At 53.4% G+C, this 252,132-nt stretch overlaps 10 protein-coding genes across 27 annotated transcripts; 7 read left to right on the top strand and 3 right to left on the bottom strand.

Annotated features, from left to right (window-relative positions):
* The first annotated feature begins 14,381 nt into the window (after positions 1 to 14,381).
* TMEM161A (transmembrane protein 161A) lies at positions 14,382 to 35,393 on the top strand. The gene is made up of 12 exons (XM_075902841.2): positions 14,382 to 14,531; positions 15,512 to 15,615; positions 15,924 to 16,004; positions 17,355 to 17,452; positions 17,968 to 18,124; positions 20,635 to 20,786; positions 22,449 to 22,509; positions 23,401 to 23,544; positions 24,359 to 24,472; positions 25,737 to 25,911; positions 26,406 to 26,502; positions 27,114 to 35,393. The coding sequence occupies exons 1-12, from the start codon at positions 14,529 to 14,531 to the stop codon at positions 27,377 to 27,379; spliced, it is 1,452 nt and encodes a 483-aa protein (XP_075758956.2). The 5' UTR covers positions 14,382 to 14,528; the 3' UTR covers positions 27,380 to 35,393.
* On the bottom strand, positions 33,125 to 66,492 carry SLC25A42 (solute carrier family 25 member 42). 2 transcript variants are annotated; one of them, XM_075902844.2, is made up of 10 exons: positions 66,391 to 66,440; positions 56,505 to 56,607; positions 51,607 to 51,662; positions 49,952 to 50,071; positions 45,267 to 45,378; positions 41,668 to 41,693; positions 40,113 to 40,279; positions 38,756 to 38,872; positions 37,981 to 38,132; positions 33,125 to 37,633 (listed from the first exon to the last, which is right to left on the bottom strand). In XM_075902844.2, exons 4-10 carry the CDS (start codon positions 50,033 to 50,035, stop codon positions 37,308 to 37,310), a joined length of 984 nt encoding a protein of 327 aa, XP_075758959.1. In that variant the 5' UTR covers positions 50,036 to 50,071; positions 51,607 to 51,662; positions 56,505 to 56,607; positions 66,391 to 66,440; the 3' UTR covers positions 33,125 to 37,307. The 2 variants fall into 2 exon arrangements, with proteins under 2 accessions (XP_075758959.1, XP_075758958.1); XM_075902843.2 differs by lacking the exon at positions 56,505 to 56,607 and having other exon boundaries at positions 66,391 to 66,492.
* Positions 66,493 to 73,480: 6,988 nt separating this feature from the next.
* On the top strand, positions 73,481 to 84,718 carry LOC106732640 (uncharacterized). Its single transcript, XM_089775021.1, has 5 exons — positions 73,481 to 73,638; positions 74,111 to 74,275; positions 76,726 to 76,917; positions 79,155 to 79,670; positions 84,317 to 84,718. The coding sequence occupies exons 1-5, from the start codon at positions 73,624 to 73,626 to the stop codon at positions 84,596 to 84,598; spliced, it is 1,170 nt and encodes a 389-aa protein (XP_089631147.1). The 5' UTR covers positions 73,481 to 73,623; the 3' UTR covers positions 84,599 to 84,718.
* A 1,813-nt stretch (positions 84,719 to 86,531) lies between these two features.
* On the bottom strand, positions 86,532 to 100,469 carry ARMC6 (armadillo repeat containing 6). The gene is made up of 8 exons (XM_075902861.2): positions 100,238 to 100,469; positions 97,394 to 97,554; positions 96,193 to 96,275; positions 93,417 to 93,987; positions 91,759 to 91,904; positions 90,130 to 90,261; positions 89,181 to 89,318; positions 86,532 to 87,413 (listed from the first exon to the last, which is right to left on the bottom strand). Exons 2-8 carry the CDS (start codon positions 97,512 to 97,514, stop codon positions 87,201 to 87,203), a joined length of 1,404 nt encoding a protein of 467 aa, XP_075758976.1. The 5' UTR covers positions 97,515 to 97,554; positions 100,238 to 100,469; the 3' UTR covers positions 86,532 to 87,200.
* A 122-nt stretch (positions 100,470 to 100,591) lies between these two features.
* On the top strand, positions 100,592 to 123,503 carry SUGP2 (SURP and G-patch domain containing 2). 10 transcript variants are annotated; one of them, XM_075902848.2, is made up of 11 exons: positions 101,080 to 101,100; positions 101,659 to 101,810; positions 104,850 to 106,448; positions 108,739 to 108,856; positions 109,353 to 109,861; positions 110,044 to 110,155; positions 113,848 to 114,362; positions 115,322 to 115,386; positions 116,104 to 116,240; positions 119,963 to 120,083; positions 123,232 to 123,503. In XM_075902848.2, exons 2-10 carry the CDS (start codon positions 101,696 to 101,698, stop codon positions 120,081 to 120,083), a joined length of 3,291 nt encoding a protein of 1,096 aa, XP_075758963.2. In that variant the 5' UTR covers positions 101,080 to 101,100; positions 101,659 to 101,695; the 3' UTR covers positions 123,232 to 123,503. The 10 variants fall into 10 exon arrangements, with proteins under 10 accessions (XP_075758970.2, XP_075758971.2, XP_075758966.2 ...); XM_075902846.2 differs by having other exon boundaries at positions 120,991 to 123,503; XM_075902847.2 differs by having other exon boundaries at positions 120,272 to 123,503.
* A 151-nt stretch (positions 123,504 to 123,654) lies between these two features.
* On the top strand, positions 123,655 to 189,973 carry HOMER3 (homer scaffold protein 3). 7 transcript variants are annotated; one of them, XM_089775020.1, is made up of 21 exons: positions 123,655 to 127,479; positions 129,187 to 129,447; positions 130,026 to 130,171; positions 132,164 to 132,223; positions 133,148 to 133,246; positions 134,158 to 134,257; positions 135,852 to 135,962; positions 137,900 to 138,051; positions 138,364 to 138,539; positions 142,342 to 142,498; positions 142,872 to 143,094; positions 144,557 to 144,672; positions 145,137 to 145,303; positions 164,935 to 165,091; positions 165,605 to 165,736; positions 166,946 to 167,053; positions 172,695 to 172,816; positions 175,149 to 175,305; positions 178,570 to 178,680; positions 181,240 to 181,320; positions 184,693 to 189,973. In XM_089775020.1, exons 2-21 carry the CDS (start codon positions 129,339 to 129,341, stop codon positions 184,879 to 184,881), a joined length of 2,673 nt encoding a protein of 890 aa, XP_089631146.1. In that variant the 5' UTR covers positions 123,655 to 127,479; positions 129,187 to 129,338; the 3' UTR covers positions 184,882 to 189,973. The 7 variants fall into 7 exon arrangements, with proteins under 7 accessions (XP_089631146.1, XP_075758972.1, XP_075758973.1 ...); XM_075902857.2 differs by lacking the exons at positions 164,935 to 165,091; positions 165,605 to 165,736; positions 166,946 to 167,053; ... (3 more) ...; positions 181,240 to 181,320; positions 184,693 to 189,973 and adding exons at positions 145,495 to 145,547; positions 146,641 to 147,564; XM_075902858.2 differs by lacking the exons at positions 123,655 to 127,479; positions 164,935 to 165,091; positions 165,605 to 165,736; ... (4 more) ...; positions 181,240 to 181,320; positions 184,693 to 189,973 and adding exons at positions 127,972 to 128,042; positions 145,495 to 145,547; positions 146,641 to 147,564.
* Positions 189,974 to 194,486: 4,513 nt separating this feature from the next.
* DDX49 (DEAD-box helicase 49) lies at positions 194,487 to 204,506 on the bottom strand. The gene is made up of 13 exons (XM_075902863.2): positions 204,347 to 204,506; positions 203,456 to 203,579; positions 202,288 to 202,373; positions 201,150 to 201,271; positions 200,291 to 200,478; positions 199,877 to 200,017; positions 199,046 to 199,121; positions 198,613 to 198,689; positions 198,075 to 198,172; positions 197,529 to 197,603; positions 196,695 to 196,783; positions 196,244 to 196,315; positions 194,487 to 195,695 (listed from the first exon to the last, which is right to left on the bottom strand). Exons 1-13 carry the CDS (start codon positions 204,459 to 204,461, stop codon positions 195,522 to 195,524), a joined length of 1,437 nt encoding a protein of 478 aa, XP_075758978.2. The 5' UTR covers positions 204,462 to 204,506; the 3' UTR covers positions 194,487 to 195,521.
* Positions 204,507 to 204,702: 196 nt separating this feature from the next.
* Positions 204,703 to 221,823, top strand: COPE (coat protein complex I subunit epsilon). The gene is made up of 10 exons (XM_075902867.2): positions 204,703 to 204,861; positions 205,447 to 205,509; positions 207,766 to 207,866; positions 208,715 to 208,867; positions 210,645 to 210,698; positions 211,304 to 211,385; positions 217,376 to 217,531; positions 219,663 to 219,731; positions 220,260 to 220,334; positions 221,466 to 221,823. Exons 1-10 carry the CDS (start codon positions 204,745 to 204,747, stop codon positions 221,511 to 221,513), a joined length of 918 nt encoding a protein of 305 aa, XP_075758982.2. The 5' UTR covers positions 204,703 to 204,744; the 3' UTR covers positions 221,514 to 221,823.
* Positions 221,824 to 228,077: 6,254 nt separating this feature from the next.
* Positions 228,078 to 245,035, top strand: CERS1 (ceramide synthase 1). 2 transcript variants are annotated; one of them, XM_075902870.2, is made up of 7 exons: positions 228,078 to 228,466; positions 238,814 to 238,973; positions 239,997 to 240,177; positions 241,085 to 241,246; positions 241,687 to 241,834; positions 243,077 to 243,198; positions 243,755 to 245,035. In XM_075902870.2, exons 1-7 carry the CDS (start codon positions 228,245 to 228,247, stop codon positions 243,795 to 243,797), a joined length of 1,038 nt encoding a protein of 345 aa, XP_075758985.2. In that variant the 5' UTR covers positions 228,078 to 228,244; the 3' UTR covers positions 243,798 to 245,035. The 2 variants fall into 2 exon arrangements, with proteins under 2 accessions (XP_075758985.2, XP_075758984.2); XM_075902869.2 differs by having other exon boundaries at positions 228,082 to 228,466; positions 243,053 to 243,198.
* Positions 245,036 to 246,278: 1,243 nt separating this feature from the next.
* On the top strand, positions 246,279 to 251,477 carry GDF1 (growth differentiation factor 1). The gene is made up of 2 exons (XM_075902868.2): positions 246,279 to 247,599; positions 249,056 to 251,477. Exons 1-2 carry the CDS (start codon positions 247,317 to 247,319, stop codon positions 249,868 to 249,870), a joined length of 1,098 nt encoding a protein of 365 aa, XP_075758983.2. The 5' UTR covers positions 246,279 to 247,316; the 3' UTR covers positions 249,871 to 251,477.
* The last annotated feature ends 655 nt before the right edge of the window (positions 251,478 to 252,132 follow it).

Below are 252,132 nucleotides of genomic sequence, written 5' to 3'. Positions count from 1 at the left end.
CACGTCCTCCTTTTCGGTCCTTAAATCTCCAGCTGGCAAGGTTTTTTAAGTATCTAAAAATGTCCGAGATTTTACCCGGCTCGTGCTTTTTCAAACAAATTTCCATCTGTTTCTATAGAACCTTGGAGCGACCCTCTTGCCCCACCCGAGGGGAGCACAGGGCCCTGCCCCTAGCCAAGTTCTGGGGGCTGCAGCTGCAACTGGGAGATCCTGGCTCTTCCACATGCTCAGGTGTACTCAGGGGTGCTCGTTTGCATACCCACGATGCATTGCGCACAGTGTCCTGAATCCCTGGCTCGTGAGCTGGGTTTGCGCCTGACCTCTGCTTCTGACACTAAAACTCGGGCCTCCTGCAGAAGGGGGGGAGGTGTTGCTGGCTGGCGTGTGTCCTCTTTTTTGAATATTCAAATATGGTAACCCTAATTAAAATATACACCGGGCCAGGCTCTGCTGCATTACATCCAGATTAATTCTGCTACAGAGTTTGGAGTTACTCTAGATTCACGTTGGGGATCAGAGTCTGTCTTTCAAATGTACATGTTAAAAAGCCCAGCATAGTTTGGTATACTATCAAGACTCTTTCTTCTCTTTACAAGCCGTGTCCCATTTTGCTATCATAATCTCATGTCTAACCTACCGATGTTGGAGCTCACCTGACTTTTTTTTTTTTTTTATTGGTAGTTTTTAGATAGGGCCTGTGCTGTTAAACAGCTGTGTCTGTGGGCAGCTTTGGTAATCTCCAGTAACACGTGAATGAAATATTTTTTTCAAACGCCTTGGCTGCGTCTATACTACAAAAGCCTCTTCCCCAAGAGGAAATGCAACTGGAGTGCTCATTTGCATATGCCGCACACTCATTTCCATTTCCTCTTCCGATCCCTTTTGCGCAAGAGCCATTCTTCCTCAAACAATGAGGAAGGAGCTGGGTGCATAAACCGCACCCCCACTACTGCCTGAAATCTTGGCAGGGTTCCAGCTGGGAATGCAGCAGCTGGGGCAGTGGCGGGTATCATAGGCCAGGGGAGGCGTTGCCTTCCAAAACTGCCAGCTTAGCCCCGCCCACTCTCCGCCCCCAGAACGCCTATGGTTGGCGCACTGGGGGCGGAGTGTTGCTGCCTCGGAGCGCCCGCCCTCCCTGTGCTCCACAGCTGGGGAGGCTGGGGCCTCGCTCCCTCCTCCCTCCCCCCGTGGTGCTGCGGGGGGGAGAACCGTGGTGCTGGGAGGAGTGGCGTGGCTCCCATGGGGCGGGGCCTGGACAGAAGGGGCGAGGCTGGAGGCTTGCCTTCCCCCCGGCCCTACCTTCACCCACCACCCGCGCCAGCTCTGCTGAGGGTGCTGGGAGGAAGGGCCGGAAGCCCCTCGCCTGGAAATCCCTCTGGCTTTTGCTGTCTGTCCTTGCCGGTGCAATCTTGCCTCCCCTGCCTGGTGTCATTTGTGACACTTTCACGTCCAGACTCCCACAAAGGGGGCCCGGCATGTGAGCCAGGCAGGCATCACCCCACTTAAACTCCCTCGGAAATGCAGCGATTGAAGCAATCCCCCCTACAATTTAAGTCTCCTGTAGTCAAACCCTTGGGGGCAGCAGGGAGGCAGGGGAGGGGGAAGGGCTGGGGCATAAGCCATGCCACGCGTCCTGAGAGTCTGGCTACTTCAGACGAAGAGAGGGAATTCAGCAGTCCTGGGAGCTTCCCCTGCAAGAATGCCCATTCCACCGCCCCCTCCCCTTTATATCAGCCTGGCACCTGCTGCGCCCAGCTCTGGGACGCTGCTGCCAAGGAGGGCGGGGCGAGGAAGGCCGCCCCTACATCATGGTGGGATGCCCAGGTGAAAATCCAGCACCTCCAACCCAAAGGCAGTTCGTCCCCCTTTCCTCAGCGTGACTGACATGCACCATGTGTGCAAAACAGCTTCATGGGGGTGCTGTTTTGAGGGGTGTGCTGCCTGGCCCCTCTTCCCTCCCCGGAGTAGTGCTCGGATGAAGGCCCACACATCTCCCATCTGATACCGGGTCTGAAGACGGGGACAAGCCGCAGAAAAGCCGGCCTGTCCGGTTGACTCGTTAGGGCTGAGTGCAGCACCACAGTGACCGGCTGTGTCTTACCGATGACACGCCGATTAACATGCCCCAGCTGGGACCAGTGTTCCCTGTAAGCCAGGCACTTGTGTGGCCACTCCAGAGAGACTCCCACACTGCCCAGCTGATTCGCAGCACGCCCCCAGCAAGGTCTGGGTGTCTCCTGGTGGTGCACAGCGACACATGCCTGGGTGCAGAGGACAAAATTGATTCTGCACAAGGCTGGAAAAAAGCTGCACGTGGCTGGAAACGATGCGAGGGAACATTGGCTGGAAATGCTGTGTAGAGGGGCCAGCACGTCTCATTTGGAGCCCCAGAAATTCCCACACTGGCTCTTGGAATGGGGAAGGGGTGAGGGAGGACGGGCCCCTCTCCTGGTCCCTCCAGGGTCTGTTCCTTATGCCAGCCCAGGGCTGCAGCGGGTGCAGACACATGCCGGCCTGGAGGTCCTATGCTAAGATCCTGCCACCAACCAGCAGGGACGTTTGCAGGTTCCCCCTGCCCCCATCTCTGTCTATTATCCTCCCCCGTCCTGTTCCCCTCTGAATCCTGATAAACCAGCCCCCTCCAGAGCTGGCTTAGCCCAGGGTGAGCTAAACTTATGCCACAGGGCAGCTCCTCAGGGTTTGGAAGGACTCGATGTCCCACAGGGCAGGTGATTCCAAACGTGTCCCGAGTGTGTGGGGGGGGTTACCGCCAGCCCCCTCTCCCCCCCCCCCCGATGGTCTCCTCTCCTGCATGATGCTGTGAGCCGCCTGAGCACGGCTCCCCAGATCTGCCGCCCTGTGTGGCTGCTGCACCCTCCCCTTCGCAGCTCTTGTGTCGACTAGTAGAGGATGGCACACCCACTGCCTAGAGGCCTCGTCGGTCTGCCACAGACTCCATGGGGCCCCTCTGGGCCTCAGCCCCCCGCCCAGGCACTGGAAATAACAGCCCTGCCCTCCTCCCGGGGCAAGCGCTCAGTCCACAGACAGGCAGCACGCCCGTGCCCCCGGGACGTGGGTCCAGCCCGGGGAGCGGGCTGCGTTCCAAATCCCAGGCGCACATCCTTGAGTCCTGGCTGGTGGCACCCCGCATCCCTCCATCCCGTGGGAGGCCCTGTCTGAGCACTGCAAAGCCCCCATGGGCGGGCTGGGGAAGTGGCCCGGATGCCCACCTCTTGCGCGCACTCAGCAATGCCCCTGCGGAAGGGTCGGGCGGGGGCCCGGTCCAGCTTTGCTGGCGTGTGTCAGTCCGTGCTGCTAACCGAGGCCTGGGGGGGGGTCCAGCCAGGGGACCCAGCGGCGAGGTCTGAAGAGCACAGAGTTCACAGGGCCCTCGGCCTTTGTCATGCTAAATGGGCGACCCGGCAACGAGACCCCCGCCAGCTGGGAGACAATGCCAGGCCCCGCCCCGGCCCGGCCTTTGTGCAACAGGGAAAACTTCCTAGGGGTGAATGGGCCCGGCCGAGGCTCAGCCTGCCAGGTGCAGGGCCACAGCAAGCGCCCGGGTGGGGCTGGAGCTGGGGAAAGCCGGCGGGGCTGCCGACGGGGAAGTCAGGGAGGGTTCCCACACGACGTTCCCGTGCGCCGTGCCCGTCGCCTCTCCAGGGATGGGGGCTCGTGTCCCAGCACCGAGAGGCCTGAAGGGTGGGGCGCTGCCTCCCCCACCCTGTGCTGCAGGCCTACCCCACAGGGACCCACCCTGGCTCCAGCATGGGGGGCAGTTTGGTCCTTGTGCCCCTCCCGGGTCTTCTCTCCGGCACCGCTGCCCACAGGGGACCCATCGGGGGATGTGGTGGACTCACCAAATTCATGTCACCTGGGCCACGCTCAGCTCGGCACCTGCCTCCCTCCTATTCCCGCCAGCCGCCGGGAGCAGCAAGTGCCCTCTCTCCGGAGCACGGAGGGCGCTGGCTTCCTTAGGGCAGCAGTTTTCAAACCACGGCTTGCGCGCCAGGACTGGGGAAGGGTGGAAAGTCGGGCCCTGAGTCTCGTGGCTGCAGGGGGATCAGGTGAGCAGTGGGGGCATTAAGCCAGCGCCCGGCCTGCCCTGCCACCCCAGGCTGTGCTGCACCCCAGAAGTGGCCGCAGCAGGCCCGGTCCCTGCCCTGAGTACTAGCCCCTCACTTCCAGTGGCTGGGAACCTGCTGCCGGCTGTGTCTGGGGCGCAGCAGGACCTGTGGGGCCAGGAGCGGCAGGAGGCTGCCTTAGCCCCACCCGCTGCACCACTGGCCGGGAGCTGCTCAAGATCAGCCCCCCCTGCCCCGCCCTATCCCTAACCCTCCAAAGCCGGAGCACCTTCCTATGCCCCAAAGCCCATCCTCAGCCCCACCCCGCAGCCCACACTCCGGGCACATTTTTTGGGTCGTGGCCTCAACGATTTTCTTCAACTGAGGCATGAGAAAAAAAGTTTGAAAACCACCAACTTAGAGGAGGCGGCTTTCCAGGCCGGCCACTGGGGGAAACACACCACCCGACAGTGCCTGGGGGCTGGAAGAGGTCGCATGGCTGGCCCCTGTCCCATGGGGAAACAGAGGTGAAGGGGGCGAGAAGGCTGGAAGCGGGACGCTACTACAGCGCACACAGGCTTGCACGGACCATGCTACTCCCACCGTGCCACCCCTTCGCTGGGGAGCCGTTCTTTCGAAAGCGCAGGTGCTGCGTGTCCACCCGCAACCCTATTTCGAAATAGGCGCTATTTTGCGTCCAATGAGGGGTTATTATTTCGAAATAACGGGCTTGCTGTGTGGACGCGCACCTTGTGATTTCGAACGAAGTCTGTAGCGGAGACACGCCCTAAGGTACTGCTGGACCACGCGTTGGTTTGGAAGGTTTTTTTAAAGTTGAAGACTAACATGGGTACCCTTCTGAGACTAGGGTCTGTGGCGCCCTTCCAGAGCTTGAGGGGAAAGGGGACCGGCTGTGGCCTCAGAAAGGACAAGGCAGGAGGGAATCCTCGGGGAGCCGGGTTGAGCGCCTGTTGCACTGGGTGTGTGGCTGCGGCTCGGATTCAGGCGCGTTGCGCGTGGCGTGGTCAGGCGCCGAGGGTGTCGAGTGGGCCTCGGCGTGGGAGTATTGACATAGCAAGAAAGAACGACCGTGCCTGACGTCGACGCACAGAGGGCAGAGGTGGGACTGGCTCCTCCCAGGGGCTTGCCCAGGTCGGTGTCCCTGGGCGCCGAGCGCCAGCCCCCAACGGGGACCCTTCCAATTGTCCCTGTCTCCCGGCTCTTCTTCCTCTTTAACACGTGCCTCCGGCAGGCTCCCCGCCTGCCTCGTCTGCCCCCCACAGGGCTCCGGCCCGTGCCAGGAGCGGAGACAAAGGCGGACAGATGTGCTGAACATGTGGATGCCAAGGAACGGATTTCCCTGGCAACCAGGGCTGCGTTGCCAGGCGCTCCTTGTCTCCTGCCCCCCCCAAGTGCTTTTAGAGAGACAGGCGGGTTAACCCTTCCTCTGCTGGTCCCCTCGCTGCCCTGCTGGGGAGTCATCCGCTGACTGAGCTGCAGCCCCAGCACCTTCGGCTCAGCAGGGGTGTTCCCCCAGATGCCTCGGGTGCCGTCAGCCGCATGGCAGGGGCTCTGCCTAAACATGCCTGCTACCTCCAGGCACCTTCTACCTCCACGGCATGGCGGGGAGGCGGGGCCTGCCTGGCTGCACCCGGGGTGGGTCTCCCCCTGGAACATTCGGCGGCACCCGAATTGGAACAGAAGCGGCAGAGCCCCACGGAGCCGCATCGGAAGCGCCCAGTGCAACACGCTGCATGGGGGGCTGGTCTCCTCTGCGGCGCAGACTCACGGCAAGCTCTCCCGGCAGCGCCGCGCTGACGACACCGTGCCATGGCTGGCCTGTGGACTCTACCCCCTCGGCCGCTGGTCCCCGCCATCCTGCCCAGACGGCTCAGCAGCTCCGAATTTAAGCCAGTGGGGTTCAAACTTTTTGGCCCGTGGCCCGCCCCACTCAATGCAGGCCTTTCCATGGACCGCCCGCCAACCACCCATGATGACAAAATGAGTGGGGAGGCAGGGTCTGGCTGGAAGGAAGGGTGCAGGAGTGGGCTGGGGATGAGGGGTCTGGGTGGGAGGTTGGGTGCAGGAGTGGGCTGGGGGCGGGGGGTCTGGGTGGGAGGTTGGGTGCAGGAGTGGCCTGGGGATGAGGGGTCTGGGTGGGAGGTTGGGTGCAGGAGTGGGCTGGGGGCGGGGGGTCTGGGTGGGAGGTTGGGTGCAGGAGTGGGCTGGGGGCGGGGGGTCTGGGTGGGAGGTTGGGTGCAGGAGTGGCCTGGGGATGAGGGGTCTGGGTGGGAGGTTGGGTGCAGGAGTGGGCTGGGGGCGGGGGGTCTGGGTGGGAGGTTGGGTGCAGGAGTGGGCTGGGGGTGGGGGGTCTGGGTGGGAGGTTGGGTGCAGGAGTGGGCTGGGGGTGGGGGGCCTGGGTGGGAGGTTGGGTGCAGGAGTGGGCTGGGGGTGGGGGTCTGGGTGGGAGGTTGGGTGCAGGAGTGGGCTGGGGGTGGGGGTCTGGGTGGGAGGTTGGGTGCAGGAGTGGGCTGGGGGTGGGGGGTCTGGGTGGGAGGTTGGATGCAGGAGTGGGCTGGGGGTGGGGAGTCTGGGTGGGAGGTTGGATGCAGGAGTGGGCTGGGGGTGAGGGGCCTGGGTGGGAGGTTGGGTGCAGGAGTGGGCTGGGGGTGGGGGGCCTGGGTGGGAGGTTGGGTGCAGGAGTGGGCTGGGGGCAGGGGGTCAGTGAGGGAGGGTGCAGGAGAGAGTTCAGGATCTGGGGTCTCGGTGGGAGGGGGTACGGGAGGGGGATTGGGGTGCGGGGCCTGAGCATGAGGTGGATGGGGGGGTTCTTATCTGGCTCCATGCCTCCCACCGCTCCCAGGCAAGGTCCCCTCCCCCCCCCACTGCTCCCATTGGCTGCAATTCCGGCCAATGAGAGCAGCAGGGAAAACCCCCAGGCAGCACTCCCCTGCCCTGCTATTCTCCCAGCCAGGGAGAGCGGGGAGGTCACATGCGGAGCCGCTTCCTCCCCCTCCCCGCCCGTGAGCCAGGTCCGGCCCCGCCCCACAGCGGGAAGCTCCAACCTCCCCACCAAGCCCTGCGCCCACGGCCCACCTGCAAGACAGCTGCGGCCCACTAGTGCGCCACGCCTTAGCGCCACGGAGCGACGCGCAGCAGAAATGCCCAGGGAGCTCAGAGGGACGGTCCGGGAAGGTGCCGATCGGACTACGTCGGGCTTTAGTGCAGCGTTCTTCCCGTTCGGGCCCGGCTGCGGCTTCCACCCCCCCTTCCCCCACTTCAGCCCTGCCCCTGGCGAGCTGCCCTTCCCAGAGCGCACGAGGCATCTTCTGCCTTTGTTTGCACTTCGGTGCCCCTCCACACGCCCCTCTGCCAGGCTTCCCGCTTTGCCTGCCCCTCCAGGAAAAGGGCCTCGTGGGGGCCACGTCCCAAAAGCAGCCCCAGCACCCTGAGTCTCCTCTCATGCTTCGGCAAGGCCCCCTCCTTGGGTTGGGGGGTGGGGGTTGGGACCCTCACCCTGCCCCTGCCAGGTTTGGGCTGGGGGCTCAAGGAAAAGTTTGGTTCCTTCAGCGCCGTCACCAGCGTTCCCGGGCTCTCAAGCCCCTAAAAGACGTTAGAGGTAAAAGGCATCTATGGGCGGAGGGAAGGGGGTCAGAGCCGAGGCCCGTCTGTGCCAGCCTGCGGCCGACATGGACTCTGACCTCCCCTCAAGTAGGGTTGCCACATGTCTGGTATTGAGGGTGTCGTCCTCCCCTCCTCCCATTTTTTTAGTTTTTTTTGTTTTTTCTGAACCAATTTTTTCCCACCATGTTTGGTATTTTTTGTGAAACTCTCTGGCAACCCGACCCCCCAGAACAGACAGAAGAAGGGGGGTGGGGCGGGGAGCAGCCTGATTATAAACTGAGGCACCAGCCGGGAACCTGGAGCAGCTCAGGTGGGAACTCTGACAGCGATAGGCCAGGTAGCAAGTGGGAAATCGGGGAGCTTTCGTCTCTCGCCATTCGCCAAAGTTACCGTTCAGACATTAGTCACTCAGGTGACTAATTTAGTGGTTTGATGGCCGCTGTCCAGGGCTTAGCTGCCCTCTGCCCAGGATCAGAGCTGAACTACAGAGACTAGTGTCAGAACAATGCTAAGGTGGAGGAAGCGCGTGTCCAAAAGTTTTGCGTGATTCCAGACAGGCTGGCTCTCCCGCCAAGATAGCCCAACCCTGTTACATAGCCAGTCTGGATTGTACAGCTTGCATTAACTAATGAGAAAGACTGAAGTGGTCAAAGGCAGGGAACCCAGGGTAGGGGGCTGTGCTCTACTCTGCCACCGACTCCCTGCATAGCCTTGGGCAAATCACTTAACCTCCAAGCTTTAGTTCCCCACTGGTCCATTCACCATTATAGTGAGCAAGGAGGCAGACCCTGCTATGGGGCAGGCTGGTGTTGCAGGAGACATTTGTACATGCTTTGGGATTTGATTGCTCGATTTGTCAGCACCAGTGCCGAATCAGAGAATTTGCCAGACCACAAGCAGTCAGTTGTGTCTGGCAGCCTCACCGACACTTCCACTGCTTCCTGGGCTCTGAGAAGACATGTAAGGTGCAAATTAGAGTTAAATAGCAGCACAGAACCCTGAGAGCCAGGACTGGTGGCTGTAAACAAACTTTACGGGACTGCGGGAAACTTGGCCACACCTGTAATAAGCCACATGGCTCATGGCTCTTGGCCACATGGCTCACTCACACCATGCCGGACCACAGAGGTTGCCAGACCAGAGAGGGTCAGCCTGTAGCTAGTGGCGCATATAGAGGCAGCGGCTTGATGCCCCAGTGAGGGGCACCATTCAAATACCTAAAGAGAGTCGATGCTGTACGAACAATTGACTCAAACTGGAAAGAACCCAGGCCTGTCGCCCGTCCCCTGTTCAGGGAGCGTGGGCAGCGCAGCCTGCGCTGGGAACACACCCAGGAGCAGGCTGCGAGGAAGACGCGGCTGAGGCAAAGGGCTCGCTTGGCCGTACCGAGATGGGGCGCAGGATGCAGCAAGCGAATCGTGCCTCCCCCGCAATCCAGGGCACCGCGCAGCCTCCCGACTCCTGGAAGGGGCCCTGGTTGTCTCCCCCCAACACGTGCGCGGGAGCAGGCGGGCTCTGGAATGGCTACGGAGGGGCTAGGGCCTGGCATGCTCCTTGGGACCCCCAGCGGCTGCCCCAGCAAGGGGACGACAGAGCAGGGGAGGCTGGGAGCCTGCCCGCTCCGGCTCAGGGAAGCGGGAAGGGGCACAGAGCAGGAGAGGGCCAGCACCGTGCTCTCCCAGCAGCTCCAGACTCTTCCTCCCCTTATTGGTATGAGCCCCCCCACCCCACCCCACCCCAGTGCATTTACCGACTACACCACCATGCCGGCCACCTCGCTCCCCCTGGGTGGGCAGGGCACCCCGTCTCCTTGTGCACCAATAAGGTGACCCCCCCATCCATATTGCACGGTGGATGGAATGACACTGTACATCCGATCCCCTCCCCACCTGGGGAAAGTCCTCTCCTCCTTGATAACCCTCTTCTCTCTCTCTCTCTCTCTCTCTCTCTCTCTCTCTCACACACACACACACACACACACACACACACACACCCATGCAGGGTGGGAGTGGCTGACCTGAAGGCAGTTCCGTCTGGATGGAAGTTAGGTAAGTAAAATGTATGAGTCCGGGGGACCATGTGGGCTGGGGCTTAGACACACACACACACCTCTGTAAGTTGCAGAAAAGGCTAACACACACACACACACACATATTCACACACCCATACCCCTGTGAACTTCAGTAAAGTCTCTTTCACACACATACACACCCCCTCACATAAGTTGCAGAAAAGATTCACACAAAGTCACCCACACACACCTCTGTGAGCTGCAGAAAAGTCTCTCTCTCTCTCTCTCTCACACACACACACACACACAGAGAGTCACACACACACACACCCTTCAGTAAACTGCGGAAAAGGGTCTCACACACATACACACACAGTCACACACACACCCTCTGTAAGCTGCAGAAAAGGTTCACACACACACACATCTTTGTAAGCTGCAGAAAAGGGTCACACACACAGTCAGACACACAACCCCTCTGTAAGCTGCAGAAAGGGTTCACACACACACACACACACGCACACACCTCTCTGTAAGCTGCAGAAAGGGTTCACACACACACACACACACCTCTCTGTAAGCTGCAGAAAGGGTTCACACACACACACACACGCACACACCTCTCTGTAAGCTGCAGAAAGGGTTCACACACACACACACACACGCACACACCTCTCTGTGAGCTGCAGAAAGGGTTCACACACACATACACACACACACACCCCTCTGTGAGCTGCAGAAAAGGTTCTGGAGACTATAGGGAAGGTTCGAAGCGACACCTAGTGGGAAAAGAGCATCTCGTCAGCCTCTGAGGGGACTGAGCAAGGACCCATCTCTATGACAACCCCACTCCCCTGCCTCCTGGCAACACCTGTGGCACAGGCCAGGCCAGCAGCCGCCCTGGCCGGACCCCTACATGCCCAGTGACTGTAGTCAGGGGCTGCAAGGAGCCCCAGCATCCCACACTGCCAGCCCCGTCTGGCTGGGGATACTGAGTCAGGCCCCAACACGGTCCTGAGCCTGGCTTTAAAAAAAAATCACAAAGATTCGGCGGGAAAATACCATTGGTCTGCTTCGTACGGGCTGTTTGGACCCACATTCGCACGCCTGGGCCGGCGCTCCATGCCCTTCCCACCTCTCATCCCATGACTCCAGGAGCTGGGGCTTTGGGGAGGGCACCCAAGACCGCCACACCCACGCGAGCCTCTTCAATCCAGCCATCTAGGACGACGCGCCCAGATGACGTCAGTGGGAGCCCCAGGTGCTCAGGATCTCTGACCACCAGCCCCTCCCCAAAAAGGTTTTCACCTGGGACCAGGAGTCCTGATGCCCAGCCCTGCCTGTTCTAACACAGCGTCTAGCCTCAACACCCGCCCCCACTACAAATAGAATCCAGGAGTCCAAACACTTCATTCGCCTCCCTTAGCCGGGAAGAGAGCCCAGAAGTTCGGCCTTTTAAACACCATTTTCCCCCTTGTTGCTCGTCAGAAGTTCTGTTTCAACAGGCGCCTCTCTGGGTTGGTCAGAGAATCAGCTCTGGGGTAAGTTTAATGGGTAGCAGGTTTAAAATTAATTAAAAAAAAGTTCTTTTTCACACAGCGTGTAGTCAACCTGTGGAACTCCTTGCCAGAGGAGGCTGTGAAGGCTAGGACTATAATAGAGTTTAAAGAGAAGCTAGATAATTTCATGGAGGTTAGGTCCATAAAAGGCTATTAGCCAGGGGATAAAATGGTGTCCTTGGCCTCTGTTTGTCAGAGGCTGGAGAGGGATGGCGGGAGACAAATCGCTTGATCATTGTCTTCGGTCCACCCTCTCTGGGGCACCTGGTGCTGGCCACTGTCGGCAGACAGGATACTGGGCTAGAAGGACCTTTGGTCTGACCCAGTACGGCCATTCTTATGTTCTTATGTTCTAAGTGTAACTACACGGAGGACTCTCCATTGTGCTTTCACACACCCCACCATCCTCACAACCGCCCTGGGAATGCTCTTCCTAGGAGAGAAACACTGTCCTGCTGCAATGGTGGGAGACATCCCGGGAAGGAAGCCGTTTATCCTGCAAGGAAGACCGGGACAAGAGGACACAGCGGGTGGGGGAAGTCGCTCTCCTTTCAAGGTAACGCCGGAGAAGGAAGCCTAAAGTATGACCGAAATTCACATATTTAAAAAATGATGAATGGCTGCCTCTCCCCATTAAGCAGGCTGAGCAGAGGGGGAAAGGATCCCCCACGGCCAAACACCCGATAGGCAGAGCTGCAGGCTGAGCATCCGGCCTCCACCAGCTGAGCAACTAATTGATCTGGAGGTTTATATTTTCATTAGTGCTGAGGAAAGGGCCCAACCTGGCCACTCCAGAGACTGGATTCCTCTGGACGGGATTCTCCATTGCCCGGCACCTAACTCAGTCACTTGCATGAGTGGGTGTAAACCACGAGGGTTTCACACCAACTTTGCACGAGGGTTAGTGACTCCAGAAGGTGCGATGCAATGGAGAAGCCAGCCTGGCCCTAGGTAGGGCACAAGCAGAAGCTGGCCTGCCCTGCCAGTCTGGTTCACCCCTAGCTGGTTTCTCTGCTGAGGCTGCTGGCTGGAATATGGACACTAGCCCTCTAGAACTGGCCTGAGCCCAAACTAACTTATGACATGGAAGAACCAGCTGCCCACCTAGCCTAGGACTGACCCTGCAACCTGCTCTGGCCTCAGTCACTCAGCACAAAGATGCCCGATTCACCTCGGCTTTTAAAACTTTTCTAGAGACATTTTGTGGGCGAGAAGAGAATCTGGGCAGAGCGGGGGACATGAGCCTCTGAGACTCCCGAGTCCTTCCCAAGGGGTGAGAGAATCGGGGTGGGGTTGTCATTTCCAGCGTTCCAGGACAGAAGCAAGGCTGAATCTCTCTCTCAACCTCCAGTCTAGGTCCAAGCTGCTGTATCATAGAATCACCGAATCCTAGGGCTGGAAGAGACCTCAGGAGGTCGAGTCCAGCTCCCTGCCCAAAGCAGGACCAATCCCAACTCAATCATCCCAGCCAGGGCTTTATCAAGCCAGGACTTAAAAACCTCTAGGGATGGAGATTCCACCCCCTCCCTAGGGAACACATCCCAGTGCTTCCCCACCCTCCTAGGGAGAGTTTTTCCTAAGATCCAACCTAGATCTCCCCCACTGCAACTCGAGACCATTGCTCCTTGTTCTGCCATCTGCCACCACTGGGAACAGCCTCTCTCCAGCCTCTTTGGGACCCCCCTTCAGGAAATTGAAGGCTGCTCTCAAATCCCCCCTCGCTCTGCTCTTCTGCAGACTAAATCAGCACAAATCCCTCAGCATCTCCTCATAGGTCATGTGCTCCCGCCCCCTCATCATTTTGGTTGCCCTTCGCAGGACCCTCTCCAGTGCGTCCACATCCTTTCTACAGTGGGGGCCCCAGAACTGGACACAGTACTCCAGATGTGGCCCCACCAGCGCCAAATAAAGGGGAATAATCACTTCTCTAGATCTGCTGGCAATGCTCCTCTTAATGCACCCTAATATGCCGTTAGCCCTCTTGGCTACAAGGGCACACTGTTGACTCATATCCAGTTGTGTTGCTGTCGCTCTGAAGGGCTGGGAATTCTGGCCTTTCTCCACTCCCTAAATGTGGCTTCCAGCTGCTTTGATGGTGTGATACTCAGGGACGGGGATGCAGTTGGGGGTGAGCAATGTGGAGGCACATAAATAACAAGCGTGTATGAAGATGCCCATGCTGCAGATTCGCTCCCAGTGTGAGGGTGCCGCATGGAGGCATCCCCCATTTGTGCCTACTCTGCGGTCTCAGAAATGGCCAAACCGTTCGTGTTCCTTATAAAACTGCATCCAGGTGAAAATACCAATTTGCCTTTTTCCCGCCACCTGCTCCCCCACCCCTGCACACATACACTTCGCCATCCCGTGTTCTGCACCTCCTGTGGTTCATAGTCCTTGTCAGTACTGACTGGTGCCTAGAGCAAAAGGCATTGAAGGCAGGCTCCGGGGTCCAGTCGTTTTAACTCTCCACCCTTCGGTAAAAGGGAAACACGGTAACACCTCTTGCAATAAATAACCTGAGTCTGTCTTCCCAGGGGTGAACCGGAGAGTTAATTCATTGATGTTTCCATGATGTTTTGGGCTCCTCAAGCTGAACACTGCCTTTTAATGGCATTGGTGTTCATTATTATTAATTATTAATTTAGGTCATATTAATTACACTAATTAATTATTATATTAATTGACTATCACATTATTTAACCAAGTATTGTATTTATTGATTATCGCATTATTTTAACCGAGCATTATATTGAAAGTTATCGTTAATTATATTAATTATATTAATGGACCGTAAGTATATTATTAATTAATTAATTACTTAATTATAAGTATAGTATAGTACAGTATAGTATAGTATAGTATAAAGGTCACTAAGCTCTGTTGCACAATCCAAGTGCATCATAGACCCCTCTGGAGAGCCGGCAGCCACGTGCGGCAGGGTCATCCCCATCCTGCTCACATCTAAAGGCGAACGAAGCCAGCGGGCTCCAGAGGTATGCATGGGAGGGAGGGAACTACAACTCCCGACATGCAACGCGCCTGATTCCTGACAACCGGAAGCAGGTGGGAGACGGGGCAGGGGCGCGCCTTTACCCAGTACTTCGTTGCCTGGCGTGAAGACCCGCCCCTCTCCGCCACACTGCCCTATGATTGGCTAAGCCGCTAGCAGTCTCCTGGAGAGCTACCTGTGATTGGTGGAGAGGGGGCCTGGGGTTCCACGTGCTGTGGCTGGGGGGCACCGGGCTGCAGCTGCCTAGACCCTGAGCCAGCATGGTGAGTCCAGCGGGTCCTTGCAAGGCCCCAGCTGGGGGCCGGAGTTAAATAGGGCTGGAGCTTTTCTGGGCCTGGCTGGGGCTGGGGCTGGGGCTGGGGCTGGGGGAGGGGCAGGGGGGCAGCCCTGCCTGAGAGCCTGGGCTAGCAACTGGCCCTGTGTGGTCAGAGCCCACGGGCGCATCCCGTGCAGGTGCGTGGCCCCAGCAGAGAGTTTGGCTAAGGCCTGCCAGCTGCACTGTACTGGGGGGAGGGGGGCTGTTTAGAAGCCTCAGGGTCTGGTAACCCCTGCCCCCCTCACCTCCTGATATCCTGCCCCTGGTGATATCCCTCTTCCCCCCCCTCCCCCCCTCCCTCCAGTGCCCTTCCTCTGTTTGCTCCTTCGCCAGACTCAAAGTTTCCTGGCCCAGAGCAGTCGCTGGTGCCTGAAACCCGCTGGCGGGGGAGGAGGCCTGGGTGCCCAGCAGGTCCCGAGTATCCAAGCCGCTCCTCTTGCTGCTATAAATAGTCGTTCACCAAGTGCCCTTTCCGGCTGCAGGGGAGGTGGCCGAGTCTGGTGTCCGGGTCTTACGCCACGGCTGCTTCGCGGTGCCTGGATGTGCCGCAGCCGCTCGCTTCCCCCGCTGAGTGTTGGAGGGGCGTTTTCTTTTCTCCTCCAGAGAGACCTACACCAGCTCCCGGACCTCGCTTGCCTCTAGCGCGGGGGCTGCAGTGCTGATGCGTAGCGGTTTCCGCATCAGGTTTCAAACTGGACACTTGGGTGTGGGGGCGGCTCACAGGACTACACAAACCTCTGTGCACTATTACAGTCCCCTGGGGTGCCTAGCACAGACCCTGTGCACTCAGTGGGGGTTCAGAGAGCACCAGCCCTGCAAAGTAGAGTCTGGAAAACCCATTTGTGTATGCCCAGAAATCTGGCCAGGGTGCTCTGGCGTAGAGGATGCGCTGCCGTAGTGGTTCTGATTGTCGTCTTGCCTTGCCAGGCTGTGATGGGGGTGCAGCTGGTGGTGAGCCTGATCACAGCAAGCATCATGCAGAAGATGTCCCCACATTGCTCCTTTGCCCGCTGGCTGCTCTGCAACGGCAGGTACGGTGGGTTTTCCAGCTGGCTCCAAACTGCTGCTCCTGTGCTAGTCTTGCATCCACGTCCTTCAAACACTGGCCTGCTGGTGCCCCTCGGTCCTCCCTCCTCTGCTAGTCCCTCCTTGAGCTCCCACCTGCATACATACCCAGCTGTGCCTATGCACCACCGTCCCCTCTCTGTGCCCTGCCCTGGGGAGCCCTGCCCACGTACTACAACCTCAGCTCCAGACGCTTGCAATGGGGTGGGCTGCCACTGATCCGTTTCCGATTCTCCCTATCCCAGCACTGACCCCCTCTTGTGCTTCCCTCCAGTCTGTATCGCTACAAGCACCCTTCGGAGGAGGAGTTGTGCGCCCTGGCTGGGAAGCAGAAGCCCAAGACCAGGCGAGACCGGTGAGCTGATCTCCTGCTGTCCGTGCTTTATTGTCAGGGCTGACTGGATGATTTGGAGGGCAGATTATGCCTCCCCTTCCTGGCATGATTTCTCCCACCTGTCCCCATCTCTGGGAAGATGGTTTAGTGAGCAGAGTCAGGGCAGGCGGTTGTACCTGGGGTTTGATTATGATATCACCCGGAGGTTCCAATTAGGACCCTGTGGCTTAGGAAGCATCCTCAGTTTCGAGCAATGTTCCTTCCAATCTTTTCCACCCATGGGCAGATATTTTTTTCCCTCCATGGGCGAAATAAATTTTTACACGCACCGAGGCATGTGCGAATGTGCACCACCAGTAGACACACACATCCTAGCCGTGTGCGCTCTGTGAATCATCTGGGCGGCCGGTGAATTTCTCCTGAGCAGCTGCACAAGCGCACATCTTCCTGGGAAGCGTGTGACACACTGTTGCTGTACCGATAGTGGTCCCGTTGAAGCAGTGCAACACACACAAACACACTCTGAGTGTGGGCACAGCTGTGTCTGAGTGTGCCGGCAGGAGAATAAGTTAGATGCTTTTTTCCTGGTGAAAGTGAATGCAAGATTAATGGACCCAGGTATACCAGAACCAAACCAAACCATTGGAAAAGGTTCAGAAAAGGGCAACAAAAATGATGAGGGGTTTGGAACGGGTCCTATACGAAGAGAGATTAAAAAGACTGAGACTTTTCAGATTAGAAAAGAAGAGGCTAAGGGGGGAGATGCTAGAGGTCTATAAAATCGGGACTGGTGTGGAGAAAGTGAATAAGGAAAAGTTCTATACTTGTTCACATAACATAAGAACTAGGGGTCACCAAATGAAATGAACAGGTAGCAGGTTTAAAACAAACAAAAGGAAGTCTTTCTTCACCCAGCGCACAGTCAACCTGTGGAACTCCTCGCCAGAGGAGGTTGGGGAGACCAGGACTTAAACACGGTTCAAGAAAGAACTAGATACATTCATGGAGGTTAGGTCCATCAACGGCTATTAGCCAGGATCGGGAGGAATGGGTGACGGGAGAAGACCTGGTCTCTGTCAGAGGCTGGGAATGGGTGACGGGAGAGGGGTCGCTTGAAGATTCCCTGTTACGTTCACTCTCTTTGGGGCATCTGGCGTTGGCCACTGTCGGAGGACAGGATGCTGGGCTGGATGGACCTTTGGTCTGACCTTTGTGGCTGTTCTTACGTGTAGGCTGGGCTAAGTACAAGGCAGGTGACAGCAGCTGGATGCAACCAACGCAGGAAGGCAGCATGAATTCCAGCTCCGTGGGCTGCTCTCTGCCCTTGCTGGGGTCTCTTCCTGCCATTCTGAGCCTGTTTCTCTCTCGCAGGAGGATGAACGGGGTCACAGAGGAGAAACCCCTGTCTGTGCCCAAGGACATCAACCTGCACTTGGAAACCGCCCCAATAACCACCGTAGATGCTCTTGGTAAATCAGAGTCAGTTTGTGCCCATCGCCGGAGTGGCTGAGGGGGAGGGGCATAGAAGGGAAGGGAACTGACCAATGTTCCCTCTAATTTTTTTTCCCCGTGTGTGGAATACATTTTCTTCTGCGCACCAAGGCATGTACAGCTGTGCACCACCAGTAGACATACATGCTGTGGGCACTCTGATAATCAGCTGGGCAGCTCCCGAATCTTTCTCGAGTGGCTGCCCCAGCGCTCAGCTTGCAGGGAACACTGGAACTGACCTAAGTTTTCTGTGGCAATGCCAGGGACTAGACCCCAGAAGTCCTGAATCCACCTACAGGACCCCACTTGCCTCCCAGAACCTATTACAGAACCCAGGAGTCCCAATTCTCAGGGCCCTTTTTCGGGCCTAAAATCCAGTTAGTGACGTGTACCTTGCCCACCACCCACAGTCACTGCAGGGGCGGGGAGGATGAGCTCACTCCTTGCACACCGACTGGTGGTGACAGCCCCGTTTCTCTCTGCCCATTCCCAGTGCTGCGCTATTTCCTGGAGTATCAGTGGTTCGTGGATTTTGCCGTTTACTCCACCCTCATCTACCTCTTCACTGAAGGCTACTACTGCCTGGTGGACCCCTGCAAGGAGATGAATATTGGCGTCCTCTGGTGCCTGCTTACGGTCTTCTTCTCCGTGTATCCTTCCTTTCCTACCCTGTCCCTGTGCCGGGGGAGGGGGGGTGGAATTCTCTAGCCAGGGGCCACTGTTTGGAGGGAGAGGGATCATCAGGGATGGGAGCGGAGGCAGGGAGCCAGGAAAGCTCCCCTGATGGTGAGGAAGGGCTGGTTCAGTGTCTGGCGTGGCCACAAGCTCCCTGTATGACCACAGACAAGGCACTGGGTCTGGGCCAGGCTTGGCTGCCCAGCTGCAAAAGGGAGAGCCGTCCCCTGCCGCGCTTGGGCAGCTAAATCCAGGAATGGCTCCACGTGCAGTGACGAGGACTCTGAGTACCTGGCCGGAGACGGGGCGAGTCTCCTTCGTGGGGCACGGGGTGGAGACAACAGCCTGGCACAAAGCAAAACACGCCCCCCCCCGGCCCAGATTGTTCAGGGACTCTCCCCGCTTTTCCCCATTGCCTGCAGGGGAGAAAACTGGGAGCGAGCGGTTCCTGGATGAGAGGGGGACCTGAGGGTGGGAGGCAGCTACAGCCCAGGTCACGTGCTGCAGGAAAAAGAGCGTGCCCTGCGTCCGGACCCTGTTGGGACCCCAGGGGGTAGCACTGGCTGCTGGTGGGCATAGGGAAGGATTCCCCCACTTCTCATAGGTCAGACAGCTGCCGAGGGGAGCCTCTCCCTGCCTGAGAAGGAGGTGGGGGCAGCCAGCGTGTGCAAACACGGACCAGGAGGCCGGCGGGGTTCTCATCAGGCTGGCCTTGGACCGATACCCTCGCCTCCCTCGGCGGGTCATGCCCGCTCCTCACGCCCGTCTGCTCCAAGCAGCGCAGGCTGCCGGCCGCAGGCAAAAGGACGGGGGCAGGGGCGGGAAGAAACCCACTGCCCTCTTCAACGAGGAACCCGTCTGATGCGGAACGGCCTAACCGATGGGCTTCTAAACCGCTCCCTGACGAGTTCTAAAGCTGCCTCGTGAGGCCGCGCCGCGGGCAGGGGCCTAATGAAGTGGGTGTTTTATGAGGCGCTAACGCCGCCGCGGCTGTAATCTCTCCGGCTGGAAAGACTCCGGGCCGCTTTTGCAGACTGCTGGTAAAGCGGGGCCGGCTGTTTATCCCCATTGAAAGGGAGGCTGCCCCACGCCCTGGCGGTTTATTTAAGGTTCGGGTGAGTAGGTATCGCAGCGGGGGAGTCTGCCTGTCCCTCCGCCTGCCCTGCAGCTGGCTGATGGATGCAGGGCGGCAGAAGGAGCTGGGGGGGGCCTGGCTGCTAATGGGATGAGGAGCAAACTCCAGGCTCGGGGACCGTAAAAAAGGGCTTAAATTGTTCCCTTTCATTACCCATCATTGCCCACTTGCCAGCAGGGGACACACCAGGTCCTCTCAGGCCTTCTCCTCAGGTGCATTCTTGCGCTTCTCCCCGTCCGGCCCGACCCCGGGCTGCAGCACCCCACGGATCAGCCATGCTCCGCCAGCAGGGCCAGCCGGCTCACCCGCTGATGCTGCTTCCAGTGGGGGAGACAATAGCCCTTCCTCCCCCCCTCCCCCCCAGTCCAGCTGTACGTGCAAAGCATAACACCCCAGGCCAGATTGTTTAAGCCCTCCTCCCCCCCGCTTCCCCCCACCCCCCACTGGTTTCTCCCCTGCAGGCTGAGGCGGGAGCGATTCCCGGGTGAGATGGGGACCTGAGGGTGGGAGGCGACTACGGAGCGTGGCACGTGCTGCAGGGACAAAGGGTGCCCAACATGGCTGCTTCTGGGACCCCAGGGGGTAGAACTGGCTGCTGGTAGAGGGAAAGGTCACCCCGATTCTCCCCTCAACAGCAGGCTGCCTACAAGCTTTGACTGTGTCTCCCCCACACGCTCAGGCCCCAGTGATACTGTTACAGAAGCTCCCCCTCCCCCCTGCCCCTGCCAATGAGATTGGGGGCCCATTATGCCAGCTGCTCCCTGGGCCTGTGGCAAACAGCCCCCGCCCCATAGAGAGACCAAGGGGGTGGAGGATCCACCTCTTAACCTCACAGAAGGGAACCGAGGCTCGGGTTGGCTAAGTGCCTCGCCCAAGGCTGCATAGGGAGTCAGTGACAGAGCGGGGAATTGAACCCTGGTCTCCTGAGTCCCAGCCCATCACCATGGCTACAAAGGCCCTTCTGACAGCTGCAGCCCCGGTCTCTCCCAGCTCTTGGAAAGTGCCAAGCCTGGTGAAAGGTGCCAGCTCCAGCTCCCCGGAAACTCAGATGCGCACGTCTCCAGCGCCTGTATGCTCTTGGGGGGCTCGTGGCCAGGCCCGAGGGGGGCAGTTTGCTCTCGGGGCCCGCCCAGCCTTTGGCTGCTCTGCCAAGGCCTCCAGCCATGCCCACAGCAGCGAGGGGGAGACGTTTCTCCGTTAGGAGCGAGACTGAGGCCTGGCAGGCAGGAGCCGGCCGAAGGGGGAGAACTGTCCGTAGGTGCAAGATGTCCATTGGTGAGCGTTTGGGGGAGCCAAGCACCAAACTCAGCTGCTTTCTTTAACACCAACCCCCCTCCCCGGCACCTGCAGCAAGATCTTCTTCATGGTGATGCACCACTACTTCCGCTCTGAGGAGGGGGGCGAGCGCTCCGTCTGCCTCATCTTCGCCTTCTTCTTCCTCCTCATCGCCATGGTGGTGCTGGTCGTGCGGGAGGACTACCTGGAGTTCGGCCTCGAAGCGGGTCAGCGAGCGGTGGGGCCGGGGGCGGGCGCTGGGGATCGGGCAGACGGGGGAAGTTGAGCACCAAGGAGTCAGGGATGAGCCTGGCCCAGCCAAGGCCTTCACCGCGGTGGTTGGAACCATCTGCACGTGTGGCCCTCGCAGGGGATGTGGCTGCGTGTCATGACCCTGCTAGCGGGCCCCTGAGTCTCTGTGTCTCCGGATTGTGGGGTTGGGGCCCTTGTTACCCCCATGGGGTCAGATGTAATGGGGGGGTCATGCAGCAGTGTTGTTCTGAGTGCTAACCCAGACTGCGGTAGACGCCTGCGTGTTGCAGGTAGAGGGGAAAGGAACTTAAATTGCAGGCAGGTACTGCAAGCCAGGTGGGGGGCTCAGGGCAGAGGGTTGGGGGGGTTGCGATACAGTAGTACCTGTAAGAAATTTAAGTGGGGGCTCAGGGCAGGAGGTTGGGGGGGGTGCAGGAGTCAGGGCAGGAGCTCGGAGGGGTGGCGGCTCAGGGCAGGGGGCTGGGGTATGTGTGGATGCCGGGGGGCAAGGGTGCGATTTAGAGAGAACTTGGGGGGATCAAGCTCTTGGGCGTGTGCATCAAGGGAGGGCGTGTGCTTTGCTCTCATGCCCTGAGGGTGGAAGGGGAGCACCGAGCAATGTCCCCATATGAATCTTGGGGGTCACGGGCCCTTTGCCCTCCCTAAATGGCGCCCTGAGGAGGGGGAGCTTGAGGCTGAAGCAGCCCCGGGCCGGTGGGGTAGCGCCCCCCCAGCTGCCCCGGTTAACTCCAGGCTGCAGAGCAGGGACCCAGCTGGGAGCACACCACACCTCCTGCAGCCGACTGGCTCTTTCTTGCCAGACTGGGCGCGCCCTGGCTTAATTTCACCGCTGGTCGCAGGCAATCTGCCCCTTTTGGCCATCGCGGTATAAACCGGGCCCCGTGCACGTGAAACCATTCCCACAGTGGGGTTGTCTACACTACAGTTGCAGTTAGCTTAGGCTGAGCTAACCCAGTCTGGCTAACCCGGCTCTCACCCCTGGTGTTGGTGCAGCTTAACCCTTACCACCATCGGCTAACCCCAACCTATCGTCAACCGCTCCTCCTCGCTAGACGAGCCCGCAGCTGCAGGGCCCAGCTGGTAGAGCGCTTTCCCAGGCCCCGGGCGAGCTACAGTGCAGATAGCCACGTTCCAATGGATAAATGGTGCGCGTACAATTCGCCTGGGGAGCACGCCACTGTAAAACAGCACAGAGGGCCAAGACTTCAGGGGGACGTGCAGGAGAAGAGTATCGAACGTGATCGTAGTAAGGATTAAAAAAGCCCCTCCGCTTTGAGAAGAGCTTTAAATCCCCAAGCTCCAGGGCAGGGACCCAGTGTATGCAGCATGGGGTCAGGAAGGAACATTCCTTGGCGACGGGTTATCCCAACGCTGCCGGGTTTCCTGTGCCTCTCTCTGAAGCAGCTGGCGCTAACCACTCTTGGTGATGGGACTAGGTGAATATTGGCCCGCCCTGGATTCTGATTGCTAAAGGACCGGCCCCACCCCATCCTTTCAGGGGGAGCAGGTGAAGCGATGTGCCACTATGAGTCCTGAACCCCCCTCCTTTTTTCTAGTTAAATGCCTCTTTCCTTCCAGCACCATCTCTCCGACTCACCCACACCTGTTTTCTGCAGGACTTGCCAACGTCTGTGATAATCTGGAGGTTTTCTTCAGGCAGAGAGGATGGGACTGGATGTAAGTCTGGATGAGCCAGTAATAAAGGGCCCATGGGATCAGTGTGGGAGGGGGGGCTGGGTTGAGTCTTTGCAGACGAGTGTCATCAGCCCATGGTGTCACCATTTCCTTCTGTAAGGAGGCAGTTTTGTTCCGGGGGGGGGGGGGGATTATTTGATTCACATGAGGAGGGTTGGTTGCTTGTTTTTTAATCTTAGAAATATAAGGAATATCGAGTCTGATTTTGCAAGAGGATTTTTTGGAAGGCTCAGAGGTGTGAAACGCCTTTAATGGAAGAGAGGAGAGGGCTTAATTCTTTAACTGAGAATGTTTTTCTCCCATCTGTGCTTTGGACATTAGAGTTAAATGGATATCAACCAGCCAGCCCAGAAACAAAGCCTGAATTAAAAAAAATAAAATAAAAACTTGTCACCAAAGAGAAATCGATGGGTGTCACCAGCCATAATCCAGCCCCCCCCCCCCCATCCTTTTCTTGGGGGAAAACCATGGTAAATGGACCTGAATTTTGATTAACAGCAGTTCTTACCTAGAATTAGAGAGAGAATCTTTTCAGGACTCTTTTTAAATCTGTCAGATAGAAACGTAAAAAGAGCACAAGGCCTGTGTGGTTTTTGTCTCTCCTGGTCCCCGAGGACATGACCCCATGTCGTGGCCTTTTCTGACCCTGACTCGTGTTCCCTGTAAGTGGTGCGCTTGTGCGGCTGCTCAGGAGAAATTCAAATGCTGCCCCACTGATTAGCAGAGCACCCACAGCTTTTTCTCCGGGTGGTGCACATTCACACATGCCTCGGTGCACATAAAATTATTCCACACATGGATGGGGAGGAAGAAACCCACACGTGGTTGGAAGATGAGAGGGAACACTGCCTGACCCCTGCTTCACGTCTGCAGAATTCCCATCACCAAACTGACCTTCAAGCTGGGGCTGGTGGCCTTTTGTTCGTTCCTCGGTGCCTGTCTGACGTTCCCGGGGCTGCGGCTGGCGCAGACGCACCTGGACGCTCTGAAGATGGCTGCGGACAAGCCGATGACCCAGCTGAGTAACCTCTTGTCTGTGAAGCAGCCCGCGTTCTGAGTTGGCTGCGAGACCAGCGCAAGGCCGCTGTCTGATCGGGCGTGAGGAGCTCTGTCCCCCTGCCCATCAGCCTGTGGCCTGCCCTCCCCAGAGCTGGCTGCCCCACAAGCCCCGTGGCATGGGAGGAGCTTTGCATAGAGCCGGGGTGTCATTCAGACATGGGCGGGTGTGGGGGGAGGGGTACCCAGAGGCAGGGGCTCAGCCGGGATATGAACCTCTGATCAGTGGGGTAGGGCTGTGGAGGTGCTGACTGTAGGCTGGGAACAGGGCAAGGGCTGGGTTTCCTGGCTCTGTCCCTGCCAGAGATTTCCCTGCACCCCCCATGGGGGTGTATACCCCCCTGGATTTCCCTACACCCCCCATGGGGGTGTATACCCCCCTGGATTTCCCTACACCCCCCATGGGGGTGTATACCCCCCCTGGATTTCCCTACACCCCCCATGGGGGTGTATACCCCCTGGATTTCCCCAACACCCCTCCCCCCAGTTTTGTGAACTACGGTGCCATACAGCCCACCGTCACCCTCACGGTCTCACCCCTCGTCGGCCCTGACACTCCCTCCCAGTTTCAATTCCTGGGGAGGCTACTGGTCCCTGCAAAAATCCCTCCCTGTCGCCCTCCCTCACCTGGGATCCCTGGAGGCTGTTGCCTTTTCCTGAGAGCCCGAGGGGGATGGATGGCAGGGCCTGGAGGGGCCCATGGTTCGGGGGGAGAGAAAGGGGCAAAAACTGGGCTGGGAAAGGCTCTGACTTCAGTTCTTTATGCCTCCGGCAGGCTCCTGCTCCACGCTAGTTTCCTGGCTCCCGTGGTCGTGGTGGTCCTGTGGATCAAGCCCATCTCCCGCGACTTGCTGCTTCAGGCCCCCATGGGGAAGCAAACGGTCCAGATGTGAGTGCGCCGCTGCCATCAGCAGGCAGGCAGGGTGGGGGCGTGGAAAAGAGACCTTCCTCCCCCCCCCCCCCCCCCCCCCGCATGAGGTCAGCGCCATCAGCCTTGCTACTGCAGGTCAGGGACTTTCTTCCAGGGCCACACAACCAGGCAGGGGTTGGTAAAGCCAAGAAATAGAATCCAGGAGTCCTGGGGCATCCTGCCTCCAAGACCCTGCCGCCCTCCCAGAGCTGGGAACGGAACCCAGGAGTCCTGGCTTCAGCTGCCCCCAAGCTCTAGAACCCACCACCCTCCCAGAGCTGGGAACAGAACCCAGGAGTCCTGGCTCCAGCTGCCTCCAAGCTCTAGAACTCGCCCCCTCCTAGAGCTGGGAACGGAACCCAGGAGTCCTGGCTCCAGCTGCCTCCAAGCTCTAGCACCCACTGCCCTCCCAGAGCTGGGAACAGAACCCGGGAGTCCTGGCTCCAGCTGCCTCCAAGCTCTAGCACCCACCGCCCTCCCAGAGCTGGGAACAGAACCCGGGAGTCCTGGCTCCAGCTGCCTCCAAGCTCTAGCACCCACTGCCCTCCCAGAGCTGGGAACAGAACCCGGGAGTCCTGGCTCCAGCTGCCTCCAAGCTCTAGAACCCGCCACCCTCCCAGAGCTGGGAACAGAACCCGGGAGTCCTGGCTCCAGCTGCCTCCAAGCTCTAGAACCCGCCACCCTCCCAGAGCTGGGAACAGAACCCGGGAGTCCTGGCTCCAGCTGCCTCCAAGCTCTAGAACCCGCCACCCTCCCAGAGCTGGGAACAGAACCCGGGAGTCCTGGCTCCAGCTGCCTCCAAGCTCTAGAACCCGCCACCCTCCCAGAGCTGGGAACAGAACCCGGGAGTCCTGGCTCCAGCTGCCTCCAAGCTCTAAACCCCCCCCCCCCAAAGCTGGGAACGGAACCCAGGAGCCCTGGCACCAGCTGTCTCCAAGCTCTAGAACCCGCCACCCTCCCAGAGCTGGGAACGGAACCCGAGAGTCCTGGCTCCAGCTGCCTCCAAGCTCTAGCACCCGCCGCCCTCCTAGAGCAGGGAGCAGAACCCGGGAGTCCTGGCTCCAGCTGCCTCCAAGCTCTAGCACCCACTGCCCTCCCAGAGCAGGGAGCAGAACCCAGGAGTCCTGGCTCTTATGGGACCATCTGGCTAAACCCCCGTCAGATCCTGCTGCTGGCCAGGCAGTGCCCTTGGACCGTGAACGCTGCCCTCTTCACGCTAACGGCCTCCTCTCCCCTTGCCCAGCATGTCGGACGCTGCCTACAACTCCACGCGCCTCTGGACCATCGTCGCCCTCTGCCTGCTGCGCCTGGCCATGACGCGCCACCACCTGCAGGCCTACCTCGGGCTGGCGGAGCGCTGGGTGGAGCAGATGAAGAGGGAAGCCGGGCGCATCGCCATCCAGGAGATCCAGCGCAGGGTAGGCGCCAGCGGGGCGGGGAGAAACCCAGGCAGCTGGGGGCTTACGCTGTAGGAACAGCCCAGGAGGCAGAGGTCACGCTCTGGCCTCCTCAGGCTGGCGAACCGGCTCCCTTCAGCTGCTGAAGGGCCCTGGCTCCAAGCACGCCCCTCCTCCATGGGGATTCCTCCCTCCTGCGTGTCCTTGTGTACACACCAGGTCCAGGGCAACGTGCATCAGGGGCTCAGGCAGAGGGGCTGGGCCAAGGCAGGCGAATTTCCTTTCCCTTCTTGACTCGCCCCTCTATTATGGGTTTTACGGTAGCACCTTGCTGGGGCCCGATTCTGCCAGGCCCATCCCCTGAGACAGTCCCTGCCCGGCGTGGGCAGGACGGGGGGGCAAGGGGAGGGGCAGCAACGTGCCCAGGCTGGCCAAGTCCCAGCCCCTCCCCCCCCCCCCAGGAGGCCACACACTGCCCCGCCTGCCCTCAGCGCGGATTCCCTCTGCGTTTCCAGGTCACGAGGATTTACTGCTACGTCACCGTGGTCAGCCTGCAGTACCTGGGCCCCATCGTCCTCACGCTGCACTGCACCCTGCTGCTCAAGGCGCTGGGTAGGAGCCGGCCGGGGTGACGGACTCAGGCCAGGGGCGGGGGTGCCCGTTGCTGCTTCCCACCGGGGGGGCGGGGGGCGTTCGGGGGTGGGGACGCTTTTGGGTCAGGGGCTGCACACTAGTGAGAAAAACAAAACCAAACCCCCCACTGGCGTGGCCCCCAGCGGAGACTCTCCCCACATTCCCCTCGCACACCAGAGCCTAGGCAGCCCCAGGCTAGGAGATTTTGTGTGCTCCAGCCCTACAGGGGTACAGCAGGGGTCGGGGGAGGCTGGAGCACCAGCACGGGCTACCCAATGCTGAGGGGGAGCCCCGAGTTGCAGGGCCAGATCCAGGCAAGCCAAGGGCCTCATCCAGCCCTTAGGGTACCCACCCCTGGTTCAGAGCCTCGCTTGGGAGATCGGATTTGCAGCAGGTCACCGGAGCCGTGTCTCTCTCCAGCCGCATTTCCTGCCTACCTGCTGCAGTGGAGAGGCCCTCTGTGAAATGAGTTGGTTGGGTCTCAGGCTGCTGCCTGATGGGCAGGTGTCCAGGGCCCAGCGGCTGGGGCTTGCCGGCAGGGCACCTGGTTCTCCGCATCCTCACCCGTCCTTCTCCCCTCTGCCTTGCAGGCAACTACTCATGGGGTCTCTTTCCTGAGCCCCAGCCCGCCTCCCCGGCTGCTGGGCCCACCCGGCCTGCTGCTCCCTCGGCGGAGGGGGAGGGAGGAGAGGACGTGCAGGCCACGGTGGCGCAGATCACAGGCGCCCTGGGGGCCGTCTTCAGCCCGCTTTTCTACCGCGGACTCTTCGCCTTCCTGACCTGGTGGGTGGCTGTCTGCCAAGTGATCACCAGCCTCTTTGGCCTCTACTTCCACCAGTACCTGGCAGCCTCCTAATGCCGGCAGCAGCCGGGCCTGGGGGGGTCTCGTGGCCTGCAGGGCTCCCTCAGGGAAAGGACCCTAAGGGTGAGCGGCTCCTGCCTGTTGGCTCTCTGCCTGGTGTGTCCTGCGCCCACCTGGGTGATGGCGCAGCGTTTCCCCTCCTCCCCCCATAGCCCGTCCCCTCTCCTGCCGGGGCTGGGGTCTGCCAGCTGCCCCCTGCCTTGTATGGAGACTGAACCGGCCTCCGGCTGGGACCAGCACGGAGCAGGGGCAGAGGGATGGGGCCCCACCCAGCTGGAATGGGGCCAGCATCTTATAGGCACTTTCTCCTTCATGTGCTTCGGCCGTTTCCCCTCCCGTGGAGGGGGGGGGCATCTCTTGTACTCGGCTGCTTGTGGGAGGGTCACGTTCTGCCGCCAGCAGCCGCCTGAGCCCTCAGGCATCCGCTCAGCCAGCGATTCCTGATCCAGCCGCAGCCTCGTCCCCCACCCAGGAAGGAGCCTACAGGTGGGAAACGAGATGGTTCAGCCGGGAGCCTGGAGGGCGGAGGGGCGCCAGGGCCCCGCACCCTGCTTGGTTGCTGGGGGTCACCGGGGCCCCACATCCTGCTTGGTTGCCGGGGCCCCGCATCCTGCTTGGTTGCCGGGGGTCACCGGGGCCCCACATCCTGCTTGGTTGTCGGGGGTCACCGGGGCCCCACATCCTGCTTGGTTGCTGGGGGTCACCGGGGCCCCACATCCTGCTTGGTTGCCGGGGCCCTGCACCCTGCTTGGTTGCCAGGGCCCCACATCCTGCTTGGTTGCCAGGGGTCACCTGGGCCCCACACCCTGTGCAGTCATTGGAGTGCCAGGGCGCTGGGGCCCGTACCCTGCTTGGTTGCCGGGGCCCCGCACCCTGCGCCGGGGGGAAAAGGCGGGAGGGGGTTGTGGGCACCAGGTCATGGCCCTTTCGCTGCTCAGTCTCTCGCCAGCAGGACCCTAGAGCAAATCCCAAGGGGGAACGTGCAGCTTTCCCTCGTGCCTGGCCCGCCTCTCCCCCGCTGGGCCTGTGCTTGGGGGGCCAGGCCTTAGGCTGCAGCCAGAGAAAAATCACCTGGTGAGTTACTAGACTAAACTTTGTCAGGCGCTCAGGTCCTGCCTGGGCAGAGGCGCCCGCTCCCTGCTGCAGGGCGGCGTCGGACGTTCGCGCCGGAGGCCGCTTTTCTGGGGGGGTGAATGGCGATTGTCCCCTAGACTGGCCCCCTGACTGTTTTGCTTGGGCTCTCTGGCCCCTCCTCTGTGGCCGGTCGCCCCGCCTCGAGGCCTTATTCGCACCCGGAAAGGACGGGTTTGTGAATAAACAGACCAAACGGGTAAACCACGGGCTGGTCCGATTCCTGTTTTCCAGCTCAAACTGCAGGACAGAGAATTCTTCAAGTCCCCAGCCGAACTCGTGCGGCGTTGCTGTGCGCTCCGTCTTCCAGTCGCCAGACTGAACAAGCCCAGTTCTTTCAGCCTTCCCGCCTAAGTCATGTTCTCTAGACCAGGGGTGGGGAACCTTTCTTGAGACGGGGGCCCCTGACCCACAGAAAAATCAATCAAGGGCTGCACACACATTAGAAGGGGGGGGGGAACCTTCTTTGTGTCCCTTGACTGAGGAGAAAGATAGTCCCCTCGCAGACCAGAGCCTGGGATGGGGTGAGCTTAGAAGATTTTGTGTGCTCCAGCCCCCAGGAGAGCAGCAGGCGGGTAGGGGCATTGGTGCAGGCTTCCCATTGCTGGAGTGAGCCTTGAGCCTCAGGGGCCGGATTCAGGTATGCCGGGGGTTGCCTAGTGGCCCCTGGGGCTAGCGGGATTTGAACCCACCACCTTGAGCTCTGGAGGCCGGCACCTTATCTATGAGCCCACCACCCCACTTTTCCCAGATGCCTTATCCTGCCCCCCTTCAGCCTGGTACCTGCTGCAGACTTGGGAGAGCAACAAGAAACACACCAGGAAAAAGTTTGTTGAGCCCCCAAAAAAACCCACCAGCGTGGCCCCTTTAAGAAACGCATGACATGGCTTTTCGGCCCTAACATCTCCCCTGCAGAATCCGGTAAGCACTAGGGGTGCCAGGCAGCCTCCGTATTGAGCTGGACAGCCCAGGATTTTTGCCTCTTGGCCAGGAAAAAAAAAAAAAAATCAAAAGTACCGGACAGTTTCGGTGTCTGGTATTTTCTGAATTATTTTGCCGGACAGGAGGCGAAAATACCAGACCGTCCAGTTCAATACCGGACACCTGGCAACCTGAAGCCCACAGCTGTGACCTGCGGCAGGGCCAGGCCCAATATTTCAGCTCCATTTCCATGGGCTGGGATTCGAGGCAGGACCAAGCCCCCTTCCCCGTCACTGCCCCGGTGAAGCCGCCTTGAGAGCTCGTCTGTCTGGTTTTCCCTCTGGCTGGGAGCAGCTTGCCCAGGGAGGCATGTGCAGAAGGAGGGTGGTTGCTAGGACCCTGCGCAGGGCTGCATTCAGACACAGACAGTGTCTCCCCAGAGATCTGCCCAGACGTGACCCCCAGGCTGGGACAATGACTGATGGACTATCCAGGAAAGGGGGAGGAGGGGAGAGAGAGAATTTACAGGCACTATAATTGGACCACAACAAAAGAGAAAGCCAGCCAGCCCCCTCCAGTGTCCTAAAAAAAAGCACAAGAGGCTAATGTGGGAACATCCCTCCCAGGTCCATCCCTGCTCCACAAAGCCCCCCATTTCCAGAGCTCTGCCGAGAGGAGAATCCGTGGGGATCAGCTGCTCACTGTGTGTGGGAATTGCTGGGGGCTTTGCCCTGCATGCGCAGAAGTCCCCCACTTTCTCCCCCCCACGTGCACCAGGACTGTGATTGAAGGATTCGAAATTACACCTTGTTCTAGTGACGGACTCCAGGCGCTCGTGAGCTCACCGAAGAGAAGGGGAAGGGGCGACGGGATTGCACGCTAAGTGACCATGCACCGGGAAGTTACGCAGTGCTGGGCTCTTCAAACACCAGCTGGTGGCTGGAAATTGCAGCCAGAGCAAGTGAGACTAGAAAAAAAGGTGTCAATTAACCAGCAGCACAAGGGTGGAGTCTCCATCAGAGGCAGCTTTTGTATCACACTTGGACTTTTCTGAAAGCTCCGGTCTCAGGGTTACTGGGAGGACCCGATGGGTCCCTCTGGCCTTGAGCTCTATTGTAACAGCTCTGCAAGGCCCCCCCCCCACCCTCATCACAGCACAGATGGGGCAAGAACTCAGAGCTTTCCCAGAAACATCAGCACACTTCCCACTTAACCTAAAGGCAACTCCTCAGTAGGCCCCCTAAGACACACAGTGGAACAGTTCCAAGGCTGAACAGCAGGGGGCAGTGGTGTGCATATAGGGGGTGATGCCTTCTGTGACTCAGTCCTCAAGGTCCTGCCTTCCAGATCTTGGCAGGTTTGCTAGACAGGGGTCACTCACCTTAGCAATACAGCCCCGTGAACCTACCTTCACAGCCCTTCAGGGGGCCGCAAGATTGTCGTGACCAAGACGGGCTCCCACGTTAGGGTCGTTTCGCTCCCTGCTTTTGTGGGCCTAGAATTTGTGGGCGGTGCCAACTGACCCGTCGCTGTGCTTTGATTGGATGCCGAGGGCGTGCCTGGCGGTCATTGCTCCATGCAATCAGCCTGCCTCTCATTTCACATGCCCTGGCTTTATGTGACTGTCACTTCAGCAACACCGGTAGGGACAAAAAAAAACCTACGTGGACGAAAACCGGGAGAATCTGGCAACACGGCGCATGCGCAACGGCAAACCCCGTGCCCACCGCTGGGTTAGACCGACACCGGGCAGGAACATTCCAGCTCACGCTCAGTCCTGCCAGTTGGAGTCCTGCGTGCATCTTGCAAAGCAGCTAAAGGCCTGACTAAGTTGGGCTGGCTGCATGTTCCTTCCCCACCTCTTGCTGCTGGCCCTGGCCTGCTCCCTTTGGAAAGCCACAATGAAAACTAACCCAACAGCGCCTCCTGCTGCCAGAAGGCTCCGCTGCACCCTTTGCAAACACACAGCTGGTGTCGGGATTCTCCTACAGCAGCTGCTTTCCCCCCCATCTGTACCTGGCAGGAGGCTGCTGCCTGGCCTCCGCCTGCAGCCTTGTTACCATCACTCCTGCCTTGCATGTTGGGGGGCAGTAGGAAGTCTGGGATGTGGGGGGGCTGGAGTCAAAGGCTGCAATGGCTGCTCTGCAGTATGTGGCCTAGGTTGGAACTAGGTTCAGCTCCACATCTGTGCAGCACCTGCCGCAATGGGATCACAGGCAGGGTTCCCGCTAACTTTTCCCCCCCGGCGGGTGAGCAGAATAAATTTTGTTATGTGCACCAAGGCATGTGCAGATGTGCACCAGCAATAGAAACACAGGCTGTGGGCGCTCTGCTAATCAGCTGGTGGTACCCCCACAGGGGGCTCGTGCTGACCCCCTGGGCCAGCAGCCAAACAAACCTGCCAGCAACTTTCTTTCCTTCTTAGCCGGGGGCGGACTGCTGAGAGAAACAGTCGCCCCGCCACGTCTCTCCCGGGCTCACCGAAGACACCAGCCCAGCCCCCGACTGACCAAAGTCCTCCACGCACCCAGAACAGCCCCAGCCAGGGAACAGTCAGTCCTGGACACCTGAGCCAAAGGGACATTCAAGAAGCTTTTGGGGGTGGGTTTCAGGAGCTCATGCACCATGCCAGAACGCCTGGCCCCAGTCAAGTCCATGGGAGCTTTACCAGTGAAGTCAGAGGCCTGACACCCACGATACTCGCGTTGACGTAGTGGTGCGTCGAGTTTGATTGGGCGGTGCTCTGGGATTGCCCTCGCTCAGAGACGCCAGGAGATGGGATGCTAGTTCACCATTTCCACTCTGTGTTGCCCTCCCAGGCTCCCTCCGCGGCTGCATTTATCTGGGGTCGTGGCTTCCCCAGCCTACACGGCTGCTCCATCCACCTGGAGAAGGCTGCCTAGCTGGGCCCCGAATAGATGGTCTCAGAGACAAGCAGAGCTCTGTCTCACGCTGGCTTCCTCTCCGTGGTTCGGTAGCTGCGTTGTGCAGAGGCTGTTGGGAGGACCGGGGATTGGCCTATCGCCCACCCCCAGCCGTCCTCTGGGTCTTGCCTTTAAAATGTCCATCTCCACGTAGCTCCCAGGTGACTGGAAGGGAGGCGCCGTCCCATCGTGTCACGGTGCCAGCCCCATGGAGGGACCTTGACAGTCAAATATTCTTTCCGTGGCCCGAGGACGAGAGGGGCGCGCTCCCGTGTCAGCCGCTACCACCACGACCAAGAGGAGGGTGGCGGGAGGTTTCTAGAACGCTGTTCAGCACCATCACAGGCCTGCTAGGCTGGGAAAGACATTTAGGAAGGACCCAACATTGACCCAGGAACAGAGAACGCAAGAGGTGCCTGCCTAGACCCGCCGAGGGAAGCTCTCCAGAACAAGGCCTGGTGTCTGCAAGTCAGCCCGGGAGCCGGCCATCTGGTCGACAGGCAGTCTGGGATAAGGAAAACATCTCTCCTCTAGGACAGCCAAAGAGATTTGAGCAGGCTCAACGTCCCTAGATTCAGCAGCGCTCAGCGAGTGGGGAGCTTATCAGCTGCTGGGCTCTGTTGAAAGTCTGGTGCCCTCCCGACACTGGCCCCCGGTCTGTCTAGTGTAGACTAGGACCCCCATTTTGTCCTGCCGTAGTCTGGCGAGTGCAACCGACGCCCCCTCGTGGCAGAGATGCAACACAGAGGCCACCCCAAGAGACTCCAGAAAGTTAATTTTTTATTAAATATACTCCTCTCTTGGCACAGATTTTAAAATATATATATAAACATTCTATAACAAAGTGTCTTCACTGCATTAAAATAGAACTCCTGCGCCAAGGAAAACTGTCCTTTTTGACACACACTGACGAGAACATCTCTACAAAAAGGCATTTGTGCTCTGTGCATAGACAGTCAGCAAGAGTCCCAGCAGAACATGGCATTAAAGAGGATACAGGGTGGGCAGGAGGAACCAGACGCTGCAAAGGAAAAGCCCTTCTATAATCCTTTTCTACAATCCGGCTCCAAGTCATAGAGCGAGCCCCAAACATACACACGTACGGTTTTCAATGCAACTTTAAATCGTCTCTAAAACTTTGCTTCCCCTTTGCCGCCAGCGCTGTACCCGCTGCTCCCGGATGCCACTTGGCTGGGGGCTGCCGGGTAAACATGCCATTTGTTCCACACGCCTTGTTTTAAAGAAGAAAAAAAACAACCCACGTTTCTTCACCAATGCACCAGCCGTTTCTGAGTTCAAGCAACCCCTGCGCAAGACCAGTCATGCTACACCCTGCCAGGCGCTGCTGGAGATCGTACCGTCATTCCCTCTGGCCAGTTGCTGGACTGGGCTTCTAAAAGCTATCGGTGGATATTCCTGCCCCACTGGCCGGCTCGCAGGGATCGTCAGCCTCAGCACTTCCACGGGTCTTTAACACTTACCGGGGTCCAGACTCCTCCACTGCCTGCTTTCTCTACCCAAGCCCTCCGCACGCAGGGAGCTGCCTTCCACCTTAGCTGCTGGCCTGTGCGCCCATCCCCTGGAACTCACAGGCCCTGCAGCCACGTGGGCCTGGAGAACCAGGAGACGGCTTGGGGCCATGTGTGGGCTCCTAATAGCAGCTAGGGGTCTGCACCAAACGGGCAGGCTCTGCCTCTCCAGCGTCCCATCCGGTTTCTGAAGCGCTAGTGCCCAGTGCCAGACACCCAGGCGGTGACCCGTTCCCACGGCCAATGCGCCAGGCGCGGGCACTGGGAGGAGCCCATTGGAAGGAGCTGCCATTCCCCATCCAGCAGGGAAGGGACCTCACGAGGACTTCCCAAAGGAAGAGCCATCCCCGGTACCGAACCTGCATGAGAAATGAAACCCCTCCCTCCGCATTTGACAAGGAGGGTTCCAGAGCAGGAGTGTGCTGGGAACCAACACCAAATGCTGCGTTTCTGCCCTATTCTCCATCAGACTTGCCTTCCCCCGACAGCCCATGGTGGGCCGAGGGAGAGGGGAGCTGAAAAGAAGGAAATGCAAATTAACGGCATTTGGCTGCTAATTACTCCAGTAAGACGCCTGCCCATTTTAAGAAATGGTTGCGCCATTGGAGGTCAGATGGTCAACAACCCCACAGAAACGAGAGGGGTGAGGGAGGGTAAAGGCTGACATGGAACCTGCCTCCTTTCTGAGGGGTCCACAACACGCCCATGAGAAAGTCCTGGACCAAACACACCATCCCCTTCCACCCAGCGGGCTAGAGAAACTTCAGGGTCCCTCAATTTCAGACAGCAGCTTTGGGACACATTTTAATCCACGGACAAAAATAAAAGTAGTAAGCGCATGCGGTCCCCCCCTCGTACTTCCGAGCAGGGGGAGACCAGCTATTTAAAAGGGACACACTGCACACAGCTCTTTCAAGAGCCCCCTTGCTCAAGGAACCCAAGAGAACGGCTAACAGAATCAGACTGAAATCAGGCTCTGGACTAACAGTCAGTAAAAACGTTTGGCTACAAGAGGTTTTCTTAATTCGTTACTAATTCGCCCCTCTGGGTCCAGCACTTTCTTCGAGTTTCTCGCCTTGGAGTTTGTCCGTCTAGAAGCCTGGACCGCAGTTCCGTTTCTGCGTCAGGGGCTTTCCCCACGGAAGCATCCCCTATCGCCAGAGACGGGGTCTCCCGAGGAACTAAGCACGCGCCGGGGTCTCTCCACACCCGCCGAACCTGGCAGAATTACTACCATGGATCGCATACTGCTCTGAGATCTCCCCTCACTCCTCCCCATGAGCCCCATCCAACACCAGGGACCAAGGCAGGGACCAGCTTTCCCGTGGGGCAAGGAACAGGCCTGAGTTCTTGAAGAGACACCTGTCGCCACCCTCCAGAGCTCTGCCCAGACAACAGGTGAACACCCTCCTCCCACCAACGGGCTTGGCTGTGCCTCTAGGGCACGTTCGTAGCAGCGTCACAAGAGTTTCCAGTTTCGGAAATCTTTTTTTTTTTTTTTTTTAATCAAATGACTTTGTACTTCGACAAAAGTGACCAGAGACGTTGGCTTGACACTGGAGATGGTCTTTCCGCCAGACACCTTCCAAAGGTTATGACCAATCTGTGCTCTTGGCACAATACTGGCCCTAAAAGAAAAGTGCACACCAAGACGCCCTATCTAGACTGTCTGGCCAACCCCACGAGAAGAGAACAGACTCAGGGCTGGAGCAGCTGCCTGTCATTAATCACGATGAAAATATTTGGCATGCGAGGCAGGTTCTGCTCCCAAGAGTGGGCGCAAAGCCGAAAGAAGAGAGGGGTTAATTTTCCAACTGTGCAATTAGCTTCAATCTCGCAAATGAACTCTTGATACAAGGTTTGAATGTCAACAATAATGAAGATCTGTGTCCGGAAGGGACAGCTTTTAATGACAAACAATTGATGCCCTCTACTTCTTCTCGGCTCCACACAAGCAAGCAGTCCTGCCACGTGGAAAGGAGTATCTGAGAGGGTATCGTGCTCGGAGGTGCGGGGATATTGGGGTCATTCTAGAAGGCTGGACAATTCTCCCACCTTTCTTGTGTGCCATGTTGAAAATAAAGCCACCTGTCTTTGAGTTTCTCAAAGCTCTGATTCCAAAAACATTATCAGCATTGAACAGTCACACTCAAAAGGTGCACTAGGGTCTGTTTCACGCTGGCACCTGGGAAGGACTGGCAGGATTCCCAGGGGGTAACAATTACAGACTCAGTTTACCCAGAGTAATATTTTCCAGCATGATTCTAAGAATAAGCTAATGGGATCAAAGTTAATCAGCTGCAGTGACATGACCTACACATGCATGCGTGCGCGCACACACACACACACACACACACACACACACACAGCGTTCCAAAGCCACACCCATAGCTTTAGATAAAGATAAGGTTGAACCCATTCAAAAGCAGTCACCTTGAAAAGTGCCCCTCCCCCCACACAAACACACACACAGTTTATTCTCACACTGCAACCATAGTCATGAAGGATAAAATCGGTTACACTTGGAGTATGGAACACTTCCTCCTTTAAATCTCCGGTCTTAATACTGCAATCTGCTAAACCCTTCCAAAAACTACCGCCTTGAAGACCACAGACCAAGGACAAAGAGGTTTTTAAAAGTAGCCTGAAAGCAACACTGTGTTTCTATTGTAAACTGGAGCCCAGTTCGGGCACGGTGCCGAAGGCAGGCCTGAAAGCTGATCTCCCCCGGCTCTCGGTCTTTGGAAACGTTGGAGAGGGGCACGGCTGAGGTGGAAAGTTTTTGTCCAGACCGAGCGATATCTGAAGAGAGCGACACTTCCAGCCAGAGCAGACGGCCACGGTTTGGAGGAAAAAACGGTTTGAAATTAATTCAATTAAAAAAAAAACAGTTAAATCTTAGACACGCTCTTTCAAAGGCTTATTAACCCTCTTGGCGCTCATATGAAGTTCCCTGCAGGCTGGGACTGAAATACTGCTTGACGGGAGGCTTACAGATGTGTAGTTACTAAGAACTGCCTCGCAGGGACTGCTTTCTCCATCCTAATTTCCAGCATCGCATCCGTTCTTCTATTATCCAAAGCCCCCTCATCCGCCCACTAACCCCAGGCGAGGAGCCGGCTGCAGCTTAGTGTGTTTGGCAGGCTCAGTTCCTGGTGTGAAAAAGTGAAACACGAGAGTGAAACACAGCACCCCTAGAGAAGGCCGCTCTGCTGTTACCCAGAACCACGGGGAGAGTTCTTAGTGAAGGTTAGTGGCAGATCTGGGTTAGGAGAGAACTTGGAGGCTCCTTAAAAAAAGAGAGAAAAAAAAAAGTAAAGCCGAAGGGGGCAGCGCTGAGAAGACGGGGCAATACTAGTGTTTGTCCCCCATACACACACGGTCCTTCTCCCCTGCGAGGCTTTGGGGAGGGTGCCACTACCTCTCGATATTCGCACTCAGCTGCAATTTACGGAGAAGGATCTGGGTGATGTCAAAGGTCGTGAAACTTATTCCCACGGCGATTGGACCTTTGACCCAGTTCATGCTGAGTCCTTTGTACAAGCCTCGGATCAGTCCTTCCTCTCGGATGATCTCCCGCATGGTGAGGAGGATGGAACTGTACACGTGTCCCATGACCCCCGCCGTCTGCATTCGCCGACGCACCACGTCCAGAGGGTAGGAGGCCGACTGGCCGATCAAGCCGGCGCAGGCACCGAACACGAGACGTTCCACGGGGTACGGCTGGGCTCTCCCGCTGTGATCTGGGAAGGAGGGAGGAAGAGGCAGCGTTTAAATAGCTTCCCAAAGCAATCACGTTGTTATCAGGCTATACGGGCCTATGGCTGACACAGCAAAGCGGGTGTCAGGTATCCCGGAGTCTCTTCCGCTCGCTGGCCTTTGAGCGTGTGTTTATTTTGCTGTCAGATGGGGACGATGTACTACTCCCCGGGACGACATAGGTGGGGAAAGAGGCGACCTCTTTCGGAGCAGACCTGGGGAGGCAGCTTTCAGCTGGCGCCCAAGCGCCAATGCTTGGAGAGGCTAGCTGGCTGCCAGGCTGAGGTCCCAGCACTAAGCCATCGGCATCCCAACGCCGCCCGCACCTTACCTGCGTGCAGCTTTTTCAGCGACTCGTAGGTGAAAAAGCTGAGCCCGGCGTAGGGGATCACCCCGAGGATCGTGGGCGCAAAGCCCCTGTACAAGGTCTTCAGCCCCTCCTCCCGGGAGATCCGGATGAAGACGTGCAGGATGTTGCTGTACCTGTCGAAGCACAGACACACAGCCCCGCCCCAGACGTTACCGACTGGCTTGCTGCCAACACCCCTCTCCAGGGGGACGCCAGGTAACCTGCTTGCTCGGACGGAGAACTTGGCCAACATTCCGCCCTGGGCACATGACAGAGACTCGGGAAAGAGCCGGTTGTGCAAAGCCAACGCTCTCCGATAGCTCTGCCGGCCTCACGAGGGGCATCGTGTCGAACCGTCCCATAAGCGTCCCATCAAACTGATCGCTCGGCACCAAAGCCGCCTCTGGTTCGGGAGCTGGCCGCTGCTTGATACAGATGCTGGGGGTGGGGAGGGGAGCGTGTGTGTGGGGTGGGGGAAGTCTCTGGCCTGGGTGACACAGGAGGCCCAACTAGGTGGCCTTGTAATCTATTCATCTCCTTCTGGAACAGAGAGGCCACCGGACCAAATGCAACACCCTGGATATCTGCATCCTCCGGACTTGCCGGTCCCCGCAGCCGGGCCGCCAAACCCAGAGTTGCACCAGGAGCTCGGCGCAAGAAGCGAGCTAGAAAGGCTTAAAAAAAAAAATCACCATCTGTCCTTCAAAACCAGCCCCCTCCATCCCAGGCGTGTACGCCCATCCCATTAGCCACTCACATCTCCTTGGGCGTGACAGCCATGCGGGCGCGCACCAGGTCCAAGGGGTAGGTTAACACGGCAGCTGTGGTCCCCGCCAGGGAGCCAGCGATGAATCTGGGTAGAGGAGACAACGTTCTAAAAACGAGAGGGAGACAAAAAAAAAGCCGATCAGGCCTGCACAGGCTAACAATGCTGCATTCTCGTCAGCTTCCTCCCACCGCAGCAGGGAGCTGGCTCCGGAAGGAGGGGGGAGCTCAGCGCCGGTGACAGGTCGGGGGCAGCTGCGAGGCTGTAGCAAAACTAATTCAGGTCTTTCAGACCCCACTGCCCTAGAGCATGGACAAGGGAGCAGGAGCCTCGGAGGACATGCCCTAAAGGGCCTGGGGGCTGGTTTCCACCTCTGGCGGGGGGGGGGGGGCTGCATTCCATTGCTTCTGTTGGCAGCAGAAAGAAGCTTTGTACCATCAGCCTTCTGCAGACAGGGAATGCTAACCCCAACTAGCACCTGGGCCACGTTTGGAAGGGCTGCCATAGCAGGAGAGATTAGTGAGATGGGCACTTTTCAGCTTAGAAAAGAGGAGGCTATGGGGGGGTACGATCGAGGTCTTTACAATCAGGACAGGTGTGGAGAAAGGGAGTAAGGAAGAGTTATTTACTTGTTCCCATAACGTAAGAACTAGGAGTCACCAAATGCAATTCATAGGTAGCAGGTTTAAAAACAAACAAAGGCAGTATTTCTTCATGCAGCGCACAGTCAACCTGTGGAACTCCTCGCCAGAGGATGTGGTGAAGTCCAAGACTATATGAGGGTTCAAAAAAGAGCTCGATAGGTTCATGGAGGTTAGGACCACTAATGACTATTAGCCAGGATGCCTAGGAACAGTGTCCCTGGCCTCTGTTTGTCAGAGTCTGGGAATGGGCAGCGAGGGGGGGGGGGAAATCACTTAATGATTCTCTGTTCTATTTATTCCCTGTGGGACATCTGGCATTGGCCACTATCGGCAGGCAAGACACTGGGCTAGATGGACCTTTGGTCTGACCCACGATGGCCGTTCTGATGTGCTTCTGTTGCCAACCCGTCTAGAAGGCAGGATCTTCTCCAACAGAGGGAATCTTCCCGGGACATAATCCAGACTTCTGGCCGCAGGGACACGCCATGCTGCTTAGCTCCTGCCCTCCAGGGCACGACACGGCTGCCACCCAGATAAGGTTCTCTACACATAGAGCTTCTAACGGAGCAGCCCTGCTCTCCGCTGATCCATTAAACCACTCTCATCCCCCCAGGCCTGGAAACGTCTCCACCTCACATGCCCCTCCCACCGCCAGCTCCCGACTCTGTTGCCAGGAGAAGGCTCCACCCCCGGCGTGCTCTTACTTTCCGTGAAAGCCATAGTAGCTTCCCAGGAGCTGCTTGTACTCTTCGTGGGCACAGAACTGGATGGCAGCGTAGGGGATCACCCGGACCATGGTGGCCGAGTTGCCGCGCCACAGGCTCCAGAAGCCCTCATGGAGGTAGGTGTGGTAGATCAACCTGTAGGCTGCCTGCGTGCAACAGAAAACGAGAATGGGTGGAAGGTGAGGCAGAGGGAGGACATCGTCAGCGGGAGAAAACAAGTCTCGGCACGACAGCTTCCCTCAGCCCCCAACCGCGACGAGGTGGGAAGACACCGGCCATTTACATTCACCCCTGGATACACAAAACCGGAGCATCAATTTCTCTCCGACAGGAAAACCTGGCAGAGGTTCAAAGGGCTTGGGGCTGTTTCGAGATGATACGTTTCTTAGTTTCCTCTTCAAGGACAAGCTGCAGCGCTGGGTGATTTTGGCACAGAACCCTTCTAACCCAAGTCCGTATGCGCATAATGCAGAAGATTTGGCAGGGGGGTGGGTAGGGGAGGGAGATTAGCTGGAGCTTCAACCTTCCACGAAAGCAATCTACAAACCAGCTGGAGGTGCCCACCCAAACTCAACTTTGCAATAAACTTTGATACACCTTCTCTATCCTCCTCATGTAGCATGGACGCTAATTAACTATTTCTTTCCCCTTTCTTCTCCCCTTCCCCCCACATTCCCTACATCTTTCGAAACTGGACCTTTAATAACGCCATTCATCCGAAGAAGTGGGCTGTGCCCTCGAAAGCTCATGACAACATCGACATGTGTTGTTAGCCTTTAAGATGCTGCTAGACTATTCGTTGATTTTTAAGTTTTTCCAGTTACAGACTAACTCGGCTCCCCTCTGAAGCGTTTGAGCAATGCCACGGCTGCCTGAGAGATTGCACTGGGCAGGGGCAGGGTCACGCAGAGGGTGCAACTGCCCCAGAAAGTAGCGATTCAAAAGGACTTGGGGCTTCCAGCCAGATACCCGCCCCCCAGGCCCTTTAAGCTGCCACACCAGGGCTGCCAGAGGTAGGGACAGCACGCTCCAGGCAGTATTGAGGCTGCCCGGGGAAAGCTAGCCCTAACCCCGCCCCTTCCACCAAAGGCCCCGCCCCTTCCACCAAAGGCCCCGCCCCTTTGGGCATGCAGAGCTGGGTCACTCCCCACCTTTCCCAGGGGCCCGGCGAGTTGTCGGCCCCACTGGATGGGGTGGGAAGGAGACATGCACTATCACACTGTGCCCAAAAAATGGAGCCCCGGGTACCCACAGATGAGTAACTGATTCTTTGTAGCACCTCTAGTCCCAGAACAAGTATATGGCTGCCTCTTTGCTAGGTGCTGTACGAAGGGCCAAAGGCAACGGCCCTGGTCCCAGCCCCAAGGAGCTCTGTCAATTACCTCGGAACAAGCCTTTCCCTCTGTGCTAGTTCTCGCTAAACACTGCCACTAAGATTCAAGCCAGGCCATTAAACACAGCGGAGAGCACTTTTATTGCTATTACTGCTGTGAATCAACCCCCCCAGGTCAACAGGAGACGGACGTCACCTCACCTTGGCAGAAAATCTTTTTGCCGACACTAAAAAGAAAGAGAAGAACATTAGTGTGAGGTCTCGTGGCACGGTTAACGGGACAGCCATGCAGCTGAGGGAGTGAACACTAGGAGATGAATCTGGCACCCCAGCAAACAGGTATGTGTCATAAACCGCTACAAGTTCCCAGACCGCCTTTGGCAGGTAGCAGTTTCTTATTCTGCAAGCGACCAGTGTCTGCTCATTAGCATCCGGCTGCTCTCAGACCCTGTGGCACCTAAGTCGGCCTCCCCGGTTAAGAGTTGAGTACCTTTTAACAGATCCCTTCCCCACACAAGCTGCAAACGAAGGCCGCCATGTAGCACAGGGCAGGACTTCAATGGGACGGTGACAAAGCACGGATCATATTGGCTCGGCTTGCTCTGTTGCATTGCATGGGATTTCTGCTGTCCCTGAGGTGCCCTGTGCGTGTGCCTCAGTTTCCCCGGGCACTGTACCAATATCCAGGTGGGGGTGAGAATTCCAGGTGTGACTCTCACTGAGGGAGGCTGCCCCAGCGTGTCCACAATGCCGGAGGCTTTCTGTAACCGGAGCCTGGGAGAGGGGAGGTGCAACCAGGTAACACCTTTTGCCCATGGAAGCTGCACAGAGGGGACCGGTTGCTGAGTGTGTGTTAGTCTCCGCTGGCTTTGGATACAGGGAGGGGGGCCTAGGGCCCTAGCTCTGAGCCCCCCTCTCCCCAAGATGGATGGGACTGCCTGCTCCTGGTTCCTGTGCTAACTAGTCTGTTCCACGCTGCGTCCCTGTGAACCAATACACCTTCTGATCTACCAGTTGGCCGAGAGTCGCCTCTAGCTGTGGATGGGGGTGCAGGGCCCAGAGTCCCCATCTCCGAGGGGTGTCAAAGAGAGAGGCTACACCGGCCCAGAGCTCATTGCAAAAAGGGGGCAATTTCTTCTCTGGCATCCGTTCAGCGTTTTGACAGCATTCCTTTACCAGTGCGGCACGCAGGGTGTTCGGAGCGCACCTGACACAGGGCGTTCCAGGGCTCGCCTGTTGCAGAGATCCAACAGGGCGACAAGACAGACCCCAAAACCTTGTGTCTTTAGCAACCGGGCCACTTCAGCCGCTGCTGTCTGGTTCCCGAAAGGAACCACTGTCTGGTTCCTCCGGCCACGCAACAGTCCCATGGGAACAAGGTCGCGATGTCGCCCCTTTCTGCAACGCGCGACCGGAGAAACAAAGAGGCTCGAGAGCAGCTCGCAGCTCTGCGGCGGTAACGCCCGGCTGTCCTCGCAGCGGCAGGCTGCTGTGCGGTTACTAATTCACAAGGGACAGAGGGCCCAAAGCTGAGTCAAGCTGCCTGGAGAGGGAAGCGGTTGCCAGCTAAAACCCCCCAGATGGGGGGAGACAGTGGATAGTCAAGGATCAGCCACAAGAAGCCGTTTCTAATCACGCCATTTGCCTCCTCTGCAGAGAGCTGAATTGGACAGAGCATCTGGCTTCTTTAAAAACAAAACAAAAAAATAACCCCCCCAAACCCCCCCCCCCCCCCACCCACACACACACCCCAGGCCTGTACAAGCAAAGGTGATCTGTAGAGTGCTGCTAACTCAGCCCTGCTCTCCAGCACCCGTTACACCCGGGATGGGCTATAGGATGTGAAAGGTTAACCAGTTAACACTTACTAGTTCTGGTTAACCATAGGAACTGGAGCAGCCTCCCGCCCACCCTGGGCAGGGGGCTGCTCCAGCCCCACCAGGCTCACCGCAGGCAGGCAACCCCTGTACGTGGCAGGCATGACCTGGGTTTACACCTCCCCCCCCCCACCCCGGGTTACCCACTGGCCCCCTCGGAGCAGCACCTGCAGCAGAGAAGCTGCCTCCTGGCAGGAGCTTACAGCCTGGCTCCCAGGGCAGCGTGGCTTCCGGCTCTGCCGTCTAAAGCTTATTTTCAGTGGGCGCACGGTTACCTTTGTAATCGACTTTTCACGTCCCTAGTGGGCAACCTGCGGCTCGCGAGCGGCACACGGCCCATCGGGGTCCAGGAGACAATTTATTTACTGTTGCTCACGGGCAGGGTTGCCAGATTCCCCTGGTTTCTCTCCGCCTATTTTTTTTCCCCTGCCAGCGTTACTAACGTGCGTCAAGCCAGGGCATGGGAAGTGAGGGGCAGGCCGATTGCACACTGCATTGATTGGGAGAGTCAGGAGCTCCCTCTGCCAATCGGCACCGCCCGCAACCTCTAGTTACTCGAGCGCAGTGAGCGAAACGACCCTACCCCGGGAGACCGTCGTGGTTACAACGATCTTGCGGCCGTCTAAGACGAAGGAAGGCCGCCCACGAGGCCCACACGCGAGCCCAGCGCCTGCGTTATACCCGCAGATCTCTTATTTGAAAGGCTTACACGGGCAAACCGAAGGGCTCGCTCCAGCGAGACGGGCAGCAAGGCACCTTTCTGCACTACACACAGCCCTGCCCCAACCTAGAGTCACCCTGGCTATCCCAGCTCTCGGATCTCTTCCCCCGCCCACCGAGATCAGCTCGGCAGAGGCTGACGATCAAGTCAAATCGCCTCAAAATGAATCGCACTGAAGGATTAGATGAAACCTCACAAACCCATTTAAGCAAAGATTGAAACCCGATTTAAATCCATGGGCTTCTCTAAAAGTCTACTGTGCACCTCCCCCCGCTTGTCATATTTAATATTCCTGGGTCGTCCTGGCACCGAAACAGGGATTTATCAGCCTGTCGCTGCAGTCTGATGGATGATCAACGCGCTCCCAGTTCTGATCAAACGCATGAGGATTTTGTAGTCAAAAGCAGCTGACCTTGGGTTTTTTCAGTGACGCACTTTTAGCATTTGGGATGTGAAAAGAATCCATGGTACAAAGCCAGGTATTTTTGGTCTCTATTGGCTCTTGAAGCAGTCTGCACATCTGACTTAACCTGCAGCCAGAACATTTCAGATCACATTTATTCCTAGCTAAACGTTAACAGTAACGGCAGTTGGAGTACATAAGTTCTACTTACCCAGCCTTTAATAGAAAACCCCAGGTGCCTATTTACTTCCTTCTCGTGTTCACCACGTCCTCATTCCCTTTTTCACCACGTTTCCAGAGGTTAAGAAGCCAAATAGCATCTTTGTACTTTTCGGCATCTGTCTCCAAACCGAACAAAGCCCGGAATGGAAACCCAACCCACTATACCAAGTGGCATCAGTATCCCTTCAGTTTTAACTGCAACACCCTATGCTGCCTGGCTGCGGTAGAACCTCCCTTCCGCCCACAGACAGTAAGAGCACGCCAGACCCACACTTACAAGCTGCATTCACCTTCCGCTGAAAACCAGGGACTCAGTCCTACACCATGGGAGTGGCAAATTCCTACACCAGAAATGGGAGTAGGATCCAGACCTTTGGGTCTAACTCTAAGTGAGATCTGTGGCTGATTGTAACCTCTTGGGATCAGGCCCTATATCCGGAGCAGGAAACCAAGGTGCTGCACAGGGTCTCCTGCAGAGCAGGACGTGGGAGTACAGATCAGCTGGCTTGCTGCAAGAGGATAGCGCGCACTCTGCTTTTAGAAGCTGGCTGCTCCCTCCTGGGCTTGCAGCACTCACCTTGAAATATGATTTTCGTCCTGTCCAACGGGGCGACTGCGGTTTTTGCAACAGCACCAGCCAACGCGCCAGCCATCAGGTTGTTGATCACTTTCTTTTTCTCTTGGCTCCCCTAGGGAAAAAAACAAAAAAAGCAGGTATTGTCTTCCATTGCTCAGTGCCTATGTAAATGGCTCCCCACTCCTTGTTCCGGTGCTAACCCAGCAGGGGCCGGACTCGCGAGCCCTTTGCTGCGTTTTTAATTCAAAGCCTCCAGCCCCAGACAACTCGGAGGGAAGGCTAGATCCCAGCCCCTCCCCTTCCTCTTCAGGCCCCGCCTCTTCCAGGGGTGGAGCTGGCCCGTGACCGCGTACCGACATTCGTGAAGTGGCCTCCCTGCGAAAATGATTGCCCATCCCTGGCCTTTCCTGCAGAGTCTGGGCTCGGAGATATGGGAATCGACATGCAAGTCGATGTGTAGCTGTGTCCATGTTGCGGCTGCATGAACCCAGAAAACCCCGGCACCTCTCTCCCAAGGCTCTTAGTGTTGCACTGAGCTGTCATTTGAATGGTCTCCTGGTGCATGGTGGGAGAATGGATCTGTCTTTCCTAACCCCTGGAGAACTATAGGCACCGGAACTCTGGAACCCAGGTTCTAATCTGCATCCATCCTGCAAAGCAGATTCAAGTGAGGTCCTGGTTCTAGTCTATCTACTCACCCAGGTAAGGAAGCCTAGATTCAAAGCACATCTAAACCCAGCTAAAAGCTGTGTGGATGGACAAGGGTGGCAGCCGGCACATTACAGCTAAAACCCAGGCACAGTGAGGAACATCCATACAGCTGTCTTGGGGGGTCTCGCGGGAACGTTTGCTTAACCGGCATTGCAACACGCAGGAAACAGCAACTGGCCGTTCTCTGCCCCTCCATCTCTCTGGTTAAAGCCTTTAATCAACAAGGATTAGGTTCCTAATCTTTTTGATACTGGGGACCAGTAAACCCATTCACAAGCTTTTTGGAGGACCGGTAACATTTATTTGCATTTTTGCATATTCATTAAGCAAATGATGAATATGCAAACAAATTGTGTCGCTGGCCCTACCTGTCTGGCAGGTTGTTCCGCGCCCCCCTCCTGGCCCCAATCCAGGCTGCTTTATCAGCCGGCACTGGCTCCCTCGGCTGTATCTGGCGCTGGGCATTCTGCGTCGGTGCGCACGGCACCCAGCCTTTTCCCTGGGTCCTAGCGCCCGCCGAATCTAGCCCCGCCACCCGGGAACATGCCCAACAGAGATGCCGCGGCAGCGGGCTCTCTGCCAAGAGGGCCGTGCCGCCGTGCTCGGCACTGCTACCCCATCACGCAAATTAATAGGATCATGCCCGATAATTTTTCTAAGGACCAGTACTGGGCCGTGGACCACAGTTTGGGAAACGCTGATTTAGGACAAATGGAAACCAACACCAACACCCCCCCCCCCCCCCCCCAAAATGCCACATCCTCCAAGGGAGCAAGTCAGCTCCGAGATGGCCCTCAAAGAACAAAAGATTCAACTTGTCCGGCAGAGTCCAAAGTTCCAAAGCAACAATATTTCCCTTACACAGTGGCCTCTCGTTTCCCTGCTCAGGCCATCTGCTGATTTAAGCCATGTGCAGAAAGCAAGTTTCTTGTTTTATTTTAAACCTGCCCTTCTAGGGACACCCCGGCCTTATTGCAAACTGGCCTCGGCATCGTAGAAGAGTCAGGCCAGACAGGTCACTGCAATGCAGCTGGCTTGGTTTCTTACATGCCTGCCAGGTTTCAGATTTCGAGCACAGCTTGCTGCCCACCTGACACGTGCAGAACACAAGCGAAAGAGGCTTAAGCCTGACACACTGCAGGCAAACAGCCGGCAGAAAACCAGAGATTAGTCCAGCCTACCTTTGCTTTTAAAGACACCTTTTACTTGTGCGTGGCACCTACTGTATGTGAAGTGTTCTCAGGTGGATTGGCCCATCTCGGACCAAGCCCCTCAGTCACCTTAACTCTGTCCCCCTCCGCCAACGATCTTTAAAAAGCTACCTTATCAAAAATACAGCTCAACTGGAGTCAGCTGGTGATCCCTGCCTGCCCCATTCAAAGCCAAACACAGGCAAAAGATGCACCTCCACTCCGGCCCAAGAGCTGGACAAATATGGGGAAAAACAAGCCATATTACTTCTTGATGCAATACCTGAACCATTAACATCCCTAGTAGCTGGTAAACTGGTAAGCCTCACATAAAGAACATAAGAATGGCTAGACTGGGTCAGACCAAAGGTCCATCCAGCCCAGTATCTTGTCTTCCAACAGTGGCCAGTACCAGGTGCCCCAGAGGGAGTGAACACAACATGGAATCAACACGTGATCCCTCTCCTGTCATCCATTTCCCGACAAACAGAGGCTAGGGACATCATTCCTACCTACCCTGGCTAATAGCTATAGATAGGCCTAACCTCCACGAATTTCTCTCTTTTTTGAGCCCTGTCAAAGTCTTGGCCTTCACCACATCCTCTGGCGAGGAGTTCCACAGGTTGACTGTGCACTGCATGAAGAAAAACTTCCTTTTGTTTTAAACCGGCTACCTATTCATTTCATTTGGTGACCCCTAGTTCTTATATTATGAGAACAAGTCACTTTTCCTTATTCACTTTTTCCACACCAGTCATGATTTTACAGACCTCTATCATATCCCTCCTTAAAAACATATTACCCTTAACTGGTTATGGTTAACCAGTAGGGGTTGGAGCAGCACCCCCATCCACCGTGAGCAGAGGGCTGCTCCAGCCCTGCAAGTCCCTCGTCTGCAGTGGGCACCCCAACCTGGCTGGAGCAGCCTGTCTGCAGCAGGGGCGGAGTGGGGGCTGGGAGAAGGAGGAGAGGCCCACTCCAGCCTGGCTGCGGCGGGCAGGGAGGGAGCGGCGTTCCTGCTTGGCCAGGCTGGATCGGCCCTTCCTACCCCTCATTTAATTGGTTCATTTTAACATTTAACCAGTTAACCAATTCTATGGGATTTGACATCCCTACCAGCCACGCACAGCCCTCTGCAGTTCTTTAAAGCAACCTGCCACAAGACTTCAGGAAGGGGTCGGCCCAGCGTGAATGGCAGCCCATAGATACGATTCCCAGGCGACGTGACTCACTCTGGCTCCCTCTCTCCGCCCACCCAGAGCAATACTGACTCCAGATTGAGCTCCAGCCCAGCCAAGGATAAACCAGGCCAATAAAGAGCCTTTGGAAGGGATGGAGTGAGAGCAGCTGGGGGAACCATTTCAACAGTTCAGTGCCGTGCCAAGTGGTATGGAAGCGTATCAGGAGAGCTTGGCTGTAACAGTCAGGGAGCGTTTCCAACCGTAGCCCGCGAGAGTCCCAGCTAAGGAAGCGTTGGCAAAACTTGACATGGCTTGCTTTAAAACGCCGCTCACTAGCGCCAGCCTATGCAGAGATTAACCCAGGGAGGGCAGGAGCAGATAGCTACTCTCAGCCCTGGCTCAATCTCCGAGAGTCCCTTTTGTTGCTTTTCTACCAGTTCCTTAGAACTGCATCGGGGGAAAAAATACAGGTTACTGACACACTCTTGCTTCCCCATTGGATTTTCCTGATGCCAGCTGGAGACAAACTCATACACACCAGGAAGTTTGCTTCACTCTTCCCCAGATTATTATTATCACAAAAAGAGAGGGTCTTGTGAATTTACTCTGCCCCGTTGGCACCACAAGCTTAGCAGAACACAAGGAGGGCATTGGGAAGCACGTGGTTTGACCTTCACGTGGATTTTAAACCCCACGGAGTCTGTTCAGATTAGGTCCTATTCAGCACTTGAAATATTTTCCCTGTTTTTACAACAGCAGCTTGAGAAATCCCGATGCCGCACAGCAAACACGCTGATCTATGGCACAGAGGGGCAGCCGCGTTAGTCTCGATCTGCAAAAACGAGGAGCCCTTGGATTGAGGAATCTAGATTTAGGAATCTAGTTATTAGAACAAAGGCAGGAAACCAAGCTCCGGGGGCAACAATTTTCGCAGGTGGGCTACTTAATGAATTTTGGTACGTGGTCACGAACCAGCTCCAGTCCCTGCCCCCAGAAGAGGTGGGGCCTGGAGAAAAAGGGGCGGGGCTAGGGACTAGCCTCTCAGAGTTGTCTAGGACCAGAGGCTTTGAATTCAAAACACAGCACAGGGCTTGCGCTCTGGCCCCGGCCAGGATAACACCATGACAGGGAGCTATTGAAATTGGCTCAGACAGCCTGAGCCACCGCCTGGAAATTCGGTGGCACCGACAGCAGGAGATAGACAGAAACAGTCAGAAGCAGTCCGCAGGCCAGATCAAAGCGTTAGACAGGCCGAATCCGGTCCCTGGGCCGCATCTTGCTCAGCCCCGTCCTATTCCCAGCTCAGCAACCAAATGGACAACCTGGCACACAGACCAAATTTGCTGCAGCTCAGGGGGGTGCCCTTCTACCACCCACAGGGTGGGCAGGAGACTTGACTGAGGTCTGTGAAGTGCTTTGAAATCTCCCAGAAAAGCCACCATTGAGCGGGAGAGAACTTGTGAGCCCTGCTGCCGGTACCGGAGGGCTCCCCACGTCAGATGGCATTCGGTTTTCCTTCCAGGAGCAGAGGCCAGCCAAACCGGATCTCCCCACCTCCCGTGCGGATCCCTCACCCCCCGCCCCATAAACGCCCCACTCTCACCTCAGACATAACATGGGCGGGTACGATTGGCTCCACGCCATTCTGTTTTAAACGCACTTGACCTTCCTTCGCACCATTACCCATACCAGTCGGGCTGACTAGGCAGAGGAGTGGAGGCTCCTAGAGTTTAAAACGATACAAAAAACCAAAGCACTGGTTCAGTGAGTGTAGCCACGGACGCTTGGGTATTGCTGCCAGCTTACAGTGGAGCACACGGCACCATCTACACTGGAGGCCACCGCCGACTGGCAAACCCCCATCTTACATCTCTGTTTCAGAGTCCCGCGGGAAGTTTCCAACTCTGTGTACCCGCCACCCCCCAGCCAGCTTCCGCTTAGCAGCTGATTTCTAGCGTTCCCTTCTCGGTGCACGTTCCCTGTCGTTCAAAGTCATTCTTGTCACATTCTTCCCCCGTCGGGCTGGAAAACGTGGATTTCACTTTGGGAATCTGATTCCTTATTTCCTGTGCCGTTACTGATGCGTGTGGGTCCTGCGGATGCCACAGCCAGCCTAACACAGGGGTGGGGAACCTATTTTGGGTCAGGGGCTGCTGACCCACAGAAAAACCAGTCAGGGGCCACACAGAAGTGCGGGGGGGGGGGATATCCAGCCTAGCAGATTTTATGTGCTCCAATCCTGTGGTGGGATGGATGGGGCGAGGGGGGATGGAGTGCCAGCTTGGGCTCCCCAATTATGAGGGGGGCTGAGCTTTGGGGGCTGGATCCAGGCAAGCCAGGGGCCACATCCGGGCCTTGGGCCTTCAGTTCCCCACCCTTGGTGTGATAGATCCGTGCTCCAAGAGCATCAAGTTGACTTCAGTGGAAATAGATGACAACTGCATCTTTCTTATTTAATGTTTTAATGGGAGGAGGAAGAGCGATTGTTCCTGTGCTTGCCAACAGTTACATAGAATTAAGACTCCAACCGGTACTAGGGATGTAAGTGACTAGTCAATTATCTGATAAGCAAATGCTTGACTAGTCACCTTCTCCTGACTGCTGCCTCTATCGGGGGGGGGGGGAGGGGGGGCAGAGCAAAAAGAGTGCAAAATGAGATTTCTATATTTATTCTTTGCATTTATTTTTGTCTTTGTTACCAGCTGGCATGTCTTTCATTGACATCCTATTAATTTTTTCTATTCTACTTCTTCCCACAAAGGATTATGGTAGTAAATTGTATGACCCTTGTTAAGGAGTTTTTAAAATCCCTTCTAGAGGAGAGACGACTTCTGCTGTGCTACTTCTAATGCCAGAGCTCTGGCAGACAAGCTGAAAACATGCATCATTTCCAGGAGCTAAGAATTTGATCGTCGACTGCTTTATCATTTGCAATGAAGCATCCAAGTTGCCAATCAGTCTCAGCGTCTCGATCCCATTGGGCAAGGCGCATAGAAATGCAAGACCGATGCATGGAAAATGGCGGGGGAGCTGTCACAGGAATACCTAAAGGAAGTCTGGCATGAGCAGTCAGGGGCTATTTTAGGAAACTGATTGATCCAATGCATCATATCTGCCCGAGAGAGATTCTGACCATACCAATTATTTGCACGTATAATTATAACACATACGTGTCTCCAAACTTTCACTTATTCATACTCATTTCAAGCATGCCTACTTTGCAGCTCATTTAACAGTTTACTTAGCAGGCGCGCTCACTTTGAGATGTGCTCTCCACGTGTCTCATGAAGGGATGGGTCACCCAAACCGAAGACCTGAAACACGAAACAAATGGTCATTTCAATTCCTCATCTCTCAATCTCAGCTCTTACACTTGGCATTTTATATCGTCTCCCCGATGAAAGAAGTTAAAGGTTACTAGGGGCTGCGCTCCCTGCTCGCTATGCTCGCCAACCCCCCTCTCTCTGGGGACAGGTGTCTGACCGGGGGGGAGGGGGCAGGAGTGGGATGGGGGAATGGGGTCTCAGCGGAAGGGGAGAGGGAACTGGGGGGGCTCGGATGGTGGAGGGGATCCAGCCCCCGCCGCTCTTCTCCAGCAGTGCAGCTCCCTGGGGTGTGAGGTGAGAGCCGGAGCTGGAGCAACCCATGCCCGGAGGGGACGGTGCTGAGGTCGGCCACAGCAAACGGCTGAGGATGGAGGCAGGCAGTGGCATGAGGACGCAGATGATGTGATAACATCACTCTGTCGTCCCTCGGGAAAAATCTCTCTCTCACCCACACACCCACACACCCACACACGACTTTGCATTCCTGGGTCCCAGCCCTAGCTGTGCCACACTCTCTGGGTAGATCCGGCCCCTGGCTTCCCTGGATCCAGCGCCCAAGGCTCAGGGCTCCTCTCCCCAACACTGGGGAGCCCACACCAGCACTCCAGCTGCCCCCTCCCCACACACACACCCATGGGGCTGAGGCACACAAAATCTACTAGCCTGGGCCCCCCAGGCTCTGGTGCACGAGGGGAATGTGGGGTGTGTCTTTCTGCTTCTCAATCAGGGGCCGCATCAGTGCGGGTTTGGTTTGTTTGGGCTTCTTGTTTGTGTGCAGCCCCCGACTGATTTTTCTGTGGGTCAGTGACCCTTCACCCAAAAAAGGCTCCCTGCCCCTGCTCTATACATAGGGAAGTTGGAGGACCACAGCTTGTCCATTCGAGAAATCGATGCCTACGTTTGTTTTAGGAAAGGCACCCACGAAGCATTCGGATTGTGCTAGTTCATCACCTCGTGGCCATAAAATACTTCCAAAAATCTCTGCATCGCTGCAGCAACACGAACATAAAGTGAGACACGGAGGAGCTCTGTGACCACGAGTGACCGATGTACTATCGGGAAGCGACGCTGGACCCGTACGCTCACATCACAGGAAGACAAATGCTACAGCCCTGGGACGTTGCATCGTCCGGGGCTTACAACTCCCTGGAGCTGCTCTTTTCAAAGGAAAACTCTCCAGAGGCTGTCCAGAAGCAAAGGATTCAGAACGTGCATGAAAAGGCACGGCCCGAACAACACGCAACAGGAACCCTGGCATGGAAGAGAGTCTGGAACGGTGTTTTTTAAACTGTGTGCACTGCGGAGAACAACAGAATTCAAAATGGAGAGCTTTTTTTTTGCTCAATAGCTGCCCCCTGACCCTTTCCCGCCCCCCTAATAACTCCCCCGACCCTTCCCCCCCACCTCCATCTTTTTTTTTTTTTGGCTCAACAAAAAAATCTTTGGTGTTCCTCATAAAAAAAAATGGTTGGGCGTTCCTCTGTCTTAAAAAGTTTACGAAACACGGGTCTATAAAGACACAGGCGAGAGCACGGTCACATCCCGTGGCGCGGATGGATGTTTTCCTGGGGATAAAGACCATGGTACCAAGCGCACGTTGGAGTTTATTACACTGCTGCCGTTTTGAGGCGTACTCTTGGTTTTCCACAGGCACTGTGCGTAGACATGGTTTCCCCTGCTCCCTGCTCCCCCACAAGAACTCAGCAGAAAACAGTGCAAGCCACAGGCAGCGATCACAAAGACCCGACAGTAACCGAGGCAGCATGGGCCAATCCCTCCCTTGAGGAGAGAGTCTGGTTGAGGGAACTCAGGCTGAAGGATCCATAATTGTCTGGATGCGGACCCCGGCCTACGTGGATCCAGCCCCCAAGCCTCAGGGATCTCCACCCCCCACACTGGGGAGGCCACCCCCCGCGCAGGGCTGGCGCACACAAACTCTACTAGTCTGGGCCTCTCCCAGGCTCTGGTGTGAGAGGGGAATGGGGGGGGAGGGGAGTCGGGCTTCTCACAGGTACGCGGCCTTTGACTGATTTTTCTGTGGGTCAGCGGCCCCCGGCCCGAAAACGGTTCCTCGCCCCTGGTCTAGAACTAGGTTGTAGAGCAAGTTAGGTTGCAAAGAACTAGAAGGGATGCAACCCAGAGGATTGTTACGCACAGGTACAACCTACCAACACAACAAGAATTCCATTCGCCGGGACGTGTATTAGGGATGCAATATCCCGTTTAATTGCTTATCCGGTTAATTGATTAAGCCAGGGAGCACCATCAGGAACCCGGAAGTGCTGGGGCAGCCGGACAGGCTTCCCCCATTCAGCTGCTGCTGAAACTGGCCAGCAGCTGAATCAGGGAAGCCGGGAGCAGAGCAGCTGGGGTGCTGCCAGGTTGGTCTTGTAGCGCTGCCCCTCGGGGCTGCGGGACCAACCCGGCAGCACCCCAGCTGCTCTTGGGGACGCCTGGGGCAGAGCAGCTGGAGTGCTGCCGGGTTGGTCCCGCAGCACCAAAGGACGGGGGAGAGGGGCTGGCAGGGGTTGCTCCAGCATCCCTATTAAGGGTGAGGCTCACCGGTCAACTGGTTAAACATTCGCATCCCTAACATGTAGGTGTTTAAATGTGGCATTAGAGCCCCATAATCTGACCTGAACCTCTCTAAACCAGGATTCTCTGATCTAGCTGCTCTGCCCCCGGCTTCCTGGAATCAGCCGCTGATCTGTTTCAGCAGTGGCTGAATCGGGGACCCCTGGGGCAGAGCAGCTGCGATCCTGCCGTCCTTTGGCGCTGCGGGACCAACCCGGCAGCACTCCAGCTGCTCTGCCCCAGGCGTCCCCAAGAGCAGCTGGGGTGCTACCGGGTTGGTCCCGCAGCCCTGAGGGGCAGCGCTACAAGACCAACCTGGCAGCACCCCAGCTGCTCTGCTTCCGGCTTCCCTGATTCAGCTGCTGGCCAGTTTCAGCAGCAGCTGAATGGGGGAAGCCTGTCCGGCTGCCCCAGCACTTCCGGGTTCCTGATGGTGCCGGACCATCAGGAGTCCCGGAGCATTGGATGCTGGATTAATGGAGTTTTACTGTAGTTGGACTGGATATCAATCAGATACAAGTTAAGCCTCTAAAATCCGGGATTCTCTGGTCCAGCAACATTTGGGGTCCGGCAGGATCACGGATATGGCTGGTTCAGAGAGCCCAGGCTGGCCAGGTTCAGGGGCTAGCGGTGCCGAGGGGACTGCAGCCACTCCTAGGCTGCACGCTGTGGGGCTAGCGCCCAGGAGTGCAGCCTCACCCAGGCCGGCGCAGTGGGGAGCACAGCCTGGTCCAGCCCAGAGGCAGCAGGGAACGTAGCCTGGGCCAGGCTGGAGACAGCAGGGCCTGGTGCTCCCAGCACTGTGCAACCCAAAAAAGGCTGGGGACAGTGGGGGAGCGAAGCCTCGACCTTCCCCTGGTCCCGCAAACTCCATGGTTCGGGACCGCTCAGGTCCTGAGGATGCCGGACCAGGGAGATCCCACCTGTACATACTTCAATGAAATCCTAAAATTGTCACCCAGCTACATGCCTTCCTGGGTCAGCCCGCAAGACGGCTACAACAGACAGAACAGCAGCTAGAACAGGGCCTCTCTTAATCCCCTGGCAGAGCACAGATGTGTATTCACTCCCTCCCTAATGCTGCTGTTCGGATGCCATGTGCAGACTTTGCACTGCCTGGCTGCTCTTAAGCACTCCGATACCCTGATAGTCGTGAAAGCAGACCTAGTCATTCCAGTGTTCACATTTACTGCTGTGGTCAGAATACAGCCGAAGAGCCGGTGTCCAGAGCACAGAAGACGCCTTGCAGTCTAACACATTTGCTCTAAAAATCCCCACTGGAATTTAGACCCCATGGCAAGACACTAAGGTCTGGTCTACACTAGACCAGGAAGGTCGGCTTAAGAGATGCAACTCCAGCTGTGCAAAATGCTGGAAGGCCGCAAAGAGAAGTGCTTTTCTGAGGCTGGGAGGAGACCCCGCCCCTGCCTGGTGCTGGTTGGCTGAGAGGCGGGGCAGGACACGCCTCTCCCAAAGCTGGGGCGAGAACGGTGTACCCCAGCCCTGGTCCCCAGAGCCGCTGTGGCCCATCAACCAGAGGTCCGACAGTTGGGAACCACTCTTTTAAGGTGCCATAGGACCCTCGCTGTTTTTGCCAAACAGACTAACTCGCCTACCCCTCTGAAGCGTAGTTCCTGTTGAACGGCATCTCTCTAATGACCCTTCCTCCTCATCTTGGTTTATGGGAGCTCACTTTGCAAAACAAACACTCTGCACATTTTCCCGGACAAGTGAATTCTTAACTGAAGTTATTCCAAGTCAGCCAGGGAAGTCAACCATAAACTGAGTAATTGAGCTTGACAGAAAGCGGTGTGGGAACAGCTGAAAATCCAGAGGCTAAAATGCTTCCTGCAAGGTGAAAGCCCTGCTGCTTTTCGCATTGGTCAAGGCCGATCAGAAAAAGAGCTCACTCTCCAGACTTGGACTGCAGAATCAGTTCCAACACAGTCCGACGTACAAACCTGACCCTGACACACAAGTCCTGAAAAGTTCATGGAATTTCGTCCTTTGATCAGTTTGCACCGATGGTTTTTTCGGCACAGGATGAATGCACTCTTCAGTGATGAACGTATTGCTTTGTTCCGAGAAACACATCTTCAACATATTTTCCCATTTCCAAAGTACAGGCATAGGCTGTTTGTTTTTCCCTGCAGCCAGAGATAAGTTATTGTGCTGGCTGGAATAGTGTTATGAGAAAGGAGATAAGAAAAAATTCCGCCCGGGGTTTGAGATTGAACTGAGAGAAAAGTCACTGACCATTGGAGATCACAACGGATTCGCTAAAGTTGGGAGTTCTTCCACAATATCGTCTATAGCCAAAGACTGGGGACTAGTTCTTAGCTGCAACCCAAACAGCGATCTGTTGAACAGGAGGGTGGGAGCGGATTAATTGATGCAGGAAATCTGGAGACAGACTGTGACATAGTGGGGGTACCTGGCTGGTTTCTATGCTGCTGGCTCTGGGGGAACCCCCACTAGCTGCCGTGGGTACCACGACCCAGTAAAACAGGACGAGTCACTATGCAAACCAGTGGCCAGACACCCCCCATGGAGAGGAACAAAGGAAGGTGAATGCTGCCCTGGCTGGGGGCAGGGCGGGAAGAGAGTTAGTTAGTTGCTGTCTGTGAGCATGGAAGGGACAGCCTAGGGAGAGGGGCTGGAGTTTAGGGGCCCAGTCTCCCCCCAACTCAAGGGGGCCCGAGGCATCCTAGCCCAGCTCTGTGACCAGATTCCATCTGTGCTGTGCTGTATCCTGGAGAGGCAATAAACTTCTCTATTCCACCGGCTGGTGCAGTCTGTTTGTGCCATTTCGGGGTGCAGGAGACGGGGGAACCCCAACGCGCCGTCACACAGACCATCAAGGTGAGGGAGTCTCTATAGACTATAGAACCACCACTAGGGCCAGGCAAATGCAGGCTGACCCTCTCTTATCCTGGACTCTCTGGTCTGACAACATCCGATGCTGTCGGATCAGAGAGCCCCAGCAGTTGTCAGGTGGGAGTCCAGCAAGTGGCTGGAAGCAGAGCTCAGCCTCTGGGAGTAGGCAGCCCAGCAGCCGGTGGGGGACAGGAGGTCAACCCAGCCAGCCCAGCAGCGGAGCCCGGTAGCCATCAGGGGGCCAGAAACACAGCCCAGCTGGCAGCTGCTGTGGGCCAGAGCAGGGAGACAGCCTGGAGGGAAGCCAGCTGGGAGGCCAGCAGCCCTGGGAGAGCCCTGACCTCTGGTCCAGCAAAATTCCTGGTTCGGGACCCATCAGACCCCAGCAGTGCCAGACCAGGGAGGTCCAACCTGTAGTTGATTTTCCAGCCATTCCACCTCAATCCTGACTTACAAGGGCCCTGGCTGCCCCCCTAGTGCAGGGAATTCTCCACTGCAGAAGACGCCGGATGTTCCAAAATGTAGAGACAAGAATGAAGTTGAGGAAACTGATCAAAGGTGACAGGCGGCGGATTCCAGGGAGGACAGAGCTGCCAGCTGATGTAATGCCAGAGTCACTGACTCACTAGATCCTGCATCATTACCACACAACAAAGGAGCTTTACAACCTCTGAGGCCTGCCCCGGGCTGCATAAGTCAACAAACCTCGTACCCCGCAGGACTCCCCTGCCACACAAGGGGGGCAAAAGCTAAGAGACCTTGTGTGTGTTAGAAGGAGCTAAATGAGAGGGGGGAAGGGAGGGTCAGGTCTTCAATTTGTTCCCCGTGTTTCTTGTCAGCATCCAATCTCTGTTTGTGAATTAAGCATGAAGCTAGGTGGGAGCAGAGGAGGGGAAAGTGGAAGCAGAAAGCCAGCCTGGAGAGAGGACCTTGGGCCCAGGGGAAGTAGTTCCAGAGACAGGAAGGGAAAGAGGCACAGGGTTTGGTGGGATGAGAGCTGATGGCTTAGGTCCCCCCCCTGCAAAGTCTAAGGCCCAGGGGCCGGGTGCATCCCGTCTTGACTTGATCCAGCCCCCGAGGCTTGGGGCTCCCCCTCAGCATTGCCCAGACTCTCCAACTCCCAGACGGCTTCTGCACCCCTCCTGCCAACTCACACCCCCACTTTGCTCCTGCACCCTACCTCCTGCCCACACCATCCACCCTCACTTTGCTCCTGCACCCCCTTCCAGCTCAGAACCCTCATCCCCAGCAGCCCTCTCCCACACACTGAACCCCTCAATTTTGGTCCCATCCCAGAGCTGGGGGGAGCCCACAAAATCTACTAGCCCAGGCCCCCCTGAATTCTGGTGGGCAACCCCCGACCGATTTTTTTTTTTGTAGGTCAGGGGCCCCGACCCAGAAAAGGTTCTTGACCCCGGCTTAGCGGGAGAACAGAAGCCAGCAAGATGTGACAAGAGTGACGCATGGCTGATAGCTGTTAGGGTGAGACCATGCCGGTCAGCCCCCAAAAGCTCTGCCTACACTTGACAGTTATCTGGTTCATGACTAGGGCTCCAGTGATCTAGGTTTAGACCAGTTCCCAGAGAAGTGGCTTAGAATGTGTCCGGGTGGCCTATGGGAGAAATCACCAGGGCGCCAACTTTAAACATTTAACAGAGGGATGGTGCTGACTGGAGGCAAGAGTCAACATTTTGATTGTGACAGAGAGGACAGGGAGCTACAAGACGAGCAGCTTGTGGCTTGAACCAATGGAGAAGGGGAGCCAAGGGAGCAGCAACCAGCTGGGAGAATACCCCCGTGGCAGCATTCAGAACAGTAGCAGTAATCTGAGCTGCTGAGCAGCTGAAGAAGCGTTTTATTGGGGGAAAGGCCGCCCCAAAGATACTCTGCAGAAAGAATCTGCAAGCTTCAGAGAGTCTAAACGTGAGGGCCTAGAGGACACCGTGGTTGTAAGCCTGCTTGAGAAGCAGATCCCAAGACAGCGACAAGCAAAGCGTTCCCCCTTTCCATACAGTTACTGACAGAAATACAAGCCCTGCTAGATGAAATACTTGCATTCTTCATCAGGAGCTATTTCAGTGTTACAGCTTTGATCACAGTTGCCTCTGCCTTAAAACCCACCCTGCTGAAGTGTGTCAAAGCTCAAGACGATGACACATTAACTCACTCTTACTTTAGCAAGCCAGAGCTGTAGCAGATACGCCTTCACAAAAACATTTTTCTTATTTCTCAATAGTGACGCGGTTTCACGTTGCATTCGTGGGCTGAACTTTGGCTGGAAGGATCCAATGATTTCTGTTTGCTTTAAGCATGATATTGCAGATCTTTATTCACTTGCCACCTGTGAGCGTAAGCATCTGCCCTGCCTCTCCAAAGCACTTTGGACAATGCTGTTAAGATACACCCGGCTTGGTAGGCCCCACATTTGACGTAATGGCGCATCCTATTTTGACTACTGTGCATGTCAGCGAGGTTCAGCAGATTAAAAGCAGGTCTGGGGCAAAAAACTCCAGAAGTGTAAAGTAAATCATAGAACTGGAAGGGACCTCGAGAGGCCATCAAGTCCAGTCCCCGGCCCTCACGGCAGGACCAAGCACTGTCTAGATCAGTGTTTCTCAACCTTTTTGTATAAAGTACCCCTTTTTCAAAAAAAATTATAAGTACCCCCAGTACCTACAGTTTTCAGACACGCCAAAAAATTTTCTACCATTGCAACACATTTGTTTAAACAACTTAATCATAGCCAGGTGGGCAATGAAATTTTTGGGTGTAAAAAGTACAAAAATAATAAAGCGCTGTAAAACAAACAAAAATTCAGTTTTCTCCAAATTTCAGTTGTGTTGACGTACACCCCCCCCCCCCCAGATTTCTCTTGAGTACCCCATAGGGTACTCATACCACTGATTGAGAAACACTGGTTTGGATCATCCCTGACAGGTGTCTGTCTAACCTGCTCTTAAATATCTCCAGTGATATATCTCCAGTGAATCAGCCTGGATTTTGGAGTTAAACAACTTACTCAAAGTTGCACCATCTGTTTTTCTGCTCATCCACTGTATAAAGTGGTGGGGGGGGGAGGGGGGAGGGAATACCTTCTGTTCCCTGCAGAACTGCAACAATTATTATTTTTTACAGAAATGTGACGAAGGACAGCACTGCCTCAGCAGTAAGGTATTAGTGCCAGTTTTTACATGAGTAAGAGTTGTAGATCAAAGCTGCTTGCTTGCTTGGTATATTTAGCAGCACAATTACCAAGGAATAGGTGACTGGACCTTTTCTAACACTAAGGCCAAGTCTACACAGGCATTTTCTAGTGCTGTAACTTTCTGGCTCATGGGGTGTGAAAAACACCCCCCCACATACCTCCTATCCCCAGAATGCAGCAAGTTACAGCGTTGCAAAGCACTCGTGTGAACCAGGTTACAGCACTGGGAGCCGGGCTCTCCGAACTGTTAGCTACTCCTTTCACACTTGAAACAAAATACAGGACTATGTAGCACTTTAAAGACTAACAAGATGGTCTTTAAAGTGCTACATAGTCCTGTATTTTGTTTCAGCTACACCAGACTAACACGGCTACATTTCTATCACCTTTCACACTTGGAGAGCTTTCTTCCAGCATTCATGCTGTGGCCACACTTTAAAATGTTACTGATCAAGCCTAAATTTCTTTGGCCTGGTATGTACTAAGCCCAGAGTTATCGGCTTTGAGAGGTAGCAATACGCTTTTCAAATCAGCACTGGCCAGCTGGCTCCGTATTAGCCATAACCCCATTAGGTCCACATACACGGTACATGTATGAAACACTTGCCTCCAGGCGGCCCTGCCTACATGAGCAAACCCCACCCAGTCATCGCAAACAGCTGCAGCAATACAGTATAAAGATGCAGCAACAGAGGCTGCAAAGCAGGCTGGGTGGTGGGTGGATATGCTAGGCAAGGGGGAGACATTGCCTTCCCAAAGAGCCAGCCTGGCCCCGCCCACACTCTGCCCCCCAGAACACCTCCTGTGGACGTACAGAGGGGGCAGAGCGTTGCTGCCCCCCAAGCGCCCACCTTTCCCTGTGTTCTGGGCCAGGGAAGCTGGGGCCACATGCCACTCGGGGAGCCTGGAGCTACACACCCTCCTCCCTCCCTGGTGCTTCAGGGTCAGAGAGGCTGGAGCAGCATGCCGCTCCACTTCCCCATGGTGCTATGGAGGAGGGGCAGCTTGGCTCCTGTTGGGGAAGGGGGGAGGGTGAGCCTGGGCAGAAGGGGTGGGGCTAGGGGCTTGCTTCCTCCAGCCCTATCTTCACCCACCACCCATGCAAGACCTCATATCAGTGTTCCCTGTAAGCTGTGCATTTGTGCAACCGCTCAGGAGAGATTCAAATGCTGCCCAACTGATTAGCAGGGCTTCCACAGCAATTGTTTTTTACTGGTGGTGCACATCACACATGCCTTGGTGCACATACAATTTTAATCCGCACATGGATGGAAAAGGTTAGAGGGAACATTTCTTCCGATGGTTCTCTCTGCCCCAAGGGACCCACCATTCTATGCACACAGTTCCCTGCTGAAAAAAAGGGGACCACTTAGGACGGACTGATTATTGAGAGACTGCAAGACAATAAGGCCAAAATCAGAAGAATGTGAGGAGGGGGGTTTCAGAGGTGCCCTATCAACTAATCGAATAGTGGATGCAAAATGCATTGACTATGCAATTACCGGATACTTAACATCCTTAATTCCCTGGTCTGTTCACTCCCTCTGGGGCATCTCACATTGGCCTCTGTCAGGACACTAGGCTAAATGGACCTTTGGTCTGACCCAGTCTGGCCATTCTTGTATTCTAAGCTGATATTTCTCAGTTAACCATTTCAACAGTTACACATTTTACATCCCTACCAAAGGCGGCTGCGCTTTAAACTTTTAAGCGTACACAAAGTCCCAGTTATATTGTAACATGCACTGACTACATAGACCTCTTGTTCCCCTCACACTTCAGGGGGTGGGGGGAGCGGCATGTTTCAAAAACTTTCCAAATTTACCGACCCCCCCGGCAAACAGCCTCCAGAAAAAGCCTTGCAAATTAAGAGACTGCAAAGTGTAAGAATGCAGCCTTGAGTGACCATGAACTTCAGCCCACATGTCTGTGGGAGCTGACTAGCATATTCCTGTTGGCAGTGAAGTTAATGAATGCAGTTTCGTTACATCTTTAAACCCTCAGCACCACCCAAGACAGCAATCCTCTATGACATCCAGCAATATAATGGCAGCAATTACTACACGGTTAGTGTCGTACCTGTCATATGCCGAAGCGCAGGACTGTAAAATAGCACTGATTAACTGACATGATCTTTTTCTGTTTTTTATTATTTTTGGGTTCCACCTTTAAGACTAGTTTAAGCCTGTTTTCCCACTGCCCTGTTTGCAGGCAGAGCCAGGGAAAGAGCCTTTGCTCAAGAACACGCTGCCCAATTTGGAATGGGATAAGGGAAAAAAGACTCAGTGCACTGGGAAGTAGGGATGTTAAATATTGGTTAATTAACTATCGAATAACCTCATGAATTTTTATTGGTTACTCGACTATTCTACAGTTCCCGGGGGGCAGGCTGGCAGCCAGTGTGCTCTGGCCCTACTCTCAAGGCTCTGCAGCCCCTGTCTAGTATGGGGGTCTGAGGCTATGCCTACAATACAGGTTTTTTGCACAAAAACTAATGTTTTTGCATTTTTGTGCAAGTAAATTTACAGTAAATCAAAAGAACAGAGGTTTTTGCGGTGTAGGTATTCCTCTTTGTACACAGAATAACTCCTTTTTGCACAAGAGTTCTTGAGCAAAAAGGTGTGTGTGGATGGGCAACAGGGGGGTTTTGCGCAAAAAGAGCCAATCGAAAAAAGCACAGGTGCTCCGGTGGCTATTCTGTGACTAGCAATCAGAGCTTTCTTGCAAGACAGCATCATGCAGTCTGGACGCTCTCTTGCACAAAACTGCATCTCTTTTGCAATGCGCTTTTGTAGTGTGGCTGCGCTCTCACGCAAGAAGTTTTTGCAGAAGATCTCGTCCGCAAAAAGCTTCTTGCTCAATAAGCCTGCAGTGTAGACGCAGCCTGAGCTCCCACACCCGGTGCAAGCCAGAACTGAGCCGGGCTGCCTGCCCACCTGGCTCCTAATTCACTTTAAATGCAGAGCTGCAGCAAGGGTAGGTCCTGTATACAACACAAGCCAGGACTGAGCGGGACTGCTGGCCAGCCTGCGAAAAAATGTATTGGTGGGGGGAATGCATGTAGTCTACAGCGTTAACTAACAAGCTTTTGCTTATCGGATAATCAACGACACTATTACATCCCTATGGACAAATCTCAGAGGGCAGCTGTGTTAATCTGTATCTGCAAAAACATGGAGTCTTGTGGCACTTTACAGCAGGGGTGGGGAACCTTTTGGGGGTCAGGGGGGCCCAGCCTAGTAGACTGTGTGTGCTCCAGGCCCACAGAGGGGGCTAGTGCACCAGTGCAGGCTCCCCAATGCTGGGTTGGGGCTCTGAGCCTTGGGGGGCCGGATCCTGTCTCCGAGCCTCAAGTTCTCCACCCCTGCTTTAAAGACCAACAGATGTATTTGGGCTTCAGCTTTCGTGGGTAAAAACTACTTTGTCAGATGCATGGGCCTGGACGGGACATGGACATGCCTCTGAGGAAGTGCCCTGGCCCCACTCCCACGTGCGCCGCGCATGCCCTTGCCGTCCCCGGCCCTGCGGAACCTGGGCAGTCCCTGCCTGGGATCGCTGCACATGCCGCTGCCGGCCTCGGGCATGTGGCGCATGCTTGGCCCCGCCCCCAGTCACGTGGCCTGTGAGTGGCCCCGCCCCCGTACGCGCAAAAGTGAGCGGCCCCGCCCCCAGGCGCCCGGCAGCCCCAAAAGATTGGGGACCACTGCGCTAGAAGATCGACCTCCAGATGACTGATCTTCACTGTCGCATAGCCAAGCCCTTAGTCTCTAGGGAGCCACAGGACTCCTCGTTGGCAGTGCAGTGAGCACTGCGTGTGTTACTTTCTGGCTCTCTTGTATCTATCCCTCAGCAACAATATCAAACCCCATATTCTTCTCACATATACTTCAGCTTAAAAAAATGCAATCGCTTAGTGTTCCGGGGAAACACGTCTGCAGGAATATTTGGCTTCAACAGAGCCTAAAGATTAACAGATTTACAGAACAGAAGCCTGATGCAGAAGATTTCTGTAGCCAGGCCTGTGGATTCCCTCCAATCCACAGGCCTGGCTACAGGCGGGGTGGGAGGGGGGAGAGGAGGGAGTATTTAAGGGGGCAGCTGTCCTGGGGTCTGGTGAGTTAAAGGGCAGCAGCAGAGGCCAGAACCTCGAACTTTTAAAATCATTGATGGAACACCGTGCTGTGCTCTCAAGACAAAACAAGCACTAGGGGAGAACTCCCCACTTGAACAGCAAGGAGGGTCACCTGTCCTCGGTCCCACTCCTTCCACCCTTGGCCCTACCCATTCCGGGAGCATGGATCCCACACACACCCTGCCCGAGGACCTGCGGAGGCGGTCAGCTCCACTGTCTGTATCTAATCTACTATATATTTTAGAGAGTGTCTGTCTGTTCAAGAACTCCTCAACAGTGAAAGGGAGGAGCACCAAATTCGGTAGGCAGCTTCCTCCTATCATAACTTAAAGCAAGGTATGGGTTGGGCTGTGCCAGGAATGGGATTGCTTCTCATCAAACCATACAGAAAAGAGACAGAATCACCAAAGCCAGGACAGCCCTAGCGGACCACAGTTGGTGGCCCTAGCTCTGACTATTTAGTATGTGTTCGTGATCAAACACAGACAAACTCTCTAAAACATTGATAGAAATGTAGCCATGTTAGTCTGGTGTAGCTGAAGCAAAATACAGGACTATGCAGCACTGTAAAGACTAACAAGATGGTTTATTAGATGATGAGCTTTCGTGGGCCAAACCCACTTCCTCAGATCAAGAAAACAGTCACAACCATATATATCAAAGAATACAATTAAAAAAAAAAAAAGAACACATATGAAAAAGACAAATCAAATTTCAGAACAGAAGGGTGATGTGGGGGGAAGGGGAGGTAAATGTCTGTGAGCTACATATAGTGGATGAAATAGAAAACTCAAAATACACGCATGAAGAAAAAAGAAACGCAGAAAAAGTTTTGTAATCACTTGTGCATAAAAATAATGGTACACATGGTTCATTTAAAACAATTAATTACAAAAACTTAATGGAGCAACCTGACCCTGAGCGCTGAATAGATCTGCTGATTATATTTTCAGATTTGGTTTTCACTTGTTAAAAAGTGGCATTCAATGCCGCTAGAACGCGTCGTTTGTGCGCAATACCTCAGCTGTACCCTTCTACTGCCAAATTTGGCAGGAAATTGAAAAAAAAGTCACCTTATCACCTGATCATTGCCTCGAAGATAAAAAGAGAGGTAAGGGGGGAGGGGCGGAAGCACGGCAAAGTGTCCCCCAAATGGGAACGAAGACGCTTTACCAGCACCAGAAGGACACGCCCCAGGCTCAGAGAGGCAGCAACCAGATCCCTCGAACCCACAAGCCAGCTCTGTCCCCGAAAGGGACGTCCAATTAGGTTTAAAAAGTGAACCGGTTAAACAAGCCTAGCCGGACCGCGGGTTAACCCGTTTCCCAATAAGCATCGCCTGGTCAGGATGATGCTTCCCCGGTAAACGGTTAATGCTTTGCGCCCCGACCCCAGGGCACCCCCAAGGGGCAGTCAAAGGAAGGGCTAGTCCAGGGAAATGGGGGCACCCGGTGAGCGCAGAGCCCCAGAAGGGGCTTCCCACGGTGCAGCTCCCCCTCTCCGCCCTTAGCAGCCTCCAGGCCCCAGATAAGCTGCGGGGGGGCTGGGCTGACAGCAGGGCGGGGGCTGTGCAGCCCGGGGGGGGGGCGAGGAGGATGCCCCACGACGAACTGCCCGTGCCCCCCTAAAGCGGTCCGGGACTCTGAGCCCCCATGGGGGGGCCCAGACCGTCACCCCCTTTCTCCGGAGGGGCTCCGCTGACCTGGGGGCCCGGGGACTCTCCCCTCCAGCAAGGGAGGGTATCGGGAACTCCCCGCTGCAGTATCGGGGGAGGGGAGCAGCCGGGGACCCCCCCGCTTGGAGCTCGGGGAGGGCAGGTGCAGGGACCCCCCCGCTCGGGGCAGCAAGGAGCCGCCCCCCCCCCGTTCGGGGGGCGGGGCAGGCGGGCTCGGGCGCGCGCCCCTCCCCCGGCAGGGGGCCGCACTCACCGCCTCGACCCCGCGCCGCCGTCCCGCTGCTGCCGCGGCCTCTTGGGTCCCCCGCGCCGCCGTAGGCGCTGCCAGGCCCAGCCCGCCAATCAGCGCCGGGCCCGAGGGGCGGGGCGGCCCACTGCCCGGTGAGTGGACCGAGCCGCAACGACGGACAGCGGCCTCAGCCAATCCACGAGGGGGAAACGGATGGCTGGGCGGGGCGCTGGGACAGAGGGGCGGGGCCAAGCTGCGGTCGTCTCCCTGTGCGGGCAGTGTCCCCCTTCGCTGCCCCACCCCCACTGCACTGGGCACTGCGCCCCCCCCCCCCCGCTCCGGGCACTGCCTGCCCCACCCCCACTGCACTGGGCACTGCCTGCCCCACCCCCACTGCACTGGGCACTGCGCCCCCCCCCGCTCTGGGCACTGCCTGCCCCACCCCCACTGCACTGGGCACTGCGCCCCCCCCCCCCCCGCTCCGGGCACTGCCTGCCCCACCCCCACTGCACTGGGCACTGCCCCCCCCCCCGCTCTGGGCACTGCCTGCCCCACCCCCACTGCACTGGGCACTGCCCCCCCCCCCGCTCCGGGCACTGCCTGCCCCACCCCCACTGCACTGGGCACTGCCCCCCCCCACTGGGCACTGCCTGCCCCACCCCCACTGCACTGGGCACTGCCCCCCCCCCCCTGCTCCAGGCACTGTCTGCCCCACCCCCACTGTGTTGGGCATTCTCCCCCTCTCCCCGCTGCCCGCCCCCGTTTTGGGACTGCCCCCCCACACGCCGCCCCCCCTCCCACTGCCTCCCTGCACCGTGCATTGCTCGCCCCTTGCTGCACCAGACACTGCCCCCATCTTCCCATTGCACCCTCTACTACCCCTCTCCCCTGCCGCCACTGCACCCTGCACTGGTACTGCCCGCCCCTCACCCCCACACTGGGTACTGCCAGGCCCCCATTCCACACTGCACCAGGCACTGCCTGTCCTTGCCCAGCCCTCACCGCCCATCTCACTGCACCTTGTGCTGGGCTTTCCTACCTCTCACTGCAGTGGACATTGCAGTGCTCACTGCTCCAGGCACTGCCATCCGCTACTGGATGACTAAGTTACTGCATGCTCCTCACAGGATCTTTATTCCTTGCAGGCATGGCTCTGCATCCTGCTCATGGGGCAACCCCGCCCCATCCCATGGAGCACGGTGCCCACGCCCTGTGACCTGCTCACTACCCCTGCCCCTGGAGCCCACCCTCTGCTGCACCCCATGCCCTGAGCTGTACTCTGCTCACCCTATTCCACTAACTGTTCCGCGCTTCACTGCAGTGTGAGGTATACTGCAGATATCACACGAATCCTTCATAACTCACACAAAAACAAAAAGGCATAACTCCAGGCTTAATTCCAGGAGAGGGGCATTCAAGTATTAGGAAGTGTTAGTTAGCTGGTTTGCAATGGTGCCTAGAGTCCCTAGTCCTGGCCTCATGCTGTTCCGATACATAATTTAAAAAAACACTCTCTGCCCTAGGGTGATAGGATCTGGTAACTTTAATTCAATAGATATTTGTCATGTGAGTGTCTGTCAGTTGATATGTTTTGTTTTCTGCCATCCCCAAAGGAAATTCAGCTGAAGCAGAATTTAGGACAGCGTGATCTTGTCTCATTTATGGCCACCATGACTCACCATTCAGTGTCATTCCCTCATATCAGACTGCTGGAACTCAGGTGAAAATCAATCCTAATCAGCTGCTGACTTGTGCAATTGCAAATTCTTTTTGGGATTAGCCATGTCTTTTTAACACAATAAGATCTTCAAAACAGCACTGGGAGGGGCCATGAGACTTTACCAGAGTGACAAGATGTATAAGTGCTGCCACATTGTAAAAAAAAAAAGTGTCAGAGGCAGATACAATTCAGCCAGGATAGGATTAAATACTGTATTTTGGGGAGAGATACTTTGTGTCCAGGTAGAAACAGACAAGATCTGTGAGATAGGGACTATTTCTCCCTGTGTCAGCAGCATAGTGTGTAGCACAACAGGATCCTGATTTCAACCACTGCCACACAACATAAGTAGGCTAGTTTAGATTTTTGTCAGAAATTGTCAATTTCACTGCACACCTACAAACCAATCAAAAGTATTTCCATTGAGGAAAATAGAAATTTACAGATAGGCAAAGTAAGAAAAATGCTGATTTGAGTTTGACTTCAGGATAGTCACTTGTATATTTTGATATGTGATGTTGACAGTTTGCCTGCGTATAGACTGGCATGATTTTGCGGAAATACTTTTAACCGGAAAAGTTTTTCCGTTAAAAGTATTTCTGCAAAAGAGCATCTAGATTGGCAAGTGCCTTTGCGCAAAATATTTGCTTTTGCGCAAAAGCATCTGTGCCCAGTATAGATGCGGTTTTGCGCAAGAAAGCTCCAGGGGCCATTTTCGCCATCAAGGCTTTCTTACGCAAAAAATTCCTGTCCCTGTCTACACTGGCCCTTTTGCGCAAGAGGGCTTTTTCCTGAGCGGGAGCGTCAGAGTTCTTGCGCAAGAACACTGACACTCTTACATTAGATTGTCAGTGTTCTTGCGCAAATTCTCGCGGCCAGTTTAGACAGCTGGCAAGATTTTGTGCAAAAGCAGCTGCTTTTGTGCAAAATCTTGCCAGTCCAGACGTGCCCTTTGCGTTTCAACAGTTATAAAGCTTTATACTTTTGTATCTCAGTGTCTATTGTCGTTAAATAATTGTCTGACCTCCCTTCTATTGTCTGACTCTCCCCCCTCCCCCCATAATTTCCCACAAAGGTGAAAATTATGATTGGAAAAAAGCTTAACAATAAAAATCTGTATCAGCCATCAAAATTATAAAAAATAAAATTCAAATTCTGCCAGGCCTGAACATAAATAATAATAAAAGCAACAATCTAGAACTAAATAGGATTTAGCTCCAGACTCACTGGGTAAATGGCTTTCCATTTTAGTAGTCTGTCTGTCTGAGGGTACAAGCATGGTCCTATGGCTAGCATTGGGCTAGGAGTTAGGCCTCCTGGGTTCCACTGGGCAAATCAGTTTTCCAGTTCCATGCCTCAGTTTCCCCATGAGGATAATAGCACTGACTCACTTTTGTAAAGTGCTTAGAGATCTCTGGATAAAAGGTGTTTATAACATTGACGCATGTTTATTAGTGAAAGAGTGATAATAATCCCAGCCTCATGTCCTTGCCAAGCATGTAGAAAGGCCAGAGGAAAGACTCAGTGTAACAGGCTGCTAGTTTCGCTGCCCTGGCCAAAAAACAAAACAAAAAGTGCCCTGGGTGTTGGCCAAACAATTCCAATGCATGCTCTGATCCCCCGTGCTCTAGAGCATTGGGAGATGCAGTTTAATTTAGTTTTCCAGCCCTGAAAAACTAAGATAAGTGGTGAGTGTGGGAGAGAGAGTCAGGGCTGACAACAAAGGGCTTAATGTGGAAAGGAAATACTTTCAAAGCTGGCTGTGCAAAGCTGGTAGTTAGTTCTGAATCAGCAAATTACAGTACTGTATAATGGCTGGAATTCAGGGTTTCCTTTGGGACATTGTACAGAACCAGCGTCACAGACATATGTAGGGATTTTCACTTCCAAGGCTCCCCGAGCACTTCTCACAAACTGCAGGGGAAACACTTCCCATGCTCCCAAAATGCAGCCACCCCTGGGGTGGAGCTCCAATTAAGAACAGTGAACAGGAACACGGCTTCCAACTGCATCTGCAAGAGGTTTCCAGCCAGGATTATTGGGACTGATATTCCAGCTCCCGTACCTGAGAGATACAGTTCCTGTAAATATGGTTACATGTTGTGTTTGTGGAATATTCCAGTAATCTGAGCAGAGGAGGCAGTGATGGTCTCTGGACCTTGAAGGCCAGCCCTGGTGTGTACTTTATTGCCTAGGATCACAGAGTCATTTATTAACATCTGAAGTCCAAGCTTGGGCAGGAAGGGCCATTCAGGACAGCAGTTCCTATGACTTCCTCAGGGACCTAGGCTGATTCAGCAGAGCTTGTCCTGTTGCTCGGAGGGCCCCCTGCCTGCTACCCCCACATACTCACTGTCACCAACTGGAGACATGTGGGTGCAGATGGAATTTTGCAGCCAACCCAGCAAGCTAGAGAAGGGAAATCTCACAGAGGTGGGCAGCAGTGGAGCCCAGTATCGGAGCGCCCCATTGAGATAGGGACAGGGATCCTTCCCCACACCATGAGACCCGAGCACTGGTAACTCACACATTTCTGAAGTGGTTGCAAGCCACCCTGGAAGGGGTAGGACCTCAGCAGAAGGGGCGGGGCCAGGAGGCTTGGGGGGCTGAATCCAGCCCACAGAGGCTGTCTTGTCTACCCCGCCATAGGGGGGTCCTTAGCTAGGGCTTGTCAACAGGCTCAATTTGTAACCCTAAAGGACATGCTGCAGAGCCTTTGATTTCCTCAGCCTTTAGATAGAGGGGTCTGGGTGGTCGGGGCACATGGACTAAGGAACATGGAGGGAATCAATGTCATTCTGGGCATTATTTCAAATTGGTGGCTAATCCACAGACCATGTTTGTGGATTGCAGATCACAGATCCAATTCAGATACACATTTTGTATCCATGCAGGACTCAAATGATTCGGCTTCTTTGCCAGCTCATTGGGCATTACCTGGATTTTTTTACGCGTTTTTTGTAAGCATGTTAAAAGGCCACAAAAGAAGCAGGAGCTGCAGTATAGACGCTGAAGCAAATTACACTCGACTCAGAGGGCAGCATCCCAATAAATAACGCTTCTTACAGAGCACTGTGTGTCTGCAGATCGCAAAGCACTTTCCATAGGCGACCAGTGTTTCAGGATGTGTTTTAGTGATATATCCAAAGGCAGACCTCATGTCTCCTGTGCGCTAGTCCAATGTTCTACCCACTAGGCATTGCATCTGCTGCAGGCAGCTGGTAGCTCATGCAGCTCTTGTTTGTTTGCATTCTGGGAGGTGCTTTCCGGTAAATCCACTAGGCTGCAAACTCTGACATGAGGGAGGTGTACTTTGGCTAGACTGTTGAGGAATCTGCCTCTGGCCAAGCTAGAAAGAGAGGAGGAACCAGAAAGTTGGGAAACAGAGATCCCCGTTTGCTTCAGGAGTTTGTACAATTGCTTTCCTCCTTTCTGAGTACAACTATCTGCTTTTTTGTGGTCAGGCTTACAGGGCTCCTGTCAGGCAACCCCAAATCATGAGATTGGTTTAAAACAATACCTTTGGGTGCATCCACACTACACCGTCGCTCAAAATAAGATTTGCATAGCTCAAACTGCGCATCTTATTTCAAAATAACCTGCTATTCTGAAACATCCCTTATTCTTCATGGAAAGAGGTTCACAGAGATGTCAGATTAGCAAGTTTGTGATATTTCAAAATAACAAGCTTGCTGTGAAGACGCAGGATAGCTATTTCAGGATACCCCGGTATCCCGAAATAGTGTTGCAGTGTAGACGTACCTTTTTGATTCAGTGATGCCAGGGCCGGCAGAGGGTACGATTTCAAGTTTTTCTCTCTAACCAAGAGGGCTACAAACTCTGAAATTCTCTTGTGATGCAATGGCTCTGGCACCTGGGGCTTTAAGATCAAAATCAAAGATCATGAGACTTGCAATGAAATAGGACAGCAGACAACCTCAAGGCTCGAAAAGGAAGAACCTAAAGTGCCAAAGACAAAGAGAGACAGCAAGGTGGAGGTGGGGACCCCCGTGTTCCCTGGAGAGACCATTTCAATGACCTTGTTGCATTTCAGCAGCACTTCTCACCAGATGATCTCAAAGCCCTGTTCAGTCTCTCTGTCATGCAGCAAGGAAGTAGCACTACCCCTGTGGTATAGAGCGGCACCAGTCTGACCTACATGACATCACACAGCAAGTCAGCAGCAGATGAATGGCACGCAGGGCCCCTAGCTGCCAAACCCCTGCTCTAGATTACAAGTCCGAGTTCCACTTGATTTGTTCCTTGCCTTAAAAACTGCACCTAGTTCCCTTCAACCACTAACCTGAAAGATGGGTCCTCTCTTGCCCCGGAAGATCCTTTTGGTATCTGGTCTAAAGCAGAAGTCTGGAGATAGGCCCCTTACCCTGCTGCAGCTGTTTCTCTCTGTAGCTCTAATCCAGTTGATTTTGCAGGTGATAAATTTAACTCCCCACATTCCGATGGCCTGAAAGCTGCTTCTATTTCCTTCCTCCCAGCTGGGGAATAGGAGAATGTAGCTCCTTCCTTGATGGGAGAAAGAGCTTCCAAGCAAAACAAACTCTGCCATCTAGCAATGTAAGGGGTGACTCTTAGGTAGAATAAAGGCTTCCTGATGTGTCCTCAGGACCTATGGCCACTGTTGGCAGACAGGATACTGGGCTAGATGGACCATTGGGCTGACCCAGCGTGGCCGTTTTTAATTTATTATTCTATTCCCCTGCTAATGGATTTCCAGAGAACTTTTAAGTACCTTGGGTTGTGTTTCTCAGAAGCTGTTGTTTGTATTGTACTGTAGCATAAGGAAATTGGTTGCACATTTCAGCTGAGGCACAAGGGCTTAATCAACAGCATAAAGAGTTGCCTCTAAACTCTGTGATTCCTAGGTGAAGGAATGGACCATGTGGCAGCTCTCTGGACCACGTGGCCCACCTCTGAAAATCCATCACTAATCTCATTTGAACTGAACATCAAACCACGTGGCTGTTCCACTCTTGGGTTGGAATGAGCTGGGTTCATTCATAATTTGATTTCTAGAGATGGCCACAAACCAAAGCCCCCCCGCCCCCACATCCAAACGTCCCTGCACTTTGGATCCTAACTTGCATCCAGATCACAATTTTGCAAGGAGCCCCTTGACATCAATTGCAAGCTCAGGAACACCCCCCGGATATGGAGCATCCCCACATGAAATCTGGACGTGCTGCAGATCTTGTGACCTAAATTAGGGGGCGTGAGCCTGCCTTGGCTGGTCTCCATAGGAACATCGTGCCTGACAGCTGCTTATGATGTCATCGCCCAGGGATGTGTTCAGAACCTTTGTGATGTCACGTTGGAACGTTCGCTTAGTGGTCCCCTCGGCAGGCTGGACAGAGCCCGGAGGGGAACTCAGCCGGAGGGGGCCCACGCGATGCTGACTTCTGTTTTGTAAACAAAATTCCAGGGTGGGCTGCTTCAAGGAGCGAGCGAGAAACAAGCCCCACAAGAACATTCCTTAGCGTTGGACTAGTTTAAGACCCAGACCCTGTCCCCTCAGAGGCATGGCAGGAAAGCTGGTAAGGAGATTGTCTATTACAACGGTTTTCAAACGATGGAGCGCGACCCAGTACTGGGGCGTGGAATGTTGGGTTCTGGGTCTCATTGCGGCAGGGGGATCAGGTGACTAGTGGGGGCCCCAAGGCAGCTCCCTGCCGTTCTTGGCATTGCAGACCTCACTGCACCCCAGAAGCGGACGGTCACAGGCCCAGCCCTTGCCCTGAGCACTAGCTCAATGCACCTATTGGCCGGGAACCTGCTTCTGGGGCACAGCAGGGTCTGCGGTGCCAGGAGAGACAGGAAACTGCCTTAGCCCCAGCGGCTCCCCCTTCCCCCCCCCCCCCCCCCCCCGCACCGCTGTCTGGGAGCCGTTCAAGGTCAGACCTCCTGCCCCAGCCCTGACCATCCCCATCTGGAAGAATATAGAAAAATCTTCTCTTAAAAGTATCTCCAGGCCCACTTAGCTGATGCTTCTAATTCCTCTCTCTGCAGTTCCCTGAAATACTAATCGGTGATTCTGAGGACACTTTCAAGAAACCACCAACTGCAAAAAACCCCTTTGGTACCAGAAGAGGTGTGAGGTTAACAAGCCCGTTAAGTGCAGATGAAGAATCCCATCAGAGTAACAGTCTAGCAGACTCTGTGGAGAAAAAAGAGGTACTGGTCCTTCCCTAGGAGCTCATAAGCATTGCTCCTGCTTTTAATAAGTAGGAGAAAGAATTACAAGGTGCCATCCTTCATCTGGGGTCTCTGTGTTCTAGTTACTTTACATTGGTGGCCAAAACTCTCTGGCTATGTCTACACTCGCGGCTTCTTGCGCGAGAAATATGCAAATGAGGCTAAGCGTGGAATATCGCCGAGCCTCATTTGCATACCTAGTGAGCTGCCGTTTTGCAGAAGAGGCTCTTGTAGCAGAAGGAGCTGTCTACACTGTGCTTTCTTGTGCAAGAAAGACCTTCTTGCGCAATGCCGTTACGCCGATTATTTTCAGGAATAAAGGCATTGCGCAAGAGGGTTTTTCTTGCACAAGAAGGGACAGCGTAGACAGCCCCTTCTGGTGCAAGAGCCTCTTCTGCAAAAATGGCAGCTTATTAGGTATGCAAATGAGTCTCAGCGATATTCCATGCGTAGCCTCATTTGCATATTTCTCATGCGAGAAGCCGCGCGTGTAGACATAGCCTCTCAGTCCAGCTACTAGGTCCCATGAGATGTTGCGTTTCAGCAGCACATCTCAGCAGATGATCTCGGGAGAAATCCCGGATGATTGGAAAAAGGCAAATGTAGTGCCCATCTTCAAAAAAGGGAAGAAGGACAATCCAGGGAACTATAGGCCGGTCAGTCTTACCTCGGTTCCTGGAAAAATCATGGAAGGGATCCTTAAGGAATCCATTTTGAGGCACTTGGAAGAGAGGAAAGTCATTAGGAATAGTCAGCATGGATTCACAAAGGGCAAGTCGTGCCTGACCAATCTGATTAGCTTCTATGATAAGGTAACTGGCTCTGTGGACGTGGGAAGGTCAGTGGATGTGATATACCTTGACTTTAGCAAGGCTTTTGATACGGTCTCCCACAATAGTCTTGCCAGAAAGTTAAGGGAATGTGGATTGGATAAATGGACGGTAAGATGGATAGAAAGATGGCTAGAAGGCCGAGCCCAGCGGGTAGTGATCAACGGCTCGATGTCAGGATGGCGGTCGGTTTCTAGCGGAGTGCCCCAAGGTTCGGTTCTAGGACCTGAGATCTGGATGCAAGGTTTTGTTCAACATCTTTATTAATGATCTGGATGAGGGGATGGATTGCACCCTCAGCAAGTTTGCAGATGACACTAAGCTGGGGGGAAGAGGTAGATACGCTTGAGAGCAGAGATAGGGTCCAGAGTGACTTAGACAAATTGGAGGATTGGGCCACAAGAAATCTGATGAGGTTCAACAAGGACAAGTGCAGAGTCCTGCCCTTGGGACGGAAGAATCCCAAGCATTGTTACAAGCTGGGGACCAACCGGTTAAGTAGTAGTTCTGCAGAAAAGGACCTGGGGGTTACAGTGGATGAGAAGCTGGATATGAGTCAACAGGGTGCCCTTGTAGCCAAGAAGGCTAATGGCATGTTAGGTTGCATTAAGAGGAGCATTGCCAGCAGATCCAGAGATGTCATCATTCCCCTTTATTCGCCTTTGGTGAGGCTGCATCTGGAGTATTGTGTCTAGTTCTGGGCCCCCCACTACAAAAAGGATGTGGATGCATTGGAGAGGGTCCAGCAGAGGGCAACCAAAATGATTAGGGGGCTGGAGCATATGACTTATGAGGAGAGGCTGAGGGACTTGGGTCTGTTTAGTCTGCAGAAGCGAAGAGTGAAGGGGGATTTGTTAGCAGCCTTCAACTTCCTGAAGGGAGGTTCCAAAGAGGATGGAGAGAGGCTGTTCTCAGTAGTGACAGATGGCAGAACAAGGAGCAATGGGCTCAAATTGTGGTGGGAGAGGTCCAGGTTGGATATTAGGAAAAACTATTTCACTAGGAGGGTGGTGAAGCACTGGGATGGGTTCCCTAGGGAAGTAGTGGAGTCTCCATCCCTAGAGGTGTTTAAGTCTCGGCTTGACAAAGCCCTGGCCGGTTTGATTTCGTTGGGATTGGTCCTGCCTAGAGCAGGGGGCTGGACTTGATGACCTTCTGAGGTCTCTTCCAGCTCTATGGTTCTATAATTCTATGATCTCAAAGCCTTGTTATGTCTCCCTGTTGTGCAGCCAGGAAGTCTCACTGTCTCCGATTGGGAGTAATAAGCAAAACAATTCCTGTTTGTAACTTGTAGATCAACTTGAATAGCTGTTTGAGATCCTTAGAGATGAAAGGTGCCGCGATGGATGCGAGGAGTGCTGTCCTTTTCTAAACATCCCACCGCTGCCACCATGGTACAGGCTGCCCACCACCATGTGCAGGCTGCCAACATGGCCTACACAGCATGACACACACTAGGCCCTGAAATTGAGAGCCATGATCTAGGAGTCATTGTTGTATATGTTTGCCTTTCCTTTGATGCGGGGGGTGAAGCATGCTGGCAGGTGAACGGAATACAAAATGGGGATTCTGATCCTCCCATATATTTCTGTTCTACAGCTCCAGGAGATGGGCGAGGAAGAGGAAGAGGAGGAGGAAGGGGAGCCACACCAAGATGTCCCAGGCAACATCATGGAAGACGGATGTTCAGGGCTGACAATAAAGGACGTTTCGGGTGATGGAGTGCAACGGGAGCTCTGGACTCCATTCACTAGCAATACCGAGGAGCAGCTGGAGTCCAGAATGAGCGAGGTAACCCCGCTTCTTGGCGGGGGGGGGGGGGGGGGGGAGGGGGGAGGTGCTCAGATACTCCAGTGGGGGAGGGAGGGAGATATTGGCTGAAGGCTTCGATTCAAATCAAGTTTGGCAAGCCAATCCACGTGAAAAAAACGGGCAAGATAAAATGGTGTCTGTAGGGTTATATCCCTTCCTATGGAATCTCTCTCTCTCTAAACTAAGAGAAGGCAAAGCCAATCATAGGGTTAAACACCTGCCCTCCCCCTATGGTTTCCTTGCAGCCCCTCCTGCTCTCTGCCCACCTGACACAGGGGCCCCATCCCCTCCTGGTCACAGACAGAGCCCCCTATGGAGCAGGCAGGGCTGTGGATCAGGGGGACCTCGCCCTGTACGCTCGAGCCGGCACAAGGCCTGGAAGGGCTCTGGAGCCTCTCTGCCGTGGTGGCCGCCCAGGGGGTGGGGGGTGGCATGGGCAGGGCTAGATCGGTTCCAGCTGGCGCCGTGTGTGGATATGGAGACAATAGTTCCTTAACTTATAAGGGGAGTGGCAAGAATAAAATGCACTAATGGCCCTAAGACAGCGGCTGATCAGATGGCTGTGAAGGAAGTTCCCCTAGTCAAAAGGAGCAGAACTCAAATAGTAAAAGGGGAAATTATAGCTATACTACGAAAATGTAAATAGCACCTGTGATGGATGGGAGGAGTGCTGTCCTTTTCTAAACATCCCAGGTCAAGGTTGGGCCCCCACCTTCTGCACTCTAGGGCTATGTCTACACTGGCGGGTTGTTGTGCCAGAAGTATGCAAATGAGGCTAAGCGTGGACTATTGCCGAGCCTCATTTGCATACCTAATGAGCCGCCATTTTTGCGGAAGAGGCTCTTGTGCTACAAGGATCTGTTTACACTGCCCCCTCTTGTGCCATGCTGTTATTCCTGAACATAATGGCTACGTCTACACTGCCCCTTTTCCGGAAGGGGCATGTAAATTTCAGCAGTCGTTGTAGGGAAATCCGCGGGGGATTTAAATATCCCCCGCGGCATTTAAATAAAAATGTCCGCCGCTTTTTTCCGGCTTTTAAAAAAGCCGGAAAAGAGCGTCTAGACTGGCCCCGATCCTCCGGAAAAAGTGCCCTTTTCCGGAGGGTCTTATTCCTACTTTGAAGTAGGAATAAGAGCCTCCGGAAAAGGGCACTTTTTCCGGAGGATCGGGGCCAGTCTAGACGCTCTTTTCCGGCTTTTTTAAAAGCCGGAAAAAAGCGGCGGACATTTTTATTTAAATGCCGCGGGGGATATTTAAATCCCCCGCGGATTTCCCTACGACGACTAGTGAAATTTACATGCCCCTTCCGGAAAAGGGGCCAGTGTAGACGTAGCCAATCAGCGTAGCGGCATTGCGCAAGAGGGGGCAGTGTAAACAGATCCTTGTAGCACAAGAGCCTCTTCCACAAAAATGGCAGCTCATTAGTTATGCAAATGAGGCTCGGCGATATTCCACGCTTAGCCTCATTTGCATACTTCTGGTGCAACAACCCGCCAGTGTAGACATAGCCCTAGAGTGCAGAAGGTGGGGGCCCAACCTTGACCTGATGGCAGCAGTGGGATGTTTACAAAAGGACAGCACTCCTCCCATCCACCGCGGCACCTTTCATCTCTAAGGATCCCAAACAGCTCTACAAGCTGATCTACAAGCTGCACACAGGAATTGTTTCGTTTATCACTCCCAATCAAGGCCTGATTATCCATTAGGCACGATAAGCCCAGTGCCTACGAAAAAGTTTCAGGCCTAAAAAAAAAAAAATTCAGAATTGACTCAAAAGTAAGAAAAGAAAACTGCTAAATCCAACTCAATAATTTGCTATCTTTAGTCAATAAAGAACATACAAGTATAACATACAATTAAATATTAGGCATAGAGGCGATAGGGCATTTCTTCCTTATATATTTATACATAATCTAATGTATCAGTGATCCCAGGGCCTACAGAGACCTTACTGCTATCCCTGGGCTCAACCAGCGTCACCTTACCCCTCCATTTAGGGCAGAAAACAAAGACAGGTGTGCCTCCTGATCACAGCACTGGTGAATTTGACCGCCTAGCTTCCTGGTGGTGCTGTGCATAGTGGGGGAGGAAGGTGGCTGGATTGGGCCTGATGTAAAGGAGCAATAGGGGAGGTGCTTATCGCATCAAAAGCTGGTGAGGTGGGAGGAGGACGATTATATTGTTGTCTGAGCTGGCTTGTTTCTGCCTTCCAGCTGGGTTCGTTCTCGCACAGTTTTGAGCTCGAGGGTAAAACCACCCCTCCGTTCTCCAGGCTAGAACCCCCGGAAAACAGCCACGAGGACTCGGAGAGCTACTGCCTCTTAGACGAGGATTCCATCCTGAGCGACTCTGCTGTCTCCACCGGCTACTTCCCCTGCTACCGAACATACGTTGAGCTCCCGCGCTACCAGCCGCCCCGCAATGCCGGTTCTCCACCGGGGGATGCCGAAGGCAGAGCAGGAAGCAGCTGTGATGTCAGCGTCCAGTGCAGCGGGTGGCTAGAGGAGGACTCGACGCACCCCGGCACCAGAGCCAGCGACATGATGCAGGGCTCCAGGGACCAAGATGAAGCGTTGGCCTGTGAGACCATCCCCAACGCGTCGAGCAAAGGACCACTGCCTGATGGCAACACACTCACAACCCCCGGGAAGGAATTTGAAGGCCGAAATGACGGGGATTCGAGTCAGCAAAGGCCCGTGTCGGAGAAACAACAGGAATGTGGTCCAGAGGTGAGTGAAAACCCAAAGGAGCCTGAGGCGACCCTCGCAAAGGAGGCTGCGTTACTTGTGGAGGGGCACTCCCCCTCAGGGGCTGTGGGGAAAGACTCAGGACAGCAGCCGGGGGCAGTGCCTCAGAGCAGCCCGCTGTCCAGCAAAGGCCAGGCTCCACCACTATACCCTGCTGCCGCCATCAACAAAAGCCCCCTGAAGAAACAGCCGAAGCAATGCAGGAAGGAGGATGTGGATGTCAGCCGGGCAGAGCTCGCCCCACTGCTGGGCCCAGGGCGTAAAAGAGGCGCTCTCTTTCCATGTGGGCACAGCCCGGAGACGGGGAGCTGTGAGGTAGGTGTGAGGTCGGGACGCAGTGCCCGCTGGCCCTGGACAGCTGCTCTGTTCCCCGTTGATGGGACTTCACACAAGCACCTTTGTGTTTCCTCCCCTGCTGCCCTTCACGCAGGGGAGCTGCTCCCTCTGAATTTCCACAAAAACTACTTCCTTGCCCTCCTTCAAGCTGGGGTGTGATGCCTGTGCAAAACTGGGCAACAGCCCAGCAGCTGGTGTGCAGTGGCCACCGCTTAGCATGTTGCAGCGTCTCCTTCTGTTCCCCCTTTCTGCCCGACTGTAGCCACTTGCCTTGTCTCACATGGAAAGGCTCCGTCTGCCCTGGGAAGGTTTGGTGATGAAAGTGCTGTCAACGTACAAAAGTGAAAACCCGTCAAATCAGTTTTTCTGCCTCCCACTGTCGACATTTCATGCCCATGTTGCTAGTGCCCTGTCAACAGACAGAGCAAAGCATTGTGGGTGAGTACGCCACTGCGCAGTGCTGTGGGAAAGCAGAGCTGATCCCTGCGCTTCTTGGGATTCCCTCGTAGCTCTGGGAGCAGCAGCAGCCTGCTTGCCACTGTGTCCATAGCAGGGCAGAACAGGAGTGCTTCAATGATTTGTTCTTTATTCCCCAAACGGTGCAGCTCACTTAACTGTCAGATACTTCCCGGAGCTTTGACGGGGCGGGGGAGGGGGCAGGCCTGCAGGGCAGCAGAGATCACAAAACACTCAACTCAGCCATCAGGGCAGGCATTGTGGGATACTGGCAGAAGCCAGTTCTCTCGCCACAACAAACAGCAGAGACCACGCTAGCTCTTTGTCAGCAATAAAGGGAGGGGAAATGACAAACATCGCTCACAGGGCTAGAAGGTTTTTGTCACCAGATCTGGGTGTTGTTTCTGACAAAAGTTGTATTGCCATGTAAATGCTCTTGCTGTTTTGTCGTTAGCAGTTTTTTGGCAACAAAATGTACCAGTGTAGACAAGACCTTATACAGGGTGAGCAATCTGGGGCAGGCAGCATCTCTATGTGGTAGAGCACCTAGCACACCAGGGTCCAATTAATGCTGGGGCCCGCCAGTATCACCACACAGAAATAACTATGAATGCTCCTAGCCCCCAATACCTTTTTGCTTCCAGTTTATGGTACTTACTCATTTTAATGCTGGAACACATGCTGTCAGTGGCCAGCCTGCTCCCAAACCAGCCTTCCTCTGAACAGGATGGAAGGCTACTGCCCCATTGTTGGCCATTCTCCATCCAGAGAGCATGCAAAGAGAGTGCTCTCCTGGCAGGAGAAGAAGAGGAGACAGAATTTCTGATTTCCATTTCCACTTTGGCACCAACTCCCCATGAGATCTTAAGGAAAGTGCCGTTTGGACCTCCCTGGTCTGGCACCCTTGGGACCCAAACAAGGCAGTTTGCCAGACCAGGGATGGTCAATTCCAGCCCTGCTGCTGCCAACCTCTGGGCTCTTCTTGGGACCGTCAGCCTCACAGCCACTGGCCCCACTGCCAACCCCAGCCACCTGAGCTGGGCTCCCTGCTCCAGCCACTAGACCAGCTCCACTCCTGGCTTCCCAGCCAGACTCCAAGCTGCTGGTCCCCTGACTCCACTCCCAGGCCCCTGCCCTGAGACCCAGCCCCCTAACCAGGCTCCGGACCACTGTCCCCCCCATCAGGCTCTGAGCTGCCAGCCCCCAGCCACAGAACCAGCTCTGCTCCTGGCAGCCCCTTCCAACAAGCCCCCGGAGACTCTCTAGTCTGGCAACATCCCTGGTCGGGCACCAGAGAGTCCCAGACCACAGAGGTTCCACCTGTTCAATTTCGCTGTGCAAATCATGCTCCTTGAGTGGAGCTGCAAGGAGTCGTTGGTTAGGATACCAGATTTAAGACACTCGTTTGGAGGCAATGGAAACGTGAGGGCTTATAACCACCACCTTGCATTTCTATAGCACTGCCCCAGCACCGATTTTGAGTGCTTTGAAAGCAAGGAATGAGTCTTCCTGATCTCTCTGCAAGGTAGATAAAAGAGCAGAATCACAGCACGTCCTTTGTGGAGCCCGGCCACTGGGGAGCGCAGATGTATTTTTAGGGGAGGAAGTGAAGAAGATAGCACTTCAAACCAAAAGACTGAGAAAAACACGGAGCGAGGCCCAAGATAGCAACCCATGAACGTGGGCAACATTCGAAGGGTTAATACCCTGACTTTCTTTAGAAGCACCCTGATCTCATTCCTAACCACAAGGTGTCAAGAGTGCAGCTGTGAGAGACCTGGTTTTCCCCATCCCCTACGAACGTTTGCATTTTCAAGAAAACATCTGCCCAGGTTGAATTGGGATGAAAAAAAAAAAAAAAAAAATCAGCCAACCCCATCTCCTGCAGGCCAGTTAAAAATGTTTCAACTTGACCTTTGAAAGGTGTAAAATTCTAAAACAAAAAGTCCTTTTGAAAATGTCGGGATGAGAGATTTTGATTTCCAAACTTTTCTTTAGTGGATGCGGCCAGGGGTGGAGTCCTCAGTCTTCAGCGCGCCGCAACCCCCTTCTGCCAACCAAAGTTACAACATGGCCATAGGAGCAGGGACCAATGACAGAGCCCAAGGGCTACACCCCCATGTGGGGGGTGGGAGAGCCTGTATCCTGCCCCTGCCCCTCAAGGCTGAAGCCCACGGCTATGTCTAGACTGGCATGATTTTCCGCAAATGCTTTTAATGGAAAACTTTTCCGTTAAAAGCATTTGTGGAAAAGAGCGTCTAGATTGGCATGGACGCTTTTCCGCAAAAGCACTTCTTGCGGAAAAGCGTCCGTGCCAATCTAGACGCGGTATTGCACAAGAAAGCCCCGATCGCCATTTTCGTGATCGGGGCTTTTTTGCGCAACACAAATCTGAGCTGTCTACACTGGCCCTTTTGCACAAAAGGACTTTTGCCTGAACGGGAGCAGCATAGTATTTCCGCAAGCAGCACTGATTTCTTACATGAGATCGTCAGTGTTCTTGCGGAAATTCAAGCGGCCAGTGTAGACAGCTGGCAAGTTTTTCTGCAGCTGCTTTTGCAGTGTGACGGCACGTTGGGGGTTCCCCGTCTCCTGCACCCCGAAATGGCACAAACAGACTGTACCAGCCAGTGGAATTGAGGGTGGTTTATTGCTCCTCCAGCACAGCGCAGCACAGATGTAATCTGGTTACAGGAACTGGGCTAGGATGCCTCAGGCCCCCTTGAGATGGGGGAGACTGGGCCCCTAAAACTCCAGCTCCTCTCCCTAGGCTGTCTCATCCATCCTCACAGACAGCCACCAACCAACTAACTTCCAGCCCTCTCCCCAGCCAGGGCAGCATTCCACCTTCCTTTGTTCCTCTCCATGGGGGGTGTCTGGCCACTGGTTTGCATAGTGACTCATCCTGTTTTGCTGGGTCGTGGTACCCACGGCAGCCAGTGGGGGTTCCCCCAGAGCCAGCAGCATAGAAACCAGCCAGGTACCCCCACTTGCAGAAAAACTTGCCAGTCTAGACACAGCCCACAGGCTTTGACTTCAGCCCTGAGAGGCGGGACTCGGATTTTGGCCTGGAGCAGTGAGGCTCAGGCTTTTGATTTACCCTCGGAAAGTCTAATGCCAGTTCTAGCCTCCCTATTAAAATCAAATCCCCACCCAGAGTTAGAGAACTAGGGGATTAGGAGATTGTCCAAACAGATTCTTTTCCATGAACAGTTTGGGGCCTTCTGGCCTAGTGCCAGGTACTGTTGCCGAGGGAAGACTCGCTCGAGTTTTGCAGGATTTGGTTTTTAGAAGGCTCTTCTCCAAGTACCAACCTGGCCCAAGGCTCCTGAGCTGGTGACAGCTGACTACCTTGGAAAGATGCAAAACTGCTGCGTAGCAGGGTATTAACGTGTGGTAGCTCTAGCCAGGTGACATGGACCAGGAAACGGAGATCCGCTTTCTGGGCTTTCCCCCATTTGCGACAGAGGATCAGAAGAAAACTGATTCTTCGGCAAATAAAGTAGTAAAATAAAAAGGACCCCTGTCTAGAAGAGCCGTTGGCAGTAAATTAAGGGAACTACAGCATCTCAGTTTCCCTAGGAGCAAGGAAGAGTGCAGAGAAATGCAAGAGCGTGTCCCCTCCCCTGCTGGTGCCTGTGAGCAGCCCAAAGCCATTGGGGTGCTAGGTGCTCTTCCATCAGGTACTAGTAGAGGGTGGCTACAGCTAAGGAATAGCATAATGGTCCCATGTGTTAACTCAAACCCTACTGCCAAGGGCACAGCCTGGCTCACATGCAGGATGGGATAGAGGAGGCTGCTTCCTACCAACTCCTTCCTTTCATTGGCACTTGTAGATTGAAGCATCAGGAAGTGGCCAGGAAGGAGGGTCCAGGAAACCGTCACCGAGCTCTCGTCCCTCAACCTCCAGCACCCCAGCCCGTGAAGCACCACGATCCACCCCCTCCCGGCTCAGCCTGCGCTCCCTGGTAAGCTGGGTGCGAAAGATCTTCAGGAGGTCATCTGCAGCGAAGGCACAGGCTGGCGGCAGCCGGGGGATGGAGGAAGACCGGGGGCAGCCAGGCAGTAGGCTGAGATGGTGGATCTACCGTAGGCGGAACCGCATTTACCCCCATTAAAGCACCTCACCTCCACCTCCTAACCAGTAACTGGCCTCTGTGAACTTCAGGAGGATGAATACAGACTGCCACACCCCAAGGGCTGGTTATTTTTAAAAAATATATTATTTCCGTAACAGCTTCCCGTTTCCTCTGCTTCTCTGCGGGGCCTGGGTAGTCTCCCTGAAAAGCTACCCTGGATCCAGGGCCCTCACGTACTGTGGGGCACCTTTCCCATGGGAATGAGAGTAGCACCTCACATTTGGAATCCCCCTATTGCTAACCCAGGCCACCAGTAACCCTGCATAGCGCTCCTCAGCTGGATCTACTCCGGGTCTCAAACCCCAGCAGCAGTAAAGGGAGATTGTGGTGACTCTGCAGAAGATAGTCAGCACAGCATCTCCAAATAGAGCTCTTGGCATTGGAAAAGGATCAGAAAAGGACAACGAGGAGGGGTTTGAATGGGTGCCATATGAAGAGCGATTAATGAGACCGGGGGAGGGGGGAAGGAAGAGATAGGATAGAGGTCTATAAAATCATCACAGGTATGGAGAAAGCAAATAAGGAAACATTATTTACTGTTTACCACAATATAAGAACTAGGGGTCACCAAATGAAATTAATAGGCAGCAGGTTTAAAACAAACCAAAGGAAGTTTTTCTTCACACAGCCAACCTGTGGAACTCCTTGCCAGAGGATATGGTAAAGACCAGGACTTTAACAGGGTTCAAGAAAGAACTATAAATTAATGGAGGTTAGGTCCATCAATACTTATTTGCCAGGATGGGTAGGAATGGTGTCACTGGCCCCTGTTTATCAGGGACTAGGAACGGGTGACAGAGGATCACTTGATGTTTCCCTGTTGTGTTCCATCCCTCTAGGGCATCTGGCATTGGTCACTGTCAGAAGACAGGATATTGGGCTAGATGGACCTTTGCTCCGACCCAGTATGGCTATTCTTACACCAATACTTGGGGAAGACAGGAGAATTCATATCCATCCCCATCCTCCCAGGCTAATCCATCCTGCCTCATCCTGCGGTGCTCAGATACAACTCTGGGCCTTTCAGCCTGTCCCAGCCCCCCTCCAAAGGGCAGGCCAGCACCAGAGAAACACTCTCTCCCTTGCACATGCAGACTGTCCAGGTCACCACTGAATTCTGGCCTCTTTGTTAAGCCCAGTTACCGTCGGCCCCCTGGAGAGATGATCCAGTGCTGCTGGCAGGGTTTGCTGAACTGGGATTGCCGTGAAAGTCAGAGAGATGGAGGGAAGCAGCTTTCACCAGAAAAAACAAACAAACCGACCAACGGAGAAAGGGATAAGGGCAGCTTAGTGCACACACACACCGCACATAGAAATAGTGCCTGGGGGTTCTCAGGGGTCAGCTCTGTGGCTACCTTCCCGGCAGACCACACAGCTGCAGCAGCATTTACTTACCCACTTGGCGAATTTAAAATTCCCCCAAGCACCAGTCACCTTTTCCACCCTCTCCCCTTCGCCAACTGGCACGGCTGGGGCCACGCCCCCGTACGCTTTTTAGAAGACGAATGTCTCTACAAAAGTGTCAACTCGGTCACTGCAGAGTGAAGCAAATGGCCAAGGAACAGAGTGTGGAGGCAAACAGCCAGAGCAGAACTAGAAACCCGGTGGGGGGGGGGGTGCAAGAGGAGTGGTGACAGTCACAAAAATGCCTCCTGCGGGTGGGGGAGGAGTTATTGAGCAGCTAGGTAAGGGAGAAGTCAAGAGATTTCAGACTTATCCTTCCAGTGCTCATTGCTCCAACTTGTAACATCTTCCCTCCCCCAAGAGGGGGAATTCCAATACAAGAGGATGTCTGGTGATCCTAGCAAATGGTTCAAAACGGGTCTCTCTCTCATGATACACTGCCCTATGGTTTCCCTGCTCTCCCCCTCCCCCCCCGAGTTTTCTGTCACAACAGCTGATTGCTCACAACTGAAACCTATCGTATTTATTTCTGGAAGCTCAGATTACGAACAGGACACCGGGCCGTGACGTTTTCCGCCAATGCCTTGCATTTGTGTAGAATGCTGCAGCGGATGGAACTGGAGAGAGCCAACAGTGTGAGACAGAACACCAGTAGCACAGCACTGAACAAGACAGGATATGATATTGGCTAGGTCAGGGGCATCTCCCCCAAATAGCATTTAGAACAGCGTCACAGAGCAGGGGTCGGGAGGTAGGACAAGGTGGACGGAAAGGGTAGATGCCAAGCTGCTGCAGAAAGAGATCTACTTTGGATCATAACATGGACAGACACACGTGGGAACAGCACATACTATAAACTAGTAACATGCAGCAATGGGCATGAGTGTGTTTGGGGGTGGAGGGGAAGAGGGAAGTAGGTATTTCCCAGGCATCAGGCTGTAGCGAGGAGGAGATTATCATTCTAAGTTCGGTCTATCTGCAGCCTGTATACACAGACAGAGCCCTCCCTGCAACAGCTGAGCTGCCTACCTGTTATACAATCCACCACAATAGCTTCAACCGCCAGGCATTCTTTTCTGCTGCTCAGGTCTCGCTTTAAGAGCAGCTGATTTGCAGCCCCATTTTTGCCTGTCGATGCTACATAGAGAGATGCGCCCAGGCACTGGGGGGCAGTGGTCTATGGAGCCAGGCTTCCCTTTTCGCCTGTCCACAGCTCGCGGAGCTCCACTTTACAGCCAAGGTCTCTCAAGGCAGCTTTGGCGATGTCGTCACAATCCCGGTGCACGACACGAGCCTCCACAATCAAGTTCTCAGCTCCCATCTCCAGGATAGGCTGAGAGAAGTCCTGGTTCCGGGAGACCAGGTTCCGGATCAGCATGCAGGCCTGTTTCTGAGGAGAGAGGGACAGGAGAAGGGTTAATGCCTCATGCAGCGAGTACGGGGAGGAACATAAGGGCGTCCAGCAGGGAATCAGAGAGCACACTCACAGCAAGGCTGGGTTTAGTCCAGTGCCCCCTTCCTATGGTGACGGATTCCAACGTGCTTCGCACATGTTGGATCCTGGGTAGGTAGCTTTCAGATCACCAATTAAAACCTGCGTCGGTGGGAAAACTGTCCAATTGGCCGGGGTTATCCCTGACTACTTCCTTCCCCATGCCTAGGACTTTCATTGCCGCATTGGCAGACTCAAGGGATGGACACACGGCCCATGGGTCTGATGACACAGTTAAATCCTGTTTGAAGAAATCCTTCCCTTAATACACAGAACCCAACCATCCCAAAGTGACTTCCAAACTCTAGATCAGCCACTCTGGAACCCGTCACAGGGCAGTCTGGGGAGCTAAGCGGACCAGCCGTAGGCCTTATACCCAGGAGCAACCTATCACCAGAGACGTAAGCCCATTGATCACCACATAGACGAGGACAGCAGATGAGGGAAACATTCATAGACTTTAAGGTCAGAAGGGACCATTATGATCATCTAGTCTGACCCCCTGCACACTGCAGGCCACAGAATCTCACCCACCCCTCCTAGAATAATCCTCTCACCTATATCTCAGATATTGAAGCCTTCAAATACTTTGAAGACCCCAAGATGCAGAGAATCCTCCAGCTGTGATCTGTGCCCCATGCTACAGAGGAAGGCGAAAAACCTCCAGGGTCTCTGCCAATCTACCCTGGAGGAAAATTCCTTCCCGACCCCAAATATGGCGATCAGCTAAACCCTGAGCATGTGGGCAAGACTCACCAGCCAGACACCCAGAAAGTTCTCTATAGTAACTCCTATCATCCCTCCATTGACCTATTTCCCACTGATAATGGCATAACAGGCTTCAGCTCTGGTCCCTCAATTCATCAAGTGCTGAGGATACTTCCAGCACACAAAACTGTAACTAGGTTTGCTCTGGGTGTCGCCAAACCTCTGATGGCCAGTCGGGGAGGAGAAGGCAGGTGGTGCCGCTCTCCAAACTGCCCTGTTGTGTAAATCCCCCGAGACTCTGGGGCTGGCCTCTCTCAGAAGCAGGGTACTGGGCTGGAGGAACCATTGGGGTGACCCACCCTGGCCCTTCTTATCAGGGTTGAACATGCTCCAACACAACAAGCTTTTAAACGATGAACAATCTTTAGCAAAGCTGCAAAGCAGAGGGAAGGACTTAGGGAAGGAGGCGGGGCTTATTTTTTCCTCTGAAAAGGTCTTGGGGGACCGGCAGCCGGCCTTTCCTGTGACAAATACGAGCATCGTTGGCACACCCTGGAACATAACCCCATCCTCCCTCCACGGACCCAGCCACTTTTTCTTTAAATGTCACCAAGAGCCTATGACACTGGAAGGGCACAAGGCCCCTGTTGAGCCCACTATGACCCGCTAGAGGCTGGGCTCAGGGCTGCGTTTACACAGGCAGGAAGAAGTGCCAGTGCCAGCAAACTGCAGAGCAAGGCCTCTGGGACCAAACGGAATTGAAGGACAATTTCCCGTACGAACCCATCAGCCAAGAGCTCGGACAGAATTACAGAACGCTGCTCCACCCTCAGCCCCTTCGTTATCTTCACCGCGCAGCTGCAAGTGCCACACAGACCCTGGGGGAAAGATAAAGAATCCCAGGGAGGCAGCGAACCCTGTGGCTGAATCGGTGATAAAGCGCTTCGAGCCAGGTACCTGCACGGCCACTTCTTTGGGATGCACCTTCATGGCTTGAAGAGCCGTCAGGGCCCCTCCGCCTTCCATGATGACCTTACAGTTCTCTGGCTTGCGCAAGGCCAGCATACACAGGGCGGCACAGGCCTGCTCGCAGATCTGCGGGACCAAGAGGAAGAGAGGAATCATCGGCTGAACCGACTGCAGCCAGAAAAGAGAGCGAGCAAACCCCTGACGCCGCCACTACCTCCAAATTCATTCCCTCCGGGAGTAAGGAGGCTGGTGTCCCACTAAGCCAGCCCCCAAACTCCCAGGGGATTTGCACAGTCCGGTGCTGCTGCGAGACATCAGTTTGGTGGGCCTAAAGAACGCAGCCTTTGTCTAGCACAGAACAGGTACAGTGTAGCCAGCAGCCAGGCCAACATCTCCTTCTGACACCACCTCAAGCCAACAGGTGGTGGTGCCAACCTCTTCTGTTCTATCAGCCAAGCTCTGCTGTCCACGGAGACCTCAGCTTTGTCAAGAAAAGGGGCAACTGGAGTAAGACAGGCGAGGTTTGGATGGTAACATTTGCCAGGCAGCAACGAGCCTGGGTCCCGTCAAGTCCTTTGACACAGAGGCTACCAGATATCAGAGGAGAATGTAGCTGGATTTGAACTGTTGACCTAAGTGTGTTAAGTTCAGAATCTGGTTTCCAATCTCTGGGGCCACCTGGTATAGTATAGTAGGAAGCAGTTACCTGATTGGATACCTACAAACACTTGCCAAAGCCCACATTTTACCAGCATTCAAGGGTTAATGCGTGCCTTGTTAGTCCATGCTGGGCATTGTTCTAAGTCAGAAGCAGTTACACTAACTGGGGAGGTAATGCAAGCAAGGGCACTGTGATGCTGTTCTCAGTACTGATTAGTGGCTCCAAAACCTGTCCACCCAACGCAGTAGACAACTCCAAAGCACAGCTCTTGTATACCTGAGGGCTGGCAAGATGGTGGCTCATCGCCAGCACAATCAGGTCCGTTCCTCCAGCGTTGACGATGGCGTCTTTCACGTCGTCGTTGCCTGCGATAGCCCATATGGCGCTCAGCACCTGCTTCACCAGCTCCTGCACTCAATGACAAAGACACGGAGAGAGGAACAAAACCCATCAGATCCCACGGAAACCAGGCAAAATGGTTCCCAGCAGCTCAGCCAGAAAGGTAGCATCTCCCACCTCTTGCCCTGCCCTGAGACTTGAACTTAGAACCCTGCCAGGATCACTGGGGGCACAGACTCTACCTGAACAGCAACATTTACCTAAGAACTCCCAGCCCCTCACACCTCCGATGCCGTTTTCCACTGAGCCCAGGAAGAACATCCAAGTTACCCTGGTCAGAGTAGCTGCAACTTTCAAAGACATTTCAGAGGATTAAACACCCCAATCCATAAATATTCAATGGGATTTGGGCACCTAACTCCTTAGAAAAACCACAGACAGCATGTAGAGGCTCAATGACCCAACTTTCCTGAGAATTAGGAAGGTTCTATTCCTGCATCTGGACCGGGAGGAGGGAGAGGAAGGGGGGTAGAACAGAAGCTAGAGCAGGGTTGCTGGGTTCTGGTTCAATCTCCAACTGGGGTTGTCTGTCAATGTATTGCAGAAAGTGGTACGGGGGCATCAGCAGCATCATCCACGAGGCAAGAGCCCAAGGTAGAGGTCACTAGGGATATAACAGTGTAGTCAATTAACCAATAAGCAAAAGCTTATAGGTTAATGCTATAGACTACATGCGTTCCTTCCTCCGCCCCCCCAGTAAATTTTTAGCAGGCTGGTCAGCATCCCGGCTCGCGCCAGGACCAGGACCTAACCCTGCAGCAGCTCTGCATTTAAAGCATATTCAGAGCCAGGCAGCTCGGCTCAGTTCTGGCTTATGTCAGGTCCGGGAGCTCAGACCCCCACGCCGGACCGGGGCTCTGCCACCCTGCGCTGCTGTCTCTGTATCAGACACAGCAGCACAGGGCAACAGGCAGACGGTCCATGAGGGGAGCTGGTTTTTAAACTGTCTCCCCTTGCAGACCAGCTCCAGCCTGGCACCCCACACTGCTGCCTCGGCTACAGAGGCAGCAGCGCAGAGGGGCAGAGAGCTCCTCGGGAGCGGAACCGGAGCGCACTGGCTGCTGCTGCCCCCACCTCCAGGTACTATAGAATAGTCAAGTAACCAATAAGAATTCAGGAGGTTAACTGACCATTCCATTAACCGATATTTAACATCCTTGGAGGTCACCAAAGCCTAATGCTCATTCATGATTGCAAAGTGCGCTGAAGATGAAAAGCACCATGTTACATATAAATAAATAAATACATGGAGATATACCATCTCATAGAGCTGGAAGGGACCTTGAGAGGTCATCGAGTCCAGTTCCCTGCTCTTACAGCAGGATCAAATACTATCCCAGACAGATTTGACACCAATCCCTAAATGGCCCCCCTCAAGGATTGAACTCACAACCCTGGGTTTAGGAGGCCAATGCTCAAACCACATGAGGCAACATTATGCCCAATACCTGCCCATAAATACCCTCTCTTCCCAGAAGGCATCTGATTCACAGAAGAGGACAGTACCTGTTGATCGATGCAGTCAGCCAACAGGGCAACCATGAAATTCAAGCCTCCAAGGTCCACAATCTCTTGACAGAACTCGTTCCGGACAGACAGGCGGCCGACGGTGGAACAAAGCTCACTGAGAACGCTGGAGTCATCTGTGAATGCTGCAAAGGGAGGAAAACCAATAGTTCCTGGAGAGAGGAGGAGCTGGCAAGGTCAGTGTCACATGGATTTCAGAAGACGGACCAAGCATGAACTGTTAAAAAGAATGAGGAGTCCTGTGGCACTTTAAAGACTAACAGATTTATTTGGGCATAAGCATTGGTGGGCAAAACACCCCGTGTCTGAAATGGGTTTTTGCCCAGGAAAACTTATGTCCAAATGAATCTGTTAGGGTACGTCTACACTGTGGAGCTATCCCGCATCTTTTGAGCATGCCCGTTATTTCAAAACAGAACGGGCTCACTATTCCAACATCCCTGTAAACTTCATTGCACGAGGGGTCAGGGACATTTTGGAACAGTGCCTCATTTCAAAATGACCTCAAAATAAGCTATTGCTTAGTGTGACGCCTCCTGTGCGCCCCTCCCACCGATAAGTAAATAAGTCCTTGCTTTGCCTTTCGGTTGCACCCTTCTTCGGTTTCCGACTCCCTGGTGCGAAGGGAGGGGAAGGGGGGCCCGGGCCCACCCCCACTCACGGGCCCCAGCCCAGGGCCCTAAGGGCTCGGATCGAATGAGACCCGGCCCGGCTGATGGCGTTCGGAACCGTAACGCGCCAGCCCACCAGCCAATCCAGGCTCTGCCCTGGGCCGCTTCCTTCCCCGCCCCCGTCGGCGTTACCCTGCACCCGAGGCTCCGGGCGGTTTCCTTATCGCAAACCCGTGAGCTGGATGAGGGATCAGTCACCGGCACAGAGTAGCTTGGTCCACAAACCACCTTCCCGGTCGCCTGTCTCTGCAGAGGAGGCTTCCTCCCTCTTCCCCTTCCCAAGCGCCGGAGCCATTTAAAAAGCTGCGCCGGGGCCATGACCCCGGTTGCCCCCGGAAGCTCCGCCCTTCGCGTTCACCCGGTTTCGTGTTGCCGCAGCAACGCGCCTGACGCCTCAGCTGCTCCCGGCCGACGCTGGGTGCCACGTCACCCGACTGCGCCGACCGAGCGGCGGCTGAACAGCCCGGGCAATGCCGAATGGCTCCAGGCTGCCAGCTGCACAGCGCGTCTTGGGGCCGCTCCCCCGTGCCGTGCGGGTGTGCCGCGTCACACTTAGGTTAACTGCTCTCTAGCCAGGTGACTTAACTCTGAAAACTGAAACCTTCACCCCTCAGCTGCCTTTGCAGCCGTCACCATACTCTGCCCTTCTTCAGTACTTTTCAAAGGGTCGGGAAGCATTTTAGCAGCAGCAAGCTTCAAAACACCACCCTGGGAAGCAAGATGTCACGACCACCATTTTTTAAAAGGGGTAAACGGAGGCCAGAAAGGTCAAGTAATTTGCTTAAGGCCATACACAGCGAGCTGGTGGTAGAGCTAGGAGAATCCTGACTTCTAGTCCTCTGTTCTGATCACTGAACAGCCACACAAAAAACTAATCATTAACCCTGCAGTTAGGCAGCATGATCTTGGGGTAGGAGAGCACCCAGGATGGGAGACAAGAACCAGCAGCCGAAAGGTTAATATTACCTTTGGCAGCCTCTATGAGGATCTTTAAACCGTTGTGATCGGATACAATCATCTTGGCATGATCATGCGCATGGCCAAAGGGCACACGGATGTCGTCATCCAATGTCATGACCCTGAGCGCCGAGCAGGCCTCCCGGACCACCCCGGCACAGTCGCCATGCCTGACAATGGCATCCGTCAGCAGGGGCAGGATGCCGCCTTTCACCAGTTCCTGGCGGTTCTGTTCGTGTTTCAAACAGACGTGTCGGATGCACCGGATCCCAAGTAGAGTCAATTCAGCGTCATTGGCATTTTCCTTCATGGTGTGAAGCAACAGCTCTTGGCCAGCTGCGTCGAGCAGGTCTGGCTGCCCATCTGTGATGGCAGACAAGGCATGCAGGGCCTTGAGCAGGGCATTTTTGTCTCCAGAGGCCAGCTTGCAGGCAGACAACACCACAGGCCAGGCACCTTTCTGCCCAGCCAAGTAGCGGGTGGCCAGCTGTTCCCTGCATTGCTCGCTGAAGCGCACAAGATGCTCAACAACCTCACCAAGTGCAGAGTCTACGACAGATTTCCGGAGCGAGTCTAATGTCTAAAGAAGGAAAACGGGGGTTAGTGTTCTCCCCTACAAGTGATCTCCCAAAAAAGAAAAAAAGTCCACTGAAATCATCATATCGGCATGCTTATAACCATTTCTTCCCTTAAATTTGACACTGATGAGAAACACTAGTCAGCTCTAGAGATTGACATTAAGTATTAGGCACATGATGAGGTCAGAGCCAGCCTGCACTGCTCTTCCTCCTGTAGGGCGCCTCACTCAGGGACCAGTTCTCGGAATGAGAGGGGAATGTGGGCCCTCTGCCCCATTCAGACTTTGGCTTTCTGCAGAGTTTGCCTGCCCCTTCTAATGGGGATTTTTCTGAAGTGGACGAACTTGCCTATTAGCAATTGGATTGGGTCCCACTAACTCATTTCATACAGGCCATAGAACAGGCAGCAGGAAATAAGACCATAAAAGCTGAATCTGAATATGGCTCATCTTTCCCAGGATCCTGTCTCTGACAGTAGCCAGTAAGGGAGCATCAGGGAGAGTGTTTGGGACAAAGCAATTATGGAGCGTTTCACCCATGATCCTTTTCTGGCAGCCAGAGGCATAGGCTCACTCCGAGCCTCGGGTTGCATCCCTGATCACTTTGGCTAGTAGCCATTAACGGGCCTGTCCTCCATGAGCATCCCCAGTTCTTTTTGGAACCCCAGTAACACTTTTAGCTGTCACAACATCCACAGCAATGAGTTTCACTCACAACAATTTGTGCATTGTGTAAAAAAAGTGTTTCCTCTTTATATTAAACCTGCTGCCTACTAATTTCACTGGACAATGCCTGTTTTTGTATTAGCAGAAAGGGCAAATAATATTTTATGCTCACTTTATTTTCCTCACTATCTGTGATTCTGTATACCTCTAGCCTCTGATCCCAGTCATCCTTTTCCTAACATGAGCAAACCCTAACCTATTTAGTCTCTCCTCATGTGGAAACCATTCCAGACCCTAGATCATCTTGGCTGCCATTCTCTGAATCTTTTCCAGTTCCTCTGTATCATTTCTGAGATGGACACACAAAAACTGGACACGATGTTCAAGGCGCACCATGGATTTACAAGGGGCTTTATGGTACTTTATCTTATTTTCTACCCTGTCCTAAGGGTTTGCAACATATTTTTAGTCCTTTTGGCTGCTGCTGTGCACCAAGTGGAAGTTCTCAGAGAACTATCCATGGTTACTCCGAGATCTTTTGCTTGGGAAGCCACCATTAATTTAGAACCCATCAGTGTATGTGTGTAGCTGGGATTATTTTTTCCACTGTACATTACTTTGAATTTATTAACGCTGAATTTTATCTGGCATTTTTTTGCCCAGACATCCAGTTTTGCAAGATCCCTCGCTAACCCCTCAATTTGGAATTAACTATCGTGAATAGTCTGCAAGTTTTGCCACTTCACTGTTCACTCCTTTTTCCAGATCACTTATGAATATGTTGACCACCACATGTTCTTGATGGACCCCATGTTCACCTCTCACCAAAGCTATACTCACTGCTGAAAGAGGCTTGGCTGAAACCAAAGACAAGAGGTGAAAGGCTCCACATTGTATTACCAATCCTCAGAACATCCAGTGGTCTTAGTTATGGCATTCATGCCCTTTTCAGAACATCTATATCGGGGTGGGCAATAATTTTTTGCCAGGGCCACCCCGGAAGGGGCGGGGCCAGGATGCTTAGGAGCAGGAGAGCGTGCAAAGCCTACTACCGCCCTGTGCCAGGAGTGTGCAGGGCTTCAAAGCGCCGCATGCTCCTGGCAGGGTGAAGGAAACTTCATGCACTCCCCCCCCGCCACCAGGCCCTAATTGTCCTGGGGGTGGGGGAGCAGCAGAGCCTCCTCGGGCTGGATCAACCAAAATCGGCCTGCAGAGGCCCTTTTATCCACCCGATTTAAAGACATTTCATGTCAGACTGACCCTTCTTTCTGGCCAAGAGCGGGGCTTGTTCCTGCTGGCCAGGAAATATTATTTTGCACTTATATAGCACCTTCCAGCTGAGGTGCTTCAGAGCTAATAAGGCCCAAGTGTGTCCCCATGTCATAATGAGACCATATTAAGACACAATGAGGTTAGCCCTTCCTTGGAGCTCACAGAGAGTCAGTAGCAGAGTTAGAAGTGGAAACCAGGGTTCACGATTCCCAACCGCTCGCTCAAACCATGAGGCCAGTTTGTTGAAAAGGTACAGTGAACATTTCCTACCTGCAAAATGTCATGTTTTTGCTCTTGGCCATTTTCAGAAGTAGATCTCGGTGCAGCTTTTACAATAGTACTCAGATCAACACCTAAAAAGGCGAGAGAGGAGGCAAGAAGCAGTCATACAGGGATTCTGGTGAAAACTGAAGAACATTAGACTTATGTCTTTTTACAGTGGATTAGCTTAAACACGGGAGTGGGTTATTAGGAGGGTTGTTACATCTGTTGGAAGAGATACAAAACCAACATCTTGGTCATCTGCAATCAGAAAATACCATTTTTTCTAAGCAAGGGGCAATCTAAGTTAAATTCCAGCTTGGGAAAAGTTCATTCCGCCTCTCTAAAATCCTTCTTGCTGTTTCAGCTTGAGTAGTTTTTCTACCATGACTACTCCTTAAAAATGAGGCGTGGCAAACAATTTCACATTCCACCTCAGAAGAGGCTGTTTTATAGATAAGCAACTGATCCCTCTGCTCCTGTGCTGATTCTGTTCAGGGCTTTGGGATCTTTCAGTCTGAAGCACCACAGGAAAAAGAACAAAATGGCTTAGAGAAGCGCTGTCCTTTATTAGTAGCCAGTTTCCAGAAAGAACCCCTGAACAGAGATTTCGGGATTCTTTAACATCTCGAAGGGTATGTCTACACTACCACCCTAGTTCGAACTAGGGTGGTTAATGTAGGCAACCGGAGTTGCAAATGAAGCCTGGGATTTGAATTTCTCGGGCTTCATTTGCATATTGCCGGGCGCCACCATTTTTAAATGTCCGCTAGTTCGGACTCCGTGCCCGCGGCTACACGCGGCTTGAACTAGGTAGTTCGGATTAGGCTTCCTATTCCGAACTACCGGTACACCTCATTCCACGAGGAGTAACGGTAGTTCGGACTAGGAAGCCTAATCCGAACTACCTAGTTCAAGCCGCGGGCACGGAGTCCGAACTAGCGGACATTTAAAAATGGTGGCGCCCGGCAATATGCAAATGAAGCCCGGGAAATTCAAATCCCGGGCTTCATTTGCAACTCCAGTTGCCTACATTAACCACCCTAGTTCGAACTAAGGGTATGTCTACACTACCACCCAAGTGGCTTACATGAGAAGTTGGCATTTTTAACACATACCCAAAAGCAACCGTTTTTTAATAGGTTGACAGCATTTTAAATTACATGTCTGTCATATCCTATCATTCCAGAGCAAGATGGATTTGAAATACCTTGAGATTCAAATTGCTGGACAGCTTCTTGCACCGCCTCCTCTGGATCCATGTCAAATTCTGCGATGTTTTCTTGCACCACATCATCAAATGTTTCCTGTGTGATCCGTTTGGATGCCATTTTATTTGGTTATAATAGAGAGACTGAATAGCTTCTTGACCTGTCATCGGGAAAGCACAGAATTAGTCTTTCTCCAAAACATTATGAAGTTTTTGACAGCAAGAAACAAAAATGTTGCCCTATTATCAAACGTACAGAATCAGAGACGTGTAGGAGTGAAAGGGACCTCAAGAGATAATCTACATTAGTCTCCGCACTTAAGGCAGGACTACATCATAACTAGGCCATTTCTTACTAGTGTTTGTCTAATTTACTCTCAAAAACATGCAATAACAGCGATTCTCTAAGCAATATAACTAACCTGATGGGAAGTTTTTCTTAATGTCCAGACTAAACTTCATTTGCTGTGATGAAGATGGCAAAGGGGACTAGGAATAGGACATAGAGTCCATCACTTATACTGATAGTCCCCGACTTACGAATGAGCTACGTACCAAATACTTGGTCATAACACGATCTGTTCGTAAGTCGGATTCTATTCATTTAAATGGGACTGCGCTTTTCGTAAGTCGGGGACCGGCTGTATAGGAGATTGGTCGTAAGTGCAGATGGTCGTACATCGATGTGTTCGTAAGTGGGGACCACCTGTATAGGTCCTCTGGTCATTACCAATATGGCCCAGTTTTGAACTGAAGGTATTATCCTCTGACACCAGTTCAGTGGCCCGGCTGAAGGGAATCTGAGATTTTCTGTCCAGTTCCAAATGGAGTGGCCATAAAGCAAACCATCATATCTGGTGCTAATTGAGGCTCCTTTGTTGGGGGAGGATGCATCTCAACACAGGCTAAGTTTATTAACTGGCCATGGAGACTGAACTTCCAGCACTCTGTTAGAATGTGCTCTTCATGCTCAAGAGCAAGGGATACCATCAGAGAGAAGCCTAATTTGTTGCCACCTATTCTACATCTATTAAGTAGATACACAAAGGACTTCAGTCACTAGTGGTTGTCAATCGGGAGTAGGGCTGGGTAAAATACGGCCCCTGCCTGCTCCCCACCTGCTGCTGAGAAAAGCAGCTGCTGCAGGGCCCTGTTTGAACAGCTGTGAGCCCAGGGGCGGGAGGAGAGACTTCATGTGCTGCCTGCGCCCCTGCACAATCCCACTGGCTGGTTTGCCATTGGGAAAACCAACTGTATGTATTCAAAAAGAGCATGCAAAAAGCACCATCAAAAGTTTGAGACAGTGAAGAGATCCATAATTCCTTTATTCTTTAGTTACTGTGAAGTTGGATGTAGTACTGATGGATCAAATTCACACACACATTATTTTTTAAGTCAATACTGTCCATTTATAAACATGGGATTTAAAGAAACTAAGGCAATGAAGATAAGGGGCTTGATCAAAGCCAGAAAGTTTCTGTATGAGATACTACTGATTCAGAACCCAAGAGTAATAATTAAATTTAAAAAAAAGAGGATTGTAGCAACATTTGAGTAGTTTATCATTCCATAAAATATATTACATTTAATTCAGACACAGAGTCAGAAGCAAAATTTGAGGGGCCCTGGTTTCCACCATAGGACCAGATCCCAGCAGTTAGCTACATTACATGTTTTAAACATTTTCATGGTAGCATGTCTTTCCTGCTGATTGTAAGCTCTTTGGAGCAGGCACCAGGTTTTCCCCTGTATTTTGCATACTTTCCATCAGACCATAACATTTAATAGATAAGAGTAATCTCCAAGGAGTAGCTGTGTTTTTATAATTTATTATTTAAAACTCAAGGTATTTTTAAAAAGAGATATTCAAAGCCACAAGACTTGGAACAGGGGGTCTTTGTTCCTGACTGCAGATGCAAATATTCATAGGGCACTGATGTCATCGCAACCCTTCCTGTCCACAGCTCTGAACAGAAACTGCTGAGTTACGAGGATGGCAATTTTGCCAGGCTGCGCTGGAGGGAGAGCCGGGGGAGACAGAGCTGACTGCACGAAGATATGACAACGCTCCGAGTACCTGCCTGGGCAGATATTTCTATTTGTTTCAAAGCGCCGGAGGGCAGGTGCACCTGGCAGCGTTCAAAGGATGGGCGAGGAGCTGGGCAAGGAGCACCCACTGTTCTCGGCTCCAGCATCCCTGCCAGGGTCTCCACGCGGCCCTGGCCCTGGAGCTTGGGATGGGTGGCAAGAGGTGGGGGGGGGAGGGGGAGCTCACAGAGGGAGAGCGCAGGAGAGGATGCTCCAAGAGGGCAGAGAGAGAAGCCAGGCAGTTTCTCTGGTGGGGGGGGAGGGGTTGCAAGCCTAGGGGAGTAGGGGGTGGGCCAGGGCTGTCTGGAAGCAGGGTACTGATACCTGGCAAGGGGCGCGGGGGTGACACCCCAGGGCAGGAGGAGCAGCCACCAGTGGTCACTGGGGCCTGCAGAAGCAGGGAGGGCCCCCAGGGGGCGGGAGAGGAGGAGGCCCCCCCATTAGGGGGCGGGGGAGAGATTTAGGGGAAGGGGGAGGGGCCACCCATGGAGGGGGAGCCCCCCCCATGTGCAGCCCCCCATGGAGGGGGAGCCCCCCCCATGAGCAGCCCCCCGGGAGGGGGAGGGGGAGCCCCCCCATGAGCAGCCCCCCGGGAGGGGGAGGGGGAGCCCCCCCATTTAGCAGCCCCCCATGGAGGGGGAGGGGGAGCCCCCCCATTTAGCAGCCCCCCGGGAGGGGGAGCCCCCCCATTTAGCAGTGACGGCGGGGAGGGGGCGCCGCTGGCGAAGCCCATCTCAGGGCCCCTCCGCCACTCACGTGCGGGTCTCGCCGTCGCTGGGTCCGCCCCGGTCAACGCAGAACTCAAGCGGCTCCGAGAACCCGGCGACCGCCCTGACCCAGCGCGGCCACCATACGCAGCGCCACAAAGTTCACAGCACGCCTGCGCGCCACCGGCCGCGGCATTTTTCAGCGTGAAGAAATTCACACTCCCCTTCCGCCATCATATACACACACACACACACAAAAAAAGCACGCAGGGTGCGGACTACGCATGCGTCTGAACGGGTGCTCAATGCGCGTGCGCCAACCGGCTTGCGCGCCGTCCTCCGCCGTTAATTAAAAAAAAAAAGGAGATAGGCATTGCGCACGCGCACAACCCTTCCTGCGCGTGCCTGTTCATCTCTGTGCTCAGCAAAACGCCTCGTCCTCCCCCTGCGCATGCGCGATCGGTCGGCCAGGCCAAGTGCCTTGTGGCGACTAAGAAGTCGCAAGTTGGAGGAGCTGACCGGAGCGGGTGGCTAAATCGCGGCTGCCGGGCACTGGCGAGCCACCGTCTGCACCGCCCCGCGGGTGAGAGGCGGGGCGAGCTCCCACTCAGTCCCACCACCTCAGCTCGCCGCGTGGGGGCGAGGTCCCGGGGGCGTCCCGTTTTAAATACAATACAATCTCCCTTCCCCCCCCCCCCACGTTCGCCTCAGGCGAATGGGGCGCGACTGCGCCTGCGCCGGGGAGACGCGAGGGGAAACCGCGACTGCGCCTGCGCCGGGGAGACGCGAGGGGAAACCGCGCCTGCGCGACGCGAGCCTGCCTCCGAGGGGGGGCCCCGCAGAGGCTGCTGGGAGCTTCCTGGCCCGCACCGAACGCGAGCGGGAGGGTTGCGTCCTGCCTGCCGGGGCGGGGTGAGGTGAGGGCGGGGCTCGCCGGGGGGGGGGGGAGCTTTCGAAAAGCCCCCTTGGGAGGCGCGCGGCCAGCGGGGGGCCCCCCACCCGCGCACGGGGGCGGCTGGAGGCCTCGGGCGGCGCGGGGCCCGGGCAGCCCCTAGCAGCGGCGGGGGGGGGGGCCTGTCCGCCAGCTCAGTCTGTGCCTAGTTCCCGTCCTGGGCTGGACCCCCCCCCCGGGCTTGGGGAGCAGCAGCCCCCCCCGCGTTATCTGAACATGCTGCCCAGCCCCTCCCCTGTGGCCCTGTGCGTGCCCCGGGAGCACGTCCCTTTGCAAACCGCCGGTGGGTTTCTGGGAGGGTGTAAAATCCTCCAACCAGTTAACCGATTCAACGCTATGGGGGGGGGGGGGGGCCTGGAGTAGCCCCCATGCCAGACCGGGCTGCTCTCTGCATGCCCTGGCCAGCCCCCAGGCTGCTCCGGCCCAACTGGAGTGCTGTCTGCCCGCAGCTGGTGGGGAGGCTGCTCCAGCCCCGTGAACCGTCTTTACCTGTTAACCGTTCGCCTCCTTAATTTCAGTCAGAAAACTGAGCATCTTTCTTGCGACAGAGTAGAAATGGCCTCAAGACGAATTACGCGGGAGACTTTTGATGCCGTGGTGCAAGACAAAGTGAAAAGGTATCGGATGGACCGAAGCGATGCTATAGAAGAAACAATCCATAATTTTAAAGGTAAGGCCCCACATGAACTCTTGATTTGCCTCACCTGTGGATTCGGGCAGTTGCTGTATGGATCATAATTTGTTAGTATTTGGACATTTTCTTACTATAAATTCTTATTAAATGTAAGTTTTCTCCGATTTGCATTTTGTAAGGGCAAAGGAGCGTTACCAACACTAGCTCAGTGAATTTATTTCAGTGTATAATAATGTCTCCCATGTATTTTCATCTAATAAAGCATTTAAATTAGAGATGTGAATGGGTGGTAACCCAGCAAGCATCACCCTAGCTAACCCTAACCCTAACCCTAACCCTAACCCTAACCCTCACCTGGCCTCTGCATGGGGTTGCTGGCTCCCACCCCATGCAGGACCGGGAGCGAAGGAGGTCCCTTGCTTGCTGTCCTCTAAGATGGAGTGATCCGTGCCTATGATGGGGGAGGGCTGGGCTGGAGTGTCCCCTCTGTCTGCTGGTGGGAATAGGGGTTGCTCTGGCCCAGCTGGGCTGCAGTGGCTCTCCCAGCTGCTCCTCCGTTAATCAGTTAACCATATGTTTAACTGGTTAACCAATTAAACTAGATTTTAAATTGCTCATTTAAAATAACACATTGGACCAAATTCTACTCCAGTCAGAGTCCGGCAACTGTTTATTTTCATTGGGACTTCAGACTCCTAATCATAACATAGACTTTTATCCTGCCTGTTTAATCATTGAAATAAGCACAGGTGTAATAGGGGGTCAGGTAATAAGAGGGGGCCATGTAGGTTCATGTCAACATATGGTAGTGTGCATTTCCTTTGTTTTTAAAAGGAAGAAAAACACAGCGGTGCTGGAGTCATGTCTAGCCATGTGTGCAGTATGTGATCTTCAGATGCTATTAACTTCATTATTTCTCATTCAGATGTCCTTAAACATGTTTGAAGTGCTAGTCCTGGAAGATAACTACTTCCATAGGACTGGAAATTTTAAAATAAGCTAGTTTGAATTAAATTTGAATTGACCAAGCTAGAAAGGTAGTGGCAGGAGTCAAGACAGGGCCTGGGGGATGTGGGAGGGCAGGAGGCTGTGGGCGAGTGAGGATTGAGAGGTGAGGAGGGACTCAGGGTGAGTTAGCCCATCCAGCAGGGTTTCTCTGCTCTCCCCTACTCCCTTTGGTACAGGGGCAGCAGTGTGAGAGGACAGGTGCTTCCCCAGGAACAAGTGCTCCTGGGGAGCCTACTTAAAAGCCAACTCCCCATGAGTATCAGCTCTCACCTGCCCCTCTTTGCACTGCGGCCTCTGGTACAGAGCCATCAACATAGTGGAGGCAGGGAGGTATAGAATCATAGAATATTAGAGCTGGTAGGGATATTGTGAGGTAATCAAGTCCAGTCCCCTGCCCTCATGGCAGGACCAAGCACCATCTAGATCAGTGGTCTCCAACCTTTTTACACCTAAGATCACTTTTTAAGTCTCAGAACAGGCGAAGATCTACTGCCCCGCCCCTTCCTTGAAGCCCCGCCTACATTACATGAGGAAATCTAATGTAAACGTACTGTGCAGATGCGCAGTTCAGAGGGGGCTCAAGAGCTACTCTTAGAGCCCCTGAGATCTACTGGTTGGTGACCACGGATCTAGATCATCCCTGATAGATGTCTATCCAACCTGCTCTTAAATATCTCCAGTGATGGAGCGTTCACAACTTTCCCAGGTAATTTATTCCAGTGTTTAATCAACCTGACCGTTAGGAGGTTTTTCCTAATATACAACCTAAACCTCCCTTGCTGCAATTTAAGCCCATGCTTCTTGGCCTATCCTCAGAGACCAAACAGAACAACTTTTCTCCCTCTTCCTTTCTAACACCCTTTTAGATACTTGAAAACTGCTATCGTGTCCCCTCTCAGTCGTCTTTTTTCTAAACTAAACCAGCCCAATTCTTTCAGTCTTCCTTCATAGCTCATGTTTTCTAATAATTTGTGTTGCTCTTCTCTGGACCCAATTTCTCCTCATCTTTCTTGAAATGTGGTGCCCAGAACTGGACACAATACTCCAATTGAGGTGTAAATCTGCACAGAGTAGAGCGGAAGAATGACTTCTGTTTTGCTCACAACACGCTTGTTAATGCATCTCAGAATCATGTTTGCTTTTTTTGCAACAGTGTCACACATGTTGACTCATGTTTAACTTATGGTCCACTATGAGCCCTAAATCCCTTTCAGTGGTACTCTTTCCTAGAAAATCACTTCTCATACTGTATGTGTGAAACTGGTTGTTCCTTCCTAAGTGGAGTACTTTGCATTTGTCTTTATTCATCCTATTTACCTCAGACCATTTCTCTAGTTTGTCCAGATTATTTTGAGTTTTGACCCTCTCCTCCAAAGCAGTTGCAACTCCTCCCAGCTTGATATTATCTGCAAACTTAATAAGCGTACTCTCTATGCCATCATCTAAATCATTGAGGAAGATATTGAACAGAATCAGTCCCGAAACAGACCCCTGTGGAACCCCATTTGTTATGCCCTTCCAGCATGATTGTGAACCGTTAATAACTACTCTCTGAGAATGGTTATCCAGTCAGTTATGCACCCACCTTAGATTAGGCCTCATCTAGGTTTCATTTCCCTAGTTTATTGTTAAGATGGTCATGCAAGACTGTGTCAAATGCCTTACTTAAGTCTAGGTATACCACTTCTCCCTTATCCACAAGGCTTGATATCCTATCAAAGAAAGTGATCAGGTGAAGAAAGTGAAAGTGATTTGGGGGCCATAGCTCTTACCATAGGAGGCTGATAGACTGATTCACAGATGGACACATTCTAAATATATATGTGACTCAAATGTTTTAAGTAATTATTTATCATGCAAAAACTTAGACATTTTTTATATGTATTGCTTTTCAATTACAAGGTGAAAAAAAGTATGAGAGAAATGTTTCATTGAATTGGACTTGGGTTCTAATTTGAGGGCGTGTTTAGGAGTGCTGGTTGCTCAGATTTCTAAATGTGCCTGAACACTTAGTACATAAAACATTTTATGTTGTCCTCATGTCTTCTTTTGAACTGTTCCTCGCAGCTCATTCAAGATCAGTTCCAAGATCCAGATATGAAGACAGTTTTCATGATGATGGAAGATACTCACATGATGGTCCCCAACACCATCCTCATGATGACTGGAGAGAAGACTCTAGAGAGGACTATCCAGGACCTTCTTACAGATCTAGTAGCCCTCTCATGAGGAAAGATAGCTACTACCATGACCACTATGGCCGCCCTGCCTCTCGGGACCGGGACTATGGCCGCCCTGCCTCTCGGGACCGGGACTATGGCCGCCCTGCCTCTCGGGACCGGGACTATGGCCGCCCTGCCTCTCGGGACCGGGACTATGGCCGCCCTGCCTCTCGGGACCGGGACTATGGCCGCCCTCACCCTCGGGAATCCTCCAGATTGCATGACTCAGACTTTGGCTCTTCTGAACTCTTGGGTGATTTTAGGTCACCAGGACTTCTAGAAGACGAGTACGGGAATGTAGAAAGTCAGGATTATGACCTGGAATATGGACTTCAATCTGAGAGTGAGTTTAGACCCCCAGTCCGCAGAGGCAACCTCAGTAGAGGAAGGATTCTGAGAGGAAAACCTATTACAAGAGTCTTGATTAAAAATAAAGTGTTTAAAGGAGATATCAAAACTCCTCTAAAGAAATGGAACACCAAAAAACCACTACCATTAACTAATCAGAAGTCCGCTCTGCAACCTGATCAGATGTCAGAAACTACAGAACGACCTAACCAGAGGTCTGCAATTGCTCAGCGCCCTAATCAGAAGCTAATCATACGACCTAATCAGAGGCCAACTGTGACAACCCAAAGGCCTGTTCTTCGACTTCCTAAGTCTGCGCATGTGTTCAGAGAGCTTAATCTTGATCTTGTGGACAAATCTGACATATTCTCAACCTTTGGAATAGAGATAATAAAATGGGCTGGATTTCACACAATAAAAAATGATGCAGAATTTCAACAGCTTTTTGGGGCTCTCTTTGAGCTGGAAACAGAAACGTGTGCAAAAATGCTTGCTTCGTTTAAATGCTCACTAAAGCCAGAGCACAGAGATTATTGTTTCTTTACTATCAAAAATTTACAACATGCTGCTTTGAAGACTCCCAAAGTAGACAATGAATTCTTAAATATGTTGTTGGACAAGGGTGCCATGAAGACTAAGAACTGCTTCTTTGAAGTCATAAAGCCTTTTGATAAGTACATAATGAGGCTCCAAGACCGTCTTCTAAAGAGTGTCACACCTCTGCTTATGGCCTGCAATGCCTATGAATTAAGTATCAAGACAAATGGCTTCAGTAATTCTGGAGAAATGGCAGGTGCTTTTGAGACCACCATTTCTCTGTGTCGTAAGTCCTTGGCACTTCTGGGCCAAACCTTTGCATTAGCTTCTGCTTTCAGGCAAGAGAAAATACTTGAAGCTATTGGTCTCCAGGAAATGGCTCCAACACCAACTTCATTCCCAAATTTTGATGATTCAACATTATTTGGAAGAGAATATATAGAAAACTTGAAAGTATGGCTTGAGAAAAGTGGCTATTCAATTCAGATGAAGAAAATAGAACCTGAGTCAACAATACAGCTTAAAAAAATGGCTCCTGACACAAAACCTAAAAGTAAGAGTAAGTAAAATGCCATAAAACCACGATGTCCAACCAGTTCTGAAGCAGCAGCCATCTAGCCAGTTAGCTACACTCAGCTAGCCAAATAGCCACATATGGCTAGTGTGTTGGACACCACAGCCATACAATAACTTTGACACATTTATTAGATTTTTTTTTCATATAATCATAGAAGTTAGGGACATTGTTGGCAGTTCCCCTTCATCAGGGAATGAGAGGAAAGTACACATTTTGCTGCATTACTCACTCTGGCTGTAGAGAGTGCAGGGGACAGATGAGCTGTGTGCTTTGCTGTCACTCCCTAATAGAGACAGAAAGAGGAAGAGCAAACAGCCCTGGTATGAGTTTTCCTTTTTTCCCCCTCTTTGCCCCCCCCCCCCCCCAAAAAAAAAAGTTAAGGACCTGAGCCACATTAGATAAATAATGCTAGTTCCTTATACTGGCAGTCTCCGGGTTACATGGATCCGACTTACATCAGATCCCTACTTACAAACGGGGTGAGGCAACCCCGCACTAGCTGCTTCCCCCCAGCAGACCAGGGAGACGCGAAGCTAGCGTCGTTCCCCCCCAGCAGACCAGGGAGACGCGGAGCGGCTTTTCTCAGCAGACACCTCAGCTTGAGAATAAAGGACTGAGGGAAGTGAGGTGTGGGAGAATAAAACTGAGCTCTGGAGAAATGTTTGGCTAGAGTTTCCCCTACAATATGTACCAGTTCCGACTTACATACAAATTCAACTTAAGAACAAACCTACAGTCCCTATCTTGTACGTAACCCGCGGACTGCCTGTAATACACTTATTGATGTTTAGTCTAGATTTAAATGTTCCAAATGATAGGACTTCCTCAATTTGCCTTGAGTGAAAATGTGAAAAGCAAACTATTTGTTAAAGTGGTATTCAAATATAACTAATTTTCACCACACTCTTTGCATGTATATAAATCTCATTTTGTAGCTGAATTAATTTGTCCAGATTATGTAAGTGATCAGTGACAGATCCACAATTACATTTTGTAGGGTCACAGCACCAGCCCAGTTCTCTGTCCCTTAAGCCACACTGCTCATAATGGTGCTGTTCCAGACCTAAGAGCTCCCCAACATTTTTCCCTGATTTTTTTTTTTTAGTCAAAATTTTCCATTTCTTAATTTATTCTCATTAATTCTACCTGCATCTTTTCTGTTAATATTTAAAAGATGGGAAAGTGCATCTGTAAAACCACAAATGTTGAGAGGCAGACACTGAGGTAAATATAGTAGGTGAAACTACTGTTGACTTTTTTAAATTTGACTTAAGTTTCAAGCGGGACTAAATTCCTCTAAAGACTACCTTACACCAGTCCCTGTAGTTTCCCGGTAGACGCTTCTCACTAATTCATTACATTGCTGTTTGTCATGACTGTTTGGTTGTGCAGGACTGTATTAAAAAAACATAATTATAAAATTTGTATCTGCATCCAATCCACCAAATGCAAAGAATAGTCCATTAGTGGATATCTGTAGATTTGCAGGGCTCTAATTATTAAACCAGATGTTAGTTCTTATGACACTTTTATTCAAGCAAATTTGAAATAATTGTAAATGAAATTCTGAGATGTTTTCTTTCAGATGATGCTAAAATTGATTATATTGCAAACAGTGGCTTTTCTGTTGAGATAAATAGTTACCTTTATTCATTCTGAAAGATTTGTTCTTTATAATGTCTACTACTACTAATAGCTGTTGATTCCATCATCCTCGGTGTGTTGTAATTTTCTTCAATATTTCCTCCATTATTTGACTGGGAATTGAAACTAGACTTAAATTTCCTGGAGGTTAGGTCCATAAATGGCTACTAGCCAGGGGATAAAATTGGTGTCCCTCGCCTCTATTTGTCAGAGGCTGGAGAGGGATGGCAGGAGACAAATCTCTTGATCATTGTCTTCGGTCCACCCTCTCTGGGGCACCTAGTGCTGGCCACTGTTGGCAGACAGGATACTGGGCTAGATGGACCTTTGGTCTGACCCAGTACTGCCGTTCTCATGTTGTTCTTATGTACTGCTACTAATTGTTGTGCTATAAAACTAGTATAATTAATATCCTGCCACGTATTTCCCTATATTCTTTGATTATTGCATGATCACTTCCCCCTTTTATTATGCTGATTACACCTAAAATATCAGTCTAGCGAAAATGGGCCTGTAGTGTGTTAACAATAGCGGGCTTACTGCTGGAATATTGTTATAAACCTGGTTGGACATCTTCACATCTTATTAACAAGAATAATACAATTACCGTGCCCTTTTGTCATTACAGTTCCACAGCGAGCTGATCGGAGAGTTGTAGAGACAATTGAAAAACTAGTGAAAAGTATTGTTAGTGGCACTTTGTCAGCAAAAGAGAGAACTGCTCAGAAGAGCTGTCCTGAATATTGGTAGGTATCTTGGAGAAGTTAGTTCTAAATGAATAGTAGTACCTGAGAATTATAAACACCTTGAGGAGGAAGGTTGGTTGTAACTCTGAAATCTTTGTACTTCTGAGCAAAACATTATGGGGATTCTATCAAAAGTTTACAACTGAACATTGACTTAATACATCTTTGAAATTTTATTATGCAGAAGAAAAATGCTGCTTTTCCTTTATTTTTTAGCAGCTCACGTTTGACACAATCTTGTTCTGTCTGTGTGTTTGTTTCTGGTCCCTGCTCCTTCCTGATTGTGTACTTCGGTTCCAGGTGATGTATGTGGTTGACTGATCAGTTTTTAACTCTGATGGTTATAATTCTGAGATTCAACTGAAACGTACTTGTTTGCCCTATTTAGTGTCTGATCCTGCTCCATTCAAGTCAGTGCCATGACATTCTTGAAATATGGGGGTTGTTTTCAGTATATGTGTTCACATGCTGTATGTGTTCTTCTTTTCTAATGTAGGTTCTTGTCTGAAGAAGATAGTCTAGAATATAAATACTACAGACTAAAGTTATCAGAGATGCAAAGATTGACATCATCTGCAAAGGAAGGAGGCAGAGAGGGGAAAACACCAGAAGAATCTGCAACAGAATCAGTGAGGGCAATGTTGTATGCCAGGAAAGTAGCAAGTATCAAGAAAAGGCTATTTAAAAGAAAAAGACTTGGAATTTTTACACAGCATGGAGTTAGAGGCAGGAAAGTGAGAAAATCAACCATAGGGACACAGACTGTGCTTTCAGCTGGCACGATGCTGAAACGTCAAGACAAGCTCACCCAAGGTTCGGTCCAGTCAAAATCTTCCATATCAGAAATCAGCATGTCTGAGAAGAACTCTTCTTTGGACACAGCTGGCTCCTCACAGCATGTCACCAGTCCAGAAGTTTCTCTGTCACTGGGAGAAGGGGCAGACACTGAGGATTTATTGGCATCCACTGGACATTCCCAGGCAATGTTGTCTCAATTTCCTGATGGTAGGTGAAGATCTGAGATTAGATCTTAAATTCTCTAGTAGTATGAACAAGGCATTAAGATATGAGTAAAATAGTCTACTTGGTAGTATTATTTTTCATGTCATAGTGTCTTGAGAGTTTAATTACTATATAGACCCCATTGTTCTACGCATTGTACAAACATACTGTTTTCTCACTTGCAGTGGATGCTAAAACAATGGAAACTGCTGAGAAGCTTGCCAAATTTGTTGCTCAGGTGGGACCAGAAATTGAGCAGTTCAGCATAGATAACAGTGCAGACAACCCCGATCTTTGGTGAGTAACCTACATATTCATTTGTGTAAATAGTCTAATAAGAGAAATTACAATATCAAGCTTTTAATGTAGAATTACCGTTTGACACGTAGATCTGTCTTTTGGCTATTGGCTAAGGCCTTGCTCATTCAGTTACATAGATCTTTGTTTAATATCACTGGCTATGTCTACGCTGCCAGTTACAGCGCTGTTCACAGAGTGCTGCAAGGAAACCACTGTTGTGTGTCCACTGTGCTCCTTGTGATGGTGGAGCATGTTTGCAGTGCCACATGGGGCAGTCAGCATCACATGGTGCAAGTTTCCCAGTCCTATTGCTCCATGCTACTACATTGAGAGCAGCTTCTGCAGAAGCCCAGGGGAAGGGGTGAGAGTGCGACGGAGAGCGTGTATGTGTATGAGGGAGAGAATAAAAGACTGTTTTGGGGATCTCACCATGCTGTCTCGTAAATTCAGATAGCTGTAGGAAACAATCCATCTGTGGAGAGGGGGTCCCCCTGCTAAATCCCCTTAATCAGTTAATCGGTCAAACATTATGCTTATCCAGTTAACCAATTAAATAGGATTTTGCATCGCTACCCTCTGCCCCCCGCCTTCCTCCCCAGCTTTTTGTACAGCTCTCTCTCTCACACAGATGCCTGCCTGTGTGTTCAATAACAGGAACATTCCACTTGAATGGTTTGCTCCATGTCCTGGGGCAAATCCATCCAGGACATGGAGCAAATCCATACAGCATGCAGGCTGCCCTATGAAGCTCTGGATATGCATATGCCTGTAGGGCAGACAGCAGAGTTCAAAAATAAGGAGCAGAGAGGATGTGAGGGATTATGGGCCATTTCCGGAGGCCAGTCAGAATGCAGCAAAAAATTCAAGTGTCCACACTGGAACCCCAAGGCTGTATCCATAGTGCAGCAAGCTCTATTCTTCTCGTCAAGGTGAATTACCTAGAGTGCAGAATCTGCAGTTTTAGTTCATGCTAAGTGCCTTGCCAGTATGGACACCTCAGGAGTTACAGCACTGGGAGCTGATTTAATGTGCTGTGACTTGCCAGTGTAGATTTGGCCACTGTGTTTTGGTTCTTAAAGAAGATATCAACTGTAAATTTAAATATTTATAGGAATAGAGGATTTGGATTTGTTTTACCAAGTCAAAATATTTGTCTTTCTTTAACTTATTGTCCTTAGTGGTCAATATGTGAAGCTGAGAGGAGACTAGAATCTCTCCAGAATGCACAGACGTTGTGATAAATGGGAGATGTAATTTTTTTACATCCAAAGCAATTGTGCAACCCAAAGCAATTCTTTGAGGATGTCAACAAATGTGGACAAGAGTGATTTAGTAGATGTAGAGTACTTGGACTTTCAGAGAACTTTTGACAAGGACCCTCATCAAATGCTGTTAAGCAAAGTAGGCAATCAATGGATAAGAAGGACATTCCTATCATGGATCAATAGCTGATGAAATGGTAGCAAACAAAGGGTAGGAATAAATAGTCGCTTTCACAATAGAGAGAGGTAAAAAGTGGGGTCTTCCAAAGATCTGTACTTGGGCTTGTGCTGTTCAATATACTCATAAATGTTTTGGAAAAGGGGGTAAACAGTGAAGTGGCAAAGTTTGCAGATGTTACAAAATTACTCAGGGTAGGTCAGGCCAAAGCTGACTGAAGCATTGCAAAGGGATCGATCTCTTCAAACTCGGTGACTGGGCAACAAAATGGCAGATGAAATTCAACGCTGATAAATGCAAAGTAATGCACATATATATAGTAGCCCAATGTCTGTGACTCTGAAACGCTGGCTGTTCCCTCTGGGCAGCGCTGTTTCCTCCTGCCGTGGCACTCAACTAACTTCTGTGCCGCTCAGCCAGGGCGCTGCGTGGGAGCAAGCGGCACAAGTGGCTGTTTGGGGTCCGCGCTCCCCATGCAGCAATGGGGACCGTGGGGCCCAAACGGCCGCTTGCTCCCCCGCGGTGGCCCGGCTGAGCAGCGCAGAAGTCAGCCAAGTGCCACGGCAGGAGGGGAAGCAAGGTGGGGTGGTGACATACACGGCCAGGGAGCAGGGCCTGGCCGTGTACTTCACCACCCTGCCCTCCTTCGCCTCCTGCCATGGTGCTTGGCTGAGTTCTGCGCTGTTCAGCTGGGCTGCCACGGTGGAGACCAAACAGCTGCTTGCTCCCCCGCGACAGCCTGGCTGAACGGCACAGAACTCAGCCAAGTGCCACGGCGGGAGGTGAAGAGTGGCAGGGCGGTGTCATACACACCCAGGGGGCGGGACCTGCACAAGCGTGCATCCCCGATGGAGACAAAGAGCAGAGAGTGAGTGAGAGGCAGGAGGAGGAGGAGGAGAAGAGGAGAAAGGGAGAGTGAGAGGCAGAAGGGGGAGAAGAGAAAAAAAGAGCTGAGAGAGAGAGGCAGAAGGTGGAGGAGAGCTGAGGGGGGGGGAGGCAGTAGGAGGAAGAAAGAGCGAGAGACCGGAGGCTCAGGAGAGAAGACAGACGTGGAGGAGAGACCTGAAAATCCCATTTTATGATGGGCTAATTGGCTAGTTGGAAAATATTGTCCCAACTGTGAATACAAAATAATTTGATCTAAATTAGCAGTTAGCACTCTGTGATATTGGAGTCAGTGTACATAGCTGAGCAGATGTTTTCAGACAATGCACAGTGGAAATCCAGTAATAGGAAACAGAATGAAAGGAAATGTTAGGAAAGGGACAAATAATAAATATCATAATGCCACCATATAAATCCATCTGATATGCATACCTTGAAAATTGCAGCTCTGGTTAACCTATCTCAAAACATGGAAAAGTTAGAGGAGGACAACAGAATGATTAGAGTATGGAGTAACTTCCATGGGAGGAGAGATTAAAAAGAGTGGACAGTTCAACTTGTAAACGATGATCAAGGGGGAATATGAGAGAGGTCCATAAGATCATGAATGATGTGGCATAAGTGAAGAAGAAAGTGTTGTTTACACTTTTGTGCAACCCAAGAAGAGGGGTCACCCAGTGAAATTAATAGAAAATAGTTTTTAAACAAACATGAGGAAATACTACTTTGCACAATGCACCGGCAGCCTGTGGATCTCATTACTGTGAGATGTTGTGATGGCCAAAAATATTACAGGACTCCCATCCCCCCCCTCCTCCCCCCACCTCAAAAAAAGTTCATGGAGGATGGCTGTTAGCCAAGATGGTTAGAAATGTGGCTCTATGCTTTGGCTGTTCCTAAACCTCTGACTTCCAGAAGCTGGGACTAGACATCTAGGGATAGATTGCTTGATAAATTGCCCTGTTCTGTTCATTTCCTCTGAAGCACCTGGCACTGGAAGACAGGATATTGGGCTAGGTGGGCCATTGGCCTGGCCATTCTAAACTGTTTTTAGGATGTCGAACACGGTGGGCTAAAGCTATAAATTGGTACAACTCTACTGCTCTGTGGGCCTATGCTGATATGGGCCAAACTTTTGTTGGTGTAATGGCACTTGTCTCTTGGGCCAATTAGACTTTTTTGTATGTGGGTGAGAGCTCCTGTAGTAGTCCATAATAATACAAAAATAACACTGTAATGACTACATCAAACTTTTTTTTCTTTTTTTGCTAAATCCATATTTAGTATCTAATTATATGGGTGCTCCTAGGAATTCTCTTCTAGTTGTTGAATTTAAATGCTTTTCAATGCACTTTTTTGTCCAGGTTTCTGCAAGACCAAAACAGTTCTGCTTTCAAATTTTACCGAATGAAAGTCTATGAATTGTGCCCATCCATCAACTTTAGTGCTGTTTCAGAAATAGCTGTCCCTGGTGAAAGCGATAAACCTGAAGAGAGAAATTTGGATAATTTAGAAGAGGAGGAGGAGGAGGAAGAGGACAATGAGGAGGAAGAGGAAGAAGCTGAACTTGAAGAGAATATCTCTCAGACCTTGGAAGAAGTGGAAATGGAGCACACAGAGGAGGGGGAAGAAGAGGTCTCAGCAGGTGGAGCTGAGGAGGCTGCACCCAAAGAAATCCTGTCCAAAACAGGAGAAGATACTTCAACAAGTGAAATGCAACCAAGCTCAGCTTCTGATAGTACTACCCCAAATCTGTCAACACAGGTGCCAGCTTCTGCTCCTGGTACCCCTTTCCCTCGCAAAAGAATTAGTAGCAAATCTCTGAAAGTTGGCATGATTCCTGCATCTAAGAGGGTATGCCTCATAGAGGAACCAAAAGGTACGTATCATTTCAAGGGTGTTTTCTGGGTCCTCAGCAAGGAGTCCCTGAATTCCTATATATTTGTGGTTGCTGATTTCATAATATATATAAAAATGTTTGTTTAATAGCCATTGGCACATCCCAATGAACAGATGGACAGTCATTGCATTTTGATACAATAGTAAAACTTACTCCTAACTTGTGTGGTGTAGGGTTGTCTCAACAATGCTTGTATTCAGTGAGCATATGTGGATATTGCATACTCACACTCCTCTCTGCTGTTATTAAACAAAGGGAGAAAAAGGTGGGTTGGTGAAGGTCTTCCGTCATCTGTTTCTAGCTCTGGCAATAAACGTACATAGAAAGTCAGTCTGTTATGAACATTTTACAACATGAAAATATTCATCGGGAAGTATTTTCATTTGATATTTTTATCTCAAAAGTGGAATTTGTCAAGTAATGTGACAATATGGTAATGTTATTTCTTTTGTGTTGAGTGATACTTATGCGGAAAACTGACTACTGCACATGTTCACTGACTATTTTCATTAGTATCTTTACCACATATGGATAAAATTGACTCCATATGTGCAGTGGCAACAAGACACAATGAACTAATTTATGTGCCAGTCTGGATTTGGCTTTTCACCAAAATATTTTCAAAGTGAGTGGATCTAAAAGAAATATGAAGTCCTTGCAGAAATTGATCCTTAGACTATATTACTTTTGAGAGAGACTATCAAAGGTACGAAAAGTAGTTAGGTGCTTGATTCCCTTTGAAAGTGAATGGGAATTAAGTGCCTAGAGCTCACTTGTGCCTTGGAAAATCTTTGGGTTTTATGCACTCTAACCTTAATGTCTTTGGTAGTGGTAGTAGAGTAAGGCATTAAGTGAGAGTCATGAATATGTGTTTCACTAGTTCCATATTAAAATAGGTAACTTGCATGGTTGACTTTTGTCTTTGCTTTACTTCCCAGTACATGAACCTGTCAGAATTGCCTATGACAGACCCCGAGGTCGCCCTGTTACAAAGAAGAAGAAGGTGAGAAAATTGTATAATTTTACTCTGTCTTATGAAAATAATTCTATTGCAGCTTCTGTAAATTGCTGTCATGGCAGTCCGAACCTTAGGCCTGGATCCTGCAAAGAACAGCTCAGCACACAGTCAACCTCTGGAACTCTTTGCCAGAGGATGTGGGGAAGGCTAGAACTTTAACAGGGTTCAAAAAAGAGCTAGATAGATTCATGGAAGTTAGATCCATCAATGGTTATTAGCTAGAATGGGTAAAAATGGTTTCCCTAGCCCCTGTTTCTCTGGAGGTGTGGGTGACAGGAGGGATCATGTGGTGATTACCTTTTGTTTCCTCTCTCTGGGGCATCTGGTATTGGCCACTGTTGGCAGACAGGATACTGGACTAGATGGACCGTTGGTCTGACTCCGTATGGCCATTCTTATGTTCTAACAGGGCATTGTTTGAGAGTAGACAACTTCCCTCCATTCCCGGTGCATAGATTAAATAAACCAGTGACACAGTAAAGGTAACTTGTCAGATACATTGGTTTTAGTTCTCTGAAAAGTGGTTACACAAACTATTACTCTTAAGCTGACACTTTTCTTCATGATGAAGAAACCTAACACTTAAGCATATTCTTTTAAATCTGTTTCTGTACATTCAGGAACTTGGACACAGTTTGCAGGCAGTTTCTGATGAGGATGTACCAAAATCTCTTCCCTGGCTTTCTCTCTCTCTCTCTGCAGAAACCAAAAGACTTAGAATTTTTACAAAAGAAATTGACCGTTAAGAATGTGGGTTTCCAAATGCTGCAGAAGATGGGCTGGCAAGAAGGACGTGGCCTTGGTTCACAAGGAAAAGGAATCAAAGAGCCTGTGAAAGTGTATGTAATGGGAACAAACTGCAGAAATACTAGACTTATTTGGAAAATACCGTGCTGCTAGTAGCAATTGTGGGTCCCTGTCCTGTCCTGAGGGGATCAGTCCTGTGTCTTACTCCCACTCTTGATCTGCTCCTTGGGCTGCTCAGAGTTGAGACTGGAGGCCTCATGTATCTACTAATCAGTTTGGGTGAAGTTTTTTCCAAGGGGAGGCTGTTTCCTGCCACCTGAATGGACTTTGCTGAAGGCTGGGAGGAAATGCTTCCTTGAGGCTCTTTATTTACACAGCCTAAAATCTGGAGGGCACCCTGCTCTGTGTGGAAGCCTTGTAATATAGGGTGCCCTGCTCTGTTAGAAGGGGAAAAATAGATTTTTATTTTGCAAGCTTTCTGCATGCAGAATTCCAGTTGGTGCATTGTAATATATAGACTTCACTGGAGTTCCACACACAGTACTTATGTGTTAGGTAATACACCATCTCCACTGTAAACATAAGAGTCTTTCCACTGCATCCTGCAAAGAGGTAAGTGCATCTCCTAGAAGGTAAGCATGCATTTCTCTTGAAATGCATACATTATTATTTTACAAGCTTTTCTAAATTTCAGAGATGTCTTCTCCAGTGTTCTCCTCCAGGCCAGATAGTGGGTAATAGTTTTTCCAAGCTGCAAATAGAAACAAGGAGCTCAAAAAACATTTCAGTGCTTTACTTATATGGGAAATTCTGGCAGAATGAAATACTTTGTTGATTTATTGTTTTCTTTCTTAGGGAAACTTTTTCCCATCTTTCTTCTTCAACAGAATTCATTCATTTAGTTAGGTTAGGTGTCTTTTAGCCAAATGTGTGGTTTTGTACTTCTGGGATACCCTGTCTACCATTTTAGTCTCCCACCTCCTGCTTTCAAAACAGAATGCCCTATGGGAAAGTGACCTTTCTGGTCTTTAGCTTTCTACTTTCTTTCAAAATACTGGATCCTTAGCTTCCAGAACTCCTTATCCCAACACACTTGGAGGAGCCAAGAACTCCTGCAATCCTTTGGTTTCTCCAGCACACAATTAATAGTTGAGTGTTAAAGCCTTTTGGTCAAGCCATCTATTAATCTGCCGGGTTCTGGAAAAGGTTTAGATCCTCTCTAAAGGGAAGAGTTTTAGGCATGAAAATGTGCTGGTTTTTTTCCCCTAAAGTTAGCTGCTCTTTCATCTATGGAAAGGCACTTGCTCATAGCAGACAAATGAGAACTGTTTGTGCATGTACTTCTTGTACACTGCTCTCAGGAAAACTGGTCTGCCCTTTTAGGTTTAACTTACAGAGGGAACTGCAGTTCTCTCTCTAGGTAAACTCCAAAACACTGGGTTCTTTAATGGTCTAAGTTCTTTCCTTTCTCTCTGGAGGCATGTCTCAGGCCCAAATCTGAGATTATCTCAATGCGAGTGAGGCTATCCTGTGCAATTTACCTTCTTGTGTGTCACTGTAATAACTTTAATTGCTCTACAGAGCAGCTTTTCATCTATTAAGGGTGATTCGTGACCCTCCCTTTAGCAGTGCTGCATGCTTTGGAAACCATCCCGCCTTCTGTGGATAAGTACCACTCTGAGATGTGGTTAGAAGGCCCATACATTGGGTAATTCTATCTCACCAAAGAGGAGTGGACAGACATAATGTGTGTGAGGGTTTGGAGATAGTTCGGTGTAATGTTAAGAGTAGCCTTTGCATTTGATTGCTGTATTAAAGCAACAAGAGCATTTGTCTCCAGGGTTGGTGCATCACAGATATGTCATTCTTCTTGTGCGTGGAAATGGAACAGAAGCTTGAGGCCTGCCTATGATAGGGAAAAGATAATGGTTAGTCTTAGAAAGGTTGAGAATAACATCCCCTTTTTCCTCTTGAGTCCCTCTTCCATAGAGGAGATAAGAGATGAGGAATGAACGTGATGTCTCCTGATGGATCCAGAAATTACAGGAAGTTCAGTTATAGGAAATCACTACTGGTCTTATGTGCCTCTCTTCCTTTCAGAGAAGTGATTTCTTACAGCTATGGATTTAGTCAGTCCTGAGATTGAGCTGAGAGAGGTAGATGTGAAGGCAGAAGGTCTTTAGACTGGTTGTAAGAGTGATCATCTAACTTCTCTAATCAGTCATTTACACTCTTGCCCTGGAATGTATCCTAAAGGGGATTCTTGTAGATATGATAACAAGTATTGTGAAGTCTTCCAGGTTCACAAATCCATTATTACTTAAGCACCAATGGTTGGCACTGTACAAGACAGAAAATGAAGACAGTTCATGCCCTGAAGTGCTGACAGCCTAAAAGATGAAACAGAAAACATGCATTGGGAGATTCAGAGGAATGACGTGTTACAGACAGATATATTTCTTCACTGTTGTGGCATTTCTGTGATGCCTTTTGAGAAGATTTGTAATGCAATAGAAGTGGTGACTTGGTGAACCGGATAGGAACAGCCCTGTTTTTATGGGTCATGTGGAAAAAGGCACGCTTTGGACAATGGCCTATTCTAGCCAAGAAACCACAGTATTGTTAAGTAGTTTTATGCTCTTCCTGCAGAGATTTTTTTTAAACTGATCTTCCAAGGCAGATTCTGCCGGGATTGTAAGGGAGGAAAAAAATCTTCTTGGGGCTTGGTACCAGTCACAAAAGTTCCTGTAGACAGCAAAGGCTGCATCTCCTATAAAGAGTGCACAAATATTCCAGGGCTATATGACCATCTACCTGGCTTAGGTGGCTGAGGCTAAATGGTTATAGAAATTGGATAGTGAGGGTGGTTTCTTGATGCCTCTTGCGTTGAGTTCCTGCTCGTAACACAGCAAGGCCAGTTCTAGCTCACCGAACCCTGTGGTTGTGTTCAGGGCTGATGACTTTTTCTCTGATTTTTTTTTTTTCTCCAACATAAAGGTGGGGGATTAGTTCATGTTATAAAGTCCTTTAAAGATCATTCAAGTGTAGCTGATTTGAAGGATAAAACTTCTACAGAGGATCATTCTTTTTCGGGGAGAGGTTTCACTAAGCCTAGATTTTGGATAATGTGTCTTGCCAGCATGGACTGAAGACAGATGGGCTTTTGCCAGCTCAGAGTTCTCCTGGTTTACCCAGTCCAGTAGCTTCCCTTTTAAGATGTTGATATGCTATAGCCAGTGGTCCCCTCAGCTTTTGTTGGCCTTCCTAGTGCAAAGATGTGCTTTCCTCCTGAAGAAAGGGCACCACAGTTTTTAGCACCAGTGGGCCCAACTCCACCTCAGTTTGTTTGGTGTTAGAAACTATCAGAGACCATCAGGTTTTTTTTCGAAGAACAGTAGCCTGTGGTACAACCTTGGGAGACATTTTGTGTTCTGCACAGTTCCCAAGAAATCTGGTAGTTTCTGTGCCAACAATGCTACTTCTAGTGCCATCATTTTAAATAGGGACTCTGTGTGTCATGAATCAGGTGATCAACCCAAAGGCGTTTATGTGATTGTTGATTTGCTACGTAACTACCTGTGTTTCCATTTACTCAGCAATATCATATAACCTTGGCTTGTTTTCTGTTTCTGTCCATGGGGAGGAAAAGCTATACACAGTTAACCTGGCCTATTACAGCACACGGAGAAACTGAATTAGATTCTTCCTCTATAACTGTCTCTCTTTGAAGCTATTGCTATTATACATCTTTTCTACACTTTTTCAAATAATGTATTTGAATCAAATTGTGCTAACTATCCATTTTACTCCCTAGGGGTACTACCTCTGCAGGGGAGGGCTTGGGTGCTGCAGGGGAAGAAAATAAAGAAGATACATTTGATGTTTTCCGTCAAAGAATGATACAAATGTACAGGCAGAAAAGAGCAAGTAAATAGGTATGTGCAATGGACAAGTCTAGTTAATGAATTCCTGCAAATATTGAAATATTGCAGTTTTAAAAAGCATTTCTTTTAACAGAAGTGAAAGTGTTGCTGTGTTTCTTCAAATGTACCTGGGTTTTTATTATTTCGTTAAAATCCAGAACTACTTTGGACTGCTGAATTACCCACATCTTACTTTCTAGGTTTGACTCAAGAGACTCATTTGCTAGAAAATGTGGACATGCAAAAGCTGCTGTGTGAAAGGTTTTCAGCATACTGCCAGTATGAAGAACACACTGTGCTGTGGCAGTGAACTTGAATATTAATGTACCAAAACATTTTCTAAGATTAAAGTTAGCCTTGTACTTAGTTGTGCAAGCTGACAACTTGGATGTCATCTTCTAAGGAAGAAACAACTCATTTGCTCTGAGACGTGCTTGTTTACCTTTCTCTTTGGCCAAGAATGCCTACTATGTGATAAGATGGTTTGCTCCAAAAAATGTAAGCAGCATGAAAAATATGAGCTGGAAAAGCAGTCTGCCTCTTCCTCAGGCTGAGAAGATTGTCAAATTTGAATCTCTTTGAGAGATGGTTTTCCTCAGTACCAGATGTTTTATTTTATTAAGCTTTTTTGAATGGCTACATCTTTTGCACTGCTGCCATGATTCTAGACAAAGCAGTCCTTGATATGTTTTTCCTTTAAATCTTTAAAATAAGCATGCAGGCATCCATGCCTACCTGGGTAGGACGAACATAATGAATCCCTATAAGAATGCCCAACTCTGCTGCCTAACAAAAATTTCAGCTGCTGAGATTTTCACTGTAACAAGCAAGCAGTACCAGTTTTAAGTGTACTTCTTGTTTTTATGTGAATTTGCAGGTCTTGCTCAATAAAATCTTGTATCATTTCTTTCCCTCAAAGAAATAATGCTGCGAACAAGGTGTAACTTGGGTTCTGCAGAAGATTGGAACTGTTTTAAAATAGTAATGGAAGTCGAATATAGAAGATCATCTGGAAGCCAAACATCTGTTTTCTAAGTCAGAGCATCACTTTAGGGAGCCACCTTATTTCTAATCCTATTGAACATTGCTCTTCAGAAGTTCTTTTACTGCAAGACGCCAGGAAAATGAAACAAAACCTGACATTGTTAAAGAACTTTTGTATTCCATTGTTCTCTTTATTAAAAACAAAAATGAGACTCCAGTAATATACTCTATGCTTCAATAACAAAACAAAGCATTCTTAGTGAAGCAGTTCTGAAGAAATCAGGGAAGACTTTAGCAGTAGTGTTGGAGACAAATGTTCATGATTTAGTTGGATCATTTATCTTTCACCAGGTTTGCATGTCAGTAAAAAATCCATGTCTGGATTGCCCTAAGTGACAATTTAATAGTATCAGTTGCACTTTTTAGCCTGCTCCTTATTCTCCATCATTACACTTCTAAAAATAGTTGAGCCATCACTTTTTGTATGTGACAGTGGCAAACGTTACTTCCTCTTGAAAGAGAATGTCTTGATCTGATGCATGTTTAGCTTGCAGGAGAGTGCAGGTTGTTAATGATTCCATCTGGCATTATGTTGCTGTAATGCAAACAGTTTACGGTATAGTCGGTGCAAGAACCTTACAATAAATCCACTGTGTCCGGCATTCCTAAATGATGAACATGCGAGAACTTGATCTCTGGTTATCAACTCACTTGTCCCTATTGGGCAAAGGACAGTCATGGCCTCATTATAAAAATAAATAAACATGCCAATTGAAAGGGAGTATCTTAATTTTCATTCTTTAGCGCCAAAACCTTTTCATTCCTGTAAAATCAGTTAACTTATGAAAGCAAGATTTCTCTATGTGTTTATGAAAGCATTAAGCTATGATATGCCACTATATAATTTTCTGGTCACTCACTTTTAATAGCTGAAAGCACATGACTGCTTAAATCAGTAAATAGCAGATAAAAATGATTGGTACAGTTAAATTTTTCCATAAACGTCACATGCTTCTCCACCTTCACATTACAAGAAGTTAAAATGTCAGGACTATAAATACAGTATTTTCAAAGCTTACCTGATTCATCAGACTTTATTCAAGATATTTGGTGATGCTACAAAGATTTATCCCATAGGCCTTGCTTGGAAATGTTTAGAAACATGATCAGCACAATCATATTGGAGAAAGGCTGCCTTTTAAGTTCAGCTGGTACAGTATTTGGCAGTATTATACTTACCTCACAGGGAGCTATCTGGAGGTTTTTTCCGCCGCACTTTTCCCTTTCCCATGCTTAATTAGACATTGTATTGAAAAAAACTGAGTCTTTTTTTTAAAGAGGAGTTCTACCATTCATGGTCTGTGTTAAGTGACACTCTGGAACCAATACTGTTGACCCCAGAGTTATTTCTCATACCCACTAGTATGGGTTTAACTTTCCTTTTTGGTTTCATTGACAAAGCTGCCATTGTTGCTGTTTACAGTTATTTTATTTTATTTTTTCCACATGCTTCCAGTTCACCTCTTCTTTCACATTTACATTTTGGAAGCAAATCTCTTGACTACATGCTGTGTGATTTGCAGAAAAAGACAAATCAATGTGTGGCTTCACACTATGTTGGGATCTATTTTCTCAGCCCCCTCGACCCTGATCACCATTCTGGCCTGTTCTGGTTTAAACAGATTGGGCACCGTACCGTTTGGGGTACATTTGCTGAACACTACTTATCCAGTCTGGAAAAATTCAGTATCCTGACTGGAAAATGGTACATTCCCTGCTGATTTCAACTCCGTTTAGAGCAATTTCCTTGAGTATTATGCATTCTTGAAAATAAATGTGAACAATAGTTCCTAGGGGAATCTTAATCTGCTGCCCTGGATAACTGTAGTATGGTCAATCGTTCTTGTGCCAAGCTTTGATGTTGGACAAGATATCAGCAGAGCAGCACTGGTGCTAAGATTCCAGTGTTGCTCTCAAGTGGGTTTCTGTGTACCCCTTTTATCTTGTTTCACCAAGAGATGACCTTACTGTCCTTTTGCAAAAGGATTCCCCCCACCCCTTTATTTTAACCTGCTTTTGCAGGCAGCTCTGATTTGAAAATTTAAATACAGGTACATGTGTGAAACATTGTGCAGATACATTACCTTGTTTACTAGTTTCTTTTCTGTTATTTTAGTGTCCAGGCTCTCTTCCATGAAGACTACAAGCATCAGTGAACATTTTAACTAACTTCAGTGGTGTGTCTGCTGTCTTTTGGTTGTTTTTACTGTTAGTGATCTTGTAGAGCAATTTGCTAGTTTTCGTTCTGTGCAAATTCGCAGTCGTGCTAAGCTAGTAATAAATAGATGCTTAATTATTGGATAACTGAAGTTTTCTTTTTAGTACAAGTGAAGATGTTAACATTGTTAATCCTTTAAAATCTGCAATAAATGTAGAGGTAAAACCTGGTTTCAATGATGTTTTGCTTGTGAATGTGGGAATCATGCACCACTTCTTTGGCACTGATACATGAAATTGGGATTATGTAGTAGTCTACCAGTATGATATCATTTGTTTATAGGGTTGCTTTTTTGATTATTTCAGAGCTATTTGATTTTCCTAGGATTCCAGTGCATTAAAAAGGGGCACCATGGTGTTACCTCAGACTTGAATGCCAATATTAGTTTGTACCAAGAAGAATTTGAGAGTTGCATTCAGGACCCCCACATCCTAGGAGCCAGACCTAATTGTATGAGCTGTTTCAGAAAAGCTAAAATAGCTTTACATATAAATAAATAAAATCTGACCATTTGAGGGACAAGGTGGAGCCATAACAAAGTGAAACATTCTATGAGTGGTTTCTGTCAAGTGAGAAGTAACGTCTATTTAGTGTTAATTTGAGACACACAAACCCAGCATAAGAGCTGTCGATTGCTCCTGTACTGACAGTGACAGTTCCTGGTAGTTGTGTGGAGATGGGGAGTACTAATTGTCACATCAGGGGAGGGAGAGTACTTGTTTGTTTAAAGGATGCTCTAATGGAGCAGAAGAATCCTCTGCAAGTAATGCAGTTATTTGAAACACATGTGTTGTACTAATACAACTGTGCTTATTTTGTTGCTTGCAAATTTTAAATGGTATGCAATACCAATAATATATTTTCCTCCTGTTTATTACAAAATGTACAACAATCTATAGCATCTTCAAATATATAAACATTTAAAACAATGCAGAGATATTAAGCTTTTAAAATACAGCACACTTTTTATTTGTATTGATGTCCCATTCTTCTGTGGTTAAAGCTAGTTGTGGTTTATTTTGCCCAAATTAAGTCTGGACCACTTCTAAATATAATGAACTTTGATGCATAAAAACACATTCTTGAATTTAAGATGGAAAAAATGATTTAGAAATGCATGCATGAGGATTCTGTACTATCCTTATTCACCATATCTCGTGGCTGTGGCTAGTGAGTCACAGCCAGATTGCAGGGTTGAGAGAGTCACTTTATACAAGAATGCATTTAAGGACAACCTAAAGAGATTACTTTTGAAGTAAATAGCTTTTGTGAAGCTTGTTTAGTAGGTAAACTGCTAAGGGGAACAGGTGTAGAAACTATTTCCATTAGCTCTGGGCAGTGAAGTCATTGCTGTTTAAGAAAGCATTGACGTATTCTGTTTAGTTTTGTGCCACAAGTACGTCTTTAAAAGATTGCAGTATTGCCCTTGAACTGTTGCATGGGCGGGAAAAGCCTTAGTTTTGAAGAGCTGATAGCGAAAGGAAACAATATCCAGCTACAGTCTCATTGAGTATTAATAAAGAATAAAAGATACGTGCAAAGCATTTGTCATTCTACCTACGTGTCCTAGTTTTAAAAGACCAACTCAGGCAGAAGCTAATGGTAAAACATCATAGACAGTTGGAATATTTCACATTCCCTATTTTAAAGAATTGTAGTACCTGTTATTTCAGAAAAATACAACTATTTTCCATATATAGCATTAGTAACATAAACTAATTAAAGCATTTCCTGATTTTTTTTTAATTGAGGCTGCAGTCAAATCAGTACAGTCAGTGGAAAAATTAGGTTATATTATCTTCCCTTTTTGTTAGTCTCAGGTGGTCAACTCTAACTTGCACCCCTACCCCTAGGTATTAAATACAGGTTGCAGACATAGTCTGTCCTATTTTGCAACACATTAGGTCTGGCTGACCAGGAGTATCTAAATGCACAACCTGTGCACAAATAATTTAAATGTATTTCTGTAATCTGCAAAAATGTTAAATGGTGTAAATATCAAGGAAGAGGAACTATTTCAGGTTTATAAACTGAAAAGGAAATGTCATGCTAAGTACTATGAAAAACTTGCTCCAATGAGGCCGTGTCTACTCTTAAACCCCCATGTTGATCTACCCTGTGCAAATTCAGCTATGCAAATAGTGTAGCTGAAGTTGATATCCTGCAGCACCTTCCACGTGGTAAGGTAGGCAGGGTCTCCTCTCCTGTTGATTATGGCTACTCTGATGGAGTTCTGGAACGCTTGAAGATCGATTTGTCATGTCTAAGCTGATGCGATACATTGACTGCTGGAGGATCAATCCCTGCTGGGTTGTTCCACCACATAGTGGAGACCAGGGGTGTTAAAATGTGCTTAATCAAGTAAACGTGTAACCACTGAAAATTTCAGCAGTCACACTTATGTGCTGGGGGAAGCAGCTTTTAAGTTGGCTCCCCGCAAACACCAGCTCCCGAATGCCGCTGTATCAGAGGCAGCAGTGCAATAGCTCCACGGGAACCAACTTAAAAGCTGGCTTTGTGTGTACTAGCTCCAGCCTGTCCCTCCGCACAGCTGCCTCTGATACAGAGGTGGCAGGAGGGGCTGCATGTAACCATGCATGTTAACCAATGGGCCCAGGCTCATCAGTTAACTGTGTGCATGCTTGCACTTTCTCCGCTGTAGTGGAGACAAGTCTGTCTACTTTGAATAATATCTTGCAAGAAATGAGTGGGGAAAATACAATCTCCTAAAGCACTTAACTGGAAGAGCTGAAATACTAGAAAATACATGGCAAGAGAGGGAAAAAAAAACCCTACCTTATTAAGTCAGTGGAGTTGATGACTAATATGTCTCTAATTTATTTTCCTTGGGTTCTAATACAGCAATTTTTTGGGAACTTTGGTAAATATAAATGCAATGGTGTCAGTTTCTTCTGAGGGATTCCTCAGTAATTCTGTTTCAAGTGGGAGAAAATGTACTTTTTTTAGTTGACAAACTCTTTGAAGGTATTTGGATGTTATCACTTGAAGAGGAGTTCTGTGCTGCTCAAAAGCTTGTGTCTCAGCAGTAGTAAGTTGGTCCAGCATTGGTACAACACTGAAGAGCTATTAAATAGGTTTTCTATCCAGTGGCTCTTTTGAGATGAAGTTTGAGTGGATAAAAGTTTTTCATTACACTTGTTGGTTGCTTTCCATGGGTACTAAATAAAAAGATTATGCAGAACAATTTGTGGTCTAATTTGTTGTCCCATTTTGTGTTTGTTTCTTGGTATACTTGCCCTATGCTTTTCTGGTTTTCTTTCCTGTAATAGGGGTGCAGCAACCAGGCAAGAGGGAGGGGAAAGAATATTTAAGGAATTGTGAAAGTAGAAATTCACAGTGGCTCAAGCAAAGCTGCGCTTTGTAGTGTAGACATACCCTTTATTAAATGTAGGAGCATGTTACCTACTACTAGTAGTATGATACATTGCCTCACATGCAGCACTGATTAGTTCGGTAGTTGTCACCGATTTAAAAATTCAAGCCAAAAGTAAAATTATAGCTGAAATGTTAACCATTTATGAGAGCTGCACTTGAATGTTACTTTTGCAAAATAATATTTGAAAGCAGCTCCTTGCTATTGTAGCAGTTGGGTTGTGTGATGCTGGAACTCAAGCTTTCTCTAACTGTGGGTCCTGAGCCCCTGGGGGGTCGTGAGCAACTTCGAGGGGGATTGCAAACAAATTAGAGGGGAGTCGTGAGCAGTTGAGAGGCTGGTTGCAGCAATGGGGGGAGGGTCATGGTAGCACAAGTTTGAGACCCCCCCTTGCTGTAACTCATTAAGGGATAGAAATGCTTAGCTTATTCTATCACCAGCGCCCCCTGAAGCAGTGGGGTGGCTTGTTTTAGGCTGTAACTACTGTACAATAGTAGGAGTTTGGACACTGGCTAGGCTCAGACTGGGAAGCAAGACGGACAAACCTTCAGTCTTCCCTCCCGCCCACCTCAACGATTGTTTTAAAATCCTGCAGGCGGCGGGTTCCTTCACCGCCTTTGGGCAGAGGCTAACGATTCAGTTGCGGGGGGAACTTCATTCCCCTCTCCCGCAGGAGCTGGGACGGGGGGGAAGCGTGTCCCTGCCGGCGCGCTCCGGCCCTGGGCAGCTTTTGAGCGCAGACTGGGACGTCGGTGAGCAGGGAAGCGGAGCGGGAAGAGGCTGGGGCGCTAGGTGAAGCGGGGCTGGTGCAATGGGGTCAGTGCCGAGGGGCTGGGGTGGGGGGGGACAGGGGCCTCGTGCAATGGGACGGGGATTGCCGAGGGGGCTGGTGCATTGGGGGGGTAGTTGACAAGGGGCCTCGTGCAATGGGACGGGGATTGCCGAGGGGGCTGGTGCATTGGGGGGTAGTTGACGAGGGGGCTGGTGCATTGGGGGGGTCATTGCCGAGGGGGCTCGTGCAATGGGGGGGTCGTTGCCGAGGGGGCTGGTGCATTGGGGGGTCGTTGACGAGGGGGCTCGTGCAATGGGGGGGTCGTTGCCGAGGGGCTGGTGTATTGGGGGGTAGTTGACGAGGGGGCTCGTGCAATGGGGGGGTCGTTGCCGAGGGGGCTGGGCATGGGGGAGGGGGGGGAGGGGCGGGGCCCGGGAATCTGGGACGCCCCGCCCCTGCTGTTCGGTGGGGGGGGCAACCGCCTGCTCGCGGGTGGTGCGGCGGTTGGGGGAGGGGCGAGGCGTTGCCTCAGCGCTGGGTGAGGTGAGGTGAGGTGGGGCGGGGCTCGCTGAGGGGGTGGGGTTTCCTGTCGGGAGGGGCGGGGCTGTGGAGGTTATGGGGGGGGTGCTGGACCTGCTTGGATCACTGAGGCTCCCTTACCATCCCCCCAAGCCTAGGAGCCCGGGGGGGGGGGCTGAATTGGGGGAGCTGGTAGAAGGGGGACCCCCTCCCCCCACACCCGCATGCCAGGCAGTGCCATGGCGGCGGGAAGGCGAGGCCAGAGCTGAGGACCCCCCCCCGCCAGGGGACAGCCGTGTTGGGGAGCCCCCTGTCCTGTGGAGACCCTTTGGGGTGCAGCATGGTGCCTGGTGAAGGACTGAATGGGAGCCGGGGGAGCATGATCCCAGCCTCTGGCTCTTTTGTTGTCGCTTCTGAGTAACAGATCTGGTGGGCTTCACACTTTTGAACTCTGTCCCGTGGTGCCCTCCTACCAGGGCTGGCATTGGGGGTAGAAAACGGGGCAGTTGCCAGGCACCAATGCCACCGTGTGAAGCTAAGTGAGATGATCAGGCTTGGGCGTCAGCTGTGGTTTGTGCTCCTTAGTTGCTGGCTTGGATGCCCGCAATGTCATGCCAGCCGTGCCTCCCACCTATCCATATACCTTTTCCTCCACATTGGTACAACTGCACAAAAGAACATACTGCAGGTCTTTTCTCTCTCCAAAGGAGACCATGGGTTCATACAAATAAAGGCTACCTGTGTGGAAGAAAGATGTGAAAGACGGCTAAGGCAGAAAACGCATGAAAGCAAAAAATAATCCAAGCGAAAGTTGTGCCTGTCATTGTTACCATCACTCTGTGGTGTCTACTTATTGCAGAAGACAGTAGATCTGATCAAAACATTCATACGTTCAAACAAGGTTTGACTAGTGTCAGGTGGGAATAGCTACCAATGCACAAGGTAGCTGTAAAATACAAATGAAAAAAGACTTTACAACTGAAGATGATGTTTTTGTTAGAAAAAGTAAGGTAATCAACTGACCTTCGCTTTATCATTTGAAGATAATTGATCAAGGTAATCAGTTGAATTGATCTTAAACTGCTTTTAATTTAAGGGTATGTCTTAGATGTTAGTGGAAAAGTTTATTAAAAAATAAAAATTTAAAGGGCACAACTTTGATTTGCAGAAGCTTCATAAAATGTTGAAAGCTACAGATAGCTACACCAGAGACCTCCTAATAAGATCTTTTCAAGAACCATGCAGAAAATGCCGACTGTAAATATTCAAATTTAAAGGAATTTACACTGGATAGATCATATTCTAACTGGATTTCTGAAAATGAGTGGTACCACTCCTGTTCTTTGTCTCTGTCTTGTTTATGGATTAATGCAACTGCTGGAAGCATCTATCCTGAACTGCATTCCCAGAAAAACAGTAACATACCACAGTAAGTGTGATAAATCTCTTGTGTAAAAGATACATGCTGAAGAACAGTAAGGTTCCCTGTGTGTTAGGTATATAAGAATTGCCAGCACTGATTTTCAGGGCAGGCTTAGGAAAAAAAATGCCACCAACTTCATCACCAGCACTTCTTTTGTCATCCCGTAGCATTTCCTTATCCAAGTACTGACGCATCCCAAATCTGCTTGATTTTGAGATCTAACAATGTCGAAGAATTTCCCTTTTCATGCAAAGAACCCTTTGCGGTAATCTTGAAGACAACAGAGTTTTCAACATCATTGGTCACTCTTTCTGCCCCAGATTCTTATATGCATGTTCTGCTGTGATTTACCATAACATTAAATCTAGTGGCTGGAGACTTTGGTATATAATTAATAAAAGTGGGAATAAAATATCCCTTTATAACTGAAAATTATTTAACTTGCAGTCCTGGAAAATGTGTATAAAATATAAACCTTTGTTCCACTGCTATCCCTTTTTTCAATCTGGTATTTTTGTTTCATGGCAATGGTATTTTAGCAGCAAATAATTTTTAAAATAACTTTATAACTTGTATATTTTTAGATGGAAATATTAAAACGTTTATGAAACCAGGATTATCCAATTTTTCCACACTCTTGGTGAGTGAAGAAACTGACACCTTATTTGTTGGAGCCAGAGATGCTATATTTGCTCTTGACTTGAATGACATCTCAAGAGAAATAGCCAGTGTAAGCTGAACAACTATTTATCCCTTTTTTAAAAAAAAAAACCTGTCTTGCTTAAGATTTTTTTTACTGAAATCACTTAATTTCAGATTTCTAAAGACAACAAAGCAATGTCTTGCAACTGTCAGTATGAGATAGATGTTCAGTCATATAATCTGGGGAATTACAACTGCCTGTGAAGTTTTTCCAGTAGAAATATTGCTCAGTGGACGAGTTCACAAATTCAGGATAGTGTTCAGTGATGATAGCGAACCTTTCAGATCTGGGAAAATGTAGACCAAAAGCCAGATTGTTGCTACTGTGAGTGGCCCTTATGTGAGTAGAACCATTGAAAAGGACTACTTATGATTATTCACATGAATAAGAGTTTGCCAGATTGGGATCAATGTACCGAATGTGTGTGGTAATGACCATAAAAATAAGGCCCTTTTTGCATGTTTAGCTTTTTGGTGCTGCAAAGTGGTGAGCTCAGTCAAAAATGTGATTGCTCCGAACCACAGTTTATTTATTCTCATCCTTGCAGGATCAGCACAAGTCATTTTTAGTTAGTGATAAATAAATGGGTTATAAATGGGTTAGCAGCACAATAAATACCATTTAAAGCCTCTTAGCTCTTTAACTACAGGCTGCATCTCAACCCACCAATGCCCTCGTGTGGAACAACCTAAATGACACAATCTGATTATTATTTTTGTTGAAATATTTTCATAAATCCAAGGTAAATAGATACCTCTATTCAAGGTGGTAATAGCCATCAGTCAGTGCCTGCCTATGTATTTGTAATTCCTGTTTTTTAAAACTGAAGACATGGCTGTGCCAGGAAGCATTCAAAGCTGCAGCCACCAGAGTTAGCTCCGTCAGATAGTATTGTAATGTTTTTTTGTTGTGCAGCTTTGTATCATACTGATTTGTGCCTTTAGACTATAATGCAGGTTGAACCTCTCTAGTCTGACACTCTCTGTCATCCAACATGATTGTCCACTTATCGTGGGTATGGCTACGTTTCCGGCAGTCCCATAAAGCCGCCAGTCCTAGTTCTCAGTATTCTGTGAGCTCTAATTATTTAGCTCTAATTTGGCCCTAAATGTAAGCAGTGGAAGTGTTGGTAATGGTGTTAAACAATATTGACCTCCCCTGGTCCAGCAAATTCTCTGATTAGGCATCAGTCAGGTCCTGAGGGTGCTGGATTAGAGAGATTCAACCTGTGGTTTAATTTTTAAGGTGCTGCATACCCACAACTCCCATTGACTTCGAATGAAGTGGTTTTAATGTTTCTTTTAAGTTCCTCTCTCATGAAACCTGTTTTGTGATATGGCATTTTTATGTAAATAATTTACAAGAATAGAAGTGAAAGAACGCCAAGATATTATGAAGCTCATAAATTTAGCTCAGATGTGAAAGACATGCCTTCTGATGAGGAAGTTCTGTGTTCTGTGGGGTTTCTGTATACACTGGAGCCCTTGTCTTGTAAGCTGTTCCACATGGATGAGCCTTACTTGCCTGTACAAACCCCAATGAAAGTGAGGAGTTCACTTCACACAGAGCAATTTACAGGATTTGGGTATGGCCGAGCATGATCCATTCTACAAGACTGCCTGTGCTTTGTGACAATCATTACAATAGTCTAGCAATGTCACTGCATGTAATTAATTTATAAAATGTGCTTTTAGCATCTTGTGTCTCATGTGGCAACTCACAGGCCTTCAGTAAAGGCCCAGTCCAGGAACTTATTGCCCAGCTCAGTCAGAAAGCCCTGTTCTGGGGGGAGACTGTGTTCTTCGGGGGGCACTTACCCCAAGGGATAGCCCCTCAATCTAGTCCCTTCTTCTGAAGCAGTGGCACCAAATCAGCACTGCTAGGAGGATCTCCATGGAGGTGACAGCTGGCTTTGCACCTTAAAGCAAAACCAAAATGTAGGTTGATTTTGATTTTACATTTCGAATTTTATACCAAAAATCACAGTATGCTAAATATGGGATATTTTTTGGGTTCTAGGAAGACTGGTACACAACAAGGGATAGACAATTGGAATGCATTCGCAGAGGAAAGGACAAAGTAGGTAAAGTGTTTGTTTTCACTGCCTAGTTATTAAATAAGTGACCATATTGAATAACTTTTTAAAACAATAAGCAAATATAGAAGAATCTGGTTCTGAAACTTCTATTCCTTTACAGTAACTACACTTCTGACACACCCTACTCTGAATGCATTATGTCTTGCTTTTATTTTCAGACTATAGTCTGTTTGGCCCTAGCCAATCTTCAATAGTGCTATACAGGCAGTCCCCGGGTTACGTACAAGATAGGGACTGTAGGTTTGTTCTTAAGTTGAATTTGTATGTAAGTCGGAACTGGTACATATTGTAGGGGAAACTCTAGCCAAACATTTCTCCAGAGCTCAGTTTTATTCTCCCACACCTCACTTCCCTCAGTTTTTTATTCTCAAGTTGAGGTGTCTGCTGAGAAAAGCCGCTCCGTGTCTCCCTGGTCTGCTGGGGGGGGGGGGGGGCGCTAGCTTCGCGTCTCCCTGGTCTGCTGGGGGGAAGCAGCTAGTGCGGGGTTGCCTTATCCCGTTTGTAAGTAGGGATCCGATGTAAGTCGGATCCATGTAACCCGGCAACTGCCTGTATATATTTAAGCCATGATCACACGAAGTACTTTAGCATGTGGGTAGTAACACTAAAATCAACTGGGACTACTCACATGCTTAAAGGTAAGCATGTTCTTAAAGTGCTTTTCTGGGTCTATGCTTTGTACAGCTATATACATGATCAGTAATTTCTGTAAACATATTTTTAAGATCTGATACTGTAAATTGTTGAGCATTAAAATTTGTGTTACTCTTAAATTTATCTGTTGAGCTTGAGTCCAGTGTATTTGGACACATTCTCTGTGTTCTGAGGTCTTTTTGTGATGGCACCTGGAAACCTTCATTCACTCACCCCTAATGTATGAAAATTTACTGTTATTTTGGTTTCAGGCGGATTGCCGAAACTACATCCTCCTCCTTCATAAGATAAATGACACTAACTTATATGTTTGTGGAACCAATGCATTTTATCCAGCTTGTGATTACATGGTGAGTATTTTATATACTTAAACACATCCTTTACTATGTGTGCATAAAATTGTTTGAATTGTATGGTGGATCTTTAAGTACCTTTCCAAGTAAAGTTCCTATTGAAAATTAGTAATCATTATTTTATTGTGATTGTTTTTAATTAAAAAATCAATTATTTTAAATGTATGGAACAAATTTAGTACCAGGATTAAGTGTTTTCATTATTGTGTTTCATTTTAGTGTTTTATATCTGGAAACAGTCATTTTCATTTATTATGTTGTTGCATTATCTCTGCATATATTTATGAATGCTTTTCATGTTTACTTACTGAATATATATTTCACTATTCTTAGTTCTTTCCCTTTGTTTATCTAGTTCTGCTAAAAACAAATTTTGTTTAAACATTAAAACAGGATTAAATTTCAGTTGAGTGCCATGATATGTAAATAATAATTAACACTTGACAGTGGGCTGCAAATTGGATGAATGATATATTTTCACCAAATGCACCCATAATAGTCTATATTTGATAGGAACTTACTTTCTCACATACCAGGCAACTTGTGAATACTGAGGGCTTTGCCGTAGTGGCACTTGTACAAGATTTTAATTTTTCTCATCAGCATTTAGGGAATTTGCATAGAAGAGTACAAATTCTAAAAAGAAATACATTTTTTCAAACCAAAATGTATTCACGTTGGGCAGGGTGTTTTGACCCTGGCCAATGGATTTAAAGAGGCGTTTTCATAGTATTTGATTAAAAACAAAAAAGACCGGAAAAAAATAAACTGAATACATTTCTATTTGTATAAATACTCATACTTCCATAATCACTCCATGATAATTCTCTTAAAATAATACTATTAACATTATTTTTAATCAGATATGAGTTTTGATTTTAGCTGAATAGAATGATTGTTTACAACAGGTCATCAACAGTACAGATATTCATCTGCAAGGGAAAGCTGAAGAAAGCAGAGGGAGGTGTCCTTTTGAACCTACTCTGAAGTATGCTTCCTTGTTAGTTGGTATGTTTTGGGAATTCCATGTAAACTGAAATAATATTTCACAGCTAATTACAACGGTCAACTACTACAATCCTAATTTGATGTCTGTGAAGGTTCATGAAGTGTTAACATTGATTTGCAGTTTAAAAATTGGAAGAGAACACAGATGAAACCTATGAAAAACTAAATGGAGCGGATTTCTGTGCATTGACACATCTACTTTTTGGCTTCTGCTGGCTCATAGATAGGAACTTTTTAGAAAGATTGATTGCTAATGATTTTCTTAGTACAACTCTTGCAACCGTAACTGATATCCTTGAATCTAACTACTTACTCTTGAATTTCTTAGGTTTCTGATGTGTTTGAAGGTCACACGGGCACCGTGAAATCTTTCAGATGTAATTACTAAAAAAACACATGGAGCAGATTTTCTTCATGTGCAAAAACTACCCTTGAAACCTTGTTCAATGTCCCTTAGCAATTTTTGAGATTACCAGAGTCATCATCCGGGTCACTTCTCTGAGAGTCTACCTAGCAATTGTTGGCTTTCAAACATTCATTGTATGTTTTATCCTTTGCCTATTAAATCATGTTCCTAAAGTATTCTTCTATTTATCCTTGGATCTTACTGGAATTTTAAATTCATGTTGCATCCTATTTTGGACCTATGCACAAATACAGAGTCAAATCTGTTTTTAAAAGACTGCTCAAGGGAATAGCATAAGCAGTTGCTTAAAAGAGCCTTGATAATGAGAAAACACAATTATATTCAGTAGGTTTGGGGGATACTTGTCTGTTTTTAAGAAAACAAGCTGTCTAACAGGATTGATGTTGGGCATTAAAAATTATGAGTATAAATACAGAACTCACACAGGCTACATCTAGACTGCAAGCCTCTTTCGAAAGAGGCTCTTTTGAAAAAGAGCATCTAGACTGCAACCAGTACTTTTGAAAAAGCAAGCTGCTTTTTCGAAAGAGAGCACCCAGGCAGTCTGGATGCTCTCTTTCGAAAAAGCACAGTTTGCATTACAAAGTGCCTTTTATTTCGAAAGAGCACTTTTGAAAAAAGGCATTCTTCCTCGTAAAACAAGGTTTTCTGCTGTCGAAAAAATTGCTGCGTTCCTTCAATTTACTTTCGAAAGAATGTGCAGCAGTCTAGACGCAGGGGAAGTTTTTTTGAAAAAGGCCACCCTGTAGTCTAGACATACTCACAGCAATTTTCTTTACATTTTCCTGTTAATGCTCTTAAGATCTGCCCTAGGGGCCTACTGCAACTTGTAGCTTCCAGCTAGTTGTACCGTAATTCACTTTAGACAGCTGTCTACCAAGTCAAAAAAACAAAAATACATTCCTGTCCCAACATCTTACTATCTTAAGGACCTAATTATGCATGGTGCTGCGTGAACTCAACTCCTAATCAATTTTGTAGCAACTGAGGCTGTTGAGCACCTTGCAAGACTAGCAACCTAGACTTTTCAGCAGGTAAAATTCTAGCTATACCTGATCCCATTGCTATAAATATTTGCATGTGATTAATACATATAACAGATGACCATTCCTTTACATTTGAAAAAAAAGTATATTATACACTTTTATTTCTTTAAACTCTTTGCAGATAGTGCTTTTTATTCAGCCACTTCAAACAACTTCTTGGGCACTGAGCCTATTATACTTCGCAGTTTGAGAAACCATGTAAGGACAGAGTTTAAACCATCTTGGCTAAATGGTAAGATGTTTTTATACCTGCAGTGCAAATATTCCATCTTGTGTGACTTTTTTAATAAAAAAATAAGAACTGTAACCATTTTTCTTCCTAGTGTAGAGTTCTGAAAGTCTAATGTGGGGCATTCCCCCTTGCAATATATAAACCGTGACATGTAATTTAAATCTTGGTTTTTAAATTCAGCTGTCATTTTAAAGATGCCAGCTGAAATATGACATAGTTTATGACCCTTGCATGCATGGAAGCCAAATGTTAGATCATAATTATTTTCTGTCTTTCTCATTACTGGTTTAAAATTCAGTTGTGTTTTAGTTGATTATGAAATGTTATAATACAATAACACCTGTAACATTTGACGGTTACTGAAGAAAAGGGCTGTAGCATCCCTGAGTTGAAGTAGTGTACTTTACATACAGGTTTTACAGTTTGGTTCAGTGGCTTTTGGCACTTCCTCATGCAAATTGTTCCAGCATTCCTGTTTAGAAAACAGATTTTGTGTGTGTATTTTAAATACAATTAATATCTCATATACATTAACGAGTGCTTCATATTGTGAATAGTGTGCTAAGCAAGAGCAGGTGAATTTTTTTCTAACCACCTTCCATGGCATGCTAGACTTCACTTATTAATTTAGCATAGGCAAACAAAATGCAAATAGACAAGCATCAGCCATGAATTTCAGTGCTTCTCTAGTCCTGCTATTAGTAAACAGCATGGATCTGAAGGCATTTTTGTAGGAACCTGCTACAAATAATTTGTTAGAGTTCCTAAACAGCTTTTATACGGTTCCTAAACTTAAAAAAAAAATAATAAACTGCTAAAAAATCAGATGTTGACATTGACTTTCCTAGTTTCTTTAGAATTGTGTGTCAATCCCATATTGCATTCACATCATCTTGTGTATCTGTATTGCACAATCTGTAAACATAAAACCTCTTCTAGGCATACTCACTTATGTGCAGTGTTTTTTTGTTTTTTTTAACTTCTTTAGGCCCACTTTATTGTCCATAAAATGTTTCCTCTTTCTATACAAACCTTATTCTGCATAAAAATGGAAAGGAGATAGAAGAACATTAAACTCATCTGTAAACCTTTTGTTTAGGAAATATAAAAGGTTCCGATTTAGCATTAGTAGTAATAAATTTAATCTCCCGCAAAATATTAACCTAGGTATCTGTGTACTTCTGTCTAAAATTAATGTGAATTGATTTGCAGTGTCCAGAAAAAGCAAGCTCCAAAATTGAGGACTAAATATAAAATAAGCTTATAATTAAGGACTAAGGTGAAGAGACAGTTAGTATAGGTAGAACCTCTCTAGTCCAGCACCGTCAGAACCCATGCCGAAATAGAGAAGTTACCGAATCAGAGCAGGTCAATGCAGAGTGCCAACAAATCTCCACACACCTAGGCTTTGCACCAGCACAGCTCCATGCTCAGACCAGCCCAGCTACTGTCCCTGCTTACTTTCCTGAGTGTGTCATGTCCCTGCTCTTCCTCCTCCCTCCCTGATCTTGGCACTTCCGAAGCTTTGGAAGAGTGAGGAAGGAATTGCTAAGCGTTGAGCTGCCTGCACGCAGGGGAAGGGGCAGAGAAGGGAGCATGGTGCTGTTTTTCCCCATGAGTGCTCCAGTCCTAGAGCACCCACAGAGTCACCGCCAGTGCCGGACCACAGATGTTGCTAGACAATGGAATCCCTGACTACAGAGGTTCAACCTGTAGTCCATTTCCACTTATGCAAATATATTTTTTAACCCTTTTGAATTCTTTTGAAAACATTAGGTACTAACTAATAAGCTCTTTCCAGGCCTTTCCTTGCCCACTGTAATCATTATTTTACCACTTTTTAAAAAAATAACTTGTGATATGAATTGTATTTCATTGCTTTTTGTTCTCTACTTTAGAAAAAACTCTGTTGTATTATGTCTGTTTATATATTCCAGACCCAAGCTTTGTCTATATGGATATTGTGCAAGAAAGTGAATCTAATCCAGATGGAGATGATGATAAAATTTATGTGTTCTTCACTGAAACAGCTGTTGAATTTGAATTCTATGACAAACTCCTGGTATCAAGAATTGCTCGTGTCTGCAAAGTTAGTATTTGTATTATAGCTGTTTAAAGTATGTACATAATTTAGATAAAGCTTTATGGAAGAATGAGCCTAGTTTTTACCAATTAAAATTCTGTCTCTAGCCTTCTATAATTGAACTCACTTTTTCCTTCTTCCAGACTCTTCAGAGCCCCCTGTCAAACCTCCCTCTAACATTCAAATCTTTTGGCTTTGAAAATTCAGAGTCCTATAGGAAGATTGAACCAATCCCTTGTATGACAATGCTATGCAGTCTGTTTATGTAGTGAAATCAACTTGAAAATTCTGCAGTGATAATGCTTTCCCTTCATACAGGGTGATCTCGGTGGAAAACGCATATTGCAAAAAAGATGGACGTCATTTTTAAAATCCAGACTTACCTGTTCCATTCCAGAGTCGAATTTCCAGTTTAATATTGTTCAGGATGTCTTTTTATTGAAGAGAGCAGACTGGCGCGAAAGTGTGTTTTATGGGATTTTTACTCAACAGTGGTAAGATACAAGAAATTCATCTATTACTAACATTTTGAAGTAATTTTTCAAACCCGAGGTTGGGTTTAGGTATCTAAATTGCTTTCAGATATTTTGTAAAGCTAAATGTAAAAGCTTTCTGGCACATGAATTGCTTTGCTTCTGCATTAGATTCAGCCCCTGAGCAAAGCTTTACTATTGTAGTTCATTCTATGGGAAAGCTCTTTGTCGAGTGCTTGTCTATATGTATTCTTCTCTTAGTGCTCAGGGACCGCATGCACTCGAGGTCTGTGTGTGTTGGCCAGCAGTGTCTGTGGGAGCTGTGCATGTGCTATGAGTGTCTTCATGGCCACACAGTGAGCGTATAGGTCAGTGCAGGCCTAGCCACCGTTCCATTCCTTCTCATTGCCCATGGCGGGGAGGGAGAGCTTCCCAGCATCCTTTTCTTGATCCATCACTTTTGCTTAATCTTTACTTAATTATCTGTATAGTTGCCTGTTGGAAAACTTTGGATTGTTTAGGAAGTTTTTATCTGTTGTTTCATTTCCTCACCACAATCACCTTCTTGGCGCTGTGGCTTGGAGAGGTTGCATTCTGAGTTGCATATCCAATTTTAAGTATTGCCTCTCATCCAACACAGCAGTCCCAACACAAGGGAATCATTAAGGTCTGATGCGTCTTTTGGTAGAGATGTACTGCAGTCTTTGTCCAAGTAGACTTCAAGCACCTTCCTCCTTTTATCTGCTCACTGTTGGAAGTAACCAAGAGTGAAATGTATATGGATAAGCACTCAGAGAAGATAGAGAAGTTACTTATCTTTACAGTGACTGGAGTTTTTAAAGATGTGGTGTCCATATATATTCCACAACCTGCCCTCCTTCCAAATGAATAGCAATTGGACCCTTCCCCGTGTGTGGCTCCAGCAGATACTTGTAGCCAGAAGTCTCCAATTTGAGCATGTGCATCATGTGCATGCCAAGTGTGGAGTATACATGGACAACAAATCTCAAAGAACTCCAGCTACCATAAAAGTAAGTACAGGCAGTCCCCGGGTTACGTACAAGATAGGGACTGTAGGTTTGTTCTTAAGTTGAATCTGTATGTAAGTCGGAACTGGCGTCCAGATTCAGCCGCTGCTGAAACTGATTAGTTTCAACAGTGGCTGAATCTGGACGCCAGTTCTGACTTACACACAGATAAAACTTAAGAACCCCAGGCATCCCCAAGTCAGCTGCTGCTGAAACTGATCAGTGGCTGATTCCAGGAAGCCCGGGGCAGAGGCTTCCTGTAGTCAGCCACTGGTCAGTTTCAGCAGCGGCTGACTTGGGGACGCCTGGGGCAGAGCAGCTGGGGTGCTGCCAGGTTGGTCCAGTAGCGCCGCCGCTCCTCGGCGCTACTGGACCAACCCAGCAGCACCCCAGCTGCTCTGCCCCAGGTGTCCTGATTCAACCGCTGCTGAAACTGATCAGCAGCGGCTGAATCAGGACTCCTGGGGCAGAGCAGCTGGGGTGCTGCCGGGTTGGTCCAGTAGTGCCAAGGAGCGGTGCTGCGGGACCAACCGGCAGCGCCCCACCTGCTCTACCACAGGCCCGGGGCTTTGCTCCACGTCTCTGTGGTCTGCTGGGGGGGGGGGGCACTAGCTGCGCGCCCCCCCCCCCCCCAGCAGACCAGGGACACGGGGAGCAAAGCCGCAGCAGCGGCGGGGTGCCGCGCCTCTGAGGCTTTGCTCCAGGTGTCCCTGGTCTGCTGGAGACGGTCCCCAGCAGACATGGGGCACCTGGAGCAGCTTTTCTCGCCCCAGAGGTCGAGGTGGCGGGACCGCTGCGCTCTGGGCGGTCCCGCTGCCTGCGAGCTCCAGGGTGAGAAAGCCCCGTTCGTAAGTGCAGATCTGACGTAAGTCGGATCCGCGTAACTCGGGGACTGCCTGTAACTATTTTCCTGTAACTTTGATGTGCATTGTTTAGTTATTTGCATTGTAAAAGCTAAAACTATTTGGTTTTGTTTTTCTCCTCCATCTCCTATCACATCAAACTACATTTAGAAATTGATTTCACTGAAGATATAATCTCCTCTCTGTATTTTCTCTTTTGGTTTTTATTATATGAGGAAATTATATAATAATAATTATAATAAACCAGTTATTATGAAAGTACCTCAAAGTTGCTATTATCACCAGAATCAACAATGAATTCAAATCCATCCTCTATTTGAATAGAGCTTCTGAACTTTTTGTCTCTTATTACAATCGAGCTTATTTGGATCACAGTGAACCCTTCACACTCTTTGTTGGGGTTGTCTTTCACTGTGTATATGTACATTGCATAGCACAGTGCGGCCCTGATCTTGATTGACCCTTCTAGGGTAGACAATATTGTAACACTAATAAAGGAAATAACTGCAAATAAAGTAATCTTTTAATAATAGAACTAATACATGTGCCTATTTAGCCTGTTAGAGGTCTATCACTTCCAGCTGGTGAAGTAGCCAATCCAGGGTCTATCTGTTCACTGCCTTCCCTTTCCTCCAATGGTAACTTGTCTCTAATGTATGTAGAATTGAGTAGTGAGCTCTCACTTTTGTGTTAATAGACTGATTGCAGGCATTTGTCAGTGACTCAGAATAAGAATTGATCAGTTATTCCACATATTTGAATGGACCAGACTTGTTTAGTTTGATATGCCATATTTTGAAGTTAGGTGTTCTCAATCTCTGGGCTAAAGCTTTTAGTTAAAAACTAGCCAAGAGGTTTCCAGTCCACACAATTCAGTTATGCCCTTTCCATCAGACTGAAGGAAAAATTAAAACTAGCTAAACTTAACTTGACATTGTTTATCACTTAGGTAGACCAAAACCATGTCTTCTTCCTGGGTTGTTTCCACTGCCAATTGAAACCACTGGCCTTTCAAGATACAGGATAAGTGCTAACCTCATGAAAGGAAACCACTGGGAGCTGAAGTACCTTTCCTCCGAATGCAACCTCTGTCAAGGCCTACTTGTCTAATCTAGTACTTTCTGAAAATAAAAACAGGACTCCAAGATATGTTTTTAGAGCTGAAGAATTTGATCTCAGAGTGAGAGTGTGTGTGTATGTGTTAGTAATATAAAGAGATACGGACAAAATATACCAGCAGCAGAACTATGCAGTGGCAAAATAATCATGAAAAGATAGCTTTGGTGGTTTGTAAAGACACCAAAACCCTTAGATTGAGACCCAGATCAATGGATTTTGCATTACTTTGCAGCTGTATCAGTTTATGCCCAATGTATAACTTATATCACAGTATGCATAAATGGGATTCTGTAAGGACTCATCTTAAACTGTATATTCTCTATAGAAACGGGCTTTAGCATCATGGAATTCAAACCCCCTATTTACCTAATATGTTTTCACAAGGGCCAGAACAGCTGTGAGCATCTTCTTTGGAGAGGAGAGAATTATATATAAAAAGTGAAGAGTAGAAAGTAAGAAGCTGCCTAACCATGATGCTTAGTCTTGTCTGCTTGCAATCACCTAATTTATCAATGAAGTGTAAAAAACTAGTGTCAAGGGGTACATCTCTTCAGCTGTTTTTATTTGGAGGATATTACTGGATTTTAACAAGATATGCCTTTTACACAGTGTCTCTTTTTCCGAAGCCTTTCTCGGTAAATCACAAGAATGATGACTGACGCGTCTTAGTTGTGTATTTATGGGCATACATTCACTAACCCTAAAAAGCAAATAGCAACATGCACGGTGAAAAGCAAGTTGTTTGTAAACCTTCCCTTCTGTATAAAGCTCAAAATAATTCATATTTTCTCTGTCTTTTTTTTCACCTCCAAGGGGAAGGTTGGACATTTCTGCAGTTTGTGCATTCAGTATGAAAACTGTCCAAGAAGTCTTCACCACAGGAAACTATAAAGGGCCAGTAACTGTGGAACATTCACATGTTAAATGGGTGGTGTTCAGAGGAGAAGTGCCACTCCCACGTCCTGGTGCTGTAAATATTCATTTATTCTCTTCTAAATGAAATATTATTTTAATTTTCTTTTCTGCTTGAGAATTACTAGTCCAAATGTTGCCAATGTAGATGCAGTTCAGTGTCCAGCACAGAGACATCATTCCTCCACGCCAGGTCTGGGTGTGTGTGGAGGTCCCTCATGTAGACAAACCCCCTACTCAATCCATCACAGAGATTAAGTGGTGGAAACCATCTTTACATAGCACTCGGGTGAATTTCATTCATAGTGAATGATGGATTTCTTTTGTGGAAGTAGGGAGAAATAGTTAACAATTTAGAACATAGTAATAGTTGTTTTAATTGGTAGAATATGCAAATGGTTTTAATCATGTTTCTTGGTCATTGTTTCTAGTGCATTGATAATTTTGCCCGGAATATTGGATACAACACTTCACTTGATTTGCCTGATAAAATTCTGCAGTTTGTTCGAGACCACCCTTTAATGGATAATGCTGTAAATCCAATTGGGGATAGGCCAGTGCTACTGAAAAGAGGTTCGAATTATACCAGGATTGTAGTAGATAGAATCACTGGCCTAGATAGCAAAACATATGATGTTCTGTTTATAGGAACAGGTAAGTGGTTTTATTTTACAGGGGAGGGGAGGAGATTTATTATGGAGGCATTCGTTTTAGAACATTTTTCTGAGCCTGGAAAAAGGAAAAGAATCTACTGACATCTAATACTCCACCAAAAATCCTTTGTCTTAATTTATGACTTTGTAAAGTATCAGACAGTAGCCAGTGGGTTTATATGTTGGGCTTGCACTTTCCTTTTTCCTCCAAGTGATGTTTCTAGCTGAACTGCTTTACTTCCCATAGTAAGATACTGTGTGAGGACAAATTTCATCCAATGGGCCCTTCTTCAGCAAAACTCTTAGGCTATGTCTACACTATAGCCTCTTGTGCAGAAAATATGCAAATGAGGCAAAGCATGGACTATCACTGTGCCTCATTTGCATAATTATGGAGGCTCCGTTTTTGTGCAAGAGGCTTTTGCGCAAAAACCCCCTCTTGCGCAAGAGCCATTCTTCATGAAAAAAATGTGGAAGAACTGCTCTTGCACAAAAGCCTCTAGCGCCAAAACAGAGCCTCATTAATTATGCAAATGAGGCATGGCAATATTCCATGCTTTGCTTCATTTGCATATTTTTTGCGCAAAATGGGGGCAGTATAGACATAGCCTTAATTCTTGAATCAGTGAGACTTGGGTGCTTTGCTGAACTGAAGCCATTGTGTCTGTCGTTAGGTAGATGTCAGTTCAGAGCCCAGACCAGGCCTTAGTGTAATGTTTGATGAATGGTGTTTTATTGTCTGTTTTTTTCCTTTTTAAAACTTTTGTAGATAATAGTTCATAACCTGTGTTATCATTAATTTTATTCAGAATAATAATTTTCTTTGTAGCCTCCCAGTTTATTTTGTTTTTACCAGGAAGTCTACATTGATTGCTATTTTCTACTTAAGCACTCTTTATTTGTAAAGAAGAATAAAGTAGGAATTAAAAATATGCCAGGGTTTTACAAACATTCATTGTAGAAAAATCCCCAGCTGGATTACCCTTGCAAAATGAGCTTATGTTGCTGGTTTTCTGCACATGGGTGAATCTCCCACCGGATTAAGGAACTTCTAATTAAGGCTATTACCAAGAGCCATGAATTCCTTGAAGGAAAGGTTAAGATTTTTGCATAAACCGTTGGGGTACAGAAACTGACTTTCCATTTTGGAATTTCCAGCCAGCTTCTAAGTAAACTGTATGTTTGTTTTGTTGGACACTGAGAATCTGTTTGGAAATCTTCCAAGTCAGAAGAGCTTGAATCTGCGCAAATCTTCCAAAATCAGAGTCTCTCCTTTGCTTAGAAAAATCATTACTTCTTATCTATTGTAAGGTGAATGGAGAAAATATTGCTATGGAACATTTAGGAAATATCCTGTCCTCAAGATTTGTTTTCTAAATCTCTAAATGAGGCTGATTACTTTTTAAACTGTTACACTATGTTTGAACATAGTTCTCTTTAAAAATACATTTCATTTTATGCAGATAATGGATATTTGCATAAAGCTCTCAACTGTGAGGGGGAGATGTTCATTGTGGAAGAGATACAGCTGTTTCAGTCCCCAGCCCCTGTGCAGTCTCTCAAACTGTCTTCGAAAAAGGTAGATCCTCTGTCTGTGCCACATGCAAAGGATTTGGTATAATGCTATGTTTCAGGCCTTCCTCTTTTACATTGTACACTTAGCTTTTCAATGTGATGTATATACAACGTACTGTTCTCTAGCATCACGCTGATTAATAATAAAAGCATACATGAGATTTTGTCTGGGATTTATTTTGTATTTTAATATAACTTAAACTTTCAGACACACATTTGGAAATTTACATCACTTTAATTTAAAAGGAAAAGTTTTCATAAAGACTGCATTCTCTTCCAGCCAGCAATCTTGTCTTTTCATATGTTCCGCAAAGCACTATATATATTCACATGGTCTTTCATTGGTCATCTATTATTTCAAAGTATTAGATTGATTTATTGTCAAATCACAGAAATTACTGTCCAAATGCCATAAAGTTTAAAACTCTCACAGTGCTATAGAATAACCGCTCCATACTGATTTTCTAGGGTCTGCTGTATGTAGGATCTCCATCTCAAGTGGTACAACTCCCAGTTTCAGTATGCAGCCGATATAAATACTGCTTGGATTGTGTTTTGGCAAGGGATCCTTACTGTGCATGGTCTAAGTCTTTTGAAAAGTGCATTCCAGTGGCTAATCAAACAGGAGACTTGCAGTAAGTAAAGAGATCTCATTGAGGTCCACACCAATCTGAGATGATATTTATCTTGCTTTTTAAATTCAGTTCTACCAGTCCATAAAATGTAACAAAACCAGAATGCATTCTACAGCTAATGTGTTAAAAATTTGAACATTTTTACATGCCTTGATGATGTATTTCTTTTATCCATCTCTCCGTTCTTCTAGCGATTTAATTCAGAATGTTAAAAATGGTGATCCTTCCAAATGTCCTAAAGTAGGTATGTGAACATTTATCTTTAAGAAAAGATTGTTTAAATATAGTACAAAATGAAAATAATTCTATCATCTGGGTCATATATCTGTGGTCATTGAAATGCCTGATAGTTTAGCTAAATTAAAATACAACCTAGGAGTAAAAGATACGATTTTTTACAAGAAAATGCTCAGGTACTTTGGTTTGTTTGTCCTTAATGATTTTGAACTTCGGGTCAGGATATTTTAGTTCAGTCTGAAACCACTAATCTCATGGGAAGTAGAAAATGTGAGCCAAGACTTTTAAGGCTGTTGGTATGTTTCCTCCCATACTGCAGAAGTTAAGTGGGATGTAAGAAGTCCTGTTAGCTTTGTCACTATGCCTGCTACTTGGTATTGCTCTGCAGAAATATAACTCAAATACTCAGCTGTTTTGAAAAAAAAAAAAAGCTTGCTGGTTCAGAGAGAGACATTTTAAAATATGAATTTTAAACCCCCTGGCTGGGTTGATATAATTGGGATTGGTCCTGCCTTGGGCAGGGGGCTGGACTTGATGGATTCTATGATTAATTTGTGATTAAGTTTGTAAATGTTTTTAATTTTAAATGTTTGCAGGATTAGGGACTTTATCTTAAATGGCAATTAAAATTAAAAGGCAGCTATTGGAGATTTTAGGACATCAGTGTAATGTGGTGAAGAGGAAAGCATTTGTAAGCTCAAAAGCCCTGTCCAGCTAGTATCTAATCCTCACAACTGCTTTGTAAGGGTAAAATTGGAAGCGTGCAAATTGGGTGTAGAAATTGAGTCAAAGAAAGATGAAGAGATATACTTATGTTAGTCTGTGGCAAAATGAGAATTTAAACTCAAGTTCCTGAATTCCAGCCCATATTCAGGCTGTTAGATATCACTGGGAATAAGGCCAGCAAGAACCAATCTGTGCTGTCATGCCCTTTTAGCAGATGGGGGGAGACAGTTAAATCTGTCAATTTCTGTAGTTTATGCACACACCTTAAAACACTCACTGTCCTTTGTGTCATGTTACTTAATTAATCTTGATGTTATGTGGCGATGCAAGTTAAACATTGTTGTTTTTAATTAAACCAACCTTCACAATTTCAGGAAATAATGTCAGAGACTGTCCTGTTAGCATTGGCAACAGTGTTCATCTTAAATGTGTGCCCATGTCCAACCTGGCTAGGATGGTGTGGAAGTTTAATGGAAGTAGTCTCCAGGCAGAAGATTCTAAATACCTGCTTTATGATGGAGGAATAGTCATATTTAATGTGACGGTAGCTGATGCTGGATTTTATGACTGTCATTCTGTAGAGAGAGCTAATGGGAAAGAATTCCCTGTATCTATGGCTAGCTATGTTCTTTATATACAACGAAATAGTGTTTTCATTATTCCTAATTACACAACAAATCAACCAAATGCAGACGCAGCTCTCAAGGTTAAATCTTTGGTATCATCTTCCTTGCTGAATGACCCAGCAAAAAAAAAATCCCTGGAAGACCAAAAAGAGAAGCTTATTTTAAAACTCTTGGGAGCTGGATTTGCACTCCTTTTTTCTTCTTTGCTGGTTTGGAACTTTTGCAAAGGCCATCTGTCTCTGCCTTGGAAGAGCAGAGAGAAAATCTCAAAAACAGCAAATGCAGATTGTTTGCCAGGTTCAACATTGGCTACAGAGGGGCTGGGTGCTATGAAGAATTCAGCCATGCAGACGAACACCTCCACTGTTAATGAATCAGTACCACTTGTGAGCTTTCCCTCAGGAGAACGCAGTGCTAATGTACAACACAACACAAGTCTCACAAAGAGATCTGGAACTTGCAACTCACAAAGCTGTTTGGTTGAAGAGGACACAATGTTTCCTATTGACGAATGTGAAATGTAAAGTTTGAGTAGGAGTGAAAAGCTCAAAGTCTAGTGAGCCAAGAAGTCTACTCAACATAGTTTCATTTCTAGTTGCTGAATTTGAAAAAAATTGTTGTTGGTTTTGATATTTTTAAACGTGTTGCAGAAATAAACATTTGTTAAAAGTTTGTACAATACTGAGCTCCTTTTATGTAACACTGTGTGTTGTCGCACCATTATAGACATTAAAATTGCAGAAGCTGTTAATAATTTTTAGCACTTAAATATTATTTCAGAGGGTGTCTACTTACTCAACAAATGCCACCTTATTAAATCTTCCAGTGTCCCCGTGAAGTAAGTATGATCTCCATTATACAAATAAGATTAAACAATGTGCTCATGGCCACAGATGGAATCAGTGTCAGATCTGTGGATTAGAGATTAGAAATTCCTAACTGATCTTCCTATGCTCACACCACTGGCCACAAAGCTTTCATCTCTCTCTCTCTCTCATCTTAGTTTTTAAATCTTCAAAGCATTGTACACACACTAACTTAAGTTCCTAATATATTTTAGTGACCTTTACAAGGTATCTCTCCCTATCCCAAACAGCATCATAACCCAGTTTATGTACTTTATTGCTGATGCAAGTTTATGTGCCTTAGAGCATGTCCAAAATCCAGATACCATAACCCTCTTTGTTAAATATCTTTAACTGTCTCTAAAATGTCATCTAAAATGTCTCAGTCTCCTTCTTTGGAGAACGGTCTGGGTTCTCCAGCAGTGAAATACCCAAACAAATTGCTGTGCTCTCTTGCTCTCTCTGTCTGGTGCCAGAGGCATGCAAAGAATGATTGAATTCTACTGCTTCCTTTTCTCCTTCGAAACATATATATGGCTGCATCTAGACTGGCAAGTTTTTCCTCAAAAGCAACTGCTTTTGCAGAAAAACTTGCCAGCTGTCTACACTGGCCTCTTGAATTTGCGCAAGAACACTGATGATCTCATGTAATATTGTCAGTGTTCTTCCACAAACACTATGCTGCTCCCGTTCGGGAAAAAGCCCTCTTGCACAAGAGGGCCTGTGTAGGCAGCTAAAAACTGTTTTGCGCAAAAAAGTCCCGATGGCAAAAATGGCAATCAGGGCTTTCTTGTGCAAAACCGCGTCTAGATTGGCACGGACACTTTTCCGCAAAAAGTGCTTTTGTGCAAAAGTGTCCGTGCCAATCTAGACGCTCTTTTCCACAAATGCTTTTAATGGAAAAACTTTTCCGTTTAAAGCATTTGTGGAAAATCATGCCAGTCTAGACGTAGCCATACAGTTTGCGTTCTCCAGTTCTCAAGTTGCCTTAGCAGCAGAAGTTTCCAGACTTAGGTTGAACCCACGTCTCCTGGGCAGGTGCTCTTTCCTGCCACACTACCACATCTGCTTAAAAAGATAATTGAAAAAGATGTCTAGAAACCAGGTGAGTGCAGTCTAATGACCTATATAAATTACATAGAGAAAAGACCAAATTATTTGTTGTTTAAAGCTTCCTTCACACTACAGGCTAAAGTATTTTTACACTAACGCAGAGTGCCAATCTCTCCTTTTGAATGCATCTTTTATTCCCTAAAACATCTATTTTACAACAAGGACCTCTATTTGCACACCAATTGTGGCCAGCTATTAAAATTTACTAAACATCCAACAATGCTCATGTTCCCAGATTTATATTTGGCAGTTTTGCAGGTGCTAATTAATAGCAGTTTGCACTTTTCAAGGAAAGAGCTAATGGTGGGACTAGCCATCAGCCTTTATTAAGTAATGGAGTTAGAGAGTAAGAAGATTTTACATAAAAAATGTAGAACTGAAAATGAGAAGGCTGAAGAGCTGCTGCAAAACCGTGATGCTAAGTCCTCTCTGATTGCAGTCACCCATTGTAGCAATGAAATGTAAAGAACTAGTTTGAAGGTATGTATCTTGGACAGTGAATGTGCTTTGAAAGGGATTATACTGCCATTAAGAATACCCTTTAAGTTTAGGCAGTGATCTGTTGTGTGCTCTTGTCTGTGTTCTCAGCCACTGTTTAAAGAGCTGTGGGAAGATTAATGGTGCAAACTTGACAATGGCTGGGTAATTAATGACATGAGGGGGGATGATCAAAATATCTAATTTCTGGTCTCTTCTGAAGGGCAGAAGATATTAATTGTCCTCCTTCAGCAGGAGAAGGCGCAAATGGAACAAAAACCCTGTTAAAGGACATCCTTACAAGGTTACTAACACCTGATTTTAGTGCAATTCCTGCTGATCTCATTACCCTAATTTTAACATGTAAAATAATTAGCTTCTAAGAAGAGCCAGAGATAACCTACTGTTAGCAGGTCAGTATGAAAAATACTGTGTGTCCTACTTTCAGCAGAGTCTTCAGTGGTTTATTGTAGTCCCTTTATCATTGGTGGCCAGGTTGTGTGTATGAAGACAGAGAAAATGGAGTAGAAGGAGTAAGGACCCAATTCATTCATGTCCTGGTGTTGAACTTGGCTCTGGGCCTGAGAGAGGAGGCAGTCTGGGAACTTCTGGTTAGTCTGCCAGCTCAAGTTAAGAGAGGCATCAGAAACTTTTCACCTGTTGCCACAAACTTTCTGACAGTGACTATTCAAGGGTCTACTTGCAAAATTTCAAAATGTTCCCATCAGTTCTAACACTTGTTCAGCTCCACTGGTGTCAAATGTTGGGAGCTCTGGCATAGAGGTATCATTGGTTTGCACTGCTATTTTAAGCATTGCATTATCTCACTTTTCTCAGAAAAGGTCTAGCTGTAGTTGACGTGATGGTTAAAACACTGGCACGTGCTTTGTCCCAGCACTGTGAATGCTGGTGACAAAGGATGAGGATTCTAGATACATTTGAAAGGCAGGTGGAGGGGATAATAGAGAGAGGAGGGGACCAGCATCAGTACTGTTGCAGTATCTAAAGGTCCGAATTAGGCACCTGGCTACATTATGCTAGGCACTCTGCACAAATATAACAAAAAGTCCCATGCCCCAAAGAGCTTACAGTCTTATCTAGGGAAAACCTCCTGTTTGTCATCCTTATATAAGCTCCATCTAAATACTGCTCAAAGAACAGCTGCTTTTCCTGAGTTTCCTGGGGAAATGACATGGGCACAGCTTATAATTATAGTGCAAGCCTGCAGTGCCCAGAAATTATCAGGGCATGGAAAGTAAAGTTCAGAACTGCCTGGAATTAATGCAAACTCTTTTCCTTATTAATGTGGGTGACCTAATAAAATACAAGCAAAAAATGAGATTGGACTCGTGCAGTAGCCACACATTTGAACACCACAGCCAATCTGCTCAGGTCGGGCCTGCTGTTAGACTAGTGGGAGGTTGAAACACCGTGGTAGTGCCTTTTGTGGGAGCCCTGTTTGTGGCATTGCTATAAATCAAGGCTGATTGGAAGAGCTGTGTTCATTGGGATGGGGAGAAGCCCAGGAATACTGTCTTGCTGCAGTAAATGTGAACATTTGCACAGCGGTTGCCTGCTGTAGTGAGTGCATGTGCTCACACACTCAGACCCAGGTACAAATGTAGCTGCCAGAATTTAATGGGCAAAGTATCTACAACAGACCATTAATTCTCCCCACCCCATCCACCTCCAATGTAGCTGGTACTGTTCATGACGAGATGTGATTGACTGATTTATGTTGGTCCCTAAGACAGAAAAACAGTGCCTTAAATTTTGCTGACATAATGTAGACTTACTGTAACTGTATGTTCCTTATTAACAACTTGGAGACAAATATATACCCTGTGTTGCTCTGCTTTGTGTCTTATCATTTGCAGTGGCACAAAGGAACAGGGGTCACCAAATTAAATTAACAGGTAGCAGGTTAAAAGCAAACAGGGAATTTTCTTCATGAAGCGCACAGTCAACCTGTGGAACTCCTTGCCAGAGGATATTGTGAAGACCAGGACTTTAACAGAGTTCAAAAAAGAACTAGATATAAATCCATCAATATTTATTAGCCAGAATGGGCAGGGACAGTGTCCCTAGCCTCTGTTTGTCAGGGGCTGGGAATGGATGACAGGAGAGGGATCATTTGAGGATTACCTGTTCTGTTCATTCCCTCTGGGGCATCTGACACTGGCCACTGTCGGAAGACAGGACACAAGGCTAGATGGACCTTTGGTCTGACCCAGTCTGACCGTTCTTATGTAACGGGGGTGTAAAATGTTGCCCTTCTAATCTGGTAGCATTTTGCACTGGCACAAATGATTGCAAAAGGTACAAGTCACCAGAGAGCTGAGCACATAATCATCCAACTATATAGGGCTATGCTCATCCCTGGTGTAATGCTGGGGAAGTCCGTGGACTTTCACCTGGGGAGGGTCTGGCCCATTGTGTTTGAACAGCACTCAGCACAATAGCGTCTCAGTTCTGATTAAAGCCTTGAGTATTCTCATAATAGGTATGTTTGCTGCAACTGCTAAGCTACTTAGTATATGCATTAAGATATTTTTTAATACCGTCTAATCTGTTTGCATCCTTGGGGCCTAGTGCTTCTGTTTGTCTGTCTCCATCTCTAGATTCTGGTGTGTTTATCCATCCAACCTTCCCTTTTGTTCATACATTTTCTCTAGGGGCCTCTATCTCCACTGCTTCAAACCTAGTTCAGCTATTTTCACCTGTGCAAAGTGGATGTAAAATGTAACCAGATGTACATGCCAGTGTTTCGCACTCGCCCTGCACAGCTATAGATGTCAGTGCAAGGAACAGAGCAATAGTGGGATCAGGCACTGTCTTTCGGAAAGGTTCTGTCTCTAGGCTCAGATAAAAGGTGTCGGGTTTGTTTTTTAAAACGTGTGCCAACATGCTTGAAAATGCTAGTCTAGAAAGAGCAAATTGTATTTTAACATGGACTAGCTGACCAAACAACTTCCCTCCTAGTCTAGACAAACTCAGAGGCTGTGTCAGATTACAGCATAGGGGTCAAACCCTGGAAGAAAGCCCAGAACGAAGGCGGTGGGAAGTGGGGTTGGGGCATCTTTGTGTGGTGCTGGTAATTTAGCTGCTTGGTGTTACTGTGGGTGCACAGTACAGCTGTGCCCAGCAGATGGTGCCTCTGAGCCAGATGGAACCCATTGGAAATAAAGTCAGGAGAAAGAAAGAGAAATGTGACCGAGATGGGGCAGTTGGCAGAGGCAGGAAGCGGATAAAAAAATGAGAGAGAGAGAACAAAGAAATCGCGATCAAGAGAGACAAACTGTGGACACAGCTTCACTTTTCGGGCTGTGGAAAAAACTTACAGAGCAACTCCGTCGCTGGAATAGGAGGGAGGCGGCATTATTGCAAAGGGTTAGCAAAAGGAGCAAATAATCTTGTGGCTGCTGCCCATGCTGAAGGGAAGAGGGGATCCCCGTCAGCAAGATCGAGGAAGAAACTGCCTGCCGGAGATTGCAACATTTCCGTAGCAAAGTGTGTTCCAAAGTTCTCTCTAGGATCTCCTGGGCTGTAGCTCTTGGTGGGGAGATCTCCCACCCAGGAAGGTTGCCCTAACTGTCACCCCTCCCGTGCATGCTTTGGGATTATAGGTCATTTTTGTTCAAACAACAAAACTAGCGGATTTCAAAGTGAAATTCCGGAGGAAATTTATAGAGCATCCGGATCCGGAGAAAGAGAAGAGGAAGGGAAAAATAAATAAAAACGTGGAGTGAATCTAACACGATCCAAGAAGAGACCAGGAAAAAAAAACCTGACACCGACTTGGAGATGGGGTGAGATTAGCAGTTTGGTGGTTGTGTTGTTTATTGTATTCATGATGTATAAAACGTGGTGTGTTTTTAATATAGCAGAGTCGAAGAGATCAGGATTTCCAATTGCAGTAAAGAAATTCAAGTTTACATATAAAAAAAGGCCCCTAACCTTTCGGGATTCAGGATGTAGATAGTTGCAGAGATTTGTAAATTACTTTGTGACCCAGGATGTGGCTGGAAGTCTCCAGGGGAATGCATATGTTGTATACAATTCAGAATGGCCCTTTGGGGTGACATAAAGGACCTACTGCCTTTGCAGATGTTTCCAGAAGTTAGAGATTTCTGATTTTGTTTTGCTCTTGTGACCTCGGTATTCAGTAAAATGGACCCAACTTACATTTCTAAGTGGGTAAATAGTGTGACTGAAAAATCTCTGATCATAACCCGTAAATTCTTTCGGGGTGAAATATATTCAATCAGGCACTGGCATAGAAATGGAAATGTAGCTTGATATTTGATTATGCACTGGTAATAACCCCAACTGTGTAATTTTAAGGATCTGGCATGCTGCTGTGAGTAAGTTGCTTGTGTAATGAACACTTCTGGGCTGCTAAGAAGCACGCTGGGGCTGGAGGAAGCCCCTGCCTGTTCAATTTCTCCAAGCCTTTGAGTTTGACATTAGAGGAGAAATAAGTAACAGTTTAGTGGTTTGTGTTTCTTTTGCTGGGTTTTTATTTCCCTCTTGGGCAGCTGGATAAAAAGACTGAACAGGGTGAAACCGATTCAGATGGCAGGAGGGACATAGATACGGATTCTGATCTCAGAGTCTCAGTGTGAACCTAGAGTAAATCTATTTAAGTCAGTGGCATTTATACTTGGCCAGGTTAGATCAGAAACAGTCCCCTGTTTCTTGCAACTGCTGTGGCTACACCCAGTGGCTATGCAATTTCTTTAGACGGGTGCCACTTCTCATGCATAATGTTGACGCTGCGGTCATTGTGAGGGTAGTTTTAGATTTTACTACAATGATAGCGTCAAGGCAGCAATGCTATAGTTCATGTGCAGATGACATTCCTCCCCGCCTGGTTTTCTGTCACAGAGAACTTCAGAGCTGGAAGGTCTTTGTCTTGTGCATAGATTTACATGGAAATGTTGAATAACCAGCAGCAGGTTTAGTCCCCTGGATTGCCAAGGGATTAGGAAAGCGGTAGCTTTGAAATGATTTTCCACCAGTCAGTTTTAGTTGATTTGTATTTTAAGCTAGCGGTCAGTCGTTCCCACCCCCCTCCCTTTTGACTCTGAACACCTCATGTGGTCAGATTTCCTTGTAACCCTTGTCCCAGTAATATCCAGGGTGTAGCTTTCATGGATAATTCATTCCTGAACTCTAACATAACCCTGGTGTGTGTAGGTTTTGAAGCATTGCCTTTTCACCTTTAAATAGCTAGCTGTAAATGTCACTTGGGTCACTGGAGAAGTGAATTCATTTACCTCCTAGCTGTGCCCATACTGGGCATTTGGGTCCACATTTCAAACTAGCATCGGACAGGCTCCGGAAATGCTTAGTGTTGGCTGCTGGGCGTGTTTCAGGAGACCTGCCAGTGCTGTCCAGGAGCAATGCTGAAAACAGTGAAGTCAGAGCTAAAGTGCATTGGCAGAGCTGTGCAGGCTTCCATGTGTGTGCCCCTGTTGTACAACGACACATGAGCAGAAACGTGGTGGAGCCCAGTGGAGTGTTCACAGATGGTAAAGACTGGAGCAGCATTAGCAATAGGTGTCTGGTAGAAATGCTTAGCAATGCTGCTGGGCCTTTAAGTGCCCTGGTTCCCTTCCCCAGGCCTGAACTTGCATGCCTGGCGTTGTGTTCCTCAGGCTAATCCGACTGGGGCATAATCAGCCAGGATTCCTCCGGAGCCTTTTATCTACAAACAGGCTGGGAGAGAGTCACTTTCAACCTTCATGCTGAGCTTTGCTGGTTAATTTCACCACCACAGTGGGTGGGAGCTTTCTAGGAGGGACAGGCTGCGCTGCTCCATTCATCCACAGGGATGGGGCCGGGTTGCGGGGAGGAGGCAGGGAGGACTGCAAGTCCTGTGTCTCTGCACCCCATCCGGCCACTCAGCTCACCATTGCATTCTCACAAAGTGGTGGTGTGCAGGATGGCTCGGAAGTGAGCTACAGAGCTAAGAGAGCTTGTGAGCCGGAAGAGAAGAGGCAGTATCTCTTCTGGTTAAAGCAAAAGGCTGGAAGTCAGAACTCCCTGGATAGCACTCCCAGATCAGGAAGGGCATGTGGTCTAGTGGCTAGAGCAGCCAGGCCCTTAGAGACCCGCTGGCTGAGCCCTGCAGAGACAGAGCAAATTGGGTTGTTAGCAAGCTACACCCTGTTCACTCACTCCCATGACTAACCCAGGAATAGCTTTTTGGGCTCTAGAGGAGAGTCACACCCAGCTCTGTCTGTCTAGAAGGATGGGTTATTCGTCTGGGAGCACTAGAGTGATAGAAAGGTGGGAAATGATCCAGTAGGCTCTCCCTTGTTCCGCCGAGGATCAGCTTTGTGGCATTGCCCCTTTGAAACTGGGCAATTTTCAGTTTAGAAAAGAGGAGACTGAGGAGGGATATGATAGAGGTCTATAAAATCATGTGTGGTGTGGAGAGGGCAGATAAAGAAAAGTTATTTATTAGTTCCCTAAATAGAAGAACTAGAGGACACCAAATTAAATTAATGGGTAGCAGGTTTAAAACTAATAAAGAAAGTTCTTTACACAGCGTGTAGTTAACCTGTGGAACTCCTTGCCAGAGGAGGCTGTGAAGGCTAGGACTATAACAGAGTTTAAAGAGAAGCTAGATAATTTCATGGAGGTTAGGTCCATAAAAGGCTATTAGCCAGGGAATAAAATGGTGTCCTTGGCCTCTGTCTGTCAGAGGCTGGAGAGGGATGGCAGGAGACAAATCGCTTGATCATTGTCTTCGGTCCACCCTCTCCGGGGCACCTGGTGCTGGCCACTGTCGGCAGACAGGATACTGAGCTAGATGGACCTTTGGTCTGACCCAGTACAGCCGTTCTTATATGAAACACCGCCACAGTGTTTCAAAGTAGCAGCGCTGCATGGAGCCTGAGATTAGCTGGGGACTCCCCAGTTGATCCCAGGCTCCAGCACTGCATTTGAAAGCATGCAGAGCCCGGGGTCAGCTGGGGAGTTCCCTGCTGATCCTTGGTTCTGCGTAATGCCGTGCGGAGCCCGGGGTCAGCTGGCCCTAGGCTCTGCTTGGCGTTTCAAAGCGGCAGTGCAGCATGGAGCCCAGGGTCAGTGGGGTACTCTGAGTCCTCTGCTGACCCCAGGCTCCATGAGGGCACTTCCGCTTTGAAATGCACAAGAGCCCCTGCTGAGGACTCTCGTACATGTCAAAGCTGGCACGCTGCGTGCAGCCCAGCCGGGACAAGTGGGAAGTCCCACTGACTCCGGGCTCCACGTTGGTGCTTCTGCGTTGAAATGCACAAGAGCCCCTAGGGTTCCAATAGAGCAGAGATGGCGCTCATCCAGAAGGGGAGGAGACTTGGGGTGCCTAAACCCCCAACTCCCATCCCCCATAGCTGCTCCTGATGTCCACCTGGATGTTCCAGTGAGCACAGAACATCACTACACCAGCAGGCTGGTCTTGGCAATGGTTTTCACTATATCCCCCAAAGATCCGAGGCTCAAATTGGGAGCCCCATTTCCCTCAGACCTTACCACAATATCTGGCAACGCTTGGGTGCACTCTGAACCTGAGTTTAACCACTCCATGACTTTCTCAGCCAGGGGCTCTCCCTTTGGGCTCGTTCACTTTGGCATCCCGCAAAGCTCAGCGCTAGCGCCCTGCAGGGCACAATGCCAAGATGTGTTTCTTGCTGTGACCCTGCTCTCTGTGCTGTGAGAACCCCAGGCGGAACTCACTCAAGAAATTGGCAGCAGGAGCCAGCCAACCCCACAGCCCTTCCCTGCTCCCCACGCCGGAGGCTGCTGCACATGTTCTTTAATGGGCAGATAGGTGATTCTGCTGATCTGATCCTTTTGGCCTGGGGCAAGGGGTGTTGTGCTTTTGGTGGCTGAACACTACACCACTGGTGGCACCAAACACAAAAGAGAAGTCACTCTGCTCCGGCAGGCAGTTCACCAGCTCGGCAGCATGGAGTCCTCACCTTGATCCACTCTAGGGACAGGCCCAGCTTGGGCAGTGAGGTCAAGTTCTGTCACTTTGATCCGTGAGGCTCAGCTCTGCTTGGCATGCCATGGCCAGAGGGGCAGCTCATTCTCCATGGCCGGCCTACCCACCCCTCTCTGATGCTGGCCAGTGAGGGGCCATTTACTGGGTGCATAGAGAACTCGGCTGAGCCCCCACCTCCTTAATTTCACACTGTCAGTTTCCAACGGCTGCCCTAGTAGTAAAATGCCCCATTCTGAATCCCATAGACTGGCCAATAACCTTGGCCCTGAAGTGCCCCAGAGCAGAAACCTCACTCCGAGACCTGCCGGAGCAAATCTTTCTTTTAAAAAATCATAATTAACTGTTATATCTTGGGCAGAACCTCCCCTCCCTAGGGACATACTTCAGATGTGTAACAGGGGAAACTGAGCACCAGCTTCTGTTGAAGGAGCAGCCGTGTTAAGCCCCATCACAGAGCAAAGATTAAAACAAATGACTGGTATCTACTCATTCAGCACAGGGGCTGGGACGGGTGAACAGGACACGATAAGCAAGTCAATGAACCACAGGCTGACAGGCAGGATTGCTGGGCCTAAATTGATGGCAGTGAAGCACGAAAGAATCTTTCAAAGAAAAATCTCCTCTGGAGTGTGCAGCTGCCAGGAAAAGGATGGGGAGAAAGCTGGAAGGCAGAGAAATAGCAAGGAGAAAGCGTGAGCCAGCCGCAGCTTTGTAGTGGATAGGAGAAACCTCCGCACCCTCCTCTTGTTCCCACCCACCCAAGAAACCCGTTGGATGCAACGGAGGATCTACAGTAACCAATTAGAACCTGCCTCCCTACTTCCACCCCACCCCCTGAGCCTTGGCAGGAGGCTGCATTTTGACACTTGCCCTTGTGATTCAGAATCCACAGCTGCGGGTGGAGTCGAAGAGAGAACTTGGAAATGTGAGGCAGGAATTTCCCAGATTGCTGCTGCCTGGGAGAACAGAGCAGTGACTGGAGAAACATCCTTCCCCCGAAGGCTTAGGCAGGGCTAGGACCCTGCGAAGCAGCTAGGAGTGTGTCAAAAGAGAGAACAGAGGAGGAAGCACTAGAGATGCTATACAGCACTATAAAAACCGCTCCAGAGAGAAATGCTCGTGAATGGGCTTTTGAAATTCCACCTCTTGATCTGACCTGCTTTATTTCTGACTATGGAAAATGTTTCTTTTGTAGGATTTTGCACCATCTTCTTGGGGGGAAGGGCTGGTCGTTGTTATTAATACTTAGGGAGTAAATTCTAATCCCAGCTCTGCCACTGACTCTTCTGTGTTTGGGCAAGTCCCTGCCGTTCCGTGCCTCAGTTTCCACACCCATGAAACAGCTGCAATAATGAGGATTAAGGGTGACCACTGCAGGCTGCTCTGATTAAAGGCATCTCGTGCCTTTCTGGCCTGCTGAAAGAGTGGCAAAGGTGTGTGTGTGTACGTGTGTGTACGTGTGTACACACGATGGCTCTGAACCAGGAAAGGGCTCAAGAGCTGAGCTCCCCTAGGGTTGTGCCAGGTTTCTCCATTACAGCGTGAATGTTGCCTTGCTAGAACCTGGCAGGGCTGCACTGCAAAGCATGTGTTTAGATTTATATGAGTTGTGCTCACGCACACTTTCCTGGGGCATGCTCAGGAGGGTCATATGTCTAATGTTTCTCCATGGTGGGGGTAGAGGAGCAGGAAAGGAAATAGGGCCCCTGCAGATAAGGATTGGTGGGAGCATAAACTGCTTAAATCACATGGGGTCTGACTGGAATTTGATTTGATCCCTCTGCTCAGTAGGTGCATCCTATCCACCTTCCGTGCTGTCTCCTAAGGAGGAGCGGCTGCAACCTCTCTTTGTGGAGCCCTCCCTAAGGGACGGTTCTCTCTCTTTTCCAGCCTGTGGGGGTGTTTCATTTGCACACTCTGAATGGATGGGATCAGGGCTATTTTAAGATGCCCCTCAGAATGGGCCTGTAGGAGAAGCTGCCAAAGGAGCAAGGAGGCATCTGTCCTGGATAGACCAAGCACCCAGCTCTCCCCTATGGCTCAGTCATGCCACAATTATTAGAAGACGGATGGGCGCTGCCTTTTAACCCTCTCCAGGTTTTGCCTTTTCAGTAAATGCAACACTTGGTGAATGGTGCTGGATCAGTCCTAGAAATCAGTGTTGTCTCCGTATTCCAGAATGGCAGACATATCTGGACGTGCTTCCCTCACCGTACCCTGTCACCATATTCTGGTGTGACAGGGTTCACTGCTAGGGGCTGTAGGCAGTTCTGTGTCTTGTATCCTCCTCTCTATCTGCAAAAATGAGCTGTGGATATCTGCATCCACATCTGCGGACACCCACCAATATAAGTAGATATTCATGAATTTGCAGGGCTCTACCAGACGCCTGTCTCCTCCAACACCCGATAGTCACTCAGCCAGTGGATTTTCCTCCTGGAGGCCTCTTTTCAGTGCCAGATTTATGCACAAGTGAAATAAAATTAGGGCCTCACATTATGAGGGGCCACTAAATATTTAAAAATGGCTAGTTTTTAGTTTCATCCTCGCCTGTGGACCAGTATATACGCAAATATAACACTTTGTTATTACCATTTCCATTGTCCTTTCTGTTAGAATAATACACTTTTTTTTGGCAGTGCTATGGGGCCTCTTAAACTTGACATAGCTTAGGGCCTCAGCATGTCTCAGTCCAGCCTGGCATCTCCCTTGGGATAAGATCTCATTGCAAGAGAAGAAAGCAACCCAAGTCTTAAGACAGCCCTGATGCGGTCATTCTTGTATAAGGTGCCTTGATACCATGGTGATGGGCCCTCTAGAAATGGCTACATTAGCTAGACCACCTCTTTGTTCCCTTTGAAACGGCTGCGTTCTGCCCAGTCGGGGGGCTGGATGGATTCCCTGCCGCCAGGATGGCAGAGCGCATTCCTCAGACAGCAGGTCGTCTTAAACTCAGAGCAGGACGTGTAATAAGGAGGCTCCGTTCTCCCCCCGGAGGCTGGGACTAAATCCCAGTGCAAAGGGGCCTGAACCCTTTCCAGCTGCTGTCACCAGGCACACCCTGAACGTCCAGCATTTACTGATGTGTGCAACACCCAGATATAAAAGGGAGGGCGGGGGAACAGGCAACGTGGCAATTCCAATCCTAGGCACTTGGGAGGCTATTTTTAAATGATTTGCCGTGTTCGTGGAAAGGCGAGAGCGATGGCATTAGCCAGAGGAGGGCAGAGTGCAGACAGGTGCTGGACAGTCATGCCCTGCAGCCCTAAGCTGCCCCCCATGCTATTCCTGTGCTAGGTTCTGAGGCGCCCTGCCAGTGTGTCTCAGTCCTCACCCACAGCCTCCACCTTGCTCTTTCTGTCTGGGGCCTCTCCTGAGCTGTGTTGGATTGGGGCAGGCCGGTGGTACTTAGGTGCAGAAAAAAATGACAGGAAGGGTTAGGTGGAGAAGGAGACCACAGAAATCACTGTTCTGTGGCCCATGGAGACTTTCCCCAAAGCTAGCATCTCTCATTGGCATGTTGTCAGTTCCTGTTCCTCTTTTGTCTTCTCTCCCTTTCAGTTTCCTGCGGAGTCTGCTTCCTTCCTCCTTTGCATTCTGTCATGTGCTTCTCCTGGCTTCGTTCTGGCGCTCAGGCCCGGGAACGCTTTTGTTTCTCTGCTCCAGCTTTGGTTTTGTCAAACAAATAAGCAAAAGCCGAGAGGCCGGTCTCATCGGCCAGCCAGAGTCCTCCATTTCTATCCCCGCTTCTGTGCTGGGTGAAGGGAAGGCCCCCACCCCCAACCACTCCAGCCTGTGGCACAGGAAGTGCTGCTAATGAGAGAGATGTAAGAGCCATTTTGATAATTCTCCCAAACTGAGCACTCCTCGGTCTTGGGACGCTGCACTGTATTGGAGTATGAACTAGACAAGCTGGAGCCCAATCAGCCATTTTCCTAGAGCTCTCTCGGTGTGCCAGAAAGACGCCATGGTAGTTTGGGTTTTTAAGGGTAGGAAGCAGCATGCTGGCCTACTAACCTGGCTCCCATATTCCAGGAAGCAGGCTCCTTTTTAACAAGACTGCGGGAAGCTGGAGTGTGGGAGAGAGAAGATTCCAAATATGGCCAGTGTCGTGCAGTGCGCAAGTCAGTTTCAGTTTCTAGTGGGAGGAGAAAGATGGGGAAGGTCCTTGATATTCCAGCATGCAATGTGTGTAGCCCTTTCCCCTTCATTAGCACTTTTCAGCTGGTGTCTGAAAGTGCGTGAGTGACCAGAGCCTCCCCAGGAGATAGAACAGTGTATTAACCCCACGGCCACAGAATAGAATAGGGAATAGGACTTAGGAATCCGGACTTACAACCCTGTGCTTTAACCACGACATCCCCAATGCATCTGCTGTTCCCAGCTCTGGTGAGAAGAGCCAGGTGGTACGGTAGCTTCCTGGATTCTGCATGTTCAGTTCCCACTGCTTCTTGCAGGCTGCCTTGATGCAGGAATTGACTCCTTTCAGAAGGCAAATGTGCACTGAGACACAATCCCTTGTATGCCGCAGGAGCAGCCAACTTGTCACCTGGTCAAATGGGGCACAGCAGATGAGGCTTGGACCTGCGTTGCCTGTCACTCTCCTCATTAGTATGAAGTCTGGTAGCTCCAGGAAAGACCTTATGGTATCAGCTGGCACACGAATGGAGCTCAGATAATCGCCATGGGCAGGAAGTCCCAGGAACCCCCTCCGCAGCCTGGCCCCAGTGCATCTGAGCTGTAGGCAGAGTGCACACAGGACTGGAACAGAGTACTGGGTGAGGAGGCTGGGTTTAGAGCAGCCAGTGCACAGAAAAGGTGTGATATGGCCATTATCTGCCCCTGCCGTTTTCTCCCCCTTTCCTTGGGATCTGCAGGAGGCGAAGTGGGGCTGGCCTGTGCAGTTACTGCCTCACAGTTACGCCAGCCGCCACCGCCAATCTGCTTGTCCCTGGAGTCCTGCCCGTCTCAGAGCAATCAATACAAAGATTCTGGTGTCAGCAGCAGCCAGCAGGAATCATTCCCCTCCAGGCCAGCCTCAGCAGGGAGCCCGGGGAGGGGAGCGCTCTTCTGCCCCGTAAAGGGGTTCCCCACCGGGTGGTGATTCAGAGCCTGGCTCCTGTGCTGTCTGTGGCACAGTCAATAACCCTGCTTCCAATTGACACAAGTGAGCCACAATGAATGTCTCCCGGGTCCCATCTGATCTGAAACGTGATGACGACGGCTCCTCGCAGCCCCAGGGCCCGAAGGGGTCATGACAGCTGCACCCCGGTGAGGAGGGGGACGTAGCGGGTTCTAGCTCACGGCCACCCAGTTCTTGCACTCTTCTGTCTCTGTGGGGTGAGCCGGGCTGTCTGCTGGGGCTCAGCCAGGTAGTCCCGACAGGGACGTGTGGTGTGGATTTAGGCCTAATCTAAAGCCCACTGATGTCAGTGGGGGAGTTTCCTTTGATTTCAACGGGGTTTGGATCACAGCCTCTCTAAGGGCTTGGGGAGGGGAAAGTTCCTCTGGTCAGTCAGTGCCCCGGAGGCATCGCTATTAAAAGCGACCCAATACCCTTTCGGGGCAGGCCAAACTACCGATACACCAGGGGACCCATCCAAGCTCCACTCCCGTTTGTCCCAGGCCCTTGCTGCCAGAGGATGTCGAATCACAATAAGCAGCTCTGTAGCCCACGCACTTTGCTCCATAAAAATAGCTCCGTGCTAAAGCCAGGGCAGCCCCTGAGCTCCTGCTGCCGGCACAGGGGCGGTGACTTTGAGTTACGTGGCTTCCCTGGTGAGCCGGAGCGTGTGTCCGGTGACAAGATATTGTTACAAATGATCTACTTGGAGAGACAGAGACCCAAGCGAGCCTCCTCAACACTGCCCCACTGGGTGCGCTCTGAGTTGTGCGCGACAAATAATGGCTTGACTTTTCCATTGCCAGGAAATGAATCACTGAGGAGGCCAAACCAAGATCTAGGAAGCTGCTGGAAGACTGATGCGTACTAACTTCACTCCCTAACAGTCTGTCCAGCCGATACTAACCAATGTCAACAACTAGGTAACAACTTTCCTGTGTCTGTCTGCCCTGGGCCTGGGATCAATGGAGAGGAGCATTAGTTTCCCACCCAGTGGAAATTGTGCCTCGGAGAGGTAAGGCAGGACATGGCTCCCACCCCCACGCTGGAGCTATGTATAAAATGCACCATGTGTTAGCAGAGACCAGTGGATTTGAGGCTTGTTAGGAAAATACATCAGGGGAATGCTGGGCAAATGGACCAGAGGGAGATCCCAAAGTGCCCTTGGGAAGGAGCAGGCTGGGATTCCAGGGGCAGCGTGACACCAAAGGATCAGAGTCCAGGGAAGAGAGTTGCATCCGGGGAGCAGAGGCAGGTTTGCAGAACGTCCCCTCCCTCCCCCCCCGAGTCTCGGTGACAGTAGTAGGCTTGGCTCTTTATGGCTGGGAGGGCGGGTTAGCTCACGGCAACAGGAAAGTGCGTTTCTGGGTTACAGGGGTTGTATCTGGGCCACCCCAGCCGGTTGCCAACCTTGGAGTGCAGGATGTGTCAGCTAAGTTCACCTGCTCAGGCTCCCGCCGGCAATGGCCAGTGTCTGAGGTTTGGAAGGAATGTCAAAAAAGACCTGGATCCCTCCGGCCAGGCTCAAGTCATGTCCCGCTGCCTGAGATCTGGGTTTTGCTTAGCAACCCTTCTGCCAGGTAGCACCAGCAGCAGCCTGGGTCGGGTTCAATACCTAGGGGTTCCTCTCCATCCATCCATCACAGAACTGGCTTGAGCCCCCATCCAGTACCCTGGGACAGTCACACACACCCCTGAAGCCCAGAGTCCGAGTGCAGAAAAGAAACCATTAATATGGCCCCACTATCCGTGAAGTAGTCGCTAGGTGCACTACGTGAAAGGGGGCTCAGATCAGGCGTCTCATAGGTCCTGCCCCAGCTCAGCATAACTCCCCCTTGCAGCCCATGCTGCAAGGCCCCAGTGTGTAACAGTCTGGTGTCCGACGTGGGCCCATGTGACCCAGGGGCCTGCCCTGGAGGATGGGGAGAGGCTGGGAGATCACAGCGCAGAGCGGCTGGCGTGCGGAGCTCTGCAGGGTGCAGAGAAACCTGCTGCCCTCGTGTTACAGGCCACCATGGCTGAGAGAAGGGGTGGGGGAGGTGGCGAAAAGAGCTACAGGGTCTTCGGTTTTCTTCTCCCTGGCATCAGCTAATGGTCTCCAATGGCTCGTGAGTCCTAGCCAAGAGCCGCAGGGAATGTCTGGGTCTCGGGCCTTCTGGAGAAGCAGCGAGAATCCCAAAGAGGCAGGTGCCTAGAATAGGAGCCCCTAGGAATGGGGGATGCTTGTGTCCTTCCAAGCCATGGGGGGAAGAGTTGCCTCTCCTTTGGCTGAGCCCCTCTTGTCTGGGGGTTGCTCACTCGGGGTGTGCTCCCCAGCGTAAGTGGGGGGGGGAGGGGGGCTCCACACCTCATGTCCCTGGAGAGAACGAGCAGAAAGGCCGCGTGCTCTGTGGAGTGCGACGGGGGTGCCAGGAAGCCAGCTCCCGTCCCAGACTGCGCCTCCCCTCCCCCCTCCCACACCCCTGACAGTTTTGTGCCTTCCGTTCCAGGGAGCAGCCGATCTTCAGCACTCGGGCCCACGTTTTTCAGATCGACCCGGCCACGAAGCGCAACTGGATCCCTGCCAGCAAACACGCCCTGACTGTCTCCTACTTCTACGATGCCACGCGCAACGTGTACCGGATCATCAGCGTGGGCGGCACCAAGGTGAGGGCCCTGGGCAGGCCTGGCAGCTTGCTAGCAAGCGCCGCTTGGGCTGTGGTTGCCGCGGGCTTCCTGCTTCCCTTAGGCACCACGCTGGGCAGGGAAAGCGTTACGGCCAACGTCTCCATGCCGACGTATATAATCTCCGGGTGGAAAGGCCGGGCTGGGACTGATAGCCCTGCACCGCATAGCGAAGCCACATCCTCCCCCGTGAGCCTGGCCTTGTGCTCAGGGGGACGATTGTGCATGGCTTCTGAGGGCTGCTCCGGTCCTGACCCCCCGGTGCCAGTGCTGGGGTGGGTTTTGTGGCAGACCCGTTCGCGTCACATGGCCTGTCCGCTCGGAACAAGTCTGGCTCACTGGCGACGTGGGCTGGCGTCAGAGAGGGGAAAGCCCCCCGACGGGGGAACGATAAAATGGGAGGCCGTTCCCAGCGCCCTCCCACGCTGCGGTCAGTCTGCCTGACAGACCATAGCGCCCCTCTTGGACTGAGGGTCCCTGTTCCTCCCCTCGCAGGCCATCATCAACAGCACCATCACCCCCAACATGACCTTCACAAAAACCTCCCAGAAGTTCGGACAATGGGCGGACAGCCGAGCCAACACAGTGTACGGGCTGGGCTTCGCCTCAGAGCAGCACCTCTCCCAGGTAACAGTACAGGAGCCGGCCCACCCGAGCAGTCGGGGCGGGGAAGAATTGTTAAGATCTAATCCACCCGGAAAACCACAGGCAGGGTCAGCTCAGGTGCCCATGCTCCAAGGAGGGTCTGGGGACAGCCTTACACTATGGTGAGGGACGGAATGAACGTCGGGGTCACGTTTTCACAAGTGCCTGGCATGCCACTTTAAAAAGGGACGTAGGCAGCTAGGACCTAGCTCTGCCCTGGCATTTAGACCTCAAGCGGTCGCTGATTTCAGGACCCTCAAGAGCCTGCCAGAGCGGATAAGGGTCTGTCCACCCTGCAGTAAGAGGGGCAACTGCAGCACTGAGCTGGCTTTGATCTATCCAGCTGCATTTACAGTCGGAACAACACCTGTCCAGGCCCTGCTCTTACTCCTGCAGCTTTACCACGGGTGCTGGCTGGTTTAAAGCAAATTTGGGAATGTCTGTGGATTGCGCTTCGCCACTTCTGACACATCTGTGCAGTGTGTGCACCCCCACAGCAAGGACTAAAGGGCTAGGAAACTCAACCTAGGAGGGAAGGCTGAAGGAATTGCGTTTGTTTAGTTTAGAAAAGAGAAGACTGAGAGGGGACAGGAGAGCAGTTTTCAGGTATCTAAAAGGGTGTCACAGGGAGGACGGGGTAAAGTTGTTCTCCTTGGCCTCTGAGGATAGAACAAGAAGCAATGGGCTTAAACTGCAGCAAAGGAGGTTGAAGTTGGACATTAGGAAAAACTTCCCAACTGTCCGGATGGTGAAACACTGGAATAAATTGCCTGGGGAGTTGTGGGATCCCCATCTGGAGAGATTTAAGTGCAGGTTGGACAGACGCCTGTCAGGGATGTTCTAGAGGGGGCTGGGTCCTGCCATGAGGGCAGGGGACAGGACTCGATGACCTCTCGAGGTCCCTTCCGGTTCTAGTGCTCTATGAGTCTATGACTCCACTCTCCCCAGTCCACTCCTGCTGGCACCAAGCTCAGCACGGACTCTCGGTCCAGGTCCGGGATCGGACGGGGGCCATTCTCTGGTCATTCCTGCTAGCTTGGGGAGGAAGCATAAAGTACACCCGATCCCTGGAAAGAGACAGAGAGCGGGAGCAAAGGCCCAGGGGAGGGGGGAAGTAAACTCTCGTGGCAGTTCTCGGAGGCCTGTCGAAGTAGCGTGACTCTCTACCTGTTGCCCCCTCCTCCCCCCCAGTTTGCAGAGAAGTTCCAGGAGGTGAAAGAAGCAGCCCGTTTGGCCAGGGAAAAGTCGCAGGATAAAACAGAGCTGACCAACCCCGCGCTGAACATCACCTCTCCCCAGGTAACCGGCAGCGGGATGGGGTGCTAAGGAAAGGGGTCACCGACCCATTGCCCTCTGTCAACAGGAGCTGAAATCACCGTCCACGGGCATCAACTGGCAGCCGGAAAGGCCCTGAATGTGAGCCAGCCGGCCTGAGTGATGCCAAGGCCTTTTGCTCGTGTGTGTCTCCAGGCGGCCTCCTGGGCCTGCGAAGAACGGCCCGTGCCAGGCGTCCTGGCGGACGTTTCACTAAGGCAACACTGGGGGAGTGGGGCAGGGTGGAGCCTGCCTCTCCACTTCCATCTCTCCTGGAGAACAAGCTGCATTCCAGGTCTCTGGGGGGTGTATATTGAAAGTGTGGCATGTCTCCCTAAGCCAGCCCCTGAAGCTTGCAGGATGGGGGTGCGTTCTGCCCCCATCTCCCCATGGCAGCTGTTCCGGAGCTGTGCACCCTGCTGGTGCATCCCAGAGGGGGCTTTGCATTTCCCTGATCTCCTGGCAACGGGCGGGGGAGCTGGGGGGTGGAGGACACTGCGTTCTCTGGGCTGAGGACAGATGGAGCAGCAGCAGAGGAGGAGGAGGCAGTGAGAACAGCACCTTGGCCTGCAGGAAGAGGAGGAGGAGGGAGAGGAGGAGGCCCTGGGGAGCCTGGGCACGCCGCGCAGGGTGGCGCAAAAGGAGAACTCTCCAGCTGGGCTCCCATTGGGTCTCCCTAAGGCAGAGGCGGGGAATCGCTTTTGGCTCAGGGGCGCTGACCCATGGGGAAATCAGTGGGTGGCCACACAAAAGTGAGAAGCCCCCCCCCCCAATCTCCTCTCTGACGTGGCCCTGGACTGAGAAGTGGAAAGACCCTCCCCACATTCCCTCACACCCCAGAGCCCGGGGGGGCCTGGGCTAGTGGATTTTGTGGGCCCCCTAGGCTCAGGGGTGGAGCCAAAAGGGGGGCTTGGGAAGTGAGCTTAGAGTGGGGGGGCTGGTGGGCCTGGAAGGGCGGTAGGGTGCAGGAGCAGAGTGAGAGTGCTGACACCCTGATGCCGGGGGAGGGAGAGCCCCAAGCCTCGGGGCCAGACCTGGGCAAGCAGGGGGCCGGAGTGGGCCCCTGGGCCATAGGTTCCCCACCCTTGCCCTGAGGGTTGGGGGAGGGAGCAGAGAGCAGAGTGGGGGCAGCAGAGCCAGCTCAGAAGGGGATCAGGTGCAATAGTGAGAGCTGCAGGGGCTCGTCAGCATGTGGCCAAGGGGCTGCCCGTGAGCCAGCTGGGCCCCGCACTCCGGGCAGAACGTGCCCACGTGGCCCGAATCAGCCAGTACCTCTGGCAGCTCGCCGCAGAGGGCCGCTAGGAAAGAGCAGCTGCGTGTAGATGCGGCTCGGGAGCATTCAGCGTCTCTTGTTCCCGGCTGCCCATTCAGCTCGGCAGCGCTCGAACCAGACCCAGGCGACCCGGCGGCGGCTGGGAGGGGGCGGGTGCGGGGAGGTGCCGGGCAGGACCGTGTGGGATGAGGCATCAGCCCTTTATGCTTCCGTCTCGGCGCGCTCGCCCTCCTCTGCACGGGGGAGGGACAAGGCCGAGGCAGTGGGCAGCCTTCCCGGCCAGCCCCACGCCAGAGCCACCGCTGTTCCACCCTCCAACTCAGCCTGAGCCCCCACGTGCTTAGCCCACACGGCCGGGGGGGGGGGAGGAAGGAGTGTCAGGTGCCATCTGGGCAAGGCCATGCGGCCGCTGGACCATCCAAGGCTGGCTGCTGTGGGAGCAGGCGCCATGCTGGCCTGGGTGAGCAGGCGGGTGGCAGCATTATCTCCCCTGCCCCGTCCCCCCCAGACACAGGAAGCGGGGCTCCGGCTCCAGCTCCGGTTTCCTCTGCAGAGCCCGCACGTCTCATTCCCAGCTCCACCCTGGGGGAGATGCCCCTGTAGGGACTGGGCGCCATTGAGACATGGTGGGGGCTGCGCCCGGCGCTTCCGTCCATTGAGCTGAACGGGGCTCGGCCAGGCTCCGCCCCTTCGGGGAGTGCGGCTGGCTCTTGGGAAGTCGAACCCCCGTTTCTTGCTGCCTAGCACACGTCGTCCCCTCCAGGCCACTCACGCGCCAGCGCTAAGCACCGCCCCTCTAGACCACACAGGGCCTCCTTCCCTTCCCACCCCAGCCTCAGTCACAAGCTGCTCCCTCCCCTTCAGAGACGCGACATCAGTGCAAAACGGGGGGCCTGAGACGAGAATCAGGCCTCTGCCTGGGACAGGGGGGGCTGGGGCCTGGGCACGTGCTGGGCTCTGCAGTGTCAGATAGAGCGGCCCTGTCAGCCTGGCCGATTGCTCTGGTAATAGGTCGGTTTTCACAGCAGGCGACGGATACACCAGCTCTCATGTCAGGGCGTTGTGTCCTGCTCGCCTCGGGGTCTACATCTCACCACACAGCCATGGGGTTTGCAACACTCGGGGGGGGGCAGCCTCCCCTGGGGCCGTGCTGTAGCACAGCCAGCTCTAAGAGGCAGAGGGATCTAGGGAGAGAGCCACCCCCCAAGCCGTACTCACTGTCTCTACACACAAGCACCCCCCATACACCTTACTTCTTGCCTGTCTGGACACAAGCGCCCTTCCCGTACACCCCTCCAGCGACCTGCAGGCACACACCCTTCCATCCCGTCCCTTGCCAGTCTGTACACCCACACCCCATCCAGCACACCGCCACCAGCTGGGACAAACACCCTCCGAGGCCCTCTTGCTGCAGCGTTGGGGTCTGTCCATTAGCAGGGCGTCATGCATGAGCCTCATCCTTAAATAACTGATTGTGCAATTGATCCAGTCTCCCTGGTTCTCCACCTTTCCCTCCACTCCAGCCTCTCTAGGGGTGTGTCTAAACTACATGGCTCCATCGATGGAGCCATGTAGATTAGGCTGATTGGCAGAGGGAAATGAAGCTGCGATTTAAATAATCGCGGCTTCATTTAAATTTAAATGACTGCTCCGGTCTGCTGATCAGCTGTTTGTCGGCAGATCAGGGCAGTCTGGATGCTCCCCTGCCGACATGAAAGCCCTTTATCGACCTCCCCGGTAAACCTCATCCTACGAGGCATAACGGGGAGGTCAATAAAGGGCTTTCAGGTCGGCGCGGGAGCGTCCAGACTAGCGCGCTGAGCCGACAAACAGCAGCCATTTAAATTTAAATGAAGCCAAAATTATTTAAATCGCAGCTTCACTTCCCTCTGCCGATCAGCCTAATCTACATGGCTCCATCGATGGAGCCATGTAGTTTAGACACACCCTCGGCTCCAGAGCTGTGGCTTTCCTTTGGCAACAGCTGGCCAGGTAGCGGCCACTCCCGGTCCCATTTACCTGCTGCCCAACAATGCAAGGTCCCTAGAAGCAGGGGCAGTTTGGAAAATATCCGGAGTTTCCTAGCACCCACAGCTCTCATGACTCAGCTAGAAACCAGACGGCCGCTTGCCTGCCTCAGTTTCCCCATCTGTAAAAGGAGGGCGCTAGGTAAGTGGGGAGGAAGAGGGGTGTGCTTTTCATAAAGCATTTGGGATCCATTACATTCCTAGGCACCCTTCCTGGTCAGCCCCTTTCTATTTTCAGGCCTCTCCACGCTCTGCCTTTCAGCATAGCTCAGAGTCCTGTCTTGCTTGTTTATAGGCATCAGCAGATTCCTGGGCCAGGTTGTCCTTACCCGGGAAAGTCACTGGGATCAGGTGGCTGGGTGTTTGTGAGCCACCATTAAACCCTGGAGGACCTGGCGGCTCCCTGGGGCTGGAAGGAGAAGGCTCTGGGGGCTCTGATGTCTTGCACTCAAGCTGCCTCGTGCTAGATCCGTTTGTAACTTCTGGCCTGGGTTTCTGCCCTGCTGTCAGCAGACATATGAGGAGCTGGGGGCTCGCGGGGGCTGCGGGATAGAGATGTGCTTGTGCCATGGGTCTGCCCTCCCCAGATAACAGCCTGGAAGGATCTTTCGATCAATCCTCTGGGGATTCTGTCCTGATGCCAGCAGGGAGCAGCAAGACCCCAGCGCAGGGCGTGTGTCTGTCTGGGAAATGTCTAACGCCTGGCAGGTGCTACTGCTGTAGAAGTGACCATAGTCCTGGATCCCGCCTTAGGGCCCCCAAGATCCACAATCCACGCAATCCTGCCACGTTTCCAGGTCCCTGTATCTCGGCGCCACCCAGGCAGCAAGGGGGGACACGTCTGGAGGCAAAGGCACCACTGGCATGGTGCACCAAGCCCTGAGCCCCTGACGCCTCTCTGTGTTAAGTGATTCAGCACCTTGTGAGTGGCCTTCCGGAGGTCAGGCTAGCGGCCAGGACCCCTCTGGCGCTCGCTGAGGGCCAGTTTGGGGCCAACGAACTTACCACCTTAAAAATGTGCATAGGGAGAGGGGAACATCTGGTGAACTCATCAGGGAGCGGCGGGGCTCTGAGCTCACCGGCAGTCGCCCAGGCCTGGGGCAGGGAGTGCGGGAACCTCCGAGAAGGGCTTACTCATCTGAAAACAGATCTGTCTGTCCCTCCCTATATCTGTCCGTCCACCCCGCCTTCCCTTCCAGCCCTCTGTCTCAAGGGGGGGCAATCATTTTTGGAGGGGGGCCACTTCACCAATGTTGATAGTGGTTGCGGGCCGGTCCTGGAAGGGGCGGAAGGGGCAGTTCCCTCTAGGCACCGTGTGGGGGGAGGAGACTTGGCGTGCTCCCCTGTCTCTAGGCCCCGATTGGCCTGGGCGCGAGGGAGCACACGAAGTCTCCCGCCCTGCCAGGACGTGCGACGTCTAGAGGAAACTGGCAGCCGTTTGGAACAACTGATGGTTCCCTCTGGTGCCGTACACCCCCGGCGGGGGGAGGAGACTTTGTGCGCTCCCCTGCCACCTAGGTGTTGATCAGCCACGGCGGGCCTCGGGCCGGGTGCAATGGCTTGGCGGGCTGGATGTGGTCCATGGCTATATCTCGCCCATCCCTGCTCTGTCATTGGGCTAACAAGTGGGCCGCCCAAGCAGCCCCCCTTCATCTCCGTGGGCCGCACGAGTGTCGCGACCGATCTAGTTTGCATCCCTAGACTTTGCGGGGGGTCCTGACGGCACCGTGGCAGCGTGTGGATGGGAGGCAAAGGGAGCGGAGCCGTGAGCCGCCAGCGCCCAGCTCCGCTCCCGGCCCTTGGCTTTCAGTGCGTGTCCCTTCGGTAACACCGGCAGGGGAAGAAATGCCGTGGATGAAAACCAGCAGAATCTGGCAACCCTGCCCATGGGCGACGGTGAACAAAATGTCTTGAGGGCCACCCATAGAACCCCCACAGGCCACGTGTCCCTTGGGTCCCACCACTGGCCTGTCCCTCCCTCCTCGCTTGTCTGGTCAAAGCTTTCACCCACCTCTTGGTGCCTTGGGCATCAGTGCTGGTGTTGATCAGACAGCAGGTGGGAAGGCAGCACACCCGCCCGCCCCAGTCCTGCGCCAGCCCCTCGAGCCTCCCTCTCTTCCCCCACTTCTAACGCCCTCCGAGCCTTCGAGAGCCTTCCCGGAGCTCAGATGGGGACCTGTCCATTCATGCCTAGGCAGGCCACGGGGGTCACCCCGGGGAAGGGCAGAGCCCTGGCCCATGGAGCCCCACCCCCGAGCCCTTCTGATGAGTCAGCCAACATAGGCCCGGCAGAGATGCTGCCTGACGTGCGGTAACCCCCTGGCAGGTGCTGCCCAGCCCCGTCATCAGCGCCAATGGGCCAGGAGACGACAAGCTGTTCCGGAGCCAGAGCGCCGACGTCGAGATAACGACGGAGAAGGAGCGGCTGAAGAAGATGCTCTCCGAAGGGTGAGGCGTGGGCCCAGCCCCGGCTTTCAGGGCTGTCCCAGGCTCGCCAGGCACCACTGGCTTGGACTCAGGTCCAGTCCGCAGTGGGGGAGGGGGATCCCGGCACTTCCCATCCGAGGGGGAATTAGCTCATCCCTGGTCCCACAGACCCCAGGGCCCCACCGTGGCAAGGCCGGTTCTCAGGGTGGGAGCCTCTTTAGTTCGGCTGATGGCTGCACAGTGCCCCCCCAAAGCCCATTGCTGCCTCACAGCCAGGCTGGGTCAGACCCATGATCCATCTCGCCCAGGGTCCAGCCTGCCGACTGGGGCCAGAGCTGGGCGTTTCAGAGGGAAAGAACAGAACTGGGCAGTTACAGGCTGAGCCACCCTGTCGGCCAATCCCAGGGTCTGGCAGAGCCCCCATGGAGCCCACGGGGCAAGAGCTCCCTGTCCCATCACCCCACCAGGGGACCCCTGCAGCTTTGGGTGAAGCATGTTGGTCAAGCAGCTTGTGGTCCCCGCCCCAGGCCGTTGGTCCGTGGCAGCAGAAGATGCTCACTCCTGTCTAAGTGGCCCAGGGCTGGGCGGGCGGTAACTCCAAGGGAGAGTCCAGGCAGCGTCCCTTGGGCTGGATCCTGCCCCCAAAGTTAGTTTGGTTCCATTGAGTCACTTTTCCACAAAGGGAACTCAAAGTCGGAGCGGTGGGGAGACTGCAAAGCCCCCTCCTGGCAGCTCAGCCTCCGCCGTGGCTGCCAGCCTGGCCATGGGGAGTCCCCAGGGCCAGCGCCTTGCAAGCCCAGTGCTCCCGGCAGCCCAGGCATCCCATCAGCTGCTCCCGCGCTAGCGACAGAGCCACGTGGACAGTCGCTAGCGACAGAGCCACGTGGACAGTCGCTAGCGACAGAGCCACGTGGACAGTCACTAGCGACAGAGCCACGTGGACAGTCACTAGCGACAGAGCCACGTGGGCAATCGCTAGCGACGGAGCCGCGTGGGCAATCACTAGCGACGGAGCCGCGTGGGCAATCGCTAGCGACAGAGCCACGTGGGCAATCGCTAGCGACAGAGCCACATGGGCAATCGCTAGCGACAGAGCCACATGGGCAATCGCTAGCGACGGAGCCACGTGGACAATCGCTAGCGACGGAGCCACGTGGGCAATCGCTAGCGACGGAGCCACGTGGACAGTCGCTAGCGACGGAGCCACGTGGGCAATCGCTAGCGACGGAGCCACGTGGACAATCGCTAGCGACGGAGCCACGTGGGCAATCGCTAGCGACGGAGCCACGTGGGCAATCGCTAGCGACGGAGCCACATGGGCAATCGCTAGCGACGGAGCCACATGGGCAATCGCTAGCGACGGAGCCACGTGGACAGTCGCTAGCGACAGAGCCACGTGGGCAATCGCTAGCGACGGAGCCACGTGGGCAATCGCTAGCGACGGAGCCACGTGGACAGTCGCTAGCGACGGAGCCACGTGGGCAATCGCTAGCGACGGAGCCACGTGGACAGTCGCTAGCGACGGAGCCACGTGGACAGTCGCTAGCGACGGAGCCACGTGGGCAATCGCTAGCGACAGAGCCACGTGGGCAATCGCTAGCGACAGAGCCACGTGGGCAATCGCTAGCGACGGAGCCACGTGGACAGTCACTAACAATGGAGGCATGTGGATAGTCGCTAGCGATGGACCCACGTGGACAGTTGCTAGTGACTGAGCAATGTGAACAGCCAGGCGTGGCAATGGCCAGGAACAGACACAGGCTCAGCCTGGCAGAGTCTCAGTTTCGAGGTCAGGCTGGGAGGGCAGAGCTGCTCTGGGAACATGTGACTAGCCTGGGTCTGTGGAACAGGGAGAAGACCTGGCGGGTCCCTGTAGCTCAAAGCCCTTCCCTTGAAAATAAAGACAGGACACTCCACGTACAGGCCTTGTAACCCAGCCACGGCTGGCGAGGGATGCTGCTTCTCAGCCACAGTCAGCGGCATGGCCCGGGCGGAACATCGGGAGGGGAGGACAGTGAGGCAGGGCGGTGTAGTGGGTGGAGGACAGACCTGTGCTTTGATGGGAGCATGCCAGGGGGCCAGCTGGGCTTGTAACTCCCCACTGCTCAGCCTCGAGCAGGCTCCTTCCCTCCTGGCAGGCCTGAAGGGTGCAAGGAGAGCGGAGAAGCCCCTGAGAGAACAGGGTTCTGGGGGGCTGAGGGGCATTGTGGTTCTGATCAGGCCATGTCCGTGCTGAGCACCGGCTCTTCGGGAAGTAGCCCGGTGGGGGAAGGGAGGCCTCTCTGCGGAGACCCCCCCGGGAGAGCAGAGACCTGTCTCACTTCCGGCCTGTGGTTCCCTGCAACCCCCGCAGCTCGGTGCCCGAGGTCCAGTGGGAAGCTGAATTCTTCACCCTCCAGGACAACAACAACAAGCTGGTGGCGGCCCTGCAGGAAGCCAACGCTGGCGTGGAGCAGTGGAAGAAGCAGCTGGCCGCGTACCAGGAGGAGACGGAGACGCTGCGGCTGCGGGTGAGCACCAGGAGCTGGGATCGGGAGCTCCCCGGCCTCCACTCCGGAGCACGAGGGCCACAGGCTGCCGTCGGCCCCCCAGGCGCAGAGGGGGGTGGGCTGCGGACGAAGGGCGCTCCCTGGCACCATAGGGATTTAGCTGTTGCCCGAGTGGATCAGACCACGGGGCCACTTGGCCTGCTGTCCGGCCTCCTGCTTGTGGGGGAGAGGTGAGGCTACAGAGTTAGCGCCCCACTTCCACCCCCCATACCTCAGTCCCCTTCCTCACCGCCTAGCAAGATGGCACCTGGCATCAGTGTCGGGGCGGGGGGTGGGTACAGTGAGGGCAGTGGCTTCAACAGATGTTACTGAGCATGCTCAGTACAAGCCAAGCAGCAAATCTGTAGGCACGTGTGACCCTACATGCACCCCCAGGCGTGGCCTCTGCAGAGGGTGTATTAAGTCAGCAGTGGCGCTGGAACAATTTTTAGAGTGGGGCAGCCCCCCACACACACCGTACCCCGTCCGTGCCCCTCACTGCCCCAGGCAGGGGCCACAGCTGTAGACAACAGCGGAGCCCCCAGCCGCTGAGACCCTGGGGTGGAGAGTGGAGCCCACAGGGCCAGCAGCAGGACCCGCTGGAGCTAGCAGCCAGGATCCCGGGTGGCAGTGGGGCTCCCGGACAGGGCTGGAGGCTGGGAGCCCGGCACAGAGCACAGCATTTGCTGGGTGCTGCCCTACTTCCCATGCTTATGGGAGTCAGCAAGGTCACTGCTGGCAGACAGCAGCTCCTGCTCCCCCCCTCTGCCTCTGCCCAGAATCCTAGAACACTAGAGCTGGAAGGGGCCTTGAGAGGCATCGAGTCCAGCCCCCTGCCCTCCCGGCAGGACCCAGCACCGGCTAGATCATCCTTCAGGGATGTCTGTCCAACCTGCTCTTCAATCTCTCCAGCCATGGAGATTCCACACCCCCCAGGCAATTTATCCCAGTGTTCACCATCCGGCCAGGAATTCTTTCCTAAACCTCCCTTCATGCAGCTCACGCCCGTTGCTGCTTGTCCTGTCGCCAGAGGCCAAGGAGAACAATTTCCCCCTCCTCCCCTGTGACTTGAAAACCGCTCGCTGTCCCCTCTCAGTCTTCTCTTTTCCAAACCAAGCAAGCCCAGTTCCTTCAGCCTTTCCCCCTAGCTCGGGTTTTCTAGACCTTTCATCATTTTTGATGGCACAGCAGGGTGGGGAGGAGAGCACGTGAGACGTGAGACCGTTTCTCCCTCCCACATGTTGGTGGAGGTTCCCCAGCTCTTCCCCCCCGTGCTGAGGGAGGGCTGTGCTCCTGCCCTGAGCCGTGCACCTGGGCAGCCGTCTGGCCTGACACTAAGCAGGGGAGAGACTCACGCTGCTAAAATTAGCTCAGAGGCAGCAGCGTGATCGCAGACAAACAGGCCTTTCTAGCCAGCCTTTGGTGGAACAATCGGCTCTTTTGACCTACATGGCGGGGGGCGGGGAAGTCCCAGATCCGCTGTGCCTGAGACAGTCGCCCAGCACGACGTATTGGCGTATTGTAGGACGTTGTGGGATTTGGTTGGGAAGGGGCAATGGAGCCTTGCACGGAGGTTGTGGAGCCTTTTCACCTCTAGGCCGGTTGTCTGAATGACAAGGGCTGGGTTGTGGCCTCTCTGAGTGATGCATTGGGCTGCTGATCCCTCCCCTGGTACCCGATGGTTCAGTGTCGAAAGAGACCGTCGGGGCCCTAATGAGACTGGGCCGGGGGCTGCAGGTGCCATCGACGGTGACCTGGAGGAACCCAGGAAAAGATCTTGAACCAAGAGTGTCTCGAGAGTTAACACACCGGAGCGTCTGTGGGCTCGTGGCACGGCACGGCCATCCGCAGGTCCGGGGGGGCTTCCAAGGGGCCAGACCTCCGGAGATCCTGGGAATCTGGCACGTCACGATCACCACCTGTGCCAAGCTGAGCCCACCGCAGCCCCAGCCCCTGTAGCTGCTCCCCCACCCCTAGCCCCCACCTCTGCACAGTGCACGTGCCGCACCCGGACTAGAGCGCTCCTGTTGGAGCTCCGTGTTGGCCAGGGCCAGGGTTTTCCTCCTAGGTGCAAGTCCTGGGATGAACCCTTCAACGCGAACCCTCTGCCGGTGAATTATTGAAACCTCTGTGCAGCGTTTTTCAGAAATGGAGCGCGCCCGGGCCAAGCCCCCCCGCCCCCCATTAGAACCAGGCTCTCTGTGCACATTTCAGGTGCGCGGGGCTGGGGTCAGCTGGCCCAGCCTTGGCGGGCGTGCAGGGGGGACGGGGCTATAGATAGAGCCTGCCTCTGATGTTTCAGTGTGTGACCGGCACCGAGGGGAGGGAGGGAACCTTTGTTCAAGGTCAGCCCAGCGGGAGCCCGGAGACAAAAGCTTGCTGCTGTGCAGCATGACTGAGGAGTCCGGGCACTGGGCGTGGCCGCCAGAAAGGCCCCGTGTCTCTGAGTCTGGGGGAGGGGGGAACCCGGTTAGCAAGGGGGAAGGGAGACCTGGTTAGACTTGGCGTTTGCCCCTGGGGGAAGAGGAGAGAGGAGCCTGGTGGAAGAAGGGGGGGTACTTTGGGGGAGGGAACCTCGGGGAAGTGGCAGTGAGTATCTGGGGGGGACCTGGGGGAGATGTACCTGGCAGGAGGGGAGGGTACCATGGCTGAGCCTGGTTCGGGACTGTCACATGCTCCTGCCCCTTGGGTTTCTAGTGTCGCTTGCTAACGCCCCAGCCTGCAAGAGACAAGCGCTACCAGAGGCAGAGGGGTGAGAGCTGGGGTGGCCGTGGCTGCTGGGGCTACCGAGGCTGGAGACCGAGGTGACAGGCGTAGAGAGGCGGGGCCGCGATAGCAAGTGAAGCGCCAGGTCGCGGAGAACTGAACCCTCACGCCCCTTGTTCCCCGTGGTCCCCAGCTTTGCCTGCCCACGGCGATCCACTGAGCAGTGAGGGACGGAGGGAAAACTCCCAGGCCGGCCAGAGAGCTCTAGGGCTGTGGTGCCGGATTCTCCAAGGAGCAGAGGCTGCGGGTGCGGGGTTGACGTGCCCCAGTTCAAAGCCACGAGGCTCCCACGCAGGGCTCTGGGGCAGGACTTTGCTCAGCAGCGCCCTCCAATCCACGACAGCCGCGGGAAGGGTTCTCTTATCCTGCCTCCGTGCTCAAGCCTCCAAGTAGCATCCCCAGCCGGCCGGGCCCCAGGCCTGTGTGCCCTGCCCCGGCTGCCACGTGACCCGGTTCCTTTCTCCCTGCCCGTCCGAGTAGGTGGCTGAATTGGAGCTGCAGAGAGCCCATAACTCCTCCCCCGAGGGCAGCAAGGAGGAGCTGAGCCAGACGCTGGAAGAGCTGGAGCTGCTGATCAAGGCCAAAGACGAGGTAACAGCAGAGGCGCAGATGGTGGGGCAGTGCCGGGGCGGCCTGACCGCAGCGCCCCCAGGGAGGTCACTAGGACGAGGCCCAACAAGGAGTGAATCTCCCCCCATGCTACCCTCTGCCTCCCTCCCTCCCTGGCCGGTGGAATCCCAGACCCATATTTCCTCCTGGTCCGGTCTCTCCGCTCTCAGGGGGTACGTCTACACTAGCTCGTTAGTTCGAGCTAGGTAGAGTAATGAGGGCAAGCGGAGTTGCAAATGAAGCCCGGGATTTAAATATCCCGGCTTCATTTGCATGTTCCCGGGCGCCGCCATTTTTAAATCCCCCTTAGTCCGAACTCAGTGCCAGAGACTACACGCAGCACAGAGCAGGTAGTTCGAATTAAAGATCCTAATTCTAACTACCGTTACTCCTCGTGGAATTAGGATCTTTAATTCGAACTACCTACTCTGTGCCGCGTGTAGCCTCCAGCACGGAGTTCGGACTAAGGGGGATTTAAAAATGGTGGCGCCCGGGAACATGCAAATGAAGCCCGGGATATTTAAATCCCAGGCTTCATTTGCAACTCCGCTTGCCCTCATTTGCCTACCTAGCTCGAACTAACGAGCTATTGTAGATGTACCCAGGGTGAGTTCTGCCCTGGGCCCGGGGGGAAAAGACTAGAGCCCCGTGTTCGCACTCTGATAATGGCCCCAAGTGGAATAGTCAGAGCGCTTTGCTCTGTGGCACTGGGCCGAATCTTACCAGGACGGCCCCAGCCTCCATCACCTTGGAGAACATAAGAACAGGCAGACTGGGGCAGACTAAAGGTACATCCAGCCCAGTGTCCTGTCTGCCCACAGTGGCTGATGCCAGGGGCCCCAGAGGGAGGGAACAGAACAGACAATCATCAAGTGATCCCTCCCCTGTCATCCACTTCCAGAGAAACAGAGACTTGGGACACCATTCCTATCCACCCTGGCTATTAGCCATTGAGGGACCTAACTTTCATGAAGTTAGCTCTTTTTTGAACCCTGGTAAAGTCCTAGTCTTCACAACATCCTCTGGCAAGGAGTTCCGCAGGTTGACTATGCGCTGAGTGAAGAAAAATTTCCTTTAGTTTGTTTTAAACCTGCTGCCTATTAATTTCTTTTGGTGACCCTTAGTTCTTATGTTATGGGAACAAGTAAATAACTTTTCCTTATTCACTTTTTTTACACCAGTCATGATTTTATAGACCTCTAGCATCTCCCCCCTTAGTCTTCTCTTTTCTAAGATGAAAAGTCCCAGTCTTTTTAATCTCTCTTCATATAGGACCCGTTCCAAACCGCTAAGCATTTGTGTTGCCCTTTTCTGAACCTTTTCCAAAGCCAAGATATTTTTTTTGAGAGAAACCCGAGCACATCTGGACGTGGTATTCAAGATGTGGGCGTCCCATGGATTTATAGAGCCAATAAGATCATCTCTGTCTTATTCTCTATCCCTTAATGATTCCCAACATCCTGTTTGCTTTTTTGGCTGCCGCTGCGCACTGAGTGGATGTCTTCAGAGAACTCTCCTCAGTGACTCCAAGATCTCTCAGAGGATTTCCTGCCCTTTAACAACCCTAACCATTTCCCCTAGTCCCTGTTGGCTTTGTGCAGGCCCCTCTAGCTCTCTCCTGTGAAAGTACCGGCCGGTGGGGCTACCCTTCACCAGTTAGCCTGGGGAGCAGATATTGGCCAAGGCCCTGGGCTCTTCTGCGTGGGAGGTTGGTTTCCCAAGAAGAGGGTCCACAGCTCAGCCCTGGAAGGGCCCCCAGTGGCCTCCTGGCCTGCTCCCAAAAGAGAACTAAGGCTGAATAGGTGTGAAACCTGAGGGTCCCCATGGGAAGGCTCTTGTTCCCAGGCCGGGGCATCAGACAGCCCCTACCTCTCCTCCCTTCCCACCCACGGGAGCCCCTAGTACAGCTGGTTCGGCTGCTGCCGGCACCGCCTGCCCCACATGCCCGCCCCTCTCCTAAGCAGCGTCCCAGACACGGCCTGCTGCTCTCACGGCGGGCGCATTAGTGACCTAAAGCAGAGCTTCAATTACAGGGCTGGGGGGGGAGGGATGCGGAGAGAGGCTCCGGGCTTTGTTCATTTGCACCTTCTCCCCTCGCGGTGCCAAGCGGGTGGGTGGCGGCACCGGGGGATGCTCCTGGGAGGGGGCGGGAGTAGGCAGCAGTTCTGTGGATCAGTCTGTGTCCGGAGCCAAAGCTGCATCTGCCCCAGGCGCCTGCTGGAGAAAGAGGGGAGGGTGCGCTGTGACTGAGGGGGGCCCTGCTCCTGGCGACGGGCCGGGGGAATAGATGCAGCGGGAGCAGCAGGAGGCAGTGTAGCTGTGCCCTGTGGAGTGCTCGGATGAGGGGGAGAGGCTGGAGGGGTGGGCTGGAGGGCCTGGGGCCAAGGCGGACTGCAGGGGCTGTGAACGGGTATCCCCTCCGGTGGGACGTAGCTTTGTCCTCCGGGGCTTGGCCTGGGCTGTGACCATGGAGGCTGTGGCGGGAGCTGTGGCGGCCCGGGGCGAGACCAGGCAGTGATTCCTTTCCTTTCCGTGCTTCAGGAAATCCAGCAGCTGAAGAGCCAGAGGAGCGGCCAGTGGGAGGCGGAGGGGGAGCGCGAGGAGATGCTGCAGAAGCTGCAGGTGACGGGAGGTCGGCCCGGCGGGTCTGGGGACAGCACTGCCCGGCCTAGACAGCTCCATCTCGCAACCCCATCCAGACTGGGGCAGCCAGCACAGCACTGCCCAGCACCCCCCCCCAGCTACATCCCTCTCCCCAGTGCCCGTGAGAGGGGTGCTGGCTGGGCCCCCCCCACCCTTCCTCTTTCAGCAGAGCTGAATCATTTCCCCAGCCCCCGCCAGCAAGGGGACCCCGTCCTGTGTGTCCTGAGGTGCTGCTGGCCGACAGGAGCTGGCCCCCGCTCTTTAGGGGCTGCTGTGGAACCAGACGGGGATGTTCTTCCATCTCCCCTCCCTCCCGGGCCCCACTGCCAGGCAGTTGCCCCCAGCTCCTGCGCGCGCCCCACTGCACTGAAAAGATTACAATGCCTCTCTGCAAATCCCGCTTTCCCTGGAGCCTGCGTCCTCCTGCTGGACGTGCAGCCGCAGCAGCGCGGTGCCGTGTAACCCCGCAGTCCCTGTGCTCACTGCCGGGGCCCCGTCCTGGGCAGAGGACACTCGCAGCCCGCGGGAAGGAGGGCCACAGAAACTCTCGCCGGCTGACCCCGCCGCGGAGCTCTCAGCAGGCTCACAGGGCAGGGCAGGCGAGGAGGGATGCCTCTAGGCCAGGAGGCAGATGGCGGCTCTCTCAGTCCATCTGTCCGGGCTCCAAGAGCTGTCTGCCTGTGCCCGTCAGGGCCTGCTGCGGCCTGGGACGCTGAGACGAGCTCTGCTCGCAGCACAGATGGGGCAGAGAATATATTCAAGCATCTTCCTGCTCAGCCACTGGGTGCTGGTGGAGAGAGAGCGACGCGCTCTTCTCCTAGGCCTGCCGCGAGGCTGGGCAGACGCCAGAGGCTCAGGTCTCAGAGCAGAGTTAGTGGGGCCTGTGGACGGCGCTGGCAGTGCGTTTGCAGAGGCTGGTGGGCTGGAGGTCAGATCGGTGGTCCAGAGAGGCAGGCACCCAGCACTTAGGCGAGAGGGGGTCGGGCCCAGGTGTGACAGCGTGTCGGGGTTCCCCCAATCCTGCAGCCCCGGAGCAGCAAGAACAGACTCCGCCAGCCAGTAGAATAGAGGGTGTTTATTGCTCCTCCAGGATACAGCACAGCACAGACGTGATGTGGTTACAGGAGTCAGGGCCAGGCAGCCTTAGCCCCCTTGGGGTAGGGGGTCCATCGCCCCCTCGACCCTCAGCACCCAGCTTAGTCTGTTCCCCTTCATGTTTCCCAGCCAGAAACTGCCCAGCTCCCAGACCCTGCCCCCCAGCCAGCTGGCGTCTCCGCCTCCCTTCCTTTGTCTCTCCCCCTGGGAAGAGCAGTGTTATCTGCTCATACTGGGACTCACATGTGGGTGAGTCAGTGGGAATCGCAGGGGAACTCCGGGGTACAGAGTGGCCAGCCCCCCTCTTACGTCACACCAGGTACTAACAGGGGAACGGGGCGCAATTCAGCAGTGGGATCAATAAAGGGCCGCCATTTCCACACACCAGGTGTGCATGAGTGAGAAGGGCCGTGGCGGGGGTATGTGATGTGTTGGGGTGAGTACACGGGCATCTGGGCTGGCATATGAGAGAACCTGGGTGCGTGTGTCAGTGGAAGGGTGCACGTGTGTGCACAGGCAAGTGTGTGAGCACCAGTGTTCCCTCTGAGCTGGGCGCTTGTGCAGCTGCTCAGGAGATTCCAACGTCACCCCGCTGATTAGCAGAGCACCCACAGCTAGGGTTGGGGGTTTTTTGTATCTACAGGTGGTGCACGTTCGCAGCGCACATGCAAATTTATTCTGCACAGGGATGTCAAAATTCTGTGCATGGAAAAGATTAGAGGGAACATTGGTGTGCACTGGTGTTCAGATGCAGGGCAGCTGCTCTTTGTGTATTGTCTGTGGCAGGTGTGCACTGTTAAGGAGGGGAAGCTGCTGTGTGTTGATGCGTGTAAGGTGCTGGGGTAGCTGCTGTGTGTGTGTTGTTTGGGATGTGCACAGTTAAAGTGTGGGGGGAACTGCTGTGTGTGTATTGGACATGGGGTGTGCGTGGTTAAGGCGTGTGGGTAGCTGCTGCGTTTGTTGGGGTGTGCACTGTCAAGGTGCAGGGGAGCTGCTATGTGTGTGCTGGCTGTGAGGTGTGTGCCGTTAAGGTGCAGGGTTAGCTGCTGTGTGTATTGGCCACGGGGTGTGTGTTGTTAAAGTGCGGGGGGTAGCTCCTGTGTATGTATTTTATTGGCCATGTGGTGAGTGTGGATAAGGTGCGGGGGTAGCTGCTCTGTGTGTGTGTGTGTGTGTGTGTGTGTGTGTGTGTGTGTGTGTGTTGGCTGCGGGGTGTGCGCGGCTAAGGTGGGGGGTAGCTGCTGTGTGTGTGTTGGCCGTGGGGTGTGTGCAGGGGTAGCTGCTCTCTGTGTTTGTTGGCCGTGGCGTGTGCGCAGTTAAGGTGCAGTAGTATCTGTTCTGTATGTGTTGGCCGTGGGGTGTGTGCAGGGGTAGCTGCTGTGTGTGTGTTGGCCGTGGGGTGTGCGCAGTTAAGGTGCGGGGGTAGCTGCTGTGTGTGTGTTGGCCGTGGGGTGTGCACAGTTAAGGTGCGGGGGTAGCTGCTGTGTGTGTGTTGGCCGTGGGGTGTGCACAGTTAAGGTGCGGGGGTAGCTGCTGTGTGTGTGTTGGCCGTGGGGTGTGCACAGTTAAGGTGCGGGGGTAGCTACTGTATGTGTGTTGGCTGTGGGGTGTGCACAGTTAAGGTGCGGGGGTAGCTGCTGTGTGTGTGTTGGCCGTGGGGTGTGCACAGTTAAGGTGCGGGGGTAGCTGCTGTGTGTGTGTTGGCCGTGGGGTGTGCACAGTTAAGGTGCGGGGGTAGCTGCTGTGTGTGTGTTGGCCGTGGGGTGTGCACAGTTAAGGTGCGGGGGTAGCTGCTGTGTGTGTGTTGGCCGTGGGGTATGCGCGGGGGTAGCTGCTGTGTGTGTGTGTTGGCCGTGGGGTATGCGCGGGGGTAGCTGCTGTGTGTGTGTTGGCCATGGGGTGTGCACAGTTAAGGTGCGGGGGTAGCTGCTGTGTGTGTGTTGGCCGTGGGGTGTGCACAGTTAAGGTGCGGGGGTAGCTGCTGTGTGTGTGTGTTGGCCATGGGGTATGCGCGGGGGTAGCTGCTGTGTGTGTGTGTTGGCCGTGGGGTATGCGCGGGGGTAGCTGCTGTGTGTGTGTTGGCCATGGGGTGTGCACAGTTAAGGTGCGGGGGTAGCTGCTGTGTGTGTGTTGGCCGTGGGGTGTGCACAGTTAAGGTGCGGGGGTAGCTGCTGTGTGTGTGTGTTGGCCATGGGGTATGCGCGGGGGTAGCTGCTTCTTTGCCCTCTTGTTTACTGAGCCTTTGTGTCCCGGCAGGCACTGGAGGGGCGCAACGGGGAGCTGGAGCGCCGTCTGCACGCGGCTGAGCAAGCGCTGGCCGAGAGCCTGGCGGAGAGGGAGAAGATGCAGGGCGAAGTCACCAGGGTGGCCGAGCTAATGGATGTGAAGATTTTCGAGCTCAGCGAGCTCCGGCAGGGACTAGCCAAGCTGGTGGAAAGCAACTGAGCCGCCCTGGCCACAGAGACACCCTCTGGGAGGAGCCGAGCCCAGCCGGGGCCAGTCACAGACTGCATCAGGGCCTTCTAGTCGGGCCCGGGCCCTGACCTGGACACAAGCCGCCCACGGCCTGCGACAGAGCGTGCCTGGCCAGAGCCGCCGCGGCGCCAGTAGCCACCTGAACTGGCCGGGCTTCCGCCCAAGGAGCATCCATGAGTCACCTCCAGGCCTGCCCAGATCCGGCATGGCCCGGGGGCAGCACGCTCCCCTGGGGGCACCGCCCAGTGACGCTGCCCTCCTGGCCTGACGTTTGTACAGCAGGACACGCTCCTCTTCCAGGGCCGGGCCGGCGCTGCCTTTGCTTTTCTCCGTAGGTTTTCTAGGGCTCACTTGCTTTGGATGACTCAGACCGCCTGGACCCTGCTTCCCAGCCCCTGCGCCCCCTTTCACAGCCACCTTTTTAATAGACTCCGATCGCTTTTTATCACTGCCAGGGGCTTGCAGGGACCTCTCCTCCCCCGGCGCCATTCCCCTGTGGCTGCCCAGTCACGCCCTCCGGAGGGGAAGACGCTGCAGGGGTTGATTTTCAGGCAGTGGGTTTTCAGTGCCCCAAGCTGCTTTCAGCTGGGAGGAGCAGGGGAGCGGGGGAGGGTTTGGGAAACAGACTAGCTGGGACGACCCACCGACCGCTGAACTGACACCTGTCCAGGCTGCTGCTCCTCGGGGCTGGTCGCTCGGCCCGTCTCTTGGGAAGCATGGTCCCGGGAGACGGGCAGCCCTGCCTGGGGGGCTCTGGAGGGTGCAGGGCCCTCATGCTTTGCTCCCCCTGGAGCCACACAACTGGATGGAGCCAGGACATGGGCCGTTTGGAGCCTGCTGGGACATTTGGGTGCCCTTCTGGGTGTTGTGCAATGTAAATCCAGGGGAGGCAGGGGGAGGGGTTGTCTCTCCCCCCTCCCTCCTGGCCTTGTGGAGCCCTGCAGTTGCCTAGTTGCTAAGCCCTGTGGCTACCGAGGAAGCGGCGTGTGGACCCGTTGCGGGTCGCCCAGCAGGCACGTGGACAGGCGCGATGCCTGGAGAACGTTCCCGAGGGCTCGTGGGGTCTCCAGCCCCCCGGCACAGGGTCAAGCCCCCCTTCCGCGGGCAGCTGGGTGACAAGTATCTCCGCTAGGTGGGACCCCCCTCTCCCTCAGGCCCCCCGACGGGACGGGGGTTCAGTGATGGGAGGGTCAGACCCAGTGACTGCTCTGATTTCAGGGGAGCTGCCATTGGCCTCCGACAGCCTCAGGGCTCCGTTGGCCCCCCGCCCTGCTTATGCCTGGGCATTTGGCTTGGGGCTTTCCAGAAGGGCAGGCGCAGGCTTCAGTGGGGGGATGTCAAGGTGACACAGTTTGTGTCTGAGCTCGGCCAGCCCCCTCCCTCCCTTTCGAAGAAGTTGTGAGGCAATGGAGAGATTTCGTAACCTGCGCAGCCAGGAAAATGTTTGGGCCTGAGCTGCTCCCACGCCTGTGTGGGGCTAGAGGGCACTGGAAGGGGGCTGCCCGCGGGGGCGGGTGTGACAGGATCGGACGGGGCTACGGCCACGCGGTGGGAAATAGAGATCCGCCGCGGGACAGGTGCCTTCGCTCGGGTCTCCTTGAACGTGGGCAACAATGGGTTAAACAGGCGTCTCTTGGGCGTGTTGGCAGCTGCTCACCCGCCCACGGGGCCTTTCTGGGCAAACTACCTGTTAAAGAGACGGATCTAACTTGGAACTGGCCACCTTCCCCCCCCCACTCTCCTGTGGCCACCACGGGAGTGTCCCACCTGCTTGAGCAACCTCCCGGGTGAGTCAGCGCCCTCCCGCTGAAGGACAAGGAGGCGCGGCGCGGAGTGGGAACGGAGCCCTCCCCTCCCCCCGCCCGGTGTGCTCACGAGCACGGACTTGTCAGGCTTTGCTTGACCCGGTGCCCTGAGGGAGCACGTTGCACTTCGCACGCACAGGCCCGCTCGCTGCTGGTGAAACACCATCGCCCGCCAGCCCAGGTGAACTCGGCTCAGCGACTGACAGAGGGGACCATGTTAGCCTGGAGCTGAAAAAACATCGAATGGTCCCGCTGCACCTTAGAGACCAACCAGATCGGTCGACGGCGTCACACGCTTCCGTGGGCACCACCCGCCTCACGGCCCCCTTGCTCCATCCGGCCGAAGAAGCGGGTGGTGCCCACGGAAGCTCCTGCCACCGTCCACATTCCTTGTTTTTTCAGTTACAGGCTAAACACGGCTCCCTCCGCCCCCGCCCCGTCGCTGAGCCAAGTTCACCTGGGCTGGCGGGCGATGGCGTTTCACCAGCAGCGACCGGGGCTGTGCGTGCGAAGTGCAACGTGCTACCGTTGGTCGTTTTTTCTGTTTTAGTGGAGGAGCGGGGAGGGGCGGGGGCCCCAGCATGCAGGGATGTGTCAGACACGGACAGGAGCCAGCCTGCTTGCCAGGGCCACCGCTGCTGCGCCTGCTTCCCTTCCTTCTGCCCTGGAGAGACGCGAGGCCGTGCCCCGTCACTGAGTCACAGGGAGCCAGGACGCCGAAGGGCCGGGCCTGGTGAGTCATGGCTGCCCGAAGGCAGCAAGGGGCTCGGGAGAACACGGCCCTAGAACTTCACTGGCTGATTTAACACCATGTGTTGTAAAGGGAGGGCCCTGAACCAGTGTGGGGGTTGAGTCCCCATTAGACCCCCCCCACCCCACAGACCCTGAGACTCAGAAAAACGCCCTGGCCTTACGGCTCCACGTAAGGCCACACCCCCTGGTCCCTGCTGCAGCCCCTACGCACAACCCAGCAGCACAACGATCCCGCGAAGGCCACACCTGGGACCACGCCTGGGTGGGTTGAACACTGCCTCTCCAGAGGGCAAGGGGGCTGGGGTTAGCCAGCCTAGCGCCACCGGCCCCCGCTGGGCGTGTGAGGCCGGGCCCGGTTTGGAGGCCTGGGCAGAGTTGGAGGCGCGGTGCTTCTCCAGCATCCTGCCACCCGGCTGAGGCGCCTCCTCTGCTGCAGTACCCGAGAGCCGTGCGCTCCACCCAGGGGCCAGGACACGTCCCGCCACACCCGGCTCAGCCGCAGCGGTGGCTCTGCACGGGACGAGGCGCCGGGCTGGCGGGTGAGGCTGACACGGCCGCAGCTCCGCCCCCTTCCAAGAACGCCCCAGTGCTGGCGTGGCGTCGCCAACCCGCTCCAGGCCGTACCCAGCACTTGGGCGCTGGCCACACTGATCAGACAAGGCCACTTGCCTGGGGCTTGCTGGAGTGGGGAGTTCCCTCCACAGCTCACCACGGGGTGCCCCCACCCCCAGCTTCTGCACGACCAGCCTGTGTCTGCCCTGCCATCACAGGGACCCGTCATCACGGGCCTGCTCCCGAGGCCACCCCTCCTCCTTTCCAGGCCAAGTGACCCAGCAGGCGGCCGGGGCGCCACCCACTCCCTGGGGCTGGAACTGTCAGCATCCCCGGGGTGGGACAGCGCTGCCCCCAGAGAAACGAACCCTGCAGTGCCAGTCCCTTGCTGCACCCGGAAATGAGCAGGCCCCGCCCCACATGCCCTTGCAGTTGCTCTGTCTCATACCCCTAACCCTGGGAGCATCTGCCTGAGCTTCCCGACTGTGCCTGTGCCTGCCGCAGACCTAGCAGGGAATTGGGGGGGCGGGGTCCATGCAGCGTGCTGTACAGGCTGCACCGCTCTGCCGCCCGGCGGCTGGGGACCTAGCTCAATGCCCCTGGGTGCTATTTGCAATGACCAGAGTAATCCACAGAGCACTCTGAGCAGCATCCCACGTTCCCTAAAAGCCGCCCCCTGAGGGGGAGCAGGGGCAGGATGGCCCAGGGCCACCTCCCTTCGGCCTCGGCTCTTCCAAACTAACGAATCACCAGCTAGTTCCAGAAAGGCCCTAAATTCAGAAGAGGCGGCAGCTGGGGGCGGGGAGTCCAGGGCCTGTAAAACAAGCCACTGCTAAGAGCCACGCCGACTACTCCCCCGTGGGAACTGCTCCCACGTCAGCACCCAGGAGACAGTAACGGCGTCCGTCTCCGTCGCTGGAAAATCACGTCCTGATGCCAACAGCAGCCAGCGAGCGGCAAGGCGGCCGGGTTCACTGCTGCGTCTCTCCCCCACTGGCAATTCTTGTCAAGCAACCCAGGAACGGGGGCTTTGCTGCTGGCAGGCGTTCCGCTAACTGCAGAGAACTTAGTGCAGTGGATGAGTCTCCTGGCAAACGGGTGTCTTAATTATTGATGAGGCCTTGCACAGAAAGCCCCGCTGGAGCCATGTGCGGGGAGGAGTCTGGGTGCGAGACTCGCGTGAGCAAAACGCTTTACAAGGGCTTGAAAGCTGAAGCGCGGGGCTGGGCTTCTCCATGGGAATTCGCTGAGCAACGCACGCTAAGCGGGGTGGGGGCTGCCTACCAGACTCCTCACAAAGTCCCCGTTTTCTTGCTGGCTTACATGCTAGGCTGCAACCTCCCCCTCTCCCCAAGGCCTGACGGAAGTGCTGCTTGAACGGCATCTGTGGAACGAAGAGCCGCCGGGCGAGTCTTTCAAAGGCCCATGGCCATGCAGCAAAGGTGGTGGAGGGGAAAGAACCAGACAGATGAGCGGCCCACCGGTGGTTTGCTGCCACTGCCGCACCAGCTGCGCCCAGGGCCACGCAACGACCCAGCCACGCAGCACTGGGGCCCACGCTCTCCTGACCCGCTCCACGGGGGGCCTGCATTCGTGTGACTGTGGGGTGCTCCTGTTGAATCCCTGGACCAGGTGAGGGGCCCCAGCAGGGGTTAAAGGTGCAGCTGGCTGAGTCTGGAATTAAACAGCATCACTCGTGGAACGAGGTGACCAGCGCCCGGCCCTCCATCCGGGCTGGCGGATCAGCTGCTCTGCCTCTCTGAGGACAGGGGCTATTCTTAGTTTGAGCTGGTCTGTTTACACTGCCCAGCCAGGGGAATGTGCTCCTGGCTTTCAGGCCTCCCCCTGCGAGGCTCACGTGGGCAGGGCCGAGAGGCAGTGGTTAAATGTTCGGCTTGGAAGATGTTGGTCTCCGCGCAATAAAAGCAGAGGCTCCCGCGAGGTTTGCCGGAGTGATCTGGAATGATTATTGCTCTTTGCTTCCCGGGCACGCAGCCCGGTTCTGCGCTCGGGCCCACACCGGGGCGAGGAAAGAACAGGAGCCGTGGGGGCAATCAGCCCCCCGCCCAGGGCCCGTCCAACCCCGACTAGGAGCAGCAGGCGCCCGCTCACACACACAGCCCCTTTTGCAAGAGGCATCTGTGCTGTTAACAGCCCGGCAGGCGGCTCGCGCAGCAGCCCCTCCGCAGCCCACGAGGAAGCGCCATGGCGCCAGCAGCCGAGCGGCCTGCGGGTACCCGTGTGCTGCACCACTCCTGGCCAGGTCGAGTGCCAGCGCTCCTGCCCAGGGGCCTGAGGGGCCAGGTGCTGGGCTGCTCCCCAGTGCCACATGCAGCCGGCTCTGACCTCGCTTGTGTTCGCAGGCGTGGCACACGGAGCCAAAAGAGGCACCTGCGTGGGCTGTTTCCATCCCCTGGCACCCGGCCGCTAGCTCTGCTCCACCCTCAGCCCCCGGCCCCTCAGCAAGGCTCACACTGGCCAGCGGATCGTCTCTGGCCCTGCAGACCCGTCAGAACGGACAGGAGCCAGGGCGGGGGCACGCGGGGGAAGGCTCGTCCCTCGCACGCCTCAGCCCCAGGCGACCCCCAAGGATGCACCATCAGCAGGTCCTATCTGTCTAAGGCAGAGGAAACTTAAGGCCCCGGGGGCCTGATGAGGCCCCTGGCTTGCCTGGATCTGGCCCTAGAGGCTCGGGGCTCTTCTCCTCCTCCCCCCCCCCCAGCACCAAGGAGCTGCTGCTGGCACTCCAGCCCTGAGGGCCCCCATGCAGCTCAAGCCCCAGCACTGGCTCCCTGCTGCAGTCTCACAGGCCAGTGTGCAAGCCAGTCTGAAGCTGACCTATGGTGGGGGGGGGGCAGAGACTCCTGCACCTCCCTCCTGCCCAGACCCTCCACCCCACTTCGCTCCTGCACCCTCCCGCCTGCCTAGACCTCATACCCAAGGCCTGCTTCCCAGCAGCCGCCCGCCCCACACTGAACCCCTCATTTTTGGCCCCACCCCAGAAGCTACTTGTGCCTTTCTGCTTTTGCCAGGGGCCACATCAGTGAGGTTTATTATGGGGGGTTTTGCTTCTCACTTGTGCACGACCCCCCCCAACTCATTTTGCTGTGGGTCAGCAGCCTTGACCCAAAAAAGGTTCCCTGCCCCTGCCCTACGGGCCAGCAGCAGTGGAGGCAGGAGAGGTCTCTGCAGCCCGGCCCTGCCTGGCAACGGCAACAAACAGGCCACTCTGCCTGTCCCTTCCCAGCATGCAAAGAAGATGCACCGAAGGCAAGTGGTGGGAGGAACGCGGCTTCACTCCAGGTGGGTACCACCTCGCGGGCAGCTATTAATGGCTTGGCCTCCATGTGGGGCTGCAGCCAGCAGCAGGCCCCCGGCGGCTTCCCTGTTCTCAGGCAGCGGCCGGCCTGCGACACCGGTGTTTGATGCTGCTGCAGGCGGGCGCCTCTGGGGAGCGGGCCCCTCACCCGGGCCTCTGTGCTGGGCTAAGGTCAGGCCTCAAACCCCGGTACCAAGGGCTGGGACGGGAGCGGGGGGGTTACAATGCAGCAGTGCGATTGGGCCGGTGCCAAGCAACATGCCTCTCCCCCAGAGAGGCCCAAACGCTCTGCCCGGCTGAGCCCACCGCCCCTGGCTGCAGCAGACCAGTTAGCAGCGGGGAGGGAAGGCCAATGGCCCCGTCTCTGCCCTGCACAGACACCAGGCCCTGCCTCCACACCCACAGCGCTGGGCAGCTCGCCCGCTCAAAGCCCTCCCCTGCCGCTCGGAGCCAGCCGTGGCCATGGCGTTGGGCCTGGGGGGACCACGGGCCCAGGGCGTGCCTGAGAGCTGACCCCCAGGTTCTACTCACTCCCACTCAGGCGGCACCTCAGGCCCCCAGTCCACCGGGGCAGGACCAGCTGCACAAGGCCCCGCTCTGGCGCCCGAGCCCCGTGTGAAATCCGGGCGGTGGGACTCGGCGAGCGTTGGGGCTCACCGCCGGAAGGCGAGTGGGAACAAGCCAAACGTCTCGGCCCCAGCATGGATCCCGCCCGCGGGCGCCCGAGCCCGACAGCATGAAGCCTTGAGCCTCGCCTGCGTCCAGCAGAAGGGGTGGGAGCCAGCGGCTGCAGGGCCCCCAGTGCGCTCAGCCCGCCCCCATGATGTACAGATGGGGGGAGGGGGAGACACCCCGGCTTCCACTGCAGTCACTCTCCCTCCCAGGAGCAGCAGGGACCCAGCCCCCGAGCCCCCAGGACACTTGGCTGCTACTGCAGCAGGGAGGAGACTGATGTAAGCAGGGAAGATTTGCAGCCCCTCAGAGATTCCCCTCCCCGCCCAAGGCAGCAGACACCCGGCCTAGGACTCCGCTGGCCGCACTGGACCGTGGGGCGGGGCTGGGCAGAAGCCAGGTGTGTGGGACACACCATGGAGACAGCTGTGCCCCGGGGGCAGTGAGGGGACAGAGCCAGGCCCAGCCGGCATCATGGAGAGAGGGGCCGAGGGGCCGCAGGGAGATTGGACCAGACGCTCCGAGGGGGAGCGAAGCTGCCCCAGCAGACGAGCCAAAGCCAGCCCCGGAGAGCAGGGGCGGGGCAGGGGTCTGGGGGTGTCTGCTGCAGGCGGGGGGCCAGGCCGTGCACATGGAGTAAGGCCAGTGGACGCTGCAGGGAGCAACAGGGGAGCTTCAGCCCCTTTGCACCAGAGCCAGCCGCAGCTGCTGCCAGGGAACGCCGGAGCTGCCACCTAGTGGCTGCTGCTGACCCGTGGCCTGGAGGGTCCAGCCTGGGGCAGGGCAGGGTTCCTGGCCTCTCCTGGCCCTTGGACTCGCCCGTGGGAACGAGCCGCCCACTGTGCGGAGGGGAGACCCCGGGAACCGCCAGGCCTGTGCAAAGCCAGCAACAGCCCACCTGGTGGGGAGCTGGGCCCGGCCCCCTCCAGCCCGCCCAGCGGACCCTAGGGCCAGCTCCAGGCTGGAGATGGAGTCACACACGGCCCCAGGGCTGAGGCAGAACAAACTTCCAGGGCGGGGTCCTGCCCTGCTAGGGCTGGAGCCCCCTGCCTGACCCACATGGACCAGGGCCACCTGCAGACCAGGGCCCCGGCTCCCCCAGATCCCATCACTGGCCCCCCCCTCCTCCTGCATATGGCCGGGCCCAGGGCTACAGCCCCCCGGAGCTCTCGGCTCTGCCCTATGCCGCCCTCTTGGAGTGGGCTCAGCTCTTGAGCGTCCTGCCCTGACCCTGCGCCACAGCCCCAGGGAGCCTCCTGGGAGGGACCAGGCTGCAGGTCCGGCTCCATGTGGCTCTCACCCAACCCCAGTGCAGCCTGCAGAACAGGGGGGCTGTGCAGGCCCCAGCGCCCCCCCCCCCCCGCCTCTGGGAACCTCCCTCCCCCCGCCTGCTCTGCCGCACGGCACCGGGGAGGGCGAGATGTTTGAGATGCTGAACTGGCCTCCGTCGCCATAGCAACCAAACCAGGGAAGCCCTCAAAGCGCGGGGGGGAGCCGGGGCTGAGCGTGGAAGGAATTGAGCGTGCAGAGCACGTGGGAGCCGCGCAGCAGCTGGAAAAGGGGGGGAGGGGGCACCCCACACTGCCCCAGGTCCGTGACAGCCACGCCCCCTGCCGGGGAATCGCTGTGCTGGCCGGGGGCACGTGCCGAGCCGGGGTTTAGCCCCGAGTCCCTCCCTCGCCCAGCCCAAGACACGCAGCTTCCCTCCCCCCCCCCGCCTGAGCGAATGGGGGGGGCTAGTTCCCCACTCAGGCTCGGCTCCAGAGGCGCAGAGCTGGGGGGGGGGATTGAAAAGGAGGCTGAATGGAGGCGAGACAAAAGGCCCTGATCAAAGCCGGCTGTCACGCAGCGCGGGGGGAAGAGGAGAGAGGCGCCCGGCGCTGAGGCCGCGGCAGAGCGAGCAGGCGCTGGGAGGGGGGGACTGAGCCAGGCAGCAGCAGAGCCCTTGCGGGAGCAGCCTGGTTCATCCCGGGCTGAGGGGTTTGCTGAGCAGCCAGCAGGCGTGGGGCTCCCAGAGCCGGCAGCGCGGTTCGTACCCAGGCAGCGCGGTGGCCACCGGGGGAGCCAGCTCCTCTTCCTGCCCCGGGGAGCTGCACCACTCAGACCCCTCCAGATGGGGCCCCCCCTCTCTAGCCCCAGCAGCCGGGTTCACTTTGCGCCTGGGGGGAGCCGCACCTGGGGCCCGGAGGCCAGAGGGGCCCAGGGATGCAGTCCTCGCCCAGACGGACCCCCCCGGAGCGGGGCTGAGGTGAGGGCCCCCCCACTGCATGGGATGCCGTGTGCCAGAAGTGCTGCCCTGGCCCCCCGGCAGCAGGGACACGGGGACAGGCCCGCGAGCTCGCTGGCGAAGGGAAACCCGTCTGCGATTTGGGCCCAGCCCCTGAAGCTGGGCAACGGGCACCCGACCCCCCCGCAGCCGCGTCCCTCGGCTGGCACCGCCCGCCGGGCCGAATCCAACCTCTCCGAGCCGCTGCCCCTGCACAGGAGAGGCCCCCAGGCTGGGACCCCCTTATTTATTGCACGTCAGTATTTCTTGGAAGCAGGGAAGTGACAGAAAACATCCCCCATCGCCCACCCTGGTTGCTGCCAGCAAGGGCGGAGCGCTAGCCCAGCCAGCCACCCCGGAAACCCCTCCCAAGCGGAATCTCTCCCCCGCCAGCCCCCGGAGCACAAAGTTTGCTGCTTCTTGTGGACCTGGTCACGTCCTCCCGCCGGGACAGCCGGAGCCATTCCTGGGGCAAGAGCGCCCGGGAGCGAGACAGACGGCTGCCGCCAGAGGCCACGGAGCAGGGGCCGCGAGGGGTTTGGAACGAAGGCTTACGTGCTCCTGAGGTGGCTGCCGAATCCTGCTGCCGTGTGAATCCCCGAAGGCGCGGGACTGGCGCCGGGGCTGGAAAGCGCCACTCTCGGAAGGGAAGAGGCCCCGAGATGTACGTGTGGGCAGCGGGGCCCGAGGGAGCCAGCCCCAGCGCGGGACAGAGCTGAAATGAAGCTCCGAGAGGCCTGGGGGCAGCCCGGCTTCCAACAGGGGTGATGTGAATTAGGAGGTTACCAGACCTGCCTCCCCTTCCCTCCTCTCCTCTCCTCACAGCCCCAGCTGGGCCAGGAAGCCAGGGCCCCGCTCAGAGATTTTGGAGTCAGACTCGGGAAGCAGCTGCCGATCTAACCCGGAGCAAGGGGCCAGCACCAGCCCTGGGAAGGGCGGGAGCAGGTGAGGAACCGAGAATCTCCGTGGCCAGGACCAGCTCACCCAGTTTGGATCTCTCCTTTGTGCTTGGGGGGGACGGGGAGGGGACACCCCGGAGCCCCGTCCTGGCGGCAGGAGGGGCCACCAGCCGAGGCTCTGGCCGGGAGGGAGAAGGGAGATGCTGGCAGAATGAGCCTTTTCCCTTCGAACACCAACAGCAAGTCTGAGCCTCCACATCACCCACTCCCAGCTGGAGTCTCTAGGGGGACAGGAGCCCCGGGCAGCAGCTCCCCCGGTCCCCAGCGGTACATGCCGGGGGCTCTCACTTCTCCAGGGCTGCTCGCCTCTGCTGCCACTGCGCCTTCTTCTGCAGCCGCCTCTTCTGCCGCAGCTGCTGCTTCTCCTGCAGCGTCTGCTGGACCCTCTCGCGGAACTGCTTGTTCTTCTTCTTGATCTTGGCCAGCTCCGCCTTCCTCTTCGCCTCCAGGTCCGGGTCCTGCACGGGCAGACGCCGAGCAGCTAACAACAGGCCGCCCAGCCCTGCCTGCCCCAGCTGCCTGGAGATCATGCGCCCGGGTTCCCTGGGCCCTTTACGCATCCTCGCCCACAGGAGGGGGCCTGGTCCCAACAGGGCACCTGATGCCAGGACTCCTGGGCTCTGTTCCAGCCTGTGCAAATCTGGGCACCTCGCCTCCCCTCTCTGCGCCCACTTGGCTTCTCCTAACCCAGGCCTGGCTCTCCACTTTCCTAGCGCTGCCCTGTGCTGACGTTCCCCTCCCCCCCGGCTACTCCCCCAGCCCCTCAATCTGCTCCCCCACCATGGAATAATTGTGCGTTGCGCTCACCCTGCTCTCTGAAGCGCGACTGACTCTGGAGAGGGGCTGATGGACGCTGGGGCCCAACATGTTCGGAGGCCTCTCTTCGTCACCCCCCTCTCAAAGCACCCAGAAGCCCCACAGAGGGAATGAGGCCGAGGGGGATGGAGGGGCCGGGTCTTGCTCCCTGCCAGGTCAGCTGGCAGGAGTGGTAGGAAGCCCTGCTCACCTTTCCTTCCAGGATCATTTGCTTCCGCTTATTTATTTCCTTCTTCTCGTCAAAATCAGTCGCCTCCAGTTTCTGCCAACGCAAATCACAAAAGCGGGGTGAGGTGCCAGGCCCTGAGCGGGCTGGAGAAAGGCTCCGAGGAGGGTCGCAGGCCTGGGCAGAGCCCCGACGGGCTGGGCGCCTGGCAGACCCTTGCTCCAACGCCCAGGCCCCCGGCATACTGCTGAGGCCGACAATCAGATGACGGGCCCACCTTGGAGATGGGGAGCGACAGATCTGGGTCCCTGCCCAGCAAATTGCAGGAGACGAGCTCCCGTCCTGCACAGCCCTCCCCCGGCAGAGGGAACAAGACCCGGCTCGCCCCACCGCCGCAGACCGACACGGTGAGTGGGGCAGTGCGGCTGTACAGGAGGCCAGCTCCCGGCAGGGCGCCCCACGCTGGGCTACTTACAATTTCACACTCCCTCCGGACCACGTTCACCTGGGTGAGGATGTGGAGCACGGCCCGCTCCTCCACCGAGAACTCCTGCAGCTTCGTTTCTAAAACGGAGACACAAGACGAGCACGCAACTCAGGGCCTGGCACGAGACCGGGGCCAGACCCTCGGGGGGGGGGGGGGAGCCAGGGTTGGTACGGACCCAGAGCGCGCCAGGTAACTCCCCTGGCTACCAGCCCATTCAGCATCACTGGGCATCCCACAACCCCCAGAATGAGCACCCTCCCTACTAACCAGCGTTCCCACACGCGGAGCGCTTGGCTGGCTGCCCACAAGAGATTCAGGTGCCGCTCGGCTGATTGGCAGGGCCCCCAGCTAGGTTTTGTGTCGATGAGTGGTGCACATTCACACATACGTCAGTGCAGCAAACAAAATGCATTCTGCACATGGATGGAAAAAATTAGGTGCGGAGGCCAACGTTCCCTCTAATCCCGACAGAGAGCCGGGCCCATATCATGGCAGCTTCAACTGCAGCCAGGAGTCTTCCTGAAGGAGCATTGCCAGGCGCTGCTAACAGCCGCCACCTCCCCTCTCTGGGGACAAGGGGCCCTGTGGAGGCAGCTGCTGCTAGGCCCTCTGCAATCCCATAGGGTGCAGGGCGCGAGTAGCACGATGTGAGCGCAATCGGGGCTGCGCCCGCCCCAGCAGCGAGCCCGGGGGAGGCTCAAAGGGACTAGATTTGCCTCGGCTGCAGGACGGGGGAGGGAAGCCGCTTTTCAGCTCCCAGGATGGTTCTGGGCCCGAGAGGCCGTGGCCACAGCCCTGCCAGCGCGGAAGCTCTCCACTTACTGATCTGCTCCTCGATGGCATGCACCAGGTGGATGTCGTACTGCGTCACCAGCGTGATGGCGAGCCCGTGCCGGCCTGCGGGGGAGAACCAGGTGGCGCCAGTGACCAAAAGGCTGACAAGCAGCGAGCCCACGTTAGCCACAGGAAAGGGGAAGAGCAGAGGGGGGAGCTAACCGGCCCCCAGCCGCCACATAGCAGCTGATGCCAGGTGCCTTATGGGGAGGAGTGGCAGGGCACCCTGGCTCAGAAGTTCACTCTGCTCTCCGAGGAGGGGCCCAGGCAACAGGAGGCAGCGCAGGGAGCGGTTGTAGGCGGACGCTGGGTCAGTCCGATCTGACACTGACTGGACAAGAGGGGCTTCCAGCCAGGCGAGTAGGTGAAATCCCAAAGGCCTGTGAGGTACCCCCGGTCAGCCTGGCGGTCTGAGGGTCCCTCCTTTCCGGTCGTAAATGGGCCGAGGATGGGGGGAGGAATCCTGTCAGTGGGTCTCTGCTTTGAACCGGGGCGTTACCCGCCATGTCCCTCTTGCCGGCTTTCCTAGCTCACCTGCACGGGCCGTCCGGCCCACCCGGTGGATGTAGATTTTCGGCAGGCCGGGGGTGTTGTGGTTGATGACGACTTGCACGGTTGGAATGTCTAAGCCCCTGGAATGCAAGCGAAGAGAAGGGGGCTGGGGAGGCGGCAGCAGGGCACCCCCCGTTCACAGTGCTCACCTGCCACCTTCGGAGACCCCCCCCCCCCACGCTCCCAGGCCCTGCCGTGACCGGCCCGATTCCAGGGACTCACCCACTCCTCGGAACCACAGACCCAGACAGCTGCCTGCCATTCCCCCCGGGGCTCAGGCAGCCCCTCAGCCCACGAACCCGCAGGCTCCAGCAGGGAATGGACCGAGAATCCAGCTACTGCAGGTGCACGAGCGACCTCCAGGGTCTTCCCTCACCCTGGGCCAGGCCTGAGGGGGAGAATCCCTGCCTGAGCAGACAGCACAGAAGAGCCCCCCTCTCCAAACCCCAGCCACAGCCCTCGGGTGGTTCTGCTGCTTAGGAACCTCACCGAAGCGCTAACCCCTCCCCCCTTCTCCTACCTGGCAGCCACGTCCGTGGCGATGAGGATCCTAAAGACGCTGGACTTGAATTTGGCTAAGGCTGCAAAGCGCTGCTTCTGCCAAGGGAGGAGTCTGGGTTAGGAGCCGGGGGAGGCGCACGACCCACACGCCAGGGAAAACAGCCAGACGCTGCGGGCGCCCGTGACTGGACTTGAAGGGCGGGCGAGGCGCGAGGCACCTGGACCCGGGGGAGTTCCGATGCCAGCCCGGCACCCGCCTGCCTTGTGCTCAGCAACGAGGCTCTCGGAGCAGAGAACCGGGGTCAAAAGCCAGAGATCTCCCGAATGTCTGGGCTCCACACGGAAGAACCTGAGCCCCCTCCATTCCACGGCAGAGGACACGCACCCTCCTCCTTGTACCCCAGCCCTGCCCTCTCCTCGTGCCCCAGCCCCACCCCCACCGGGTCACTCACCTGCCTCATCATGGAATGCAAGGCCACCGAAGGGAAGTTGAACTTCTTCAGCATCATGTTTAAGATCTGGCAGCTCCTTAGAGAGGAGACGTTTCCCCGTTACACCCTTGGTCCCCAGAGAAGTCCAGAGCCTACAACAGAGCCTCCGGGGGGTCCAGGTACACAGCGGCTCAGCTCGGCTCCCCACGCCACGCTTGGCACCCACTCGCAGGTGGACATAGGGCTGTTTTTTAAAGGGGGGGAATCCAGGCTCTTCGAAGAGCACGGAGAGATTTCCCGTTTCCTCTGGGACAGCACGTCTTGGGTCAAACCCCGCGACTGGACTCGCTCACAGGGGGGAAGGCAATCACACACTGTAGCTGTAAGGGGCCTTGAGAGGGCAACGAGTCCCTCCCTCCCCCTAGCCAGGGAGCCCCAGCTGGGCCCAATGCAGCCGGAGCACCGAAGGGGCCCCGGACCCTGCACCGTCAGGACTAAGCGGAGACTTGGCTCTTCCAGTTTGTGCTACGTTCTCAGGAGCTGTGAAAGGGCTCTGACCCCGCTCACCTCCCTACCTGCAAGGGGTCCCTTATCCTGCCTTCCTAACCTAGTGGGGGAGCCAGTTCCATGCCTGGGGGCAAATGGTGCTGGTTTGGGGACGCTCCCGGGGGGGGGGCTCAAACCCACAACCCTTGGGTCCCCAGGCAAATTCCTATCCCCTAGGCCACGCCAGAACCCACCCCACCCCAGTTCTGCCTGGACGAGGGGCGCACATAATTGGTGGGGAGTTTGGGCGCTGAACTCCCAAGCCCAAACAGCGCCAGGGCGACCAGCAGGCGGCTTCCGACTCACTTGCAGGTGCTGGTGAAGATGATGATGGACCAGTCCTCGTGCTCGTCCTGGAAGGTCTGAATTAAGTGGACGAGGTAGGCGTCCTTGACTTTCTCCGGCACGAGCAGGTAGCGCTGAACCAGCTCGTCCACGGTCCGCACCCTGTTTGGGAGGGGAAGGCCCCATAAAGAGGCATTATCCTGAGATGGGCCAGATCTGGGGGAGGTGAAGGGGATGGGGGGAGAGGGGAGGATGAAGCCAGGCACAGGAAGCGAGGTTCAGCAAGTGCCCCCCTGTCCCACCTAGCAGCGCAGGGTGTGACTGGGACACTAGGGCGAACGGGGGGGAAGGGAGACACCGATCCGCTGGAGCGCCGCCCGGAACGCTGGCTGCTGGGGAAAGCCCAAGACTCTGTCACACCCCGGGGAGACTTACTCGGCCTGAGACTCCCAGAAGAAGGGCTTGTTCATGGCGAGGCTCTTCAGCTCGTTCAGCGTGTCCGTCAGCGTGGCACTGAAGAGCAGCGTCTGCCTGGTGGCTGGAACTGCCCCCAGAATCACCTCCAGATCCTTGGTGAAGTCGGTACAGCCCTGCTCCAGCAGCCGGTCAGCTTCATCCAGAACCTTCAACGGGCAGCACAAGCCAGGCTGAGGAGCGGCAACCCCTAGCAGAGGGCCCCCTGGCCTCCCAACCCAGCGCTAAAGCCCACTCTGTGGCCAGGGCGAAATCACCGTCTCTCGGCCTCAGTTTCTAGAGAGCCCTCCCCGCCTTGCCAGCTGGGTGTAAGAGCAATCCATCTCACGCTGTTATGTGTTAGCGCCACATGGGGCCATGACCGAGGTATGGCAGAGGACTGGGCAAGGGAGACTGTTTCACAGCGATGAGGCCTAACACAAGTTTCCCCGGACAGATTTTGAGCCCCCAAATGCTTCACCATAGCTAGTGGCCGCCCCAAACTCAGCGAGGTGACTACACAGAGGGATTGACGTGCGACTGACGCGGCAGGTGACAGGCAAGACAAGAGAGGGGCCTTTGCATGATGGCAGGAGAGTGACTGGGCGCAGAGAGGCTGTGTCCACCAACGCAGGCGCCCTCCGTCAGTCAGCACCCTGATACCATGGTGAGGGGCTCCTCACACGCGCCATCAACTCATTCTCTTGCAGGGCCCCTTCTGGGACAAGCCGGCCCATTTCCACGCCCCAGCGGCTGGAAACGTGGCTGTTCGGCTAATGGAAAACTCAAGCACGTCGGCCCAGCCCAAGGTACCCCCGCCGCAGCCGAAGAGCTGCCTTACCAGGAACTTGATCTTTCTGAGGCTGAAGGTGTTGGAGCTGCGGAGGTGATCGGCCAGCCTTCCAGGCGTGGCGATGACGACGTGAGGCTTTCGGGAGAGCTCCAGAGCCTGGGCCACCATGTCTGGAACAACACCACCAAGGGGGCTGAGCTATGTGCTGCCTGGGCCCGGGCGAGCAGCCAGCCTCATACTACACCACGTTCAGTGCCCTCAAGTCGCACCCACCACAAGGGGAACAGGGCACGCCCCATCTCACAGGGCTGGACACTAAAACTGGCACCACATAGAGGAAGAAACCCAGGACACCACTGTGAGAAACAGGTTTCTCTTAAACGCATCTGCTATTTCGGCCTTTTCAGCAGCCCTCTCCAGCTACTTAATGTTGCGAGGGGACAACACACAAAGCAGGATTTCCAAAGGCGCGTTTGAAAATCCCAGCCTGAGCAAACTGGAGTGACGCTCGATAGCGTCGGTCTGACACCTCCTAGGCTACATCTATATTGTGGCAGGTTTTCGCAAGAGGAAATGCAAATCTCGCACTCATTTGCCTTTCCTCTTCTGTGTAGACATAGCCCTAGGCAGAGCACAACAACTTCCTGGCAAAGAATGTAGCGTCCAAGGGAGAAAGTCTCACCCACCAGGCGTGACAAGGACACTGCCTCATTCCTAGCGAGAGACCGGGCCACAGTGGCACCCAAATGCGGCTTAACTGGGCAGTTCACTAAGAGGCACTTGAGGGCTTCTGTTTGTTTCTTAATGAACAACAAATCACACAGCTGGCAGCCATGTCTGCTCAGAGTGTCCCCTCAATGATAAAGGACACCAGCAACAAACCCTTAGTTTAGCCCTCCCCTTGTCGTTGCTGGGAAGGGACCGCCATACATTAAATACAGAGAAATCTGTTAACGGGTGAGAATCGCTATATTTTGGTCCATTTCAGGTGAGTATAAGGCTTTCCTGAAACTAGACAATTCCACGTTTGGGAAAAGCGGTTTCCCTAAAACCGCCTTCTCCCCCAGTCGCGGCACAGATTTCAGAACTGAAACGGCCCAGCAGCCCCCCTTAAAGCGAATGAGAGACTTAACGAACGGCGCCTCGTCTTGGCACAGAGGCCGGTTCTTAACCAGCGCGCACATACCCATCCCGCCAACGATGATGCAGTCCTTCAAGCCAAGCGGCTTCCCCAGAACCCGGAACTGTTCAGCAATCTGATAGGCCAACTCCCTGGTGGAGAAAAAGAAGGGAAAAATTGGACGTGGAAAGAGCAGCATCCGCCCGTGTGTGAGCAGTACCTGACAACCAGCTTCCTAGTGAGTACTGGGCCTGCCAAGGTCCCCAGAGCTCAGTGAAAAGGTGGTGGTGCCAGATACCAGCAGCTGTTAAGATCCCCCAATCTAGGGCGAAAAGGACTAAGGTAAAAAGGAAACTAGTTGGAGACCACAGTTGGCCTGAATTAACAAATGCAGCCCAAGGAGGAGGGTCGTGCACCTCCGAGGCCAAGAAGGAAGCTCCTGCCACCCCAGCGAGGGCTGAGAAGTTCTCTGATCCTGAGGGGAATTCTTTTGGGGGAGGCTGAATTAAACGAAGAGAAGTGGATCCCAGCAAAGGGGACCATTGCGGAGGCAGCTTGTTAAACCCTTCTCCTGCGATCCAGAAATTATTGAGGGTTACGCTGGCAGGACTTGGTCCTAGCAGGATGGGCATTCTGGAGCAGCACTGTTCCAAACTCCGGTGCTCAGGATGCAGACAACCAGGAATGCAGGGAAATGGCAGCAGCAGCAGCCAGGAAAGTTGTTTGCCCAACATCTGCTGCCCTTTGGCAGGTTAAAAAAAATCTGATCGAATGCCGTGGTTATATTGCAGTCACACGGCAGGAGATCAGCGACTAGAGAATGAAAAGACTGGGCTTGTTTACCACAGAAAGCCATAACAGGGTAAGATTAAAGAATATAGAACAATTCAGACACAGCACCCATCTCCTGTCTTGGTCTGAACATTGAAACTAGAGAACGCTTAAATATTCGGCATAAACACTTTAGGGGAGGGAGAATATACCAATCCACCTCCCTTGTACCTTTCTCTGAATCTAGTACTGGCTGCTGTCAGGGCCAAGGCACTAGACATGGGCTATCGGTATGAGTCAATATAGCTATTCCTAAAAGGTCCACACACTCAAAATCCCATTACCAGGCATGGCTGGAGCAGTGACAGATGACGCTGATGACGGAGTGGCATGGCGAGAATCATGTCTCTCAGGAGACAAAGGGGTTTGTGGAAAAAAACCCAGAGACACGATTCATGCTCACCGTGTGGGCGTCAGCACCAGGCAGAATATACCATAGGGATCCTCAGAGAGTTTCTGCAGAATCGGCAGGACGAATGCAGCCGTCTTGCCGCTGCCCGTCTTGGCGCAGCCCATGCAGTCGCGACCTGCGGATCAGCAGTTCCTGGTTAATGTGCATGGGGAGCAGAACCGGGAGAGCCCCTTCAACCCTCCACCACTTGACCCCGATAGCCAGGGAACATTTTCACTCCAAGACACAGGTGATAACACAGAGTGGGGGGGGAGAGGGGAAAAGAACCAGGGGCTCCACCATGGCAGATGCCGGGGCGGGGGGGAGGGAAGGGGGAGTGCCCAGTGGGGCAGAGACAGAATGGGGCACCCCAACAAGGGAATAATGGGGGGTGGGCCCTCATAGGTTGTAGGTGGATGCCGGGGGGGGGGCCCAGAGTGGAGAGAGGGGGCGGTCTGGAGGGAGAAGCCCAGAAAGGGGGGATGCCGGGAGGAAGGGGCGGAGGGGGAAGGGAGCCAGAAGCAGGAGGGAGGGAGCAGGTCCGGAGGGGGGAGCCCCATAAGGGGAGATGCCGGGGGGGCGGAGGGGGAAGGCCTGGAGGGGAGGGGGGAAGGAAGGGGAATGCGGGGGGGGGGGCAGAAACGAGAGGGAGGGGGCAGGTCCGGAGGGGGATGCCGAGGGGGGGGGGCAGGTCCCGAGAAGAATGCAGGGGGGGGGGGGGCGGAAGCGGGAGCCGGTCCGGGCGATGCCGGGGGGGGGGGCAGGTCCCGAGGGGGAAGGGAGGGGGATGCGGGGGGGGGGGCCGGAAGCGGGGGGGGGGGGCCGGTCCGGGGGGGGGAGGGAGGGGGAGGGGCCCGGGGGGGGGAGGTCCCGAGGGGGGGGTTCCGGGGGGGCTCCCCTCACCCTGCAGGATGGGCGGGACGCAGGCGGCCTGCACCGCGGTGGGGCGGCCCATGCCCAGCTGCTGCGCCTGCTCCGCCAGCCAGGCGGCCAGCCCGAGCGCGCGGAAGCCGGACATGGCACCGGGCAGAGGCCGCGCCGGCTCCTCGCACGCGACGGGCGCCCACTTCCGGCGCTGCCCATGCGCGTCACCAGCCCCGCCCGCTCCCATTGGCTCCCCGCTCGCAGCCCCCCCCCGGGGAAAACTACCACTCCCGGCGCGCCCCGCTCCGCGCCCACGTCCGGTTCCGGTGTTTTACCGCGCAGCCCCCTGGCCCCGTCCTTAGCGTGCGCCGGAAACTACGAGCCCCAGCGTCCTGTGCGCGGCCCGGCTTCCGGAGACGTGTCCGGGTCTGGGGGAAATGGCGGCGGCGGGCCCGGCCGGGCAGGGGGGGGACGCGGACGAGCTCTTCGACGTCAAGAACAATTTCTACATCGGCGCCTACCAGGCCGCCATCAACGAGGCGCAGCGGGTCAAGGTGCGGGGGGGGGGCGGGGGCGGGGTTCCCGGGCTCCTCTGCCCCCCCCCCGACGGGCAGTCTCCCCCCTCGCCCTGCCCCGCCCTGTGGGGGGGGAATCTACCCCCTCCCCCCTCTAGCCCCCTCCCCCCTCTTTACACCTCCTTTAGCCCCGCCCCGTGACGGGGTCTTCCTCTCCCTCATCCCCTCTAGCCCCGCCCTGTGGGGGTGTGCCCATCCCCCCTCTTTACACCTCCACTAGTCCCCTACCCTCCTTTGCCCCTCCCCCCTCTTTACACCTCCTCTAGCCCCGCCCTGTGGGGGTGTGCCCATCCCCCTCACACCTAGCCCCTCCCTGTGGGGGGGGTGTTCGCACCCCCTCTTGTCCCACCCAAATCAAATTCCAGTGCCCCCTGGCACGGGGGACTCTTCCCTCTTCTTTTTACATGGATTACATCTTCGTGTGCCCCCCCCCCAACACTGATCCCAGTGGGTCTTTTCCCCCACTGAGGTATGGGTGTCACTTCCTGGCTCAGTACTGTGTCATTATTTCAGGGGTCGAATATTGCTGGATAATGAATCTTCTTCTCCCCCTTGTTCCTTTAGCTGGCCAGTCCAGAAAGGGAGGTGGAACGGGATGTCTTCTTATACCGAGCCTACATTGCCCAGGTGAGGTCATGGGCTCTGTGTGGAGAACAGCCCGGTGTGAGAACAGAGCTGAGATTAGGGATTTCTGAGTTCAAATATAGCACCTTCATCTCTTGAGGTCTGACATTGATTTCTCCTACCACCTTGGGGCCCATCCCCTCCACCCTGATTAGCACTGTGATGAGCACAGTATAAACTTGCTAGACCTTTTTGGCCTGAATTTCCCCATCTTTGCAACTGGAGAAATCCAGGAGTGAAAGTAACTTCAGTTTCTTACTGTTGCGGTTATATTGCAACCCCATTTCTCTCCACTCCCACACACTTAACTTGATGGATCCTTTTGCATGCTTTTGATACAGAGAACTTGTTTACACTGCCACTTACAGCGCTGAAACTTTCCTTGCTCAGAGGTGTGAAAAAACACACTCACACACCCCCAGGTGATGCAAGTGTAAGTTCTGTAAAGTGGCCATGTAAACAGTGCTCTGGTGCTGGTAGCTATTCCCTTCGTGGAGGTGGTTTTATCACAGCACTGGTAGAACCCTCTCCCGGTGCAGGGGCTGTAACTACACAGCCACATTACAGCGCTGCACAGCAGTACTTTAACGTCCGCCGTGTAGACATGCCCTTAAAACTACTACCGATGCTCTAAAATAAAATGTTTTATAATTCTCTGATTGCCCTTACAGCTGATCTTGCTCTTCTCGTTGTGCCCCCATGATGTGAGAGGAATGTGCTGCACGTTGGCCCTTTAGGGTTTATTGAATGTCTTATTTTCTTAGGCGGCATTTTTTCCCCACTTACTCTAAGTTATGTGCCTGCCGTGACAGACTTGACCAATAAGAAGCAAACGGAACTCAAAAGCTAATGTTCAGAACCACGAGAGTGCCTTTCACCTGCCAAGGAAAGGCCGAAGGGGAGCAATTTTGTTTTGAGAGAATGTAAAATCTATGAATTCAAGTGATATATCTGATTTTTTTTTTATTGCTACAGTTTAACCTGTACTAAATGCTTCAGCCGCTTTCATACCAGTATGCCCTACCAGCTTATTTTTACCTCTGAGGTAACTCTTCTCTTCATGGTTAATCTGCCTGTTCAGGTTGGTTGGCCTTGAGGGAGGAGCGTGAATAGTTTTTGTTGACCTTTTTATTGGCTGGTTTCAGGCATTTGATGTATTTCTGAAAATTTTCAGTTTGGGGCTGAAACCCCTCTGCCCTGCCCCTATAGTCCAGCTTTTTCCTTAGTAAAAACCCCTGAGTAATTTTGGAATGTGTGGTCATGAACATATTTCTCTCTTCTCAAGGCTTTGTAGTTCAAATAATTTTTAAAAGGCTGGATTTTAAACATTCCACGGACTTCTCCTATTGGGCTTCCTGGGTTAGAAATTGAATGATCTGTTCTGAAGCTCTTACCAGCTCACTCAATAGTTCATGTGAATCACAGTATGAAAATGATTACTCAATTTACATAAAAACAACGAGGAGTCCTGTAGCACCGTAAAGACTAACAGATTTATTTGGGCATAATCTTTTGTACCCATGAAAGATTATGCCCAAATAAATCTGTTAGTTTTCGGGTGCCACATGGCTCCCTGTTATTTTTGCAGATAACAGACAAATACAGATATTCCTCTGAGGATACGTCTAGATTACAGGCTTTTGTTGACAGAAGTTTTGTCAACAGATACTGTCGACAAAGCGGCTTGCTTTGTCGACAGAACTGGATGTAGTCTAGACACGCTTTGTTGACATGACAGGGTAGACGCAAAGGACAGTGTAGATGCAGTAACGCCTTCTGTCAACAGAACTCTGTCGACAAAAAGCGTTATTCCTCATAGAATGAGGTTTACCGCCGTCAACAAAACTGCTGAGTTCTGTCGACGTTATGTTGACAGAACTCAGCGGCAGTGTAGACGCAGGTATAGTTTTGTCAACAAAAGTCCACTTTTGTCGACAAAACCCTGTAGTCTAGACACACCCTGAGAATTTAAGTAAATTGCAAATAAAATATAGCATACATTGTGAAAAGTGGCTTTTAAAAGTTTTGTTTAACACTCTCACATTGTGTTAGTACCACAAACAGTGGGGATTCATTAATAATGATCTTGCATTGATTGGGGGTGTCTGTCTCATTTCCCCAGAAGCTCAGAGAAGACTGACCAGATGGATAGAATGAGCAAAGATGAATGTTCCTTTCTACTTTTTGAATTATGCCATAATGAACTATTTTTTCCTTCTGCTCTTAAATTATTACCCAATGTCTCTTTGCCTCCAATAGAAAAAATACGGTGTTGTTCTGGATGAAATCAAAGCCAATGCTTGCCCTGAGCTCCAAGCAGTTAGAATGTTTGCGGAATATCTTTCAAACGACGCTCAGAGGTAGGTGGGATTTACAAACACTGCCCAGCCATGACTTTGCTTCAGTAGTGGGAACATCATCTTAGTCACAGTTGCCTGATCCTGCAGTGAACTTCAGTTGGGTGTAGTCCTGTGCCTGCATGGGGTTTTGTTGAAAACATGCAGGAGGGAGACTCATGTTTGTGTTTTTTATCAGAGCTTTATCTCTTGCTTCAGATTTAGCAGGTCATAAAACTGATGCATGCGGGATGGGAATGGTTGGAGAGTGTTGGTGTTTTTAACCAGTTATTCTCTGGCTTATTACAAATGGGTCTGTCTATGTTTAACATTCCAAAGCCATGCATCAGTGGCTGTGCTTCCTATACTAACTCACAATAAATCGCTTCTGGCCTTCAGATAATAGATGGGTGTTGAGGGCAGGTTTTAGCCTGCAATTCCTGCTGGCCCAGCTACCTAACTGCAGCACGATAGTTCATGATTTTAAAATTACGTTGTCTGCAGGGTCAGGTTAGCTGACTTTGGGGCAGGCGCACGAACAGTATTTGTCGACATTTTCAGCTGGTTTCAAGCATTTAATGTATTTCTGAAAAATTACTGTTTGGGGCTGAAACCCTTCTGCCCTGCTGTATTGTTGGTTGTCCTAAGACTCCCCCTCCCCCCCCCCCCCTCCACCCACCCACGCCCCCAAGGTAATTTTGATGTGTGTGGCCATGAAAATATTTCTCTTTCCCCAAAGCTTTGTAGTTCAAATAATTTTTAAAAGGCCGAATTTTAAAAATGTCAGGAACTTCCTTTACTGGTGGGCGACAGCTTTTTCCTGGGTTAGAAATTGGTCTGTTCCGAAGCTCTCACCAGCTCGCTCTTCCCAGGGATGCAATAGTTGCCGATTTGGACAAGAAGATGGCAAAAAGCGTTGATGTGACCAATTCGACTTTCCTGCTGATGGCTGCTTCCATCTATTTCCATGACAAAAACCCTGATGCGGCCCTGCGCACACTACACCAAGGGGAAAGCTTGGAATGGTAAGTGCGGCTCAGACAGCAAGGTGATGTGCTAGCAAAGCCAAGCTCTGGGAGCCAGGGAATGGTAGCCATAGAAACAGGCAAAGTCTGACTTGTTTCCCTAAAACTTTAAAATGGGCAGGAGATTGATTTGGGCGTGTTAATAACAAGTAATCAGGCGTCCATCCAAGAATAAGATGCATGTTCACCCAGCATGAGGCAAAGGGTTTTCAGGGTGCCCCATCTCGTGCATGTTTTCAGGTAGCGAGACGAGCAGTATAATTATGGGTACGTTTTAGTCATGGACATTTTTAGTGAAAGTCATGGGCAGGTCACAGGCAATAAACAAAAATTCACAGCCCGTGTCCTGTCTGTTACTTATACCTGGGGGGCTGCCACTGGAGGGAGGGGACCTGGGGCTAGTGACGTCCGTGGACCATGGATGTTCCAGCCAGCTGGGGACCATTGCTTGGGGCTGCGGACCATGGGGCCATCACTGGCTGAGACCACAGCCGCTCCAGCTGCCTGGGACTACTGCCAGGGGCCACTGGGGAGCAGCAGCTTATATGGCTGTCCCAGAGGTCATCTGAGCAGCTGGCCCCAGAGCCAACTGCTTGCACCTCCCTGAGATCAGCCACACTGACCCCCTGCAGCAGTCATGGAAAGGCACAGAATCCGTGACCTGATCCAGAACCCTAATTATAATGTTTACAGCACTAGAACAGTCACAGACCGGGAGCAGGCCGGTCCTGTCTGTACCCGTATCACACTGCCTGCTTGAGCGCCGCCTCATTGCAAAGAGAGCAGGGTGGCAAAACACCTGTTCTTGCTCGCTAGCAACGGGTTGGTGCGCTAGGCCGTACGCTTCCAAAGGGGCAGGCGCTATCCAGGCTGCGTACCCAGACAAGGCCTCGCTTCCTTCTCTGGTGCTCTGAGTTCCTCTTGACCCCCACTAACCGAATGGAACTCGACTCACATTGTCATAGTGGAGATTTAGGCACAAGAGCAATGAGCAAATTCTGGGTGCGTGGCCTTTGCCGATGTATTCCTTATCGCCTGGGCAGGAGAGAGATTGGGCGCCACGGGGTAGGCGAGTTGAGTTTTGACCAAATAATGGTGCATTTTTCCAAATTCAATATTTTATTAAGTAAAAGAGGTTGATCTTGGAATCTTGACTCCACAAATTCAAACAGACACATGGTACAAATATGCTGTAACGCAGGGCTACTCCGCTTTGGAAGCCCCGGGGGCCATAGTGATATTCACAGCACATGCCGAGAGCCGCAGCGTAAGTGCGGTTGCATACACATGCAAATATATGCAAATAGCTTCTTTCACACAATACCCCAGCGCTCCCGGCACCTCCTTCCTGGGTGTAGAAATGCCGACTCTCTGTACCCATCTGTTCCACCCAGCCCGTCCACTTGTGTCATTCTGTGCACACCCTGCCTGGGAAACACATCACCGTTGTGGAGCGTGTTCCCAGTGGGGGCCATGTTCATAGGATCCCAGCCACGGGCCGCATGTTGAGCCCCGTAAACCCAAACCGCCCTGCGGGCCGCAAACAAATGGGCCGCTGTTAAGTAGCCCTGCTTTTAGGAACAGACAGCAGATAAGAAGCAGCCAAGCACTGACCCCGAGGGGGGAGAAGAGGGGAGTAACTGTTCTGTGATGCAGGCCGTTGGCCCATAGGGAGCTGTACTATCAGGGACAGGGCAGGTGCCTACGCTCAGTCCCTGCTAGGAGAGGGCGCAGTAAAGCCTGGAGCACAGCCCTGATGTGTGCTTGTTCCCTGCAGTGTGGCGATGATGATACAGATACTGCTGAAGCTCGACAGGCTCGATCTAGCCCGGTAAGCTTGTGTCTTCAGGGAGCCCCGCATGAAATCACCTTGCTGCGTGCAGATGTACCTGCTCAGCCTGTCCATGGGGGGGGGTCGCCCCACCCAGCCCCCCCGGGAAGGGATTACTCAGCCCTGGTCGGATTCCCACAGGTGGGGTGGGCCAGAGCGGGGGTGAACACAGCGGCAGACCCTTTCCTCTCGGGGTGCTGGGGCTCTGCAAGGAAAAGGGTAGCTCTGAGTGCGGCTGAAGAAGCAGCAGAGTTCTAGGATTCAGTGATGACCTTGGTGCTGTGTTAATTGATCCTCCAGGGCCTGGGTCGGCGACTGTCCCAAAGGGAAATCAAGCCGCCATCTGCGGACCCCCGACCCTTTACCTGTGGGGGTGCGATTGTTTCTTTGCTTAAATAAAATACTCCAGGGGGATTGGTGCCCGACTGCACAGGTCAGTGAGGGGAGCACCCCAGGGCACCACAGCCTTAGCTCACTGAGCTACTAGGGCAACGAAATGAAGGCAGGGAGGGGCTGTTTCTCCTACCTCTGGCCTTACGCTGGGGACCTAGTGAAAGGGAGTTTGTCGACTTCTCATCGTCTCGTTTCCTTTTGTGTTTACTCAGCAAAGAACTGAAGAAGATGCAGGAGCAAGATGAGGACGCGACCCTCACCCAGCTGGCTACTGCCTGGGTGAACCTGGCTGTTGTGAGTATTGTAGGCCGAGATGCGTTCTTAACCCATGGGCACTGCTCTGTTCTCACATGCTTCGCTTGGGTAATACAGAAGTTGCCTTGTCAGACTAGAGATGTTAGTTTAATCAACTAATCGACGGAATTTCCATCAATTACAGGTGGTCCCCAAGTTACGAACGCATCAATTTACGACCGTTCGTACTTACGACCAACCTCCCGTTAAATCATAGAACTGTAGAATCATAGAACCATAGAGCTGGAAGACACCTCAGAAGGTCATCAAGTCCAGCCCCCTGCTCTAGGCAGGACCAATCCCAACCAAATCAACCCAGCCAGGACTTTGTCAAGCCGAGACTTAAACACCTCTAGGGATGGAGACTCCACTACTTCCCTAGGGAACCCATTCCAGTGCTTCACCACCCTCCTAGGGAAATAGTTTTTCCTAATATCCAACCTGGACCTCTCCCACCACAACTTGAGACCATTGCTCCTTGTTCTGCCATCCGTCACCACTGAGAACAGCCTCTCTCCATCCTCTTTGGAACCTAAGCGCATTACAGCCGGCCCCCGAGTGACAGGTGTGCAATCCGAGCTTACGAACAGCACGGTCACATTTAAATGAACGGGGCCTGACATACAAACAGATCGAGTTACGACCAAGTGTTCGGTACGTAACTCGTTCGTAAGTCGGGGACTATCTGTAGTCGATAAGCGGGGGAGCCATGGCGGGAACCCCGCTGCGGCTCTGCTTTTTAAATGTATTAAGAGCCAGCTGGCTCTTAATACATTTAAAAGGCTGGTGCGCAGTGGGGGGGGACCCAGCCTGAGTCAGGAATCGGCTGTCCCTGCTTATGCTGGCTCCCCCCGCTTCCTTGCTGCGCTTCTGCTTTTCGAATGTATTAAGAGCTGGTAGGCTCTTAATACATGTAAAAAACAGAGGTGAAGCATGTGGGGCTGGGCACGAACCGGGAATCAGCTGATTCCCGGCTCGCGCCTGGTTCCACTACTCCCCTACATCCTCTGCCCCTCATGGAGACAGTGCTAGAGGGAACTAGGTTTTAAGCCAGCTCCCCCCCAGCACCGGCTCCTGCTCCCCCCACCTTGCTGCCTCTAATAGACAACAAGGGAGGGGAGAGACTAGTTACTTACATCCCTAAGTCAGACACAAACAGGGCTAGGTGTCGGTCTTATTGGAGCGCACCAAAGTGTATGGTGTGAGGTTGCGGAACAGAATGGGTTTGTGTTTGAAGGTGAGTTGAATGCATTCCCCACCCCCAGAGCAGTGTAGCATTAAGATCAGCTCCTGTCCAGTAACCTTCGAACGTGGCAGTTCTCAGCGACTCGTACCTTAGACCAGTGTTTCTCAACCAGTGATGCGAGTACCCTCGGGTACGCGAGAGAGGGGGGGGGACGTTCACGCAACTGAAATTTGGAGAAAACTGAATTTTTGTTTCAAGTTTTACAGCGCTTTATTATTTTTGTACTTTTTACACCCAAAAATGTCATCCCTGCCCAGATACGAGTAAGTTGTTTAAACAAATGTGTTGCAAGGGTAGAAAAAGATGTTGTGTGTCTGGAAACTGTAAGTCCTGGGAGTACTTACTTTTTCTTTTTTTTTTTTTTAAAGGGGTACTTGATAAAAAAGCTTGAGAAACACTGCTCTAGATTCCCCTGCGTGGGCCCTGGTTTACACACATGCCTCTCTCCAGGCACATGAGTTAGGTACATTCTTAAGTTCCTTGCTGCATTAGGACCTTATCAGTGAGCCTCTTTGCATCCTTGCTGCCTACCAGCTGCGCCCGTTGGAGAGGCTTCCCCGCTGCTTGGGCCGTTCCAACATGTCCAGCCTCCCGTGAAGTTTGGGGGATAGCAAGCAGGCCCATAGCTGTGTGGGAGAGAGTGGGCAGGATACTTAAACTAGAGCAGTTGCCTAGAGAAGCTAAAATCCCATCCCATTTCTGCTCCATCTCCCTTTGCCTCGCTCTCAGAAGTGCAACAAGCCCTCGCAGAAGTACTTGATCAACGTCTTCCTTTCCCATGGGAGTGTGCTTTCCCTGGAGGGGCATAGGGAATAGCCAGTCTCATTGGTTGCTTTCAGTGCAAGGCTTTTTCACGGGTACCACTTGATCGTTAACTCAGACACAGAAGAGCTCCTGTTTCTCGATAGTCAAATCATTCACAAACGATAATACCGTAAAACGGGAAACGGCCGTCTGGTATTTCAGTGCGAGTCCTCGTTAGACGCTAGGTGAAAGTATAATCATGTGGCTGTCGGTGGGAGTGTATTTGTGCTTACCTCGGAGCCTATAAATAAAGCATCGCTCCAGCTAAACCCGCTTTCAGTGAAACCGGCTCAGAGGGATCTACGGCAGCTGGTATTTATCAGACACCCTTCAGGTCTGACTCGGATTTGTTTATGTTATGCTATGGCAACTGCATTTCACACGTTTGATCTCGCCTCTCCCCCGTCCCATCCATTCCGAGAAAGCAGCGTGGCGCCTCCCGAGGCTGTGGGAAGCCGTTGGGGTTTCTGTGGAGCAGAAACCCCGGCCTCTGCTAGCTGTTCGTTCCCCCAGCACTTGGAACTGTTTCTACTGCAGATGAATTACTCGGCCTTTGCTTGGCGTCTGCGGAACATGTCAGGGTTGCTGTTCTCTGCAAGGGCGCTGAGAAATGGGGATCATGCCAGGGCAAGCATTCTTGCTGCCAATGTATCCCTTCCCCCCCCCCCCCACATTAGGAGGTCTGGTTTTAGTGGGCAGGAGGGCTGTTCAGTTTCTAAGCTGTCTGCCAAGGCTACCAACAGAGGCCCCAGTTGTGTGTGTGTGTGTGGTTTTTTTTTTAAGTGTATTATATAGACATGTTGGTCACGAGGAACTGGGCCAAACGTGCACGTTCTTTGCATCTTGGGCTGTTAACAGCTGCTCACTCCAGTGGCTCCTGGGTCCCCTTTTAAGGTCTCTGTCCTTAACATCAAAACTGTCAGTGGTTTGAACTAAGGATGTTAGTTGACTGGTTGCTCCCCCCTCCCCTTTGCTGCCTCTATCAGAGGCGGCAAAGGGGGGGAAGAGGAGGTACTTCAAAGCGGCAGCACGGCATGGAGCTGACCCCAGGCTCCGTGCGCAGGTGCCCCTTTGAAACACCGTGGAGGAGTCCCGAGCTGACCCCGGCTCTGCGTGTCATTTCAAAGTGCCAGCACCACATGGAGCCCGGAGTCAGTGGGGGACTCTTGTACATTTCAAAGCTGGCATGTCACGTGCAGTCCGGGGCCAACAGGAAGTCCCGCTGACTCTGGGCTCCACATGGGCGCTTCCGCTTTGAAATGCACAAGAGCCCTTGGGCATTTCAAAGTGTGTGGAGCCTGGAGTCAGCGGGACTTCCTGCTGGCTCAGACTGCATGTGGAGTTCCAACTTTGAAATGCACAAGAGCCCCGGGGGCTCTGGTACATTTCAAAGGAGGAATACGGAAGTGCCTATCGACTAGTCGATGAGAATTCCATTGACTACTTGACTAGTAAATTAACCAATATTTAACATCCTTAGTTTGAACCCCTCTTTCCAGGAGCTCAGCAACTGAGCTTCTCAGGACCAGTGGAGCTGCCTCCCTCTGGAGCAAAGCCATCTCCCTCAGGAAACCAGATTTCACATGGACAGGCCATGAATTTGGCAACTTTCCAGTCCATTTCTGAAACTTGCCCTTTTGACCTGGCTTGTCCCTCAAAGCAGCTTCTGGTCTGTTGGGAGGAGGGGACATTAGCCCCCCACCTCCGAGGAGATGAGATGAAAAAGGGCCCTGGGTAAGTTGATGCAGGATGTTTTTCTTCTAGTGGATGATGGAGTAAGCACCTAAATAGAATAGAGCCAGATGGACCGCTGCTGATCTGCCCTGGGTTCAGAGTATTGACTTAGAGACAAAAGGCTCCATATCCTGTTAATAATCCCACAATCCGTCCGTTCCCTTACGGAGCTGCTCAGACATGTGATGATCCTCTTACTGTAGGTTTAAATGGCCATGACCCCAGGTGGTCACCTCTCGATCCAGAGCTGTCGAAAGCACCTGGCACACTGTGCAGCATCAGCTTATGGAAAAATAAATAACATTGTCTCTAGCCTCAGCTTCATAGCATGGCACTTGACTGGAAGAATAACACACAAGGTGGGTTGATGTAAATCAAGGTGATTTAAATCCCCCAAAATAGTTCCACATTTGCAATTGCAGCAATCTGCAGAGCTGACAGCTGTCCTTACACTCTTTTTTAATGGGAAATGCAGTAATGTTGGGTTTTTTTTAAAACTTTTTAAAACTTTTCAAATTTTTTTATCCACCCTGCATAACATGTGAGAAATCAATTTTTTTATTTTTTTTTAAATAAAAATATTTTTTAAAACAATCAATTAAAATTTTTCATTTTTTTTTTCAATTTAGATCATTTTTTTAATCAATTTTTTTATCCAGCCTGGTAACCCATGAGAGCTCAGCAGGCTGGTGTGATCTAGGGACTGTTGAGAGAGAACTAAACATCAGGAAAAAAACCAAGGGACCGTAATCAGGTAAAACTCCCATTGACTTTAACAGGGCCTTGGAATTCACAGGATGTTTTTTGTGTGCCTTAATGACTGTTAGTTAACTGTTAGTCTCCTGTCAATCACAAGGCACAAGTCTTCTAAAAGTATCCAATGCACAGCAGGCTTGGTACGGGCAGGTGTGAAAGAAAGAGGTGTTGAGAGCCGAGGCATTTTATCACCAACATTGCTCAAAGTTTATAGTCCTGAGAAACAAAAAATATTAGGCCAGTCTTGATTTGTCTCACTGCCAGTGCAGGGAGGTGACATCCACTCACTCATGGTAAGAATCTCGCTCTCCTGCCTTAGGAGATACCAAGATCAGACATGCAAAATCCTACCACTTTGTAATTCCGGATGTCATGTTAATAAGGCAAAAGTGAGTTTGCTTGGATGAGAGAAGCAGATGCAGCTCAGTTGAAGTAGCTTCGTTCAGAGGGATCTACGCTCTCAGGGAAGAGGAAGTCATACCTCTTTCAGGCTTGGCCTGATGTCGGTATCCGCTGATGTCCCTTTTCATTGGCTCAGCAATTTCCTGGGAAGGCCGATGCATCTTTAGCTTATATACTGCAGTTTGCTAAAGCACGTGTAGCGAAGCTAGAATTCATAAGCTTGAAGGTTACTTTACATTGTCTGGGTGGCACAGGGAGTTCTCTAAACTAGAGATGTTAAATATCGGTTAATTGAATAGTCGAGTAACCTCATGAATTCTTATCAGTTAGACTCTTCTATCATTCTGACAGTGCCAGGTAGAAGCTAATCTGCAAGGGGAACCAGTTTAAAAACCAGCTCCTCTTGCGGACCAGTTTCTTGTTGCCTTGTGCTGCTCTATCAGAGGCAGCAGTGCGGGGTGACAGCAGCCCCTGTTTTGGGGGGGAGTGCGGGGTCTGAGCTCCTGAACCTGACACGAACCGGAACTGAGCCGGGCTGCCTGCCCACCCAGCTCCTAATACACTTTCAATGCAGAGTTACAACAGGCGTAGAGCCCTCACTCGGTGTGAGCCAGAACCGAGCTGTGCTGGTGGCCAGCCTGCTAAAAAATTTACTGGTTGGGGAGGAGGGAAATGCGTATGGAAGCTACTGCTCTAACGAACTAGCCACACTCAGCCAGCCTAGTAGCCACATGGTGCTAGACCATATTGACCCTTCCGTAGTCTGGCAAACTTTCTGGCTCAGCACCAGTCAGGTGCCGAACTAGAGAGGTTCACTCTGTAATGTGAATGCTGCTTTCTTGAAGAACAAGCTTCCTAGTCTTGCCAGCTGTTCTGACCCATCACCTGTAGGCTATTGATCAAGGGGAAGCGATGACTCAGTTGACCTGTATTTAAACCGGGGGCACCTCATTACTTCGCAGTGTCTATACTTTTGCCCGCAGCAGCACTATGGCCTCCTTGGAGTAATGCAGCAAACTGCCGGGTTAACAGTCCCATTTCTTCACAGGGTGGGGAAAAATTACAGGATGCCTATTACATCTTCCAAGAGATGGCAGACAAATGCTCATCCACCCTGCTTCTGCTTAACGGACAGGCAGCCTGCTACATGGCACAGGGCAAGTGGGAAGATGCAGATGGGGTGCTCCAAGAAGCGCTGGACAAGGTGAGTTTTCTGTCGCACGGGAACCTTGAATTTGAGCCGTGTAACCTTGGATTCCAATCTGCTGCTCTGGAAAGAGGCAAGAGAAAAGTAGCTAGAAGGTTCATGCATACAGGCAGTCCCCGGGTTATGTACAAGATAGGGACTGTAGGTTTGTACTTAAGTCGAATTTGTACTTAAGTCGGAACTGGCATCCAGATTCAGCCGCTGCTGAAACTGACCAGCGGCTGACTACAGTAAGCCCGAGGCAGAGTTTCTCTGCCCCGGGCTTCCTGGAATCAGCTGCTGATCAGTTTCAACAGCAGCTGAATCTGGATGCCTGGGACAGAGCAGCTGGGGCGCTGCTGGGTAGGTCTCCGCAGCACTGCACCTCAGTGCTGTGGGGACCAACCCGGCAGCACCCCAGGTGTCCCCAAGTCAGCTGCTCCTGAAGCTGATCAGCGGCTGATTCCAGGAAGCCCAGGGCAGAGCAACTCTGCCTCGGGCTTCCTGTAGTCAGCCGCTGGTCAGTTTCAGCAGCGGCTGACTTGGGGATGCCTCGGGCAGAGCAGCTGGGGTGCTGCTGATTTGGTCCAGTAGCGCTGCTCCTCGTTCCTCCAGCAGCTGAATCAGGACTCCTGGGGCAGAGCAGCTGGGGTACTGCCGGGTTGGTCCAGTAGCGCCAAGGAGCGGCGCTGCGGGACCAACTGGCAGCACCCCAGCTGCTCTGCCCCAGGAGTCCCGAGAAAAGCCTGGTCTGCTGGGGGGGGGGGGGGGGGGGTAAACTAGCTGCGCCACCCCCGCCCTCCCCCCAGCAGACCATGGAGACGCGGGCGGCGGGACCGAGACGCGCCGCGCTCCCGCCGCCCAGGTCCTCTGCGGCTTTGCACCGCATCTCCCTGGTCTGCAGACCAGGGAGACGCAGAGCAAAGCCGTGGAGGACCCGGGCGGCGGGAGCGCCTAGACCCGCCGTGGTCCCGCTGCCCCCAGCAGACTAGGGAGACGCAGAGCAGCTTTTCTCGCCCTGGAGGATGAGGGCGGCAGGACCTTGGCGTGTCTGGGCAGTCCCGCCGCCTGCATCCTCCGGGGCGAGAAATGCCCGGTTCGTAAGTGCGGATCTTACATAAGTCGGATCCGCGTAACTCGGGGACTGCCTGTACTTATCTAATAGTTCGTTAACCTCATTTTCTGTCATTGTGCCCAGGGCTGGCTGTGTCTCAGCAGCCTCGGAGAATCAGCCTTGGAGGATCTGTTTTTTAATTTGATAGTTTAAATCTTGTTTTCTGTGTAAACCCTGCATCATTCCTGACCTCTAACACACCCCTGTAAACTCTGGAACCTATAGGGCCATTAGCGGCTCTGTTGTTCCACTGGGTTCTTAGCTGATTTCTAGTTCAGAAACACGCCCACCCCCCAGTTCCCTGAGTAGGTTGAGTCTAAACCCCTGTTTTAAAATGTTCAGCCCTTGTCAGTAACTCTCCAATCTCACTGACTTGATCTTGTGTGAATCCCATTTCGTAAGAGTCTATCCTCTCACAAGGATGTGCATTTCAGAGCAATCCTTGCACTTCGGCAGCTGGGCTTCTGGCCTTTAATTACCTGTCCTAGAATCTCATTAGCCGTGTTGTGTTCACCCAAGAATGCACCTCTGAGAGACTAACTTGTCCACCACCTTGCCCTGTCCTGTCCCAGCAGTTTGTGGGTTCTCGAGATCATCCGAACGGCCACACTGGGTCAGACCAAAGGTCCATCCAGCCTAGTGTCCTGTCTGCCCACAGTGGCCAGTGCCAGGTGCCCCAGAAGAGTGAACAGAATGGGGAATCATCAAGAGATCCCTCCTCTGTTGCCCATTCCCAGCCTCTGACGAGCAGTGGCTAGGGACACCATCCCAACCTCCATGAATGTATCTAGTTCTTTTTTGAACCCTTATCTAGTTCTTCACGCCATCCTCTGGCGAGGAGTTCCACAGGTTGTCTGTACGCTGCGTGAAGAACAACTTCCTTTTGTTTTAAACCTGCTACCTATTAATTTCATTTGGTGACCCTTCACTCTTGTGTGATGGGAAGATGGTTGCTGGAACATGCTGGGTGCTGCACTTGGTCAAAGTAGTAGGGAGGGACAGATGGTTTGATGCGTTTTCCCCTTATGCTTTCAGGACAGCAGCCATCCTGAGACCCTGATCAATTTTGTTGTCCTGTCACAGCACCTGGGCAAACCACCAGAGGTGAGGCTCACCTGGGTGCCCGGGACAGTGGGCAGTTATGCTGCTGCTGCTAGAGATGGGCAGATATGAGGCTTGCTTGGGGTTTAAGGTCTTATGTGCATCTCTGCTAATGGAAGTGAGGGGGAGCTGAATTTTGTAACCTACATTGCAACCTGTGCAAGAGAGAAGGAAGGTTGGGCTGGGGGAATGAGAGCCTGCATAGCAGCCTGGAATTCCAAGCTTCCAGTCCCGGCGTTGCCAGTGGCTCAGAATACGACCTCCTGGGACATCAGCTAAAGTCTCATTTTCAAAGCCACTGAGCCTCCCCAAGCACTGTTAGACCTGTGCATGGTCAGGACTGCTGAAAACCAAGTTCTGACCCTTCCTCAGCTGCAAAAGGGGATGGTATTTGCCCCCTTCCCTGGAGTCGGTGCCTGTAAAGCATCTGAAATCAACTCTCTTGAGTACTGGTTTAAGCGTTTAGTTTTTCCTCTCATCTCAGCGTTGGGGGTCTCATTTGTCTCTCTTCCCCCGCCCTCCTCCCCCCAGGTTACCAATCGCTACTTGTCACAACTGAAAGATGCACATAAAAGTCACCCGTTTATACAGGAGTACCAGGCAAAGGTAACCAATCTGTTTCTAAATCTGAATCCATTTGTATGGCGAGTCGTGCTATTGTTGGAATTGGGTGTAACCGGTTAACCGGCAGCCTGGTCAGACAGGTGCAGCCCCTTCGCCCATGCCACAGGTGGAGGGCCACTCCTGCCCGGCCGGGCCTGCTTGCCTCACACCCATAGGATCCCGGTTAAGCGGTTAACCAGTTAAACCTAACGGTGAACTGGGTTTTTACAGCCCTAGTTGGAATTAGGCTAGTGGATCATTTAGGCTGAGGGTTCCTATAATTCAGGGAAGCCTGATCATCCTCCGGTTTTTACGCTTTTACTCAGACATGCAAAGTACATTGCTGGTCTTCACGGTTGTAGAGAGAACTGGGACAACGCGAGCCAAGTCCAAACCCGAGGAGCGGTGTCTGGATGAATGCCTGAAACCGCTCTGTGTGACGGGTTCCCAGTGAGCGGGGATCTCTGTCCACCTCCCAGATTGCTGAAGTGGGGGGAGGTGTGTCCTGTTTGGAGAGGAGCAGCTTGCGCAGGGGTAACAGCATGGAAGGATCTCACAGACAGATGGCTGGGAACTGCTGATTTAGGGTATTGCAGGCTCAGAACACCTCTCTACTGCCCGCCTGAGATGCGATAGCCTTTTCTTCCTCCCACTAGCAAATAAGGTTGTAATACACTTGGGCTACGTCTACACTCGCAGCTTCTTGCGCAAGAACCTGCAGAGCATCCATACTGCCCACCTGCTCTTGTGCAAGGAAATTTACAGTACAGCGTGGTAAGAGAGGGCTCCTTGCACAAGAGCTATGCTCTTTTTTAACAGGTATAAGCCCTCTTGTGCAGGAGCTCTTGCGCAAGAGGGCAGTGTGAACGCTTGGCAGGGATTTCTTGTGCAAGAAAGCCCTATGGCTAAAATGGCCATCAGAGCTTTCTTGCACAAGAGAGCATCCACGCTTCCGTGGGCGCTCTTGCGCAAAAGCATAACTCGCACATGGCAGTGTGGACGTTTTCTTGTGCAAGACTTCTTGCACAAGAACACTTGCGCAAGATGTTGTTGCGCAAGAAGCTGCCAGTGTAGACACAGCCTTGGTGTTTAGCTACTGAAAGTACCTATTTTTTTTTTTTCTTTCTTTGACAGGAGAATGATTTTGACCGGCTGGCTATGCAGTACGCCCCCAGTGCGTGAGGATTCAGGGAATTCAAAACAAGTCTGTGGCGCCCTGCTGTGGTACCTTGGGACCTGGGGGGGAGGGTGATGTGCAAAATCTCTCTGGCCTTGTGGACAGCGTTCACTCCGCAAGTCGGTCTGACGTCTGTCACAGGATGGCAGGGCCTTGCGCGCTCAGCAAACTGATGGCAAGCGTGTATGTCACACGTGGAGCCTAGAAACCTATGTCCTGATTTAACTAGATTCCAAACTCCTTGTTTAAAATACAGTGCACGTCAAGAGTATGCAACACTGTACCTTAAACATTTCCAATAAAGCCTTTTGTGGATCCGTGTGGCCCTTCTGCTTTGTATGCTGGAGTTAGCTGTAAGGAAAGCATTCCTACCGGAGAAAGTGGGAACATTCCCTCTTCCTTTCACTGCTGATCCTCTTTAACACCTGCTTTGGGGAGCGTGGGTGGATCTTGAGTTGCCGCCTTTCTTTCAAGAATTACCCGAGGCTTTCCACAGGCACAGTGCCTCTTCCCATGGACTTCAGCACCATCGCCAGCTGCTGCATCTCTTTAAGACCCTTTGGAGGTACACCCAGCTTGCCCTGCCTGCAGGATGTCTTGGGATGCTAGAAGAAAAGGGAAGATTCCCCAGAATAAAGAGTCCCACCTAAAGTATTGTGACTACAGAGGGGCCAGCTTGGATCTCAGGTGGTATATCATCGGGGCTACATCTAGACTGGCATGATTTTCTGGAAATGCTTTTAACAGAAAAGTTTTCTGTTAAAAGCATTTTTGGAAAAGAGCGTCTAGATTGGCACGGACGCTTTTCCACAATCTAGACGCGCGTTTGCACAAAAAAGCCCCAATCGCCATTTTCATGATCGGTGCTTTTTTGCGCAAAACAAATCTGAGCTGTCTACACTGGCCCTTTTGCACAAAAGTTTTGCTCAAAAGGGACTATTGCCTGAACGGGAGCAGCCTAGTATTTCCGCAAAAAGCACTGATTTCTTACAGTAGGTCAGTGCTTTTGCGGAAATTCAAGCAGCCAGTGTAGACAGCTGGCAAGTTTTTCCGGAAAAGCGGCTGATTTTCTGGAAAAACTGGCCAGTCTAGACACAGCCAGTGAGTTTTGGTCACAGGGATGGGGAAACACTGCATTTCACCGCAACAAAGTATGTATCCCAGCGTGTTAGCGCCTTTTATGCCCCATTGACACACGAAGGCACCTTTGTCCACGTTTCGTCCAAAAGCTGCAGAACCGATCCTCCTGACATACCATACAGCAGCCATGACGTGACACCGAAAGACTGTGTGTTGTGTGCTGGGTTAGGATGTCATCCACGAGGGCATCAAACGTGCAAGGAGCAGAGATCAGCATGAGGCCCTTCGCCAAGACAGCTGAGAATTTTCTCGTCTTTATGTCTGGAGTCTTCTGCTTGCTTCCTGTGTGAAGGCTACATTACGCTGCAAATGTTTCTGGCTGGCATCTTCTTTGTGTCCACCTCGGTTGTATTGCTCTGAAAGAACTCATTGTCCCTCTCTTGGGCCTGGTTAGCAGGCAGCAATTTTCAATGGAGGGTTATTCATGGTGCAGCCTTGAATGAATGTTCTCTTTGTGGAGGCGTCTGGGGGAGATGTGAAAGGGGCTTGTGTTTCCCGGGCAGCCGTTGCCCACTTGATGGGCCGTGATAAATAGACTTAAAAATTTAAACAATACAAGCAAGTGGCAGGGGAAAGCCGGTACTGTCCGTATGAAAAGAAGGGAATGTGCCTTCCTTTGGGCCCTGCTAGCAGCACAGGTTTGTTTTAGCACCGATGAGTTCCCTGGATTTTCTGTAATTGATCTGAGAGGCACTAGTGCAAAATCGGAGCCATTTCACAGCATGGCTGTGATCAAAGCAGTGACCTCAGATGGCATCATGCTGATCAATATTCCTTCTCCTTTTCTCCATCAAACCCACCCAGGTCTGCAAGGCAGCGGGTGAATTTTCCAGGTGCCGTCCCGAGGGTTCCTTCTGCTTCTTCTTTTCACTGTGCTAATAAGGATCCTGCAACCAGAATTTAGTTGGAGTTGGGTCCGATGGATGAGGTGTAGCAGGGTGCCGTTTGCTCTCCTGTCACTGAAGTCTAAGAAGACTGTGCCTTTCTTGAGTCCCTTTTGCTTGAGAAGTTCCTGTTGTACATTAGAAAGCAGGGATGTTTAAAAGCAGGTGTGACGGCGCGTTGGGGGTCCCCCGTCTCCTGCACCCCGAAATGGCACAAACAGACTGCACCAGCCGGTGGAATAGAGGAAGTTTATTGCCTCTCCAGGTTACAGCACAGCACAGATGTAGTCTGGTCACAGAGCTGGGCTAGGATGCCTCAGGCCCCCTTGAGATGGAGGAGACTGGGCCTCTAAATTCCAGCCCCTTTCCCTAGGCTGTCTCCTCCATGCTCCCAGACAGCAACTAACTCACCCTCTTCCAGCCCTGCCCCCCAGCCAGGGCAGCATCCACCTTCCTTTGTTCCTCTCCATGGGGGGTGTCTGGCCATACAACTTGAGATGTCCCTTTGCATAGTGACTCATCCTGTTTTGCTGAGTCGTGGTACCCACGGCAACCAGTGGGGGTTACCCCAGAGCCAGCAGCATAGAAACCAGCCAGGTACCCCCACTACGTCACAGCAGGTAATTGCGTAACTGCTGAAAAACTCCGTGGGTACCCGCAGCGGCAGCCAGCTCCCCGGGAGCCGGTGCACAGCCGGAAGCTGGGTTTTAAGCCAGCTCCCAGTGCATACTGGCTCCCACCTGGGAGCCCTGGTCCTGAGGCAGCAGCGTGGGGAAAGGAGCTTGCGTGTAACTGCGAACATTAACCGATGAACCCAGGTTTATCAGTTAACTATTTGCACAGTTCTACGTTCACATTAGAAACATGAAAAAAATTCAGAGCACTCCTAAGAATTCAGAGGTACCGTCGTTTGACACATGGCCCACGAAGATTGAGGCAGAGAGATAATGACCAGCCTATGGTCACAGGAGTCATGGGCAGAGCTGGGGCAAAAAGCCAATTCCTGCCCATTCAATGGTTTTTTTTTTTTTTTTCCCAGCGCAAGCCCGGTCTTCTGCCTGGCCTGGCTAACAAGACCGTGGCTTTGCTTGTGTCCGTCAAGTCAGCTGAATTGATGTCAGGGAACAGGGCTGCGGGCGAGAAGGGGTGGACACTTTGCAGACGAAGTGCTGACTCAACTCTTAGGTGCATCGGAGAGTTTGATCTCACTCTGTCCCGTGCCCTCTGAAATCAGCTGCATATGCAGAAACTGACACTCAAGCTGGGTAGCGTGTGCTGCAGTGTAACAAAACAGAACTGAGCCTTTAACACCCAGCTGCGGGCAGGGGACTGTTCCCAGGTACCAATTAAGGGTGATGCCTACCACGTAACTGGTTACCTGTTCACATCCCTATCACCCTTATATGGCTTTTAGTTTTAAACATGCACGTGCTGAGAGACTGCACTTACCAATTTTGTGTGTAAAGTACCACCTCGTCAGCTGGCCGGCGTGCTAAACTGATTTGTTTTCATGGCTTTGAAATGGTGTATTTAGCACAGGCTGCCTCCTGCTTTAAATGTACACTTGCATTTCTTCAAATGTAGTGCTGGCTATTCTGGACTCGGTTGGGACTCAGCTGTACCTGGTCCTAGACTCGTCAAGCGTGCTGTATTTCAGATGCTTTCCATGAGAGGTGCCGCAGCCTCCTTTCTCCGTACTGCGTTGCCTCCTTGGCTCTTGCCCCTGGCGATCCTGTACATTTACCTTCTGCTCAGAAGATCTTGCTGAGACCCTTTGTGGAAAGCAGAGCGCTCGGGGGAACCCTTCCTGTTTGGCGTATCGATTTGAAAAAGGATTAAATGGTTAATATTTTATCAAGGGCTCTGCACACAAAGTCCTGTGGAAGCATTTTCAGTCGTCTGTGTCCATTGAAAGCTAAGGGTAATTTCTAGCCTTCACTGCCACGTATAATTGGAATGGAACTGCTCTTGCTACTGCTTTATCATCCATCATCGTCTTTCGATACTCTGATACCGACCTTTTTTTCCACTTCTTGCCCTTCCTCGAGTCGTCCCCTCTGGTCTCAACTGGCCGAGGAAGCTGTAATTCCAGATTATAGTCATGGTTTGTGTGTCAATAGCGTACTTGCGTTCTGTTTGACCTTTTTAAAATTCCCCTGTCGTTTCAGTCAAAGGGGGGGGACTTCTTGATAACTTGGGGGTGGTTCTCAGAAGCTGCTGCCCTACGTCCCACAGCTGTGAGGGTTGGCGTGACCTCTCTTGAAACGGGGCATGTCAAGCAACGAGATTTGTGGGTGCAAGTTGGGGGCGGTATGTAACGGCCACTTGTTTATTCCTCCTCCGTTAGGGAACTGGGCTAAGTGTGTTCTGACGAAAAAACGCTGAAATCTGTGAATGTGAAACCACCATGGGCTGATCTGGCCTGAAAAATGAGGCCAGTCTAGCTAGGTCCCTTGGGGATGTGAAAAATCCACACCCCTGACGTAGCTAAACTGGAGACAGTGCTGGGCCTATGGAAAATTTGTTGCCATAGCTACTACCTCTCAGGAGAAGTCGATTAAGCACAGCGCTGGGAGAACACCTCCTGTCCTGACAGCGTCTACACTGAAGTGCTGCTGTAGCAGCAGAATCATAGAATCCTAAAACTGGAAAGGACCTCGAGAGGTCATCAGGTCCAGTCCCCTCCCCTCATGGCAGGACCAAAGGTCCATCTAGCCCACTATCCCGTCTGCTGACAGTGGCCAATGCCAGATGCTCCACAGGAAGGGAACACAACCTTATGTGATCCCTCTCCTGTCACCCATTTCCAGACAAACAGAGGTTAGAGACACCATTCCTACCCATCCTGGCTAATCGCCATTGATGGACCAGACCTCCATGAATCTATCTAGCTCTTTTTTGAGCCCTGTTAAAGTCCTGGCTTTCACCACATCCTCTGGCGAGGAGTTCCACAGATTGACCGTGCACCGAGTGAAGAAAAACGTCCTTTTGTTTGTTTTAAACTAAGGATGTTAAGGACTAGTTGCAAAAGCTTATCGGATAGTTGAGTTGACTAGTTGCGTCCCTCTCCCCTTGCAAAAAAGGGGAGCAAAGGGGGGAGAGGGGTACTTCAAAGGGGCAGCAATGCCCTTTGAAACCCGCACGGGGTTCAGCTGGGGCGCCCCTTTGAAATGCTGCGTCGGCATTTCAAAGTGGCGCTGTGCAGCCCAGGGTCAGCTGGGGACTTCCCAGCTGATTCCAAGTTCTGTGGAAATTCCACAAGGAGCCCGGGATTAGCTGGGGAGTCTCTAGCTAACCCCTGCTCTGCACGGCATTTCAAATCGGCAGCGCAGCAAGGAGCCCAAAGTTAATGGGGGATGCTGAGTCCCTGGCTGACCCTGGGCTCCATGCTGCACTGCAGCTTTGAAATACACAAAAGCCCCCACTGGGGCCTCTTGTACATTTCAAAGCTGGCTCGCCAGGTGCAGCCCAGTGGGGGCTCTTGTACGTTTCTAAGGAGGAACGCGGAAATGTCTATCAACAACCTCAATTGATCATCCTTATTTTAAACCTGCCTATTAATTTCATTGGGTGAGCCCTAGCTCTTATATTGAGGGAACAAGTAAATAGCTCTTCCTTATTCACTTTGTCCCACGCCACTCATGATTTTATATCCCCCCTTAGTCTCCTCTTTTCTAAGCTGAAAAGTCCAAGTCTTTTTAATCTCTCTTCTCCCTCCTCTTTGTAACTCTCCTTAAAGGTAGAGACACAGTGGCTGTGTCTACACTGGGCCACTTATTCCGGAAAATCAGCCGCTTTTCCGGAATAAGCTGCGAGCTGTCTACACTGGTCCTTGAATTTCCGGAATAGCAACGATGCTCTACTGTACAAAATCAGCCGCTATTCCGGAAAAACTATTCTGCTCTCGCTCGGGCATAAGTCCTGATTCCGGAACGCTGTTCCAGAAAAGGCCAGTGTAGACAGCCCAGTAGTCTTTTCCGCAAAAGCGCGTCTACATTGGCTACAGACGCTTTTCCGGAAAAAGGGCTTTTCAGGAAAAGCAGCCTGCCAATGTAGACGCGCTTTTCCGGAAAAACTGAAAATGGAATAGTATTCTGTTTTAAGCATTTCCGGAAATTCATGCCAGTGTAGACACAGACAGTCTGTTTTCCCCTTCCACATGTAACTGCTTGTAAAACTAGGCAAAGATCTAGCTGAGCAGATGGATCCATGGCTGAGCCCTGCCCCCAGTCCTGGCCTGTGTGTGGCCCTGGGGGGCAGACTGCAGCATGTGGACCCACTAGCCATAAAGAACCTGTGCGCGCTGCCTGCCTTGTTGGAAACGGGCCTGATTTCCCACCTGTCAGCAAAATATTCAGGACACATTGTCTCCCTTAAAAAGGGGAGGGAGGAGACTCCCCCCCCCCCCAGCTTTCTCCAAGCAGGGGCAGCCTGTTGGGGGGGGGGTTCTGCCCCAGCACGAGGCGGATTCCGAGCTGGGGCGGGCTGGACGCCTGGTCTAGCAGCTCTTCCCTCCAGGCAGGCGGGTCCCGCTGGCGTCGCGGCGGGTGGCGCATCTGCTGGGGCGCGCACTGCTGCCCCCTATCTTCAGCCGGCGCCCCCCGGAGCCTGCGCGGTGCCGGCAGCAGCTGCCCGCAGCTGGCTCCCTAGCCCGGGCGCTCGCCGCTAGCGGAGCGATGAGCCGGGGGCGATCGCGCCGCCTGTGAGCCGGGATGCCGCGGCCCGAGCCCATGCCCGGCTACGGGCAGCTGCTGCAGCGCGGCTACCGGAGCCTGGCGGGGGCGGTGCGGGGCTGCACGGACTGCGGCTGGGCGCTCTCCCGCCGCACCTGGGCCGAGAACGCGACCCTCGCCTGGAGCGAGCCCCTGCTCTGCCTGCTCGGGGCCATCGGCTGGACCGTGCTGCGCCAGGCCGCCTCCGGCCGCGTCTTTCGGGTCGGTCCCCGCCCGGCGGGCTGCGCGTGGGGGGCTGGGCAGGGGGGGCTGCATTCTTGGGGGGCTGCGTTGCGGGGGGAAGTGGGGCTGCATTCTAGGGGGCTGCATTGCGGGGGGAAGTGGGGCTGCATTCTAGGGGGGCTGCATTGCCGGGGGGAGGAGGGCTGCATTCCAGGGGGCTGCATTGCCGGGGGGAGGAGGGCTGCATTCCAGGGGGCTGCATTGCGGGGGGGAGTGGGGCTGCATTCTAGGGGGGCTGCATTGCGCGGGGGACTGGGCGGGGGGCTGCATGACGTGGAGGGGCTGTATTGCATTGCTTGGGGGGGCTGGCCGCAGGGGCTACATTTCGTGGGGGACTGCATTGTGCAGGGGTCTGGGCAGGAGGGCGTGTATTGTGCAGGGGGCGAGTGGGGCTGAATTGTAGGGGGCTGGGTGGGGGGAGCGCATTCTAAGGGGGCTGCATTGTAGGGTTGGGGAGGAGAGGCTGCATTATAGGGGTCTGGGAAGGGGGGGGCTGCATTGAGTGGGGGATGGGAAGGGCTGCTTTGCACAGGGGTGGGGAGGGGAAAGAGGAGGTTGCATTGTATGGGGGGCCGGGGCGGAGGCTGCATTGCATGGGGGGGTTGGGCAGGGGAAGGTGGAGGCTGGGGGGCTTGCTGCGTTGCTTGGAGGACTTGTGACGGGTGTTGTATCTCGCTACCTAACTCCCCACCTTGCCGGGTGCGTTTGGGGGTGAAGCAATGAGATTCACTGCTTGCAAACGCAGGGATGTGTGTGGGGGGGCGTACGGCAGAGCTACGTGTGCCCCAGTAGGCTGTCACTGACGTGCGTGCTGAACGGCTTCCTCCTCTCTGCGACTGTGGGTACAAGGCTTAGCTGCCATACAGGCTGACCTAATTCAAGGCTCTGGGCTGCTGGCCGCTGGAATTACAGCTCATCCTCTTTGGAAGGGGGTTAGGCGATCAGCTGGCTGCCCAGGAAGGCAGAGGCCGCCCGACCCCTGTGCAAAGGGGCCTCTCTCTGATCTGGCTTATTGCACCCACCAATCGTGATGAGATTAACTCCCCCCCCCCCCGCACAGTGTGGGTGGTCGCCCAGCGTGGCGCGTGTGACAGAGTTTTGCTGCCCTGCTGGGATTTTCCCTACCCTGGATGGGAGTTTCTAGGCCAGAGAGAGCGAAGATGCTGTGTCCGGCGTCAAACCAAACCCTTTAGTGCCGACAAGGGTGCTGACAGCTTCCAGGAGCTGTGGGAAGTTCGGGGAGGGGAGGGGGTTCTGCCTGGAGATGTCACCTACACAGTCTGCTTTCAGCGTGGATTTGCCCTCTCCCCCCCCCCCCCCCCAGAAATGCCTGGTCTCCAGAGGCGATTTGCTCTGCGTTGATGCTGATTCCAGAGACCAGCACTTTTATCAATAAACCAGGCTCCATTCTCAGCCCAGTAATTGCTCGGGGTTCCTGGCCCTGCACCTTTCTCTAGCACAGGGAGGCTCTGACAGGAAACTCTATTCGCTAGTGTCGTTACTTGCTCCGGATTGAGTCAGCCAAGAACTAGCACAAGGCCTGGAGAGCTCCAAACCCGGGTTCGGTAGCCTTGGGCTGCCTTTCTTCCACCCGTCTCCCTGCAGCCCCCTGCTTGCCCTGAACTAAGGTTGAGCCCTCGGGCTGCCAGTTTGAATTCCAGATTCATCTTCCATTTCTGGGCACTCCAAGACAAGCCTGGAAGGGTTGGCAACGCTACACCGCGGCCCGTGGATGTCTCCGCAGGCCACAGGGAATAGGGGACTAGCCGGGGGTAGGGGACTAGCGTGGAGTCATAGAATCTGAAGGCTGGAAGAGTCCAGCCCCCTGCCCGAGGCACGACCAATCCCAACTAAATCAACCCAGCCAGGGCTTTGTCCAGCTGAGACTTAAACACCTCTAGGGATGGAGAATCCACCCCCTCCCTCGGGAACCCATCCCAGTGCTTCCCCACCCTCCTAGGGAAAGAGTTTTTCCTAAGATCCAACCTAGATCTCCCCACTGCAACTTGAGTCAATTGCTCCTCCTTCTGCCAGCTGCCACTGCAGAGAACAGCCTCTCTTTGGAACCCCCCTACAGGAAGTTGAAGGCTGCTCTCAAATCCCCCCTCCCTCTTCTCTTCTGCAGACTAAATCAGCCCAAATCCCTCAGCCTCTCCTCGTAGGTCATGTGCTCCAACCCCAAATCATCCGCTGGACCCTCTCCAATGCGTCCACATCCTTTCTGCAGTTGGGGGGGCCCAGAACTGGACGCAACACTCCAGATGTGACCTCAGTGCTGAATAAAGGGGAATAACGACTTCCCTAGATCTGCTGGCCATGCTCCTCTCAATGCACCCCAATATGCCATTCGCCTTCTTGGCTACAAGGGCATCCCTGTTGACTCATAGCCAGCTTCTCATCCTGTCAGTGTGTCTCACTGGGTGATCATGAGCAACTGCCGTGCCTCAGTTTCCCCTCTAAACAGACTTCCTGCCCCCCCCCCCCCACAGTAACATGCTTTGAGATCTGAGGGTGAACAGTGCGGTAGGGTTGCTGGGCCTTAGTGCTTAGCTGGCGCTCCATGGGTAATTGACTGCGCGCGCTGAGGACGGGCTGCCGTTCCTTGGTTACGCTTGTGACAGAAGCGTGAGAAGGGAGGGAGCCGAGCCAGTTCTCGTGGCGACCGCAGGGCTGTGCCGCTTTGCCTTGAAATACTGCCACGGGCTTTGATGTGGGGTTGAGGGGGCAAACAGTGCCACGGGGGAGGGTCAGTTTCCTCGCCAGTGGGCAGGAGAGGGAGACGCGGGCCCTTTATAAAAACCTCCAAGCTTGGGCATGGCTCGTGCTAGAGATTTTAAAGGGGGAGTTGGAGGGGTTGGCTGTCCCAGAGAAGTGTTGCCAGATGCTCGTGAGAACTGGGCTGCGTCGAGCGGCCTATATCGGAGCTGGAGGCTGTTCTGGGGAGGGGACGTGGAATAGTGAGTGAGCTGAGGCTTTCGCATCCTCCATCATCCTTGGGACCCTTTCGTCTGCTGCCTGCCGTTGGGAGTAAACGTCCGTGCGGAGCCGATCACTCCCTTGTGCACAGCCCACGTGCTGCTGTACCTCTGCGCTGCTCGTGTTCACGGCCGACCTCTCCGGCAACGAATCCCTGCTGCTCCTTGTGAACTCAATGAATTCTGTGCGTCTCAAGAATGCCGCCTTCCCGGGCATTAATTATGCCTCATAGATCTCGGCATTGGGCCTGCAGCTTCACCTGCGCCCAAAGAGGAAGTCACTTTCTTATCATGAGGACCTGAAGATTGTGGCTTAAAAGCTGCCTTCATTGAGCTCTGCCTGTGGCCAGCGAGCTCCGAGAAACGCCGCTTCAAGAAACACGCCTCTTCCTGTTGCACGCGGATCCGACTTGTGCATCATTTGGAGCGTGCGTCTGTTTCACTGGGGATTGAGACTGAGGAAGGAGTGGAGAATCCACATGCCCAATGCCTTTAGAGGGTGCCATTTATTTGTATGCCAGGCCCTTGCTCTGGTCTCTATCGCAGCGATTGGCTGGAAGAGAGCTGGCGGAGGGAGGGGGTTGTGGAGGATGGAGCCTAGCATGGACTTTACCTGTTGCAATGGTCCAGTTTGTATCTGTACGGAAGATGTGGCTTCTCCAAAGTGATCCTTGGAACAAAGATAATTATTCTGTTGCCCGCTTGGCAGACAAATTGCAACTATCCGGATAGGTAGGAAAGGTCATTTATGCACAGAGAGGTGTGAATTCGTTTTGGTACAAGCCCATGTCAAACCAACCTAATCTCCTTTGTTGACAGGGTAACAAGCCGTACGGGTAGGGGGTAATCTATCGCAACATTAGTAAGGCTTTTGATAGCGCCTTATGGCTTTTGATAGTGACTCGCTCAGAAACAAATTAAGAAAATATAGCCTAGACGAACTTCTTAGAAGGCATGTTCACAACTAGCTGGAAAACTGTAGTTATGTCGTTTACAGTCCTGCTGGAAGACGTATCAAATGAGTCCTGTAGGGATCTGTCCTGGGTCTGACTCTGTTTAGTGTCTTCATAAATTATTTGGAGAACTGCGCAAGGAGCATGCTTACAAGTTTCAGAGGGGTAGCCGTGTTAGTCTGAATCTGCAAAAGTGCCGAGGACTCCTGTGATAGAGATGCAGCCGTGTTAGTCTGGTCTAGCTTAAACAAAAGACAGGACGATGCAGCACTTTAAAGACTAACGAGATGGTTTATTAGGTGATGAGCTTTTGTGGGCCAGACCCACTTCCTCAGATCAAACTGTGGAAGGAGCATGAGCGTCACATGCGTCTGATGAAGTGGGTCTTTGCCCACGAAAGCTTATGCTCCAATAAATCTCTTAGGCTACGTCTACACTGGCCACAATTTCCGGAAAAGGGATGCAAATCAGGTAAGTCAGGATAGGGAAATCCGCGGGGGATTTAATATCCCCCGTGGATTTAAATAAACATGTCTGCCGCTTTTTTTCCGGCTTGGGGAAAAGCCGGGAAAAAAAGCATCTAGACTGGCGCGATCCTCTGGAATAAAGCCCTTTTCCGGAGGATCTCTTATTCCTACTTCAAAGTAGGACTGTCTAAGGAACTTCAGGGGTAGCCAAGTCAGTCTGTACAGTGCTCTGGTAGCACTTTATAGTCTAACAAAACATGGAGATGGTATCCTAAGCTTTTGTGTGCACAGCCCACTTCAGGTGACCGGAGTTTTTCTAAGGAAGAATATTGTAGAAAAGGATCTGGGAGTTATAGTGGCTCACAAGCTAAATGTGAGCCAGTAACACACAACTGTTGCACAAAAAAAAAAAAGCAAGCATCCTTCTGAGATGTATTAGCAGGAATGTCGTAAACCAGACACAAGAAGTAATTCTTCGGTTCTACTCAGCAGGAGTATTGTGCCCAGTTGCAGACACTGCACTTCAGGAATGACATGAAATTACAGAAAGTCCAGAGGAGAGCGACAAAAATGATTTAAGGGCTGGAAAGACTGAAAAAAAATGGGTTTGTTTTAATTTGGGGAAGGACAGTTGGGGGGGGGTATAACATTCTGCAGATGCATGAAAAGTTGTTATAAAGAGGAGGGTGTAAAATTGTTCTTGTTGACCTCTGAGCACAGGACAATCAGCAACGGGCTTAAATTGCAGCAAGGCGGGTTTAGGTGGAACATTGCAAGAGTCGCAGTGGTTAAACCCTGGAACTAATGAGCGAAGGAGGTTGTGGAATCCCCGCCATTAGACAGCAGCTGTCCTGGAGGTCAGCCGAGGTGCCTTCCAGCCGGATAGTTCTGTGAATGAGCCCTTACGGATGGGCCCTGGGGTCAGCGTGGTGCGCGGCGGAGCAGCCGTGAGAAAGCCGGAGAGGAAATGTCTTTCTGGTTGGCGTGTGGTTTCTGTAGCGTCTGCCTCAGGAAAGCGCCTTCCCTTGTTAGCGTCCGTGGCTGCTGAGCGTTCAAACCGGAGACTCCTGGAGAAGTCTGAGGCTGCCGGTGAAAGGGCCCAGCCAGCTCGGGACTAGGCCTCTCCTCTGCACCCCTCCTCCCCTCAAATACAGTCTCTTTGTGGCCCTCACGCAGCTGCTGTCCCTGGTGAGGAGCGGCTGCAGCCAAAGGCCTGGAGACCTTGAACAAAGCAGCCGCCTGGGCATCACGTTTATTTCATCCCCCAGTGGGAAGCCAGGACCATGAGGGTCTCCACCCAGCATGGGACATGGGTGTCCTGCCTGGATGAGGGGCCTGACCCGGTGCCGGATCCCCCCTCAGGCCTGTGCTTGCTGTGCTGGTCACCTAGGCTGGGGTGCAGCGGTCGCTTTTTCCGGCTCCCCCCTCTGCCGGCTTTTCTAGTGAATCGGAAAGGGCTAGATTCTCCGTGTTCCCAACCCTGCTCTCTTCTTGGGGAAGGACCGTTGGCAGCAAAGCCGACCTCTGAACCCAGCCGGCTGGTCCTCCAGCCAGAATTGCTTCGGGAGCCGCGGGCCACCTGGCGCACTTCCTTCCTGCCGCGCTAATGAGCCTGGGCCGCGCCTAGACCCCCTCAGGAGGCGGAGGCCAGCTCTCCTGCGCCCAGGCAGTGGCGCCAGTCACAAGCCCACGAGGAGGAAGCCACAATGGGCCGTTTCTTGTGGGAGAGAATGAAGCCGTTTTCCTTTGTTCCAGGGCGGGGGCCGGGTTTCACGGGCTGTGGGGCAGAGTGGAGGCAGGAGCTGAGCTGTGCTGCTAGGGAGGCTAATTAGTCCCTTCCCGGACTCAGGAGGCAGCTGGGTCTGGGGTCCCCAGGGTGCCCTCACCTAAGGCTGTTCTCTTCCTAGGCACGAAGAGGAAATGGCTTTTAATTATTCATGGGCACTGCTGTGATAGTTCTCACTGTGGTTTCCAAAGCCCTGGCAGCACCCCAAGGAGGCTGGCGAAGGGCACCCCTGTTTTACGAGGGGGGAGGACTGAGGTCCAGAGCGGCTCAGGGCCTTGCCTAAATCCCCCGATAGAGTTGGGGGTCAAGAGCAGGAGGAGACTGTTGGGGGGTCCCCAGACCACACCCCGCCCTAAATGCGGTAGCTAGCCGGGGGAGGGGTTCTGCAGGCATGACCCTGGGTTCGGCAGGCTTGGGGGACCCGTTCTCGGGGCGAAAGACAGGTGCAGCCGTGTTTCATTTCCATTCTGCTGCGCCCACGTGGCTGGCACCAGATAAGTATAGAGCCAGGGGTGGGCGATAACGTTCACACTTAATGAGTTTTGGTGCATGGTCACAGGCCGGCTCCACGCCCCAGAAGGGGTGGGACCTGGGGCAGGAGGGGCGGGGCTAGGGCAAAAGGGGCGGGGCTTGGGACTAGCCTCCCCCCAGAGTTGTCAGAGGCCAGAGGCTTTCAATTCAAAACACAGCAAAGGGCTTGTCGCTCCTGGCCCTGCCGGTACCGCATTGCCTGGCAGGCACCTGAGGTTGCTGCAACTATTAAAGGGCTCAAAGCTTCCGCCCCTACAGAGGCAGTACCACAACCAGGAGCCGGGAGCCCTTTCAATAGGATTCTGCTGCCTGAGCTACCGCCTGGAAATTCAGTGGCACAGGCAGCAGGATATAAATGGAAAGCAGCCAGATGCAGTCTGCGGGCCGGATCCAAGCGTTAGGTGGGCCGGATCCGGCCCCAGGGCCACATCCGGCCCCAAGACCACTTCTTTCCCAGCCCTGGACTAGAGGGAACCGTTTCCGGGTGCACCGGCACTCCCGCTATCTGCTGCATGTTCTGGATTGCCTTGGGTCCCAGCGGAGCTTGGGGTGCGCCATGGGGCACTGCCGTTTGGGACTGAGAAGCAGCAGAGCCGTGGGGGGCCTCGGGCCTGAAAGCAAGAAGGGATGAGCGGGAGAGCTGTGTAGGGGAGACTTGGTGTTACCTGGCTGGCTCCCTGCCCCTGCAGCAATGGGCGTGACTTCCTTTCCTTCCTCCGAGGCAGGGGCGGGGGGCCGCTGACCCCCAGAAAAATCAGTCGGGGGCCGCACACAAGTGAGAAGCTGAAAACCAACCCCTCCCTGAGGTGGCCCCCGACTGAGACGGAGACAGACTCTCCCACGTTCCCCTCGCACACCAGAGCCTCAGGGGCCTGGATCTGCCCCCCGGCCTGAGGTTCCCCCACCCTGCTCTGGGGGCCTCTTTGGGCTCAGGAGTGACGGAGCCCTGGGGCCGGGCTGGTCTCTCGGTTCTGGGCTCAGGGGTGGGATCCCTCCTTGGGGAGATTCCTAACTCGTCACCGGGCCTGGGAGGAGAGAGGGATCTTTTTCACGTTGCCTTTCTGCCGGGGATGGTGGCGCCCTCGGTGGAGCGTGGGTCCGATTCCTGCTTCTGTTTGGCTTTATTTCCTTGGGCCGGGCCGGCGCGGTGGTCTGTGCTCCGGATTGCATAGAACACCGGCGGGGAACTTGTTTTGGCTCGGGGGCTGCTAGCTCGCAGAAAAATCAGCCGGGAGCCGCACAAAAGTAAGAAACACCCCCCCCCACCTCACTGACGTGGCCCCCGACTGAGAAGAAGCAAGACCCTCCCACAGCAGAGCACGGGGGGGCCCAGGCTAGTCGATTTAGGGTGCTCCAGCCCCAAGGGAGGATGGCGAGGGCGGGGGGTGGCTGGAGCACCAGCGTGGGCTCCCCAATGCTGGGGGAGGAGCCCTGAACCTCAGGGGCTAGACGTTCCTGGAGCCAGGAGCTTGCCCTGGAGGAGGGAGGAAGCTGCAGCCGCTCCAGTTTGGGGAGGAGGCAGCGGGGAGGCTCCCAAGCCAAAATCTTGCATCCAGCCTCCTCGCGGCGCTGGCCCTTTAAACGCCGCCCCATGACATCACTCCCCAGAAGTGGGGGGCTCGTTCAGCCGGCGCCAGCGGCGCATTGTTCCTGCTGCAGCACCCGTTGCTCCTAGCAACCCGGGCATCACTCTGCCGTTGCTACGGCAACCGCAGCTGGCGGAGGGCTGAGCGGGTGCTCCCCCCCCCCCCCGAACGAAGAGGAGGAATAATTGGTGCCCAACTGAGGACCCCGAGCCCTAGTGACCAGCCCCCCGTGGTGTGTTAGAGGCAGGAATTTCCCCTCCTTCTCCTGCCCTGCCCCACGTTCCGTGGCCTCCCGCCCGCTCTCTGCTCCGCATCCCGCCCCAGCCGGCTGCAATTTCACAGAGGGCTCTGTCCAGACCCTTAGGGGAGCTACTGGGGGGAGACCCGGGGGGGGGGCAGATCGCAGGCTGGGTGCTCCGTTCAGGGCCGGCGTGAGCCACGCAGAGAGCGTGGGAGGCTTCCCTGAACCTCGGCTGCTGGAACCAGAAGGGGGAGAGGAGCAGCGCCTGCGGGGCGGGGGGGGTGGATTTCCTCCTGGGCCGTAGGTGCCGATTCCACCATGCTGGGACCGCCCCCGATGATCATGCGCTGCCTGGTTTCGGCCTCGTCCAGCTGGGCTCTGGACAGGAGTTCTCTCGCGCCGACCTACCCGGCTCCGCAGTGTCTGACCGCCTCAGCCTTCCGTCTGTCTGTCTTCAGCCCCCCTGAGCCGGGGTGGGCAGGGCTATTGTCCCATTGCACAGACGGGGAAAGGGAGGCAGAGAGACCAGACGCGCACGGAGGCACCCTGAGTCTGAGAGAGGCCTGAGGCGCTCCGGTTCTCTGCTCCATTAGCCCATGGGGCCTGCCCGGGAGCCAAGCGGTCTCCAAATGGGGCCACGAATAATTCCTGGCTTGGAGGGGCTCAGCCTCCCGTCCTGTACAGGCTTCACCCTCCCTTAGTGCAGCCCCTCTCCTGCTGCAGCGTTGTGCTTTGAATGGGGCGGCCCTGCCCTCCACGCAGGATGTGGGGGGCGATGGAGGCTGGATGGCTGGGGGCGGCGGGGGAGCTTGCCAGTCTCATGCATTTGCCAGCCTCTGGGCTTAGGTGTGGTGGGGCTGGTGCATCTGCGCCCCCCCTTCCCACCCGGGAGCAGCTGGTGCTGGGAGCTCGGGGCAGGATGGGGCTGTGTTTGGAAGGGAGCCTTGTGCATGAACCTCTTTCCCTGGCTAGAGAGGGGCTAGGCTCGGCCCCTGAACAGCCGGCCTCTTAATATAGCCTTCAAGGAGCAAAGGGAGCCAAGCAGCCGGCTCTGGAAATTGCTGAGCCGGGGAAGGGTCTGGTTACTTCGCAGGCATTTTATTTTCCTCGTCCGGCGAGGCGCCCTTGGGAACAGTAGCCTGCGGGTGGCCCACGCCGCTGTCGGACACAAAGGTTCTTGGGGGAGAAGCCCTTCGACAGGCCCTCGGGTCACGGCCCTGAGCACAGACGGGGCTCTGGGTTTACCAATGTTTAAATCCCGCCCTGGTTGCGGGAGGCTCTGGGGCCAGTCCTGCTCCCGGAGGAGGGGGCTGGGGAGCGACCCGGGTGGGCATGTGGCCACCGAATGCCTCTGGCTTTTGCTTTCGCCGCTGCTCAGTGTTGACAGCAGCTGCAGCTTCGGCGGCATCGGGGCCGGATGGAAACCTGAGCTTCCTTTTCTCTCCCTCTGGCTGCCTGCCCGGGGCCTCCCTTCCCACCCTCCCTCACCTTCCTGTGGCAGTGGAAAGAGCCTGACAAGGGTTTTGGGGGGGGTAAGGGGGGGGAGGCGAACTCCCTATTTTTGCTCCTTTTTGATGGCGAGCTGGGCTGGGAAGAATCTTTCGAAATGTTCCTCCTGCCCATTATAAACGTGGCCCCCCAGCCTCTAGATCTGAGCAGCTGCCTTGTGCTCCGGGGCGTCCTCAGGGACCTGGCCTGGGTGTGCAGAGGTTTGGGGGGAGCTGCAGTGGCCGGGTGGGCTCCAGTCCAGCCGCCCCCCCTGAGCTGTGCGCCGTGTCTCCCGGCAGCCGTTCGGGGAGTGGTGTAACCTGCAGCCGAAGGATGTTGCCAAGATGCCCGAGAGCGCCTGGAAGCTGCTGTTCTACACGCTGTCCTGGTCCTACGGCGCCTACCTGCTCTTCTTCACCGAGTACCCCTTCTTCCACGACCCGCCCTCCGTCTTCTACGGTACGGAAGCCTGACCGGGCAGCGGCCGGGAGGCAGGGGCAGGGGCAGCGGCCGGGAGGCAGGGGCAGGGGCAGGGGCAGCGGCCGGGAGGCAGCGGCCGGGAGGCAGGGGCAGGGGCAGCGGCCGGGAGGCAGGGGCAGCGGCCGGGAGGCAGGGGCAGGGGCAGCGGCCGGGAGGCAGGGGCAGGGGCAGGGGCAGCGGCCGGGAGGCAGCGGCCGGGAGGCAGCGGCCGGGAGGCAGCGGCCGGGAGGCAGGGGCAGGGGCAGCGGCCGGGAGGCAGGGGCAGGGGCCGGGAGGCAGGGGCAGGGGCCGGGAGGCAGGGGCAGCGGCCGGGAGGCAGGGGCAGGGGCAGGGGCAGGGGCAGTGGCCGGGAGGCAGGGGCAGGGGCAGCGGCCGGGAGGCAGGGGCAGGGGCAGCGGCCGGGAGGCAGGGGCAGGGGCAGCGGCCGGGAGGCAGGGGCAGGGGCAGCGGCCGGGAGGCAGGGGCAGGGGCAGCGGCCGGGAGGCAGGGGCAGGGGCAGCGGCCGGGAGGCAGGGGCAGGGGCAGCGGCCGGGAGGCAGGGGCAGCGGCCGGGAGGCAGGGGCGCTGCCCCGAGCCTCAGTCGAGAGCTGGGTTTGGGCGTCAGGGAGGGTTCCCTGTTCTGGTCACTCCCACGGGGGCCCCGGGCATTGGCCGCTGTGGGCAGACAGGACACTGGGCTGGACAGGCCTTTGGCTTGGCCGTTCTAACGCTCTTCGGGGAGCAGCCGTTCCGCGGGGCCGAGGTGGCGCAGGAAGCCCTGGGTTAAGCGCCTCCGCTCCCCTTCCTGGGGATGCCAGTGACACGGGGTCGGCAACGCTGGTCTTGCCCGCTCCCAGCATTCCAGAGGCAGTGATGCCCAGTGGTGAGAGCAGAGAAAGGGGACTGGGCAGCCTGGGGTCTGTTGGGTCGCTGTGTGAGAGCGTGTCGGCCCAGCCCCGGGCGGTGCTCTGGGCGGGCGGGGTCCGTGCTGGGCTCACGCCGGGGTCTCCGTGCTGCTCCTAGGTTGGGAGAAGGGGATGGCGGTGCCCCGCGACATCGCCGTCGCCTACTTGCTGCAGGGCAGCTTCTACGGGCACTCCATCTACGCCACCGTGTACATGGACACCTGGCGCAAGGACTCGGTGGTCATGCTCGTGCACCACGTGGTGACGCTGACGCTCATCGTCTTCTCCTACGCGTTCAGGTGAGTCCCCTGGCCCCGCCCGGCCCGACCCCCTGCGCACAGACCGACGCCCCCCCCATCCCGCCGGCACGGGCTGGTCCCTTGCTCTGAGCTGCCCCCCAGCGTGCCTGCCTTTCCAGAGTGCAACGCCCCGGCGCCCTCCCCATCTCTGCCATGGTCCTCCCAGTGCCAGGCCTTCCAGCTCCAACACAGTCTGGCTGGGCCTAGAGCTCACCACCTGCCCCTGAAGTGAGGTGCACGGCCCTGCTCCTGCCCCAGGGCTCACCATTGCATGTGCATGTGCATGCACGGTTCCTTGCACGCGCTCCCTCACACAGCTGTGCACACACCCTCACGCATGCACGCTCATGGTCCCTCACGCACATGTGTGCACACGCTCACGGTTCATCACGTGCACGTGCACAAACACTCACTCATGGTTCCTCACGCACGGTCCCTCACACACAAGTGCACATGCACTCACGCTCACAGTCCCTCGCTCACGGGCCCTCACACATGTGCACACACCCACACACATGCTCTTGGTCCCTCACACACGGTCCCTTGCACACACATGCACACACCCGCACGCTCATAATCCCTCGCTCACGGTCCCTCGTGCACACACCTTCATGCACGCACATTCACAGTCCCTCACGCACACGTGCACAAAACTCACGGTCCCTTGCACACGGTCCCTCACACATGTGCACACACCCACACACATGCTCTTGGTCCCTCACACACGGTCCCTTGCGCACACATGCACGCACCCGCACGCTCATGATCCCTCGCTCACGGTCCCTCGTGCACACACCTTCACGCACGCACATTCACGGTCCCTCACGCACACGTGCACACAGCTCACGTTCCCTCATGCACACGCGTACACACCCTCACGCACGCTCATGGTCCCTTCTCCCCGCAGGTTCCATAACGTGGGGATCCTGGTGCTCTTCTTGCACGACATCAGCGACGTGCAGCTGGAGTTCACCAAACTCAACGTCTACTTCAAGCACCGGGGCAGGATCTATCACCGGCTCAACGACGTCATCTCCAACCTCGGCTTCCTCACCTTCAGCGTCAGCTGGTGAGCTCCGCCCCGGCCCCGGCATCCCGGCCAGCCTGCTGTTTAGGTTTGCCCGGGGGACGTGGCTGCCGTGACCTAGCGGGGTTGGAACCCTGCCCTTATACTGCTGCGATGGGAAGGAGGCGCTGGGTCCAGGCTGGGCGGGGCCGGAGGGGAGGGACACCCCAGGTCCTGACACGGGCCGGGGGGCCGACGTGCCACTGACGGGCTTGTCACGGCTGCTAACGCCTCACCTTTGCAGCCCTTCCCCTCTGCCCCAGGACACGTCTCCCTCCCGCCGTCCTGGCACGCTCAGGCCCAGCGTTACCCCCTTTCGCAGGGTCTGAGCCACGGCCCCCGCAGCCAGGTAGGAAACCCCTCGGTGCCTGGAAACACTGGGGGGGGGGGGGATGGTCCCTGGACTCAACCTCCCCCCCGACCCTGCATCTCTGTCCTGACAGGTTCTGGTTCCGCCTCTACTGGTTCCCCCTCAAAGTGCTCTACGCCACCTGCCACACCAGCCTGCAGACGGTGCCCCACATCCCCTTCTACTTCTTCTTCAACGCCCTGCTCTTCGCCCTCATGCTGATGAATGTCTACTGGTTCCTGGTGAGCGGGGACGCCCCCCTCCCCCTCCCCCGGCACAGGCCCCCTTGCTACCTGGGGAGCCGGCGCCCCTGGGCACGGGGGAGGGGGCTGTTGGGTTGCAGGGGGCACTGGAGAGGGGGGAAGGAAGCCCAAGTCCCCCCCCCCCTTCCCCTCACTTCCCTCCCCCGCCTCCCAGCTGGGATTCCCAGCAAAGTGAGCGCGAAGTTCCTGGGGCGCCAGGCCCTGCTGGGAAGAGATTGATATGGCAGAGAGGCTGTCCGTGTGGGGGAGGGGATGGGAAAACTGAGGGGGGGGGGCAGCAGGATGTGACCCAAAGGGGGCTATAGGGGCCAGGCTTCCCCAAACTCCGGCTGGTGAGGGGGGTGCTCCGGACACTGCCCCGTCCTGCCTCGATTGCCGGCCACGGCCTGTTTTCCTCCCGGCGTGGGGGCAGAGGCCAGACCCACCCTGAAAACATGGACACGAGGGCGGCCCTGGCGCCGGGTGGACCCCTCCCCCTACGAGGGGCCCGGAGCTGGGAGCCCGTCTACCCTGGTGCCTTCCAGCGTCGCAACGTCCTGCACTCCCGGGGGGGGAATTCACACCCCAGAGCTAGACCATGGCCGAGTCCCCTCCACCAGCTGCAGCTCCTGCGCTTGGGTGGCCTCTAGCCTGACTCCTGCCTCTAGCTTTCCTGAGGCTCTGAACTGCCCCCCCCCCCCGCCCCGGCCCTTCACTCCTTGGGACCCGCTGGGGCCTGCCCTAGTCCCTGCCAGGAGGGTCCGGGCCTTGGGGCGATGCTGCAGCTGGGGCATGATGGGTAATTCACCCCCCTGGAACTCGTCCACCCAGCTTGATTTGTTTGGAGCAGCACCCCCGGCTCCCCCCTCCCCTCTTCTCCCCCCCCACGACCAGGGGGATCCATTGATCCTGGTCCCAGTCTCCAGCGGGTGGATCGCCCCCAGGGGGGCGTCTTTCTGTGGTGCTGGAATCTCTCTAGGGTCCCCCTAGCTCCCTTTGCTCCCCTCCAATGCAGCTTCCGGCACCCGCCTCCCAGCCTGGCGCGCTCCTTCCCGGAGCCGGCCAGCCCTGCAGCTGCTGCTCGCAGACCGGCCTGCCCAGAACCAGTGGGGCGCCCCACAGGGCAGGCGTTACAGGAAAGGCAGGGGCGGGGAGGGGGGCGTGTCCAGCGGAGTGGAATGGCCAGCGGGGTCACGGCCTGCTTCCTGCCCCCACCAGTACATCCTCCTATTCGTGGCCAAGGTGCTGACGGGCCAGATGCAGGAGATGAGTGACGTGCGGGACTACGACATGGAGGACAGCAAGAAAACAGCCGGGCCCAAGAAACTGGGTGAACTCCAGCTCCCCAAATCCTGGAAAGAAGGGTGAGGCGGGGTCAGGCACGGAGGGGGGCGGGGGGGGGGGAGAGCAGCCAAGGAGGCTGGGAACAATGCAGGGGGTGGGGGAAATGTTCCCTGTGGATAAAACCCCCGGCGTCCCGGACTCCTGGCACCAACGGGCCTGGACGAGAAGATGCTGACAGGGATGCCAGGGGGCCGGCGCCTGAAGAGAGCCCAGGGCCTGGGTCCTTTACTGGAGGCCGTATCCTGGCTGCTCGTGGGGCGAGGAAGGAATCCGCTGCCTGCCTCTCTCTCCATCCCGCCAGCCCCCCCCCGCACATGTCTGCATTGTAGAGGGGCTCCCCTGGCATCCGGTGCTTGGGGGGGTCTCGCCCAGTCTGGCAGGAGGTGACAGGCCGGATGCTGATCCCTCTTCCCCCCGAAACCCGCTGCCTGCACCCATGAGGCAGGCTTGGGGCCGGGTCTTCGTGACACTGTGGGTGCCAGCCGAGGGGTTACCCGGGGGCGGGGCAGGCGACAGCCTAGGGGCGGGGCTACATCCAAATACAGGCATCATTTTCTGCCGTGGTCTCTTTCCCAGGAAACCCCTGAAGAACGGGCTGATAAAAGACAAGCGGTTGTAAGAGACCAGCGGCTGCAATGGACGGGGCAGCCTCCGGGGCCCTCAACAAACCCTGCAAAGAAGAGAGCCACGGGGGGGGGGACAGCGTGCCCAGCCCCCCCCCCCCACTCCGCCCCACCCCTCCCCCGCCTGGAGCTGGGGAGCAGCTGGCAGCAGAGGGAAACCGTCCACTCCTCTCGGCTGGGCTCGGGGCGGGCGTCGGCCGATGCTGACGTGGTTCCTGTGGCCAGTTTGCGCTGGGCACCCTGCAGGCCGTGGGCCAGGACAGATACGAAACTGACTGTCGCCCCTCCCCTTCGCCTCCCTCCCTCCCTGGGATTCCCCCGGACCTGGCTGGTGGGATCCTGGTCACTTCTCGTCTCTGGAGCGTGGGCTGATGCTTTGGGGCCAGTGGTGGGCTCGAAGCAAGGAAGCAAACACCCCTCCCCCCTCGGCACCACTGTCCCAAAGCGGTGGGGCAGGGGGGGAACAGAGCCAGCTTTCCTGTAGCTTGCGAGCAGGGACGGGTGTGGAGCTGCGATGAGCCCTGCTGTCCAGTAGGGGTCACTGTAATACAGGGAGCTGCTGTAAGGGAGTCCGGGTTACCCCATAGAATGTGCCCGCCCCAGAACCTGGGGGATTCCCCTTGGAGGTGCAGGGGGGCACCAGCCTCATGCATCTGATCCGACTGGCCTGCCCACAGCCCTGCGGCTCCTTTAGCACCATAGGCCAGCGCAGAGCCATACGGGACAGCTGCTCTGATCCCCGGCCTGAGACCCCTTCTCCCGCTCCAACAGGAGGCGCTAAGGTCCTGACGGGCCCGGCTTTCCCGGGCTGGAGCTTTGCCTTTCCTGCAGGCTGGGCCGAGCCGCAGCCGTTTCCGCTCCGTGGGGAAGAAACCCTGGGGAATGTGGAACCCCATCCCCGGAGCTGGACTCCCAGTCCCCCTGCAGGGCCGGCTGCGTCCGGCTCCCTTCCCGACTGCGGGGCACCAGGACTGGGAAGGGAATTGCAGCCGGCACCTCCAAAGGGTTAATCCAAATTGGGGGGGGGTGCTCACTGTTTTGTCTGGTCCCTTGCTTAGCTGCACCCCCCGAAGGCGGCTGCATATGCCACAGCCACCTGGGAAAACCTGAGCGACTGGAGGTCACATGAAAACATGACCCAGGTTATTAGCAATCCCCCCACCCCACCCCTTTCTGGCAGGCTCCGCGGTTTCCTCCCAGACAGGACAGGAAATTAAACATCCCACTCACCCGGCGCTTTTCTTCCCTGACTTTCCAGCGGGTCAGGGAGGGGTAAAAATACAACCGGGCCTGGTCCTGCCCTCGGCCCTGGTGGGGTAAATCGGGGGAGGCGCCGCACAAGCCAGGGGAAGAGCCCTGGTGTCTGCCTAGCAGAGGGGTTTGCGTTGGGGTGTGTGAGCCCCCGCTGGCGGAGCAGGGAGGTGCCGCGAGGAGAGGCCGTGGTGGGAACTGGGGCCGGGCAGGCCTGGGCATAGTGAGGCCACTGAGGTCGCTGGCGGGTTTGCTAGGTTAGTGCCCTGCCCTGCGAGGTGGGTCAGAGCCAGCGCGGCCGGGGGAGCCGCTGGGTGCTGTGTATCGGGCCTGCCCCACCCCCTGAGCGAGCAACGGGCCAATCTGGCATGGCCCTGTCTTCTGCGGTCAGTTACGCCCATGCCAAAGGGGGGGGGGTGAGCAGCTGGTGGATCAGAATTCTGCCCGCCTGTCCACGCCTCCCACCTTGCCTGGGGGGGGATGGTCCACACGAGGGGCCTGGCAAGGCTCCGTGTTGTCGGTTTACATGTTGCAGGGGTGGCCAAAGCGCAGTGGGGGCCCTGCAGCCCCCCACCCCCCCGCTGGCCATGCTTCCTCGCTAGCAGGGGGCTCGGGGGGTGGGGGGGGTGAAGGTAGCAGCCCGGTCTAGGGCCCACAGCCCAGGCACTAACTGGAGAGGCAGGAAGAGGCAGCCGGGCGGTTTATTTTCCTGTTACAATTCCCCCCCCAAGGCTTAGCCCTGGTCCAGGCTGGGTGGGTTTTCCTGTGGCTCTGCAGGGGCCCAGCGGGCGTGGAAGTGCGGGAAGTTAGCAGCTCATCAGGCTGGATCACCGGGCTGGGGAAGTGTCAGACGCTCCGGAGAGGAGGTGCCAGAGGGGCAGTGAGGCGAGAACCAGGGAGGAGGGGGAGGTTACAGATGTGGCAGGAGACAGGCCTGGCTCCAGAGCTGGAATGCAACATCCCTAGGCTGGTCCAAGGCCACTGTGCCCTGAGTGGGGGGCTGCTCCAGCCTGGCCACGCCTGCCACGGTGACCTGGGCCCAGCCCGGCCTCCGGTTACCAGACCCCACCTCACATTCAGGGTGTCCCTTAGCCCACCTTGGTGGGAGGCGGGCTAAGGGAGGCCCTGAAGGGAAGGTGAGGTGGGTTCTGTCGCGGCCTAGGGGTTAGGGCATTCATCTGGGGAGGGCCTGGTGGTGGGTTCAAGGCCCCCCCCCCCCCCCCCCCCCCCCCCGGAACAGCTGGCTAGGCAGTACACAGGCTGCCCTGCTGGAAGGCGGGATAAGGGATGTCCCGAAGGTGGGGTAGGTTCTGGCGTGGCCAAATAGGGCATTTGTGTGATGTGGGGAGGGGCAGGGTGGTGTGTTCAAGTCCCGCCCACCCAGAGAGAGGTGGGATAGGGGATGCCCTGACGGTGAGATGGGTTCTGGCATGGCCAGCAGGGCCAGCAACCTCACCCCCTGAGGAAGAGGCCAACCAGGTACCTGGCTCTCCCCTTCCATCCCTACTCCAGAGAGGGGGGGAAGCAGAGAGCCAGGGGGTGGCTGCGTGAAGCTGGTGCCATGGGAGAGCTGAGCCTAACCTGGGCTGCAGTGATGCCAGAGGGCAGCTGGGGCCTGACCAGCACCCCTGTGAGCAGCTGGTTCCCCTGCAGCCCCTCCTGCTCTCTGCCCACCTGGCACAGGAGCCCCATCCCCTCTTGGTCACAGCACCCCCCTGTGGAGCGGGGCACCTCGCCCTGTACGCTCGAGGGGCTCTGGAGCCTCTCTGCTGCGGTGGCCACCCAGGGGGGTGCAGGTGGCATGGGCAGGGCTAGATGGGTCCCAGCGGGCGCTGTGTGTGGAGCAGCCCGGTGGCTGGGCAGGAACAAAGCTCCGGAAAGGTGCCCAGCCAGCTCCCTTTCTCTGCCCCCCAAGTTTATCCCACCTTCCAGCAGGGCAGCCTCTGTATTGCCATCCAGCTGTTCCCAGGGTGGTGGGGGGGTTTGAACCCACCACTGTGCCCTCCCCAGGCAAACACCCTAACCCCTAGGCCACAACAGAACTTGGGAAGTGCTGACTCTGAAGGGTTAAAGGGCTCCCCAGCCATTTGTGAGCCTGGGGGCTTCTCCCCCCCCCCTCCCCCCAGGGATTCCTCCCTGCTAATTGAGCACTCAGCAGATCAAAGGCTCCCTGCCTACAATCAACACCCGCTCTTGCCTGCTGGCTCCAGACGCCCTCTGACAAGCGGGGCTGCAGCACTGCCCTTTGTCTGTCCTGCCCAGCCATGGGGCTGGTCCCTGCCCCAGCCCTGGTGGCAGCTGGCCTGCTCTGGGCCCTGCTGAGCCTGGCCCTGGGCATGGAGGGGAGCAGGCCGGAAAGTTTGCTTTTAAAATCCTTGGGCCTGAGCACCAAGCCGAACCCCAAGGCCCCCGCCCCGGTGCCCTCCGTGCTGTGGAGGATCTTCAGGAAGCGAGAGCAGCTCTCTGGGAAGCAGGGGCCGGAGCGGGCCTGCAGGGTGGAGGAATTGAATGTCCCTGGGAACATCCTGCGTGTCTTCGCCGACCAAGGTACAGAGCCTCCGCTTCGGTGGTTGTGGGTCCGCGCAGGGACTGGGGCTGGGAGTCCTCTGGCTTCTTCCTGCCTCGGAACCCTCTTGCGTGGGCGCCCGAACCCAGCTGGGATCCTGGCTGGGGGTTTCCTGGAGAGAGGCAGTGGGGGCTAGTGGTTGGAGCCAAGGACTGTGGTCTCTTTGCACAGTCCATCAGTCCCACTGCTGGAAAGTCAGACAGGGCCCTGCCCTGCCTCAGTTTCCCCAGCAGCAGCATGGCAAAGAGTCTCCCTGGGGCAAGAGGCGAAAGGCAGGTCCCTAGAGGACAGTGATGTGTCTGTGTTATTCCCTGGCCAGACTTAGTCTGGGAGTGGTGTGTGTGTCAGTGCAGAAGGGGCTGGGGGGGGATGTGATTTCGGGGCGCACGGGCCCTGGCTGATCCCCGTGGTCCAGTCCTGTGCTCCTGTGGGGCAGGGCCTTTATTTCTCAGAAGCAGCCTCCCTGCAGCTTTTAAAAGGAGTGTGGCTGGAAGCTGGGGGAGGAGGGATGAACACAGCAGCCGCCTGTCCGGTGAGCGCTCAGGTCGGCTGCGTGCGTGGGGCAGAGCAGGCGGAAGAGGCCGGAGTCCTGGGGCCTGGCCCACCCCGATGGTACTGGCTGCCAGCCTGTCTCCCACCCTATGGTGTCATTCTCAGCTGGACACACGGCGCTGGGCCAGTCCCAAGGCCTGGTGGGAATATTGCTAGACCAGAGGATGAGGCCTCGCTGGGTCTGTCCTACCACACCGTGGTCCAGCGGCCCCAGGGCCGTCTGCGCCCCACCCTGGCGGAGGCAGATGCAGATGGGGGGGGGGGGGGCTGGAGCTGCTCTTAGGGTCCGGCAGCAAACGGCAGAGAAACCAGCCTGCGGCCCAGTTTGGTTCCTCAGCCACACGCTCAGGCAGCCCCACCCCAGAGCACATGCACCTTGGCTGGGGGCTGGCTCTGAGACCCGTTTCCCTTCGCCAAGCAGCAGGGCCGGGGGATAATTATTGCCCTGGGGCATCTCCGTGGCGGGGGAGCAGCCAGAGGATGCCCACGGGCGGGGCGCTTCGTGCCCCAGCAGCCGTGGGCGGAGAGGGCAGCCGTATCGTTAACACGCTGCCCTCTGCCCTGGGCGAGGGCGAACTCCGTAGCCCGTGTGATCTGCGGCTTTTTGTCCTGCTCTGTAATCCTCTGGGATCCTGTTCAGCAGGCCTAGTGGGGTTTCCTGGCGAGAGGCAATGGGGCCTAGTGGTTGGAGTGAAGGCCTGGGTTCTGGTGCCAGCCCTGATACTGACCAGGCAGCTCTCAACTCCCAGGAGGTGGCGCCCCGTGTTCTCCTCGCACTGGCCGGCGGGATCGGGGCTGGTTCTGCTCCTTAGACTTTGCCCGGAGCGGGTGACTGTTTTGGGAGGCCTTTCCTGCCATGCCTCCCCTGTTTTCCTTCCCTCTCAGGCCACTTCATTCACAGCGGGGAGCCCAGGCCATCCCTGTGTCTGGAGAAGCGGCTGTACTTCAATTTCTCCGCCCTGGAGGAGGGGGAGCAGCTGACCATGGCCCAGCTGGAGATCCAGTTCAGCCACAACTCCTACCACGTGCCCAGCGGCGGGCAGGCCTTTGAGCTGCAGCTGTCCCAAGCCCTGGGGCCGTCGTTGCGGGGCACGGCCTCCCGCCTGCACACCCGCAAGCTGCTGGTGGCGCAGTCCTTCGCGCCGCTGCACAAGTCCCTCTTCTTCAACCTGACCGAAGTGGCGAGGGGCTGGAGGGCCCCCAGCAAGAACCTGGGCTTGATCCTGGAGCTGGCCGTGGGCAGCAGCGTCTCGCCGCCCCGCCGGCCGCAGAGCCTGTGCGACTCCTTCCTCCGCACCTCCCTGCTGGTGGTGTCCCTCAGCCAGAAGCAGTGCAACGCCTCCCGGCAGCGGCGAAGCGCCTACGACGCCCCCGTCACCCCGAGCAACCTCTGCAAGCCCCGGCGGCTCTACATCAGCTTCAGCGACGTGGGCTGGGAAAACTGGATCATCGCCCCGCAGGGCTACATGGCCAACTACTGCCTGGGGGAGTGCCCCTTCCCGTTGACGGAGGAACTCAACAGCACCAACCACGCCATCCTCCAGACCATGGTGCATTCCCTTGACCCGGAAGGAACCCCCCAGCCCTGCTGCGTGCCGGTCCGGCTGTCCCCCATCTCCATCCTCTATTACGACAACAACGATAACGTGGTGCTGAGACACTACGAGGACATGGTGGTGGATGAGTGTGGCTGCCGGTAACAGCAAGAGGGGATCCAACGGCTGGCGGAGGGGAGCGGGTCACTGGGCGATTTGGATGATGGATGGAATCAAAGGGGTTTGAATTGCCTTTGGGTGGGGGGCAGGGTAGGGACCCTGCCTCTTTTCACTGGGTGCAGTTGGTGGCGGAGCTGCGCCTTTGAGGCAGTGCTGCAAATGCAGCCTCAACGGGAGCGCTTGATTTCTGGCATCCAGCAGATTCTGCCGCCGCGGATTTGAATGTAATGCTGATTGGCTGGAGGCAGCGGGCTTCCAAATTCTCATCTGCTAGGCTGTGTCTAGACTGGCACGATTTTCCGGAAATGCTTTTAATGGAAAAGTTTTCCATTAAAAGCATTTTCGGAAAAGAACATCTAGATTGGCACAGATGCTTTTCCACAAAAGCACTTTTTGCAAAAAAGCGTCCGTGCCAATCTAGACGCGCTTTTGCGCCAAAAAGCCCCGATTGCCATTTTCACGATCAGGGCTTTTTTGCAGAAAACAAATCTGAGCTGTCTACACTGGCCCTTTTGCGCAAAAAGGACTTGCCCGAACGGGAGCAGCGTAGTATTTCCGCAAAAACACTGACAATCTTACATGAGATCGTCAGTGCTTTGGAGCAAATTCACGCGGCCAGTGTAGACAGCTGGCAAGTTTCTCCGGAAAAGCGGCTGATTTTCCGGAAAAACTGCTCAGTCTAGACACAGCCCTGGTGTTTGCATCCACACTGGGAACTGGAGGAATCTAATGGGGGTAGGGGCTGAGTGATCCCCCCCATGGCTGAGCAGAAAACGTCCCTTTGTTCCTCTCCCTGTGCCTCCTGTTTTGAGACCGAGGCGTGGGGCCAGGCTGCACAGCCCGTGTGGCTAGAGCAGGTGCCCAGGCGGGAGTTCTGCTGGGTCGTTGGTGACCCTTTTGCCCTGCAGCCTTAGCTTGTCCACGCTGGCAGGAACTGTAGCATCACCACTCACAGGAGCAGCACAGCTGGCGTCTCAGCCTCTTGCGCTAAGGGGTGGGATTTTTTTTCCAGAAGCAGATGAGAATTGGGCTACATTGACTTTCCTCCCCCGACTGAAGAAACAGGCCTGAAGTTTAAACTCTTTCTCCTCTGCTGGGCTTTAGATGGCAGGAGCCGGTAGGGAGAAGGGTGGGGAGAGATGGGGATGTGACTGAGTGCAAAGAGGGGTATTTTCAGACAGAGTTCTCACCAGAGCATCCTCGCACTGGAAAATGCACCTTTTTTTGGGAGGGAGAGACCCAGCCTGAGGACACGCTCTGGCTTTTGAACAATGCAAGAAGCCTGGCTTGAAAAATTTGGCCTAAATTTGTTCAAGGGGTCATGGAGAGGCACTCAACAGCCCCAGGCCCCCTGCCTCCAGTTGTAGGTAGGAGTAGCTGGAACTTATCCCCAGCTGGCCATCAAAACTTCAGGGGGTGGGAGAAATCAAGTGGCCAAACTCTTTCGAACCCAATTAAAGATCATTCTTCAAAAGTATTCGGTGGTCCCCAGTAAGTGAATCTCTATGGCGAACAAGCAGGTGGCTGCAGAGCGCAGTGGAAAGATGAATAGACAAATGTCTCCTTTTTAAAAATAAAAGTTTTCACCTTGACTATTGGCAGAGTTTCTCTCAGGCAGAGGAACAGACAAGTGTATCCCCTCTTCGTCCTACGCGTCTTTTACATGCCGCGTCACGCTGACCCGCAGCCAGTGCCTGAACAGCCGCCTCGTAAATAAATACGCAGCGGGCTGGGGAGAAGGGGCTTGAGCAGATATTTAATGCATGGTCCTGGAGCGATGAGGACTTGGTGCAGTGAAAGAAACTCGTTAAGTCTCATTTTCGTTGACTCCATAAAGCCGTAAAGCTTAGCACAGAGGTGCCGTGGCTGGCGCACTGGTGACCACCGTGCAGCTGGGCCCTTTGTTGCTATTGGAACCAGGACTTAGGTGGTCACTGTTGACACAGGGTAGGCCAAGGCCTTACGGGGAACAGCAGACCAAGTCAGAGGGGGATGAGGACGTCTCCCTCTTCAACTCCTCTGCATGAATCGCTAAAGCTGCCTGGTCCTCACAGGACAAGGTATGGGAGGATAAATAGGAGAAGGGGGGACTTCCAGAATTTCACGGGGACCCTTCAAAGGAATCCATCAGGTTATCACCTAGCGCCCTGGGGACAAGTGCCTGAGGGCTGGCCTGCTTTGCAAACTGGGATTCATGTTAAGTCTGGGCAAAGCTGCCAGCACAGTCCTATCTTTAAAGTCATGCCA

The sequence above is a fragment of the Pelodiscus sinensis genome, chromosome 32 (genome assembly GCF_052426305.1).
Source record: "Pelodiscus sinensis isolate ZL-2025 chromosome 32, ASM5242630v1, whole genome shotgun sequence".
Classification (NCBI taxonomy): Eukaryota; Metazoa; Chordata; order Testudines; family Trionychidae; genus Pelodiscus; species Pelodiscus sinensis.
The sequence above is the reverse complement of the archived record's forward strand: the minus strand, read 5'-3'. Positions and strand labels throughout refer to the sequence as shown.

Excerpts from the sequence above, each read along its gene's own strand:
- COPE (XM_075902867.2), top strand. The coding sequence starts at position 204,745 with ATGGCGGCGGCGGGCCCGGCCGGGCAGGGGGGGGACGCGGACGAGCTC. Across the intron at positions 204,862-205,446 it reads ACGAGGCGCAGCGGGTCAAG|CTGGCCAGTCCAGAAAGGGA; the intron begins GTGCGGGGGGGG and ends TTGTTCCTTTAG. Across the intron at positions 217,532-219,662 it reads TCCAAGAAGCGCTGGACAAG|GACAGCAGCCATCCTGAGAC; the intron begins GTGAGTTTTCTG and ends TTATGCTTTCAG.
- TMEM161A (XM_075902841.2), top strand. Across the intron at positions 17,453-17,967 it reads AACCACCGTAGATGCTCTTG|TGCTGCGCTATTTCCTGGAG; the intron begins GTAAATCAGAGT and ends GCCCATTCCCAG. Across the intron at positions 23,545-24,358 it reads GCGGACAAGCCGATGACCCA|GCTCCTGCTCCACGCTAGTT; the intron begins GCTGAGTAACCT and ends TGCCTCCGGCAG.
- HOMER3 (XM_089775020.1), top strand. The coding sequence starts at position 129,339 with ATGAGTGGTACCACTCCTGTTCTTTGTCTCTGTCTTGTTTATGGATTA. Across the intron at positions 135,963-137,899 it reads TAAACCATCTTGGCTAAATG|ACCCAAGCTTTGTCTATATG; the intron begins GTAAGATGTTTT and ends TATATATTCCAG. Across the intron at positions 144,673-145,136 it reads TCAAACTGTCTTCGAAAAAG|GGTCTGCTGTATGTAGGATC; the intron begins GTAGATCCTCTG and ends CTGATTTTCTAG.
- LOC106732640 (XM_089775021.1), top strand. Across the intron at positions 76,918-79,154 it reads TGGAGTCCAGAATGAGCGAG|CTGGGTTCGTTCTCGCACAG; the intron begins GTAACCCCGCTT and ends TCTGCCTTCCAG. Across the intron at positions 79,671-84,316 it reads AACAGGAATGTGGTCCAGAG|ATTGAAGCATCAGGAAGTGG; the intron begins GTGAGTGAAAAC and ends TGGCACTTGTAG.
- DDX49 (XM_075902863.2), bottom strand. The coding sequence starts at position 204,461 with ATGTCCGGCTTCCGCGCGCTCGGGCTGGCCGCCTGGCTGGCGGAGCAG. Across the intron at positions 203,580-204,346 it reads CGTCCCGCCCATCCTGCAGG|GTCGCGACTGCATGGGCTGC; the intron begins GTGAGGGGAGCC and ends GCTGATCCGCAG. Across the intron at positions 200,479-201,149 it reads TCAGAAAGATCAAGTTCCTG|GTTCTGGATGAAGCTGACCG; the intron begins GTAAGGCAGCTC and ends TGCCCGTTGAAG.
- SUGP2 (XM_075902855.2), top strand. The coding sequence starts at position 101,696 with ATGGCCTCAAGACGAATTACGCGGGAGACTTTTGATGCCGTGGTGCAA. Across the intron at positions 115,387-116,103 it reads CTGTTACAAAGAAGAAGAAG|AAACCAAAAGACTTAGAATT; the intron begins GTGAGAAAATTG and ends CTCTCTCTGCAG. Across the intron at positions 116,241-119,962 it reads ATCAAAGAGCCTGTGAAAGT|GGGTACTACCTCTGCAGGGG; the intron begins GTATGTAATGGG and ends TTTACTCCCTAG.
- GDF1 (XM_075902868.2), top strand. The coding sequence starts at position 247,317 with ATGGGGCTGGTCCCTGCCCCAGCCCTGGTGGCAGCTGGCCTGCTCTGG. Across the intron at positions 247,600-249,055 it reads GCGTGTCTTCGCCGACCAAG|GCCACTTCATTCACAGCGGG; the intron begins GTACAGAGCCTC and ends CTTCCCTCTCAG.
- ARMC6 (XM_075902861.2), bottom strand. The coding sequence starts at position 97,514 with ATGGCATCCAAACGGATCACACAGGAAACATTTGATGATGTGGTGCAA. Across the intron at positions 91,905-93,416 it reads CCTCATAGAGGCTGCCAAAG|CATTCACAGATGACTCCAGC; the intron begins GTAATATTAACC and ends CTCCCTTTGCAG. Across the intron at positions 90,262-91,758 it reads CTGACTGCATCGATCAACAG|GAGCTGGTGAAGCAGGTGCT; the intron begins GTACTGTCCTCT and ends CATTGAGTGCAG.
- SLC25A42 (XM_075902843.2), bottom strand. The coding sequence starts at position 50,035 with ATGGGTAATGGTGCGAAGGAAGGTCAAGTGCGTTTAAAACAGAATGGC. Across the intron at positions 45,379-49,951 it reads CCGCCCATGTTATGTCTGAG|GGGAGCCAAGAGAAAAAGAA; the intron begins GTGAGAGTGGGG and ends TTTTTTCCCTAG. Across the intron at positions 40,280-41,667 it reads CAAAAAGATTTTCTGCCAAG|GCAGCCTACAGGTTGATCTA; the intron begins GTGAGGTGACGT and ends TGTTGCACGCAG.
- CERS1 (XM_075902869.2), top strand. The coding sequence starts at position 228,245 with ATGCCGCGGCCCGAGCCCATGCCCGGCTACGGGCAGCTGCTGCAGCGC. Across the intron at positions 240,178-241,084 it reads GTCTTCTCCTACGCGTTCAG|GTTCCATAACGTGGGGATCC; the intron begins GTGAGTCCCCTG and ends TTCTCCCCGCAG. Across the intron at positions 241,835-243,052 it reads TGAATGTCTACTGGTTCCTG|TACATCCTCCTATTCGTGGC; the intron begins GTGAGCGGGGAC and ends TGCCCCCACCAG.